The sequence below is a fragment of the Tympanuchus pallidicinctus genome, unplaced genomic scaffold, assembly GCF_026119805.1.
Source record: "Tympanuchus pallidicinctus isolate F22 unplaced genomic scaffold, pur_lepc_1.0 scaffold5, whole genome shotgun sequence".
Lineage (NCBI taxonomy): Eukaryota > Metazoa > Chordata > Aves > Galliformes > Phasianidae > Tympanuchus > Tympanuchus pallidicinctus.
The window spans coordinates 53,665,510-53,950,347 of NW_026294769.1; the positions used below are offsets into that span (position 1 = coordinate 53,665,510).

A 284,838-nucleotide genomic window follows, 5' to 3' on the forward strand; every position below is an offset into this window, starting at 1 on the left:
AGGTTCCCTCTGTGTCTTTTTTTGTTTCATTCTTTCCCATCTCTGCCAAAAATGACGAGTTCAAGGACTAAGCTTGAATTTCCTGCCAATTCCTGTCCAACCATTGCCGTTGACATGCCGACTCACTGAATGGGGAGGTGTTATCTGCCTCTGTCAACAAATACCATTCTCTTTGCAATTCCCAGGGCAGGACCAAACTCTTCACCTGTAAGGTCAAAGTTACGTAAGCCTGGGAAAGCTATTTAGTAAATGAGTCCAACTCTGATACATGCAGGAAGAAGTAGTGCAGCCAGCTGAGCTCAAACGCAATGCCTCCTTTCCCATCCCAGAGCCATATGAATCCTTGGCACTTTCACTAGGAATATGAACCAACATGAAAAATGTTTGCTCATCTGAACTCTTTGTAAATGAATCTCTTCACAAATTACTCACTAATGACAAATCTCAGCCCAGATATCTGTTTTACCTGTGCAGAAAGCACTTGCATAATCCATCAAAAAAAACCAAAAAACTAAAAACAAAGAAAAAAAACCCCACAAAACAAAAGACCCAGAAAAGACTTAAAAGCAAAGAATGTACTTTTTGTTTTCAGATCATTGTATTCAGACCAGATGTCCAGTTTTGATAATTTCGGCTTGAAGCAAACCCATGGCTTTTGTTCTCTCCCTTTGCCTATATTTTCTTCTTCCTTAAGCACTGAAATAAGGTTATACAGTAACAGCCATTATAGCACCACAAATAACACTGATAATAAGCACCTTGCATTGATGCAGTGCCTTTCCTCTGGAGCTCACACTGTGCTTTAAAACATCAGATTTGGCATTTCTTCCACAGCTTCTCTGTGAATGGAATAAATTGAAGTCTCTGCCCAACGTGCTCCTCTCTTGTTGCACTGCTCCTCTTTGTGGCATTGCTTCTCTCTTTATGGCATTGCTCTTTTTGCTGCCATCTCTGTCTCAGCAGTTCATTCAACACAGTGAGGTCTACCCAGAGCAAACTGAATGGGCTAAACAAGCTGTCATGGGTACCAGAAATGTTACAGCTACTTCAGCTGGAAGCAGAGCATAAATCCAAGCATCACAGTAAAAGAGTTGTGCTGCTCTCTATGCTTAAGTTTTGATAAACTTTATGCATGTCATAAGCTAAGGTAGGAGCAGAGAAGGTAGGTGCCACTGTTAGAGAAGAACTGCACTACAGAAATGAATGAGAGTGGCATAAACAGAAAAATATGGAGAGTTTGGATGAAAGAGGAACAAAATTGCTAAGTCATGGCTCATGTGTTCATATCTGTTATCAGAGCAGGTAGAAAAGCACCTGTGTGGAAGAGAAATAGTTTGCAAACAAGACAGTGATGTTCTAGTAACACTGTGAGCTTTGACACATGGGTGAATCATTCCCATCAGTAAGAATCCTTCCTCAGAAGACTCAGCTTGATCATGCATCAATCTCTCATCATCATTAATTGCTATTGAAATTGTAGGCATTTGCTGTGGAACAAGCAGGAAATAGATTGTCATGAATCAGTGCCTCAACCAGTCCAAACATGATAGCAAGGCTTGCTTCCGTCATGGTGATTCCCCAGGAAAAGCACTTACGAAACTGGAGAGTTATGCATAATTACAAAGCAAGTCCTGCCCACTTGTTAGATGCATTTGTTAGATGCGTTTTTCATAATGCATCATATCTTATTAAAGCACTATATGGAATGATGTAGATGCCAGTAACAGCAATAATTTCCAATGAGGCCATTCAACTCGCATGACTCTGGGTTTGGGAAGCATCCGTTCCGGGACTGATGTTCAATCACAGCAATGTTGAGAATGGATCAGGGAGAAAATAAAGTGCTCTTCCCAGATGAATCACCCTTCTCCCGAACATCCAAAAATTACCTCTGTGATTTTCAGTGCTGCCTGGGAGCTGCAAACTGTATTCCCAGGTAGAAGTTGCATTGAAGAGCAGTGCATGCCTGACCCACCTCTCCTGCTGCTGTCTAGGAAATCTGAGCAGCCAACAAACAGCTTAGGAATAGGTGCAGCCCATCTGCATGGCTGGACTGTGCTTAGCCCTTGTTGCAGTCTACTCCTACTCACTACCCTGAAAAGCAGTACCAGCTGCTGAGAGCTGCTTGAGTCCTTTAGTAATATGAGATGCAACTCTCCAGGAGGGATCTGGTGTCTGCTTCACATCACTGTTATTGGTTGTTTTCTTGATTTATAATGTCAGGGCAAACTCGTTCCTGCTTAAATTTGGAAACCCACCAGAAGTAGTGCTAGTTCCCGTCCTTCTGCGAGCAGAGAGGTGGGCTGGTAGGCCAGCACCAGGAAGCTGGGGTGCAAGTGCAGGGTCTGCAGAGGAAAGGAGCCCACTTTAACGAGACAACAATACGTGAATATGTGAAAGATGGCAGTGCCCCACTTCTCTGACAAATCCTTCTGTGACAATAGACAGGCACAATATTCCCAGAGCGGCTTCCTGGCTGCGATCAATCATTTCTGATAGTGGCAGTGCCAGGAATTAGTGTATTAGCAACTTCCAGCCACGTCAGTCCTGCCCTGCACAGACAGTGCAGTTACTGGGAAGTGACCTGGATTCTTTGTTTTGCACCAGCTGAAGTGTTTGCCAAGACCTAATCACCTGCACCTATGAAATGCCACTAATTGCACCATCATTCCACCAGTGTCACCAGGAGTTGCTCTGGGCCAGACAGCTGCTGAAGGGGCAGTGTTGCTGCATAGGGTGGCAATGGTCCAGACTGCTTGTTCCCTTGGAAATGCAGCCCCTACAGCAGGGTTGCAAGGAGGAGAGACCCCAGAGGCTCTGCAGTTTGCAGGGGATGGGTAAAACACAGAGGCTACCAAATAAATCCACAGGGAGGGAGATAGGAGTCACCAAAAAATGGCATGAAAAAGTACAGCTCTGAACCAAAAGAAGTGATAGTGAAATCAGAGATATGAGTTGTGTGAGTGTCGTCATAAGCAATTACAAAAAAAATATATATATAGCAGTTTCATAAGAGCTGACCAATGTCCTAGGTGGCAAAGTGTGAGTCAAAGGAAGTGCCAAGCTGTGAGTCATCCACCTCAAAGGCCTTTATCCTTGGATAAAAGTCAAAGCAACGGCCCAGAGAGAAAAAGGCGTGTGGGGAGGAACAGAGGTGATGGCAAGGCACTGTTGTCTCACAGCACAGAGGCCACGCAAAGGGCAAGACTGGTACCAGCCCCTGGTGCTGCCTTAGAGCTATTTCTGGCCAGGCACATCATACGCTGCATGTTTTACAAATGTAAGGGTCAGGCTCCTGCCCTGGGGAACGTTGTCGCAAGCACAAACAAGAATTGCAGCAAGAGTAGAGAGAGGAAAACGGTAGAGAAAACTAGTCACATCCCTAAAAGGGGGCTGAAATAAATGAATAGAATAGATAAAGAACTACTCATGTGTTTTGAGTTCTTCTTTAGCTCCTTCACCACGAACTTATTACTGATACAGTGCTTTGCAGGCACTTGAGTCTTTTTATTTATCAGCCCTAAGGTCCAGCACAATTTGGAGTTGCATGTACAGAAATGTTCTAGAACACATTCCAAATGGCAACATGGGCAGCAGCAGCCAGGCTCTCCTCAGAGGTTCCTTGGCTTTGTGCAATTTGAACAATTCTGACATGCTGCAGTGAGCTCAAATTAACAGCAAGACAGCACTTTGCCAGCTGACATGGCTAAATGTTAGGAGGAAAGATCATAGGATCACAGAATCACAAAGTTGGAAAGAGCCTACAAGATCATCTAGTCCGATCGACCTCCTATCACCAGTACTACCACTAAGCTACTAAAGATGCTGCTAAGATGAGAAGTGAGAAAGAAAACTGTAGGTCGGATAAAGGCAACTATGTTAACCATCAATGCATTTTTGGAGGGTAAAAACACAAGGAAGAGTGAGGAGTTATTTAAGGTGGTACAAAAAAGTGATGAAGATGATTAACATATTTTTAGAGAGAGATAGAACAGAACACGAACAGGATGAGAGGCTGCACAGCATCCTACAGACCCTAACACCAGTTGGCTTACAAATTGTACATGGAAGCACCAGGAATGGCAAGAAAAGGAAACAAAATGAGCATGCAAGATCTCCTGCTGCTTCAGAGACAGCATTGGAAAACTCGTCATTGAAGACATGGCAAGTGCAAGAGTTAGGATAGACAGCAAAAGAGGAAGGTGGTCTTTATAACCACATCAGCAGTGCTTTCTGCCTTGGTGAAGAGCTGGTACAAGGGATAAGGAAAATAAGGCCCCAGTAGAAATCAAACCACAGATTTACAACTAGAGGATTCAACTGGTTTCACTAGAGCAAATGCAAATGAGCTGTGTTGATTTATTGGGCATTGAGTTTTACCATGAAGCAGATGTCAGTAGAATCTGACTCACATCCTAGGCAATGCAGCAATAGCTGAAGTGATCAGAAGCACTGTAAAGTAGGAAAAGGGTTAAACAGGTGGAGAAATCCCAAAGGTTCTCTATGGTTCTATAAAAAAAAAATCTTAATAGAAAGGCTTCCTGCAACCACCTCTGACAAACATGGCACAGAAGATGCACCTGATGCTTTCAAGAACTGCCCAACCTGGCAATTTCTTGTCCACACCCTACTTATCCAGCATGATAAATAGGGTTTGGACAAGAGGAGGACACAGAAACAGGAAAATCACACCCTGGGAACACAGAGTTTTCAACAGTTTATTTCTTTTTATGAGGTTTAATTTTCTGACTTCTTGGTTCTGGTTTTAAGTAACGATTCCATGCTGTCATTCTCTTCCCTTTTTCCCTAGACTTAATCCCTTGAATTTCCCATATCAGATGGGACAACACCATGAAAAACCTTGATCTTATCCAGGCAGTATTTTTAACATCCCAGCAGAACAAACAGTTTTGAGGAGGAAAGGGTTAGTAGTTAATAGTTGAAATAGTTAAAATAAGCAAAAACTTGGGATGCTGATATCACAGAACAGCCACAAAATTAATCCTCAGAAAGGCCAAACAGGTGAAGTACCTGCAGTAGTCGCTGCAATTAAACTTTACAACATTTTGGGGCACGGGAAGTATTTTCTCTGTTTAAGAAAAATATGTATCTGTATGTTTGTTTACAAAATAAACAAGTACAGATTCTTCTCTTTTGAAAAATGACAAATACGCCCAATATTAATGCTTTACTCTAAAGTCCACCTGTATATTGTTTGCCTCATGATATCTCTAAAAGAGGAAAAAATATTTTTAAACTAGAAAGCATCAATAATGTGGACTTGTAAACAAAAAGAAAAGTTATGTCTGCAGGGCTTGGAAGTAGTATGTAAATAGAGAACTAATGCCAAAACACAGATACACAATTCATTCTTTTACTGAGAAAGCTTGGGAAAAGTACACAACATCCCTATATTTATTCATTTTAATGTATTACAGCACTGTGTTTAGGATACCTAGTAAGCTGCCAAATGAAAGAACTTGCATATAACACCAGTTATAGAAAGTGTTTTGAAAGATTGAAGAGCAGCATTAGTAACATTTTCAACATTAATAAAAAAAAAAAGTATTTCAGCCCATTTGTGCTTAGGGAAAGAAACTTGCATGAAAAATGATCTTTGATTCTCTTAACTTCCATTTTCCCACAAAATACTTTGGAAAAAACTATAAACAATTGAGCAGGTTGGACACATTGCAGCATTGCACAAGAAATGGAACAAGGTACGGCATGAAGCTGTGGCACAAAGAAGGCTTAAGATGACTGAAGCTTACAGCATAACTGTACAGTCATTTGTTTTGCTCCTGTCCATGTATTAATGGTCTGATTACAAGTATTTAAAACTGTTTTTGTTGTTTTGATTACGATGATTATTTGTGCTCATTCCAGTAACTTATAATAGAATCAAGTTATGAAAAAATAAAACAGATAAAAACCATCTACATTAAAAATGCAACGGGTAATTTATGGATCATTAAAAACATAAGCAACTCTTTTAACTATCCAATAAATCAACAATTGCAGCAGTATTTTAAATTTCATTAAAAAATCCAGGAAACCTATAAATCTCATTTTACGCTCCAACAGGATACACGAATTGGTTTAGTTTGTCCTTTCAGCTGCCCGACAAGAAACCCAATCTGCTTTCCAGCAGCTGATGGGACTGCAACCTGGCTGCAGGCAGTGCTGCATCCCAAGACCCAGGCTGGATAGTAGGAAAAATTCCTTTCCAGAAGAGCCGGTGATGCAGTGGCACAGGCTGCCTGGGGAGGTGGGGGAGTCACCGTCCCTGGAGGTGTTCAAGGACTGAGATGTGGCACTGAGGGACGTGGTTAGTGGGCACGGCAGGGGTGGCTGTTGGACCAGGTGATCATACTGGTCTTTTCCGACGTCACTGACTCCTTAATCACTCCTCCTGCCAAGACTGAAGTCCTGTCAGCAAACGCAACACTTCCCAGCTCTTCTGTTAACTTCCACACAGCTGTTCATGACAACCCTTAGGGTCTGAGGGCACTGCCAGGCAGCGCACAGGGAATAACCCCATTCCCCCAAGTCCTTGCTTTGCTGGGGCGCTGATAACTGGGACGCCGGGTTCCCCGCGTCCTTACGCTCGTCCGTCGCCCGTCTTTTACCCAAACAAGACCTCCTGCCCTAAAAGCAGGCCGCAATGGGAAACATTAGAGCGACTGCTACAAACACGCAGGGCCGTACTGAGCGCCACTGCTGCACGGCCGCCTCCGCGAGGAGCGGCTCCAGGGTTGCAGCCGGGCCGCCAGGCGGAGGCGGCAGAGCGCGGCGCTACCGCGTTCTCCTTTCCATAGAGCTCCGCGGCCGGCAGGACCGAGGGGCAGCGCCTTCCCCCGGAAGCGGGGCAGAGCGCGCCGCCCGCCTCGGTACCGCCTCGGTACGCCGCGCCGCGCCCCGCCGCCTCCCTCGCCCCGCCGCCACCGTTCCCCCGCGGCGGGCGCCCGGCAGCGGCACGGCGGCGGCACCGGCGCCAGGAAGTGCGGGGCCGCGGTGCTCCCGCTCTCCGTGGTATGCGAGAGCGCTCCCGCCCGGGGGGCCGACGAGAGGCGGGCGGCGGCGGACGGAGCGCGGAGCGGCGGGGGGCCCCGGCGGCGGGCGGCGGCCGCAGGATGGAGGAAGGTGAGGGGCGGCGGCGCGGGCGTCACCCCCATCCCGACCCCTCCGCCGCCGCGGGGCGGGCCCGGCCGCCTCCGGGTGACGGGGGGAAGGAGGGCGGCGCGGGGCCGGCCCGGCCGGAGCGTTCGGCCGCGGCGTAGCGGCGTAGCGGCGTAGCGGCTCGCGTTTCTCTCCCGCCGGCCCCGGGCGGCGCTGCGAGGAGGTGAAGCCCGCTCCCGCCTCGGGGACGCTCCGTCTCGCCCCTGCGCCGAGCCCAGCCCTCCTCCTTTTCGTTGCCGCGCAGCAACAGCCGCGCTGCGCTCAGCCCTCTTGGCGTCATCCCTCAGCGAGCACCCCGGCCCCCGCCGTCCGCGGGCGCTGCTCGGCTCCGCATCCCCTCCGTTTCCCCGTTCTTATGTTTTACTTTTCGCTCGCTCCGCGTTCGTTTTCCTCCAGGTCTCGCTCGGCCGTCCCCCTTGGTAGGGGGCTGAGATGGCATTTGGCTTTCCTGGGAAAAGCACGGTGAGCGCTGTGAGAAACGCAGGAGGGAAACGCACACCCCGCGCTGTCCCACTGCGTCTCCCGGCTGTCCCCAGCTCGGGGCATCCCAAGTTGGTGGTGATTTCCGTGTGTTCAGAAGTCTTCGGCTCTTTGTGCTCCTGCAGCCGTCCGCTGGCGGGGCCGTGTGAGCTCTTCGTGCACGGAGCACTCTTTGGTAGGAACAGCCCTTCAGGGCACAGTTTGCCACAAGCCGGTTCCGGTGTCCTCGTGTGTGGAGCAGGGCTGTATGCAGATCCCATCATCTTTGCAGACCAATGATCATAGCCTAACTTGCACGCTGAGCCTTGTATAGGAGTCATCGCACGCACCCCTGATTGTTCTTTTGGTCCTTCTCTGAATGCTTCCCACTTCTCTGTTGTTCAATGACAGAACAAGAACTGCAGACAGCAGTCACTTTGCAGGCAATAGACTGATTACTGGTGTGGCACACAGGAGCAAGGAGGCTGCAAGAGATACCCACAACTAAGCAGAGTGTGTTCTCTAGGCAAGAGTTAAAAACATAATGAGAACTTGCAGGGAACTAAAGAGCAATCTTGGATGATAAATTGCTTGCTGAATAGAGAGGTACTAGACAGAGGCTGTGTCATCAGTTCGGACTCCTACATTATTTTTAGTCATCACCTTGTTTGACTTTAATTTCTCCCCATGTAAAGGATTCATAGGAGTAGAAATAACACTGTTCTTGCTGGAGGCAGCTGCAAATGAAACAGAAATTGCATGCTTAGACCTTTTGTTATTACTGGGTTTTTTTCGGGGTATAGGGGTCGATCTACTGAGCATTATTTGCTGACTGAGGTGTAACCATTTCAGAATTAGGATTTTAACTTACTTTTTCTTTAAAAGTTTTCTGTTACTGCTGCTAACCCTGGCCTTCACAGGCATCTTACACTCCCGGTTTGGCTCACTAAGGTGCTAAGAGGAATGTAGGAAATGCACTTTCTTCCTGTGTTTTCACTCCATAGCTTTGCTTGTAACCAGGAAGATAAGGCCAGGCAGTTGGCTTTGCAAGCAGTCTGACTATTCTGGTGATCTAAACACTTTCTCCAGTGTTATCTTGTATGATACAAGTGACTTCATGCTGCAGCGCGCTGTGTTTGCTTTGCTGATTGACTGAATGCACAGCACATGAAGAAGTACCAGTGTGTCTTTTGTTTTGGTTTGACATCATGGTAAATGTGACATTGAATGACTTAAACATGGTTTTGTCTAATGGTTTTCTGATCCATGTTCTGTGGAAGAAGTTAGGTATTTTCTGTTCATTCCATGAAGCATGGTACAATTGAGATCTTGGTCTGTTTAGAATAATTTGCAGTTGTTAGAAAATCCTGTTAGAACACAAATGCAGATACACTGTTTTGGGCAGGCAGCAGTTCAACAGTTTGCTTATATTACTGCCTTGTTTCTATCTTACGATTCTAAGCATTGGGATTTAAAAGCAGACCAGTTTTGATGTGAATATACCAGTAGAGTTATCAGCTTTATTGGGGTTTGGAAGATAGCTGAAAGTGGAACAGCTGTATGAAAGGGAAGAGAGCACTGGTTGGAGTTCTGTTGCCGTTGTTGGGCAGTAGGTCAGTGAGATGGAAATTCTGGAGTGTCGTTACAGTTAAACCTGAATGGAAGTGGCACTGATTTGTCCCAGTGTCCATGCCAACTTACCTGCTCTTGCTCTTTCCTTCCTTTGTGTAACATGTTCACCACGGAATAAAACTGCTCACTTCCAGTTTGAGCTCTGGGCAGTCCCATAGTATGGCCTCCAGAGAAACTGACTGAGTTTTCAAAGGAATAGCATACAGATTGATCTCTGTATTGTTACACTGTTTTAGTTAGGTATGTGAAGTACTTTAGCTGAGACAAAAACACTGGTTTTTGTCAAATATGTTTGCTGTGTGGCTGAACGGTAGCAGTAACTGGCTGTTACCTGCTGCCGCATGGATTTCTCAGGGTGTGATTTTAGGAATACTGCTGCAATAACTTCCTAAAAAATGTCCTCAGGGGCAGCAGACCTGCGACAGAGAAGGAAACAAAACTGCACAGAATCTGACAAAATGGCTCCAGAGGAGAGAAACAAAGAAAACTCTAAGCTGGGAAGATCGCCAAAATGTAAGCTACAGAATTTTTAGCTAAGTTCTGTTTGTTTGTTTGTTTTTTAATTCATTCTTCTTTTACATTTTATGGGAATATATTTCTAGTGCAGTAATTTATAACAGACTTATTCAAAAATCGAATTCAGAACTTTAAAAAAAAACAGGCATTCACATTAGAATTCTTCACTAATGACACGTTATGTATTGCAGAGTAAAATGCTGTTCCTGGGTTGTTTCACTTGAAGGGAGGATGTTACGAATCTGATTGTTGTCTATCTGAGCACATATAAATATTTTAACTGCATCTGGAGTTATCTTTATGTTGAGAAGCTGAAAAGCATGAAATAATCATGCTGAAATAAACACACACACAGAGCACCTACAGCTTCTCAAGGCACAGAACTAAGACCAGGTGTAATTTCAGGCAAACGCTCATCGAGTTACCAAAAGCTTTTAAGCTAAAAGCACATACTGACTTGAGGGAGCTACAGGGAAGGTAGATACTAGTGGAAAGAAACGGGTAAAATTTATTTCCTTCTTTTTACATTAGAAAAGAAGAATTGAGAACAGAATATCTCGATGTTGATGATAGATGTGTTTTCTGTTGATGTGTTTAAGAATTTTACAGTGTTTTGGGTGAAGCCTGGAGTTTTCTCTCTTTACTTGTAATACATTTTCTGTTACTGAAATTCCTTTACAATTGAAGCTTGTTAGAAGGGTGATAAATTTGCAATGCAGTGTGTGGCACTTTATGCAAAAGGCCCATGGGGCAGTGGCAGTAATCAAGAGAGAAAACTGCGGCGAAGGAATAACAAGCCAGTTCTCAATGTATCTGTGCTGATAATTCTGATGCCGGTATATTTACTTGCTCTTCAGAACAAGTCGTACTTAGGGCATGCTCTGTGTTTTTTAAGTCCTCTGGACTATTTTAGCTTTTTCACTGTCCCTTTTCAGATATGTTAATTCAGCGTTTTGCGAAACTTTTCTTTGGCTGTCTTGCGGCAGTCACTAGTGGAATGATGTATGCTGTGTACCTCTCCACATATCATGAACGGAAATTCTGGTTTTCCAGCAGGCAGGTAAAGAAAAAGTTAAACTACTGAAACAAAAGCCAAATTGTGTCCTTGAAATCAAAGCTGATCCGTGCCAGCTTGGAACTGCTCGCTTTCAGAATCCCGTGCCTTTCCACTCGGGCCTCTGTCTTTGAAATAGCTCTTTAAATACTGGTGTTTCTCCTACTCGCAGCAGTTCTGTGTAGTCATATTTTTATCTGATTTTCCTTAATTCATCTTGATTAGTTGAAATAACTTCTCTAAAATTTGGAGGAAAAAAATACGCGCTGGGATAAACTGTGTTTAGTATAAGCTGAACGTCTGGTTGTGTGCCATAAGAACTGTTGTTCAGTGGATTGTGGAAAGTTAAGTGAAATTCAGGTCTGTGACTATAAAGTGATCCTGTGGGTCTCCTACTGACTTACAACATGGATTTCAGTTGCTCTCCTTCCGAGCATGCTTGCTAAGTTATAGAGCGTTATATACTGGATGGAGGAGCTGGGAAGATTAATGTTCTGTGGAATATTTTGGAGATGTACAGTGGAGTCATAACTGTGTGCAGTATTACAAAACCAGTCTATCTAAAAATGTATGGTTTTCTATGAGAAGAGATTGCAGGTGAATATACATCTATCTATTTTTTTTCCTAGGAACTTGAACGAGAAATTACATTTCAGGGTGACAGCGCCATTTATTACTCGTTCTATAAGGAACTGCTAAAGGCTCCTTCCTTTGAAAGAGGTACAAAAAATGTTTATTTTCTTAACCTTGAAAGGTCTTGTTCCCCTTTTGGAGACAAGTACTCTTGTAATTTGTTAGGTTTGAAACTAAAAACTGCACGCTGAGTGAACTTTGGAGAGTGAAATTGATATTATGCCAATACTGTCCCATAGTTATTGTTAGGTTTGCCTATGCTGCATAGTTGATTTTTATCCCTGGAAGACTGATTTTTATTTAATTTTGAAATGTGGGATGGAAGTTCCTGTTTTGTCCCCTGTCAGAAGATAGAACAGTTTCTGTCAAGAACTGATCTGCTCAGTGCTGTCCCTGCCAACCATTCCTAAACCTGACAGCTCTGATGAATAGATGATGATGAAGATTGAGAGAAAGGGGGACAGAAACCTCGGGGGACAAGAAGAAGCTGGTTGCAGTGGTGTCTTTTCCTTTTGTGCATCAGCTCTCTGTCCTGCACTGGCTCTGAAGCTCGCTCCCATCTGTAATCTGTGTCATGGCCTCAAACCAGTGGAAAATTAAATCACTGAAAAGAAGCTTGAACAGTTTTTTGCTATTTTAGTGACTTCAGAAGAGCACCGGGGTTAGCTCAAGGGGAAAGGTGAGAATGCTGGGAGGGAGGAGCGAGCAGCTCTCCCTTGTAGAATTAAGCTATTGAATTAGTTCGATCCTCTTATGAAACTGAATCTGAAGCAATTTGAACTTTATTGGTGTGGTCTTTTTGGTAGCAGTTTCCCAGCTGACTTGTAGCATGTGCCAGTAGTGTACAATAGGGCTTTGGTGTACTTAGCTTCTCATTATCTCTGGAAGGTTTACTGCTGTTGTGGACGGATGGACTGCCTTATTTGTGGGCATTCTGCAGCTGGCTCTGCAAAACTTGTATGTCTGCTTGGTATTTTGGAGGCACACAGTTTACAGAGGTGTGTCATGGCAATGCTGAGCATGGTGTTTTATGCTCTGTAAGAGTGAGGTTGGCTTGCAGAGAAGCAGCTGCAGACCACACACCAGGATATGTTTGGAGCTGGAAACAGTAATCTTGTTTTGCTGTTTCATTGTTGTTGGGGTTATTGTTCTTTTTTTTTTTTTAGTTGGAATATTATTCCCCTTCCCTCCATTGTCCCAAGTAATGACAAGTTATTGTTTTAGTTATAATACCTCTGAGAGTGATGTATCCTACAAGTATGCCAACTTTATCTCAATCCCATAAGAGGTGTATTGTGTTGAGAGATTCGTAGAATTCTCAGAAATGCGGGACTGAGAAGGCCATCATCTCTGACCTCTTTGTGTGTGCAGGTTTAATGCATCCTGCTCATCCCTCATAGATCTTTGTGTCACTTCTGAAGAACATCCTGTGAAGGTGACCTGTAGGACTGCATGATTGTGTTGTTTCTGAATAGACTATGGGTTGTTTTTTTTTTTTTTTTTTTTGGGGGGGGGGGGTGAGAGGGGGCATGGGGACACCTTCTGCTTAAACACTAGTTCAAAAAACAGTAGCAATTTAATTGCAGTATCAGTAGGATGCATTGACATATAAATCAATAATTTCTTCTTCCTTTTAAAATTAGAAATGTTAAATCAGTCAGTAGCTTCAGTGGTCAAAATCTGTTTCCCCCTACCTTTGAGTATACATGCACCCTTTCAAGAACAGCAGTAGTAAGTGATTCCAAGAATAACATATTTTCTTTTGTCTGTAGGTGTGTATGAGTTGACACACAACAATAAGACAGTATCACTGAAGACGATAAATGCATTCCAGCAGATGACCTTGTACCCTGAGTTGATTGCCAGTGTATTATATCAAGCATCTGGTAGTGAAGTATGTGCATTTCTCCTGCTTTCTCTGCTTTCAGTGTGTGCATGGGTGCCTTTCTCTGCTGCATACAGTAAATACATGCAATTTTTGTTGAGTGAATTGAGCTAATCCTACCACCAGCTTCATGTTCTCCTCAGTTCTCATCAGAATTTGGAGTAGGGTTTTTTGGGGGGTTCATATACACTATACTTTTCTGTCTGATATTTCTTTGCTTCTACAAACCACTTAGAAATGTTGAGAATAACTGTGCTACTCATTCAGAATAAAAAGTTAGATCCTTCAGAGTACTGACATTTGGTACCTGTCTCCGTTCCCTGTGGGTAAAAGGGGAATACATTTTTGCATTTTTGTATTTTGTACCTATTGTCTCTCTCTGCTCCACATGGGCTTTGTTCTGCTTATGCTGCATGCTTGTGTCCTGCCTTATACTTGCTCATTTATCATTTATCTCTTTGTTTATTTGTTTGTTTTTCCTATATATATGTACTCTCCTGTATTTAGAACCATTTTTGCTACATCTTTACTTTTCAGAGTTCTTCTCCTGCATGATTTCTTTCAGTAGTCCTATAAACTTATGTCCCACTGCAGTATGGTTTTTTATCCAAATCTGACACATACAATGTTGGTGCTATAAGCACATGCAAAAGTCATAGCAGTAGCAAGCTGAGTTCTGAGTGTGCTGTCAGTCGACACTGCTTTGTCTTCCTGAGCCCCAATAAAAGCATGCTTGGTTCTTTTCTAGAATAGAAGCTGTCTCTTACCTGTTTGTGAAGTATCTAGCACGTCATTAGCAGTATGCAAGCAGTAAATAGCAATAATTTCCAGCTTCAGCTCAGTTGCTGCTATGTCTCTTCATTTTTATTTGTAATTTCAGGAAGTTATTGAACCAGTGTATTTCTACATTGGTATAGTTTTTGGACTGCAGGGAATTTATGTGACTGCATTGTTTGTAACCAGTTGGGTTATGAGTGGGACTTGGCTGGCAGGAATGCTGACTGTAGCATGGTTCATTATTAACAGGTAAGAAAAACATCTTTATACTATGTAGTTTCTTAATAAGGCATTTGAAAATGTTAGAGTGGAATAAAGTGCATTCTATTAAATTTGGTGCTCTCATTGTGAGAGCAAGTTCTTGTCCTGAATACAGAATGTTTCCCAGAGATGCACAGATTCTGATGATGCTTTTATTAATGGAAGGGCCTTCTGCTGTCCAAACCAGCCACGCTGACAATTGGCCTAAGTTTGTGAACATGTGTGAATACATGAATATTTTCACACAGTTCCATTTTGCAAAAACATTCATCAGAAGGTTTGGGTTTTGTTCTGATGAAGAATGAAAACAAATTTCTGAAGTTGCTGAAAATGGAGTTATTGTCTGCGACCAGCTCTAAACATTGTGACCATTATTTTGTTGCTTTGAAGGAAATGACCAAGCACATTTTTTCTGTAAAAAGACTTTGATTGTTTTTTTTTGTTGTTCCTTTTTTTTTAATCTGCTTTTTTGTAGCTTTTCTTTGTGCAACGTAGAATCTTCTTAAATGATTCTGACCTCAAGATTTTTTCATCTTGAATGTTTTGTTTGCAGGAAAGTATCTCTTCCTTTTATGAAGCACCACAGTGACAGGGAACCTCATTTAGGAGATGCCAACAGTTGTGTCTGGTTCCTGCTTTGTCACCAGATAGCTCTGGGACTTTCTGTGAACTTGAGAGCACTTATCATAAAATCATAGAATGGCCTGAGTTGAAAACGACCTCAAAGATCATCTGGTTTCAATCTCCCTGCCATGGGCAGGGTCACCAACCACCAGACCAGGCTGCCAGAGCCGCATCCGGCCTTGACTCCAGCACTTACTAGTTCCAAAAAAAATTGAGGCCCTTTAAAAGATAAGAGCTATGCACAGGACGAGTATTAGAGATATACCTTTAGAGCTGAACTGTTGAGAAGTGTATTTACATCTTTTTGGAATGTGAAGTCATCATGACCAAATCTATGATTAATAGATAAAAATACTGTTCACCAACCTGATGTGAGCAGTGAGAAGGAGGAAAAATGGTGAATAAATCTGTCTCTTTTTTCAACAGCAAGGAATATTAAACACGTAACCAATTGAAAGATCCAGTAGTTTAAAGCTCCAAGTACATCTCTGTGAGATACTTAAGCTGTAAAAATGAAAGGTGACGCTTTCAAATATCTAAATGATGAAGGAGCTTCAGGCTCCTTTTTAGAAGCATAGTAGACGCAGAGAAGACCATGTACCTCCGAAACCAGTGCCTTTGATCACATTTGAAAGTGTCGCTTGTGCTTCTCAGTCACTGTAGCACTCTGTATAACTTTTTCTTACAGCTCTAATTGTGCAGATAGTGTCAGGTCATCCCACAAGAAGACCCCGCTGTTCTATCCCATGCTCCCTGTCCATCTTTAATCTCTTGTTTTCTGGACAGAGTTTTCCCTGTAGACAAAGTATCTGGTGGTGTTGCACTGCTTTGGATTCTAAGTGCCTTGTGCTCTATTGCCTAATCCACTCCTAAAACATCTTGTGTGAGAAATGGAAGTGCTCTTTTCTCTCAGTTTATATTCATGGTAACATGAAAAGCTGCTGTTGTATCCATAGCGAGATCACCATAATGTGACATCTCCTGTGGAGGTGTGGGCAGAAATGGCTGGAGGCCCTGCTTCTTGGCTTCAGTCCTGTAAATTCCACCTCACTAGGAGTTGTGCTTAGTAATGGAGTAAAGATTGGGCCTTCTGTGCTGATATTAGATTTGTGACCTGTATCAGCAGCAAAACTGTATGAGTTTACTTCGAACCTATTACAGGAATAGCTTGCTTGCAAGGCCACGGTGCTAACTAAAAGTAACATTTAGGCTTTCCTTGATACTTTTGTTCCATAAATCTTTAATAATTTTGTTTGTCTGTACTTTATTCTAGGACAGATACAACAAGAATTGATTACTCCATACCATCAAGGGAAAATTGGGCTTTGCCATATTTTGCATGTCAAGTAGCAGCTCTCACAGGCTATTTAAAAAAAAACCTAAATTGTTCTGCAGAGGTAAAAGAAAATTAATTTCTTAATAAAGAATTGGTGATAGAACTGTGCTCTAGAGTAGTTACCTGCAGAAAACAGGTGTTTTGTTTGTTCTTTTCAAAACAGCTGCTTGGATTTCACCTAGGCGTGAAAACGTGTGGGTTTTGCTAAGCAAAAGTGCCCTGCTCTGTTACTCCCCAATGAGGGTTAAGAGAGAACAGTGTGGTAATTAGCTGCACACTGCCTTTTTAAGATGAACAGATGCCAATTTTTTCTCAATATGTAAGCTATTCTGTTGTTTTTCCTGTTGCTGGGAGAAGATGGTGGTAGCTTCCTCTCTCTGACAAAGGCGTTTCTTCCGACTGGCTTTGAATGTTTTTCAGTGTTTCAGTAATGAGTTTTTTTTTCCTGTCTGAGGTGTTAAATAAGTCTGAATTCTGTATCTTAATTATTTCTTTAAAATAGTGAATTTCTGTAATTTCTGGTTTAAAGACCTCTCACTTGCTTAGTGACAGAGATGCATAAATATCAAATTAAAGTTGTTTTTTTTCTCTCTCATTCTTTCACTCTAGAAATTTTGTTACCTTTTGGTGAGTGCTTCAACGTATACCTTCATGATGATGTGGGAGTACAGTCATTACCTCCTGTTTCTCCAGGCCGTGTCTCTTTTTCTGCTTGACAGTTTTGCCCTGGCACAGTCAGAGAAGGTATTAGAACTCATCAGCCTGCCTATAACTGAGGACTGAAATACAGCCTCATACTGCTCCAAAGAGCATACACTGGGTAGTGATTTGAGTGTCTCACAGCCTGGGTCCAGCTGAAGTGCATTTCCTGACCACAGGGGGAATGAAATAGCTGTAAACTTGTTCTAAGGAATCAAGTTTTGGAATTTATAATATCTGCTTATCAATTAGTAAATAACAAAGTGAGTGTCAATAGCAGAGTATGTATTCCTTAGGTTAAATGAACAAATTTTTGTGAGGACAGGTAAAGGACATGTTGACAGTAGTCAGTTCCTTCACCCAAATTGTGTGTTTTCATGCTTTCACCGTGGTTACTGCTACAGCACAGTGCTACAGAATAAAGAGCCCTTGTAAAATATTACTACTACTTTTGGTATTTTTCATATTTCTTGTGGAGCAGTGGTGTGCTTGTTCCTGAGGCTGACCAGGATTGTTGTGGTATGAAATACTTTTCACAGCCAGATTGTACGCTGCTAGCCTCCTGAGCTGGAGGATTGAAATGTATCCATTGATCTCCTGATTAGCAAGGAAATGCAGTGAACTGTCTATCTGCCCTGGGAAGCAGAATGTGTATCCATTGTAATTTTGTCTTTTCTTGTTGACAGGTGCATGAAGTGTACAAAATCTACATGTTTTCTCTCTTCCTGGGGTATTTATTGCAGTTTGAAAATTCGGCCTTTCTAGTGTCACCATTACTTAGTCTTGTAGCAGCTTTAATGCTCTCTAAATACCTTCAGGTAACAAGACTCTCCTCTAACTCTAAATGTAGATTTTATTACTTCAACTGAACTCCAAGTGATACGCCGTTCTTAAACTGTTTTTGCAGATGAATGTGAAGAAAGGTACATTTGTGTCAAGAATGCTGAAAATTATGTACATTTATTTGGTGCTCACAGTAACACTGACGCTAAACTTGTTACTAAAGGTAAGATTCTGCTGTGCAAAGCTATTTTAATTTTATAATCGAAATGGGAAGCAACAGTTATATCTTGGAAATGCTTTTTGAAGCACTGCTTATCATACATGCTTGGAAGCATTCAAGGCCAGGCTGGATGGGGCTTTGAGCAACCTAGTTTAGGAGGAAGTATCCTTGGCTCTAGCAAGGGGCTGGAACTAGATGATCTTAAAGGTCCCTTCCAATCCAAACCATTCTGTGATTCTATGATACTGATCTGAGAGGTAATAGCTTAATTCGTAGCAAATTGAAATACTAAAGACTGAGTAATTTTGTATCTATGTATTTATCTATAAAATATTTTATCTAGCAACCCAAGCAGCTGTTTTTTTGCTTGGGGTTTGGAGCTTTTGGATTGAGATTAAAGCATAGTATTGAAATATTCTTTAAATCACACACTAGCTATTTTATGAATGTGTTTTTTGTTATAACTTGGATCACCTCTACCAATTGGGTTGAAAAGTAAATCAGTATTTTTGTGCATGGAAAAGAGCTAGTAGTCTTAGGGTAGGTTATAATTTTCAATGGGATTTTAACCTGGTCTTGCATTTTGATTAGTAATTTCCTCTTAACCACCTCTGCCTTGTACATAATTAGTGCTTTTTCCTTATGTCTCAAGCTCACCTTGGTTGTATTAATAAACAGTGTCAACTTATCAATTCAGAACATAGTGAACCCTAAAAAATTTTGAGAGAATTCTCATACCTGCTGTTTTCTTGTACCATTCAGATTAGCTAGCTCTAATGTACCTCCAGGAATATAAAACCTGATCTTGAAAAATATGACTTACATTACGTAGACAGTGCACAGAACTTTGGCAGCTCAAAAAATTTATGTGAAGATTACAAATGCTCACAACTTTTGCTAAGCTGCAGTCCTACTGTGTAGTGGAGCCAAACATAGTGTTCTTTGGCTTGCTCGGGGGGTAAATGTATGTCCAGTTTCCATGATCCTTTTCACATTACTCAGTAACCTTCCAACATCTTGTTGACAGCTTTCATTTGCCCTCTCTTTGGGGTACATGTATAAAATGCAGTGTATGATGGTCTCCAGGAAACTCTAAAGATAGATTCATTTAAGTGGAGATTTACAGTACTGTATTGATACCTTAATTGACATACTTAATCTAATTTATTCATTCTAACTCAATCTCAAATAACTGATTTTTCTCTGCCAATCTGTAATCTGAATGAAGTGAGTAGTGAAAACTGCTTCCAACTCTTGATGAGATTTTTCTCTGCTAAATTAATTTTCAGATGTTTGTTCCTCATAAAGAAAACGAGCATCTGCTGAAGTTTCTTGAGATAAAACTTGGCTTAAACACAACTAAGTAAGTTTTTTTTTTTTTTTTTTTGCACCTTATAAGATATTCGAACTTCTGAAGCTACTCTGAGAAGTATAAAATTTCAGTGGCTTGTCTGTATTTATAGAGGAATTAGAGAAACTTTACCTTTTTCATTTGGTTTTACAAACGAGTTTTAAGAGATGCATGTATAGAATTTACTTAAAGTCTGGAGGTTTCTGAACCACTTCTGTCTTTTTCATCCCCTGGGGGTGAAAGCTTTACATAGATTTTTTTACTTCATGTTGAAGAGCAAAAACATTTTGTACCCCATCTAATGTTTCTAATGAGACTTGGAAGCAGAGATAATAGGGTCAGGGTAGTGGTCCTGATTTCTCATAGCTGGAAAACAGGGCTCTGAAGGGAGTAATTACCACCTCAAAACACTGATGTTTATTTTTTAGTTTTCTAAGAAAAACCACCTGAAACACCCTGTTTGTTTTAGAAGAAATTAAGACAAGGGACAACTTAAAAGTCAGAGGAAATTGTGATTCTAAGAAAAACAGTTTGCATCTATAAAAGAGTTGAATGTTAGTCTGTGAGAAGAAGAAATCACGGATACAGATTTTCTGGAAAACTTCAAGTGTAATGTTGGTAAGGATTAGAAACAGCTCTTGGAACCAAGCCAGCAATTGCTTGGAGTTGATACTCTCTCCTGTAAGCTGCATCTGTCTCTTACAAAACTACTCCAAGTCATTTCAGGAGAAGAACTGGAAAATGACATTACACAACTGAAAATGTTGTGGCATTTTTGGAAGACAAGATGTTAAGAGTTTAACTAAGATGCACTATTTAACACACATATATGAATGCTCTTAAATGTTTTGAACAAAAATTTAAGACTGCTTCTGGTTAGGATTTGGGTTATTTCAGCTACCAGGTATTACAGATATATTTATTTCCCTGGCAATTTGCTACATGTTATTTTCCAGGCTGTGCAACCCTTCATTGAAGGTGGTGATTGAAACAAACTGGTTGCAACTACCCCTGGGAAGTTGTGTAACTAAATGCTGGAATTGTGGCTTGCAGCATGAAAACTTCAAGATCTGTCTCTTAAGGCTTTGAATGCGTTCTGCTGTTAATCCTAAAACTGGTTCTGTCTCACTGAAAGCGGTAGAATTCTCTTGTCTTCACTTGAGGGTAAAAGAAGAGGGGGAGGAAAGCAAAAGAGAATAAAGACAAGAATGCTTTCATTATATGATGTGCCACATCAATTCCAGTTGAGAATATGCATTAATAGTACTTCTTGGCAGAATATATTGTCTTTTTGCTCATTAACTGAGAAAGAGGAGTGATCAAGTGGGGTCAGCTACAGAATTAGAATTTCAGCATTGTGGATTCCATTCTTGGCGATGCTTTGGGCTTGTATGTGATCTCAGATGACCACTTTCCCTTTGGAAAGAGGACAAGCATACCTTCTTCCATCAATATCTCTAGAATCTTAATCCACTGTGACAACAAAGTTCTTTGTGGTCCTTATAACTGAGTTATACAGGAGGCTGGGTTTTGTGACATAGAAGAATCACAGTCTGGCCTCTTCGGATCACAGACTTTTTTTTTTGGAAGATAAGCTTTTGACAGTTACTATAAAGAGTACTTGTAAAGCAGTTTCAAGTTATAGAATATCACTTTTCAAAGATGAATTTCAAATAGTTTCCTATGACATGAGTAAATGAAAATGTGCTTGGTTGTGTACTATTTTTTTCTCTTCCTAAACTATGTGGCATTGTTATTGGTTTTTAATGGGATGTTTTTGCCTTACTAGGAATTTTACAATGAATTGGCTCCTTTGTCAAGAATCTCTTCAGGCACCCTCCCAAGACTTTTTTTTGCGGCTAACACAGTCATCGCTGTTGCCTTTCTATATTTTAGTATTAATTATCTGCCTTTTTTCTGTAACTCAGGTCATTTTTAGGAGAATTTGGTAAGTAACTTATTTTTATTGGAATATAAGAGGTTAGAGATAAGAGCTTCTTGGATATAAAAGTGAATAGCCAATTGTGTAACTGGCTCAGCCTAAGTGAGGACCCATTGCACCATTGAGCTTGCAAGGCTATGGGCAGCAGTGGAAAGCCCTAAGGCTTCTGCAGAAAGTTTTTTAGCAAAGAGCTTCCTGAGCATCCCTCTAGTGAGGGTAGGGAATTGTCTCTGGTTTTACTTGCTCATTTTGTTTTGTTTTCCACAAGACAAACTCCTGCAGAGATCTGGCTTTCGATTTTGTCACATGTTTATGTCTCTTACCATTGTGAGAAAGGTATTTTGTCTGTTTTCCCTTTCCAACAGCAGAGTCCCTGGATTGTTGCTGGAGGATTTGTCTTTTTTTTTCCTTTGGTTCTGTGGGTGTTTTTTTTTTTTTTTCTCCAAGTTTTCGTTTTGCAAAAAATGAGAAGGGTGGAGTTGAGAGGATTTTAATGCTTCCATGTAGTTTATTTATTTATTATGCTTACTGTGACCAAGTTCATAAGTCTTTGCTGCTTGGAACAAAGCTGAAGTAGCACAGACTCAATTATTTGTAGTTTCACAGTGATTTACAGTTCCCTTGAGAGAAGGGGTACTGGAGCTGTCCGTGTGCAGACTCAGAATGCAAGGCTGTGTACGTGCTAGCATCATTTATCCTGGAAGCTGAATGGTTGGGAAATTACATCTCCCTGGTAGCAGATAAATGGTATAACTGCTGAGGTATTAGGGCAAATTTCTCACTTTCGTGCAGCAAAAATCAATAGCTTTTTTTTTTCTTTTTCTTTTTTCAAGGACTAAGACTTTCAATAGATACAGGTTATACTGGTGTAAGTGAAAATGTATGTCATGTTGGAGGTGAAATGATAAATTCAAAACAATGAAGCAGACTGTTGTGATCTTTGCTAGTGTCTCTATTAGCTATGTACTGCTTTGTGAACTTCATTATATCCTACGGGTTTTGAAGAAGAGTTTAAAATAAACTTTCTCCCTCCTCACAGTAAAAACTTTCTGATTTTGAAGCAGTTAATTACTTGTTACAACTTTGTAACTGGTATCACTTAATGGTAGAAGAAAATGTGTTTCACACGCCTCGCTATCGTGTTTGCGGAAAAACATTCATTGTAAGATTTTGGTTGTGATTGTTTTTTTATTTGCAATTTAGTACTGAAAGTTCTAGTAGTGTGACAAACAACTGGTTTTGTAGTCTTATTTTGTGATAAAATGTGTATGTATAGTAATATGGGCTCTGTAATTTTTCAACAACTTAATGACATGAAAGAACTTAGAACACGCATACAGAGTGCTTCATCTAAATGTTTATGGAGTTTGCATGCTCTTGAATTAGGTTGGCTCTTGTTGCTGAAGCACCATAAATAGAATTTATGGTCATGGATGGTGATCCTGTTGTATTAATTCACAGCCATTGGTCTGAAGAGGTTGCAGTCTAATACAAGGTACCTATAGATCACTGACAAAGATCAAAAACCAAATAAGCAGTGCAAACAATAGTATGTGATATGACACAGAATGATCTCAGTGTACTGCTTACCTAGTGGTCATAAAAGTATTTTTGTTGACACCTTTGCCTGGGATAATGTCTGAATTAAGTGATGTCTCATTTTCTCCAACTGCAGTGGTGAACCACTGAAAGAGACAGTTAAACTTGAGGATGGTCGAATTGGAGAGAGGCCAGAAATAGTTTATCATGTAATTCACACAATTTTACTTGGTTCTCTAGCGATGTGTTTGGAAGGGTAAGTCTTGTTTTGCTGTATCTCTTTTGAAAGCAACAGAGATTTCCTAACTGGATGTGATAGGCTATTTGCCCCTTTCAAATTTATCTACAACTCAAAAGTCTTTTCAGAAATGTATCTGGCATACAGTGGTACTAGTTGGTAGGGGAGGTAGCAAAGAGAATCTTCACTATAAATTGGGTGGAGAAGTATGATGAATCGTGCTTGGTCTCTTCAATGCATTTTGTAAGCTTTAATGCAGCCAAAAGCCAAGAAATTAATTAGAGAATATTGAATCTCTCTCCTTGTGGTATTTAAGCATAGAAGTGCTCTGTCATTCTTTGAATATTATGTTCTTGTGAGATCTTGTGTAGTGTTTGAATGGGTAGTGTATGTTACTGAATGTTCTTCAAGGTATGGAACATTTGTCAACCATCTTATTGTATCAAGAAAAGCACTGAATAAACCTTTGTCTCACATGTTAAGCAGCAGTGAAACAATTATCAAAGATAGTGTTGAGTATTAGTTCTTTAATCTTCAGGAGCTTATGTTTGGATAACCTTTTTGTTCCAGTGTAGCTCTCAGCCAGATCAGCTGGAAAGTGGCAGTCATGTTTATACCTTTACATTTATCATCCTAATATCTGAATATGCATAAATTATTAAAGTGAGCAAAGTGTTGTGTTGTCAAGTAGCTGTCTTGACTTGTCTATCTTCAAGAGGCAGATAAAAACAGCAAATAGTAAATTGTTTATGAAATACTTTCCTTTCCTTCCCTTCCTTCAGGAGATCCCTTATAATACAGCATCTGTGCAACTTCGCTGAATGTCCTTGTCTTTGGCTGGAAAACTGTAACAGCCAAGTGACTTTACTAGTCTTGTTTGTTGTTTCTTTCGTTCTCCCCTGAACTCTGTGAAGGATTTTGTTATCTTTGACCTGGGATCATACCTCTACATCTTACAGCAAATGATCAGGTGTCTGCTCTCCTGCTAGAGATTTCCTTGGTTTTGCCCTCCAATGCCATCAAATTAGATCTAATTGCTTGCATATCCAGTCTTGTTTGAAAAAAAATACGATGACATGTGCAAAGTGCCAACCAAGTTCTTGCAATATTTTTCAGAATGAAATATCTGTGGACTCCGTATGTTTGCATGCTTGCTGCATTTGGTGTGTGCTCTCCTGAACTTTGGATGACACTTTTCAAGTGGCTGAGACTGAAAGCTGTGCATCCGATACTACTGGTGAGCTGCTGTTGCCAATGTCTTGGAAATTACAGCTCACTGTCATATCACTTTTCCAACAACAATTACGTAAGACTTAAAGAAAGACCCACTAAAAGAACATGCAGTTCTGTAAGCAGTAGATCTTACATAGTCTACTTTTTCTTGTCTTGCATTCCTAACAGCATGTTTTCCCATGTTCTCTGGTACCTGGTGATAAAGCAGAGCCTTTTCCTCACAAGGAGCAGAACAATCTTTATCTCTGTTTCTCAGATATATTTGATTTCTTTTAATAGATCTTTGAGACCTCAAGCTCTCTGTCATATTTAGTTGAGTCTGGCCAAGAAGGTCAAATGTTCTGCAGGAAAACTGCACAAGAAAAAGTATAGGCATGCAGACAAGCATTGGCATAAGCCTTGTTTCACTAGGAAATTTGGCTAAAATGTGGTAGTTAGGTGTATTTAGTAGATGAGAGTGAAACACATTCCTGAGAAATAGTAGCTGCAGTTACTGTGTGTAAGATGTGTTCTGGTGTAACCATTTCAGAAAAGTGCTGTAACTAAAGATGAGCTTGTGATGTCCTGCAAACAGCTCCTCCACTTCCAACTCTAGCTTTATTCATAGTGGAATGAGAGTGGCTTTGGGCACCTTTCTACATTTGTTTTATTAATGAAATGAGGATGGGGTGTTACTCTACCCTAATTTCAAGATACTAAGAAGAATAAATATTTAAAACTTGGAGTTATATATGGCGCTTGTGCAAATGCCATTTAATGTTGCATCATAAATGTTGACAGTGTCCTTCCAGTAAAAAATAAAAATATATTCACGTGCATATTAAACATACTGATTTATATGCTACATGCTACATGCTATATAGACCTGCTTTTTCATGTAGTAGTTGTGTTAACAGATGAGAATGCCTTGTGTATGCTCTTTACCAAGTGTTTTCTGTACTCTGTGAGCTAGTCTCCTTTTGCAAAGTGGAGGGGATATGCCAGCTAGAATGATGGTGTGCTGGAGAATGAATTTGTTTTTTGCCTGTCATTATTGTCAATCTGAATGAAAGCATCATTAAGATCAGAGGTTTGAAATGCTTGTTTCAGACTTTTTTTTTTCATTTTTCAAATTATTGCATTGTATTTGTATCTGAGAGGTATTTACTTTTCTTCATTCATTCTTAGATGAGCAGTAATTAACGGTCCCTAATATTGGTGGTAAATATAGCATGGCTCAAATCAGTTATTTGGTGCCAAGTTAGACAATTTTTTTTGGCAGAAAGCTTTTTCCTGGTAGAAAATTGCAGTGATTCACCTGCAGTGACTCTTAAGTTTCAGGCATAAATGTAGCCTACTGCTATACAAACAGCATCAGCATAGTTGAGGTGGAGAATGGAGAACAATCCATAATCCTTTTCTTCTAACATCTGTTTTCTAGGCTCTCATTCTGAGTATGGCAGTTCCCACAATAATTGGATTCAGCTTGTGGAAAGAGGTAAGCAACATGCTGTTCTGTGTTTTGTTTTGTCTGTAGGCAGCATATGAGTCAAAACACCAAGCAAATATAATGTCAAGGTGAAATGAAAGCTGACATCCTCTGAAAATGTGCTGGCTTTTTTTTACTTTGTTTTGTTTTTTAAACAAAGCTGTTTAAATTTTTCAGTATGAGGTGTTTAACAGTTCAGTTTGGTAACAGTGACTTACTGTAATTAAGAAGCATTTGAATTTAAATGAAGACATTATTACATTCAGCTTTTATGCTTTGAATATGTGAACTGACTCAACAAAGAAAATATTGCCAAATAAACACTTGGAATACTGAAAAGCACTTTGTGTGTCTATCTTCTTTGTAGAAGAGAGGTTACACGGCAGTAAAATTCTGGAAGGTCATAGGCAAATAACGTGTTTGAGAAGCTGTCAGATTATAATGGAGTTAAACCCTTACCCCAATACAGGGAGAAAAAATCTACAGATGTGTCCTTGTTCAAATGAAGTATTTGGTTCTTTACTTCTAGTCACATTGCCTGACAGACTGGCACGCAGGGAGAAGAATATCTGGAAAATTATTTTAAAAATTTCTACAAGTTTGAAAAAAGTAGAAAATATATCCCTTAACTCTCTACAGTACTCTGTACTGACAGATTCAGAAGAGTTATTCTGAATAGCTTTATAGGAATTCAGATATTTTTTACAAGGCATTGAAATATGAATCTTCACTAACTGTACAAATTCTGTAATACCCGTCTCTAACAGACAATTTGTTTGCAGCATAATCCAACTCGTTATGTGCTTCTATCAGAGTAACAGATAATCCTCCTGAGGGGGGGAAAGAAAAGCTCAAGGTGCTCAAAATTATGCCATCAGTTACAATAGAGAAAACTTAGTGGCGAAAGAATTCATTTACAGATTACTTGTTAATAATAGCAGTGTGGGGGTTTGGACTCTAGAGGGCTTCATCCCTCGGCAATCCCACTTCTGCTTTTAAGCAATAGCGAACATTTGCTCTCCGGGTTCTCAACTCACCCTTGCACTTGGAAAGTTTGATTATTAGGATGAGGGTAGTGCAAATGCCCTGAGACTTGTACTATGTTACTCTGCCTTTGAAGAGATGAGTGTACAGCTCGGCATCTTTCTGCTTGGCTGCCCTTCTGTCTCAGCCAGGCACAGTCTCTCATCACCTGCATTTTTCTACAGGCTCTGAGTGAACACTGAAGGTGGTTCTCTTTGGGGGTGGAGTGGTGTTTTTTCTCTCTCTCTCTCTTCCTGTTTCTGGGATGGTGCAGGTATACGTATAACAGCTACAACTCTCATGTTAACATAGGACAGCTGTTCTTGTGCTATCCTAATTTGTCTGTCTGCAGACCGGTAATGGGGTGGAATTTCCTCAGCGAAAAGCAGGTTCCCATTTCCAGGTGTCTTATCCACTATGGCTGTCCCTTTAGTCTGGCGTAGTTGTAATCAAATAACGTTTCCATCAGTTTTTCCCTAGGATAATGACAGAGCTTTCAGAACTACAAGAATTCTATGATCCTGATACAGTAGAGCTTATGACGTGGATAAAGTAAGTATGAATTTCTGCGCTTCTGTTTTAATTCTTTGCCAGGGTACTTCTATCTCAGTATTTTGTGGAGCTACCTACATTAATCTGAGCTTTTCCTTGCCAAGTCATTACATGATGTAGAGGGAAATGGGAAGATAAATGATTATTTTAGGCTTGGTATTCCTCCCATGCAAAGTAGCAGGAGTTTATCATTGATTACAAGAGAAGATCCTGAAATATGCAGTCAACTTACGTTTAGTATCATTACTAGATGTGATTTCCAAAGAAAGATGTGCATCCATTACATCCTGATTCTTTACATGCTGACTTTTCAGTGGGTTAGAGGATTCGTATAGATTATAATGCCACAAGGGAGAGAAACAATGGAAGTAGGATGTACAGAAGCCAGTGAAACAAATGCCTGATGTAAAGATTTTAAAGACTTCAGTCAGGAAACATGGAGTGCAATGTGGGGTTCAAACTTCCCCTTTGAGCAGAAGGCAGCAATGGATCTTATCTGGCTGGCTAGGTAGGGCATAACAAATGCTGAGCTTAGAGCAAGGATATCTTCACAGATATATTTTTATCTTCACCAAAAGTTTCAGAACTAGATTCTGGCCTTATTCAATTTAATTTGGAACTGTGTCATTAGTAACTGCACTTCTGTGAAAATGAGGTCCCCTGTGTTCAAATAACTTACTTACCTTTAAATGCATTTTTAAAAGAATATTATTTTCTGTATTTATGGTGTCTTTAATGTCAACCTGTTCATCTTCAGAAAAGACAAGGCTGGTAATTATGGTGTTCCAGCCAATTTCTTCTTTCTGTTAATAGTAGTGTATGTTGTTTGTCACTGCTGCAGCTTTTGAAGGCAGCAAGTGGAATAATGCCAAGTACCTAATGGCTTTTACATTAGTCTGCATATATTACACTTCAAGTACATAATTAATCATGGGGAATTGCACTGAGATTCACTCAGCTAAGAGCAATTTGACTACCCTTATTTGTAGCAGCTGTTCATATTTTTAATGAAAAGGATTTTTAGTGCTTATGCTTAGATATCCATATTGGAATTTTAATTGAACGTCATTATTATAAGTATACTTTCTTATGATTTTCTCCCTGATAAAATGAATTTGCTTGAATTTTTTCTGTGGGAAAAGTTGCTGGAGATCTGTAATAAAGTGTGACAATGGTTGTTTTCTTTCACTAGCACTGCAATATGAATGATCAAAAGATGAAATAAAATTCTAGAAACAATTACTGTAGATGTTATTCTGTATGACAGTATTTACTCAGAAATGATGAAATACACTGTCCTACAAATCAAATGAGCATAACCACAAGTCTTTCGCTTACAAGATAACATCATGCTGTTTCGCTGCCTACCTGCCCTCCATCTCAAGCTTGCTTTGTCACGAGACAGCAACACTCAGAAAAGCAATAGTTTGATCCATTCTGGGACCACTCTGAGTGGTGCTTCATGAATAACAAGGAGGGGAGGATGGCCACCAGCTCTTAACCCTCAGGGGAGACCTTCCTTGCAAACTCCTCATTGCTGCAAGTCTGTGCTTTTCCTAGTAGGGAAACCAATGCTACCAGAGTGTTAATGCCAATTGTAATTAAACCCCCAAAGATCATAGAATCATTTGAGTTGGAAGGGATTCTTAAAGATGATGTAGTTTAACTCCCTGCAATGAACAGGGTCACCTGCAGCTTGATGAAGTTGCTCAGAGCACCATCCAGCCCGACCTTGGATGTCTCCAAGGACGGGGCATCCCCCACCTCACTGGGCAGGCAGCTTATTCCAGGGCCTCACCACCCTTATTCTAAAGTACTTCTTCCTTGTGTCCAATCTAAATGTCCCCTCCATTTCCCCTTGTCCTATCACAGCAGACCCTGCTAAAAAGTCTGTCCCCCTCTTTGTGGGTATCATCATGCACGCCAATTCTTGCCATAGCATCTGCAAAGATTTGTACAGTTATTAAAAGTATCATCTTGAGAAATGCGTCCTGCACTCAGACATGTATGTTGATGTTGCTTTTGCAGAAGACAAGCTCCTGTGGCTGCTGTGTTTGCAGGCAGCCCACAATTAATGGGTGTGATTAAGCTTTGTACAGGATGGATGGTGTCAAGCTTGCCTTTATATAATGATGATGATCTTCTAAAAAGAAATGAAAATGTGAGTATCCAATTCCATAAATGCGTATGTATTACCAGTGATTTATAGACTGTTCCATCCTGTAAGACTCAAGTGCCTGATCGAGATGTATGGGAGCACTGTAGACGTTAACACTTCAAAGAGAATGACCTTGTGATATTCCTCATGCTGTACTCATTTGCATTGCTCTTCCATGTTCCCAGTTCTTTTTCCCCCAAATGTTCACATTCTAAGGTGAAAAAAGAGCATGAAGCATCATAAAGAAAGGTAACGCTGTTACATAATCAGTAAGCCCAAGAACAAGATTCCTTACTGAGCAGTATGACAATATTGAGTTTTAGGCAGGCTGTCATTTCTGAGTGATTCTGAGCAGTTTTTATTCTATACATTTTGCTGGGGGGAAAGTCACAAAGCAGAATGGACATACCCTGTCTCTGACTGGCCAAGAAATCAAAATTGCTACTCAGCCTCAGTTCTCACTCTGAATACTTCAGGATTACGGAAGGCAAATGTAAGTCTCTAGCAGGATGTTTGGCTTGGAAAACAACTGATAGGAGCTGCTTTCCTCTTATATAATGGGGGAAAAAAAACCAAAAATATTAGAAGAAATGGGATAGTCCAGCAAATAGGGAGGGGAATATTGTCTATGCTGTAATCTGGACAAAATTGAATATTCTTTCTGAAAACTTTTCAGGCCAGTGTAAGTATGTAAAATGTGAACTTACTCCAGCAGAGACAAATGCTTCCTATTCAGCTCCCCATTACCTCACCTGCTTTAGAAATTTCAAAAATAGATGTTTTATAGCTTGGCATCTACATATAATGCATGTATAACTTATGAAAGATAAGTCATCCTTTGCTCACCACCATTTTCATGGTTTTAAATTTCCACTGATTTTTACCATGCATTAAAATGTGTTCTTAATTTATAGATCTATCAGATATATTCAAAGAGGTCAGCAGAGGATATTTATAAGATTCTCACATCTTACAAAGCCAATTTTTTGATCATTGAAGATTCAATTTGCAATGAAGTGGGACCAGTAAGAGGATGTAGAGTTAAAGATCTATTGGATATTGCCAATGGTCATGTAAGTAACAGCAAGACAAAAGTGAGTGTCTGAATGCATAAAGAACTCATTTTAAAGGAAACATTCTTGTAGTGTTGATCTTATTTTTCTAATTATAATGTGTAGACAAAGACTCATGAGACTTAACAGCGATCCATTCAGTTTTGAGTCATCTGTTTCTTACATAACTGCAATCTTACCTCATACTATTCCTTACCTGTCCTAATTCCTTCTAATACATTAATATCGAGCAGCGCTGCTTTTATGCCAGGCATTAAATACCACTTAAGTAACTTCTAAATTGGACTATAAATTTTTGTTGCCCAGTATCTTATTTCTGACCCTGGCTAAGAGCGTAAGCCTTTACGATTTGTACAGGGCAAGACAGAAATGTTCTCCAGCAGCACGATGCTAAAGGACTTTCTCAGTGAGAGAAACTATCTTTGTGTTCTGGGAGACATTGAAGGATTTATTTATTTATATTTCTGCATGAATTTGTCTTACCACTTTTTTTTTTTTTCTTTTTTTTTTTAAATCCCTGCAAACTTCTGCAGTTGGAAAAGGTAGGGAGGTGATGTATGAGTTCATAAGTCTGTTTTAGATGGTAAAACAAATTGTAAGGGGATATAATTAAATATCTGTAGTGTAAGTGAAACGTACAGAATGCAGAAATAAATGAATGTACAGAATTGCATTCTGCAGTCATTTATCTTCAGTATTTTAATCGATCCTCTTCTTTCCTGACAGGTGGTTTGTGAGGAAGGTGACAGTTATGCCTATTCAAAATATGGACGATTTTGTCATGAAATCAAAATGAACTATTCTCCATATGTGAATTATTTCACTCGAGTATACTGGAATAGATCCTACTTTGTGTATAGGATCAACACTGTGATATCCTTCCAGTCGTGACAAAGCATGCAAGCTTTTTTTTGAGGATTGACTGTGATGGAATTCAGCTGGAAAAATTCCTTTTGATTAAGAAAATTATTTTTACAGATACACGTGGGTGCAGCGTACTGACCAGTTTTTTGGGTTTGTTTTTTTTCCACCAAACTGGAACTGTTTGAACTCTACAGACCAACTGTTACAGATGCCTTCTTTGAAGGAGCCAGGAAAATTTGACAATTTTACAGTCTCCACAAGAAAGTGTGACAGTCTTCCATGTTCTTGCATTTGTCTTCCCACTGTAAACCATCTTAATCTTCATTTAACAGATATTTCTAACTTCAGTGTTAGAGAGCTGATGTGGATAGACTTTGGAAAAAGTTATGTTGAAGAGCTCATTTAAGTCACATAGTTTCCATTTTCTAGTAAGAAATAAGTGGTGTATCCTAAGTCATCAAGTGTTTGGGTTTGTTTAATATTTCTAATATGTTTTCTTTGGTTACTGTGGTTTTTTATTCTTCCTGATTTCCACTATAAACACTGCTTTGTTTATTGAACACGTTCATACATGTTATGTGTAGGTAAAGTATTTGTATAAATCAAATAAGGAAGATGTTATTTAAACAGTGCCATAGACTGAGGCACTGATCTCTGCATTGTTGGAGACGTGTTGGAGGAAGTGCTTGGACTTGGACGTAGCTGTAGGAGTTGACAAAGTCAGATTTTCAGTTTGGAAAGAGCTTGACTTCAGGATTCTTCCATGCTTACATATGTATGCATCTGAGCATACGTGTGTTTTAGCAGCCATCAGAATGGGCCAGTATACAACACTATGCTGTACTTCAGACAGGTGTAGCATGATGACTAGGTTTGCTGCTGAGACTGCTGCTCTTCACTCCTGTGTGCAAGCTGGTGTGTGCGTGTGTGTGTGTGTGGCAAGGGATGGGTGATGGTCATTTCATTCAACTAATTATTTTGTGATAGATTAAGGTAGTCAGAACTAATTTTAAACACTATTATCACCATCATTAATCAGTAGTGGCACAGTAGTTCATAGCTTTTTATACATTAATTATGCAGCTGTGCTGGGAACTTTGAAAACATGGGGAAACATTCTGTAGTCCTGATTCCCTCCAAAATTTGCCTTCATTATATGGCCCCATTTGTCTCTGCAACTTCCTTGAATTTTCTGTTCATCCTGTTTTGTTGCTAGCTGAGGTTCATTCTCTCTTTCAAGAGAATGAATGATGCTTTAATTCCAGCTCTGGGCCTAATCCTGGTGTTGTGAATGGAAAACTCAACAAAAGGTAATCAGAACTTGGCTGATGTAGGTGCAGCTGGACAGAATGCCAGGACTTCAGTTCTGGCAGAGAGTCCTCATCACCAAGAGTTATGCAGTTATGGATTCTTGTAGCACCTGGCCCAGAGACCAGTCTGTCAGGCATGTGGGAATGGTTCTTTGGGATGCAGATGTCTTTAAAGAAACATCTGGCTTAATAGAATGAACCTTCAACTGAACAACCATTCTGTAAATGAAAGCTGCAAAACTACCCTACTACATTTGCTGATTAAAATGCAAATTCAGAGGGATTGACTCTGAAATTGTTAGGAACTGCAACGTGTTGATGTGTATGCATGATTCCTATCTGCTGTATGCAGATATGTTGCTTACTTTACACTGAAAAATAGTGCTGATGTTTCTAAACATCTGTTATCACTATTGGAGTGATTTAAAAGAGAAAAGCTTTACTGTTGTAAATGTCAACGAGTCCGTAATCTGTTTTTTTCTTTTAATCTGGTTATATTTTTACGTCTGTGAGTTTAGACCAAGTATTAAAATTATTCATTGTATTTAAAACCAGTGCTTAGATAAACCCATCAAAAATACCCGATTCGATCATTGGGAGAAGCATTTATCAGCGTAACTGGGTTATATGTTGGAAGTAAATATCCTTTCTAGGGATGCAGTCATTGTGCTCAGGATAGCGTGCATGTCTCTCTGGCCAAAAGCAGCCTGTTTATTTGCTTATGCACAAGTGTGTATGTTTTGCTGCACTGTTACAGTTTCAGACTTTTCAATTACAGTATCAAGATAAGCTTGTGAACTAACTTGGGTTATGGCAGGCAATCAGGAACCCTGTATGTGCTATGGAATTAATAACTGAAAGTAAGTGTAGAGTTCTGTGTACAACTTAAATTTGTTTGAATCACTGTCTGGAATTACATGTCTACGTGTCAGTGATCTGCTCTCTTGTGGCTGATTGTTCATGAGCACTATTTCATACCAGCAATAAGGCATACCAGGTACCACATTTCAGGGTTACAATTGCACTTGGGTGGATGAAGCTGCTCAACTTATGGCTTCTTGCCTTATAATGCCACACCAAGGTGCAGCGTATCAACTATCCTGGACTGCCTGTTGTGTTTTACAGCGACGCTGTGTGCATGTGTGACCACATGGAGTGTAGTTTGAATACTTACATGTAGAGCACATATGTTAAGAGAAACACAAATGAGGCCAACCGTACATCTAAGGAAATTACATATGTTGTAGCACATTGGCCTTCATACATGTTTGGATGAACATGTTGAACTTTATTTGAACTGTGACATAGTTACTATTAGTTTTGTCATAAAGATGTATTCTTGATACTTCAATCGATTCTGTATAAAGAGAATCATTTAAGATTTTTACCTTGCTTTTTATATTAGAGAAGATTGTGTTGCAGCATCATTGGCGCAGCAGCCTTAAGTAACAGAGAAGGAGCCTTTTGCTGGGGGAAACATCACTGTTGTCCCGGTCAGAAGGCATGGAAGATTCATATCTTGTGAAGAAAATGATATTCTTGAATTTCTTATCCAGTTATGGATTAGCAAAAATACTGTTGTATGCTCTAGTGTCCACCTTCTGTGGGAAAAGATGGAAACAGTAAGTTCTGTGACATCCCTCGGAAGGACAACCATGGGGCATAACCACACCTGACTGGTGCACACAACCCAAGCTCGGTTTTCAACCCAGGTCGTGGGTTTCAGTTCCTCAGAGGTTTGGGGGAATGTTTTGCAAATTTTGATCTGTTTTGCTGTAGATGTTGCAATTCAGTTGAAATATGTGCCTTGCGAGCTTTTATTAAACAAACAAACAACTCCACTGGTGTTTCTTTCCTGTGCCTCTAATTCCTAGAGCTTCTGCTGTGTCTCACTAGCCTTGCTTCCAGAGATGCTCCTGCAGTCAGTGGATGCAGCTGGGTTGTCTGCCAGCCATGTTGCTGTTTTCCTGGCTAATAACCCATATGCAATCCTGCCTTCCAAGCAGTGAGGTTACCTCTTATCTGATGGAGAAGAGATGGGTGCTAACGCCTGTTGAGATTTCAAACTCACTTCAAGGAAGCGGAAGTATCAGTGATGCTACACTTGTTAATGTTGACATTTAGCAGTAGCATGGATGGCATCTGGATAGATCTGTGTGCAGTATTTGATAGCAAGTCTAAGGAATCCAGTTCCTTTCATCCCATTTGCTTTGTGGATAGGTATTTTATCAAAATGATGTGTAAATAGTAAACAATAGTAAATACTTTTCTCTTGTGACAAACTTGCTGTGCCAAAAAATTGCATGGATGGATGTGGCTCTGGCCTAGTGGTTGGCGACCCTGCACATAGCAGGGGGGTTGAAACTAGATGATCTTTGTGGTCCGTTTCAATCCAGGCCATTCTATGATTCTGTGATGTTTGGGTCACAAACCATTTTATGTTTTCTTTGACATTCTGATACCTTTTTGAGGAAAGAAGACACCAATTTAATAGTTCACAATGAATTAACCTTTCTCTATTGCAGTAATAAGCCAATTTTTGTATCTGTGCCAATTGGAAATGAATTGCAATGCAACATCAAATGCTTACTGATTTTTAATTAACTCACGTATCATATCTTGAATTTTTACAGTTTGTGATTGAAGCCTTCTGTTGTTTGATATTAGAATGAATGCTGACAATTTTACAATAATTTACTATATAACAATAAGAAAACCTTGAGAATATTTTATCCAAAGTTTCTAAAGACGGTAAAAATATCGGATATAAGAATTGGTCAGACAACCAGCCTGTTCTGTAAGATGAGGGTGAATGTAGGACCACTGTGGCACCTCCCCTCATTCAGAAGGCTGGCAAAGGACAGGCAGGAATGGAGCTCCTCTGTGCTGCACCATAGGAAGCTCTGTCAGAGCCCGACCTTCAAATGGGGTAAGAAGAGCTCATGTTTGCTAGAGAAGGATCCCAAAGCTGAATTTCACTGTGATCCTCAGCACCAGGAGCTGGCAGTGCCCTCATGTTTTCTGAGGAGTTTGTTCAGTTTCCACTTATTCCTTCCTGTTTCCTATCACAGCCAAGAGCCACTTCACTATTTGTAGTGGGGTTGCCTCTTTGCTTGATACTGCACCAGGTTCTCTGTGCCTTCAGTTACACAGGATGCCCAAGTTCCTTTGGAAGATGGCTGCACAGGAGTCACCCAATCACCTCAGCAGCATCCTGGCAAGGGGATGCAGTAGTGCAGAACCCAGCTGTCCCTGATGGCCAGGAGGAAAATGACTCTCATTGAAGAGACCAATGGAGGTGTTTTCTTCATATCAGTATTGTTTTCCAACAAAACAATGCAGTTTGGTCCTTTTTTATAGTTGCAAAGAATCTGCACGGCCTATTATAAATAAGTTTTCCCTTTTCAGAAGATGTACTTGATGTGTATAAATTGCCCGACTCCAACAAGAGCAGTGCTGAGGGCTGGTCATCACCACCAAGTGCACTTCTGTTGTGCTTGCATCTCGCTGTAGGGTGAGATTTGTGTCCACCAGTATGTATCTGCACGTACATCTGTTGTCATTGCAATGACTTTGTGCAATTGGGTGTTGAAAATAATACGGCTAATGCTCATGATGTGGCTGGCTCAGATTAAGGACCACAATTTAGTTATCTTCCTGGTGCCTTTCTGAGGTCAGGAATTATTCATGTTTTTAGGTGAGAGTATAGGGGATGCACTCAAACCTTGGGCAGTGAATTGCCCCTTGCTGGATCCTTATGGCCAGCTCTGTGGCGTTGCAGCAAACCACTGCTGGAAGTGGTTGGGTTCACAGCCCGTCTTCTCATCCTGAGCATCCCGAGAAGTGGGCAGGAGCCGTCAGCCCATTGCTTTCCCAGGACACCACAGGATGTGGTGACCCAGCTCTGCTCATTCTCAGCACCAGCACCTGGCTGTCAACTTTGCTGGGTGTCCACAGTATTTGCCCAGTGCTGATTGCAACTGTACCTGGCACTGGAGCACAGTTTTGCTTCCAGCCTGGGTGCGTTGTCACTGACGTTACAGCACAGCTGCCTGGCCGTCAGCTCCTGCTGCAGCAACCAATATATAAATGTAAGCCCTGTGTAGCCAGTTGCATGCAGAGGCTCAGCAAAAGGATGCTCCCAAGCTGTCCCTGGGAGAAAGCAGATTTTGAGCTGCATGTTAGCAGGAGTGGGAGGCTGCTGGGACCTGTGCTTAGAGGAAATAGGTGACCTTCATTTTGGTGAGTGGTGGAAAGTCGTTGGCCTGGGGTCACACTTCTAGTGGTAGGATGGGATGTAATGGCCTCAGTTTATGTCAGGGGAGGTTCAGGTTGAATAATAGGAAAACATTCTCAGAAAGAGCAGTGAGGCAGTGGCACAGGCTGCCATGGGTGGTGGGGAGTCACTGCCCTGGAGGTGGTCAGAAACTGTGGAGGTGGTTAGCAGGCATGGTGGGGGTGGGCTGATGGCTGGATCAGACTATCTTAGAGGGTTTTCCACCCTTAATGATTCTGTGATTCTGTTGATTGCGTTACAACCACCACGGTGATCCCATGCCCAGGTTGCTTTCTTCAGGTGTCAAGCAAGCGGTGCGTTTGTTTCCCTGACTCGGTGGGACGGCTTCAGTATCGCACTCGAGCAGCACCGCTAATCCTTTCCCCGGGATATCCCTCCCAGAGACTGAAACGTAGTTGGGGCGTTGCGATGACCTCGCTCGAAGCTTCCCATAGGACGCGGCGGCGGGCAGATCCCGCTTCACTCAGCCCCTCCTCGCTGCCGGGGGTGCGGGCCGGGCTGCACGTGGAGGGGCTCGGAGCAGCGCCAAGCCAGCTCGGTGCGATGCTGGGTGCGGGCGGGCTGCTGCTGGCCCTGCCGCTGCTCTGCGGGGCGGCGGCGGAGCCGGGGGCTCCCCGCCTGCCGCGCTTCTCCGGCCACGTGCCCGAGAACAGCCTGGTGCAGACGCGGGTGCGGGGAGCGCGGGTGCCGCTGTGGGGCCCCGGGGAGCCTCTGCAGCGGCGGCCGGGGGGCGAGCGTGGGGAGCTGGAGGCGCGCACGGCGCGGCGCCCGGACCGGGGAGCGCGGACCGAGTACCGCCCGCTGCTGCGAGCGGCCGTCCGGCCCCGGGCAGCACTGCCGCGCGTCCGCGTTCCGACTCGCTACGACCGCCGCCCGCGCCCGCCGCCCGCCGCGCGCCTGGAGGCGGCCGAGCCGTCGCCGCGGGGCGGCGAGCTGGCGCGGCTTCGCGCCTCGGACGGCGACGAGAGCCCCGACGCGCCGCTCGCTTACCGTGCCTGGCCGCCCGGTGCCGGAGGCCGCCCGCTCTTCGCGGTGCCCCGCGGCGCACGGGTGCCGAGCGCGGACTCGCCGCCGGCGTCACGCCGCCTCAGCCTCTGGGTGCGGCCGCGGGACCGAGGCCGTCCGCCGCGCCCGCCGCTGGCCGTGCGCGGCCCGGGCGAGCAGAGGAGGCGGCTGCCGCGCTCGCCGTCCCCCGGACCCCGGCGGTACTCGGCACGGCTGCCCCCGGGGGCGCGGGTGGGAGACACCGTGTTCACGCTGCCGCGGGGCCGCGACACGGACGGGTGGTTCGAGCTGGCGGCACCCGGAGCCGCACCGCTCGGCGTGGACCGCGCGTCGGGGCGGCTCTACCTGCGGCGGGAGCTGCCGGCCGGGGGCGGCGCCGAGGCGCTCGTCAAGGTGCACCGCAGCGCGGGGAGAGGTAAGGGCGGCCGGGCCGCGGGGAAGCGGGCTGGGCTGTGCTGGGCTCTCGGGGCTGCGGGAGAGGAAGTCCGGGAGACCTTATGGCTTTATGCTGCCTGGGAGGAGGCTGTGGCGAGGTGGGCGTCGGTCTCTTCTCCCAGGTAAAAGCCGTAGGAGTAGAGGTATAATGGCTTGAAGTTGCGCCGGGGAGGTTCAGGCTGGATATTAGGAAAAATCTCTTCTCGGGAGGAGTGGTGAGGCACTGGCACGGGCTGCCCAAAAAGGTAGTGGATTCACCATCCTGGAGGTGTTCAAGAGTCACGAAGATGTGGCACTCAGGGATGTGCTTAGTGGGCATGGTGGTGATGGATGGACTAGATGATGTTTTCCAACCATGATGATTCTATGATTCTCAGCCAAGACCCAGCCAGCACTGGAAGCTGTCTGGACAACGTGCTGCCCGGTGGCCTTGCTTATTTTGAACGCAGCAATTAACCTTGTGAGTGGTGGTGTGTAAATCAGACATGCTGTCCTCTTCTCCAGTGCAGCTCTGTGCCATGTATTTTCACCCATGTGTGTGCACAGATAATGTATTGACAAGGGATGAGCCTCGGGGAGAAAGGAGTTCAATGACCAATCGGGACAAGGTCGTTCTAATGCTCTTTTGAGCTGCTTTTAAAATCAAAACTATTCCATAGCTTTGCCCAGGGATGAACTGAAGCTCTCTTTCTTGCAGTTTATGTAACACAATCAGAGCTGGAGGCTTCTACTATCTTAAAATGTGAGCTGTCTGAAGCCAAGCAAAATTTACTTGTGCCTGCTTATCATTTCTCCTTTCTCTTGCCCCTTACCAAATATAATTAACAGTAGGTGACCGGCAGGCACTGGAACAGGTTGCCCAGAGATGCGATGGGTGCCCCATCAATGGAGACGCCCAAGGGGCTCTGAGCAACCTAATGTAGCTGTAGGTGTCCCTGCTCATTGCAAGGTAGTTGGATCTGTTGGCCTTTAAGGATCCCTTCCAACTTCAATGATTCTGTGATGCTAAGACACAGCACTCATGCTGCACAGCTAAAATACTGAAATGTGTTCTGTGTACGGAGTTCCACAACCTCTTGCTTCCCAACTCACTTGGAAGCACAGATGGACATAGGGTTACCCTCACTGCTGTGAGGCTCCATAGCTAGCCCTGTGGAAACACAGCTGATAAGAAGCATTTCCAGTTGTAACTAAAGCCAAAGGAAATAGACCATAGCTCTGACCAGGGAGCCTGCAGCTCCTGATTTTTGGGTGGTCCTGTGTGGAGCCAGGAGCTGGACTGAATGGCCCTTCTGGGTACTTTCCAACTTAGGATATTCTGTAATCCTGTGACACTGCTGCAGGACAGGATGTCTGGAACATGGACACAAACATTCTCTGTTTGTCCATGAAGGGCAGCTGGGCAAGCACACGTGCTGCCTTTGTGTTTGGAATCCGAGCCCGGGATGGAAGGGAGCTTCATCCCCTCCTTCATCCTCTTTGAAGGTTGTCCTTACTCATGTGAGCTGAGGCCTCCTCAGCAGCATTTCATTAAAGTTTCCATGCTAAAGCAATAATTTAGTGCATTTCTGTCCAACCTTGAAGTTTCTGCCTGAGCAGTGAGGTAGGTATGCTAGTGGGAACTGTCAAAAATTTAAGAGAAGGTTTGAACAAATCCTTGAAACATGTGGCCTTAGGAAATAGGCTGATGGAAAGAACTTGGGGTTATGCTCCTGTAACTGTACAGTTCTTGGTGGCTTATGTATTGCTGACTGAGGGATGGACCTGAGCATAAGGTGTGTAAGCTGCAGTCAGTGCTGTATGCCTCCAGCTGCTGGCTTATATCAAATGAGTTGGTGGAGCTTTGGGCGGAGCAAACATATGGAATAGACAAAAGCTTTGGGAAAGGAAGAGTAGCAAAGTGGTAGGGCTGTTGGACTCAATGATCCCTAAGGGTCCCTTTCAACTTGGGATATTGTGTGAGTATAATTCTGTGTGTCTGTGGAAGGGGAAGAGGACACCAACTACTTTCACTGTAATAGATGTCGCTTAAGAGGGGAAATGTGGTTGTATAGGAGAACACCAAGGAGAGAGCAGACTGAGTTCCTTAAACCTTGCCAACTAAAACCTGAGGGGCGATCCATGTTGGGTACATAAAGAAATGTGTCCCAGAAATGTCACCAACTGATGGCAGCAGGGTGGGCTGCAGTGCTGCTGACTGTGGTTAACCAAGGGAGGAAAGCCATTGCTTAGCTGAAAAAGCTGCTGATGGGGCACTTGGCACTGTTCCTCATCAACGTGCACTGTGGCTGCAGGCTTTTGATCCACAAACTGATGTAATGCTTTGTATGCCTTCAGGGAAGCAAGCACACCCATTTCTGTAATGCTACTGGTAAGGATATTGCCCTGCCTTCAAGATATGGAAGATGTGGTCTTAGCTACGTACTGCTGTGGTGTGCATTGGGTGAGGTAGGGTGTTACAAGGGGATACAGTACCCCTGAGCATTGGATCCAGTGTCCTTAGGATATCTCTGAGAAATCACATCTATTTGTTATCAGAAACTTCACCCCCAAGCATCTCTCATGGCTGATTGGAGCAGAGTTGACCTAGTACTTCCATGACTGCATTGAAACCACCCTGCACAACTTTTCTTGAGAGTTGGAGGAAAGAAATGAAAAAAAGGAAGGATTTGATTCCAGGGTGTTACCTGTGCCATGAAGCTGTTCTTCTGCTTCTCCCCACAATGGGAAGGGCAGCAAAGGTGGAGCATTGCTCACCAGTCTGCTTGTCAAGACCACATGAAAACTGATTTCTCGTATCCGTTCCTTCAGGGGAAACCCTTAGTTGGCCATTTTCTGGCCAACTGCTTTCCTAAAGCTTGTAGGAACAACCCAGCAACCAGATCCTAATGCTGTTTGGGCAGGAGAGGGTGGGCCCAGCTGGCAGCGAGACTGTGTGAGCATCACTGCTGTAGGCTCAGAGGTATTTGTAAAACCAACAATGAGTGCTGCTGAAAGATTAATTGCTGCTATGAGGCATGTTGTTGGAAATGCAAGTACTCTGTAAGTATATTATTCCTGTGAATGCTTGTGTCTGGGGGACATTTCTGGAAGGCACAAAAGTACTCACGGAGGAATTTTCATGAACTGTTTCCATCTATATCTTTTTTATTTTTTCTCATATGCAGTGCTTTTCTTCCGTGCTTTTGGGCACTGTGTAGTTGCTGAGGACTGGGTTGCAGGTACCTGGGGGCTGTTAGAAAGCAGATTTATGAGACATGTGACACCTCAGGCAGCACTGGAGTGGTGTGACTGATCATAACTGCAAAAACAGGTGGATGCAGATTGTCCCAGTCTTCTGTTGAAGTGCGGTTTTAAAGGCAAATGCACATCTCCTGCAAGCTGCCTGCCAAGCATTTTACCTTACTGCTTCAGCAGCTGCCCAGTCTGCAGCCTGAGGGCAGCTTAAGCCTATAGAAACAAATGAGTGCCCCTCCACTTGTTTTTCCTTTCTGCTTCAACTAAAATACTATGATCTTCCACAGTTTTCAGTCTGTTCAACTCCATTTTTAAAAATTGCTCCTGTAAAGTGCATTTCATAAGGAAAATTGTGGATTTACAGGACATGCATTTATAGGATTCTAGAGCCACTTCCTTTCTTTTCTTTGTGTGACATTTGAGATAGACGTTTATTAGCTTATTCAGCACAGCAGGTGTTTCCTGGCCATTACTTCTTTTTCTTTAATTTGGGGAAAGCAGGTCATTTGAGGCTAATTTTTCATTTCAGTCCTGAAGACTGCAAGCCTTCCTCAGGCTCGATGGGGCTGACAGGAGCTGCACGGGTTCTTGGGAGGGTTCAGCAGAAGCTCCTGTCCCTGCCCTGTGACATCTGGGCCCAAGAGCATGGCAAGGTGCTGTCTCTTACATTCAAATAGTTTATTTTGCCACATAGAATGTAAACAAGACATAAACTACCATTATTTCTCAGATGTGAACATTTTTTTACTTCTCAGTTTGTACAAGGTTTCTATTGTAAACCCACATTAGTTGGTGTACTTCAAGACCTCATCTCAGGAAGAGAAAATCACATCTATCACGTTTCCTTCTTCTGCTTGGGAAAGGAAAATGATTAAATTGGACATGAAGTTGATACAAGTTTGTAAGAAAAGCCATTTGTATTTTAAAAACCTTTTCCAAGTCTTTTCTTCATGCTCTTGTTCAATGGACACAATGCTCTTCGTCACTTGGACAGCGAGTTCTCCCTGTCCTTCTGTTTGCTGCTCTCCTGGGGCAGTTATTGGTACAATTGCCCTCTGAGAAATTATTTTGAGTTTAGTTAAAGTTCCTCTTGCTTAAGTTCCTGAGGCTGGTTTTGCTGCTGCCAACAGCCTCATCCCTGATGTGCTTTTCATAGCATCATAAAATCATAGAATCACAGAACCACAGAATCACAAAATCCATAGGGCTGGAAAAGACCTCTAAGATCATTTAGTCCAACCACCAACCCAACCAGCCTTTGCCAACCCTTTGTTGTTATTTGTAACCGAGGAGTAATGCTGAAGCCGTGGGGACATGCTGGTATATCCATGAAAATCAGCCCCTTCATTCTGACTTCTAGCTGGATCGTACCAAGGCTCTTATCCAATTGTGTGGTGTCAATCCCAGTGTTTTATCCCATTGGTAGTGTTCTTCACAGACTACAGAGCCTGTTTTCCTGATTGTTTGTTTTCTGTAAATTCGTATTGACAAAACGGGTGAGCTGTTGCATTTTGATTTGATAGGATGCTGCCGTTGTGATAGGGGAACAAAATAAAACATTATTGATTTCAACAACTCGATCTGTTAATGGCTTTCCAGTTCTGACAGCTGAAAAGCCGATACAAAGCTGGAAAAAAATTATCTTCCTCATTGGGACTGGTTTTGTTGTATGCCTTTGTTTGTTGTACATCTGGCCAGCAGAGGCTCTGTGCGGTTGTGTGGCATCTGCCTTCTTTGGGCCCATACCTGGGGAAGAGATGGGTCTGAGAACTGAGAGCAGCTCACGTGCTGAGCAGGAGGGATTGAGGCAGGAAAATTCAGCTAAGAACTGCTAAAGGGAGGTGCGTGCCTCGCGTTCAGGCATTCTGAACATGAAGTGCCTCTGCTTTGCTTTGCCAGCACCACAGCGTTCTGAGGCACTTCCCAGAGTTGTAGGTCCTCTTGGGTGCTGGAGGGGATCGTGCTTCTGGACACTGTGATGGAAAACACTGCAGCAATCAGGCTGCTGTGGCACTGCTGCTTCTGCCAGTGAAGCCCCTCTGTCCACCAAGAAGAAAAGGCAGAAGTGGCTTTTGCATCACCTACTTGCCTTTTTAAAGAACTTGATGTCTCTTCAGAAGGATGTTGGGATCTGAAATGCTTAGCTGTTTCTTTTGAAGCTTTGGTCATTATAAAAAATAATCAGTATATTATTTTGGTTGAAAATTATGTTTAATGGACAAAGATCTCAGTCTTTCTGAAGGTGAAAGCTTCCTTAGAATCAGTAAAATCTTTGAGTTGGAAGAGACCCTTAAAGGCCATGTAGTCCAACTCCCTGCAATGAACAGAGACACCTGCATCTACATCAGATTGCTCAGAGCTCCATCCAGCTTGATGTTAGGTGTCTCCAGGGATGGGGCATCCATCACCTCTCTGGGCAACCTGTTCCAGTGTCTCGCCATCCTTACTGTAAAAAACTTCTTTCTTACATCCAGTCTAAATCCCTCCTCTTGTGATTCCCAGTCCTGCTGGGCTCTGTTTGCACAAGCAAATGGGACATGAGTGAGTTCAGATAAGAAAATTATCATTAATTTGAGCAATACAGTTATTTCCCTGGATGTTGTCTTGAACTCAATGCAGTGTATTCCTGTGTATGGGTTGTGCCTTTTTTTTGTTTGTTTGTTTTATTTTAATGAATAAGGCTTATGTGAAGGGCTGATATTTTGGTGTAGTGGTGTTTTTTACAACTCTTTACAGCAGGATCTTGTTACTGATTCTATTTGGTACTCGCCAAATGTTGCTGGGTATGGGTGGGCTGGTTAATGTGTCTGTTTCTCAGCCCTCCTCTCAGCTGTGAATGAAATACTGAAACCTAGAGCAGCACTGGTCACCTCCTAGCCTGTGCTGAGGGCTGAGACTTGCCTTTTGCTGAATGATTGCAGAAGTTTCTTAGGATAATGTGTCTAACGAATGTTCCCATTTATTCAATGTTGGTAGTTTACAAAAAGAGAAACTGTGTAATCTAAGAATTTACTCTAGCTAAAGAAACCCTGTCTTTAATTATTTTAAATACTTCAAAAACTAAACATTCAATTAAGTCTTTTCTCTCCTGGGGGCAATTGTCTCAGATGAATTTATCCAGACCACATTTTTACTGGTGTAAGACTGCCCATAAATGCTAGTCTTCCGTGTTGGGGGATATCTCTGTCTGTGGGTAGTCTTTTGTTTGGTATCTGATCTCTGAGGTCTACAGTTAAGATTTGTTTGGAATTTCTGGCTTCTTTCTGACCTTCAGTTTTGCTCACATGCTGCTTTCTTCTTCGGTCCAACTTAAAATTTGGTTGTATTAAAGGCAGAGGTTGGGACCTCCTGTGTGAGACATGTGGATACCCAGGTATGCCTGTCTCTTCTGACAGTGCTGTAGACCATAGCAGACCTACAACCTTGAAGCAATTTGTCCAAATACCTGACCATATTCTGTCAGGCAGGCAATGTACATCTCTCACATTGATTTCTACTTTTCTCCCTTTCTGCACTTAGGGTCTGGTTGTTGAGTTTTTGGTTGGTTGGTTTGTTGTTGTTTTTTTTTTTTAATTATTATTATTATTATTTGTGAACTGATTTTGTGTATTTAATGATCCGAGGACAGATATAGACTGGGCACAGAATGGATTGAGAGTAACCCTGAGGAGAGAGACTCGTGGATGTTGGTTGATGAGTGCTCAACATGAGCCAGCAGCATGTCCTTGCAGCCAGCTGTGTCCTGGTCTGCATCAAAAGTGGTGTGACCAGCATGTGGAGAGATTTATGCTGAATCTGTTGAAAATAAAATGGTCAAATTTCACGTGGGTTTAGATAAATATACATTTTAAATTGTTTAATGGCTAAGTGGTGTAACTGGCACAGTGTTTAACATGCATATCTAGTTAATTTCTATCTATTATTGAAAGTATTTTCAAGTAGTTGTTAACTGTACTTAGTGCACATCAAGCCTCAAAAGTCCATATGTGAACTGAACTCTTCGTGCATGCAATAGGATGAATGTGACGAGTGATTCAGTTTGGTTTACAGCTGCTGAAGGATCCAACCGTAAACACTGCTGATGAGTCTGTGAAGAATCTGGCAGTATGTTCATCTTTTGCAGACGACGACTGGTACCTCTGCCACGTGACCCTCCTGGCCCCAGAAGAGGAGCTCCTGTCCTGGGCCATGTACCCATACCCCTACCTGGCACGCGTTGATCCAGATGCGCGGAAAGGCACTCTTGTCTATCAGCTTGCTGCACGATACAGCAACAGTGAGAACACCAGTGCTGGTGTATCTTACACACTGATTGCAGGTAGGTCTAGTCTGAAAGAAGTGGTGAGCTTCTGCAAACCTGCAGATTTTTCCTATCGGTTTCCCATATTATCATTTCAGTTGATAGATTTTACCTCTTGGGAGATCCTTATGGATACAGCAGGTGAAGAAGGTGGAGGTGCTTTAAGAAAAATAGATGTGTGGATGGGAATTTTCCTTGCTTTGCCTGACTTCTATTTTGAAAACAAGTGGAGCCTTATATTTTTTATACATTCTGTCCTCTTTTATTGTGCACCAGTCAAGATAACATGGTGTGAGTGAGAGACAAGGAGGGGGAAAAAGAAATGAATGCAGGGATACAGGTAAATGATTTGAGGGTAGCTTACTTTAAAACAGTGAGGATGCAAATGTGGATGCCCACTCCTAGAGGCACTCAAGGCCAGGTTGGATGGGCCTTCGAGCAACCTGGTCTAGAGGGAGGTGTTCCTGCCTATAGTAGGGGTTGGAACTAGATCCCCAAAAGTCCCTTCCAACCCAAACCATTCTATGATTCAAATGTTCTTGCTGTGGGGCGTTTTTCAGACCCGCTCTGTGTGTACATTGGTAGGTGGCGAAGAACGATTTCAGGTTGATGTGGATACTGGGATTGTCATGACCACGGGCTTACCTCTGGTGTGGAACAAGGAGTACGTGGTCACAGTGCAAGCCTTGGACGAGTATGGCAACAAGAGCCCCTTTGCCTCCATCTCCATCCTGGTGGGCTCCCGACCTCCACAGTTCACTAACATGTCCTACAGTGTGTTTGTCCCTGAAAACACACCACCGGGAGAAAAGTAAGTTCTGCTTTGTTAGGTGAGCTGTCTCACCTGTGTCAGGAGTCAGCTTGGAGTGAAACGCTATTCTCCCCCTCTTTACAGAGTGGCAGTGGTTGAGGCTGTTTCCTTTCAGAACCAGCCCCTGTCCTACTCGCTGCTGACGAACCCCAGTGGGCTGTTCACTGTGAGGCAGGAGAGTGGCGAGCTCCTGCTCACCCACCCCGTGGACTATGAGGGTGAGCACCACCTTTACCACCTCCTCCTGAAAGCCGTGGAAGCTGGGAGCGCACTGAGCAGTGTGACTGAGGTACGGGGAGTGTTTCACTTGCCACCCACTGTCCCATCCATCTCTGTCACCTCGTCACCTGAATGATCTACCACGTATAGAGAGGCACTGGAACATGTTGCCTGGAGAGGTGGAGGATGCCTCATCCCTGGATGGGGCTTTGGGCAACCTGATCTAGCTGCTGGTTGCAGAGAAGTTGGACTAAATGGCTTTTAAAAGTCCCTTCCAACTCAAACAATTATATGATTCTATTCTATGAAGGTAGATGGTGCTTGAGAGGCAGGTCCTGTGGTCAAGGCAGAAATTTGGACTCTTCTATGAGGCCAGTTTAGGCTCCAGAAAAAAGAAATCTTATTGTTTGGCTATGGATTTGCTTCCCATAAGCTTGGAAGTGGAGGTGGTAGCACTTCTCAGTGCTGAGGGCATAGTGCAAGGAAATGTTTAATATTACTGCTATCCCATCCTTAAGCCTCCATTGAATGCCCAGATTTGTCTGGAGTGAGGTGCATGTTTTCCTAAGCATAGAAAATGAACTTATATCTCAGCGTGTCCTTTTTGTCTCAGGTTATGGTCCACATCACGGATGAAAATGACTGTTCTCCTGAATTCCAGAACTCCATTTACAGCAGGGACAGCATTCCCGAAACCATTCCCATCGGCACATCTCTCCTGCAAGGTGAACACCTTCCTGGCACCTCTCACTTCAGCTCAGGCTTCCCAGGGCCCCATCCAACCTGGTCTTGAGCGCCTCCAGGGATGAGGCACCCACAGCTTCTCTGGGCAGCTTGTGCCAGGGCTTCACAGTCTTCTTAGTGAAGAGTTTCTTCATTATATATAATCTAAACCTACTCTCTTTCAAGATAGTATCCTGCTGACAAATTAGAGCAGTTGGAAATAATTTTAAACCCCAAGTTTCAACCCAAACTTCAGTCACTTTCAAAATACTGTGGTTGCACAAGTAAGGACTGAACTTGGGTGATGTGGCATGTCTTGTCTCACTCCATAAAAGAAAAAGAATAGAAGTCTGTTCCTCAAACTGATGTCACTTAAACACCCTCTATCTTAGGTGTCCTCAGATCTGACGAGCCAACTGTGATGCCACACATAGCACAGAGATGCAGTGCTTAAAACTCAGGCTGAGACCGCAGGCTGGTGATAAATTGTGTGAGAAATGGATGAGTACCAAGACAAGACTCAGTGAAAAGTACATGTGTTGAAGATGTCTCTTTTGAAGACAAGGATGTAGTTTTCCACCATTTGAAGCTGAACATGCACAGGACACAGTGGGGATAATGAGCTTAGTCTCCCTTGTGTGATGACATGCTGATAGCAGGGCTGTAGGGAATGCTTTCCCTGGAAACTTAACAAGAAAGCAAACAGCTGCAGCCCATGCTTTGGTCTAATGGCTCACAGGAAGAAATAAGTTGCCAGCTCATCAGCTGCTGAAAGTTCTCAAGTATGTGATTTTCTTTAAAAAGGTGAAAGCTGTTCTCTCCATGAGACCTTTAAAGCTGATCAACTGTGGGAAGAAGTGTACGCTCCATATCCAGAGCAAACAGAATGGCAAAGCTGTGCAGTGAGGTTTACAATTGCCACACTGAGTGAATGTCAAGGGAAAGAGCTTGAAACAGAAAGTGCTTTGTGTAAATACAGTGACAGTAAAAATGGGCAACTTGGTCACAGGGCTGAGCAGCATCGGGAGCATCTGTGAGGGAGGGACAAGTGCAGTCACCTGCACATGGAGCTGCTAAGCCTGGCTGCTGATGCTAATACCACTTCAGAAAAGAGCAGCTCTTACCTGGCTATAGTTCCTGAAGGACTAGGAGGCATGTAGCAGCCCCAGGTTGTCCTACAAAGAAAGAGAAATGCGGATTCATGGCAGCCTTTGCTGTGCTGAGGCTTGTTGTTCTCCTTTGCTGGTGTAATTGTTCAACTGCACTGCTGTACTAGCAAAGTAGGGCTTGGAGTTGTAGCTGTCAAATTCAGCCAAACTAGCAGGCTTTGATGTGTAGTTAGCATGCAGTAAGCTAGCACACAGCATGGGCAAAGCTAGCTCAGACTTGCTTGCACTTGCTGCATGAGTCTCAAAATACTTTTGCAGTGCAGATCAGTTTGTAGGATGAAAAGGAATGGATTGGGAATGGAATTCCCTGTTGCTATTGGGAAGCAAGAGATTACTTTGCAGTGAGTAAGCATCATGTTCCCTACTTGCCAGGAAAAATAGAAGAGTGTGATCAGTGAGCATGTAAAACATGTTTTATGTCAGTAACATGGTTTCATGTCAGTAACATGGTTACATGTCAGCTCTTTAGAATAAATCAGAACTGTCCACATCAAAGCTGCATTACACTTTATACTTTTCTTTCTGAAATAGACACTTTACCACAAAATTTAAGTTTTATTTCACTTTTATTTCTACTTTTCTCGGGTTTTTAATAGATGTAGATCTTCAGTGCAGCAAGAGTGGTTAACTCCATAGCCTTTGCTCTCATAGTTGTAATACAGCCAACCGTTTATTTACTCACAGCAGAATTTTGAGATGTGAAACGAGAAGTTAGAACCACCATACACTGAAGTGAGCAACTTCCCAAAGGCAGAGGTGGTTGGTCTTTCCTTTTGCAGATAAGTAGCACAGTATTTCACTGCTCTTTTTCAAATCCCTCTCTTCTCTTTTTCTGAGCAAATCTGCTGATCACTCTGGGTCCCTGCCTCTGCACCCCATAGAGCTGTCTGTTGGGGTGTCAAGCACTGGAGTCACTCCTATGCCTTCCTCAAGCCTGTTGGCTGCTGCAATGGCCACACTTGTGTCCTGCTGCCTGCAAGAGGAGGTGGTTTAGCACTGGTGTGGATATGACCTGAAGCCTTGCTGTTTGAGGAGGAAAATGGCAGGGTAATTAAAGAGCTGAGCTCCTGCTCTTACAATCACTTGTGATACAACATGTAAGCCTTCTTTGTTCTGCCAATTTGCTGCTGCTGAGCAGACGGGACGCTGCCGTACTGAGCAAACACTTGCCAGGGAGCGATGTTTAATCACTCTTTATACCTTGAAGTGCCAGGTAATTAAAAAGTGCTTTAGCTGTAACATAGCTGGGAGCTAATTAAATGGGAACGGCATCCCCTGAGAGAGCGAGGACACAGTTTGTGGCTGATAATGCTCTAACAGTGTGTATATTGATTGTGTGGTAATTACTGGTGCTGAGTGCTGCTGGCACAAGGCAGGCTGCAGTGCTGGGCTCGCTCTCGCATTGCTGCTGGGATGCATGTGGGACAGAACTGTTGGCTAGCTTCCCGCTGAGTTCCTTCCTTCAGCAACACAGCCTTCACAGAGAAAGCAGTTTAGTACAAAGTCTGTTCCAAAAGAAGTTTACTAGGTGGGAAACAGCACACCCAAACCTTTTCTGTGGCATGACTGTTCTGCTAAATGTGTTCCCTGGTAGTGCTTGCGACAGACTGTGACTCTGGCCCCAACTCGGAGATCGCTTACTTCATCCAGAGCACTGATTTTTCCATCACCCACCACGGCGTCATCAATTCTAACCAGAGGCTGAACTTTGAGCGAGCCAACCACATGTATGAGTTTGTGGTGATCGCCGTCGATAAAGGACAACCCCCGCGGACAGGAACCGCGTCGGTGCGCATTCGAATGGCCAACGTGAATGATGAGGCACCCGTGTTCTCCCAGCCCATGTAAGCCTGCCTGAACACCCACATTGCTTTGTACAGATGCTGTTCATGTGTGTAACCTTGATAAAACTTGACTAAATAGGTTGGGTTTTTTTGTGCATTTGTAAGTACCAGTGAAACCAAAGGGTGATGTGTCTGAAGAAAGGCTTTGGAAGCTGGTACTGAATGTGATTGCTCCCTTTTGTGCCTCAGTTACAGAACGTTCCTCTCAGAAGATGCTGGTCCCAGTACCTTAGTGGCTGCTGTCCGGGCCATGGACCCCGATGGAGATGCAGTGCTCTATCTAATTGCTGGAGGAAATGAGGAGGGCAATTTTGAACTGGATAGTCAGAAAGGTAAGAAAGCTTTCATGGCACAGCTGTAAGGCAATGCAAGTACCTGGTTTAATACTCTCAGGCAGATGTTCACAAAGGTTTTGAAAATTCCATCATTAATTTTCCTGTAACTCTAAGTCCACATCCTTTTACTATTTGTACTTTTACACCACTAGCCTACAGCAGTTACCTCATATATGCACATCTGGGAGATATAACAATTCTAAGCAGTCTTTTCTATTTTAGTTTCCATACTCCAAACACAAAGTTAACATGGGAGAAAATGGATCCTGAAAAGAGAACGGATTTAAAACGAATACAGTGCAGGGCTGCCGAGTCACTATAGCTTTGTTTCTACTGTCACATAATAAATAATTTCTTACCTCAGTACTAGTCCTTACATTGCTTAAATGTCTGCATTTTGAATAAAGTATGGTACTGTTCAATAAAGGAGAAATAACTGATTGGCTTCTTTGCAGGTACATCTGTTGCACAAAACAAGCATGTTTTGAAACCTTGAGAAAAAAAATAAAAAGAAATATATTTTCACTGACTTCTCAAGCTGTAACAGTGGGGACATGGGGACAACCCCCCCCCCTCGAGCGTGTAGGAAGTGTTTAGGAACAACAAGATCTCACAGAAAAACTACACCTGGCCTTCATTTTCTTCATTTTATGTCCATTCTTCTCCAGCATTCTCTCTCCTGGCTCACACAAAAGGGGGGAAACATTTTCTTTCTTGTGAGGAAAACATGAGAGGGCTGGGGAAGAGAGAGTCAGGAGGAGAGAGAGATCCAGACTGACTTTATATCGGGCTTCCAGTACTTGAAGTGGGCTTATAAGAAAAATGGAGAGAGACGTTTTCCAAGGACAAGGGCTAGCGGTTTGGAACAAAAAGAGCTTATGTATTGCTTAGGTATAGGTGTAATAAAGAAATTCTTCACTGTGAGAGCAGTGAGGTCCTGGCACAGCTGCTCAGAGAAGCTGTGGGTACCCCATCCCTGGAGGTGCTCAAGGCCAGGCTGGATGGGGTCCTGGACAGCCTGAGCAGGTGGGGGCAGCCCTGCCCATGGCAGGAGTTGGAGCTAGGTGGTGCTTAAGGTCCCTTCCAACCCAAGCCATTCTGTGATTCTATGGTACTGTCTACTCTCTACTGACTCTGCTTCATTGCTCTGCCAAAAAACGTAAGAAAGCACCATATTCTGCAAGTGAAGATGCTTCATATCAGTTAGAAAAAGCTCTTTGATTATGCATGGTTGATTCGAATATCAGCCAAAATTTGGAGAACTTATCCAAGGGCTGTGTTGTCTGACATGATGGCTGATGTGATTCAGTGATAACTGATCTGTGCTTTGCAACCAAGATACAGTGGCAGGGAAATATGACGCTCTATTTATTTTGCTTGTTTGTTAGCACTGGTGTGGATATGAGCTGAAGCCTTGCTGTTTGAGGAGGAAAATGGCAGGGTAATTAAAGAGCTGAACTCCCGCTCCTAAAATCACTTGTGATACAACATGTAACCCCTCCTTGGTAAAATAAAGTACTTTATGCTTCCAAATGCAGGTATCATCAAGCTCCGCAGAAGCCCTGTGCCCAATCTGAAAGGACCTCAATACGTCCTGAACATCACTGCAATAGATGACAATGCCTCTGGGGGACCCACTCCTCTCAGCAGTTTTGCTGAGGTTATTGTAGGAGTTAATGACATTAATAACAACAAGCCTGTCTTCAGAGAGGTAAGATGTCTTCCTGCAGGTGTTTTCTTCCCATCCATAGCTGGCCTTATAGATTCTTCTTGGCGCCTGGTGAAGGAAATGTGTGAAACAGAACAAGTCTATAATTGAACACATTTCTTTGTGCTTACATAGAGAAGTCTTCGTTCTCTTTTTTTCTTTTTTTTCATCTTTCTTCCTTCCAGCTTGATTTCTTTGTGACTATAAGTAATAGTTTTCTTCTGAGTTCTTCTCAGATGTGCTGCCACTGCGCAGCTTATTCACACGGCTTGGTGTAATACATAGGGCTGGATGTTTGGGTGTGTTTTTAGTGCACTTACTACAGTGACAGCACCTGGGTTCTGGAGAACCAGCCTCCGGGCACGTACGTGCTGCAGGTAGAAGCCTACGATGCAGACCTCGGTGTTAATGGAGAGGTGAAGTATGGGCTCATGCACCGTGATGGAGCTTCCCTGGGCTTCAGCATCGATTCGGACACAGGTCAGTGGCTTTTGGGTTGCTGAGTTGAAATGAAAATGCCATTGTATTGCAGTGAGAATGCCGTGGTCTGATTGTTGGGTTAACTGTAACGGCTTTTACAATAAATACTGAAAAGATGGAGTATGTGGAGAACTATGCATATTGATTAAAGTAAGATTATAGTGATTGAAAAGACAAATGAAGTAGGGCAACAAACACCTGTTCAATACAAACGTAAAAAGCTATTTTGAGTCAGTTCTCTTCCTACTGAACCAAGTGCAGCTATAAAATGCATGATAGAATCAAACAGCTTGAGTGTGTACTTCTCTTCAGTGGGGTTTACAGTTCTTTAATGCAGATTACTTCTCAGTTCATGCACAAATGGGAAGGACAGTGTCATGTGTACAGAGGCAAAATGTTCATACCAGAAGGTGACAGTGGCAGAGATTTTTGATGCCTCTTGGATGAAAGAGTTCCTGTAGTCAGATCAGTCAGGTGGGGTATTTGTGTGTTGGTGTCCAAATTTGGGGAGCTGTCAACAGAGAAACACAGTCCTTATCTTAAGCATAGCAGAGATGTGGGTCTGGAAGTAGTCCCAAGGCCACTTTGAAGGCTCACAACCAGAGAAAAAGAGCTGAGGCTGGGAGAGGGTTGGTCAACAGAGAGGAAAAGCTGTGGACTGGGAGAAAGTTATTCCACTTGCTGACCGACAGCATGATTCTATGTCGTTGTAATCTGTTCAGCAAGGTTCCCACTTTCGAGATGACCTTGGTTATATCACTTAAGATTCCAGAGCAATCATGAGCTAACTTCGAAATATTCAGTTACCCGGACTATTGCTGGAACATCCCTATGGGACGTCTTGATGAAGAGACTGGGCAATGAAATAGCCAGGAGCTCAGACTGAAGCCCCGTAGGGTGCAGCAGGAGAGAAACCTGCTGTCTGCTGCTGGTGTCCAACAAATAAAGGAGGAAAGACAGAACGTGTGGTTGATCCTGCTGGGGCTGTGCCTTGCAGGGTTGGTGTGGGTTGTGCTGTGAGCAGTTGTAGCTCTCTCCTGTAGAGGAGCAGTGGGGTCCCTTTCTGCAGGCTCAGTCCTGAGGCTGTGGCACGCAGACAGGAGGTGTCTGTGTCCTCAGGGGTCATCACCACCACGCAGAGCTTTGACCGTGAGGAACAGAGGGAGCACACCCTATCTGTCACCGCGACGGACCAAGCACAGGAGCCGCTGATCGGCGTCTGTCAGATCACTGTTCTGATCGCTGACGTCAATGACAACGATCCCAAGTTTGAGAACAGTCGCTACCAATGTGAGTGATTGGTTAACCTCCTGGTCCCAGTGCTATAACATGAACCTGTTCGATAGTCTTAATACTGATGACAAGGTTTCAGGTCTTTCTTTGCTGCCAGCTGAGTCAGTTACTGCTCATCTCGTTGCCAGTGCAAGTAGGCAGAACTGATCACTGTTATAAGTGTTTTATTCAGTGCAATACTCTTAAAAACACTGACTGCCTTCAGACCTACAAACTATGCAAATCTGATCTCTCTATTTTCTGTCTTTCCCTTGCCCCATCTTTCTGCACACTGACGTTTTGTTCAGTATCTTAAAACAATACATGGTATTGTAGCTGAGAATTCACCAACCCTAGCTAGAAGAGCAGTCATCATCTTTGTCTCCTTGATAGTGTGCCCCTGTTCAAATGGTTTGGAGTGATATTAGATATATCTCTTGTCAAACAACCTGGAATCCTTGGCTTGTAGTCTGCAGGTGGCTGTGAGCCCTGATCCTGGCTTGTAAGTATGTTGTCTCTAGCATCAGAGAGGCCAGAATCTTTTGTAGGAGTCAAAAAGTTGAATGCTTTATGGCAGGATTTTATCATGAAAAAGTGACCTGCTGAGAAATAATCTAAGTATATGTCTATTGAATCATAGAATCATACAGTGGCCTGGGTTGGAAAGGGCCACAGTGATCATCTAGGCAGTCTTTTGGGATGGGGAAACTGCAGACAACGAGGTCACTCTATGTGTAGCACTTTTCCAGTGTCAACAGCTAAGTAATCAATGTTCGTACGTCACAGAATTAAAAATAGCTTCCTTTCCAACAGGATCAAATGCCATTAGTCATAGGTTTCTGTTCTTCTTGGAAGTTGCTGGTTCTTTATTTCTGTGCACTAGCATATTAGTCAAATCCCTGGTTTAAGCCATGTATCTTATAAATCTGCATGAAATGAAGGCATTAAATAAATGCTTAACTCTGTGCAGTATGGATGGCATAGTAATTGCTAGTTATGCCAGCAGCAAGTAGAAGTACGTGAAATGAGAAAGAAAGACCCTTCCAAGTAACAGAATGCTTTTTTTACGATGTGATTTAACAGGATTTGACTATAAAAGTATAAACCTAAACACAAAGAAAGGATATTTTACAGTGTTTCTTTGTAATAAATTCCATTTTCATTAATCTACCTTAATGTCAGTAAATCTCTTCTAAGAGTAGTTCTGGCTGTACTGACACACTGGGGACATGAATCCTAGGCCAACTAAACATCCTGGGGGATAAGAGAAGCTAATTAAAGCTCAACTTTGTGTTCATGGAGTGGTGGTGGTTTATAATTTTACTGCCCTGCTGCCACAAAATGCAGATATTGAGGGAGAAAAAGCAGAAAATATGAGCTCACTGTTTTATGAATACTGAGCAGTACTGATTTTCCCAGCTCGAAAATGCCGAACTGTGAACTATTTCTCATAACTTTTTTGGGATCCCTGCTAGGAATCAGGAAAACAAAACAAAATTACTCTATGCAACTGTGCACCTTTTCACTGTCATGTTTTCGGATGACAGTTACAAAAGCAGGTTCAGAGAAGGACTGGTCTGCCTCAAACCATTGGCACAAAGGCGCTGCCTCTGCTACAGTCAGTTTGCTGGGAGCAAGGAGCGAGACCCGACGCTTCCTGCTCTGCCATCGCCCCCTGCCTCCCCTTGGAGGTGCTACTGCTCACATTCAGCACCGATTCGAAACACAGAGACCTTCATGATGCCAGGCGCAGAGGGACAGAAGCATCTGGGAGCTGTAAGAGTGACAGTCCCCAGAACTGTCCTGACAGAGGCTAGTAGAACAAACCTGCTGACAGTACCTTTCTCTTCTCAAAGATTTCCTCAGTGAAGACACTCCCATAGGGACGAGTTTCCTTCATGTCACAGCTCATGACAGTGACCAAGGTGTGAATGCTGCCATCACGTATTCCATGTTAGCGCATCAGGTTCAGTACTTCCAGATCAATCCCAGCACAGGCTGGGTGTATGTGAACCACCGGATCTCCCAGGTAATGACAGCTTGCTGGAATGGAGCAACCCCCAGACCCATCACAGAGGGTCTTGATTTGCACAAAATACTTTGCAAATATCCTTCATCTTCTTCATTTTGTAGACAACACGCATTAGTCACTATGTTGTAGCAACGGATGGGGGCAACAGGAGCAGCGCCGTGGAGCTGACCGTAAGCATCACCAATGCGCTCAGCCAGCCACCCTGCTGGGAGCAGAGCAGATACTGGGTAACAATCCCTGAAAACACCATCCGTGACACCAAGATAGTGGTATGTTATGAATACGATTGCTTACCTCCCTCTTCTTTTCATTTTGTCTTCCTTTGTTGTGCTCTCTCTGCATCCATGTCAGAAACATAGAATCATAGAATGGTTTGGGTTGGAAGGGACCTTAAAGTCCATCTAGTTCCAACCCTCTGCTGTGATCAGAGTCACTTCCCATTAGACTAGGCTGCCCCAAGCCCCCCCTAACCTGGTCTTGAACATTTCTAGGGTTGGGGCATCCACAGCTTCTCTGGGCAAGCTACATCACTGCCTTAACATCCTAATAGCAAAGAATTTTTTCCTAATATCTAATCTAAATCTACCTTCTCTTAATTTATAACCATTACCCCTTGTTCTAGAACTACATTTCCCTGACAAATAATCCTTCCCCAGCTTTCCTTTAGGTACTGCAAGGCTGCTATGAGGTTTCCTCAGAGCCTTTTCTTCTCTTGGCTAAACTATATAAGCAGCTACATTTGTTTTTGATTAAAGACCTGCAACAAGCCTAAATGTTGTGAAATGAAATTCAGATCTTCAGAATACACCTTAACTGTTTCTCTTGTCTGTTGTCCTAGTCTTGCGTGCATGCACTGTTCTCCCCATCAAACTGAACACTGAACACTTCCAAGCCTGTGCCAACGCACATGGTGGCTCTTTTCTCCTTCAGACCATCAAGGCCATGTCCCCTCTTGGTGATCCCAGGGTTACGTATAACCTGGAAGAGGGTCAAGTTCCAGAGACAAACATGCCAATTCGTTTCTACCTGAGGCCAAATAGAGCTGATGGATCTGCTTCTCTTCTTGTTGCTGAACCACTTGACTTTGAGACAACCAAGTTCTTCAGCCTGGTAGTCCGGGCACAGAACGTGGCGATGACTCCTCTAGCTTCCTTTACCACTGTTTATGTTAATGTAACAGGTAAGCATTGCTACTGTTTGAACAGCTCATTCCGAACACTGTTCTCCTTATTTTTGCTATAACACCATGAGTTAAGGTGAAGTACATGATATTTCAAACTGCCTAAGAACAATTTGTGCATTTCTGTCTATCGAAGGAAATTGAACAGTCATAAAAAAGCCTGAGACATGTTGTAAGTACAGCTAGAAGATGTGGAAATGTAGTAATGCAATAATGGTGTGTGAATGTTTACCCACTGCTAATGCTTGTTTGTGTAAATGTAAGTACAAAGAATTCCTTTTGATAGAGGGAGAAATCTTATAAAGATTCCCAAATTATCACTGGAAATATTCTTCTCTATAGAAAAAGTTACCAGCAGGTTAGCTTTTTTGCTTCATATAAGATGTTTAACTTTTTCATTACATTCATATTTTTTTATTTAACACTGTGATAAAAACAATTTAAATGGAAATGTCCTTACAACAGGATCAATTTTCAAAGATTTGACCTAACATGCCATATAGTAAAATCTCTCTGTAAGGCTCTGCTCTTACAAAACCACATAAACCTAAGTCCAGTTTTTCTCCAAACAAAATTATTAGTTGTGCGGAAAAAATTTGAATAAATAAAGATGTTCCAGAAGACTTCAAACATTATCTGAATCCATCATCTTTTGCAGATGTCAACGATAATGTTCCATTCTTTGTGTCTTCCAACTATGAGGTGTCTGTGCCAGAAGGAGCTGATGTTGGCACATCGGTGGTTCAGGTTTTAGCAACAGACTTGGATTCAGGTCTTCATGGACAGGTTTGACCTTGCATCCAATTTTTTTCCTCCCAATAGGCAAGTTTTGATATTGTAATTAGTGAGAGTGCACAGGCAGCAGATGACAAGAGTAATGAACTATAAGTGCTTTTTACAGCACGTTTGTCTAGCATGTGTCTGGGTCTGATGTGCATAATGTGGGGTGCAGGCAGAGAAGATGCTGTTCAGGATCTTGAGATCCTTTGTCATATCAGGTCATCCTGAACTAGCAACCATGGCAAAGCACTGCTGTGTGATTCTCAGGATTGCTCCCATGACACGATTCCAATCTCTTGGCTCTTTAGTTTAAATAGCTTTTCATTTAACTATTATTGTTGCAGAGACCTGACTCTTGAAGAAAAAAAAAAAAAAAAAGCAGTGTTATGATGGAAACACACATTTTCTGTGCATTTTCCTGAGCCTTTTCTAAAAATCCTACAAATCTTCTGGGAGTGAACCCAAACTATTGATTAGCTCTGCTTATTTGATACCAGAAGCAGTGTGGGTTGCCTGAAGTCTGGGAGGCACCAGGAAAAGTGTTGCTCTGTACTTTCTGTTACTTACAATCTTTTTTAATTGACTCCTACCAGCCAATGTTGGAGGGGAGATACTGTGCTCGATGGACTTTGACATGATTGCTGCAGTTGTTCTGAGAATTGTATTGGATTTTTTTTTTAATTTTGAAATAGAGAAAAGTCTTCTCAAATTCTGTCCAGCTGAGAGCTTTTTCCCTTAGAGCATTGCCATCTTGCAGAGAGACCCAGAAAGCTAGTGAGGGAGAGGGAGGTCATGACATGAAAATGGAAGTGGAAAATGTAACCTGCCTTGACTGTTTTCCTTTTAGGTTCGCTATTTTATATTGAAAGATGCTAGTGAGGACTACCAGTTCTTCACCATTGAACCTGAGACAGGAATTATTTCCACCCAAGCATCGTTTGACAGAGAGAAAAGAGCCTCTTATTTGATTGAAGTTCAATCTCAGGACTCTTCAAAATCTGCCAGACCTGGTGTCCATGGGCAGCCCAACGCAGGTAAAACTAGTAACAAATTCTATATTGGGTAAAGAGATCAGAAATTGGGTTCCTTAGCTTTACTAGACTAGGGAGGTATGTGAGCTGTCTGGAATAAGGTGTTTCACCTCTGCCTTTCTAGTGTGCTTGTTCATCTTACATCTCCTTAGACACAGCCTATGTAAGGATTTTTGTTAGTGACGTGAATGACAATGCCCCAGCATTTCCTCAGCCGGTGTATGAGGTCAGCGTAGATGAAGACAGGGATGTTGGAAGTCCTGTTGTGACAGCAACAGCAGATGATCGAGATGAGGGTGAGTGGTCTTGCCCTGCGTGTCTTTCTCTTTAAGTCCTCTTGGTATTCCTAAGTGTTGTCCATAAGGTTGTTTCCCTAGTGGTCAAATTTACAGGTCAAATGTTCTCAGATGAATTCGTTCTCAAAATAGAGCAATGCCATTATATTTTAGCACCATCCAGTGGTAAAAAAAAGAAACAAAAAAAGTTAAGGAATATTGGCACTTGAAGTAGAAGGTTAAGGAAACCCTAAGCAAAAACAGCTTCTAATATTTTAATTGCATTTTACCTTTTTATTTTAAGTGAGTGAACAATAAATTAGAGGCACACAATTCTTCTGTTATCAATAAACAGGGACTTGTCTGTGACTGCAAATCATATCTGTGGCTAAAAATACAGATCTGACCCCAAATCTCCCATACACATACCTTTCAGATTACATACATGGATCGTTCTGTTTGTGATTGTGTTTCCTGCACACTCTGTAATAGCCTTTTCTGATTTGAGTGAATAAGGTTTGTGTCAGGTACATGTCCACTATGTAGGACTGAACTGAAGAGGGAGCGTACGGGCCATGGTCATTTGCTTTCTCTTGTAGGTGCAAATGCCAAACTCAGGTATCAGATCACATCAGGAAACACAAAAGGTGTTTTTGATGTGGAACCTGAGGCTGGTACTGTCTTCATCGTTCAGTCTCTGGATTATGAAGAAGAGCAACATTATGAGCTCCAGCTCGTAGCATCTGATGGAAAATGGGAAAATCACACTCTTATCATCATCAATGTTGTCAATAAGAATGATGAAGCACCAGTCTTCACTCAGAATGAATACCACGGCAGTGTCCTGGAGGAGCTCACAGATCTGCCTGTACTTGTTCTAAAGGTAAAAGAGTCTGCATGAAGCTGAACAAAACCTTTTTCTTCCAGGATTGAGCTCGGGATGGTTCAGTCCCATCCATTCACACAAATAGAAGGAGACAGTTTCAAGTGAGTAAGCCTTGGTAACTGGAATTTAGCTATCAACTTTCTGTAAACAAGAGAATAAAGAGAGCCTGGTTGAATCTGTGTGAACTTTCTCCCTTGACCATCACAAATGTTGAACAATAATCCTTACAAAGCAAAGGAATGTTTATTTGAGCTCACGCATTTAAGTTTGCAGAGACACACATAGCTCATACATTTAAGTTCACAGACTCTTTGGCTACACGTGCTACAAAATAAACTTTTACATGGAATGTTCTTTGACTGTGGGACTCGGTCATCTTCACTGTTTTGTTGTTAGAGCATGCCCTGGCAAGGGGATTGCCTTTCTGGCCCAACCAGCAGTTTTCCAAACTATCCCTGGGTGCACATCAGCAGCTGGAGTTCTCTATGCTGGTAATCAGCTTGGATGTGCGGCCACCCTGCCTTCACAGTCTTCTGTTCGCTCTGAGAGAAAGTCCCTATTTCTCTAAGTATTACAGCTCTGAATAGTTTCATAAGAAACATATGTTCTACAGATCTATTATTATTCCCACTTTCTTCTTTCCGCAGTTATTTCCTCTTTCCAAAATAAAATGTGGAGTAGAATATATTAGTCTAAACATGATCTTTTTGTTTCTCCAGGCTGTGCATTGATGTTTATTGAAAATACTTGACCTGGATGACTCAAGCCAAGAGATGTTTGTTATTAAAATGCATGCTATTTTTTTAGCCTGCATAATCCTAACTGTTATCAATAAAAGAAGAGTGTTTTACTGTTTCTTTTGCATAAATGTTTCCCTGCTGTGATTTGTTCTAGGTGTCTGCAGCAGACCCTGACCAAGAGGCAGATCAGAATTCTATTAGCTACTCCCTGCATGGACAGGGAGCTGGGAGTGAATTCAGCATCGATGAGAACACGGGTGAGATCAGTGCAAACAGAAGATTGGACCGTGAGAAACGATCAACGTGGCAATTTCTTGTTCTTGCAACAGATGAGAGCGGAGAGGGACTGACTGGCTTTGCAGATGTGATCATAGAAGTGAGGGACACGAATGACAATGCACCCCTTTTTCTCTGTGTGTCAGATGGTTGTTTCATGGGTTATGTCCCTGAGGATTCCCCAGCAGACACGTCTGTCATGGAGATGACAGCAGTGGACCTCGATGACCCAAGGGCCAGCACGAATGCTGTGCTAACATACCGAATCATTCAGAATGTCCAAAATGAAATTAACCTGAACTTGTTTTCAATTAACCCTGTTAGTGGCACCATCTATACCATGCTCAGGTCCCTGGATCGGGAGAAGGAAGACAGGTACCTATTAGTGGTCGAGGCCATAGACGGAGGAGGACTCGCTGGGACAGGCACTGCCACTATTCTGGTGACTGATGTAAACGATCACGCTCCAGTCTTCCTACAAAGGATCTACACAGCGTTTGTCTCTGAGAATGCAAGCATTAACACTGAGGTTGCGGTAGTGTCTGCTGTGGACAGAGATGAGGGAGAAAATGCCATGGTGACATTCAGCATCCTTGATGGCGACAATGACCATAAGTTCTCCATAGAGACAGATAAAGTCAACAACTGTGGGTTTATCCATTTACGAAAGCAGATTGATTTTGAGAAGCCTCATGAGAGGGTGTTTAATTTGACCGTGAAAGCAGAGGACATGGATTTCTTCAGCGTTGCTCATTGTGTCATCTACGTGGAGGATGCCAACGACCATGCCCCTGTCTTCTACCCCCAGTTCTATGAAGTGGTATCTCTGGCAGAAGATGTGCCTCTAGGCACCAAAGTTGTTCAAGTTTCTGCTGTTGACTTGGATTCTGGCCTGAATGGAAGGTTCTCTTTCCATCTGCTAAACAAGTCTGACCCAGGTGGCCAGTTTTCTGTGGCTAGTGATGGCTGGGTGATAGTTGCAGGAGTGCTGGATCACGAGACAGTGACACAATACCAGCTCATTGTTATTGCCACTGATATGGGGCAGCCCCCTCTGGCTTGCAGTGCCACAGTTCTAGTGACTCTGCAGGATGTAAATGACAATGGGCCAGAGTTTGAGGCCCATTATAACCCAGTGGTCTGGGAGAACACAGCTTCTCCACAGTCTGTCCAAATGAATGAGACCTCTACTTTGCTGTACGCAAAGGATCGTGACACTGCTGCTAACGGAGCACCTTTCTCCTTTCATTTACTCAGCAATTTCGACAGTCTTGGTAACTTCCACTTGCAGGATTTCCACAATGGCAGTGCCTTGCTCACTGCACTGCGTACCTTTGACAGGGAAGTGCACAAGGTATTCCACCTGCCCATTCTGATCACAGACAGTGGGATTCCACCCATGAGCTCCACCAACACATTAACTGTGAATATTGGGGACCAAAATGATCACCCACATTCTGCTGGCTACATGGAATGTCTCATCTACAGCTATGATGGTAAGTCCTTCTCTGATGCTTGCATCCAAGTATTACAGTATTAAAGGAGCAGCTGTGAGATTCTTCAGAGGACTTTGGTGTGTTCCACATAAGTTAAGATCTTAGCAGAGGTGCCACTGAGGTTTGCCCACATAAAGAATGGTAGGTGGGCAGTGCACAGGTCTCTGGGCCTCTTGCTTTGTGAAAGACACTGAGATAGCCTTGATTTAAGAGGATAGCTGGCTGCTCTTCGATGTATGGTTTTATCATACTTGAGTAATGTCTGCTTGTTTCCAGGTGCAGTTTTACAGCACAGTTAACATGTCAGAGAAAAAAAAGAAAAGCTGACAATTGCTATTAGGGGGCAATTTTCTGCAGATGTTGAGTGCAGCATTGTGAGAGAGACCTCCTTTCCTGCTCTGCTTTGGCAATTAGATAGCAGTTCTCCTGTGATCCAGTGTCCTACATAATATGCCCATCAACAAGTTAAACCACAAGTTAAAGTCAAAAGATACTAGCTTGCTTGCATCCATATAGGCTCAGGTCAGTCCTTCATTCCTCTTCTCTGCTGTATGACATATGGTGCAATAGCACATTAAATAGGGTATGAATTGTGGGCGCAGTAGAAACTACTTCTGTATAGATGCTCTATTTGATCTACTGTTTGTATTGAAATGTTCTGCCTGTTCTGTGCCCACTCTCAAGTCAGCTTATTGTAAAGTTGAAACCAAGCCTGTTTTTTTTTTTTTTCTGTCAAAAACGGAGAGTCTCTGCTTCAAAGCCAAGTACCAGATTTTTCATTAAGCCTGCATTTTCTGTTAGCTGCCCCTTTAAAGGTAAAACTCATCTGTACTGCTGACTTCTGGGAGGAAGAAACAAGTCTAAAGATCTTTGGCTATTTTAAATGTTTAGCTGAAACAGACTCAGATAGTTACTGTTGTGTTGTGTGTTACATTTGTATAATATAGCAATCAAAGACCCGGGCATCCCACATACTGTCTTCTGCAAAATACCAAATGAATATTGTCACAACTTCAGAAGAGGTACAGTTTTCTATTGTTCTGTTGCTGCTGCTTGCAGCCCCTCAGATATCAGTGTTAGTGCTATTTCCTTTCACAAGGTGAAATCCCGCATTCTTTGCTCTTTATGTATCCTTGATTCTTTACTTAATAGATATATGAATTGAAATATTTGTGGATCTCTCCTTCAGAAATGGCTATTGATTTTAAACAAAAGCAAACTCCAAACCATTTATTTGTGAGTTTTTCTTAGAGGATTTAAGATCAGCACAATACATACCACTTTCCCTCTCACCCCAAAGTCTTACCACCTACACCAAATAAGCCTGGCTACTGTATTTTAGACATCCTCTCAGTCTTGCTGCAATTTCTTCCAAATTGCTATTGTTTGTTTGGGGTTTTTCTTGCCCTTTGCAATTCAATCAGTATTTTGGTTGTTTTTTCTGCCAAACCCCAATCCCTGTCTAAACCACTCTTCAAACTGGTTGGGGACTACAGCCAAAATAGTGGAAAGAATTGTCCTGGCATTGTTTCTGATTTCTCTTGCATCTTTATTCAGAGATGGCTAGTTTTTTCCTTCCTGATTTTTTTTTCATGCAGCCCCTGATTGAATTGAATCCATACAGCCATGTAGCAAACACCCAGTTAGCATTACAGCACGTGGTATTTACATGCTGGTGTACATCTTCAAGGAATCACATAACTATTTCTGTAAGGGCTTAAGTTTTAAGGCAAACCAGTAATCCTTGAGTGGCCAATCTGTTTGTGAAGATGTGATTGTTCTCACTATGCCAGTTATGTGCTATGTTGTTTTAGGTATCCTGCCCACAACCGTCTTGGGTCAAGTCCTTGCTCCTGATGAGGATGATTGGGATCATAAAATTTACCAATTTGAAGGAAAAGCATCAAGGTATTTAGACAGAAAAGTGGAAGTTGGATGAAATGTATGGAAAACTTACCCGCACACAAAAACACAGAATGTATTTAAACTGTCTTTATTTGAAAACAAGTGTGCAAAAGCAGGTTGTTGGTAAGATTGCTCTCCAGAATCCCTTCTGACTGTGAGATGACAGTAAATAATGCTGCGTGCCAAAGGATCCATCTCCTGTTGCCTGCTGGGGTGCCCTATCTAATAGGACACTGTTCAAAAATCCCCGTTCTTAGCCATATCCATAACCAGTATCAGTGAACCACTACAGAAAAACTACCCACTGCCTTCCAGCCTCTCTTCTCCTGACTCCTGGAGTTTAGTGTTGCAGTGTCACCACTGTTTATAAGAGCTTGTATGTGTAGGATGTGTTCACATCAAAGTTGTGAGCAGAGTTGGGATGTATACATGCCGCTGGGGTGGGTTGTGTCCTTTGGAATGAATGTACCTAAATTGGCAATTCACGCTGTTCCCAAAGGTATGGCTACAATAGCCACAATCTTCCTACTCAGTTTTCTATGGCACAGAAGGAGGAAGAAACCTTCTCAATGTACTCCTAGAGGGTCAGTAGGAGGTTCTGCCTTGTTCCTTCACGAGGGAACACATCTGCCATCTTCAGTAGCTTTCCCAAAATAAAGTGCATCAGAAGAACCGTCAGTGATAATAATTACTTCTTAGCTTTTTAACTTCTCATAGCTTGTTCCTTGGCTTAACTTTTATTGCAGGTACTTTATCCTTAATGATAACTCGGGTTTGCTAACTATTAAAGAAGGAACCCCACCAGGAACATACAACATAAAGGTTAGAGTCATCGACGGTGTTTGGCCAGATGTTGTCTCAACTGTAAAGGTTATAGTGAAGGAAATCAAAGACGATGCCCTCCATAATGCTGGTTCTTTACAAATCAAAGGTAAGTAAGGTGATGAAGTTCATTAGGATCATAATGCTGAAATCTACTTCTTCAGTGTTACTGCCACGTTACTTAGAATTTTGATTCTCTTTAACATGATAGGAGTTAGTAGCTTGGTGGGTGAGGGTTTGAAAACGCATCTACATTTGCATGGTCTTCTGACATGTCCTTACTGTATGTAAGGAAAATGTCTGGAGAAAAATCAGCCAGAGATGCTTGTCAGATGCAGAAAACAAAGATACAAGTTTTCTACACCAACTTTTCAACAAAACACCAATTTATGTTTCAGAAAAAAAATCCTTGTTTGAACAACTGCCTGCCTGAAATTCAGGAAATTGTTTCAATCTTTGTGAAAAAGTAAAATATTCTTAACTATGTTTCTGATTTAAAAGAATAAAAAAGAAAGAAACAAATAAGATTCAAAAAGCTTCAGAACACAAGTTTTGAGCAGAAGCCAGCATGAAAAATTTCAGAGCCTGAAAGTGAAAACAGTCATGAATTTACAGCTGAATTCATGTTCTGCAGCCTTAATATTTGCTCTGCAGTGGTCTCCTCTTTTATTGCTATAGCAGTTATGAGGTATGTTTTTGTTTAAATTCTGTTACAGATATCACTCCAGAGGAGTTCATATCCCAATCCCCTGAAAAAGAGAGTAAATACAACCATTTGAAGAAGCTGCTCTCAGAAATCATATCAGTCCAGCTTGAAAATGTTCACATTTTCAGTGTGCTAAAGTCAAGTCAAACACGAGGGGTTGATGTTTGGTTTGCAGTTTATGGCCCCCCCTATTATAAAACAGAAAAACTTAATGGCAATGTAGCAGCTTCCAGAGCATGGGTAAGTACATATAAAAGATAAGAAACCACAGCATCTTCTTATTGTATCTGTTCAAATAATGTCACTGCCTAGTGGATGTGCCTATTTAGGAGGACTGAGGGAATAATGTGTGAGAAAAATGGATGATTTTAATTAACAAAGTCAAATTGTCCTGTAACATTTATATTAAAAGTTTCAAATAGGAAAGTTTTAAAAGCCTCATATTGAGTCACGGTGATCTAACTTTTGAGATTGTGAACATGTTTTTCCTATTGAAAAGACTGTAAAACCCTGTAAAAAGGATGTTGTCTGGCTGCTACCTTTCTACATGGTGCCTTAATGTTTCAGTTTATTTTCTGTTATACAGAAATGTTCAGTAGCTGAAGCTCACAAACCTGTGCTCACTCAGCAAACAGTTCCAGTTTTCTAAGTAAAGAGAGCAAAGCAGTAAAATAACCATTGTCCAGTGGAGAAATCAGTTGGACATATGCATTGAAAATGTAATGAAGTTTGTGCACATTCCAAAAAAGGAAAAGTAGTCTTGCTAAAATCTAAATGACTCTCTGTTGGAAACGTGTAATCAGTGCTGCAATAGTAACTCATTGCCAGAAAAGGTTTGCCAAGGCTAGTTCACCCTTCCCAGTATTAAGACACAAGTCCAAATTAGAAGTACATCTCAGATTCTATGTAAATAATCCATCAGAAATAAAAGTGAATAAAACTTACTCAACTTATGAAGACTGTGGCAAGACTTTTGTCTACTAAATGCTTACTCACATTACAATTGACTTGCATCAAGGCTTTTGCCTTAACACATACCAGGCTGAGCTGCCTTTGGCTGCAGAGACTGTGGTAGATGTTGGAAGGAAATGGCACAGCAAGCAGTTTTGAGAATAAATAAGACTCGTGCTTTTCATGGCTGTCATTTGTCAACTTCCTCTTGTGGAAAAGCTAGATGAATATAACTAATTGTTCTCCGCAGCTGGAAAACATCTTGGATATAAATATCACCCAGATTGGCATTGATGAATGTGTGACCGCAAACTGCACTCATAGCAGCGGATGCATCAGCAAGTATGAGCACAGTCATGTGCCAACGATAACCACAGCTGGAAGCATTTCACTGGTGTCTGTGACAGTCCTGAGAAGTGCCCTGTGTAGCTGTGCAGCTCGGGAGAGTCCTCACCTCTCTTGTTCCTCTTACCAGACAAACCCGTGTCTGAATGGCGGCACGTGTGTGGATACTGATTTGGGCTACAGGTTGGTTAGAGCTTTGTTTGGGGTGCAAGCAGAGTGCTTCTGCATCAGTGTGTAAGGAGGAGGACAGGCAGCTTTGGGGGATGGATGTCATTGCATGTCTCCTCACTGTGACAGGTCAGAGTTCTGTTGTACTTCACACAGCAAACAGATTTCTGTTTTCAAGTAGGTACTTAGGATTGTTGTAGTCTCCAGGAAACCTTGGGAATTTTGCAAGCAGTGGTGGTTCCTTTAATGTCATCCTGCAAGATGTCCTTGTTTCGTGCACCCCACCTCAGTGTCATTGAACACTTTAATCATGTCACTTGCATTACTTAATAACCTCTTCCTCATGTTCCTTGCCTCCTTTTTTCCTCCAAAAATGACATCTCATCAACAAAATAGTATGAAGCTGAAAAATCCCAGCATAATAAGGCAGAAACAACTAGCCAGTATCTCCTGAAGAGCCTTGATAGAGCAGATAGTACTCAGACTATTAAGATGCAGAAGCCTTGGTCACAGTGCAGATCTCAAGCTAACGGTGCTGCTCAGATGTAATTAAGCAGGGAGATTTTGCTGCCTAGAAATACTGTTATCTTTGGTAGCCCCTTGCTACCTATTATCTGCTCAATTCTGAGGCTCCTTTGTTTCTGTTGCATTTTCAGTAGTTTTGTGAGTGGACTTTTGCTGCATCCCAGCCATGTCAATCTGCTCTCATGAGGTACTAGTCAGCTATGGGAAACCAGGAAATAGGAGTCCAGCTGTTCTCCCTGCCTGACATCTTTCCCATTTCTGTCACCCCTTTGTTTTTCCTTGCAGTTTTTGTAACTGCAGACTGAATTTCTCCCTTTTCCTCCCCTTCCCCTTCTCTGACTGAAGAGATCAAAGTTTTTCATGTGCTTTCTATATAACAAATTCACAGAATTATTCTTGCTAGAACTAAAGCTAATAGCATTTGTACAAACAAGTAAGTGGGGCTCCTTTTATAAAGAAAGCTTTGCTAGTGCTTGTTAAACTTGCTGTGGCCGAGGCAACAGAAGCTCCTAGGTTCAGTTGTACAATGGGATGAGCCGTTGGAGAGTTCCGCTTTGATGGCAGATTTTTTTCTTGTTTCTAATAGATGCAGATGCTCTGCTAATTTTCACGGACCAGACTGCCAGCAAACAAAACACAGCTTTAAGGGCCATGGCTATGCCTGGTTCCCTCCTCTTAAGCCTTGCTTTGAGAGTCGCATCTCCTTAGAGTTCATCACTGAAGTCGCGGATGGCCTCCTGTTGTACCAGGGACCAGTAGCACGAGGGCAGCCTGGACAGCTGGAAGATTTCATGGCTTTGGGTTAGCACCTTCATCATTATTTCTTCTTTTTTGTTTTATGTGAACATGAATTACCAGCAGTTAATCATTTTGGGTTTTTTTGCTTGTTTAAGATTCAGAAAGTTACTTTTGGAGAATAAGGAGAATGCAATATAGAGCAGTATGCAGCACATAAAATTATTAGAGACTGTACAAAGGGTGGGCATGAAGATGGTGAATGGTCAAAAGGGCAAAACGTATGAAGAGAGGCTGAGTGGGGGTCAGGGACAGGTTGTGCACCGGAGGGCGGCGGGCACGGAACGGGCTGCCCGGGGCAGCGGGCACGGCCCCATGCCGGAGTTCAGGGAGCATTTGGGCAGATCTGAGACACTGGGTTTGGATTTGGGGTGGTCCTCTGTGGAGCTGGGAGCTGGACTCAGTGATCCCTGTGGATCCGCTCCAACTCAGAATGTTCTGTTATTCTATGAATTTGCCACCATGCCCAGCAGTTTGAGTCCTAACGCTGTACTGGAAGTTGGATTTTTTAAAACTGAATTCCCTCCACTGGCTGAAGAACTCGTCAAACTAAAATGTAACTTTGAGCTCAGCTGGCTATGGGAACGTGGGTGCTTATCCAATAACAATCTTTTCTCTGCAGAGCTGTCTGGTGGTGTTCCAACACTGACTGTCAGCCATAGCTCTGGTGAGCTTTTCCTCCAGCTTTCCAAAAAAGTCAATGTTGCAGATCGCCGCTGGCACAATATAAAAATTAAAAGTGATGGAAAGGCAAGTGTAAATGTGGATGATCCTGATGAAGTACTAATTTATGTCTCTAGTTATCCCTTAAGAACCCTTTCATTCTTCTGTAGAGGTCTTTCATCAATCCTTCCATCACTGCAGTGCCAAGGACTGATGTTTGTAAAGTCAGCCATCACCTTAGTCAGGAGGCAGTCAATCAGAAGAAGATCTTAAAAAGTCCAGTTTATTTTTAATGATCCTACCTATTACTTAGAACTTAGAGCTGTGATAATCCAGAGGGCAGGATGGATTGATGTATCCTTTATTTCTGAGAGTGAGAAACCCTGCCCCACCAGCTGAGTTTAGAGATGCATGCAAAGCAGATATGTATGCTTTTATATAAGGGTGTATAATTTATTTTTGCTAATATAATGCTGGTGAAGGCATCTGCTGGGTTGCCCCTTTCTCTCACGCATAAGACAGGACAGCAAACATGTCAGGCCCTAAGACAGCTTGTCTCTTCAGGTTCTGATTTGGCAGCAAACTCCAAGAAAATCCTGTTCTCTCTTGGCCATGTCAGTGACTTGGCCAGCTTGTGATAGAGTCAAATTTTTCTTTTTTGTGGCTCGTTAGTTATATACCATATTCAATAACCTTCCAGATTAGCATGTGGAAGTGTTTTATTGTTCTGATGAAGTTTCCTACACTGTCATCACTCGGTAAAATCCTTCCTTCTGATAAGTGGGGAAAAAAAAAAAAAGTGAAATTAAAATGTATGCATGTCTCCAGATGCAATTGCTTTAAATAATTATTTTCTTCAGAAAGTGAAGCTGGTTCTTGACCACTGCATAAATGGCTCAGTTAGAGACAGTGACAGTGTTAAGAAGATCTCTCAAGTAGATCTGTCTGCCTGTGAAGCCTCCGAAGAGACTGTGGGAACTTGGAGGTAAAAACAAATAATAATCCCTGAGCTAGAAATGTGATTACTTAAAAGAGCTCATGAAAAGAAAGGGGGGGAAATAAAAAAAAAAAAAAAAGGGAAAAAAAAACCAAACAAAATGTGTTCTTTCTTTCCACTAATTCTTTCTTTCTCCGTCTTCCCCCCAGCACAGGCAAGATCTTCAGTGGTCACCAGCCCCTACAGCTGGGTGGAGTTAAAAAGATTTTGCCTTACCGCGACTCACAAGAGCGCTTCAGAGGGTTTGTTGGCTGCATTCGCAATGTCGTTGTTGACACTAAGGTAGAGCTGCTATGGCCAATCTTGCGTCTACCACTGTCAACTGTAAACATTTGGTGTGATTCTTCCCTTTGTCCTTTCCTAGGTTTATGACTTAGAGCACCCTGCGGAGTCCTTGAACAGCTCTCCAGGATGCATTCTCACAGATGAAATGTGTCAGAGTGCTGGGATGGTCTCCTGTGGTGTCCACGGCCGGTGTGTTGGTGACTGGGACTTCTTTCACTGTGACTGTGCCCCAGGATATGCTGGACCAGTGTGTGATAAAGGTACTGCAAGTTCTAGGGGGAAATTCATGGCAGGATCAGTGGGAACAGCGTCAAACACACTGCTCTGAATTTGCCTTTGCTTTGAACTTAGGATCTTAATAAGATCATGCTGTATTCTGGGAATGTTTTAGATCTGCAGTGAAGTAAAGATCCTTCTAAATCTTGCTGAATGAAGGTAATGACACAGATGAAGGTCTTCTGTTTTACTTTGTGGAGTAGGCAAATGGTCAAATGCATTGTTTTGCCTTTTTCATTGCATGGCACCTTATTTCTCAGTGGTAAAGATGGAAAAAAGGATTGCATTGTGCATTCTTCCTCTGACCATACTGATCAAAAGTTTATTTTAATAAATGTGGTGCTGTTTGTCATCCTGCAGTGGTCTTAAGAGTGATTAGGTGCCAGTTTGGAATGTTCTCTCTGTGAAACCTGGGGACACAAACCTCAAGTCCTCCAGCCCGATTTTCTGTCCATAAAAGGGGGATAATTGTATTTTCTTCTGCCACTGGAATGAAATAAAGGTTGTGTAACGCCATTAGACCACAGCAATGGGTTCGTGTAGGGACATAAAATGAGGACAGCTCCAGCAAATGTGTTATCCTGTGCAAAATCAGCATGAAATGTGCATCAGAGAACAAAAGCATGCAAGAGGCGATAATGAAAACCTCTGATGCATTGTAAGAAAGTACAAAGTTTTAGCAACATCCAAAAATCTAAAAAATGAAGTCTTTAATGTGTGAAGTTCTTCTAATAGCTATCAGCCATGTTCAGGGCACATATGCTTGGATTGGCTCTGACTTCCTCATCTTAATACCTTCATCAGCCATTACTTGGAATCACAAACCAGACGTGAGTAATAGGTGCTTATTGGGACTACCTGCCATATGCCTGCCTTCTGTCTGTAGGTACAAGATAGGAACAAGGAAGTTAGTAGTAACAGTCTCTGTCAGTATGAGTTCCCCATAATATCTGGGGCTTTGTGTGGTGTTGGAGGGGAATTAGCCCCCTCTGCACCTTAACATGAATGAGAAGCACTGGAAAAGGAGTATATGATAGTTAGCACTGAATCACTGTGTTGAGATTAATATGCATGACTGGTGTATTGCACGTACCCTTTCAATTCAGTGGTCTTATTTTCCCATCCTGCATACAGAATAATAATACCCTGCAGTCAGCCAGACCCTTTCTTCCTTTCTCCACCTCCCACACGAGACTTAAAAGGTGACATTAACTGACTCAGTGGAAGCTTGCCTGATGGGGTGAGGACTGGAGTCACAATTGGCAGCACATTCTAGGCCTGGAGCCCTCATTGTTTAGAGTTTATAATGACCACATAAATGGTCAGTATCGTTCAGTTATTTGTATTAATGTTTTGCAGATATATGATACTGGTTTAGAAACATCTGCCTAGATTTAATTCTCATTCTGTTTCGCATTATATTGGGATGCTCATTCAGAAGCCCAACTGCTTATTTGATATAGCTGCATTGGTTTCTACTTCTCACCACTGGTAGAAACCAAGCGCTCAGAAACCAGTTGTTTAAAATCCACAAGTCATACCCTGATGTGTTAGGAATATTCCATTTGGTTCCGGTTTCTTCTAACATGTTGGGCTGCAAATGCTAGCACTGAGCTAGACAAAAGCAAAGGGTTACTGGGCTCAGTGTAGGAGTGACTGGCAGAATGCATAGTCTGTGACAGGCAGAATGCCTGATTGTTCCTTTCCTGCCTAAATGTTTTTATTCTTGGTTTGTTCTTTTCTTCTTAATTCTCTTAAGAAAGGGAGATACATGCATATGTGAATTTAACCGTTTGGAGTGGGGGAGTGCTTTCCAGAATGCTTCATTACTTTGTCAAAGTTTCTTAAGAACTGAAATTCTGATGCTCAGAACTGGTTAATTCTCAAGCACTGAAGGAGCAGTGGTTTCTGAGATTTTCTCTGCTTTGGTGAATGTTGTGAGTAGTTCTTCCAGAATGGGCTTTTGGAAGGGACAGCTGGATCCATTACGAGCCAAGGAATACCCTCAGCACTCTCAGCACTCGGATCCAGCTGATGGTGCGCACCCGCATCTCCCGCAGCACACTGCTCAGCTTGGCCTCTGCAGATGGGAGCAGCTTCATCCAGCTGGAGGTGGGTGCTTTGGAGCCCTTCTGCCTCGGTCCTCCTTATTTGTATTGGGGTATACAGGAGGAAATGATTCTGCTTAGGAGCATCTATTTTTTGATGTAATAAACAGCAAGAATTGTCCACATGAGGGCAACCTTCTCCACCTGTGTTGTCCTCAGAAATGAACCACAATCAAAACAGTGATGCTTTCTGATGAAACAACATAGGAACATCTTCTGCAAAGTAAAAACTACTGAACCTGCAGTTTTCTTGTGGTAATTTTTACCTGGGAATAAAGCACTTTTTCACTCCCTTAAAAACAAGAATGCCATTTCAATTTTAAAAGCTCAGTTGTTGTTTTTTTTTTGAGACAGGACAGTGCAATAACACTGAGAAGGGGTTATTAAAGGTCTTAATTGTCTTTTAGGTAGATGAGGGCTACTTTTCTGTTAACTTCAGCCTGGGGGACAAAAGTCACTCTCTGAGAATGAAGACGTTACGTATAAATAATGGCCAGTGGGTCCTGCTGACCATGGAGCGCTACAACAACGAGTTTACTCTGCGTGTCAACAGTGGTGGTGGGGATCAGGAAGTGACATCTGTCTTGGGCACAAATAGGTGGTTTGAAATGGACTGGGCAAGTGTTGTGCTAGGAAACCGCCTTCCCAGTCATTCAGAGAGTGATTTCCAAGGTGAGTGATGTGATGAGCTGTCAAAAAGAGGGAATTAAAGCCTAAAAGTGGCACCTTTGAGTATATTGAAGGATCTAAAGCCCAAGTAAGAATTCATTCCCATGTACACTGCTATGCTCATGAAATCCCTCCTTCTGTACTAGAGACAAGTCAGAGCTAAGGTTCAAATTTCTGTTTGCCATTGTATTTGGTCCTGCCAAAGATGTGAAGTTTCCTGTAAATATTAAAGATGAAAGCACTTTACATTTTCATTTTCCATGGCAGAGGTCACAAGTAGAGAATGGAACATGTACTTATAGGTGAAGAAAGATTTGGGAGGCAACCCATAGTATCTCTCCGTTTCTTGGGGTGGAGGTGCTGGGACTTTGAGACCATGCCTTGTAGAAGACAGTTTTCCATTATGCTGCTTCTCATGCAGCCCCAATCTGCAGATGGGCCAGGACATACAGGCACATTTCCTGTAGCTTTTCTAAAACAAAACAATGGAAGTGGTGTAAGGATCTTTATAAATATTAAGTTTTCCTACAATTCAGCACACATGTTGGGGGCAAGGCTTAAGGTGGGGAACTTGATAACTCAGTGTACTTCTCTGCATGCCTCTGCTTTGCTGCAGGTTGTTTGCGTGATGTCCAGCTCAACGGCCAGCCACTACTTGTGGAAGGCAGGAGCACAGAGTTTGGCTTCATTCTGAGGCGGCAGGGTGTCACGATGGGATGCCATTCTAGTGCCTGCAGCAGCCATCCCTGTTACAGCCCTTTCCTTTGTGTTGATCTCTGGAGAAAATATGAATGCCGGTATATTAAGCTTTTTTTTTTTCATACAGGGGTGATTGGGAAGCAGTTTTCAGGCAAATTGCTTTCAACAGCAAAACTCCCAGCTGCTTCTGGCCAGAGGGGAGTATCCCAAAGACAGATCCTGCTCTCTGTCTTATCTCCTGTCACGGGCCAAACTTGCCTTTTCCTGCAAATCTGGTGTCAAACCTACTTGTTCCACCATTTTTTTTCCCTGTAATAAGAAGATCACGCACCACTGATATGAAATGCCCTTTGATGGAAGCTGGATTGTTCTCTGCTAGTCTGTATGAAAAATACACATTTTTTAATGCAGAGTATATATTGTGTGTACATATGTATGTACAATATAGAGAGAGAATATATCATACATATATTCCGTAAAGAAGTTGGAGTTAGTTATACTTTGTATGAAGCTCTCAAAAAACTGAGTTCTAAAATTGATTGCTAAGAGTCAGAATCAAAGCCTACCAGCCTGGTATCTGATGCAGTTAGCTAGCTAAATCAAAATACAGGCATTTGTGTTCCAAAATAATACAAACATACATGCAGGAGTGGGAGAAAGTGCCTCTTGAATTCTTTCAATAGTCAAAATTTGGCATATCTAAGGCCTAGCAAGTTGTTGCTAAAGGAGGCTCTGAGATGGTCTGAAGCGTGCCTTGAGACACTCTGTAATCAGTCCTAGTGCACAAGATCAGTATTGAGGCTCTTCTACAGAAAACAGGTTTGTGTTCTTCACAGTATTCCTGCATGGCCCTTCTGCCTACATTTCAGAAGAAATGATTTTCTCTGCAGATTCAAGGTCTGAAAGACACGATGGTTGTTCAGAGCAGACCAATGACCATCTTTTTCCCAAAGATCCAGATGAATGTTATAAATCTTATTCTAAATACAAGCTAGCCTTTTCCCCATTGATCTCAGCTATCTACTTCTTGATACTTTTGAACTCTGTGGAAAAAGGGTTAGTGCATTCAAAAGCTGACATTCAAAAGCAGGTGCTTCACCTGCCTTAAAGATACCTTGTGCTTTTTTTGGACAGGTGTCCAGCTGGGAAAGTGGAAGTGACTGATAATCTTACAGGGCTCAGACACTGTACCTCATCACCTTGTGGACACTGGACGTGTAGGAATGGGGGTACCTGTCTGGCTCAATCCCAAGACAAGACTATCTGCCAGTGTCCTGAAGGCTACAAGGGAAGATGGTGTGAAATTAGCCAGGTGAAGGCAGGAAGACCTGTTGGACTCAGCTCTGGCTCTATTCTGGCAATCAGCATGTGTCTCCTTGTCTTTCTAGGTAGGAAAGCAAGTACTTTTTTTTTCTTTTTTCTTTTTTCTTTTTTTAAATCCATTGAATCAAGTGCTTTAGCCTTGGATGTTGTGATCAGTATTTCTCCTTTTCTGGAAATCATCAGTTAGGAGCTCATTTAAGGATGCTAAGTAACATAGACTTAGAGTTTACTTGCTTGAAGCCACTTGAAGCAAATGTAGGACTTCTCTTTTCCAGAATCACTTATTTTCAATCCTTCATAAATAAGGATTTTCACCTGTGTGTGCAAATCTGTGTGCAGCCATATCTACCTGAAACTCCCACCCGCCCAGAGCCCTCACATTCATATTAAGTAGGTTCTACAGCTAGCATGTGCTGTTCACATATTAGGAAGGTAGAGAGCTTTTTTCCAGAAGGTTTATGGTCTTAACAGGCAAGTCTCATTAAGAGTGCAGGGCAGAAAGAAATGTTCACAATGTGTATGCTTTTAGGCACACTTTGGCTGAAATGTTAGTACACTGTAAAACTAGTTGTTTCTCATATTAAAAATAAGTGCGTACATATCTCAGAATAGTAATGACTCCAATGATTATATTACATTTGTAACCTTCATTAAAACAGTGTTTTACTTACTTTGGATATCTTATTTACTCAGGATTGGTGAAAGGCCAGAGATTGGCCAAAATGCCTTCTATTTAAATGGATTCCTTTAGGTAAGTAAAATACTCTTTTAATGAAGTTTATAATATAATATGCATAGATGACTCTTTACCTTCCTGAATATAAATTGTTTATATATTAATGATTACACAGTTCTTAGCTGGGAATTTGATTGTCAAATCAAAAGTGGATTAAATGTGGAGGTTGGCGGCCCTGCATGCTGCAGGGGTTTGAGCTTGATGATCCTTGAGGTCCCTTCCAACCCAAGCCATTCTATGATTAGGTGATTCTATGATGATTCCAGGAATCACGTAACTACTTGTTTATCGTATGTCATATTTTTCATATGTCATATAAAAAATATGTGTATTCATTTCTTCCAGCTCTCTTAGTTTCCTATACAGTGTGGAGTCAGTGGGGAAGTTCGGGGTTTCGGAAAGGAGGAATTTACCACATTCCTGAGGAGCGTGAAAGCTGGGAGGATGTTAGAGAAAATGTCTTCAACTATAATGAAGAAGGAGGTGGAGAACGCGACCAGGTATGATGCTGCTTCAACCCAGTCTTTGCAAATCCAGCCTTTGCAAATCCAACCTCTCCTCATCTTCCTTTCCCATAATTTTTATTTTTTTTCTCTATTGTCCTTAGCCAAGAGGTTTTTTTTGTTTTTTTTTTTTCTTTTTTTTTTTAGTCTGAATTACTCTTTGAGTGGGAGACTTCTCTTTCTTTCAGCATAATCTGTCCTTCTCATGCTGGTCATCTATGGCCACCTTTGAGGGGACTTCTCTGGACACACCATTCCAGATTTACTCGAAGACTGCCATCACCCAAAGGGCACAATCTGAACTCAGCTCTCTCTCTTCTTCAGTTTATAGAAAACTCAGAATCCAGTTTTGTGTTGCATCAGGCTTAAAAACATTTTTTGAATCTATTTCCTTTTTAATTTTCTCTCTTACATTTGCATTTTTGTTTTATTTCCCCAGAATGCTTACAATGTAGATGAACTGAAGAAACCTCTACATAACATTCCCCACTTCTCCTTGAGGGCAACATTTCCATATTCCAGGACACCCACTGGACCAAAAATAGACTCAGTCCCAAACCAAAAACAATCAACGTCAGCTGTTAGCAGTGTTCTGGACTTCAAGGAATATGTTTCTCAAATCATCCGGGATGCAGACAATGATCTACAGAATCTTCCAGCTGACACTATTCATTTGTACTGCTTGGAAGGAGAATGCTCTCTGGCAGGGAGCCTTAGCTCCTTAAACTCCATTAGTGGTGATGAAGATCTAAATTATGACTTCCTCCAAGAGTGGGGGTCAAAGTTTGATAAGCTTAAAGAACTCTTGTGAGCCCTCGCATGAACATTTGTAACTGGAGTTGAAGGAACTCGAGATGTTGCTGTGACAGATGGACACTACTTTTAAAAGACACCCTTTTTTATACATAAAGTACACCAAGTAATTTACTTGATACATGTTTTTAGTTACAATAGTATGAAATACTTTTCCCAGGAAAATAGCTTTTTTTATATGTCCTGTATAAATTGTTATTTAATGGTAGAAGTGGTAAGGCTTTTAATTTTCTTGAAAACTTTGGAATGCAGGATTTGAGTACTGTGGAATTATGACATCCCTTTTTATTTGTGTAGAGTGCAGAAAGCTACTAGAATTGTCCTGGATGAAAGAACTTTCATTTTCTCCCTGACGTGACTTTTATTAGGGGCTAGCAATGCGTAGGGCCCTCTTGTTTCCAGCTGCATTCCTTTTAGATGTCGAAATAAGGATTATAAAACTTAAATATAAAACATTTTAAATGCCTGCGTTTCTGGCCAGCTTTTCTCTTGAGCATCACTGAGGCCCGTGGGCGGCGCCCTCACAACCGCCATCTTCCCCCCTTCACGACCCCCCCGCGGTAGCAGGCGGGGCCTGGGCTCAGCACGGCCCCTGGCGCAGCGGGGCGCGGCGGCGGCCATCTTGTCGCCGGGACCGCCTCCTCCGCGGGTGGGATCGGTTTGTGCCGTGTCCGTGGGTGCTCCGCGGGGCCGAGGCAGCGATGAGCGCCGAAGCGGCGGACCGGGAGGCCGCTACCTCCAGCCGGCCATGCACTCCGCCGCAGACCTCTTGGTTCGAGTTCCTGCTGGAGGAAGATCTGCTGGAGCAGCACCTGCGCAAGCCCTCTCCCGGTGCGTGCGGCGCGGCCTGGCGCCGCTGCCGACTCCTCGCGGGCCTCCGTCTTCCTCGGCCGCTGCGGCCCGGCCTCTCTCCGCTCCCTGAGGGCGGCTTCCCTAGGGCGGCTTGGGGCGCTGAGGAGCTCCGTGCCCGGCAGTACCGCGGCTAGAACGTGCTTCTTCTGCGGCAGTCATCCCATTTAGTCACCCCGTTGAATCTTCTGAATTCGGCGTTTCCCGGGTTCTACCGGCGGGCTGCGGACGCAGGGGCGTCTGTGACAGCGTTGCTTCTGCAGAAAGTAGATTGAAGCGCAGTCAGGCGAGATCTCTTGTTCTCGCACCTTATGCTGCCCTTTTCCAATTAAAAATATTGATTGTTGATTGTCTGAAGTTCTTCAGAACAGCCCTGTGGTACTGAAGAGTCTTTTATTGTAGGGAGGAGCATCTTTGATTTTCACATATCCCCAGAATCAGATAAATGGTGTTTTCTGTGCATATTCAGAAATGACAGAAGTTTCTCATACCTACTTGTAATTCTTCTCAATGTTTTGAAAAGTGGGTGTGTATTTTTACGGTATCTTGCATGATTTAGTAACACGGCATTTATTTTCCATAGGTGCATGTACTAAAATTTTGCTGACGCAACGTACAAGAAATAAATGACAAAGTATGAGTGCCTTGGCTGCGGGCATGTAAATGTGAAGGCTAAATAAAAGTGCCAGTCTGATTCAACATAAACAATTTGGAATTAGAATCTGACGGGTGATTGTGCTGTCTGTGTAGTTGATAAGGAGATTAGATGGTTTTCCTGTGTAACCTGCTGTAGGGAACCTGCTGTAGCAGGTGAGGTTGGACGTGGTGATCTCCAGAGGTCCCTTCCAACCCCTACGATTGGTTCTGTATGTGATGATCGTGGCTGCAACAAGAAATGAATTTCTGGGCTTAGCTGCCCTCTGATGAGCGCCTGTTTTCTCTGCAGATCCTCCTCCCGTGCAGCTGATCGTCCAGTTCCTTGAACAAGCTTCCAAACCATCAGTGAATGAACAGAACCAGGTCCAGCCACCTCCTGATAACAAAAGAAACCGCATTCTGAAACTTCTTGCTCTTAAAGTTGCTGCTCATCTGAAGTGGGATTTGGATGTATTGGAGAAAAGGTACAATCTGTATAGCTTCATACTAAAACTGCTGAATGACAGAGTTACTTAGGTTGGAAAAGACCTTCAGTACCAACAAGTGCAACCACCATACTCTACAGAAAAAAGCATCTGGTGTACAATAGGCTTTACATACACTTTAGCTGTATGTGAATTTGCACAAAAGAGCTTTTTTAAGGCTGCTTCCCTTCTTGCAGGAGGAACTTGTGCTGGCATTTATTCATGGCATGCTTCCTGTCAGTACCTTTTTAAGCTACAGGCATAATTCCGATTCTAGACTGAGCTCTACTGTATGACAGTATTGTGGTGATTGTAGGATTCAGTGAGAATTTCTGGTCCGTTTGCGGTGTTTTGGTTTGTTGGGTGTTTTGTTATTGGTGGGTTTCTTTCTTTGTTAGGTTTGTGAAATAATCCAAAGGCATTTCAGGTACTAATAGAGCGTCTTTCTACATAGTAGCAAGAGCTCGTCTTCTGTGAGCTCATGATCCTTCAGATTGCTTTTAGTTGAGAACTAAGTGGGATTGGATTAAAGTTTGGATTATTTAAAAAACGAACAAACAAACAAACCAGATTGGGATCCTTTTTTTCTAAAATTTCTGCTGTTATGAGCAGTTGAGTGATGTTCAGCTATTGAATGTTGAAGTCACAGTGTTTCAGCTGTTTTAGATTATATCATAGAAGCTAGAAGTGATAGCACTCAGTCTGCCTGCCTTCTGGTTTTACCAAGGAAGGCTCTGTCCCGCCTGGCATCTGGTTTCATGTACTGCAGCTTGCAGTGGAACTACAGGGTGCTATTCCAGTCCTAGTCTTACCTTTGCTGTTTGGTGATGGATGCAGTAGAAAGGGAGATAAGCCATGACAGCACAGAGAGATGTCCTCTTTATATGAGTATAGTTCCCTGTGAATGGAAATTGTTTACCTTCTGGATGTACAATCTGTGATTGCTTTGAGACTTCCTCACTAGCTGGGATCTGCTGCAATAGATGACTGAGTTGTTGGGATGTGTCTGAAACAGACTGACGCAGCATGCGTGGAAGTAGTTCAGCTTGTTGGAACAGCTTTCCTCTTGGATTTAACTTAGGCTGATAGCAGTGGTAACCATTTTACATCCCTGATCTTGAACGCCATCAGATGCAAAGCATTTTGTTCTGCTGAATTGACAGAGTTCATATATTCTAGTGTTCAGAAGAAAGGTTGAGGGAACTGGGAAATGAGAAGGCTCCAGGTAGACCTCATTGAGGCCTTCCAGTATTTTAAAGGAGCATATAAAAGGAGGGGAACGACTGTTTATGAGGTTGGATAGCAACAGGACAAGGGGAATGGTTTTAAACTGAGACAGGGGAGGTTTAGGTTCGATATTAGGAGGAAGTTTTTCAAACAGAGGGTGGTGACACACTGGAACAGGTTGCCCAAGGAGGTTGTGGATGCCCCATCCCTGGAGGCATTCAAGGCCAGGCTGGATGTGGCTCTGGGCAGCCTGGTCTGCTGGTTGGCGACCCTGCAGACAGCAGGGGGTTGAAACCAGATGGTCATTGTGGTCCTTGTCAACTCAGGCCGTTCTATGATTCCACACTTTGTAGCTGTTAAGTAATAAGAAGTACTGAGTACCAACATCACATAAACATTCCAGAAGTAGGTTTACTGTACCAAGCACCTTATTCTTTTATCTTTTGTAGCTTATCTGTTCCTGTATTGAACATGCTTCTGAATGAGCTTCTGTGCATCAGCAAGGTTCCCCCAGGGACTAAACATGTGGATGTTGACCTGTCCAGCCTACCCCCAACCACTGCCATGGCCATACTACTCTACAACAGATGGTAAAGTACTTTTAAGGCAGCGGCCTTACAACCCCCATAGAGCTGTATATTTGTATGCAGAATGAGGGAATCTCAAAGTAGTATCAGTACTGTGGTCTCTGGGTGGATTATAGTGAGGAGCTAAGTCAGAAAAGTGATTCTACAGCTGTTTCTTTTTCAGTAAAGTAGTCAAGGGAGTGGTTTGCATGTTCATAAAGATAAAAAGATATTGCTGCCTTTTAACTTTTTTTAGCATTTCTAAAATAGCACAGGATGTATTATAGGGGGTAAAAGTAAATATATAATAAGTTTATATTTTAAGAACCGTGTAATTTTCTTATTGTACCTCTGAGGCTCATGCCATTCTTCACTTAATTTTCTCCCCTGTGTAGGGCCATAAGGACCATTGTTAAAAGCAGTTTTCCTGTAAAGCAAGTGAAACCTGGCCCGCCTCAACTAAATGTGTAAGTTACCAGAACAATTCATTTGGACTTAATATGTATTTTGTAATCAGAAATAGAACTTGTAATTGGATTAAATCATGCTAATTCACAGTTGTTTAACATGGTTAATTGTGATGTGGAAAACTTGTGTTTACTTCAAGTATATTCTTTATTTCTGTCAAGTACATTTAATTTATTTGTATGGTGTATGGTTCTACTTCCTTAGTATCTTATCTGTGACTTTGTAGAAGTGTGAAGAATCATAGGAGAAAGGGAGATGGCAGTTTCTATGGGACAGAAAGCTTATTCTCTAGTTTAAACAGGAAGTATTTCTTACATCCTGCTCTGGCTTGCTTAGTACAGTTTTATTCTAACAATTTACCACACTGTATATCTGGTAACCTGAGAAATAATGAAATTATTTTATTGGTTTCATTAGGCAATACTAACTCAAAGTCAATACTGAGTTCACGTGCCAGGAGTTGTGCAGCTTCGGTTACAGCCTGTTCTTGGAATTGACTTTTACATTCCACATTTCTCAGATAAAGTTGGGAGCATCTCAGTGGTACTTTTCATGTGTTTTTGGGGTTGTGGATGCCCCATCCCTGGAGGCATTCAAGGCCAGGCTGGATGTGGCTCTGGGCAGCCTGGTCTGGTGGCTGGTGACCCTGCACATAGCATGGGGTTGAAACTAGATGATCATTGTGGTCCTTTTCAACTCAGGCCATTCTATGATTCTATGATATGATTCTATAATGGCACTGTTACTGGGATGAGTCTGTTAAGTGCGTTGATTGAAAACACTGCTAGAAATTCTATTAGAAATCCTGAAGTGTCCTGTCTGTATCCAGATCTGGTTGTGATTTTGCTAGCAAAGCTTCAAGAGACTTCAGGATGTGCAAAGTGATTGCTTTTGCTGATATCAACAATCTGATAAAAAAAATAATAAAAAAGGAAGGCAATGAAAACATGGAAATGTAATGAAATCATGTTCTCATCTAAAACCTTTCATTTTAACTTTATATAATTTTTATTTCAGATAAAGATAGCTAAGAATATTCAATGGTCTGGCATAGTGATGTTAAAAAGTTAAAAACAAAAGGTATTTAGGAATTAATTGTTGTGGCCTAGAGCAACAAAGTAATGTGATGGTTTGCTTTAGAACTGAAGTGTTGACCGCATCCCTCTTTCTCCAGGATGAACCAGATGCAGCAGGAAAAGGAACTAACTGAAAACATCTTGAAAGTGGTGAGCTTGTTTGTACTTTTTACGTGAATATAAATGTGATGTGATTATCTTCCTTCCATCCATATTTACAGTTTTGTTGGATTTAGTACACTGAGGTGATGTTAGCTACTTCTAGCAGCTCCTGCAGTTCCTTCGTGTTTGTTTGGGGTGGTGTTGCTCCTGTATTGGATGTTGTGTGGAGTTTGTTTTGTGAGTTTTAGCCATTCTTTCTTCAGTCCATGCGTGGAGCTGTATGAATCAAGCAAGCCTCTACAAAAATCAATGTGTAATTAATAATTAAGAGCATACAACACATGAGCTATAGAAGTGTATGACAGCAAAATAGGGCACAACTTCTTTTTAGAGAAAATTTAGTAGGGATGTTTTCTGTGTGACATTGCCACCAGAATGCTAGGGGTGCCTAATGTGTTCCACTTCAAGAGAGGCAAAAAAAGGGGAAAGAATAAAGCTTCTACTTCCATAAGCAACTTAGCTTCTTTCACTACTCTTATATTTAGAATCAATTGCAGTCACTGCGTTGATTATTTTCTCTACGCTTAAAAAGGAAATCTCAAATAAGTGAATGTAAATGAAGTTTTACCAGTTTGTCATAAAACGTGACAAAATTTTGCTGTTTGAGAGGCTGCTTTGATTTCAGCTGTGAAATAATAGCTGAGAATTTCCAGTCCAACTGTTGCATAACTTCATGCTCCAGAAGTAGACAGAAGCATAGGTGAAACCAAGAGAAAAGTATTGTTTCTATTGGAAGCTCTGATCCTGTTTCTCTAAGCACCTGAAACGGCAGTGACACATCTGTTTCTGTACGAGAAATACAGGTGCAGTGAGACAAGTGTGCTAAATAAATTCTTGGCCGCCTTTTTATTTGGCTGTTACAGTATTAAACCCAAAGCTAAACTCAAAACTAAGAGATTTATTTTTTTTCTCAATGCGTTTGAATTATTGTAGTTGAAGGAGCAGGCTGCTGATTCCATCCTGGTGCTAGAAGGAGCACTTAAATTGAATAAGGATCTCTATGTGCACACTATAAGAACTCTGGATTTGTTAGCCATGGAGCCTGGTATGGTGAATGGAGAAACAGAGAGTTCCACAGCTGGGCTAAAAATCAGCGCAGAGGAGATACAGTGCCAGGTACTGTACATTCTAGCCTGAAGCTTTCTGTTTATTTCTGTTTCTTTAGACAAATTGTTGTGCCACGTTTTGAGGTAAGCTGCAGTATTTTTCTGTTGATCTTTTCTTTGTTCTATCCGTAAAGCAATAAAATGCCGCTGACATCATTTTCATGCTGATTTGTGCTTCTGTCAGTGTTGTAAATATTATCACTCTTTTTTTTTTTCCCCCCCCAAACTCTCACTTTTTCTCACTCTGGAATAAAGCACTGTCTGACAAGGACTGCGTTGTTACTCATATGTGGAAATCATTCTGTAATTCTGTAATGCCCATACAGAGTTACCTGTACAGTGAGGTGACGGAGCACTGGAACAGGCTGCCCAGGGAGGTGGTGGAGTCTCCTTCTCTGGAGATGTTCAAGACCTGCCTGGATGCCTACCTGTGCGACCTGCTGTAGGGAACCTGCTTTGGCAGGGGGGTTGGACTCGATGATCTCTGCAGGTCCCTTCCAACCCCTACAATTCTGTGATTCTGTGAGATCACAAGTAGAGAGGAAATAATTGCAGCATGTGGGGAAAGATGCAGTGTGTGCACCAGCTAAAAATTTGAAGAGCGTGTAAGAAAAAAAAGGGTTGAAATACTTGATCTTACATGAATTTCTGAGGTGATGCCTTTTATACCAATGCTGTTTGCAGGTTTGCTATGACTTGGGTGCAATCTACTTTCAGCAAGGAGCAACAAATGCGGCTCTTCATGAAAATGCTAAAGAGAAGTTTTACAAAACAAAGGAGTTGATTGCAAAGGTAATGAGTGTTGTATTACTATGTGTTCAGCTCTTCTAACGGGAAAAAAAAAATTTGCTTCCTTCTTTAGCAGCATAGTAACTGCTCTAAGTGTTTATTAATAAACATCATGGGATTTTTGATGACAGTTTTGGGGTTTTTTGGGGGGTGATTTTTACACTGTGCTCTGTTCAAAATTATATTGATTAGGTGTGATGTGTCACTGTTTTCTTCTGGTTTGTGTTGAATGTTATGTAAACTGCACTGATGCAAGAAGTGCAATCTTCAGTGAAGATTCACTGAAGAAGTCTTCAGTGCTAGTATTAACTTGGCTGACCAGTACAGTATGTTCTGTGTCAGTAGTGGTATTCTAACAGTGACTGTGTGTTTTTGAGGAAGAAAACCATATCAACAGCAGGCACTTCCTATTCTTGTTTATCTAACTTTCCATTGGAAATCAGATTTCTGTTTTGTTTTGAAAGAAAACTTTTTCAATTACAGCTAAGATATGCTTCCTTTTACATTTTTTTAATCTGTATTTCCAAAACTGCAAAACTCAGATTTTATTTTAATAGACAAAACATGATCTGAGCTGTGAAGAGGCACATACAAGAGCATAAAAATGTGTCCATATGCACATGTTCTTTACTGTTTTTTGGGTTGTTTTTTTTTGCTGCCAGGGGAAACTGTGATTTTCCATTTGCATTTCAGAATTAAGCTCGTGTTCCATAATATTTTTGATCCCTAAGATTTAATGGACTGCTGCTTTTCAGATTGGTTCATCATCGCTTCATTGTACCATCGATGAAAAACGGTTAGCTGGATATTGTCAGGCTTGTGGAGTTCTTACCTCATCTGATGATGATGCATCTCAGCAGGCAACTCCGTATAATCAAATCCATAACTGCATGAAATCTGGCAACTATCAGGTACTGTGGTTAATGCCCACTTACAGTGGAGAGTTATTTTTTTACTGGTGGTTCCATCTGATCTGCTGGGAGTTTCAGGAAATGCTTAAGTGTTTTGTTCAACCATTGACATACTGTTATAGAACTCGCTTCTATAGAAATATAATCTGATATGTATCAGATTAAAATATTTTGGATTCTGGACAGTGTAAATAATTTCTACTAGCTTCTGAATGGCTTTTTCAGGTTAATTGTAATTCTTTGGATTTCAGAGTATGCTTCTGAGTTATGTACGTTTTTATCTCTGATTCTCTGATGAGAAAGAACATGTTTGTTCTCTTTCTAGTGGTGTGTAGTGACTTTATTGTTATACAGTAAAATGTGGGTGTAAGCTGCTTCACTTTCTATCTGTCAAAACATTCAAAGAAAATTATTTTATCCATATTTGAACTATCCATTGAATGATTCCAGTTGTCTGTGTTGCAGGACTTGGTGAAGATATTCCTTGAAGATAACCTAGCCCTCAGTTTACCCGTTCAGTTCAGACAGTCTGTGCTGAGGGAGCTGTTCCAAAAAGCTCAGCAAGGGTGAGACATAATTTAATGGTCTATGCAATTTTTATGGAAATATATGTACACACACATATGTTTTTAAATTTATATCTAAGTTAATACCTCTTTGAAGGTCTTCTAACACTTGAAATCAAAGCTGATAAGGCTTTGATCACTGCTTACTGAGCAGTGATATTGCAGGAGATGTGGACTTCATGGGAGCACTGGCCTTGCAGTTTGCCTGTGATTAGGTGCCCTGTGCACTGCTGCACCAGCCCAGTCCAGGAGGATCAGTGTGGGAATTTTAGCAGAGACAGATATAGATAATTAGGCATGTTACAGTGGCAGCTTGAGGATGGCTCCTGAGAAATGCTAAGCTTGTGGCCATATCCGAAATTCAACCTTCCGTGGAATTTAGGATCTTGAATCAGGGCTCTGTGGAAGACACATTGTTTATTGAAGACAAGTTGTCTCTGAGGTGGAGGTGCCTACAGGCATTTCAGTTACAGAGAGTAAGGCTGTATTTCACAAACATGTGGGAAGAAGAAGATACTGATTATGACAGTTTCCGTTTTCAGGATCACAAGGTCTAGAAAAGGATCTTAGAGGCTGTTCTTATCAACGTACTCACGTATGTGAGACACACAGCCTAAGAGGAGGCTTCTGTAGATTGTTCACTTGGGTCTTGGGTAATATATAGATTCTGAGTCATTTTTTTTCAGAGGTGTGGACAAAGGCGTCTGCTCCAGACTTGTCTTGGGATCTGACATGTAGAGATTTGCCTTGATACCAGCTGTGTTTGTCAGAGATGTCGTGATCTTGAGTTTTGTATTCATGCAGGAATGATGCTCTGGATGAAGTTTGCTTCAAAATCTGCGTATGCAACACCGTCTGTGATGTACTGCAGGGTCAAATAATTGATATTCAGTTCTGTCAGCTGTTCCTCAAACCCAACAAGGAGAAAATAGACTTCCTCCTGGAGGTAAGGAATTGTCATCTGAAACTAGAAGGGGAAATGGTATTCAATGGAGTAAGTCTTTCCCTCATTAACTGTATTGCTGTTTTAAGAAGCACTTGCTTCTGAAGCGAGAAGAATGCACTGTAAGGTAAATTCTCAAACTTTATTCAGCTTCATTACAGCTAACACAAATAAACTCTGTATTGTTCTTCTGTCTGTATTAATGGTTCATCTGCTGGACTGAAGCTGTGTTGATATATTGCTTCAGCTTGGATTTGAAATTGCTGCATTTCCTTCCTTCATTAAAATGCATAGCAATGTTATGGAATGTTTATTTTGAGGAACAAAGAAATAAAGTCTAAGAGAGAGATTCTGGGACAAAGTAATCCGTGAAGATGCCCACACTTGCTGGCTGTTAGAGCAAACTGGCCTGTCATGAAGCAGATCAGTCGCTGTACGTGTGAGACTTAAACTCTTGCCTTCAGTGAAGCTTTTTAGGAAACTCTTGCTATTTGGTCTGAACCTGCTCTTTTTGCTTTGCTAGTATTCATACCTTCTGTTGCTTAATTTGGGTCTTGTCTTTTGCTTGTCAGCTGCAGCTTCTCTTCAGTTTCTCTTCAAGTGTGTGTCAAAAATTGACTGATGTATTCTGTACTTCAGAGCCAGCAAAAGGTTTTCCAACTGTTTAAATTAGAAGTGAACCTATTTCTAAAAAAAAAAAGAAAAAAGATTTCTTGAAAGCTGGCAATTATCACCTGTTCAATTCTCTTGAAATTCCTGCTTTTAAAAAAACAAACAAAAAAACAAGTTAATCCTAATGGGTCTTACAGTTTTGCACTTGGAAATGTTAGTTCATTTCTAATCTCCCACAGAAGGACTTTATTACGTACTTAATGATATTTTTGACTGACTCACACTGTGACGTTCAGTGTTAGCAGGCCTAAATATCTGAGGAATTGGCAAAAAAGAATGTGGATCATGTCAAGGAAGGTCACAGTTGTGTGAAACAGCTTCTTGTATCCAGTTGAAAGAGATTCTTATCCATCTGTGATAGCTACAGTATTGATCAGGTAACTTTGTTACCTCCTTTGAGAGAGAGGGTTGCTACCTGATACTAACCTGGAGTTAGAAGACTGGAGAGCAGCACTGTCTCTAGCAAAATATTTTAAGTATTCTGAGCCCTGCCTTAATTATTTACTGCTTACTTTCCCCAGGTTTGTTCAAGATCAATCAACTTGGAAACTGCATCTGAATCTCTGAAGAGAAAAATGGCAGCATTTCTCAAGTACGTAGTGCTTCTAGGACATCATGCACTTGCATCTTATAAGCAATATAATGCGACATAAGAAGTACTTCTGAGAATTTACAACTTGACAAACAAATGAGTTATTCCTGATGATTATCAACTTTTTAATTTAGAAACTTGTGTTTGGGTTTGGAAGACCTTCAGCTTGTCTTCATGATTTCGTCTCACGAGCTGTTCATAAAGCTTCTGAAAGATGATGAACGGAAACTGCTTGTTGATCAAATGCGGAAGAGATCTCTTCAAATCAACCTGTCCACAAAACCTGTGACTTCATTTTATGATATCCCAGGTAATTTTCAGTGTTTCTATTGACTTATATGTGTGCAGCTGCCTGTTTTCATTACCTGAGGTTACTATGCATAGACCTGTTCTCAGAATGAGTTCAGAGAGAAAGGTTTTAACGTTCTCACCTTCAGTCACTGCATGCCCTGCCTTTTAAGAAGGTTGTTCTTTGTATCTTAGCTGAGTGAATACTAGCTGACAAGTGAAAGAGAAGTAAGGCAGTTGGTTTAAACTGGATCTGTCTGGCAGGTGTTCACAGTAAGGGTATTTTTCTGCCTTTGGATTTATCATAGAATCATAAAATCACAAAGTTGGAAAGGGCCTACAAGACCATCTAGTTTAACCGTGCTCCCATCACCATTGCTACCACAAGCCACTAAACCATATCTCGTAGCTCCTCATCCAGACACCTCTTGAACACTGCCAGGGACAGTGACCCCACCACCTCCCTGGGCAGCCATTCCAGTGCCTGACCACTCTCTGAGAGAAGTTTTTCCTGATGTCCAACCTAAACCTCCTCTGGTACAACTTGTGGCCATTTCCCCGGGTTCTGTTTGTTGCCTGGGAGAAGAGACCAAACCCCTCCTCACCACAGCCTGCCTTCAGGAAGTTGTAGGATGCAATGAGGTCTCCCCTGAGCCTCCTGTTCTCCAGACTGAGCAATCCCAGCTCCCTCAGCTGCTCCTCATAAGACTTATGCTAGCTCCAATGCTAGCGTGGCTGATGAGCTGGACCAGGAATACCATCTGGATGAATTTTTTAACCTATCAGGGTGTAACCCCAATATTTTTCAGCAAGCTCATGTCCCAGATGCAGCTGGCTGACTGCAGCAACACAGCTCAAAGCTGGCATAAGAAAAAGGCCTACAAGCTGCTGGCTGAAACTGGGAAGAGCAAACCTTTTCTGCTCTAATGCAGTCATATGTTGACTTTAACCAATTGTGAAAACACATTTTTTTCACTAAAGCAATAAAGAAAGACTTTGTGGTACAAATTTTGAACTTAATGCAGATCTTCAGAGTAACAATTTCCTGTAGCATGAATAAGGGGATGCAGGGGGCTGCTGTTGTTAAAGAAGGGAATGTTGCAAGCAGCCCCGTAAGTAAGGAGAATTGTGGGGTTAGCATGAACTGTACATAGAGTCACACGTACAAGAGGATGTAAGGGGACTAAAACTGCATTAGCTCTACATGCTACAATTTATTTCCTCTGCTTTTCATCCACGGATCATATGACTTCAAGCTATAATTATGCTACAATTTCATGTCAATTGCAGATCTGAAATAAATAAATTTAGCGAGAGTTTAAACCAAGAATATTTGAAAACTGTTGATTTTATAGGAAAAGTTGAGAATCCAGACACCTCTACCCGAGGAGCAGGAAGGCAAATGCTAAGAAGGAAAATGAACGACTGACTCTTTTCTTGGCTGAGTGTTGACATATGTCTTTTTGTGGCTAAGATATCAAATATCTCAAATATCAAACGTGAAGGAGGAATGTTTTCTCCATTGTGTTGCCCTTTATTTCTGGAACATCAGCTTCAGAGCTGTAATCAAGATGGAGAGTTGGGCAGAGAGGAATCTTACAGTTCAACAAGGGCAAGTACAGAGTCCTGTGCCTGGTGAGGAATAACTGTGTGCATCAGTATAGGTTAGGGGTTGACCTGCTGGAATAAAGCTCTTCAGAGAAGGACCTGGGTGTCTGGGTGGACAACAGGTTGACTGTGGCCAGCAGTGTGCCCTCATGACCAAGAAGGCTGATGGTATCCTGGGGTGCATTAGAAAGAGCATGGCCAGCAGGTTGATGCAGGTTCTAATCTGCCCTGCTGAGGCAACATCTGGAATGCTGTGTCCAGTTCTGGGCTCCTCAGTTCAAGAAAGACATCAAACTATTAGAGTCCAGTAGAGGGCCATAAAGATGATGAGGGGCCTGGAGTATCTCCCTTATTATAGGAGAGGCTGAGAGACCTGAGAAGAAAAAGATGGGGGGATCTTATCAATGCTTATAAATATCTGCAGGGTGGGTGTCAAGCGGATGGGACCAGGCTCTTTTTGGTGATCCCTAGCAACAGAACAAGGTGCAGTGGGCACAAATTGAGAGTAGGGAGTTCCATGCAAATACGTGGAAGAAATGTTATGCTATTGAGTGTGACAGAACACTGGAACTGCCCAGAGTGGTTATATAGTCTCCTCTAGAGTTACAGGAGCTATCTGGATGCTTTCCTGTATAACCTACTCTGTGTCAGAAGGGGGTTGGACTGGAGGATCTCCAAAGACCCTTCCAACCCCTGCAGTTCTGTGATTCTAGAAAGGCATTGGTGTATCCACTGTTCTTAGCTTATTGTTTAAAATATCACATACTGAAGTATTGTAAGGATCTACATTATGAAGGAATGCTCTGGAGACTTCAGTGTTTGTTTTTTTTTTTTCCCTAGCTTCAGCAAGTGTCAATATTGGCCAGCTTGAACATCAGCTCATACTGTCAGTAGACCCCTGGAGGATTCGTCAGATCTTGATTGAATTGCATGGTATGACTTCTGAACGCCAGTTCTGGACTATTTCAAATAAGGTAATTTATTCTGTGTGGTTATATGATAGAACTGCTTTCTGTGAATGGTAAACATTTTACCATAGATCCTCAGTGCACTGTTTTCATTTTCATCTCTCTGCATAATGATGGTAAAAATCACAACGCATATCTAAACTGACATTCTGTAATGCCTAACCTTCATTTTAAGTAATTGCTGTTTGTATTGCAAACCTGTTGCATGAGAGTAAGTTTCTTTAGCTTTTGTTGCTCTGACCAGTTAAAAAGAGAGAGGAGTAGATTTTTTTTTAGTTTAGTTTTTGGCTTTCTTGTCTTTGTCTCTCAAATGACTGCACACTCAGCATATGAACAGAGTACAAGACGTGGCCCTTTTTAGGGTACTTCTGTATGCCTGAGCCGTACCTTACTGCTGATGAAATGCAAACATTTCTGAAAGATTTGGCACGTAAAAATTCATCTCTCTCAACATTTTGAGCTTTATTTTTAGTATCCAAGCAAATGTATGAATTCTAAACTCTGTTTCTGTGCAAATGTCTTACATGTTTCTCTCACAGTGGGAAGTACCAAATGTTTATGGCAATGTTATTCTAGGAATCAAAGATAATCTGACTAGGGATTTGGTCTACATCCTTATGGCGAAGGGATTACACTGCTGTGCAATTAAGGTGAGCAAGCCATCCCAACATGCTGTGAATTGGTTTGAGCAATTGAAGTTTAACAACAAGGAGCTGTGTGTGTGATATAATAGTTAAATATTTCTCTCAGTTCTCCAGAGCAAGGATAATGGCTTTCCAGTGATTTGGGCCTGGAGATAACCTCATTCGTGCATTTTGACTGGGATGTGCTAAATGATGTAGCTAAACTCAACACATTGATAGGAAGTGCTGGCTTTTGGCCCGTTTACATAAAGGATTTATTAGAATGTTGTTTTATTTGCCTTGTAATTGACTGTTCTGTAGGGAAAAACCAAAATGTCTGCCTAATATGCTTATAGACAACTTCTGTTATGTTTTAGCTTGAGCTGCTTGTTTTATTTGAAAAGCCTGAAACTGTGGCAACTGTTAAGCTTAAAAGCGAGTCCAAGGAACTCAGTAATGCAAATGACAACTGTGAGTTTCCTAAGCAATGCTGGCAATGAACATGAATGCTTCTTCAGCCAGGATTTCAGCTCTGTCTTTCCTTATGAATCCATTCAGAGCCATTAATACGTAACCTCTTCGCTGCAGGATTTTGTCCACGCTAAGCAGCTTTTTGCTGCTTGCTTAGAGCTTGTCACAGAGTTTTCTCCAAAACTCCGTCAAGTCATGTTGAATGAAATGCTGCTCTTGGACATTTACACACATGAGGCTGGAGCTGGTGCTACTGGGGAGCGTCCTCCTTCTGATCTTATCAGCAGAGTCCGAGGATACTTGGAAATGAGAGTGCCTGGTAAGTATGCTGCTCTTTCTCCTGAGATGCAACAAAGCACAAAGCTTTATTAAAAAAAAAAAAAAAAGGGAAAGAGCAATAGCTTTGTATTTTAGATATTTCAGTATGTAACTTGAAAAACAATAGTTTTGGTTTGACATGTTTGTTTTGTTAGTCTTTAGAAGTTGGAAATAAGAACAGGAGCATCAGGATGGCTGCACGTTGCCAAGCATTGACAGTTTCTGTTGGGTACCACTCAGAGGGTTTGAACAGGACAAACATCTGCACTTTCATCTGCAGAGTTTTCCTGGTCGTTAAAGCAGTCTGTGTGGCTTCATGCTGAGGGAGCTGTGTGGTACTGCTGCAGCTGGAGGAAGCACTTGATCCTAATTTGTTTTTTTGCTTTTCTTGGTTTCTTATAATGCTATTTTTCTCAAAAAAAAATAAAAATGCCTGTTTTTTTTCCAGATATTCCTCTTCGACAGGTTATAGCTGAAGAGTGTGTGGCCTTCTTGTTAAACTGGCGTGAAAATGAGTACTTGACCATGCAAGTTCCATTACCTCTGGTTCAGACTAATCCTTATGTAAAGGTAATGAGCACTCAGTCTCAAAGCCGTGTCAGGCTCTTTCTTGCTTTTTCTTGTTGAGGTCTCTTGTACTTCTCAAAGTATTTACCTTTCTGTCATGAGGGTGGCAGTTTCTTTTGTTGCTATAATAAGTGAAATGTAGCAAAGTGGAAGGCCTAGCAAGGCTAAGCAGCAAACCTGTTTGACAGCTGGTAAAAGACTTGCAGGCCCTGCTGCAGGACAGATGAAACAAAGTGCCTCGTAACCCTTAGGCCAGCTGAGGTTGGTTCCCTAGGCGGTGGGTGTGTGTGGGGAGGATCCCCAAGCTGGGTGCTGAAACACCTTCCATAGAGGCCTGGACTCTCAGCAGGGATTCAGCCCAGGCTTATGGAGGAGATGTGACTGGTTTAGATATCATTCACTGACTCTTTCTGTTTTGAAAACCCTTTTTTTTTTTTCCAAGTGCACTGTGGTCTGCTTGTGAGCCTGAGCCCAGTGCTTAGTTTGTGAGGGCATTCAAGCACTGCCCTTTGTGAAATCTTGCTTTCAGAATAGTTGTATAGCAGCGTTCTCACATCGGTCAGGCAATGAAGCTGAATGCAGTTGTGTGAAGTGATGTTCATTTTTGGCCAGCTTTGGTTAGCTGAGGTGCTGCTTAATTTCCGTGTTGACCTTTTGATTTCTCTGTGTAGCAAAGAGTACCACTGCAACTTTTTCTTTTCTTTCAGGTTATTTATTGTATAGATATCAAAGGGATCGAGTCATTTTAAAACTGCAATTTGTTTTTTAGGTTTTGTGCAATGCAATATTTGAATAAGTAGAACGTAAAGCTTGTTTTCAGCAGCTCTTCATAATGAAGTACCCCATAAGGAAACTGTTAAAGGGAAAAATGCTTTATTGTTTCATTCCCATCTTCCACATTACAGATCAGTGTCCTCTGCTGCAAAGTTCAGCTACATTGATCTCATGTTTGTAGCTTAAAATTGTTTTTTTGGCCGTTTTAAATACGAATAACCTCTTCTCTAGTAAACATTCAGAGAAGCTGAGTGTGTTGTGTTTCTTCTCTTGCACTGCATAGCTGGGGCAGTTGCTGGCTGCTACGTGCAAAGAACTCCCAGGTCCCAAGGAAAGCAGAAGGACAGCCAAAGATCTCTGGGAAGTCGTCGTACAGATCTGCAGTGTATCCAACCAGCACAAACGGGGAAACGATGGCAGAGTGAGTTTGATAAAGCACAGAGAATCTACACTAGGCATTATGTACAGGTGTGTTTCCTTGAACTGCTTTTAAAGGTTGTTTGAGCTGTGTGTCTAACCCAGCAGTTGCGAGCAGTGGGCAGTGTTGGCTATTAGGGTGGTGTGTTGGCTTTTCTTTTTGGAGAGAGAAAAGGTGTGGGTGGGATTCAAAGCAGTTTAGATGCCAAATGCGTGATGTATTCTCATGATCAGCATAGGTCACAGAATGACCTAAATGACCTAAAAGGACCAGAATGATCATCCAGTTTCAACCCCATGCTATGTGCAGGGTCACCAGCCACCAGACCAGGCTGCCCAGAGCCACATCCAGCCTGGCCTTGAAGCCTCCAGGGATGGGGCATCCACGACTCTTTGGGCAAGAAATCTTCAAGTGAAGTCAATGGCATTTAGAGGGCAGTTTTTTGAGCAACTGGTGGTGTCAGCAGTTGAGTAGAGTTGCTTTACAGATTCTTTTATATCTATTCTGAACTCCTAGCTCACAGTGTAGGTGTCCACATCTGGTTTTAGGTTTTGAAAACTAAATGTTACTCTGTCTTGAAACAAAGCCTGTGGGGAGTGGGAGAAAAAGATATAGATGAATGGAGTCATTTCACTGTCAATTACGTAACCTCTGCTAGCCTTCGTGTTGACTGGTGTGACCGATTTAGGTCTCTGATTTGTCCAAACAGTTGATGCTTTTGGGTTCTTCTCAAATCCAAGGCCAACTATGAGCTTCTTGTTATGATAAACTCTGGAATGCGTGGTGTATAATCAATGGATATCAAGATGTTACAATCACAAAATAAACGAGAGTTAGGCAAAGTGGACTATGATAACAAGAGAGAATAAATGGAAGGCTTACCCTTATGCTGGGCTCAGCACAAAACACCAGAAGGAGGGATCTCCAGACAAGATCCTTCCCCACTGGTAGCCAGCTCTTAAATGGGTCTAGGAGGGGTGCAGCCTGGCTCCACCCCTTCCGGCAGCACAGGTGAATTGCCTTCAGCTGTGCTCCTCTGGCTGACTCATGGCTCACCTCAGGTGGTCAATCAGAGGTTCAGGCCGTGACTCAGCAGTTCCCATACACGTGGTTATGGTTAAGTTAATACAGAGAGATTATCATGCCTTTTGGAGCTTGATGAAAAGAATCATAGAATGGTTTGGGTTGGAAGAGACCTTTAAGATCATGTAATTCCAACCCCCTGCTACAGGCAGGGACACCTACCTGTAGACCAGGTTGCTCACAGCCTGGCCTTGGATGCTTCCAGGGAGGGGCATCCACGGCCTCACTGGACAACCTGTTCCAGTGTCTCACCACCATCACAGTAAAGAATTTCTTCCTAGTATCTAGTCTAAGTCTACCCTCTTCCAGTCTCAAACTATTTTCTCTCGTTACTGTCTGCACTTCCAAAAATTCCCTCCCCAGCTTTCCTGTAGGCCCCCTTCAGGTACTGGAAGGCTGCTATAAGGTCCTCATGGAGGCTTCTCTTCTCCAGGCTGAAAAGCCCCAGCTCTCTCAGCCTTTCCTCATACAGAAGGTGCTCCAGCCCTCTGATCATCTTTGTGGCCCTCCTCTGGACCCACTCCATATCCGTGTCCTTCTTGTGTTGAGGGCCCAGGGCTGGGTGCTGTACTCCAAGTGGGGTCTCATGAGAGCAGAGCAAAGGGGCAGAATTGCCTCCCTCAACCTGCTGGTCACAACTGTCTTGATGCAACCCAGGATACGACGGCAGGTGTTTCATTTAGCTTCTTTATTTTTTTGAGTTAGAAACGTGAAATTGTTAGTAAGTGTGTTGAAAATGATTGAATATTTTCATTTATATACCCTGTATTTATAAGCTTGGAGCTGCAGGGATGTTCTGGCAGGTGAAGGATTTGCTTTACTGACTTGTTTCTGGTGAATTGTTTGCCTGTGCTCTCAGTTGTGGATGGCGGCTCACAGATATTTGTGTTCCTGATTTAGGAGTGAACTGCTGTCCTTCATCAAAAAGCTTCGGGTAAGTTACAGTGGACTTGAATATGTTTGGAACCAGAACTTTCTTTTAGTATCACATTTCTCTGGAATTTAACACGGAAAGTCCAGAAAATGGAATGGCTGAAGAGCTCAGTTTATGATACCTGTTATACAGCAGTGTTGAAAATAGTCTGAAATAATTAAAGATTACATAAAGAAATTCTCTTGCAGTATTCCCGTGCTGCAGGATTCTTAACAAAATACTGTCTCAGTAGAAGATCACAGCAATGTCAGAACATACTACGTTCCTTTAAAGCATAGGGAGAAAAGTAGACTTCCCTGATTTCATGGGAATATCTTTTTTTCTTTTCTTTTCTTTATAGGAACCATTGGTTTTAACTACAATATTGTCCCTGTTTGTCAAGCTTCATAATGTTCGGGTTAGTATCTTTCATATGGATGGCGTTAGGATTTCTTGAAGCACTTACCTTTGTAACCTGCTCTATTGTCCCCCTTTCCTTAGGAGGATATTGTGAATGATATTACAGCAGAGTACATCTCCATCTGGCCCTCATCTATTCCCAAGTAAGATCATTAATTCCAAGGACGACTTTAAAAATGCATTTAGGCAGTTGGTTTAATTGCAGTCGGTGTGCAGAAGTTATCAGTGTTAGTGTGACTGTTGGCATATAAGGGCGTCCTGACCCCTGTTGTTTGCAGATAGATTGATCTGATTGTGTGGAAGTTTCTGTTCCTAACTTGGTGGTATTGATGGAGATGCAGGTACAAGAAACAGGGTTATTATTTAGCTTAAGTTGTGTACTTTACTAAGCTGTATGTAGCTGTGGGAGCTCTGTGATATTTTAGTACGAAGTAACTGATATGGTTTTGAAAGATGTTAAAATAATTGCCAAAATAGGAAGTGGCACATGGCATGTTTTGGTTTGTCCTGGCCAGACTGACCTGCATCTCTCCATCCAGAAGCTCCATGGAGCTGCAGCCTTGCACAATCATCTAGGAATTCTTTTTTCTCCTTTTTTTCCCTTTAGCCTTCAGTCAGTGGATTTTGAAGCCGTGGCTGTTACAGTGAAAGAGCTGGTCAACTATGCACTGACAATCAACTCCAACAACCACTTCTGGTTAATTATCCAGGCAGATATTTATTTTGGTAAGCGATGCCAGTATCTTTTTTTGTTGCATGCGTGGGAGCGGTGTTTATTTTGTAAAGTTTGCCTGCCTTCATAACCCTCCTTATAGTTCCTTCTATGCAAAGAAGCTTTTGTGATGTGACTTTAGGGTCTCTGGGGGCAGTAGTGTAGGTGACTGCCTAGGAGGCTGTCTGAGCTGACAGACAGCTTTCAGTGGATCGTGTGGACTTGCTCCTAGGGTAAGGGAAACTTTCAGAGTTGTTGATGATTTTGCTTCGTTCAAGTGGTATATTAGTGTAATGTTAGTGTTTTATTAAGTTAAAAAAAAGTTTTGTGGATAGTGTTTGTGTTCAAATGGGGAGATCAGCTTTACTGAAGCAGAAGATGAGCAAAGAGGACCTGTATCTTACACAGGAGGAATGTAGGGTTTGTAAACGAGGAAACGTGAACTGGTTTGGTACTGGTTGTGATGGGAAACCCTTTTCTGTCTTTCTGTCCTCAATCTGCCACTTCCCCTGTGCTTATCCCAGGGGCTCGTAGCTGGGAGCAGCCAACAGCACTGGGATGTGGAGCAGTTTAGATTCTAGGCACTGTGACATGCAGCTGGACTGCATCAGTTAGCACTGCCTGGAGAGCCTGGCACAGCCTGGATGGTAACTCACTGCCCTGTCTGGAGTCAGGCTCTGGAAATTTCATCAGCCCCTCACTCTCTCTGCTTACACTGTGAAGTATAAACATTCACAAGCCAGCCTGACAAATATGTGCTAGAGAATGGTAATGTTAAAACTGCCTCCAAAGCTAGTTGGGTATTTCTTGTGCTTCAGTTACCTATGGATTCCATTCTAGTGGAATTCAGCATTGAAGCTGGATTGTTCTTCTTTGCCAGTAAAGCAGGAGGAGGGGGTGCTTTGCCACTGCCGTCCATTTGCTGTGCCTGCATCTTACGCAGAGGGCAGGGTGCATGGTTCCAAAGTGCATTTGGGAGAATGGCTGTGTCATGCAGGAGTGTTCCACAGGGAGACAGATTTATCCAGAAGGTGCTCAAGGTGGGACAAGGGGTTGTAGTCCCATGGCTGGAGCTCCCCTCTTAAATATGGGAAAGTGATTCAGGGTTATAAACAGGCAGTGTTTACTACTTCATAGAATCATAGAACTGCTCAGGCTGGAAAAGACCTTAAAGATAATACAAGTCCAACCACAACCTGACCATACTACCCTACCTCTAACAGCCCTCTGCTAAATCGTGTCCCTGAGCACCACATCCAAACAGTTTTTGAACACATCCAGGGATGGTGACTCAACCACCTCCCTGGGGAGCCTATTGCAGTGCTTAACAACCCTTCTGTAAAGAAGTTTTTCCTGATATCCAACCTAAACTTACCCTGGCACAACTTGAGGCCGTTTCCCCTTGTCCAGTCACAAGAAGAGACCAGCTCTGCTCTCGCTGCAGTCGTTTGTCAGATATTGGAAGAGAGCAATAAGGTCTCCCCTCAGCCTCCTTTTCCCCAGACTAAACAGCCCCAGTTCCTTCAGTCTCTCCTCGTAGGCCATATTCTCCAAGCCCTTCACAAGCCTTGATGCCCTTCTTTGGACCTGCTCCAGCACCTCCATGTCCTTTCTGTACTGAGGTGCCCAAAACTGAACAGAGTGCTCACTTGTATGAAGAGGAACGGCATCTCAGGGAGAGGAGGTTTCTATGGGGTACCTCTGAAGCTGGTACCTGAGAGAGCAGGGCTACTTGGGCTGCCTGAACCTCCCTGCCAACAATGTGCTGAGTTCCAAGAAGCAAACTCCTTTGCTGCTCTGAAGCTGGTGGGCTTGGGATCAAATACCTAGAAAGTGAAAATGAATTCTCAGAGTTCAGACCTTTGCCTGTGTTGGCAGTTTGCCTGATTGTGTGCTTTTCTACAAATGTTACTACCTCTCGTGTTTTTACAGCTGGCGTGCAAGTCATCTTCTAAATAGAATTTAGCTAACAGGGTCTGAATAGTTCTATAAACAACTGATCTGAGTGTTAGAAATGAACTGCTCTATTCAATGGTAAGTCCTTGTTTTGCCCTTTTTTCGCTGCAGCAACAAACCAGTACTCGGCAGCCCTTCACTATTACCTGCAGGCAGGAGCTGTGTGCTCCGATTTCTTCAATAAGATGGTGCCACCCGATGTGTTCACAGACCAGGTGAGTTACGGTGTTGGAATGGAATTTAAGTGTGGGAGTGGGATGGGATGGATTCAGCATTCCCATGCTCTGTAGATATGAATTTGCTGCATTTCAGCAGGTGGCAGGAAGAAACTGCTTCTCCGTGTCCAGGGCAGGAGGTTATTTTCATATCCTGCTCTGTTGCTTCTGCTTGTATGCTTCTGTATGGGAAGTGAGCGTTCAGCCTCTTGTGATTTTTGACCCTTCATAGCCCAATCAGAGCTATGCTCAGTGCCAGGCTGCAGCTGTCCAGAGCTCCTGGCAGGGATGTTGTGCCTCGGTGCTGCAGCTTGCTTTGCAGCAGCCCCTACCACGAGTGCAGCGCCCTGCTCTGTGAGCTCTGCTGGGCTCAGCTGCATGCTGGAGTGTGCCCAAACACGAGGATGAGGGAAGGCGTTAGAAGAAGGTTGATGTATAGCTGATCCTATTTGAAAAATGAACAGAGATTTGTTGCTCGGTCTGTTCCATTGCTAACAGTTTGAAAACTTTTTTTAACCATTCTTAGGTGATAAAAAGAATGATAAAGTGTTGCTCCTTACTCAACTGTCACACACAGGTAAGAGCCCAAGTGTGGTACTCAGGAAATGGCATCTGTAAGCATTTTGAATTCAGAAGCTACAGGGAAACTTTCTAAAAGTAAAACTAGAGTCCAGCGTTCCTTGCAAGTGCAACCTGCAGTAAAATCGTTTGTTCCCATTGCCTGTAGAATATTTAAGGACCCAAGTTAACAAGTAAATAAATGCACGCTTGGAAATGACCGTAGAATGATTAAGGTTGGAAAAGACCACTGAGGTCATCTAGTGCAACCATCAGCCCATCCCCACCATGCCCAGTAACCACGTCCCCTCAGTGCCACGCCTGCCTGTCTCTTGAACACCTCCAGGGATGGTGCCTCCCCCACCAACCTGGGCAGCCTGTGCTACTCCTTCACCACACTTCCAGAGAAGGAATTTTTCCTAATATCCAACCTGATTATTGCAGAAATAGAAATAGTCAGAGGTGAATCGTTTTGGGTTTTGTCCCCCATGTATTTTTAATATTTAAATAATGGTAGCCTTGTTTCACCTGCTAACTACATGTAGCAATTGAGTGCTCAAAGCTTATAGTAGCTCCTATGTCAGACCTTAGTAAATACATTTAGAAACCCTGAAGCCTGGTCTGTCTCTTCCTGTTTGTCTGGAAAAGTCTTTTTTTAAACTTTTGTTCTCCCCCCTGCTCCATGAGGGAAGGAGCTCTTGCCTGGGTCTGGAAGCTGGATGGAGTCACTGCATCTTGTGGCAGACTCCCATTAGTGGGGCCTAAGGCTGGGAAAGACACCTGAGCCTGTCTTCATGTCGTAGGATTGTTTAGATTGGAAAAGACCTTAAAGATCACTGAGTCCAACCACAACCTGACCATACTACCCTAAGTAACAACCCTCTGCTAAATCATGTCCCTGAGCACCACATCCAAAAGGTTTTTAAACACATCCAGGGATGGTGACTCAACCCCCTTCCTGGGGAGCCTATTGCAGTGCTTAACACTGTTTCCTGGTATATCTTTGTAGGTGGCTATTTTGTGCCAGTTCCTCAGAGAAGTAGACTATAAAACTGCATTCAAGGCCCTGCAGGAACAAAACAGGTAATTATTACAGTAAAACTTACAGGTTAGACTAGTAACATGTTGCTATACAAACATTATATATGTAATTATATACATAATCACCTGTGTTTTCTTTCAGTCATGATGCCATGGATTCATACTATGAATACATCTGGGATGTCACAATCTTGGAGTACTTGACATGTATCCTTTCAATAGAATGCTGCTAATGCTTAGGCTGGAGAAAGTGAGTAGATCTTACACCTATGCTTGCCTTAACTTCTCATTAGATCTCCACCACAAGAGAGGTGAGACAGACAAGAGGCAGATAGCGGTGAGTAAACGCCGTGCTGTGGGGGAGGAGTTCTTGAACACAATTGCCACTTGCAGCTGTAATTGTATTTCAGCCTGAAGGCTGTGTTAGGTGCATGTGGTGGTGTAGGGCAGAGGGCACAAGGTGCTGCAGAAGCATCCACCCGTCCATCATTTTGTTGACTAGCACTGGAAACTGTAACAGAACAGCCGTGTGCAATAACTGTTGCTACTGCTGTCTTTTTTTTTGTTAAAGATAAAAGCTATTGGGCAGACAGAGCTGAACGCCAGTAATCCTGAGGAAGTCCTACAGCTTGCTGCGCAGAGGAGGAAAAAGAAGTTTCTTCAAGCGATGGCAAAGCTTTATTTCTAGGCTAATGCTGGAGGACTACCATAAAATACATGAAAAGGGACAGAAAAACCTCTTTCAAGATTTTTTTTTTATTTTTAAAAATTCATTTAAATTTTTATACAACATTTACAGTCTGGTATCTTTCTTATAGAAATAGATGAAATATTATAATAAAACACCATATCTTTACAAACTGTACAGAAGCCCTAAAACAATAACTTCAGGTATTTCTGGAAAGGACTGTTTGAAGAAGCCCTGAATTCAAGTTTGCAAAGGTGGCAAAGAAGAGTTTAATGAGTTGCTGCTGTAGTGCAGCTTCTTGCTTTGCTCGATGCTGGGAATTGGCCCTATGTGCTTCTGCACGTGGAAGCATCTTGCCAGAGGGAGGGGGACCACATTCCAGCTTTCCCTATACTGTCTCTTCAGGAGGAGCACCTCACATCCAGAGGTAGTGGATATTCCACTAACACAGTAGTTAATGCTGGTTAGGAACACAGTTGCTTCTTAACACTGCTGGCAGGATTTGAGTGGTTGTAGAGTACCAGAATAGGAAAGGGTAGGAAAAACAGCTTGTTGCTCATTACGTTCTTATCTATTGAAAGCTGGTGACTGAATCTTATAAAATAGAACTCCTTCCTTCCAAGGCTGTACTGCATCCAGTTAAGATTACTTCAGCAGCATTGTTCTGTTTGTACTCTTACCTGAGGTCAGCGATTCATGGGAACTGAAGTCTATGGCAGCCCTAAACAGGTGCTACTGACCTCCTGAGGAAGCTAAGATTTGGAACAGGGCTGGCCCTGCCTTAATGTGAGGGCACAGTGGTTTCAGAAATGTAAACTGTTTACTCACTGACCTCTGTAATACTGCACCTGAGCTCATAAGCTGACTAACTTACAGGCAGTAAGCTCCTAGAGAAAAGAAAGGTCAAGAAGAGGTAATACGTACATGCTGGCACCAAGGTCTCACGTGTGGCTATCCCACATTAAAGCACAGTTACACATACCTTGAGTGGACAACCCTTGCCACTCAGCCGTTTCACAACATGTTCCTGAAATTCATAAGTTAGGAATGTTCAGAGAGTTGAACTACAGAAGTCATTTGAGAAGGGACTCGAGTAGCCCACGCTCCTGCGATGACACAGGGAGGGATGCTTGGTCCGAGTTCTTTGATCAAGTCTCAAGGAAGATGCTGCTATCAGTTCCATCCGCCACTCTGATGCATCCCTTACTGCTCACGTCTTGAATAGCAGTAAAGATCATTGAAGTGAGTCACCCTTAGTATGGTCTTGTCCTGAAGCACCTGGTCTTTTTTCTTAAACTGTCCATAAGGATTGCTGTCCAAATTTCATTTCTTCTCTGTGCTCTTGGGAGGAGTTATTATTCCTGCTGGTGACACAGGTGATAACTGACCTGGGGCAGTAGCTGCTACTCCACTATTAACTTCTTCCTGTGTAGAGGGTGAAGAAGACAGTTAATAGCACACAGAGCTCTATGTTCCAGCCTTACTGGCATTAGGAAGCTTTTTCCCTCATGCTGCCAGTACAATTCAGGTACCCCACAGCTATGTTTCATGGCAAGGAGCCACCTTTTAAACACTTCACCAGTAATCCTCACCCAACTCTTTACTCACAGCTCATGAGAACACATGCAGCTTATCTCCAGAAAGCCAGAACCACAAGGTGTGGCATGCTGACCCCGTCAGCCTGGAGAGCCTTCAGCACCTCAGGATATGGGCTGTATAAAGCACAGCTCTGCAAGCCACCTACCAGCATGTCCAAGTAGTTTGTGTGTGTTTGGATATTGTGGCAGTCTTCTACTGCAACCTTCTTGAAATGCTTCAGTTTCACAGAGACTTTCCTCGCCACGTTCACAAATGGAACCATCCACTCTACACATTCTGAAATGCTGTCCCAATCTAAGCCTACAGGAGAAAACACAGTGATACACTTAGAAGTTCTGAAGGAGTCGTACAGTCTCCTAACTAGAATTCCTAGAGGATTGGCAATTTAAAATAAATACAGCCGTAGGTAAGAATTCACCCTCCCAGAAATCTCCATTTCCTTGTATTTGTTACTTAAACACATTGTGGCAAAGGACGTGACCACAAGCCTAAAGAAAAAAAACAGCTCTGTGGCCAGGAGGGTTTCTGTTGCTCCCCAGGACATTAAAGTAACCGTTCACCCTACTGTGACTTTTTCAGTGAGTGAGATTTTTGGTTCATGCTCTAAAGCAAACACACACCATAGCGCTGCCTTTAAGACACCTCATGCAACATGGTGCTGAACTTGGTCAGGTGGCAGCAGCTCTTTGTAAGGGAGACTTGTGGGATCCACACAAAGGCTGAGTGCCACTGACAGTCAAGGATGCCCTGCTGTAAATTGTATTCTGGGAAACAAAATTGCCAAATAAAAGTACTGCTAGTGACCAAACAGTCAGAATCTATCAGAGGGGCAGTACTGGCCCAAAAAGCAAGCAAGCAAGCGAGTGTCTGCTCAATTCCCTTAGCTAACACTGTGCTTCTGAAAGCTCTTCCTTCTGTTTCAGGTCTTGGTAATGTCTGGAACAGTGGTAACAATGTTAAAGGCAGAGGAGCTAAGAAAAAAAGAAAAGCCCCACAGAAAAACAAACTGTTAGTATCCTTGCAGAGCTTTTGCAGTCCTTCACCAGCACACCCTTCACAACATCAGGCAGGGAACAGCCATCACTGCCTAACGAGATGCTTCTTACCTGAAGCTTTCTTCACTACTTCAGTTGAGGTATAGTGGCAGAGTGCAGCAGCAGCTAGTGTTCTGTACTGGAAGTCTAAAGAATTCACATCCAAAATACACAGGTCTAAGAGCTGAGGAAATAGAATTGAGGACATAAGCGTTATAAATTCCAAGAAGACACTTTGGTAAAATCCTATCCCAGGAAGTATCTACACTCCCTGTTCATGCTCTGCAGCATCACTGTGCTATTTAGAATCAACTGCATGCATCTAGTTTATTTGTAGCACCAACTGCAGTAAAGCAGATCTCACCCAAACAGTAATGTGCAAGACAGAGTGCTTGTCCTAATGTGAGTTTAACCTTTAAGCTGTGGGCAGAGCTCAAGGAAAGTATTACCTTACATTAAAAAAGTTGCAGAATATCTCAGTGAATTAATTAGTTCAATTTACTCTTCAGTAAATATCTGAGGCTGGTCTTGTGTACTTGAAATTGAACCACAGTAGTTGCAAAGCAGAGTGAAAACACCACTGATCCTGCATTCTGGGGCAGAAACACCATTGCAGCTAACACAGGGAAAGGCAGCTAACCTCTGCCTGCTGTGTGCAGAACACTGCAGTGAGCAGCAATTTTGAGCATGCAGAGAAAGTGATAATATCTGAGAGCAGGGAGGCAGACACCTGGCTGCTTTTCCTTAAGGCTTGTATGCAGCTGTCTGGCAGAGTCAAACCTGCATATTCATTAACAAAGTAACAGGTGAGGTGAAAACAACAATGAAACAAGAAATTCTTCAGCTTTTGGGGGTACAACATTCACCATAAACACTCCAGACTTTCCTATAGAGTTTGTTATCTACCTGAGCTATCTGAATGAATTTTTCCTGAGAATACTGAGGTAGAAGCACTTTTGGAACGTCCTTCAGAGCATCCACTTGAAGATAGAGGTTCAGCCAGGAGATGATTGTCACAGGACAGAGTTCCCACTTTAAAGCCTGTAAGCATTAAACAAATACATAAACACCTTAAACCATGCACAGATTGCTCTGGGCTCTGATCATTTCCCCCCATGCTTCCCCTTCTGAGTTCATTCAGTTTATTGCACAGATTCCCAAAAGATATTTGAGGTCATACACACTTTTAAGTATTTATTTTAGATCACATTCCTCCTACTTCTTGAAGAAAGCGATACTAAAACACAACATTAATCTGGAGCAAGATTTCAAGTGAGTCTTCCAAGCACCAAGTTATTACCTTTAACATAATAAGTTCCATTCTCACAATATCATCTTCACTGCAAGCACCATCAGTGACATAAGCAAATTCCTGTATTTTTGGAGCGTAGATTTCCTTCAAAAGGATGAAGAAAAAGATTAGAAGACAGAGCTTGATACTGGCATATTGAAATATTAACTTTTCTTACACTAGAACTGGTTTTTTTTTCTTGCTATATGGAGTAACTTGAAACTTGCACAGTAGGAGATATTCAAACCAAGTAGGTTCTATGTCTTGTGTTGCATAACACAACAGATTTACTGCAACCATTTTAGCTTTGGAAAAAATGGACAAGGGGGAACAGTTTTGAACATAGACAGGAGAGGCTTAGGTTGGATATTAGGAGGAAGTTTTTCACACAGAGGGTGGTGACACACTGGAACAGGTTGCCCAAGGAGGCTGTGGATGCCCCATCCCTGGAGGCATTCAAGGCCAGGCTGGATGTGGCTCTGGGCAGCCTGGTCTGCTGGTTGGCGACCCTGCACATAGCAGGGGGCTGAAACTGGATGATCATTGTGTTCTTTTCAACCCAGGCTATTCCATGATTTCATGATTCTATGAAATAAATGCTGACAGAACAATCAGAACAATCTCTTATTAAAACCACTTCCTATTCAGCCACCCTACATTTGAAGTACAGAGGACAATCAGCAGTGCACGGTAGGTGCAACATCAGTCAGTGCTGATGTGGCCATGAAGACCAAGAATTCCACTGCCAACATAGCTGCCAGAATCCATGGTGTAGAGACAGTTAAAAAAAGAATGCAGCCAACCTAATTGTGCCAATCTTATATGGGTAGGTGTAGAGGTACCTGCCAGCAGAACAGCTTGCAGCTCACCACCTTGCTTTGCAAACAGCAGTTTGATCAGGGGAGTTTCCAAGTACCCAAATTTAACATCCCAAATTTGCCATTTAGTTTAGCCTACCACGTGCTACAGAGTTTCCAGGAGACATACAGAAACCAAACACAACTCATCATCATTGTTGCACTGATCACATCATCTCTGAAAAGTTCCCGTAAGTGGATTTAAGGGACATCAGCTGTACAGGTTTGGTTTTCTTCAAGTCCCACACCCATCCCTGAGGCTGTTTGCCAACCAGGGTATAGGTGTATGTTTGAAAAAAAAAAGACAAAGCAGTACAAAATGCTCCTAGATATTTGCATTACTCTGAAGTTTAGGTGGTCTCCTTCCCACTGCTGAGAGGGAGGGCAAAGACCACCCTCCAAAAGGCTCACATACACAAAACCGAAGAGAAAGATTTCCCCTTCTGACCTTCAGTGTTACATGCACTCTAAGTTCTAAAGGTTCAGACAGCAGAAATAAATACATTACCACCACCTTTTTAGTTATTCCATATGTAATCTCTCTTCCCCATAACAGAGCTGCTTACCTCAAGTTTGGATGCAATGAACAATGAGGTAATTCCTATCAGCTGAAGCATGCTCTTGTTAATGTTCTTCTGTGTCAACATGAATCTGTCAAAGAAGTCTTGAGCTAGGTAGAAGGTTTCCCTGTGGAGTGCATACACCTCACATACCTACAACAAATAGAAAAAAATATCTCTATAATAAAACTCATGTACACACATTGGAATACTCCAGTACACAGATTCCTCTTTTACATATACAGACCATCACTAATCTACATGTTTCCCGAGACAGTTGTTAGCGTGGGGGCAGCAAAAAAGATCTATATTTCCCTATAATCCTGTAGATTTCTAATCTACAGACAGCAGTAAAAATCCTGAACGAATAGATCCCAAGTAGGAGTAATTGTCCTGCCTCACTACTCTATTTCACTTGCATGCAAAGGCAGAAGAAAATCTCATCACCTCCAGCTACTTCATGAGCTACTGTTTGTGGATTGCATCTCCTCCTGACCTTAGAGAACGCAACTGGTTGGCAGGAACACTTTTTTGTTCTTTTTAAGAGCTGATGTAATAAATATTCACCAACTGAAGTGCTACTGCAAAATGAATAACAACTGCTCCAAACAAGGTTCAGAACAAAGAAGGTCCACACCATGAAAAAAGTGTATGATTTCTATTAACACATATTGGCCAAGCACAAGCAATACTCAAGACAGCCAAGTTCTATTATCTTCAAAGTGATGTTACAGAAGACCAGGTTAGGAGCTCCTGGAGAATTCCAAGTGATTTTACTTCTGCGTGGCATGTAGAAATACTGAGGTGGACAGTGGTAATAAGATCAATGTGAACACTTTCATTAACAATTTCCTAACAGTTCAAGACTAAAAATACAAAATCACACCCAATCCAGGGGTGATGTGCCAACAACACAAGTACACAAGTGGCATTGTTTCTGTATTCATACCATGTCTAAAAACTGCACATCCCTTCCCCTGAAATCCACTATTGGCACTGTTCAACAGCCAGGCAGTGAGTGCCACTGTAACATCTGCTTCCTTAGAGTACTTGGCATCACAGAACTGATGAACCTGCAAGATCCCTCCTACTGGTGAGCAAGAGCTACGTGAGTAAAAGGTTGCTTTTGGCAGTGGCGACCGAATATTCTGCAATACAGCGTGTTCTTGGAAACTGCTCCTGAACATAGCTCTCTATTTACAACACTAGTACTCCTTCATGTAGTGTTGGCTGCCAGAACGAGAACCTCCATTTTGTTTGACAGCTGGAATAGTCTGAAGTACAGAAATTAGACTGAAAAGCATTACAAATAAATCATTCCTACTTCAAGCAAGAAAGCATCTACAACAAGAGCCTTCAGATGCTAGCTACCAACGTGCTTTCTTCATAACATGTAACAAAATATTTACTAATAAGTCTGCTTCCCCCACTACTTTTTCTGACATCCGAAGGCTCTTGATGTAACAACTCATGTCCTCAATACAAACGCAGCTGCCTATGGGGCTCCAACTCCACATCTTAGAACGTACCTCAACTCTGCAGTAACTTGTTACAGCTACCCCACTACAGGTGCCTCACAGCTACATTTTGCCCCTTCCCGGCCGTTATGTAGCACAGTAACAACAAGCATTCAGAACTGTCACTCACTGCCCTCTTTTGGCAGGTTCACTGGCAGGGTGTATAGAGAGCTGTTTACCCAGTGGATCAGAAATAGCAACTTGCAACCTTGTTTGGGCATTTGCTGTATATCTTGCTATTACACCCCTAATGTAGAAGCTCTGTTTTCATCTCCTCTCCTCAGAAGGACTACACGGTGCAAATAACACAAAGCACACACCTCTAGAAGCCAGTCCAACAGTATCGACCTCATGTGTGGCTGCAAACTTGAGTGTAGCGAAGTGAAGTGTTTGCAGTGAGCGTATCGGTTCTCCTTCTTCAGGATGTTGAGCCACACATCTTTGGAATTCCCCCAGCTATGGAATAAAGTTACAAGCCATTGTAAGTACGCACACACTTCATAAGGGGAGTATAAAAACATTATTTCTAAAGATTCAGTGCACAAAAAGATCCTTACAGTAATTAGAAAACAGCAGGCATACTTTGAACATGTTACATGATCACAACAGCAGCTTGCCAGGATCATCAGCAAGTCCAGTTTCATAGAACAGCCAATAAAACTGAGTGCATACATCCTAAAGTTGCACATACACCACAGAGAAATTCCCATTTTGCTTAGGTAGCCATTAGCACACATAGCTCAGCCACTTTAAAGCTTGGCTTCCCAGAGGGCAAGGTAGAAAACACACAGAACAAAGAACTACATCACTACCTAAGAAACGCAACACACAAAGTTGACCATTTTCATTTTGGAAAAATTATTTGCAGATGATCTTTAAAAAAAGAGGAGGGGACCAATCAGTGACTTACAGTGTGACTAATCTACCTTAAGGCTCAGAAACATGCAATAAATATTAGGTTCTTGGTCATTACTGATTTATCAGCAGTCAAGCATGCTTGGCAAGAAAATGCCTATATAATAAATCTGATTTGGTTTTAGTTTGGAACTGCTGTTATTATGAATTAACTTTTTTTTTTTTCCTCCCCTCACTATACAGTTATTAAGGAGGACAACAGATTGACCAACATAATGCCAATTTTCCCCTGAAGTTTTCAGAATTAAATACCTTCCCCCAGGCAGGAATGGAGAGAAATTGAACAGACCTCATTGCTACTATTGCTCACAATTTTAACCGAGATCAGTTCCACCCAGCTGCCACCATAAGCAGTAAGCTGGAGACTCTTCTTTAATGCACAAGTCTCTCAGTGAGCAGCCCTCAAGTCTCTCATCCTCCTACAGCAGTTAGGAATGTATGAAGAAGGCAGCAGAGAGTTAGTGAGCCTCTCATTTTGCTAAGTGGAAAACAGAGCTCAGCTTTACCAGGTACTGACTGACAAGAGGTTAACATCGAGGATGAAATGCTTTGTGTGGAAGTCTGTGTCTGAAAGTATCTTTGGGATCCAGCAGTTCCCAGCAACTTGCTAAGGGAGTACAGGAGAGCCCTTCAGCACGCTAAGCTTCTCAACACTCACAGAAATAGGATTTGCCAAACACAGATAGAAGCATATTGCTTTTTAAATCGCAGTTCAGCAACACGCAGCAGGTGCGGGAGCAACGTTGAGAAGCTGAGCTTGAAGCTCAGTGAGAGACACGGCGCTGAGGCTAAGTGCATCACTATGCAGCAGCTCCCACTGCCAGTCACGTTTTGATCGCAGCATGAAAACACGGCACATCTAGATGGGTTCTCTTAAAGGAACTGCTTCACAGGCTCATCTCATTTTGACCTTTCATGTTTGGTTCTCCCCCTGGTCACTTGAGCAGTAGTTTTCTGTAACACACTGCAGCGTGCTTTTTCATTAATGTTGGGCTGGTACAAACAGCAACCAGCACACTTACCTAACACACCCAAATGTCTAAGGATTGTTCAGTTCTGGACAACCTCTATCCACTCAGCTAACCTATCTCTTTGCAAAGAGAAACCATCTCAGTCAGCATATTTGTAGTATACTAACTGAGGTTTACAACGACATACTAACAAATGTTCTACAAAAGAAACTGCTCGACTGAGTGATCACCCTTTCCTCTTCAGCAATGTCTTTATAACACGTATGTAACTTCTGCAACACTGCTCACTGAACTAGAAGACAGGAACTGTGACTGTATCAAATATGCTGCTACCAGTGCTGCAAGTTTGTGTAGTTCTACTTCTAAAGTTATTAAACTTTGTTCAGTATTTTGGTCACTTTATTGGTTGCTCAGTTTCAATAGTGCTGGCAGAAGGTGAGTTTTAACCACTGCACCCCTTTCAGCCACGGACAGGCTCCAGTGCTAAGTTACAAAAGGATGGCTACAATAAGCAAAAAGTGCTCTGTCCAGGACATTTCTGAGCGGGGAAGAGAAAAACCCACAACAGGATGAGTGTTCTTCCAGATATTGAACTGTCTGTGGGATGAAGAGACGAGTACTGTCCACTATTATACAAGCACAATACAATATCAGATACTTCTACAGTAGTTCAGCACATGTGATAAAAGAGCAACTACTGCATTCAGTCAACTTACGTGAGTTCAGGCAAAGGTGATGGATTTATGAAGAGGTTTCTGAACCTGTATTTTTTGAACCTTGAGAAGTCAGTGGTTACTGACTCTTTGTGAGGCGTTTCAATGATGATGCAAGGTGAGATGCCTCCTGTTATTGCGGGCGGCCAACAACTCTGCAACACAAACAAGTTGTCTTCTGAAAGAAGGATTTACTGTGACAGCAAGAGAGGCAAGATGCAGACTACAGTAACAACAACACATGCATTAAGTTCTCTGGACAAAACCTTTTGTAGCCAAGAGATGGAACATGTAAGAAGAAACAAACCTGACAAAACCAAGGGTTTTCAGCTCTGAGAAAAAAACTGACTTGGGTTTGATGAACCCACACACAGCATATCCATCAAGTGAGCTCTACAGTTACAGTACATATGGAATAGGTTTTTACTGCTACTAAGAAACAAGACATTAGGTTGCTGGTCCTATCTACTTATCTGTGTGAAGGGAAAAGAAAGGAGAGGGTGGAGGTTCTACTGTCTTAAGGGAAATTGAACAACTTGTTATCTTCCAAGTACTCCAGGGAGGAGCCACCCATCTCGGCTCTGAAGCTAGATACCCCCCCAGCAAGCAGCAGCTGTGAACTATCTCTCAACTCACCGACACCAAATATGCAATGACTTAAAAGGAGAGGAGTCTGAAGTCAATTCATGCAGAAAGCTTCAGAGAAAGAATTGTAAGTAACTTCAGCTGAGTCTCCAACTTATTTCAGTGTTATTTGGTTGTACGCTATATCTCCTTACCCGTATTGATTAAGTACATGAAGCATATGCAATGCTGTAATGGCTGACAGCCTTCAAAATGGTGACAACTGAGCTTTAATTATGGTCTGTGGAACTAGGGAGATTCCTTTCACAAAGAATGACAAGACCTTCCTTTGAACACATTGAACATTTCCTACAGGGCTTCTTCTCAAGGTAAAGTGCATACAGTTTACTTAGCATACAAAATCTCAAAACCTATTTGGCCAGACAGAAGTATCTAAGAGTGAATTTAGTTCCAAACCCTTTGTAAAAGTGAAGGGGGGAAAAAAGAAAAGAAAAAAAAAAAAAAGCATAAAGAGATGTTGAGGCACAGAGATCACATACTGTCCACATGCACAGAATGAAATTTCCCCTTTTCCAGCGTGGAATGCATGATTTCACATTCACCAATCTTAACGAGACAGATTCCTTCACCTAGTCTGAACAAGTATCCAAAGACTGATTTACCTTAATTTCATATTGATGTTTTTTAGCAACTTTCCCATCTTCTTTCTTCTTAATCTCCTGCTGAAAAGAAAACCACACATCAGTAAGCTGACAATAACCAGCACACCCATGACCTCTAAAGATACAGCAAACTATTGCTAATCCTGCCCCATTTTTTAGCTCTGCAGAGAGAAGGTTTCCCCCATCCTAGTGACCATAATAACGTGCAACATTAAATTTTGAGTGAATCAAGTGGGTCACCTCTGCCGTTCTCCTTTTCCTGGTCTGGAGATGCTCTGGTGCCTGCAGCTCACGTGGGGTCTCTTCTTGACATGACAGGGGCAGCTGTTGCTGCTGTTTGGCCTGCAGTCGGCTGCTGCAAGGGGCAGAGACATTCAGCATTAAGGGGCAGCAGCTGGGAGGCGAGCAAAGGGCACGTTGGTGTGTCACAATGCTGACAGCTTACCTGCGTCTTGACATCTTTGGGCGGTAAGATCTCTGTACCTGGATCAAAGGAATAACAGCTGGATTAGTGAATCTTCTGAAAGTTGGGTGCTTTGTGCCCTAAGACAAAGCAACCACGTTGCTTTTTGCCATGTGTGGCTCAGAACTGAGACAGAAGGGCACCGTTAATTGACTGGTGCAAGGTACACCTCGCACTTCCACAAGGTATCCCTGTGATACACAAAAACGCTGCCCCACATCCAGGCTGGATGTGGCTCTGGGCAGCCTGATCTGGTCGGCAATCCTGCACATAGAAGGGAGGTTGAAACTAGATGATCATTGTGGTCTTTTTCAACCAGGCCGTTCTATGATCCCTTGGAGGTGTCACGGTGCTTAACCCAGATCCCCGCAGCGCATCGCTCAGCAGATGGGCGCTCCCTTACACAGCTCGCCTATGCCTACCTGGGGCTCATTTTGTCAGGTGGGGGGAGGGAAGCAGCCAAACAGCCTTTCCCGTGTGAGAGGGCATGGAGAAGGCACCCCAGGCGGGCTGCACGCACACACACATACATACACACACACTCACTCACTGGGGGGGATCCCTCCCGCCGCCCCCACCTGCCGGGCCGAGCTGCCCGCGCTGCGGCCGCCTCTCTGCGCCGGTTCCGCGCCAATTTGCAGAGCGGGGAGGAGGAGGAGGCGGCCTCTCAGCGCCGCGCCTCGGCCGGCCCCGGGGCGAGCGGGGCTCAGACAGAACTGGTTGGGGGGGGTGGGGGGCAGGACAGAATGCTGCCCACACTTGGGGTCTCTGCAGAAGGCGTCGAGCTCCCCCAGGCGGGGCTGCAGGGGTATCGGGGCGGCAGGACCTCGGCTCCCCACCCCTCCTCTCGCTCCCGCCTCGGTGCGCGCCGGGCTCCCTCCAAAACGCGGGAGGGGTTCCGGGACAGCGCCGCCACCTCACGGGGAGCCCGCGCCGGCGGACACCCCACCTCAGTCGGGACGTTTCTCTCAACGGGACACCCGAGGCGGGGACGCGTCCCTCGGGGGGAACGGGGGCAGCGCGGGGAGCCGAGGCCTCGCCTTGGGGGACGCGGCGGCCCCGGAGCGCCGCGGGGTGCGGGCGGGCGGCAAACGGGGTCAGCGCGCCAACGGCGCTCCCCGCCCCCACCAGCGGCGGGCGGGCGGCGAGCCGGGTCGGGATCCCGCCGAGCGCAGGGCTGAGCGGGGCGCTGCGGGCTCGGATGGGCGCCGCCGCCGCTCCTCCTCAGCCGCTCTCCCTCCAAAACCGCGTCCGGGCGCGCATCCCGCCCGCCGCTCCCGCCCGCGCCTCCGCAGCGCCCGCGGGGCTAAGAGCCGCATCAGCCCCGGACCGATCCGCGCGACCCCGCGCAGCCCCAGCACCATATGGTGCCCCCAACGCCCTGTGCCCCCAGCATCCGACCGCCTGATGCCCCCAGCCCCGATCCCCCCGTCCCCGCTGCACGCCCCGCCGGCGCTACCATCGCCGAACACCGCATCGACTTGCGGTGGGCTCCTTCCCGCCCGCTGCCCCCCGCGGTTCCCCGCGCACCTCCGCCACCGCCGCCCGGGCCGCGCTGCTGCAGTGCCGCCGGCGCCAAGCCGCTATATAGCGCGGCCCGCGCCCGCGCTGCGCATGTGCGAGGGCGGCAGACAGCTCCCCCGCCCCGCGCCCGCGCCCCGCTGCCCCAGCGCCGCCCCTCGGCCGCGGCGCCCACCCCGGCCCGGAGGACACCCCACCGTCGCCGCCGCCCGCGCACCCCGGGGGCCGCCCGCCTCGGTTCCCCCGGTGAAGGCGACCCGAGGGAGTGGCGGGCGGGGAGTGCCGCTCCGCCGCCGCATCTCGCTCCGCCCACCGCCTCCGTTTCCCCGCACGTACCCCCGCCGCCCCGCATCGCTGTCCCGCGCCGCCACCGCCGCCCGGCTCCCGCAGGTACTCCCTATGCCGGGCGGCTCCACGCGCCGCGCACGCCGCGCTCCCGGCGAGGCCCGGCCCCGGGGCGGAGCCGCCGCCTCCCGCCCGCCAATGGCAGCCCGCCTCGCGGCGGCAACGTGCGGCGGCGGCGGAATGTAAACACGCACCTCGCGCCGCTCCCGCCGCCGCCGCCTGAGGGCGGAGCCGGGCCGCCCTGTCAGCGGGCGCGGCCACCGCCTGTCAGCGCCCCGCGGCCCTCCGCGGTCAGCCCGGAGCCCCCACACCGCGCCGGGGCGATCCCCATCCGCAGCCTCCGGGTGCGGAGGCGACAGAGCCTCCCGCCTGCTCTGCGCGGCCTCCGCTGAGGCACCGCCTCTCCCTCCTGCTTCTCCACACGTCTAAGCGCCAGGAAGTTCATCAAACGGAGAAAAGCGCCTCGTTTCACAAAAAGGTTCCCCTGAAAGCGGCTTTGAGCCAGGCCGCAGTGGAAGCAGCACAGCTCCGCCTGCGGCAGCACATGCCGCTGCCCAGGGACACCCGCACCCCTCTCGCACCCCACGTCCAGAAATGGCAGCAGCAGCCCAGCACGGCCACCCCTTGAGATAGGACGAAGGGGAATGGCTTGAGGCTAAAAGGGGGGACATTTAAGTTAGATGTTAAGAAGAAATTCTTCACTCACAGGGTGGTGATCCCCTGGCAAAGCTGCCCAGAGGGCTGTGGTGCCCCACTCCTGGAGGCACTCAAGGCCAGGTTGGGTGGGTCCTGGGCAGCCTGAGCTTGTGGGGGGCAGCCCTGCCCATGGCAGGGGTTGGATGACCTTCAAGGTCCCTTTCCCACCCAAACCATTCTACAATTTTGTGACCCCCAGGCAAATTGAAACCCACCTTCCGTGCAAACCAATTCCAACCAAGGGCTGCACTGCAGTTAAACGGCAACAAAAATCCACCCTTCTTTTCCTTCTTAAAAGAAGACTGTGCAGGAAGGCAGGGTTGTGCACAGATATTTTGCAGAGAGAGACAAGAGAGTAAACATATGTAGAAACACCCCAGCTGCCTTCAAATGAATCCACCTCATCATCATTTTCTTCACTTCTGCTTTTTCTTTTCCCAAGTGTAATGCTACAAAAGAGTAAACACATCTGTACCTTACAACATCTAAGTGAGCAATTAAGCCACAATAACCAGGTTTTGGTTCTTGCCATTCTCATTTCTTTGCCATTTTACAAGTGGAAAGGCAGTGCAGTCCACCACAGCACAGACATAGCAGCGCTACCAACAGGTCTAAGTGACCTCAGCAGGAGTCAGGTTTGGGCAGCAGGGGACATCTCCCACCTGTGATGCTGCCAGGACAATGGTTCCTGCAGACTTCCAGCAGAGCAGCATGCACGACAGCAGCACGATGTGGATGTTGAGCTGCCCAGCCTGCTCAGCTCAGCAAAATGCCCAGTCTCATCCTTTTCACAAAGGAAGTCTTCTCTTTATGGCTCAGAAGGCATTAAGAAAATACAATCACTCTCATCTGTTGAGGCCTGTTGAGACTTAGTGACAATGTTTGTGAACTGTCTGTGTTGAAGCTGTTTAGGCCTACCATGAACAGGTCACAGCACACAGACAGCAATGACTGCCACTTACTTTCCCACCCCTTTTGCTGAAAGCTGCTTTCACATGGTATCCCAATGTATTTGTGTTTTTGGCCCGGTCCCGTAAGCAGACTCCTACCAGTGACTTCTTCCCCAAAGCCTGAGCAGTACAGAAAAGAAAAACCAAAAATCAGAAGAGCATAATAAAACTCCACTGCAGACAGTGAAATTATGGTTCTAATGCAAGCTAACGTGCCGACCTTTTGATGCGGCAACAAAACTGAAGTGACTGAAGTTCACTTTGGGATTATTTCCAAAGGAGTTAATGCACAGGACATCTTCTTTCACTACATGCGTGCCTCCTTAAGGGAGATGAGCTCACATGAGCAAAAAACTTTTATGCTAATTGAAACACACTGCAGGGAGTATTTGTGTTCAACATTACATGAGGTATTGGCCTCTGTATTCCTATCATGTTGCAATAAGCATTTCACCATAGCTGTTTGCTTTTGCTGCCAGACTTTGTTTCTGAATCACTTCTGCACTATCTAAGCTATCTGATAATTCAGTTAAAGGAAGGCTCAAACCAGGACCTGTGCAGAAGAACTAAGCAGCTTGTAAGAGGAATTTTAAGTCTGTTTACTACAGGGTGGCTTCAGCTACTATCCTAAATGCCATGAGAAACTTACACCACTCCTAAAAGGAATCCTTTAGCAGGAAGCTATACCCTTCCCAAACTGAGGCTTCCATCTGCCGAACAGCATAGGATAATTGAAACCCTAAGGTTTCAAAATCCTGGCTTTCTGTTAGAACCTGTGAAGTTCTACTGGTTTCATTTCAGAGATTTGTTTTAAAACATGAACCAATCTGAGAAACATCAAAGACTCTTTCTTTTCTTTTTTGGATCTTACAAATTTGACTTCTTTTTCTTGATTTCAAAGGAAGGCCTTAGTCTGATAAACACTTGATAAAAGCAAATTATAAGAAAAAGAGTAAAACTTGTCATTGTTAGCATGTGAATATGTCTAAGACCAATGCTGGCAGCAGAAAAGCTATTCTGCATAAGCAGCCCCTCTGACAATCAGATTAGTTCACAATCACCACCACTAGGAGCTACTGTTATAACAAGAGAAAGATCAGGAGTAATTTAACAGCTCCCTTACAACTTGCAGAGACAGATCTATAATATAGCACGATACAATGGTGAATTTTCTTTTCCTCTTGATTTTATTTTTCAGTACACACTCAAACTCCCCTAAGGACAGCATCTCTGCAGTGGGAAGTAGCACCTACAACCTAGAGGCAAACATTAAGTCCATCCCTACTTACTCCTGCATTCCATCTCCTGTCTGCAGCTCAGAGAGATAACAAGCCACACTTTCCTCACATCTTCCAGCATTACTTCACCACTGGTCTGTAAGCATGATGCCTCTTGAACGAGGAGCTATGAATACGGGGGAAAAGAAAGGAATCTTTGATCATTAGAACACAAGCTGGACAATAACACAGTACTTTCTTCATCAGAAATAGATTATCCTCACCTATCCACAGCCCTGCTGCCAGTTGCTGACCACATAGGCAAGCTCTCATCTCCCTGACTCAGCCCCCAAAAAGCTAGGGGATACATCTCCTCATCCCAGTGACTCACATCACCTGACCATGCCCACAGCAGGCCTTGAACTGAGGGTTTTATTTCTCAGGCATGCAAAGCGAAGAATGTTTGCTACTCCAGCTCACAAGCAATGTAGCAAAAACATTGTTAATGCTGGGAGACTAAGGCTTTACTAATGATTCTCCATAGCCCTGACCTTGCCTGTGATTTGGGCACACTGTAGATCTCTCCAGATGTAAGAATGATGCACCAGAAATAATAACCTGCACCAAACAGCACACTATTAGTAAACATTTGGTAAAGATCAATCTTGATTCAGCTGTTTGCTGATTTCTCACCAGCCACAGAACTCAAATCCCTCACTTCTGTTTCTCTGTCTTGCACCACCAGTGCAAGACCAGTGAATTAGAGCTGAAATTCTCTGCTGTGTATAGACAACAGGATACCTTTGCCCATATCAATCCTTCCTTTCTTAATTATAATGCCATCTTATTTCTTTCAGCTGTTAGCAGTTGAGGGCTCCTTCCCACTTCTTTATGACTACTAATTTCTCTACAGAAATCCACCTTAGGGAATATGAGATTATTTTAGCACTCAGAATTATGTTTGGGCACAACTGTATGATCTTTAAGGTCCTTTTCAACACCGACCATTGTAGGATTCTATGGTAGCTACGTATTTTTTAATTGTATTGCCTGACTGAGTCACCTTTTTATTTGGACATAAAGTAGAAGCTGAGCTTCAAAAGAAATACAGACTGCCCATGCCTGCAAACCGAGATCTGACCTGTTCTGTTCTTTTTATCTGTCTGTTTTTGTTGCTGTTCTTTTTTCTGTGGTTCTTTTTCCTTGGCTTGTCCATGAAATTAAAACATAGTTAGCTGTCTCATTAAGATTGTTGAGGATTCAACCATCTATCTGCCTGCAACACTTTGGAACACTTAGAGAGACTTTAACTTCTGAAGTGTTAGTCATAGAGCAGTAGTTCCAAGACAGTATTTTCATGGAGAAAAGGACTGGCTGAGGCACAAAAATTTATGAACACACTGCTAAGTCTCGGTTCAGTCCTATTTATTCTGAGAACAACTTATTGTGAGCCCGCCATGGGAACAACCAGGCCACATTAAGAATTACTTCTCATTAAGAAGCCTGAACTCTACTTGCACGTATCGCTGAATTGTGGAGGTGGCATTTTGTGGTTGTAAACATGCACCAAAGTATTTCAGCGAGACAAATAAAGCAGATAATGAACAACTCAACAAGGAAACAACATGGAGAACTTCTATCAGTGTTCATTTTCAGTAATTAGTATCATGGCTTCATCGGAGATGTGCAAGGATCTATGCGTACAGGAAGCTGGAGCACACACTCCAGCTTTGATAAACAGGCAGGACACAAAACCTACGCTTGAAAATGAAAACTTTCCCTCAGAGTTTTCTTCGGAAAGACAGGCGCTTTGTTGCTCAAATTCTGTCTCATCATCTCAGTTAAGCAGAACACTTTGTTCCCCAGTTTGTTCCAGTTTAAGGATTGGACAGCTGCAAGTGTCCATAGGACCAGAGGGAATGGCTTCAAGCTGCTCCAGGGGAGATTTAGGCTGGGCGTTAGGAAATACTACTTCTCTGAAAGAGTGGGCAGGCACTGGAATGGGCTGCCCAGGGAGGTGGTGGAGTCACCGGCCCTGGAGGTGTTCAAGGAACGTTTGGATGTTGTGTAGAGGGAGATGGTTTAGTGAGAACTGTTGGTGATGGGTGGATGGTTGGACTGGGTGATCTGGTAGGTCTTTTCCAACCTTGGTGTTTCTGTGATTCTGTGAAATGACAGAACCGTGCTCTTTGAAGTTACCAGCACAGTTGACAGAACACAAGTGGGAAATGTTTTACTTGTCTTTCCATCCTATCACAGGGAGGAGGGGAAAAAAAAAGAAGCATAAGAAAACCCAGAGATCTAGATTTTCCTAGGAAAAGATAAACTCGGGAGACACGCCTTCAAAGATAATTCAGGTTGATCAGATGAGAGTAGCCAAAGAAAAAGTGGTTGTTTTTCTTTCAGACTGTCACTGCTTTCATTTGCACATGAAGTGAGACCAGGAGGAACATGTCTCATCTTTTCCTTGGCCACAAATTTTTCAGATGGAAGTTTTTTGTTTAGAGCTCTCAGGGAGGGGGGAGGACACAAGAAGCAGCAAAACTGTGATGGAAAAAAGCACCTGAATCCACACAGGGTTAGCAGCCAGCTAACTGGAATTTCTTACCTGTGAAGCTGGTGCCGGTGCTCACAGACAAGGCTGTGGCTCAGCACCTCCTCTACCTCACCCTTGATCAGGAAGATCCCTCGACTCTGAGTTTAATGACAAGGTTCAAGAAGGAGAAGACTGACTGATATTCTGGGCGCATGAAAAGAAGTGTAGTCAGCAGGTTGAGAGTGGTGGTCCTCCCCCTATACTGTGCTCTGGTGAGGCCATATCCGGAGTACTGTGCCCAGTTCTGGGCCCCTCAGCTCAAGAAAGACAGGGAACTGCTGGAGAAAGTCCAGCTGAGGGCCACAGAGGTGATGAGAGACCTGGAGCATCTCCCTCATGAGGAAAGGCTGGGAGACCTGGGGCTGCTCAGCCTGGAGAAGACTGAGTAGGGATCTTATCAATGCTGATAAGTATCTAAAGGGTGGGAGCCAAGTGGATGGGGGGCCAGGCTCTTTCCAGCAGTGCCCAGCGACAGGACAAGGGACAACGGGCACAGAATGAAACATACAAAGTTGCATACAGACACGAGGAAAAAATTCTTTACTAAAAGGATTACAGAACATTGGAGCAGGCTGCTCAGAGAAGGTGTCTCATTCTCTGGAGATATTCAAAACACACCTGGATGCTTTCCTGAGTAACACACTGTGGGGAACTTCTGTAGCAGGGGGTTGGACTGGGTGGTCCCCTAAGATTCTGTGATCTTTCTGGCCCTTTACTGGACTCTCTCTGCAGCATATCCACATCTGTCATACTGGGGACCTCAGCATTGGACACAGCACTCAGATGCATCTCTGTCAACCTGTTAGCTCTGTCCTTCCCTCTTGCAGCTGGGCAGGCTTTTAGCTTTTGAGTCCACGAGGGTGCACTGCTGGCTCATAGTCAACATAGGCACCCACTGATACTCAGACTATTTTGCAAAGGTGATTTCCAGCCACTTGGCCCCAGTATGAATTGTCAGTGGTAATTTTTCCTCAGATGCAGGACTTTGTATTTCTGCCTGCTGAAATTTATGATGTTCCTGCCAGTGCACCTTTTCTGCCTGTTAAGATCCTTCTGAGTGGCAGCACAGGTGCATCCAGCAGCTTCTCCTACTCTCTGCAAGCCTACTGATGGCACATTCTGTTCCAACAGCCAGGTCATTCATGAAGACGTTCACCATCATAGGAGTGATGGAACCATAACATACCCTGAGTTGGAAGGGACCCCCAAGGATCGAGTTCAGCTCCTGGCTTCACACAGGACCACTCAAAGATCAAATCTTATGTTAGAGATCATTGTCCAAACACTTCTTGAACTGTGGCAGTCCCAGCACCACAGTCAGTATAAACACTTTGGGTACAACAGCAGGTAATGGCCTTTAGCTAGGCTTGGTGTCACTGTGTACAACTTTCTGAGCTCAACCATTCTGATTGTCCTGTAATTACCAGGTGTTTTTTTTTGTTTGTTTGTTTTACTTTCTTGAATACAGGCACAATACTTGATTTCCTTCTCTCCTTAGGAACCCTGTTCACTGTTACAACCACTGAAAGACTGAGGGTCCTCACAACACCATTAGAGAGTCAATGATTGTTATTAGCTATGGATGCATCCTATAGATTTATGTTCCATTTCTTGAAGTGTTCTTTTTCTCAGTCCCCCTCAACCAAGCACCAGCCTTCCTTTTGCTAACCTCAGAAGCCCATGATTTCCAAAGACTTTCTTACTGCTAGATTCTATAGCGAAGAACACATGGCATTCAGTCTTCTCTATGCTTTTGACACAGGGTCTCCTGCCCCATTTGGAAGCAGGTCTACTTTTTCCCTAATCTTTTTGCAGGTGGCATTTGTGTAGAAGCTCCTTATTGCCTTCCAGAGCATTATGGTTCCAGCCATGATACAGAGCCTTTCTTAGACTCAGTTGCAGGTGGCTGGGCTTTCCTAATCTCACCCCTGCACATATTTGCACAGGGTCTTTACGTGCCTCACATTACCTATCCCTAACTCAACCTCTTTAATGGTAATCACAGCATTCCAGTACAAGATGCAGACCTGTCAGAGCAGTGCATGGGAGGTCAAGCAAAGGCAATGAGTTGAGAACCAAAATGAAGTTCATGGAAAGGTCTTCTCTGGGCCCTAATTACAAAAGTCAAGCATCAGAACAGGTTTCTTAGAAGTTGTGCAGTCCCCACTGTTGGAGACAGTTTTCCAGACAGGAAGAGACCAGGCTGCCCAGGTCTTAGTCATGATCTCACAGGTAGCCGTGTTGTCCTGAGGCAAAACCCCCACCACTGGATGAAGCCAATGAGGGCATCAGCATTCATCAGCCAGTGGGCAGACAACAATTGAATACAACAGCAACTAGATTTTTTTAATAACCTCTGGAAAGCGTCAAGCCTGTGTAACAGCAGGGTTGTTTATCTTGATACCAGCTTTCCTGCCATGTGTGCTTACTTCCCTACTTTCCATCCTGTTCACCTATTGCACTTCAGCAGGCTCATCAGGAGGCACAGCAGATGGCAGGGATGCGAGGGATCTCTTAGACTGTGTATTATCACTTGATAATAAGTAATATTAGCAGATAAGTAGATTAGATAAATAATGCAAATCAATTCCCAGAGAAACCTTTGTACAACAGCAAGGATTTTGCTCTATACTGTACTCCTATCTAACACACTCCAATAGGACACCCATACATTTCAAGTTCATGAGACATGACAGAAGACTGACATTTTTAATAGGCCATTTATTGAGAGTTCAGATCACGTCTCCCCACGGTGCATAATGCACCATGAAAACAAAATACAGAAGATTGCTTCAGGAAATACACACCGGTTAAGCAATGCTACTTTTTGGCAAAGTGCTGTATTTTGTCAGCTTTCAGCTTGTGTTAAACTATTAAAAATAAGAGCGAGACATTCTTCCATATCAAAAAGACTGCTACAAATAGAAAGTGGCTCTGGAAAGAAGCTGCCGTATATGCATAGACTGATATACAGTATTAATCCTATCTGAAATGTCCCTTTTGTATCTTCAAGTCTGCTGTGTAAAGTTACACCTAGAAGGCACAGTTTAAAATGCAGATCTGTTTGTTAACCAGTATATGAAAATATCATTTCAGCAAAATTCATGAATGTCAATCAGTATGAGACACTGCAAGGCCTCCACTTTTACAAGAACAAAAAAAAACATTTTAGTACAGTTCAAAAACCATATAAAAAGCCACACAGCTCACTAATAAAACAAAAAACCAAAACGAATCTAATCGCCCAATAGCTCCAGGCATAAAATGGGACTAGATCAACATAAATACTTAAAACAAATTAACAAAAAGCCATTGATGCAGTACTATCTCACACAACAACACGGTTTCCACTATTACAAGTTGAGAAGCACAGCTTTGTGCAACAAAACAGTTTATATCCTGAAAGATATAGGAGTTCATCACCAGAAAGTTATCTAGTAATGTAGTATAAAAAAAAAAAAAAAGATGAGTTTCTCCCAACTCTAGGAGCAGTCTAAAGTTGCATTTACTTGCCTGCTAAGAACAGACCAAGGCTCTCATTCTAATGCCTGGGAGCCTTTACACTCTCAATTCCACCCCCTGTTGAGATCAAAGGATTACTTACTCCTTCCAACACAGGGAGGTGGATACATCATCTTCCTTCATTTAACTTTAAGAAAATTAAAGCTGAAGGAAAGTAGTTACTTGATATATCAAGAAAAACATAATACAGGAAAGCACAGAATTTTCCTGAGCTAGAAAGTTGGCAGTGAGGAAAAGGAAGTTTAAGCTGGACAAAGAGTTGGAGTGGTAAAGGTAGACCACCTGAGGCAAGTAGAAGTTTATGCCAGGTACAGATATGTACAGATGCAAGACTGGAGAAACTACAGCTACTTGGAGATAAGCCAGAGTATTTGGACCACAAAAATTTTATATGAATGTGGATACATAAGGCTTTAAAGAGCAGTAACACCCTCACTGCTATTTTTGAGGCTCATAACGTGACCAATTTTGTTCTCTTACCCAGTTCACACAAACTCCATGTGTTTTGAAGGCCAGTGTATCCAGGAAAGCACCACTTGCTCTTACACATGCATGTGTTTCCCAACATCCCCTTGCAACAACCCTAACTAATCCCAGGTAAGCAGCAAAACTGAAGTGAGAAATGAAAACTGAAAGAAATGCTGTTTCCTGCATACTAGGTATGCTCCCCAGCAATTCCAGCTGCACTGCGTGCAGTAACTACATCGTGCACTACACTATAACTACATCAGTACTAATTCAAATTGTTGGGCTTCTGAGAAAATCTGAAGCATTTGGATGGATTTAGAAAACAAGTGTTGCAGGTCTGGAACAATTCACATTGACATCACCCAATTTCCAATGCTCTCCATGTGAGTCCTTACGGAAACTTCTGTCTAAGGACTACTGGAAGACATGGCTGAATGCCACATTAACACCTGAATGCCCCAGGCACCCAGCACAGGGAGGAAAAAAAAAAAAAAAAGGACCACACAACATTTGAGCACTGATAAAAAGGAGGTAAAATTACTCATTCCCCCTTTTTTTGTGAGAATTTCTGTTCCCTCTCCCCTTCAAAGAGATTTAACCCACATCCTAGATTACCTATCAGTGTTCAGAGTGCCATGTGGCTGCAGTGTAATGTACAATCTATTAATAAGCTGGGCTTTTTTTGTCTTTAAGTGCCCACCTACTCCCAACAGAGTATTTTGCAGAATGTTCTTAAGAATGAATACTTAAGTATTAATACTTAAGAATACTTGAGTATTTGTTAGTTTTGAATGGCTTCTCTTCCCTACTAACCCACAGAATTGATATCCAGTCTTTCTGCTCCCTGTTGACTTAAAAACATTGCTGAGGTGCCTCAAATTTTATATACCGTTATCTGTATTTAGTTCTGTAAGACAGTTTCAGCATGCTCTTCTCCTTGCCACCCACTGCTCTTCATTTCCAGTCACAACTGATCTCAGACTTGATTGAGTGGGAGAATAGATTAGACAGTTAGAAGAAGTTCTATCAGAAGTCCTTCTTCTAGCTATTTTCGAGCAACTCTCAGCCTGTAAACAAGAAAATCTAACAGCAATCAGCAGCTCAGAAATAGCTGAGCATCAGCCTGACTTCTTCAAAAAAGCAGTCAGCTACCAGTGGAATTAGAAGAACAGTTGATCCACTATTTTTGGGGGGGGTAACTAGACTACAGAACAAATGGAACAGATTAGGTTTTAGAAGAAATTGATCTTCAACAATAAAAAGAGTTAGAAAGGGAAGAGAGCTCAAACTGTACCAAGTAGAACACTTTAGCTCTCTGGCTTATGCATCTGTACTTAACCCATAGGTCCACTTCTCCTTTCACTCCACTGTGAGGTACTTCATCTGTAACACCAGTGCCATAGATACTGCAGAAATACCAAAGGGACTTTTAACCCTTTTCTGATACTCTTATTAAGTACCTAACACAACTACACAGACTCCATGCAAACACAGGTAGGTACTAGGCAATTCAGATTAGTTGTCCTTGTAACAGATCAGCATAGCTATGTAATATTCACTGGCAGCTACAGTATTTCCTTGTTAGAACTTAATCAGATATGCCTAATACAGAGAGATACACAAGCTGTCAAGTACTTGTCATTAAAGCATATGGCTAACTTCAAATTTTTAAACTCCACTTTGATTAATGCAAAGACATAACTGATTTTTCTATCTCAGTTAAGCTTCTTTAAAAGACTATGAACCTATCCATACATTGTAGATAGGTCAGCACATGAGCTACTGTACTGACAGGCTTCTAAGACACCGATACTTAACATAATTTAGACCGTAGCGAGATTTTTGGAGATGTGTCATCAAACAAATGCAGCACTAGTTGTGATTGTGTCTGAGGGAATCGATGATCAGCTGCACATTGACCACACTCACCTATGTGTGAAAACATGAGCAACCTAAGAAACAATCAGATCATAGATTAAAACACGAGAGCCATCAGTAATTGAACTGACGCTGGCAAGGCTGGTGAACAAACAGTCCGTTGTGCTTGATATGCCGAGAGTGGCAATCCCTGGTGAGGTTTTGGCGACGGAAACCATTTCTGTTGAGGAAGTGTCTTTTGCTGTGTTCTTTTATCCAGTGGGTAGGACGAAAGCTCTTGTTTTTTTCCAGAAAACTTGAACGAGCAGGAAGAGCTGCGACAAAGCAGCGAACACGCTGTCCTGTTTCATTTCGGGCCTCCAGTCTAGAAACAAAAGATGCACATTTAGATTGTTTCTGAGTTAGGACTGAAAGATGCAAGAAGGCACGAGAACATGAGCGCCCAGCATTTCAAGAAGGGGCACACTGATTGCACCGGACAAAGATCTGGGCTCAAGTTAGGCCAAGCCAGTTTAAGAAAATCACATTGGTAAGCAGCACTGCCAACTTGCTTTTACCACCAAGGCAACAAAACAGCTTTTGGGCTTCTGGTGTATAATGCCACTGTGCCTTTACTTTCCCCACTCCATTTCCCTAACACCACAGCACAGCACAGATCAGAATTACAAGGCAACGTGCGTCACCGATCCAGCTTTAGAAGACTTACATTTATCCGATGGGCAAAGTTTGGTTTAAAGAAAATCACCTTGAACACTAGTTGTTTGAACTGAAAACAAAAGCACACTAGTGAAAGCGTAATTTGGATTGGGAGCAAGTAAACTCAATGTTCATGCACAGGAGTGGGAAAGACAGACAAGTTGCAACACACGCTGGAAACAACTCAAAAGGATCATTCTCCAAACAGTCCTCTTGATTTCACAAGTGGAGAGAGTCAGCAGTTTTGGCAAACCTTTGCATCATGCACTAGTGAGAAACAAAACAGCAGCCCATGCAAGCAGGGACTGACATAGTGATATACTGACTTCCCTACTTCACCAAGCAATCACTGGCGTTTCCTGAAACTTCAAGAGTAAAGATAAAAATAACTTGGTGGTTTTAGAAGTGAGAAAAGCAAGTCCCAAGTCTGAGAGCCACAGCTGGTATGAGACCAGAGGCATTTCCAGCTACCAGTGAGCAACTCATTGGTACCCAGAAAGGTGTCTGAGAGGTCAGGAGTCTGCTTAAGCATGAGCAAGAAATCCCTTTAGAAATCTGTCTTTTAGCAGTAGCATGCCTGTACGCAGTATTTTTGGGGGGAGGGATTGGTTTGCATTTATTGTACAACATCCCCATGGGCTCCTGGAGAGCCTGCAATAAGCACTGACTGCCATGACCATGGTTCATCCTTCTCAAGTCTCATCCAGGAGGTGACTGGCACAGAGCTGAGCTCCTCTACCTGCCTCCGCCATGTGTACAAGGATGTATATGCTCTGTCAGAAAGGGACACTGCCCCTACTCTCTCCTTTTTTCTTTTAAATATCAAAATCCACTTAGTCCACTTGCTTTTTAAGTTCCTAGGTAACTTGAAGCAACTGTACTGAAGCCTACAGAATAGCACTATGACATGCTCATTTTCTTCTCTCCATTCATTGGATTTATCCTAAATCTAGGACCTCAAACAAACCTGCTCAGCAGATTGCACCAGCTCAATTTACACAAGGGTGCCTGCAAACATGGGGCTACCATTTTCCATATATAGTGGTCCCTTCATGTGTTCCACAGTGCTGGAGCTGGAACTCCAGATGAAGCCTTAAAAAGTTAGAAAGCCATACCACAGGATGTTATTGCAATGTGTTTTTCCTAAACACACTTTTACTTTGTGTCATTAGCTAAAGAAGTGCATTAACTGCTAATCCTAAGTGTTGTGACTTATTATGGGAGAAAATACAACTGACTGAAAGAACACAGGAAAAGTTTGTGCCATCCTTTTACTTTGGCAGGAATTTAGAAGGAACAAATGAAGACTTCCAAAATGAAAGTTCTGTATTTTGGTATCTCAGTGGCTGCCTTTGATAGTCTGGCCCTAGTGAGCCCCAGGCACTGGGAGAACTGGGTTGATGAGCCTCTGACCACATGGTCAAAAACATCTTTTTAGAGGGGCTATATCTAACGCCAGCCTGATGCTCCATATACTTTGTGTGCCCAGCATCTGTACTGCTAGAAAGCACTGCTACTACAGTTAGAATACATAGCCAGATCTCACAAGAAACATTAAAGGATTCAGACCCCACACCAATTAATATTTTAAATATTTTAATTTTTCTGCACTTAGCATTTGGGCTTGTTAAAGCAGATGCAGTTAGGCTCGATCAATTTACATTATTCAGCACAAAGGTTAGTCCTAAAAAGGAATATTGTTTTGGCATACAAGGCTCTAGAGGAAGCAGTGTTGCTAGCAAACTGATCACACAAGCAGCACTATCCCAAAACAGCAGTACTTACTGTGCCAGTGTGCCTTAAGCAGCTTTTCTTGGCCCTACAACATTAAACGGCCAACCATTAAACCACTGGGGACTTAAAGACAGCTTTCAAAGCCTACTGTGCTTTCAGTGCAATTGATTTTCCCAGTTTGAGATCTCCCTCAGCTTTAGACTTGAGATCAACCCCCAGTTCTGCCACCCCAAATAGTGATGTTTTATACAGAGGTCTAGATCCTCTGATAAGGTAACAAGTGAGAAGACAGCATGTGGAAACTTAATCATACGCCATTTGGGAAACTAAAGCTGAGACACTCAACACATTAAGGTTGCCTAACTCCACTGCATAACATAACACAAGATTCTTCTCCCAAATAATTTATATCATTACCTCTTGCAAAGAAGTCACCAGAGAAGCCAGTATCTGACTGCGGGTGTTACCATGCACTGGAGACGACTCATCAAAGCTGGTCTTTCCTTTACCAGGCCATGCCTAAGAGCCTACGGTTGTCCTGCAGACTCCTCCTAACCCAAATTTTAAAAGGTGCTGAGTACACATAGCTTCCCCCTAAGTTCAGCTAGATCCTCAGTTTTTGATATCACAAACTGCCCTCCTCAGATAATCACGAGGCACGGCATGCGATTCTGTACATGTACTGGTACCAGCACTGTGCTCAAAACACAGCCATGTGCACCATCTCAGTCACTCACTTCTCTGAAGTGAGCAGTTTAAACATGACAAGGACCTGACCCAAAGTCATTGGGCATCTACCTACAGCAGCTTCTCTGCACTTTCATTGTTTTCCCACACAAAGATTTCTATAATTTAAGTCACTTTGTTGTCAACCAGGATGCCCAAAACATTCCACTAACTCCAATTAATGGAACACAGGCAAACGTGTAGTGACAGCAACAAAAATATATGTACATGCATATACACATGATATATGGTCTAGATGCAAATACTGGGCACTTGGCAGCAAGGGAGTAGTGCACCAAGAAAACACATCCACAGTAATCTCAAATGGCAAGGTCTTTAGAACTCAAGGTTAGAACAGCACAACTTCTCACCTTGGTAGAAGTTTGCAGTGCAAATTCTCACATTGAGAGATGCAAGTTTTGTTAAGTATTTCAGTTTGGGTCTGTTCCACAAGCTGTGTCTTCTATCCCAACCTATTACTAGGTTGAGAGTGACAAAAAGAAATGGACTTCCCTATTAGGACTGCTGGAGTAACATTTTTCAACTCAAGGTGACAGAAAGGGTACTGACTAATGTTTATGGTAAAATACACATGGCTATAGAATCATTTGAGTTTGAAGGATCTGTAAAGGCAACGTAGCCAAACTCACCTGCAATGAACAGAGACATCTATTGCTTGATATGGTCACCCAGAGCCCCACCCACCCTGACCCTGAATGCCCCCAAGGATGGGGCATACACCACCTCTCTGAACAACTTGTTCCAGTGCTTTCCTATCCTTATAATAAAAAATTCCATATGTTCTGGCTAAATGACTTTTCTTCTAGTTACAAAGGGGGCAAAGCATCTTCTAGCGTACACAATCAGCTGCACAGGTAACTGCCACCAGTCTCCACAGAACTTGAGTGTGTTCTGTGAAGGAATCACTGGGCTCCGTAAATACACCTCTCAGTGTATTTACACCTCTCAGTGTAAGAGCTGCACACCTCATTTCCTCCTAGCACAGTCATCTCTTATAACATCTTTCTAGGCAGGCAGCCCTGATCACCCTACCCAACCTGTGTAGTATTCATGTTATTCACTCGCTCTGAAATAAGCTGGAAAATTCAGTATTAAGTGTCTATACTGATGAAGTAGAAACCAGATATATTTAGCAGCAGACAAGCAGCATTTACTTGGCAGAAAGCAAAGGTACCTGGGACTGCCCGGTCTGCAGAATTCCTCGTCCCCACATCCAGTGTCGCTGAGGCTGTGGCAGGCATTGTGGACAGCATAGACAGACATGCTTGGGTGCTCAATGAGGAGGTTCTCCATAGGGCTGGTTTCTACTTTGATGGCAGTCAGCCCACCTGCAGTGAAACATGGTGGAGGGGTGATGAACCAGCTCTCCTCCATGGGACACGACTCAAATTGGATGAAGCACGACTCGCCGGCCTCAGGCAAGTGCTCCAGAGGAGATGGCAGGCAGGTGAAGACAGGCGAGCTGCCTGCAGGTGATGTTTCAGCAATGTCATCTTGCTCCGTGGTGCAGTTAGTGCAAGTGTCTGCTGCAGGTGATCAGGGGAGCCACCGACATCAGTGATTGCAGAAAGACAAACACAGCAAGGTCACACGTAGCCAGAAACAGGATATGAAACAAAAACAGAAACAAACCCCTATCAGTATGTACACAAGTTTTTATGAGCCAAGGGGAGGGGAAAAGGGAGTTCCCTGACAACGCAGTTTAGACACGTAAAGCAGCTGTTATCAGCCGAGCAATACAACTGTGCAATAAGTCAAGCACATTTTATCTGCACAAGTGATTCTGCTGAAGCTCACGTCAGGCTTATAAACCCCATGTAATTTTTCTTACCAGTTTACATAACACGTTTTGGTGCACGTGTTCAGAAGGCACCCTGCACTTCCATCAGGTTTGCCTTCACCAAGTTTCTGTTGTCTGTATGGTTTCTTCACATGGAAACACAACCAGTACGGGCTAGAGCTCAGGTCTGACAGGCACCTTACCTATGAAGTCAACTAGAATCCACTCGTCATCTTCTTTCTCACTGAACTCTGGCTCTTGGCTGGACAAGCCATCAATCTCTCCCATGAACATGTTATTTAACCTCTGGAACATTACTAAGGCAGGAACAAGACTTTGGCTGGTAGATCTTTATATCCAAGGTTCAAGGCACAGCTCACACTGTTCTAGCACGGTGGCATAGACTTGAGATTAAAGTGCACAGATGCTTTACTAGTTTCGGTACAGGACATGTAGAGTCATGGCTGGTAAACAGTTTGTGTTAAACCTGCAAAAAACAGTGACAGGGGTCTTAGTGACAAAGCAACAGAGAGTGTCCTGAGGGCAGCAAGCTGAAGTCCTCTCACTGGTGCAGGGTGAGGGACCAGCAAAAGTCTTTCCCAGGAGGAAGCAGCCCTACTGGCATCCCAGTGACACACAGAAGAGGCCCAGATCCCTCCAAAGCCTTCCTCCCAGGTCCTCCTCCCGTAAGAAGCTTCACTCTACTGTTGGCCCACACCTCTAGGTGTTCTACACAGAACACAAGCCCACCAAACCCTTCCTCAGCACCCTGACCTCACTGACTCCAAGGAATGAAGAGAGGTGACTTGGTTTAATTACAGTAATGCTTCTTGCATACTTCTCTAGATCTAGGTGTAATGACAGCCAGCAAGCCTGAGCCCTGCACACAGTGGTTGGGATGAGGGCATCCCATTGTTGCTGAGAGCTGAGCAGCCAGTTGTCCCCACACTGGCATGCTGATAGCCCTTGGATATCCATGTGTAACCCAAGGAATGGAAGCCAGCTGAATAAGTAACAGCTACGTGTGAGAAAAATTTAGGGACTGAGCACTCATCTCACCAGAACAACATTTGAATTACTTCAGCTTGTTGGAATTCTTACAGATAAATACCTGCTTAAATAATTAACCAAGGAAAACGATATGCAGATATCTATCCAGAATGGGACAGACACCACAGCAGACAAAACCAACCAACAGTACTCCTTGCAAGCTGCATCCTTTACCAAGGCCTGCATGCCACCTCACCCACAGCCCTCAGACCACACTGATGAGGCACACTGGCTTCCAATGTCAGTGTGCTGTTTCCTCCTCTACACCCCAAGGAAGATTCAAGATAACACCTGAAACTGCATTTTTCTATATAAGAGCTTTTGAAACACGCCATGTTTTCACGCTGATACCAGGCCACCGGACACCAAGCAGTAACACTGTTATTGAGAGTCAGCAGTGGGAGAAGCAGGGAAGAATCACACAAGGCTGGTAACAGTCAACTAGTCCAACTCTCAACCCATGCCCACTCACCACATCCCTCAGTGCCACACCAATACATTTCTTGAACACCTCCAGGGACCGTGCCTCCACCACCTCCCTGGGCAGCCTCTTCCAATACCTCACCACTCTTTCTGAGAAGAGACTTTTCCTAACATCCAACCCAAACCTCCTCTGGCACAGCTTAATGCCACTCCCTGTCATCTTACTGCTGTTATCTGGAAGAAGAGGCAAACCCCTGGGCAGCCTGTGCCAGTGCCTCACCACTCCTCCTGAGATTTTCCCTATATCGAACCTCAACATTCCCAGTACAATGTAATGCCATTCCCCTTAGTCCTGTCACTGTTACCTGAGAAAGAGGCCAACCCCCATGTTACACCAGCCTCCTTTCAGGCATCACTAAGACGCCCCCTGAGCCTCCTCTTCTCCACACTGAACAACCCCAGCTCCCTCAACCACCTTCCACAAGACTTCAGCTCCAGACCCCTCGCAGCTCTGCTGCCCTGAACACGTTCCTGCACCTCGATGTCTCTCTCGTATTGAGGGGCCCTAAACTGAGCACAGCACTCAAGATGCAGACACCAGAGCTGAGCACAGAATCGATCACCTCCCTGCTCCCGCTGGCAGGGCTATTTCTAATACAAGCCAGGATGCCGTTGGCCTTCTTGGCCACCTGGGCACACTGTTGGCTCCCGTTCAGCAGGCTGTCAGCTAACACGCCCAGACCCTTTCCTCCGTTCAGCTTTCCAACCGCTCAGCCCTACGCCCGCAGCAGAGCACGGGGCCGCCGTGACCGAAGCTGAGGACGCGGTTGGATGAGGGCGGCTGAACGAGCAGCGCCCCGCCCAGCGCACAGCGCGACTGCAGGGGCAGAGGGACGCGCCGGGGAAAAGAAACGAACGTAATGAAAAGAAAAGAAAGAGCCGAAGAACAGAAGAACCCCCGGGCCGTCAGCACTCCTCCTCTCCCGCTGTAGCTGGGCCGGCTGTTCCCGCTGCCACCAGGCGGCTCCCAGACGCTCCCGGTCTGACTACGAGCGCTGCGCGGCGGGCGGCGCTGCCCGACCCCACCGACCCGGGCGGAGCGCAGAGTACGGGACCCCGCGGAGCTCCTCCGGGACGCAGCCACCCCGCTCGGCGGAGACAAAGCGGTGGCGAGCCGGTCTCCCCGGCCGCCCTTCCGGGTGCGACAGAGACGGGCAGGCGGGAGGCGCTCGGGGCCGAGAAGCGAGCCGGGACCGCCCGGCCCCGCACTCACCTCCGGACCGCACGGCACCGCCGCTCCCAGCGCCGCAGCCGCGCCAACTCCGCGCCCCGCGCAGCCCTTTGTTGTTATAGCGGCGCGCACAGCTGACGGGCTGCCCCGCCCCGCGCCCAATCGGCGCCGGCGGCGGCTGTCGCTAACGCACGTGACGGAGGGGCGGGGCCGGCGGGGCGCGCTCCCGCGGGGAGGGGACGCGCGGCGCGCGCGGTGGGGCTGTGTGTGTTGGTTGTTGCTCGGTATGGCCGTGTGCGCTGGGAGCTGTGCGAGTGGACTTCATGGAATCACAGAACGGCCTGGGTTGAAAAGGACCTCAAAGACCATCTAGTTTCAATCCCCCTGCTTTGTGCAGGGCCATCAGCCACCAGACCAGGCTGTCCGGAGCCACATCTAGCCTGGAATGCTTCCAGGGATGGGGCATCCACAAACGACTTCCAGTTCATAGATGGGCAGAATTACTTACTTTCAGTGTTAGTGCTCTCAGGAGCGAATAGGGTCTGTGTGGAGGTAGTGCATGCCTGGGAGCCAAAGGCAGGCAGGGCCAAAGGTGACTTTTAGAGAATGAATGCCCCGTGGGATGTGTGTGTGTTACGGAATTACAGTGTTAGGACTTGTTAATTGAGGCTGCACAAAGTGCTTCAGGAGGTGAAAGCCACCATGTCTGGGTCACCTTGGGTCAGCAACCGCGTCACACGTGGCCATCCTTGCTTACAGTGACTGTTACATTAAAATTATGCATTGATCAATTAGTGTAACGTATTTTTCTGGCGCAGTCAAACCTTCGGGTTGCATCTGAGACAGGCCCAGAAAGGAGATGAGATCCTGGGCCTTACGGCTGTGAAGTCCCTGGGAGAGGCTCTTATCCCACATCTCCCTTCCTCCTTGTGATACCATACCCCACATCACGAAGTGGAGACACAGTGACCCTCCTGGCTGTCCCCACCACTGCTGCCATTGGAGCCCAGCAGGCAAGGCAACAGCAGTTCCTTGCGAGACTAGCTGGGCACAAAGGTGGCTCAGGGATTTCCTTAAGGGAACTGACATTTGTATTTGCATTGCAGATAAAAAAGAAGTGATCTCGGGAGCAATGACCTGCTCATACTTCCACCATGCTCCAGCACTTCAAGTATCATAAAAGCAGGAAGTGATTGGGCAGCTCTCCCCTGTTAGTTTTGCAGCACTCAGCATGCGCTGTACATGTCTGGCTGTTCCCTGCCACATCACCAAGAGTTGCAGGGGTGCCTCCGACTCCTTCTTCCTCTTCCACAAAGAGATAAATACAAATCACTTGCAAACTATCACTCCAAGCAGTTTGCATGAACATCAATCACTTGTATGCAGCACGAGCCCAGCATATCTGTAAAGGAACCTCCCAGCCATTCATCTTTCCTTACACATCTGCTTCCAAAGTTTCCTGCCTCAAATTTAGGCACAAGCCCTGCCATGTTGTTTAACATACAAGGTGTGGGAGCAGACCCAGCACAAAAAAAACCACACTCTCACATATGTGTCCATGTGCAAAATGTCCTTGGCTGAAAGTCGACGTTAGGTTTAACATCAAGCTTAGGCACTTCCTTTCCTGCTTTCCTTCCTCTGCCTTTGGTTAGTGCAGAGCTTTCTGCAGTGTTGACTTAATGACATCAAATTAGTTGATCCCGTTGTAAGTCACAGTCTGTAATGCTATTTTCCAAACAGCAAACTACATTTGTGAGTAGGACCAGCTCCCTCCAGACTTATGCAGAACAAGTGCCAGAGACCTGTTTCTGTGTTTCTAAAGTACTGAAGTGAGCAAACTCAAGAATCCAGTTTGGATGTGACCAGGAGCCCCACAATTTGGCTGACAGAGCTGGGGAGATGGAGGTTAGGAGTTTGTTATCCTTCAGACTGGACTGGAAGAAGCTGGGGTTTGGTTTTCTGGGGAGGAACTGTGATCTGAAAACATCAGCCCTCTCACAAAGAGTCCTTGAATAGACAGGGGAAAGTTTGTTTTCCTTTAGGAACTGTCAAGATGCAATCCATTCATTTCATATTGTTGGAGAGCAAAACCAGGTGTTATTAAAATGTTCATTGGCAGGAAGCCACTGTAAATCCCTGCCACGTTAAGAAATAATGGTGAGCTTTAGCCGTGCTTCGAGCTCTTTTCCTTGACTCCATCCAAAATGAAAACCCTGTCAGAAGGCCGTGTGGGTTTTCTGAGAACGCCTCCATCCTGCATTCAGAGTGGAGTTGTGAGCTGGGGCTGTTGGGTAGGGGGCACCTCCATGGGCAGTGCTGTACAGAGCGCTGGGCAGCAGTGCACGTCCTCATGTCATCAGGTGAATGATTTTCTCCTCCTGAAGCACTCATCAAGTGTTTTCTGTCAGAGCTGGCTGTCCTCTCGTGTTTGTTTCTTGTGCTGGAAAAAGCCCAGCACTGCTCACTGCTCCTGCCCAAACCTGTCCTCTCCTTCAGCACTCTCTAACAGAAGACCCTGGTACACCTGTAGCACGGCCAGGAGCCACGCTCTCTGTTTTCAGCCTTGCCTTGTGGTTGGAGGCTTTCCAGGAGCACATCTCGTGCCTATCTCAAGAGAAGTGGACCCATCACTCAGCGAAGAAAAGACCTGGGGATTTTTGACTTCGGCACTGAACTTGTCTTTGTTACACTTAAGAAACTCCTGCACACCATTTATGAGATTCCTAACCCGGATAGGTTATTACTGTGGCTATTAGCCCTTCCAGTTTTTGTTCTTTATTTCAATGGTGATGTCACAGTGGTGGGCATCCCACATGCTGGCCAGTGCTCTTAAGCAACACTCAGTGCAGGGGAAGCTGCTGCTCAGTCAGAAGTTGTTCTGCACCCACTGCAGGCTGAGTTTAGGACAAACGTACCTTGGTGCTATGATTTATTTCCTGCACTGGATTTATCTGTGTAATGACTGTCAGTTAATGCCTGGTGAAGGGATAAGTAGGTCTCTCTGTTGGTAGCACATCCGTATTTTAAATCACGTGGAAATGACAGATGGTGATGAAATATTAGAAGCTTGCAGAGCTTCCTCCTTAAATTGCTTGCTCGCAGCATGTTTTGTTGTGGGACCAGCCATGCTTAAACCCTTTCTTGAATTTTTTTTGCACAGCCAGAGTCTGCAGACATGCACTAACCATCTCTGAGGCATTTCTGGTCTTAGCAGGGATCCACTTATTTCCTTTTGGCTTTCCCACTGATTCATCAGCTTCCCAAAATAGAAAGCACTATCTTTGTTTTGTTGTGATGAGTTACAAAAGAATTAATAACATCAGCTTAGCACCAAGAAATACAAATCAGATCATTCTAAAATGTCCTTGGATTTCATCCGCAAGACTCCATCCAATTGTGCATTACCATTACCTCAGAAAGAGCTCCTGCTCTTTGCAGTACAAAGCATTTGATCCCGCACTGTAATTCTTTTCAGCCGTGGGTGTTTCTTACAAGTTCTGAGCCCAGAGTTTCTCCACATTACTCAGAATGGCCTCAGGAGATAAAAAAAAGTGCCAAATACCTCCGAAAGAAGATCAAATGTCTTTTGGGCTCTGTGCACCCCTTGCTTGCTTAGGACACACATAGCGAATGCCAGCACTCTGTGCCAGCAGAGCCCTGCTGAATGAATCCATGCTGCGGGAGGCCTTGCTGCACTAGACAGCATCTCACAGGAGCCAGGTGCAGGAGTCCACTTTGCATACTGAGGCACTGTAACTGTGAATCTGCTGTTACATCCAACTGAGGAGCTCTTTTCAGATTGCAGTTTAAAACTGGTTATGCACAACAACAAACCAACGAGATCTCAGCGTCTGCAGGATTGAGTGCAATGAAGCCTCTCGGCAAGAGACAGACGCCACGTGCCCTTCCTGGCTGGAAAAGCCAGTTTTCACAGAGAGGTACAGCTTCCATGCAAAACAAGATAGCTCCCCAGGTGCCAGCACAGTTTTCAGTAAATCGTGCCAGTGAGATAGCATTGTCCAGCTGCTATAGCAAGAGGCCTGTGCTCTGGGTTTAGTTGCTGTGGGGCTTTGGGCAGACTGTGTAACTCTGCTCGAGTTCCTCATAGGTAGGATGTGGTCAGGTAGCCAGCCAGGCACCAAGGGGTGATGCAAGAGGCCTCGTGCACTTAACCCGCTGTGCTGCAGGCTCCCCAAGAGCTTCTCCAATAACTGTGAGTTGGCAGAAAGGCTCTTTGATGACGTGAAGTCAAACTGCTCCTGGATTATTCTTCCAGGTGGCGTGAGGTCTGAATCCCAGAGTTACATGTATGATTCAGTTCTTGTCCATAGACACCAAAATGAATTTCCTGACTCTGAGTGACAGCATGACATAATGTGACAACTCAACAGTGACACTGCCAGCAGTCTCCAAGCACCAAGAATTACTGAGGCTCAACCCAAAGAGCTGATGTGCTCATCTACTACATGCATTCCAGTACTTAATGCTCACCATGCTGAAGATGCATCTTTCAATGCTGTGGAGAAAGGGGAGGTTCGGGTTGGATATTAGGAAAAAAATATTCTCAGAAAGAGTGCTGAGGCATTGAAACAGGATGTCCAGGGAGCTGAGGGAGTCACCGTCCCTGGAGGTGTTCAGGACGTAGAGATGTGGCACTGAGGGATGTAGTCACCGTGCATGGTGGCGCTGGGCTGATGTTTGGACCAGATGATCTTATTCCTTTCCAACATCAATGATTCTATGAAGTATTAGAAATGTGGTGGGTTTTTTTTTTCTTTTTTATAACAAAATGTCTGGCAGAAGCAGAGCCTGGGAGTGTCTTCCAGGGATTTTGGAAAAACATCATGACTGTGGTTGTGACACAATGAAGAATGTGTTGTAAGAAAACACAGCTCATGAGAAGAGCTAAATAAGAGACATTTAAATTGAAAGAATTCTTTTTTTTTTCTTTGAATTTTCTAAATCTCATTAACCTAATGTCAGTGTTTGAATAATTAAAGTGGTGTAACGAGATGCAATTGCCAGAGCTGCAAGGACAGTAAACACAACTACGCTATTATCAGGACGAGCTGAGCCTCCAATGATGCAAGAGGTCGGACAGCTGTAATCACACCACTGCACCTGGAACAGGGTCAGCACAGGGGCCACATGCAGCCTGAACATGAACACATTGTACCTGGGCTCTGGAGCTATAATTAGAGCAAAGCTGAAGGTTTATAGATCCCAACACTAAGTGGTACGAGAAAGCTTAAAAGAAATGGAAGTACATTGGAAGAAATATGAGTTTAATATTCAAATGAGCAATGCCACACTGTCTTAATTTCAGCTAGGATGGAATTATTTTCTTTAGAGTGTCTGGAATGATGCTGGTTTTGGTTCTAGGATGAAAACAATGCTGATAACACACCAGTGTTTATAATTGCTGCTACACAGAGTTATACAGAGCCAAGGCCTCCCTCTTCTGCTGCTCAGGGGGCAAGTTGGGCAACGGTTGACAGGTAGTAAGCAATTGCTTATGTGTTTCTTGTTATATACATTCATTTATATATAGAGAGAGACACAGTCATAACTACTGTCCTTGTCCTTTTCTCTGTCTTAGTAAATAGTTTTATCTCAACCCACGAGTTCTACTTTTTTCCCCCCAGTTCTCTTCCCCATCCCACTCAGAAGGAGGGGAATGAGAGAACAACTGTGTGGTGCTCAGCCACCTGCCAGGTTAAACCACAATACACTTTAATTAACTGCACACTAGTTGTTAGTGGAAAAAAAAAAAAAGATGCTATTAAAGAATAAAAAATGCAAGGTTTTCTGTTTGGTCAACTGCAAAAACAGACTGAGGAGCAAAGAGTAGGGAGCCGCCCTGCAGAAATGTTCTGGAGCTTACATACTGTTTCAAAAAAAGCAAGCTTCATACTGAGATGAAGCTATAAAAGAGAGGCTATAAAGTACATGAAGTAATTCTTCCACTTCTCACAGTCTTGGCAAAACTCAGCTGGAACTCCACGAGTCTGGCTTGGGGCACCGTGCTCAGGAGAGATACAACACTGATCAGGCTCAGGGGAGAGCAATGTGTGTGATCGGAGCTCTCGAAAAACACGACTTAAAGGGAAGATTGGAGGAAGGAGGTGCTTGTTCCAGTGAAGGCAAATCTGATGAAGATATGAGTCTTCAAACGCGTATTAGAGATTAATAAGACACTCAATTTCAGCATAAATAGTTTGGTCAGACATTACGAAGCTTTCTAAAAATAAGATAGTGATGCATTAAGATAGATTGCCTGGGGATTGTAAATCTTTTTAAGAAGTGATCAGAGAAAATTTAGTCAGGAATGACAGGGATAAAATGAATCTAGAGAGTGGGATGGTAGAGATGGCTTCCTGAGATCCCTTTTCATCTGGATGTTCCACGATCATCCAAAAGACAAGGTTTTTCATTAGTGCTTGTTGAGCCACGTTATTCACTTCCATCTTCACCTTGGAAATGGAAATCAAATTGTTCAGTCCCAGTCAGCACTGATTTCAGGTTTTTCTTGTACCTAGCACCAACACAACGTGACTGAGTTTAAGTTGCCAGGATGTCAGGACCAAGTTTAGAATAGCATTAGTTAAAATAATAAAATTTGAAGCAATGCTCATACTGATTAAAAATACCTATCACTGGCCTTACATCAAAAGATTTAATTAAAGCAAGTCATATGTCGTGTGTCTCAGGTAATTCACAGTCCCTTTTACATTTCAGAGAGACTGTGTTTGGATAAACATTGCAGTTTTACTGGAACAAGCACAGCAGAGTCAGGAATAAAAGCACATAGATCCAGTCTATAAAGCATCCCTTCTAGTTCTGGCTTGCTGCAGGGAGGGAGGTAGGAGACTTGCTGCCATGTTACCATGCATATCCACGGTGCTGCTTGGAGTCCCTCTAAAACGCAGGAAGTAGGTAGATTTAAACCTGCTCATGGTGATCTGACTGGGCAGTTGGACCCTGAGGAAAGACAAAGCTTGGCTGAGCGCAGCTGTTCAGGCCTCATCCTGCTTCTACAAACACCTTTGGTTTTTTTTCTTCACCCCGTGTTCCTATGGCAGCAGAATCAAAGCCTTGAACAAGTAATCCTCCTGCCTACATCCTGGGAGATTTAGACACCAATGTGAATGCACTTCTGTCTCCGTGTAATTTTGGTTATTACCAAGAGCCTTTTTAGCTCACCTTCAAATTATTACAGCTCCAGTACAGTGATTCTTGTTGCAACATGATAAGGCAATTGGCTCCGGAGCAAGAGTCTTGTAAAACGGATAAAGTGCTTCTACCTATTATGATTAATATTATTTTGCTAAATGCAGAGGGCACTTTGGCTCCCCACACCCCAGGTTGCTAAAGCAACACACATCTGTAAGGAATCATTCTTTTAATTGTGTCAATTAGGCTTATATAAGAGTCCTTCAGCAATCTTAATGTTGTGGAAAGCACAGTCTGAGGTCTGGCTAGAGATGAACCTCATGCTCCAAACACGCAATTATTTCAGACTTCCTCCTGCCATAATTGCTGTGCTGTGCATATGTAGTCAGGGCTAGCAGGAAGGACTGAACTGTGCAGGTTTACTGACTTCCCAGATGCAAGGAAGCACAACAGATGGCTTCTTAAATGCATCTTTGGAACAGAAGAAACACAGAGTTGATCATAAAATCATAGAATAGCTTGGGTTAGAAGGGACCTCAAGGATCACTGAGTTCCAACACCTCTGCTGCAGGTCAGACTGCATCAGATTGCTCATGGCCTCATCTGGCTTTAAACACCTTCAGGGATGGGGAATCCACAACTCTCTGGGCAATGTGTTCCAGCATCTCACCTCTCTCTCAGTAAAAAACTTCCCTCTGACATCCAATCTAAATCTCCCTTCCTTTAGTTTAAAACCATTTCCCCTTGTCCTATCACTGTCTACTCGTGCAAAAAGTTGATTTCCCTCCTGTTTATAAACTCCCTTTAAATATTGGAAGGCCGCAACCAGATCTCCCTGCAGTCTTCTCTTTTCCAGGCTAACAAGCCCTTCAGCCTATTTTCACAGTGGAGGTGCTCCAGCCCTTGATCTTATATTTCATTTGTAAGACATTATGTTTCGATCAAGAAAAAACAAATGAAGGTTCAAACCTGGCATGTAACAGCACCAGATTGATTAATATTTTACAGCTAACTGGTGCTTGGTTAATGACTAATGGTTTACAGCTGTACATTGCTTTTCAAATGAAGCCACTCTGTGAAATGCATAGAGATGTTCAAGTCTACAGTAGTGAAAGCACAGCAAACTACTGATGGACAGCTTTGTCCAGAGGAATGTGAAAGCTGCAGGACCACATGGAAACTTTCCAGACAACAGCAGTGCCTTTCTCGTGTGAGAAAACTGCTGTTCTCCACACAATAAAATGAAATGAAGAAGTTTGTTCTAACTAGCTGCTTATTTTATTAGCTCTATCCTCCTGGGCCATTTTTGCAACCCAAATCATTGTGTGTGAAAAACAAGCACTTTCTGAAAACTTGGTCTAATTAAGAGGCTTGTCATTAAAACATTAGAACAGTGCCTTGCTGCTACGTGACATTGTGCCATCACACTTGCCATGTTTTGCTGGTGATGTGACTCATCATAGGCGTGTGATAGAGATCAGCTATTGAAATGCCATCCAATTGCAATAACCATTATCTGAAACGTCCTGAAATAAAGAAAATGGCCATTTTATAGTGAGACAGCTATGCCTAATTACAGCCAATGATGGTCATATGATCACATAATTGTCCAAACATAACAGTGTGATCATTCTAATGCGTAACTCCATTCATCCAAAAGAAAAGTTCTGAAAATCAGTATGCTAACTGTCCATAGGTTGCCATCCTCTGTTGCAGTGGAACTGCAAGTGAGGCTGCATTACTACTTACTGCATGGACTACGGGTGATCATCTTTTCATACAACGTTTTCAGATTATAGGAAAGAATAACAATGGTACGGGAGTTTCTCTTTGCTTTATTTGTAATGCAGTTACTGAGGGAAGCACACACAGTAACTCACAGTTATGTGTGAGCTCCCTAAACTGAATCCCTCTCAAAATGCTTCTGTGTTAAAAGATTACAATGACCTATGTGGAATAAAAGATGAGAAAATGACTCCCTAATCTCACATATGCCAAAATACAGTAATATTCACATTTAATAACTTGCTAACTTCAGGACAAAGCAGGAGTAACTTGCTTTATCTTTGCTCAGACTGAAGCTTTTGGTTAGGAGCCAAACTGTGCAGCTGAGAGAAATCACACCACGGAAATGCACAGCTTCCTTTTGTTAATGAGGGAGTGGAGAGAAGGCAGTGTGGGGGCAGGAGTTGATCAGAGGAGTTCTCCAGCTCAGGGTTCCACTTCAGGCCTTGACCTATGGTGACCTGCCTCCCAGGACTGAGCTTTGCCATACTGATGCAGAAAGGATTACTTCCCCATGGTTTTTAGTCATCAATCTTCCAACCTAAAGCTCCTTTCTCCTGTAAGGTTCTCAATAATTCATCTGTTTCAGCAACCAGAGAATCACCATAAATCACCTTACTACATCAGCACTTTTTCTCCTCCTATGCTCTCTGAGGGTGTTTTGTCATTAACGTTGTCTTCTCCGCATCTCTTTTCAGTATTTTAGCTGCATTTAATTAGCGTGACCATTTATAATGCTCAGAATTGAACTCTGGTCTGTTTGTGTATGAGTATAGTCAGTCTCTAAAAGGAGTTTTAGAAACGCTTTAGGATCCAATAGAAAATTAAAAAAAAAAGGGGTTGGGGGGGGGGGAAGGGGCAGGAAGGTGAGTGGAAAGCAGGGCAGTATCTAAGCATCCTTTTCCCAGCAACTGCTGCACTTCACCAGTTATGGTTGGGTGGTAAGGGGCTCTTCAGGAGGAGAACATTTCTGCCTACCACTGCAGATTCCCATGTTGGTGTCCTGGAATCTTCTGCAGAAGACCTTCCCAGTTTCTGCTCAGATGAGTTCCCTGTCCTTGCTTCCTTGGATTTGCCAGATGTTTGGCCAAGCAGAGCTTGGGGGGACAGATCCTGGTTGAGGTAAGCGTGCCATCTCTATGTCAGTGAGGATGTTAATTGAGAATTCAGGCCCTTCTTGCTGATCTGAGGAGCTGTAAGTGCCCAGAATTTTGTCAGGAAAAACATTTACGTACCTGAGATGCTGTATCTGTGCATGGCTGTAGGTGCCATTAAGTTGGTAAAGCCAGCTGTAATCTCTCCTACACAACAGCATCCCTTACCACCTCAGGGACCAACCCCAGCAAACCTGGTACTTTTCCAACAATCCTTTTCAAAGGAGCATAAGTAGAATAAGCACTATAGTGTCCCAGGAACCTACATAGGCACCTCCATGCTATACTCTGCAGTTCCATCCCTACAGTGGTCCCCTGTGGTCTGGAGTGTATAACATTGTCCTGTCCTTCAAGGATATTTCAGTAGAGTTGGCAGCCTTACATTCTTTTACACCTCCCAGTGCTCACACTTCCCACCCCTTGCAGCAGAAACACATCTCTTGGCAGCCATGTGAGCTGTCTACAATGGGGCTAAGCTTGCGTTGTGATGAACGAGGTGGAGTTAGATTTTGGAAGGTAGCTGTGTTGCACTGACAGCCCGTGGCCCGAGCTGGGCCCTGCTTTCCTCCAGGTCATGCCCCAGCAACAGGGTCAGCAAAGGGCCTGAGCATCCACAGCTTGGAGTGGCTACGTGTGACCTTGGGATAAGTGTCCTAGGACACTGGGACCAACCCACAGGTGTGATGGTGTGGGGGAGAAACAGTTTTTCAAAAGAGAAGGCATAAGAATAAAGGAGAAGGCTTGTCAGAAGCCCAGTCAGAAGGGCAAGGCTTTCATTATTCATGTATGTATATATAAACAAAAACTTAATTGCCATTGGGCTTTTCAGGCTTTTGTTTGAAAACACAAGAGGTGCACAGAGTTGAAGTGCTGTTTGCTCACCTCAGTAAAAATTTCTGAGGCTCCTTAAAGATTCTGGGGTTGCCCATCTCAGTAAAGATTTCTGAGGCTCCTGGGGCTTCTTTTCTCTGCTCAGCCATAAAAGGACCTTGTCCACAGACTGCCGAGTATAAGACACTTGTGGTAGGAAGAGAACTGTGGCTATCAGCAACACTCAGCAGGCACTATCTTTTCAGTGAGGAACTAGCAGGGTTTGAGGCACTCTCCTGCAAGCTGCTGACTGCACAGCCTGCTCAAATGGGGACAGCCTGGTACGTGCATGGCAGGCTGGGACCAGGAAGGAGAGATCAGTTCCATATCGTGAGCCACTGGAAGCTGGAGACCAAAGGTTAATGTGAAAGAGATGCAGTTCTGCGTCCTTGCAGACCTGCAGCTTTTGGACATGTTGCTGCTAGATCTTTGTTACATGTGAGCGTCCCAAAGCATTACCACCTCCCCAGAGACTGGCACACTGCCCAGAGGTAAGAAGGTGGCCTGCAGCACCTAGGAATGCCCACTCTGAATGGAAAATTTTCTCCAAGTCCTTGCACAAGCTGTACAAGAGCCTTGGAGGACGCAAGGGATGCTGTATCACTGCCAGCAGATCTGCAATGTTTTGCTCAGCTGCCAGACAGCATGCTCAGCCGACAAGAGTTTGGAGCCTGGTTAAAGTTCCTTGACCATAATGAAGAGGGATCCCTTCAGGCCACTCTTTTTTTTTTTTTTAACAAGAGTGTCTACTGCAAGGTGTCCAAGTGCCAAGTTGCCATCACCGTAGACTCTGCCAGAGAAATCAGGTTATGGGTTAACCTCAGTGACAACCTGCTGTGCCCTTTCCAGTTCTTAGACATACAGACCCTATGTGGTAGGCAGCAATATGCCCTGTTAGTGTCTTTTGTTTTGGAAAACAGCATTAGGTGAACTCCCTTATGACTGGAGGTCTAGGACACGGTGCTCACGATGCCAAGTTCTACCCTCTACCTTGTTCTAACACAAAAGCAGCAAGCAGCAGCATGCCTGCACAGGGAGTGCAAGGCAGCCAATGAATGGCAGAGCAGGGAGCGGTCTGTACCCAGGCACACCGAGTGCTGCTGGTCTCATCCTTTTTGCCTCAGGTAGTAAAGGTGGCAGCAAGTCCACGGATGTTTCCTTGGTGGGATACGTCTCATATCTCCCTGTGTCCCTGCTAATATGAAGTAGTGATATGTCCTCTACATCCAAAAGGCCTTGGGGTTTGGGCACTAAGTATGCAAGTCGGTTAAAATGGCTTGGTCCAGGGGCCAGAGGGTCAGCCGCTCTCAGATGTGACCATCTGAGAGTACAAATGTTGCCCACAGGAACTCAGTGATAGGCCTCCACACCCAAGCTACCAGCCTCGTACATTAGTTACTCAGTAGTTCTTCCTCTCACAAGTTCCTAAAATGAAATAACACAGGAAAATGTAAAGGTCTCAGTGGAACATGATAAGCTCCCAGAACAAACTGTTCTCCCCTACTGTTTTTTCTTCACTGGAAAGCTGTAGGACTTTCACCATGAATACCTGCTAGTATTTATTTCCAGTCTTCTTAGGAACAAGCTCCAGTGATGCACTTTTCTATTATTCATCTTTCCTCCATCCAACTGCTAGTTCAGGTTGCAAGATCAAAACAAGCATTCGCAACAAACATAACTGCCCCCAATACAACTCTAGCTTAGCACTGGCTAAAATACATTCACTTTGTAGATTCTACTGAAATCCTTGTTTTGTTTGAGACTGACTTCATCTGCATGCCAAAAACCAGATTGCATGCTTCCAGCTCCCTCTTTCTCATCTCCCTCCCAACAACTTCACAAGAATTTCAAACAAGAAAAGGCTGGCAACTTGTTGAAGGAACACAAAGACTTTGTCCTTGCTAGCTGGAGAAATAGCACTGGTACCTGTCCATCAAGAACTTGTGGCTTTTCAGTTTGCATGTTTCTTGCTAGCAGTGTTTATCCAGGTAGCACAGATGGGGCGTATCATTTGGCAAGCTTACCTGTAAGCTTTCTACAACAAAGATGATAACAGGTGCAAGATAAGGGACATGTACAAAACCAGAGTTCATTACAAATACATTTGCATCCAAAGCAGCAGCGGCAGGACTTGGCTCTGCTTTATCTTAAAAGCATACACTTTGTGAATTCCATTCAAATACTCCCTGTATTTGCATCTGATATCACCCCAGGCAACAACATGGAACCAAGTTGTGTTTGCGTAGGCCTGCGCTTCTGCGCAAGGGCAGACAGATAAGTCATCTCTCATGACAATATTGAGTTTTCAGGGTGGCTCTTGAAAAACCAGAGCCAAAATTGTCCCCACAGAGAGCTGGGTTTTCAAAGGAATGCCTTAGATAAATAGCAATGCCTTCTCAGTTCTGACATCCTCATTTTGATGTCAAAGTGGAAGCCGAGCAGCTATGTGCTAAGCCCTTGAATATCTGGCTCCAAGTCCTGCTTCTGCCTGTGTGCTCAGAGAATGTGGTACAGCTCTGGAGAGGTTCTTGGTCAGAGGGGATTAGTAACCCACAATTAGGAGAGAGTCTGAGGTTAATTAGAATGATCTGTGTGTGATACTATACCCTTATTCTGAGTTACTCTCTGCAGAAGTCCTGTTTTGCTCCACTGGCTAAAAAGAGATAAGAGACTATCCTAAGAAAAGATAGGTATTGAAAGGTATCGTGCAACAGAAGTTGCATGACCTGAATACCCACTGCTTCACTCACGGCTTTGCAGCATGAATCAGAAATAACTGAAAGCTGTTTAACATCCATAAATGTGCTTGATGGCATATTTGAAGTGCATTGAGAGATTCACCTATCCCTATCCAGGGAGTAAAACTGATCCTCACGTAAAACTGCAGGAGGTTTGAGAATACCAGGTGGGCAGCAATTCCTGCTGAGTGCAGTGGAGTGTGCCCATGGTTGGCAAAGGTGTCAGTGGACATGGAAAAAAAGAGCTGTTTGCTTTCACTCAGGACACTCAGTTCAGTCCTTCAGCACACAGCCAGAGAAGCACACAGTGGTTCTCATGCTTCATAAATTCGAGACCTTTGTTCTCCACTGTCATTAGTATAGCACCTCTTGCAGTTTTCATCTGTGATTGAAACTGGGGAGTGCAAAATGGTAATAAGAAATGTTTATAAACACATTTATCTACAGGCAAAACCACAAAAAATAAACACACGCAGCAGCAACAAAGATGAAACCTCTTCACTGCAACGTCATTTTGAAACTTTTTATCTACTTCGCAATTAAAGACTTTATTATTTAAACCACGTAAAATGGGATAAGTGCATTTTAATGTAGCTCACTGCTTGTTACCACATGCACGAATGTATTATTCTGTGGCCAGGAATGGAACGACTGCAGTTAGTCATGTTTTGTTAGTGTACTCCCTTAAAACAAAGATTTTTGGCTGAGTATTTTTTGTAGTTCAGGTACAAAATAACTGCCACATGCCTGTTACCTGTGGCATGCAACTGGACAGGAAATACTATGGCTACTCCACAAAGATTTTTTCCTCAACTCTCATACTGGAATGAATCCAGGATTATTCAGCAGAGGAAAATGAGAGGGGGCAGGAATATATCCTTGCCCATACAAGCACAGGTCCCCATTCTTATTTCTTCTCTTGTTGTTACAGGTTAGGATGCTGGTGTCTCTCATCTTCCAGCCAGTACCTCAGCCTCCATCCTGTTGGATATCCTGAGGTGGGTCTCTTCTTCCTTTATCTTCTGTATGATGACTTTTTGGGCACTAGCACCTGAATACAAGTAGGCCTCTCATATTTCAGGCTCTGCTTGGCTATCATGGGATAGCTCAGGGTCTCTCCCATTTATATGCTGACAAGTACTATCTGCATATCTATAAGAGTTGTTGGTTATAACTGATTGGTATTTTCTGATATTTTTTCCCCCTGAAATCCCATTTTAAAGCAATAAGTGAATTATCTCTGCCTAAACCAGTCACAGTTGTCACTAGCAGTTCTGCTAGTGCTACGATCAATACGGACTTGAAGAAGCTTTTTGTTAATTATTCATGGTGTGTGACGTTTTTGTTTAAAGTGAAAAAAAAGAAAGTAATTTAATGAGAACGGTGAGGGTGCAGAATGACCAGAAACAAATGTCAGTGCGCTGAGAAAGAGGTCAGGACTTTTATAAGACACCTGGTTAATTCTTCTCTTACTAAGGGTTTAAATCAGTTTAGCAGTGTTTTGGTTCATTCAGAGATTAACAAAATTTAATATTTTATAAGATTTATTTATAATACCCTTGAGGTTTAGAGTATGTTTATGTAACCTTTCTGCCAGGAATTGGCAGCAGCTGAAAGAGCTGGATTCATTTGTCTAGGGGTTCTCTCTGAAAACTTAAACAACAGCAGTTTCAGCCTCCACCCAGAAATCTACCAAAGCTAAATGACCTCCTTTGGGTGCCCTGACAAACATAATTCCTGCTCAAGGCAGAGCAGGGATTCAAAACAAGGTCCAGAGTTTTGAGACAAAGAGAACTTTAGAGACGAGGGAAAGAACAGAGGAAAAGGGAAGAATAAAGACTCAGCATAAACCCACAAGAGCCACTAATCAATAAAATAAATAAGGTTGGGGTGAGATTCCCAGGCTTCCTTTCCTCCTCTCGCCTGTGTTGTCTTGCCATGACACAAAATAAAAGCTTGCTCTCATTTCCAAACAGAAGTCTTGTGACTTGAATGTTGCTGCCCACTCAAAGCTTGCCCCACATGCACTGTGTGGCTCCAGTTCAGTTAGCTCTGCTAACAAACATGTATATTACTGGACATGATCAGGAGATCCTCCTCGCTTTCCCTGCTGGTTCTCACAGTGAACTGATTCACACCACCAGATTGCTACAGCACTAACTCAGCAAAACAGAGCAGTGAAACTGGAAGTAGGATGGCAAGGCTGAGGACAGAAAGCTCAGCTGCTGCTGCTGCTTCTACTAGTAACTACACACAGTTCGGTTTGGTGTAGTTTTAAGATAAGACAGTTCTTAAGCGTAGCAAGCTTTATGTTAACGTATTGGTTTATCCTCATCTAGGCCAAACTTGGAGAGAGCACAGCTGCTCTGCTTGTGACTACAGGACTAAAATGACTGCACTGTCAGCTAGCACTGCAGACAGGCTGTGTCCAGCACAAGGTCCAGCAGTGTCCCAGCCTGCACCCAAAGGCTTTTAAGTCATCCTCCAGTGATGGACACAGTCCAGAGGAAGGCACAAGGACAAGGAGAGGGCTGGAGAACCTCTTCTACAAAGACAGGCTGAGGGAGCTGGCCTTGTTCAGCCTGGAGAAGGCACAGGGGAGACTTCAGTGTGACCTTCCATTACATGAGGTCAGCTTATAAGCAGAGGGGAGACCGGCTTTTTACACGGTCTGACAGTGATAAGAAAAGGGGGACGGTTTTAAACTAAAAAGAGTTATATTAGTTGTCAAGGAAAATTTTCACTGTGACGGTGGTGAGGGCCTGGCACAGCTGCCCAGAGAAGCTGTGGGTGCCCCATTCCTGGATGCGTTCCAAGCCCAGGCTACGTGGGGCTCTGTGCAATGATCCGGTGGGCAGCTGCCCTGCCCGCAGCTAAGAACTCGGTGAGCTTGCGATTCTTTCCAAGCCAAGCCATCCTATGAGGATGCCAGGACGGCAGAGGGCTCGTGCAGAGCCTGGTCTCCCCTGAAGCCTCATCCCGCGTGTGGTACCAGTGCTGCGTTGCCTGGCAGTGGCCTTCTGTGAACGCCGCCAGTCAGAGTTTGGGACTGCTGCAAGAAGAGATTTCATCACCTCGCCCCTCCAGGCTCAGCGGGTGCTGTGTGAGGCCCCACGCTGCGAGGAGCAGCGGCGCCCGCCTCAACCCTCCGCAGCAGTCAACAGCGGAGGCCATTTGCAGGACAACAAAAGGCCACGCGGCGCTCCAACGCCCGGGCCGCCACCGCGCGTTCTCGGGCGCCGCCTACCGACCCCCTCGATCCGTGCGCTCCCCGGCGCGGCGTGAGGAACGGGCCGCCCCGTGGGCTGGGGCTGACTGACGGCAGGGGCGGAACGACGCGGCGCTGCGGGCAGCATGGCGGCCGCCACGGCTGCGGGTGGGCTGCGGTCTGCGTCGTTTCCCCGTGTGCTGAGGGCGGTGGGGGCCCGCGGAGGGCTGCCGTGGCCGCGAGGCGGGAGGGCGGCGGCGGCGGGCTGGAGCAGGCCGGAGCCCGGCGGAGAAGCGCAGTACTGCGCCGAGCTGCTGCGGTGAGTGCGGCGTGGGGAGGCCGGGCCGCTCCTAGCCCGCCTCGGGGGTGGGGAGAGCTGCCGTGCGACGCGGGCAGGGCGGCCCGGCCCGACCGGGGATGGGGCTGCGGGGGGCGGGTCGGTCCCAGTCACGGAAGATAAGATGGATTTGACTCCTTTTTTTTTTTTTTTTTTCCCTTTTATTCTGTTAAAAACAGACTACTTATGGCAGCTCGCAAGCATTCAGGGCAGTGAAACGAAGTGTGCTTGTGCTTTTGACGTCGCCGCTGTTGATTCCCACGCCGATTGGCATGGGAATCGTAACAGCTCCGGGGAATGAAAAGGCCGACGGGGTCGAACAGAAATAAATCGCTTCGGGCGGTGCAGGCAGCGCTCATTTGTTTATTACAATAAAAACTTTCTTTCTGGGGCATGAAAGCTTTACATCTCTGCCCAGGTTGAGCAGTACGGTCTGTTCAGAAACAGTTCCTTGGTTTTGAGCTGATAATGCTTTGCAGAAATTGTCTTAAACTGAGGAAGGTTTGGTGCGTTTGTTTTTTAATTAACAGCTGTTTACGAGGGTGGACAGTGATAGGACAAGGGGGAATGGTTTCAAACTGAGACGGGGGAGGTTTAGGTTAGATGTTAGGAGGAAGTTTTTCACTCAGAGGGCGGCGACACACTGGAACAGGTTGCCCAAGGAGGCTGTGGATGCCCCATCCCTGGAGGCATTCAAGGCCAGGCTGGATGTGGCTCTGGGCAGCCTGGTCTGCTGGTTGGTGACCCTGCACATAGCAGGGGGTTGAAACTGGATGATCATTGTGGTCCTTTTCAACCCAGGCCATTCTATGACTCTGTGATTCTATTACGAATGTGGCTGAAAGCCAGAAATGCCTTTTTTGGTTGATATTTGTGGCTTCAGGCTCTAACACAAGTTCCAGAAGTATTATGAGAATTCTTAAGCATTCGCTTGTTATCAGCTGTTGTGTGTTTAGGGGGTAAGAACAGCTGTTAAATTTCATTTCCTTTTTGTTTCACGCTAAAAGTAGCAACCCCCAGTACTACCCCCTGGTTTGGTTTTGCTATCTTAAGCTCACATTCAAAAGAAATAGGAGTACATTTAAGGACAAACTTCATGAAAATTAGTAAATATTTAACTAGATGCTTGCTGCTCTGCTCTTAAGGCATAACTCGGAGTTACTACTTTTGTTCTCTTGAAGAATCACGTTCCTAGCTTATCAAAAGTACACAAACCATTGCTCAAATCAGGGAAGTGAGCATTTCTGAGGTGACCAAGTGTTTCTGGTAGTTACACCTACATATGATTTTGCAGTTCATAATCATTCTCCCTGTGCTCTGATTGTTCTTCATTTAATGGCGCACCCAAGCGGCCAAACAAAAGTATACCAGTTTAGATTGACAGCAAGTGCCGGAGTTCTTATACTTTTAGTATAGTTGTCAATAAACCAAAATGTAATGGTTAATCCATTGCTCTTCTGTTGAGCTTCAACGTGTGGTCTTTCAACAAAATGTGGTTTCATATTTAGAACAGAAGTCTGGAAATCAGACAGTGTGGATTCTGTTTGCAGTTCTTCTACAAGCTTGTTCCATGCCTTTAGCCAAATATCTTGAGATCTGGATTTGAGCAGCGCATTGAGAGTTCAGATTGCATTCCCCCCTCTTGGAGCCTGCCTTATTTCAAAATAAGCTTAAAAGGTGCTGCTTTTGCAAAAAATTGGACTTTTGAACTGTAACTTGCTGCTACTATTTTAGGAGCCCTAAACTAAGCAACAGCATGCCTGATTTGCATGGAGCTATAAATAATATATCCATTCTTTTTGTCCTTTTATAGAAAGCGTGACTATGAAGGGTTTCTGTGTTCTCTGCTGTTGCCTGCAGAATCTCGAACCTCTGCTTTAGCCTTGAGAGCATTCAATGTGGAACTGGCTCAGGCAGGTATTAAAATACACTTGTGAACTCTGGGAATGTGTAATTTAGAGTTTCAGAACTGTTATTTAACAAGCAGCTGGTGTTTTGCTGAGATTAACTTTTCATATTATAAAGGGCAATGAAGAAAGTCAGTACAAACCTCTAGTTTTGAGTGGCCCTTGGAAAATTGTCCCCCCGCTTTATTTTGTTCATGTGTATAGATGTTGTGACTCTTCTTTATGCTATGTATTTTCAAAATTATGTGATAACAAACAGGCTGTGGTACTGGTATGTGATTGCATCTCTGCTGGCTTCAAAAGCACTGAGTGAATTAGAAAAGTGTAGCTAACCCCTATTTGTAAAACGCCCATCAGAATTTTGGGTGAAGGAGTCAGATGCTGGTAAAAGCAAAGTAAAGGAAATACTACTAAGAGAGAAGTTTGTAATTAGAGATTTGTGGTATGGGAGTGGCTGCAGTCTCTCACCTTTGCTGGATGGCCAGAAACTTCTAATGCAACCACAGAAGTTTGTGGCACTTGCCAGAAGGAAGCAGAGCAGTTCAAGATATGTGCTTACTCAGCAAACCCTGTGATAAGCCTCTGTGGGCTGTGCTTCTGGCAGCCTATAGTGCTTCCCTCCCTCACTGCTGTTACCACTGCTTCTTATCCTGAGAAGAACGCCAAGGTGGGAATTGTCTTGGACTTAAACTCTGTGTGTTCCAAAGTCACCTTGTGGTGAATATTTCATTTTTATTTATTCTCTGTAGTGGTTGTAAGTTTCATTAGGAGTGAGCAAACTGAGAACAGAGCCCTTTTCCTAGTGAGTTAGTCTGTCTGAGTTTTCAGTAGAGGCAGACCATAGTGCCTTAAGGAGACTGTGAATTTCACTCCAGATGTATCCTTTTCAGATTAAAGACTCCATAACTCAGAAGACTACAGGTTTGATGCGAATGCAGTTCTGGAGGAAAGCTGTGGAAGATATATACTGCAATAACCCACCACATCAGCCAGTTGCTGTAGCACTGTGGAGGGTAAGATACATCTTTGTTATCCTGAAGTTCACTTGATGAAAATACTGCTGTGAGAAAAAATGTTTTCTATGTGTTGTGTTGCATTATTAACTATTATTTTATATAAAACAGTTAATTTTGTATGTTAAGCATGTATGTCTGTATGGTACCTTCTCACCTACAATTACAGAACAGAATCAGAGAAGGAGGATATTTAGGTGTGACCTAGTTGAAATCATGGAATCACAGAATGGCTTGGGTTGGATAGGATCCAGTTCTAACCCTGCTGCTTATGTGCAGGGACGTCTCCCACTAGGCCAGGTTGCTTAAACAGTCCAGCAATGAGATATCCACAGCTTCTGTGGGCAGCCTTTTCCGGTGTCTCACCATTCTCATAGTAGAGAACTTCCTATAGTCTAATCTAAATGTTCCTTTTTTTTAGTTTAAAACCATTACCCCTTGTTACATTTCTCTGATAAAAAGCCTCTCCCTATCTTTCCCATAAGGCCTCCTTTAGTTACTGCAAGGCCACTGTAATGTGTCTCTGGAGCCTTTGCTTCTGAAGGAGTGAAGAAGCCCAGCTTACTCAGCTTTCTGGTAGGAGAGGTGCTCCAGACCTTGGAGAGTCCTCATAGGCTCCTCTGAGCCCACTCCAGTGGCTCCACATCTTTCTTATGCTAGGGGTCCCAGGCCTGGATGCAGTACTGCAGGTGGGTTCTAGTGAGAATGAAGTGGAGCAGGACTATCAGCTCCCTTACCCTGCTGGCCATGCTGCTTTTAACGCAGTGCAGGTGGCTTTCTGGGCTACAGGTGCACGCTGTTGACTCATACTGGGTTTCTCATTGACCAAAACTCACAAGTCCTTCTCTGCACTGTTACTCTCAATCAGTTTTCTGCCCAGCCAGTATTGTGTTTGGGATTGTCCCAGTCCATTTGTTTGGCCTATCGTTTGGCCCTTCTGAGCTCCATGAGGTTCGCATGGGTCCATCTCTTGAGTCTGTTGAGGTCATCCTGGATTGTCACTTCCCTCCAGTGATGCTGTTGGCAACTTACTGAGTGTGCACACAATCCCACTGTCAGATGTATCTTTCCTAAGCAAGTGCTGGTCCTGCCTGAAGAGCAAGTTTTACAAAAAGACAGGAGACAAAGCACAGGCATTAATCTAGCAAATTGTGTATGAGGAAAAGCCCAAGACCTTCATACCCAGTTACTGGGTAACAGGGAGAATCTTCATACAGCCTCTCTGCTTGCTAAAGGGTTGCTTGATGACTTCTATTCATATGATAATCTGTGCAGATCCTTTTGTGTCTGTTGAGTAACAGGAAATGTACTTGTGAACTTAAAAGTTTATTTTTACCAAGACATCTGTATGTGAATTCTAGCAAGCACCAGAACATTACTCGCAAAGTACGCCCACAGACCTGTTCCTCTTCGAGTCACGGCTGAAGAAGAAAATTTCTGTGCAGATTTTTTATTTCTAAGTAGAGCTGCAGTTGGGAAGTTCATCAGATAACTGAAGGCGTTATAAATTGATCTCTCCGTGATCATGATTTAGAGTCACAGAATAATTTAATTGGCATGGGCCTCGGGTCGTCGTCTAGACCATGTTCCTACTTAGAGCAGGTTGAACTTCAGAGCTAGTAGATCAGATTTTCAGAGTCACGTTGAGTTGAGTTTCTTCAGAGATAGCAACTCTGTATGGTGCTAGCTGGTCATCTTAGGGCCACAGGTCACATCAAGTCTTAAGCCTTACACAGGTGCTTTTTTGAAAGGTTCTGTAAGATCAGATCTTGTGTTTAAACTGGGGATCTCTGGGCTCCTGGACAGAGAAGCTGCAGTTTGTCTAGGTCTCCATAGCTGAATACAGTTTTAGCGTAGATCCCTTAGGTAGTTAGTTGTATGACCAGTTGAAAAGCAGACAGACAAATATGGACTCTTCATCCAAGTATTCATTTGCTTTCTTTGCATTAAAAATCCCTGACTCCCACTGTAATGCTGGGTTGGAACAATGCAAATCCTGTGGGACTGGAGTGTTTTAACGTTAGTTCTCTTTTGCACCTCTGAGAGCACAAAAATGAGTTCTTTCCAAATCTTCTTTGAATGACTGTTGAAAGTGCTGAAACTGTGGCCTGTCCCTGGTTGTTCTTCCCTCAAGTGTGAAATAAAGCATAAGTCAACATTTGTTCCTCTGTCAATACGTGGGTTAAAATTGGATTTAAACAAGATACTGTTTGCTTAAGCAAGGGAAAACACAGGTGAAGCCAGGAAGTAAAATAAAGGAAGAACACCTTCCAGTCAATCATTTTTAGGAGGTGCAGAGCTATCCATGGGTGTCTTTAGCTCTTATAAAGTGTGCCACTGCCACAACAAAGCGTCCATACAGTTAGAATAAAGACTGGCAAATGTTGCAAGCCTTTTTTGCTGAATTATGGGTATTAAAATATCACCAATGCTCCATCTTTAATACAAACAGTAGAATGCAGTATTGATAGTTCTGCGTGTCAATCTGTCTGTGCCTTTGAATTTTTTATTCTTTCTGTTTCAGTGTATGGCAAACTGCCCAGAAACGGATTGTTTTCTCCCCAAATGCTTGTCTCCTTTCCAAGGAGGAACTTGCTTTTTTTGTCAAGTTTATTTTTGTTTCTGAAAACATCCTCAATTTTAATTGTCTGAGTAGATTAGGTACAAATTGGTTTTGGATATGATTGTATGTATTCTTTCCACTACTTCTAATTTCAGGCTGCTTATGTGTATATCAGCGTGGGGCAGAAATGTTTGTTAGCTAAAGATTAACTTTCAACAAACACAGTTCAGATATAAATTGCAGCCTTTGCCACCAGCTAGGAGTGCTAATCATGCTCTGTTCTCACACAGGAAGTTGTTTTTGAAGTAGAAGAAAGAATTGGCCTATCTGTATAGTAAGACTTGACCTTATGTGTGGCTTCTCTGATAGAAGACAATCCAAATAGAATAGGTTGTGAAGTAAGGTGTTGGGAAAAGGTCTCAAAGTATTTCTGGGAGCTCTGCTACTTCTGACTGCTGCAGAGCACTGTAATGAGCTACAGCACAGCCTGTCCTGGTGACCTCTGCACTCAAGATACGATTTAGCTTCTGTATTTCAGCAAATACCCCAAGAATGTCTTATTTGAAGAGTGCAACTTTGCAAATCTTTGTGAGTATCATTGCAGTTCTGAGAAAGTAAGATTAAGAAATAGACATCTGGGCTCTTAGGTATTGCAGAGCTGTTAACAGAACTAGCATGCCTTTCACACAGTATATTTTGAGTACACTCTGTTCCCACTGTTGAGTTTGAATGCAGACAGTTCTGATTTTCCAGAAATACTGACTTATTATGTTAAACTTTTCAAAAAGTTTTGTGTATTGCAGAATACCCAAATTTGGATTCTGAGCGTATTCTCAATTCTGGATTGTGCGTGCTAGTGAAGAATAAATAGTCTGTAAAAATATTTCTAGAACTGTGAATGGCTCAACTCTTAGCAACTTGAATACAAATTTAGGTGGCAACCTCGTTCTGTTTGTTCTTACGTGTAGATCCATTTTGAACCAATGCAAAGTGAGCTCTGGTCCTCTGCTCATTTCTGGGCAAAATGAGAACTTAGGTGAATGATGGTAGCTTAAAATGGATGTAACACACAAGTAGGGTAATTCAGCAGAGCTTGGACTGTTACAGGGACTTTATTTGCCAACTCACTCCTCAGATGAATAAGTGAGAAGCCAAACTGATGCGTAGGTGTAACTTAGAACTCACTTTTTTGCACACCTGGTGTTTCCCCAAAGCACAGTTAGCTGAATCAGCAATAAGACCTAGTTTTACCAAGCTTGGAAAAATACTTACAAATATAATGTGTGTACAGAAGTAGGTAGTGAACTGTAAGGGTGAAGATTGAGAAATCTGCCCCATAAGTTTTGTTTTTAAATATAAATATGTATGATTATAGTCTTGCTGACAGTGTGGTCTGCTGAATCCATGTAGGTTTGGAGGAGTGTGTGTGCATGGATGGATGGATGGGTGTAAGTCAGAGGACTGAAGAGAAGTTGAAGAGTTGTATTAAGCAAGGCAAGTGCAAGTTAAGAGCCAAAATAAGATGTGTGAATATGAAATGCTTTAATAAAAGCAAAAAACCAAAACCCACCTAAGTATCCCTAAACTGTAATATGTGATAAGTTATGTATTTTGTTATAGAAATGCTTTTAGTTAATTGATATCCAAGATTTCATTTTCTTGTGTGTATGAAGTCGAAGCAAATGCCAATTAGACAATTTTTATATTTGAAGATTCTCCTTTTTTCATTAACTTACCAGTTTGATTCAACTTTGATTCAGTGAATACAGGCCTTGTGAAAAAGTACTATCAAAAATAGCTTTCAGCTGTCATAATGCAATATTGCCATCATTTTTTATACACTAACAGCATTTTTTTAATATAATTTTCAGGCAGTTAAGAGGCATAACTTGTCTAAAATGTGGTTCACGAAGATCATTGATGAAAGAGTAAGTATTTACCATTCAAAGTCTCATTCTCTTTTCAATCATATTAGACTTTTTCCCCATCATTTCATGTGTTTGTGTGTAAAACCAAAGGATAAGTAATTCATCTTCTTCAGACAATAGTATTTTTCCTGAGAAGAACACTTTTAATTTCCTTTTAATTCTCCCTTAATTCTTACAATTTCTTACAATTCTTACAATTTCTGCTCTTCTTGGCCAAAAAGGTAATAGAATCCCTTCAGAATTTAAAGCAAAGCTTGTGAGTGTGAATCTTTTTTGTTCTCTACTCTGATAATGTATCTGTGCTCACGTTTTTATACTGCAGACCTTAGTTTCTGATTTAAAGTAGTTTCCTGTAGTAGTAATCCGTGGTGAGTTACACCTGGCCTTTCTGTTTGTAACTGAGGGAAGTCCTGTCTGGTGATATTAAATGTTAAGGTTTCTATATGCAACTATTAAAAATTCTGGAAAACTGCATTTTAATAGAAATGGAAATGAAATTGTGTAAGAAGCAAACCTCATTCACAGCCTCTTTTCATGCCATTCCAGTCCTGCTCTTGGCATCTTTGTGTTCTTTTTCATCTCTTATATTACCATGTCAGTTTTGCCCCTAAATTGCCTTATCTTGTGAAGAGTCACAGGTATAAAACCTCAAAATTGGCTGAAACCTGTCTGAACTTTGCTGCCATACTTTGCTGTCTTTCTCCCTTGCATGCTCTAAGTCCGAGCTGTAAGATAATGTGAATCTAAAAATACCCACCCTATAGGAGGAGAAAAAGAGAATTTCACAGTGATGCTGCTACCAACTCGGGCACGAGGGCAAGACTGAGGGCAGGAATTGCTTGAAGTAGCTTTGCTGCTGAAGCTGGTATCTTGTGAAGTTACACTGTGAGCAAATTGACGGTCACTTACTTTCAGTGTCGTTGCTATGAAAGACTTGAGAGTTTTAAATGTTAAAACTGGTAGATTTTAGCCACAAAAGCCATTAGGACAGGAAGAATAATGTCAGAAATTCTATTCTGGGGAGTGCTTGCATGTGACTTTAAAACTCATATGTGTGATGGATTGATATATTTTGTCTTGTTTTGTGTGCGTGTTCTAAAGTGTATATTCCGGTTTATTTTCCATTCTTCAGATGCTAACAAAGTATTAAAATTAGCAATTTAATAGTTAAGAATACAATGAAATGGTTTTTATTGGCAGTATCATTTTTTCTGAATAATTTTGATTTGTCATTGCAAGAGGTTGTAATTGCTCCAGTTACAAGACTTAGTTGTGGTTATATCTACTTATCCGTACAGTTGTAGAGTTGCTATGGGCTTCAGTGCCTGTTTCTATCAGCATATACTCCTTTCATCTCTCTTAATGTTACCTTTTCTTGCTAATAGAGGATTAGGCTAATGTGAACAAATAGCTGGCACGAATAGCAGTTATACTTACCTTTTACTGAAGTTCTGTGTTCAAATTACAGGAGAAGAATTTGGATGATAGAGCATACCGTAACATCCAGGAGCTTGAAGCATATGCTGAGAACACTCAGAGTGCTCTCTTATACCTCATATTGGAAATGCTGGGTAGGTGCTTCCCAATTTTCAGATTTTGTTGATGACTCATTAATGCTGGTATGCATACACTGTTGCAAAAAAACAAACAAAAAAAACAAAAAAACAACCCTAAAAACAACACTTTTTCCACCCAATTTTCATTTCGGTAGAAGTTCTCACATGAGTTTTTTTCTGGACGCTCAACCATAAACCTGGAATCTTAGTGCAGCTACATACTCTCCTTAGAAGATAACCCAGTGCAAAGTTCACAGTAGTTTTCTACTGTTCTGTTCTTCTTGCCCCTACTATGGGGTGTGGTAAATTCAGCTCTTTACTGTGTTTTCTGTTTGTTCCACTTGGTAGAACACAGAGCACTGTAGTTAATCAGCAGCTATTGTTCTCTACTGCAGTGATACACACTGGCTATTCTGAAACAGTTCCAGTTCCAAACCTATAAGCTTCCCTTGGTTGCTAACTTGGGCTTGAATTCTCTCTCCTTCCTAAAAGCAGATTCACTATCAATAAATGAATAGCTAGAAAAAAGGCAACGAAGACAATATGATCCTTGTGGTTTAAAGCTAATGTTGCGTAGTAGAATACCCACAGACTGGAAAAGAACTGCTCACTTGAGGTGAAGAAGAGGACGATTTTCTTTGAGATTGTGCACTGCATCATGGCACTGTTGCTGTGTGAGCTCAGATGTGAGAGGCTGGTGTTTATTTATTAGTAGCATAATATTTAGCATGAATGTTGTAGTCGCAACATCAGAGTCATCTGATGGGATGTCAAAGCTGAAGTTGAAAGAATGGAAAAAAAAGAGTAGTAGAAAGAGCACATTCTTTTCAGGAGGAAATGAAGAACCCACATCTTAACATCTGATATTTGCTTTCTCAGTAAGGATTCAGTGAAATCTTGCAAATGTCTTTGAGCTTTTGATTGTAGAAATGTAGGACTATGAAAAATATCATCGTCTTCCCTGCTGAGAAATGTCTTTAATACTGAAGGATGTTTGGCTCACTTCTGTTGAAAGTCAGATGATCCTGTTCTTGAAATCTGAAGTGGGGACTCCACATTTTCTGTGGCTTCCTGTCATGTTTAACTTCTCTTAAGTGTGACAATTTAACAAAATATCTAAAAGAATCTAAGAGATCTAAAAGAATCTCCTTCACTGTACTTTAAGCAAATATCCTGTGTTTTCTTTCAAAAATGGTGAAATTAACTGAACATAGGCTAGATATTTCTTGTCAGCAGTCTTTTCTATACTACACAGACCAAGTCTTCTTTGCTAAATTTCTCGTGCTTTTTTAGCTTCTTTACTCCTGCCATCTCCAGGTGGTGTGTATCTTTCTTGTAGTAGTGCTGCTTTGTTCTACTGATTTTGGGTTACTTCTCAGGCTCATTTTGACTAATAAACTTATCTTCCAAAGTCTGCTTTCTACCACCATTGCCATAGTAACTCCACATAGTCTGCCTGTACACACTATTTCCAAAGGGTTGAAACTCAGGCAAGGCTCAGGCAATGAATCTGCTATATCTGGTATCCTTTCCATCTGTCAGGTAGGCTCACTGATCTGGTATCCTCATTTCTGTCTTTGTGGAATGTTGCTTCTGTTAGAACTCTTGCGAATTTCAGTTTTCCTTATTTTCCTTTAAATTTTCATTTTATCCTGTTTCAGCCCTGTGATCAGTATAAGCCAATATTATATGGTCTTGCCATGAAGAAGGATGATGCTGCTTTACCCCAGTCACCATCCTCTTGTCTCATTTAGTAGCCAGGCAGGAACCAAAGTTAGCTGTACTGGTTTACCGTGCTGCTATCTCATTACCCCTGGCAGCACGAGGGAGGTGGCAGACATATGGGGGAAGCATATGGCCATTCTCCTTAGCTTTGGGACACTGCTAAATCAGCTGCAGCTAATGGTTGAAACTGCGCTGTAAGCATTAATGCTGGTCAGGAATCTCACACTTGAATGATTTCTCTGGCAGGGCAAACTGTTCTTGGAATGTTGCTATCCTGAAAGAAGGTATGCCAATGTAAATGGCTCTGTGTAGCAATGGATGGCATCTGGACAGGAATCAGTGCATTCCCTACTGCTTTGCACCTCTGAGGTGAGGTCTCAAGGCAGGTTATGAACATAAGCAGCTCTGTAATGCATCAGTGCACTTGTTAGCTTTCCTTAAAAATGACTGAAGAAGACTCCTCAAGAGGTCTGACAGTAAGAAATGCTGTTTCTGCCATTTCAGGTGTGAAGGACATCCATGCTGACCATGCAGCCAGTCACATTGGGAAAGCACAAGGCATCGTTACCTGTTTGAGAGCTACTCCGTATCACTGTACAAGACGAAAGGTCTTTCTGCCCATGGACATTTGTATGTTGGTAAGAGAAACAAGTTACCTGGAACTGAACAATGTGGTATCTAACTGCATCTCTCAACACTAGGTAGGAGTTTGTAATTTATTAGCACAGAAACAGCAGGCTTTTTTTTTTTTTTTTTTTCTTCATGCTGTGGTTTCTGCTGCAGCCCAGTGGTTTTGTAGATATAAAGTGAGAGGAATGAGCTTCAGGAAGCATCAGAATATTGTTGGGTTTTTTTTTTTTTTGTTTCCCCATTTTCTTATCTTTTGTTAAATCTGGTAGTATTTCATCTTTCAGGAACTTTTCTGTTAAAATGTAGAAATACACATGCAGATTGGGGACTTCTGCCAATCTTCTCAAGTTTCTCTTTACATTACCTTTTTATAAATGTTCTGCTGTTCCTTTCTTTTTTTGGCCTTACACGATTGATAGCTATAACCATACCTTCCATATATTGCTGTATGAGATGGCATATGGTTCTCCAGTTTGAACTGTACACCTAGTTTGCATTGGAACCTAGTAGCTCTTGCAATTTGGGTAAACTGGAATTAAAGCTTGTATTTTTTCATTAATGTTTTGGAGCCATTTGTAGCCATGGCAGCAGTTACTCCTTTATCTCCACTCTGTATTTTTAAATGTTAATGCCATTCTTATGCTTGAGCGAAGTTTATGTCATTATGGTGATGCTTAAGGCACTTCTAGTCTTTACTGTATGTAATTTCAGTACAGGTGGAAGTTTTGATTTGAAGTTTAGTCACTTAAGTAGTGTGCGAAAGGCACAGTCACTAATGTAGGTCAGGTTTCTGGGACTGCAGGAAGAAGTCTGTAGGCTGAAAATTCAGTCATCCCTGCTGTGGAAGGTGTTGTACAGTGAAACTGTGTAGTCAAAGATCAGGGGACAGGCTAACAGCTTGTGTCCCTTCTGTGTCAGCATTTCAGCTGCAGGCAAGTATTGCGGAGTTGTACTTGAATCTGTACTTCTGGGAGGCTCACTTGCCTACTTTATACAGTTTTCACGTCTGAACGTTGTTGAGAACAGGAAACTGGTGCAGTTCTGAATGTACTGTATTTTATCTTCCTGGTTACTGCAGTCAGAGAATGCTGTTTAAAATGTTTTTATTTTGCAGATCTGGCATTGCCAATCCCGAAGTAAACATGGCTTCTGTGTTAACTGTTGCTGGCTTTGTTGCACTTTCTATGGTTTTCTGGAGTATGTTTAAGTTGATGTAACTTCCCAAAACTTTAAAGCTTAACACGGTTGTCTGTCTGACCGCAGTGTATTTAGGGAACAAGTCCATGCAGAGAGAGTCAGTTTCAAATGTTCTTTTATTCTCTTGAATTGTTTTCCAAGTAAGTGACAAAAAAAATTAGAGGAGTTGCAGGGAGGGGCAGCAGCAGAACACACTTGGGCTTTTTCAGGCTTAGGTCAGTAGTTTGGTTGCTGGGACAGGCTTTTGAATTTTCCTATCTTTTGTGAAGCTAAAATGGAAATGTGATATTTGTTGAGAGTTTTTTTTACTACTTGCTTTTCCTTCCTGTGTCTAGCATGGAGTTTCACAAGAGGATTTCATAAGATGCAAGCAAGAGAAAAATGTGAGAGATGTAATCTATGACATTGCCAGCCAGGCCCACATTCACCTAGAACACGTGAGATTCCTTCCCCCTTTTCTTTCTTTTGAAAAACATAGTTGATGCTGTCCTTTGCAAAGCACTGTGAATGTATTGTTAGAAGTCTTCAGATATTTTAACCTAAATTACTTTGAGAGAAGTTTCAAACCTTTAAGTATTTTACAGCTACTTCTGTAAGGATATTATATTTATCTGTAGGTACAGGAGGCAGTTTTCTCACAGCCAGGTGCAGTTGCATGTATATAAGTACTGCCTAACAGCCGTGTTACTGGGAGAGAAACTTTGAGCAGACAATTCTAAGTGCAAGAACGAGCCAGAATGGTATCAGCACCATAGGAAGGACTTGCACATATGGTACCTCACAGCACAGCAGGAGAGCTGTGACATTTTGGCTCTGACTGCTGGGTTAGTATTTGGGAGAGGGGGTTTCATTTCTCAGTGTGACCAGACGTGCACAGAACTGTGTTGGGAAATGTGTATTCTGTTTATTTCTTTTTGGGCTCACAGCCAAGTGCATTAGGAAGGGTGCTTCTTGCTTGCAGCAGTAGATAATGAATTCTGAAGACCTGCATAGTCTTTTTTCTTTTTTTTTTTTAAATAATAATTGCTGTTACTTTAGCTGCACTCAGAACCTGATGCAAAAAGCAAAAGAATGCTTCATCAGCAGCGCACTGTTAGTCTGCCTTTATCTGGAAAATAAAACTTGCAGGAAGCACTGCAAAGAGTTTTCTTTGTCAGCAGTACGTGTAGACATGTACTTCAAGTATTGCATCAAACACAGGGAGTCTGAAAAGATACTGCTTCAAAGTAAGGAAATGTTGAAATTCTCTGCATTTGCATCACAGATATAATCCTCAATTACAATGTTGGCCAATCACAAAGTATCTTCTGCAATATAGGCAGGAGAGCCCTTCTTAATTTTCATTTTTCTGAAGGTAAAATAAGGCATTCCTGGTTTGTTCTTTGTGTTGTTGGTTAGCTGATTAATTTTTAGGAGTCAAAAATATGTAGCTTCAGGCTTTATTTTTAATACAGACTATTTATAACCTGTATTAGATGCGTTTGTCTTCATGCTGTTTCACCTGATGTCTCAGTTTTTGTTGTCCTGTTCCCAAGGAAGCTGTTAATTGAAAAGTTTGAAAAAGAGGCAAAGAAAATGGAAGGTCAAAACTGCCCACATCAGTGTTCAAGCAGAAACCTCTTTTTTCTTTTTTTTTTTTTTCTTCTTTTTTCCCTACTGTACCACCTGCAGTGTACAGGGCCTGAAACCTGTTGGGTTGCAATTGTCATTACAAAAATGTGACAAAAATTACAAAAATCCGTGACAGCAGGCGTAGAAAAAAACGAGCAGTGTGCATTTATTGTGCAGCTGTTTAAAATTTTGTTGCTGATATTGCACAAAAGCTTTGGGAGAGAAGCAAAGAGAAAATTCATCTCTTCAGAGCTTTTCAAATAATAACTGTGTGCCATTCTCACTGTGATGGTCCCCCATCCCTCCATGTCAAACTGCTGCTGAAGTGAGCAGTCAGAACCTTACTCCTTTTCCTCCCTACCCCATTCCTAGAGTCCTGCCCATGTCATGCAGGGAGGGCTCTGTGGATGTGATTACATCATTGGAGGCTGTGCAGAAAACATGAACAGAAGGAAGCCAAGTTAGAGCAACGCTAGCATATTATTCAGTAATCTTAATTAAAAAAAATCTCTTAATACACACTACCAAACTCCATCATCATCCGTGAAGAATAACGGGCAGTAGAGTTTCTGAAGTGTTCGAACCGCTTGAAATTGGCAGTAATAATAGGGTATTAGCCTCCTTCGTCATCAGAGAGTCTGTGTAAGATACAGATACTTTTTCCCTAATGGAGGAAATCTCAAGACTTCAGGTAGATGCAGTGGCTTAGTGCCTTTAAATGCACCGGTTTTCCTGTATAAAATTGCCATTTTGTTTTGCTTAAGCATGTTATCAGCCACTCGCCCTCTGACTTGGAGTTACAGGGAGTGGTGAAGCTTAAACCTGCAGAGGTTTTAAGAGTCAAAGAACTGACATGAGCCACACGTGCTTTGGAGGATAACAGTTGTTATGCCTACTTCACAGTCAGAAGGAACAATCTGAAAACACTAAATAAATCTCAGGGATATTATGTGAAATATATTGTAGTAAAGTGGCACTTAATCTTGTGAGAGAAGTTTCTGAAGCATGGTCAGCTCTTTTTGATGCTGTTGATACCGCTGACCAGCAGAGGGCAAAGTAAGACAATGAAGGTTGTGGTTTTCTTTAGGAACGTTGTGTTTTATCAGAATAAAAGCATATGATGAAGGTGCTGTGTCAGTCCCACACAGCCCTTTGAATTCTGTCAGCAGTCTTCACTTGTTCCCCGTCTTTGTCTTCAGTACTATCTCCTGCATTTTCCCAAGAGGACTCCTTTTGGCCTTTTGCCTTTATCTTGATTATGGTACATCAGTTTGCCAGGGAAGATAAGGTGCTTTCTAAATGGCAGTCATGCAGACCCATTCTGAGTTAAGACAAGCAAGATTACTTTTTTCCTTTGCTCTTACAATAGCAATAGTAAGCTAGATCAGAGAAGGTAAGTTTCCTTTTACATGTATGCACGTTAATTTCATCTCAGATTTTTAAAATAATTTGCCATCTGAAAAGATTCAGTATTTTTCCCTCCTAAAGTTTTAGGCATGTTTTCTCAGTTATATGGGAGGAACCATGGAAAACTAACAGAGACTCATAAATGCTCACCAGTATTTGTGAAGAGTATTTTTGTTTGCTTGTTGTTTTTAGCATGTAAGAAGAGATGAAACAAGGAGGGATTCTATATTTATAATTAAGCCCTACAGGAAGATTTGCTGTAGCTGACTTGCATGTGCATTTAAACTGTGGAGTTGATTCAGCCGTGATTTAGTGTGCAGTGTTTACACACAGACACTGAGGGCCTGAGGCACTGAGATACTTGCAGAGTCTCATGAACGTAGAGCATAATTGGACTTCTGGAACTGATGGTAAGACTGACCCAAAAAGATCCACTCAGAGAAATGCATTTCTGGTCCATCGGTTCTGTCTCTTGGGATGCAAAGAACTATTTGATATAGTGCCATATTTTAATAAAGATGATGCCATATTTATTAAAACAGATGCAACTTGGAACTTTGCAGGAACTGAGGGATGCTAATTTACATTGTTATATTATTATGCAAGCTGTAAGGTTGTCAGAAGGTTAAAGAATTCTAGGAAGGATCTCCCAACGTAGTACACTTTTTGCATAATTACTTTGTGTACATTGAGGGATGGTGCTGGTTTACCCATAGTAGTTTCTGTATGTCAGAGAACAGCACATTTTGTTGGCTCTAAGCATTATATATAGTACTTTATATTTAGTCTGAAACATTAAAATGTTCTGATAAGTACATTTTTTTTTTTTTTTTACTTCCTTTCCATCTTATCCCATTTACTTTCAGGCTAGATCTTTCAGTAAGAAAGTTCCTGTGAAGGCATATCCTGCTTTCTACCATACGGTGGGTGTGATATCATGCAGTGTTGAAATGATGACCTTGCTTTTGTGCTGATACGTTTGTGAAAAGTAGAGGCTCAAATGAAGCTTAAACTAATTAATTAAAATTGTTAACTAATACTTTATACGTTCACAGGAAAGCATAATACCTGAAACTTATTCAAGACTTTATTTAGATACTACTGTGGAACCTCGTAATTTGAGCAAAACTTTTACTCTTTTAACTACAGAATTTCTCTAGTACTGTCTGTACTCTTAGACAATCTTTCTAATGTAAGGGGCCAAAATCTTGTCTATTTTTATTCATTTTCTGGTTGATGTAGTGAAAGATAACAAGAGAAGCTTGTCTTCTCAAAAGTTGTTTTTTGTGTTTTCTTCGAATGTGATGGCTACACTACACATGCTGAAACAGACATACTGTCAAGCCTTCTTGAATTCCTAATCTGGTTGCATGTATCACTTTAAATTTAATGCCCAATTAGCTGCGTGCACCACACGGACTAAGCCTTTTTTTCTTTTCTTTTCTAGGTTGCTTTAGATGATTATTTATATAACATACGGAAAGTGGACTTCAATATATTTCACCCGAGCTTACAAAAGAGGAATACATTATTGCCGTTGTATTTATATATTAGAACTTGGAAAAAAACATATTAAAATTTTCTTAGCATGAAGTTTGGATTGCTGCTTTTTTTTTTTTTCTCTCTTTAATGACTTGATAGAATTGTGAAGTGTCTGCATTCACACTTCTGCAAACTGTACAAACTGCTGTTCATGGGAAGTAGCGGATGTGCACGAACTGTAGCTGTCAGCTTGCTGGCAGTAGTGAAATTTGTTCTTGGAATACTAGGCTGATATCTGTGCTTCACACGTCTGCCAAGTCATCTGTCCTTGTCTGAGATTACTTTCCTTGTCTCTTTTCTTGTAATAACAGTAGTGTGGTAGAGTTCTTCTCGGACAAATTCTGTGCTAATGGATACTTGTAAGGCTTTATACCTTAGTGACAAAAATCCAAAACCAACTCCCAAAAAAACCTTTGTACTCCAAAGCAGTAAAGTCATTTCAGCAAATACATTGTGTATCAATTAAGCAATTCTGTTTAGAGCAAAGTGCAAACTTTTTGTGCTATGATGCCTCATAGCTAAAAGAATGACTGCATATATTTGGATGTAAGAAAACTGTCAGGAAAAGCTTCAGCTTCCTTAATTACCTAGTGTTTATGTAGCATTTCAAAATGATGAAATTAGACCTGTAGTAGAGAAATTACTTAACTAAATGTTGAAGTTGGGCTTTAGAATCCTAGAAAAGCTCCAGGTTGGAAAAGACCTTAAAGATCATCAAGTCCAACCACAGCCTGACCATACTACCCTAACTATCAGCCCTCTGCTAAATGATGTCCCTGAGCACCACATCCAGACAGATTTGAAGCGCATCCAGGGTTGGTGACTCAACCACCTCTCTGGGGAGCCTATTGCAGTGCTTAACAACCTTTCTGTAAAGTTTTTCCTAATATCCAACCTGAAGTGACTCTGAGTAGTAGGAGAATGGCTTTCCAACAGATAGAACTCTTACATGGTTATTATTTCTAACTCAGCCAAGCACTTCCGCTGTGCTCTGAGCTTGGCATTGTCTTCCTCCTGCTCTCTCTGTTACCGGCCACAGCTGTCACTGCCATGTGGGTCTGAGAGCCCCTTTATTCACATTCACTGTATCTCTTAGGACACCCTCCAATGTAACTTCACTGAATTCTTTCTCTTTAATACTATTAAGAGATGCATTCTTGGATGGTGCTGGGTCATTTTAGTCCTCCCTCTCTGCAAATGTACTGCTCTGTTTTTTTGGTGGGGAATTACAGGGAGCTTTGTACTCAGCATCTTTTAAGATCAAACTTTAAGTGCAAAATACTTGTTTTTTAGCAAAATAATACTTCCTAACATCTAGCTTGATTCAGTTGCACAAATCCAGCAGTCTCCTCTGCCATCATCCTCATTCTATTAAATAGCTTTTATCCTAGAGATTTTTTTCATCAGAATTAATCTCTCCAGATGCTTGGTTGTATAACAGCATCCTGTATTTTGGTGTACAATGCTGCACAGCACGTTTCTGAGAAGATTGGTGGCTTTTTTAACCACAGAATCTGCAAGCGTGGTGGAAGTCTCAGGAACCCAATGTTAAGTCCTTCATTCAGTGGTTTTGTTATATATGTTTGAAGTTGGTTTGTGATGTAGATCTTAGTTAATTCTGTATTTTCCTATGCCTCAGTAAAACATTTCTCTTTGAATTTGTTCAGCTCATGGTCTTGCTTTCTGTATTAGAAGTGTAATGGTCACGGTTGAGATGAACCTATAAAAGTCTGCATATACTGCATCAAGAGTCCTCTGGATATTTTCTGAAAGTAAAATTTTAACTGGTTCTGTCCTCAACTCAGCTGCTGTATCTTAGCATTGGTGTTCTTGAATTGGGCAAAGGGGTGTGGCGAAAAGAAAATCCTCTCTCCCATTGCAGGCACCACAGCCCTTTCTGCCAAATTAAGAGCAAAGGCTTAGGCTCTGTTGCTACTAGCAGGCCAGCTGCACATTCACTCTGTTTATGTTCTGGAGAAAGCATTACAAATGTCTCTTTCTGCAGTTGGTCCTCGTTTTGTTCCCAGCATGCTGAGTCAGGACAATAGAGGCAGCCCTGTCTTTCCTTTCAAAAGGAATCGCTCTCCTGTAAAGTTAACTTTTGGCAGGAACTTGGTACAGTAACTCAGCAGCTATGGAGGAGGAGGAAAAGAAGAAAAACATGCAGTATAACAAGTACATTGAGTTGCTACAGTGATATCTTGCTTCCAAGCCACAAGGCCAGTGCTTTGCTTTGGTGTTGAAGTGGAACAAATCTTGACAGGGCACTTACAAAGGAAGCAGTGGAAGAACTGATTGGTTGTAATGTGGAAAAGAGACTGTGTGATGCACTGAATGGTAAGTGTGGTGAGAGGAGCTTATCAGTGAATTAGTAAACAAGATATGGAGTAACGGAATTCAAGTTATGATTTTATCACAAGAGAGTTGTGACTTGAGAAAGTAAAATAGTTTGAAATGGAAGTGATAGGAGACTGACCTGAATAAGCGGCCGATCTCATTTGTATCCTTCAAGGAACAGTTTTCTTTTCTGGATGGTCGTTCCAAATTTGGCCCTTAGAAACTGAGCTGTGAGTGGGAGCGTTGAACACCTGTCGAACAAGGTAGCTGTAGTATGCGTGCTTTCACTAGTGCTGTCCCTTTTTATTTCTTCCTATTAATTGGTGCCTTAGGAGAAACCCTGCTTGTCAGTTCTGATAGTTTGTAATTTGGCATCCTACAGAAACATCCTCTTTTGCTTTTTTTGTTGGATCTGACAAAATATCTTCTTATAGTGGTGTTAATCTACCAGTCATTCATATCAGAAGAAAACTAGCATGTTGCTAGCTGCTAATTACATGCCTGAAAATAATTTCCGTGCCTAATTAAATACTGTGTAATTAATTTAGCTCGTGTAAAATAGCAGTCTAGCTGCTGGTGTACTCCTCTAGCTTTACGTGACGCCTTGCGCATCTATTTGACCATTAAGATCTTGTTTTCTCTTGGTTAAGCACTGAATTTTGTTTTCATCTTTCTTTTCAAAGTAGCTTACTGGAGTGTTCCAGAGTCTCTTTCCACTTAGACTTGCAGGTTTAAGATTGTAAAATGTAATTGTACTGTTCTTGTAACAGATTGCATCTTATCTGCAACATGTAAAAACTATGCTGTCAAAAGTTCTGAACAAACAAACTGATATCAGATATCACTTGACCGATGATCTCGAGTTTGCAGTTGAGTTTGTTTCCACCTTAACCTGAGTAAAAAACAAAAGATTTCAGGGAAAAATGCTAAAATCTCATCACAATTGAGATTTACATCCACCGGACTGCACCCACTTCTCTCAGACATTCAGAACTTTGCGTGTGAATATTTGCATCTTGTTATGGTGCCACAGGAGCCAATTAGATGATTATGAGCAATCTGTGCCAAAATAGTGAGGATTTTGTTTTCATATTGTTGTCATGCCAGGCTAAGACCTGAACTACAAAAAAGCATTATGCTGAATGTTCTCACAATTCCATTTGCTGATGGCAGTTGTGTGTTCCTAAAATTTACACCTGTCCTTTCCCAAGCATTTCCACCTTTTCTCAGCTTTTGTGAATCTTGCTCTAAGTGCAGATTTTTTAACAATGTGGCTGACTGTCAGTTGTGAAACTTTAAATTGTGAAATAATAAGTGGTTGAGATCTTTCTTTTGCAAGTTGGCAGCAGAAAGCAACTTGTAAATGGTAGCTGCTCGTGTGTTATGTGCTATAAGGTCTAGGAGCAGCTGTCTGTGTACTGCAGGCTGAGCTAAGGATGATTTTACCCTGTGTGTCCTATGCTGAGCACAACTCTTTCCTATTCAGGCTGTTCAGACTTTACATTTTCTTTACTTTTGCTCTAATTGAGTTGTCCTTGTATTAAATTAGCATCACAGTACTCTGGGGAATCAAAGCCAAAATGTTGGGGCCAGGGTGGGGGGATTGTTTGGACTTCATTGAGTTCGTAGTTTAAGAAACAAAACAAAACAAACTCCTCCAAACTGTTAAAAATTCAGAGCATGTGTTTAGTTTTACCAGAGTGTATTTATATGCTGTTTCTTGACTTATTACTGCATGCAATCAGTTAAGGCTGAAGCGTGAAAGCTTAGATTTTGTAATTTCACACCTTCTTTAGTTACCCCAGGCAGAGCAGAACACTGGGGTTTAGGGCATCCGTGGCTATTTAGATTGCCATGCTTAAATAAGCATAAAATTAAATGAGGGGGAGGGAAGAACAGTTGAGCTGTCACTGTCAGGCTTCTCCAGTGTCACAAGGACCTTGTTCCTTCAAAGAGCTCATGTATGGCATTCTGGTTTAGAGGTCCAGTGTCCCTCCTAACCAAAACAGCTGCAGTAAAGGTGAGCTGATCTTTTCACTCTGCACAAGTCTGCGAGATTCCCAGCCTCAATCAGCCTCCTCAGTTATTTTCACTCCAGCTTCAAAGAAACAAATGTGCAAAAGCCCCTTTAGGGGAGCTGAGCTCATGTGGCGGTGTGTAAGGGGTTTAATAATGGCTGCAATTTTCAGAAATTAGAGATCTGAACCGTAGCTGTGAAAGTTTTGTGAGGTCTGCCTGCATGCAAATAATACAGCTTTTTGTGTAGTGCAGGTGAAGGACACGAGCAACTAGAGCACAGCAGAGCAGCAATTCGCCCCATATATCTGAAACCACAATGCAAATATCTGCTGCATAACAGCTGCTGCTAATCTTTGCAGACCCTGTCTGTGAAGGTGCCTGGAGCTGTGTCTCTGGGTGGGCTCAGAGCTGTCCCAGTCTCAGTAGTACACTGTTTATCTCATTAGCACGTCATGCAGGATCTGGATATAAGGCATACTACTACTGAGGACCTAAGAGCACAGCGCACAGCTGTGGCTACACTCCTTCAGGGGCATTTCAGCTTGGAGTTTCCCTCCTAGCTTGGAGCCCTTTCAAGCCCTCACTATGCCAGAGGATGCCATATCTGCCAGGAGACAGCTAGTATGAAGCTGTTGGCAATGTAAATAGGCCTCTCAAAAAGCATGATAGCTTTTACTCCACAATGCAGCACAGGATTTGCAGCTCATTTGGAAAGAGGGAGATGACCGTACAGGGCTGGTGGTTGGATTCGCCACTTCTCAAAGGAGAGCATGGAGCTCTTGTGTCCTGTTCTGAGACTGGGAGTTGGGTGTTTATGTGCTTCTGAGATCTGGATCTCAGTCTGCTGGAAAACATTATTGCAAATCGTTGCTGGAGGGATAAAGGTCTGAAAATCCTTTCCTGCCAACCCACAGTCAGACATTGCTATCATTGCTCAAAACCCCCAAAAGTTCAAATACAGCAAATACATCTGTTTGTTGTCTTCTAATGTCAGGAGATGTAAAAGCACCCTACAGGCCATCTACACTTTTTAAATTGAGTTATTGCCCATCTCTGTCCAAATGAAACACGAAGAAGTGTTCATCCTCTTAAACCATAGCTCCGAACAGAACACTTCAAGGACGGAATTCCAGATTTCAGAATATGGTTTATTCAGAAACAAACACATGGGACCAGATTCCTTCAGTGTTTTGCAGAATGCTTCATAATGCCAGGCTCCTGACAAATTTATATGATTTGTATATTTACAGATCATATAGTTTAAGCTTTTAGTAAAACAATACACATTGAATTGTAAAAACACTGCTTTTATGGGAGACTTGGAAAGCCAGAAAGTACAAAACTCAGGACAAGTGAAGCTTTCTGCTTAAGAAATCTATCTTATCAGATTAATTTCTTGGAAGAAATTAATGATGAAGAATCATATTCTGATTTCAACAGAGCAAGTTTAGAATCAGTCATTATGGGTTAGCTAATGAAAGTGGACACCAGGAATAACGTGAATATTTGAAGAGTCACAGTGAGACATGCTGATCCTTAGGAAACAAAGAGTTATTTCTCATTCAGCTCCTGAGCCCTTCCTTCTCAGGCTGTTGGCTAGCACTTTGGCTATGTAAACTGAGGAAAAAGAACGCTGTTCAGAAGCGATGGGATGAACACTAAATGAATGAAAGGTTGTTCTGTGTTTACATTATTTTCTATTATAAATATTATTTTTAGAGAAAGGCCTTGCTTGTTATTGCTACTTCTCTGCCAAATTTTTTCGTACCTTCAACATGAGGGTGTTCTTTTGATTATGATGGACTGTTCAGCATACGAAAATGCAGCACAGATGGTGGATTTTCCCTTGGCTGATAGGAAGTTGTCCTCAGGTTCTAAAGAGATTTTGAATATACAGGTGGTTAGCAGTGGTGAGAAACTATTCTCTCAAAAACAGTGATCCTTTCCTGTTAACAGTGCCGGAAAGACAATACATCAGAAGACGAACATGGCTCGAGCCTTCGTGTTATTTGTTAAGATTTGGTGCCAAATAGTGTTTGCTGTGTCTCATCTGTGTGGTAAGTACAACAGGAGAAGAAGGAAGAATCCTGCATTGAGTGTATCTTGATCTCAGCTGAGAAATAACAGATCAGTTTGCGATTTTTGGCTTTTAGGGTAGGCTAAGGTGTTAAAGTCTTGTAATGTTTATAAATGGCAGTAGCTCAACCATAAACCTGAGACAAAAATTACAAATACCTACTGAGCTATAGTCATGACTAGGGTCTAAATGTATAAACAAGTTTAAGCAATTTTAACTGAGGGAAGTTGGGAATCAGTCTGAGGTCTTGAATTTGATTCCTGAAGTTTAGTTTCTGTTGTACACATGAAGATACTGGCTCTCACAGTAATACACTGGCACAAGGTCTTCACCGAGCAAAGGTAGCTTATGTAACTCTCAGAGCTTTGGAAAAAAAACTTGAAGATTTATAATGTAGAAAAATCCATGTTATTAATGTGACCTCACAGAAATTATTTTACAATTATCGAGAATTACAGATGGTCCTGTTTTACTGGTCTTTTTATCATACGAAAGAGATGAATGTCGTGTCTTTTCACAGGAAAAAAGAGAGCCCGTACATTCATGTACATGCTTTTATTTAAAAGATGGAATGTATAAGAAGAATTGTATCCAAGTAGATCAGATTTTCTTTTAAATGCCTCTTCTCATTAATGTTACATGCAAAAAATAACCACTGTTTATCAACTTTATGTTAAATACAGCTCCATTAAAATAGCGTGAGGATCCTTATTTATCACTCAGGTATTTCCTGTGGTTATTTTACAATGAACTTTTTTTTTTCTTTAATGGCAAGAGTACAATTCTAATCCCACCTTGACCTGACTGAGTTAGAATGCTTGCTGACCTGAATCCTCAGAGGATCAAGGTGTTCAGCACTGATTAACACAGGTTTCCGTGGTTCATCCCTGGCTCTGGTCAGCCCATTAATTGGCCGTGGTGAGTTTGCCATGAAGTACTGATCAAAGGTTAGCAAGCAGTGTGGTAGTTTTCAGAATACAAACACTGCCGGCTGTTACAGAATGAACAGAAGTAGATTGGAGCAAAATTATAGTAGCATATGTTTCCTAGATAATATGTATTTTATTTTGAATGGAATCCTTCTATCATCAAATAATGAATTTTAAAAGAATAATTACATTTGCATGTGATGTTATGAAGGTGAAAAAAAGGAATTAAATAAATTAGATAAACATGAGGGTGAGAGAGCCCAAAGAAATTATGGAGACTCCTCTAGAGATACTAAGAACCAGTCTGGATGCCTCCCTGTGTGACTTGCTGTAGGGAACCTGCTTTAGCAGGAGGTTGGACTAGATGAGCTCCAGAGGTCCCTTCCAACCCCTGTGATCCTGTGTGAAGTATTATCAGTTGGTGTCTCTTAGAGGAGTGCATTAACAGCAGCCTCTTTAACACTGAGGTCCACACCTCAAAAAAAAAACAAAAACCCTCTTAGAAGCTCAGTTCACGAGATAAATAGGAAATTGCTTTATTTTTATGTGTTTTTCCTCAGTCTCCACTAGCAGTCACTGCTGGGGACAGGGTGAAGTTAATGGGTGCCAAACAGGACTCCTTACGCTCCTAAGATCCAAGAATGGGCAAATCTGTTTGGGGCATTGTGTGACTTTTAAAAAATTATTATTTTCCCTTCTATTTTTTTGACTATATCAAAATGAACAAATTCCAAATGGCGGTGAGGAAGTAAATAGCAGTGAAAAGTCCCAGTTTTACAAATTCAGTTGAAATTAGGAAATTTCAATGGTTTGTTGCTACCACAGGAAAGCCCCACTTTCTAACCATTTTTTTTTTTTCCCTTTAGAAAATGGGGAAAAACTGTCATCCTGCCTTGTTGCCCAACAATTGGCTGCAGTGTGAAGTGGGGAAAGCGAAACCCACGGTGTTTCCTGTAAGTGAGACTTTCCTCAAGCAGACCCTTAGGCTGGTTTCCAAAGCACGGGCATTGCGCTGGAGCGATGTCACAGCAGGCCCTGAGTCTTTCCTCTACAGAGGGCCAGATTAATGCCCAAGTGTTGGAGTTGTGCTACTGCCTCTCTGTATTTATGAGTTCTGCGGCGTTTCTGGTACAGTTTGTACTATCAGGCCGGGGCGCGTTTCTCCAAGCTGACTGGCAGCTATTCAAACTCAAACAAGTCAGCGACTGCCTTCTGTGCGCTACAAAACGTTTACACAGAGATTGATTTAAAAAAAGAACATGACAGTCCTTTTCGTTCGCTTCAAGAAACCGGTGTTTGAAGCGACAGACAGCCGACTTTGGATGGCGTGCAAAGAATGGAAAGGCGTTTTCGAACAAATCCCCAAACCGAGGCGATGTTTTCCAGCACCGAGAATCCCCCTCCGCGCGCCGCCAGCGCCCCGCCGTCCCTCAGCGCTTCCCGCCCGCCTGGCTCCGCCCAAGATGGCGGCGGTCCCGCCCCGCGCGGGCGGTGTCCCGGAGCCCGGCCCCGGCGGGTGCATGACCGCGGCCGAGCGGGGAGAGCGCGGCGGGGTCGGGGCGGCTGCCGGAGTGCGGAGCGCCGGGCGAGTAGCGCGGTGAGCGCAGCGCGAAACGGGCGGCTTTCCGCTCGCGTTCAGGCCGCCGGAGCGGGACGGGGAGGCAGAGAAAGAAACTTTCCTGACGGAGCGCGTCCCCGTTGGGGCTCCGGCCGCTCCGCCGCGGCCATGTTGGGAGCCGGGGGCTGCGGGCGGGGAGCTGCCCCGCGGGAGGGGGCGCGGCGCGGAGTCGGGAGCTGCCGCTGCTCGCCGGGAGGCGCTGCGGGGGGAGCGGGCGGCTGTCGGGAAGCGAAGGGGCGGCGGCGGGCGCTCGTTTGTCCCGTCCGAGAACAGTTGGGCTTTAACGGGGCTAAAAAGCCCTGCCGCTGCCAGCCTCGGGCGTTACGTAAGTGCGTGGAACCCTCGATTGGGGTTCTCCGGTGTCGGCGGGTTCGAGGGGTGCGTGAGTTGGATCCCAAATTAAGAAATAATTAAACAAGCAGCAGCGGGAAGGAGGTGGAATTGCAGAGGCGCATCTGTCAGCGCGGCGGTTGGGTGTGCGTTTCCGAGGGGAGCGCCGCTGCGATGCGTGCTGCCCGACGGCGGGGCGCGGCTCCTCGCGCCTCCCGCTGAGCGCTGCCTGCCGCTCGTCCGAGGGCTTACGGGCGGCAAACGCGTGCGGCGCGGCGGGGAGCTGGCTGTGCAGCGGCGCTGTGTGCCGGCTGTCCCCGGGTGCCGCAGTTGTCAGCGAGCGGAGCGGCCCTCGAGACGGCCCAGGTTCTCTCGGCTGCGTCAGTACCGCCGTGCTCCGGGACGGGCTGTGCCGGCACAGGGCGGGCCTGATACCGAACCCCGAAGCCGGGGCGGATTTCAGAAGCGCGATTGCCGGTTCCTCTTTCGCTCCCTGAGTAAGGTTCCTCTTTCACTCCCGGCATAATTGAGCGCTCCAGCTTTCGGTTCGGAATGGTGTGTTTTGGTTTGGTTGAGGCTCTCTGAAAGAAGGAAAGCGTTTAAAGGCTTAATGCTGTCAGTGCGGAGACCCCAATGATGTTGACTAATCCAGTGAGGAATCCCTGCGTAGCTCAATACAAGCTCGTAGAAGGGCTGGTTTGGGATATAGAAAGCTTGGGTGGGACCTCAGGGATCATCGAATTCCAACCCTATCCATATGTCTATCAGCTCAAGTCATTAAATAATTCTTTTCCTGGTGTTTAGGGCTGTGCTTATGTTCAAAATGACATCCAGGCTGTGTGTCCAAAACACAGCGAAAGTGAAGCACTGTAAGCATGAGTCCCAAATTCTTCTGCATGTAAATAGCCCGTGTGGCTTCTGCAGCAGTTGAGTCTGTTCTGCAGAGAAAACCACACAGAGGAAATCCCTGAAACATGAAATGAAAACCGGAGTGTGGGAGCTCAGAGCTGGATTGGCTCCGTCTTACCCAGAAACTGAGCAGTGTCTTTTCACCAAGACACAAGTTTTCGTTAACTGCACTGATTATTTGTATATGAAGACCACTTATCAGGAGATGTCAAATCAGGAGACTCGGATGTTAACTGTGGGTGAGCTGCTTAGATTTTAGTAGACAAGGAAGTTGTTGGCTTGCTTTTAATTTCTGTATTAAGAAATTAAAGCTTGTTCTTACTGCCTAAGTGCTACAGGTATGCTTGTGACTTATTCCAGGCTCTCTTAATATTAATATTCAGGCTTACCTTTCCATTAGCTTTATGTGGCTTTTTAATGATGGACGGTGCTTGTTTACGTGTGTTACAGCTCACAGGGATTAATTCAGTAATTTGATGGAAATCTGCCGACCCGGGGATTGTGCTGAAAGCAAATAAACAAGTGTAAAAGCAGACTTTTGAAGTAGAATCACATATTTAAAACTTTGTGCAGCAAATACTCTGTGGCTCTGGGCAGCCTGGTCTGGTGATTGGCGATCCTGCACATAGCAGGAGGATTGAAACTAGATGATTGTTGTAGTCCTTTTCAACCCAGGCCATTCTATGATACTGTGAAATACAGGGTTTGTTGTTGTAGAATGACTTTGTGTTTATGATTTAGGGGGGACTCCTTACAGTTGAGAGGGGAATTAAAGCTGCTGTAGGTAGGTGTGGTAGAACATGCTTACACCTAAACCATTATTTTGGCGTTGTCATAAAGTATAAGCCCTGATGACAACTGTGTTAGCAAGTAGAGTCCTGCAAATTCCTACCCACGTCAGTAGTGCTGCTGCACTGAGTGGGTCCTTGTGCATGAAGAATTGTTGGATTGCTGGACAAAGATTCTCCTTCTACAGAAGGAAGTGTCATTGTGTGCAGGTGTTACTGAACAGAGCAGTATGTTTCATGATTTTTTTTTTTCAGCCTGATATTTTACATAGTCAAAAATGTACTAATATGTTTGTTTTGGCTCTCGATGTTACATAAATAAGTAGGAACGCTGCTACCATGGGTGTAATGATACTTTCTGCCTGCTTCTGTTGCAACCATGAATAATTTAAGGATTTTGAAATCTGTTTTCAAGTGTTGTTTTTATTTTTTTCCCTTCGCATTTTGATATTTTACAGTAATACAGTGTTCAGCATATTGCATATTCAACAGCATTTAGGCATCTTGTGTAAGGGGAAAAGAAAGACAAACAGTTGAATCTTGAGGGTTTCAAATGCAGTAATGCTTGCCCCAGTCCTATTCCTGCACATAAGATGACCCCAGGGAAGCAGTGAGCTGCAGTGTTGCCATGCGATGGGTCTTGGTGCTCAGCAGGGGCAGCGGGCTGCCAGTCCTCCAGCACTCCACATGCTTTCCACAGACCTCGAAAGTGCATCAAGTGCATTTGACAGGCTGTCAAAGGCTGGTGAGTGCGTTTCCCAAGAAGGTTGCGTAGTTCAGCTGTTATGATTACGGGATTCTTTCAGGAACTGACTCTTTATTTTTCTTTTCCTCTCTTTTTTTTTTTCCTCTGACCATCGCTTGGTTGTGAAAGAGCAATGCAACGCGTGGCTTATGTATTTTAAATATTGCTGGAGAAATGCAATTTAATTATTGCTAGAGGCAGAGGAGAGAGGTGTGCAGTTCCAGTCCTTGGGTGCCTTCAGGTGTCCTGAAGCAAGGTGTGACAGGATGTGTACTTGGCTCTGAGCACCACGCTGTGTTCCAGCTGCCCCTTGCTTCTGCCAAAATATTCTGGCTGTTCTGCTTTCCCCATTATAATATTGAAAAAGTACTGCATCTGACTGTGTTATGTACCAGCTGCAGGTCTCCTGATTGTAATTCTTCAGTACTGTGTAGTGTTTGGTATGTCTCCCACAGTAGAGATTTCTAAACTTACCTGGAGTTCAAGAGCAGCAAGAAGTCAGGGTGGCAGGAGGCTGTGCTGGTGCTTGGCCTGGGTCCTGCTTCCCTTTGTGGGAATGCCCACTATTACCAAGCTGTTTAAAGAAACCTCTTTATTTCCCAAATAAGGCATCTGAATTCTTAAAGGATGCATGCACGTGAAAATAATATTTTATATAATTAAAACAAACAACAAAATAGCGATGATGTGGTTATACTTCAGTACTTGTGAATCGTGGGGCTACAGGGAAAAATTTTGCTGTGCTTCAAAGCAGTGCTGGTTAAAAGCAAATTCTTTTGTTGTAGTTACCTGTTAGCAGCTAATGCCTCGTGCCTTGTTCTCACTCTCACTTTCTGTGAGATCTGTAATTCTTTCTGTGGCGTGGTCATGCTGAAATCAGTTATGTGTAGTTCGGCCCTTGCTGGACCACTGTTAAGACTGAGTAACTTATCTCATGATGGTGATGGAAGTAATGAGAATGCTGGCAGCTTGATATACTCATTGGCAATGCTGCAGGGAGCACGCTTGCAGACCCTGCTTATGTCAGAGGACCAAATTCTCTGTTCTGCTTCGTCTGAGGGGCAGCCTGCCTCCCTGGAACTGGTTTCTGGCCTGAAGCGTATAGTAACTTTTTTTCCTTAAGTAAGCACTTTTGTATAGTGTATAACATTGACATGTGACGTGTGAAAGTGTCTCCACACGTGCCTCCAAACGCAGTAATTGATGCTTACCTCTAAACCAATGTGATTTTGAAGAGAAGCTTGTGAAGTGGGTTTGGCAACGCTTCATGCCAAACTGCTGTAACTGGGTGATGGGTTACGTTCTGTACTAATGATGCTGCGCCTCTTTCCCCACACCTTTCCAGAATACTCACTTAAATTACTTATCTCCCCATTTGAAAGACATGTTGTGAATTCCTGTCTCTGAGCTGTGTTGGTACAACATCAGCTTATGCCACAGTTGTTCAGGTGTTTTCTGTTGACTTTTGTCACGGATCTCATCCCATGCTCATCTGAGCACAGCAGCACCTGTGCACGGCGTGTTACGTGCTGACCATGTAAAAGTAAAACATATCTGGCTGTCTGTGCTGTTGCTTCAGGGAGCTTGAGCTTTTGGGGCTCCAAATCTGGGTAAATGAGTTTTGAAATGGTATCCTGGTGTGTTCCAGAGCACCAAGGATCCTGAGCAAGGGAAAACAGGGAGGGCTGGGGCTTGGGGAGCTGCTCCCCTTCCTGCTCCAAGCGAGGCGTCTGTCCTGCCAGGAGACAAAAGCACTATCAGTTACTAAAGTTTGGTACAAATAGCAGTCTGACAGAGGCAATAAACAGCTGATTTCATTATGTGCAGGATCTCTTACAGGTACTTCATTCCTAGGCTTCTACACCTTCTCCCAGCATGATGGTATGTAGTTCTGTGAGCTGAGTGTACCTGTGCTGCTGAGGCAGGCCCTGTGCCCTGCTCCTTGCACATATCCTGCACAGTCCCCGTCTGCCTGGGCCTCACTGCTTTCCCCAGTCAGGCTTTGTGTCCCCTTACTAGGAACCTTGCTTGGTTTCACAGAGAAGCAGTGCTGAAGCTCTGTTTTTTGAGACCAAAGTATGCTGATAAACAGCTCCTGGGAGTAGTGTGGGGCAAGCTGTTGTGACTTACAGGGACAAAGCAGTGGGAACAGTTTTGGGAGTCAGCACTCCTGAGTTCTGCATATTTTTTTTTTTAATGGGTTGAAGCCTGCTTCCCTTTGCCTCTTCTTTTTCCTCCGGTCTCCCTTACGATTAGTTTGCATTATGACTCATTTGGCACGTCTGTCAGTTTACAAGGAGGTTAAATCAGTGTTTCTTCCCTGCTGAAGTTGATTGTATTAAACTCGGTGTGCAGAATCCACACGAGCCATTCTGTGAAAATGGGAGCTGGCAGAGCAGCTGGGGCAGCGAAAAAGCATCTCTCTGCTCTCACTGTGCTGGCCTGCATGCTGCTGGGCTAAGCAGGTGGGGGGAGTCTCCTGCTAAAGATAGCTTCTGTATCCAGACCCACTTGGGAGTGGGCTGGGGAATGTAAGGTCACATAGTTTGAAAGATCCTCCTAGAAACAGTCTCCGTAGTGGAAATGTAATAGGCCTTTCTAGGCATTTTTATCTGGCTTGGATAATGGCTCTGGGAGATGTTAAGGGTAATGGGCTTGTCTTGCAGGTTTGACAATAAAGCTTTTGTTTTTCTTCATTTAAAAACATTTACATTCCTTGAGCTATTCTTACCCAACCAGTGAGTGAAAAGGAAATGACAGTCTTTCCTTCTAAGTTAGGGTATTCTAAAATTCCCTACAGTGTACTCAAAGAATTCTTAAGCTGCAAGATGTTAGGTCGTTAAAACAGGATCTGCAATGGCCTGCGCCCTGAAGTGAGACTTTCAGAGAGCCATCTGTGGGAGAGTTTGACTTTCTGTCCTGCTACCTGCACCTCTCTGAAGGTCAGAAGAAATTCTGGGTAACAATTGTGCTGGGGAACTGCAGAGGATTCCATTGCCTCACTTCTGCTGTTTTGTCCACCTTGAATCTATTGCTTCATATTTATCTGCAGCGTCATGATCACAGAATGGTCAGGGTTGGAAGGGACCTCAGGGATCGTGAATCTCCAACCCCCCACCACAGGCCTCCACATTTAATACTAGACCAGGCTGCCCAGGGCCCCATCAACCTGGCCTTGAACACCTCCACTTGATGATGTCTCCTTTTGTCATTCCTGTTACTAACATCCTTTGGATGTCAGCAGTTATCCTCTCCATCCTTACCAGCTGGTTACAGTACCAATAGCAAGGCAGTTTGTGAAGCGCTTTAAGGAATATTTTGCAAGCAAAGTAACTGGAGAACTGCTTGTTAGGAGGCTGCACTGCTTTACAAGTAGAGTTGTCCTGTCTCATCTTTCATCCAGCCCTTGTTGTCTGTTCGTGGCTCACGACAGGCAGTGCTGGTTTGTGCACGAGCGCCTGGCTTCTGCTTGCAGCTCTCAGAGCTGAGCGCACAGCACGCCTCATTTTGCCAGCAAAGATGACGTGGTGAAGCATTTGGGGCAAGTGATGGCATCGTCCCTTTTTGTATGTGTTGATGGAGCCTGTGTAGGAGGTGGAATTGGTGAGATTGAAGACTTGTGCTGATTTATCTCCTAACCTGCTTCAGAAATGTGGACTATCTGCTGTGCTTGTGTTTAGTTCAGCAGTTTTCCCCAATGGAAATATTTTCAAAGCATTAGAGATCGCACATGAAAAATTCACGCTGTTTTGTTTGGCAATAATGGGGAAGGTCAAGTGTTGCACTTAAGAACACTGCTTGTAATGCTGATAGAGATTAAAGTACTGTTGCACTGATGTGTGCCTTCATAGCTGAGTTCCTCCACAAAAAGGCAGAGAATTACTGTGTCAGAGCCTTAAATCATAGGGTTGTATGAGGGTTTTGGGTAACTTAATCCTTTGTATTCATGTTTATTCCCCAGTAAGTCAAATTAGCGTGTCCTCCTTGCATAGACAAGGAGGAAGGCTGAAAGCATGTGACCTGAAAAGACGGAGTATAACCATTACTTGAAGCCTATTACTAAAAAGCATATGTAACAGGAATGTATGCTAAGTGGCTGCACTGATGGGCCGTCCTCTGGGAGGGGTGAGCTCTTCCTCTGATCCCAGAGAGGAGTTCCCTTACAGATCAGTCACTTAATGCCGATTAGGTATCTGCTTTGCAGATGGTCCTTGTCTGCCTTTACAGTTTACTTGCTTCGAGTTTGTACAGGACTTATGGAGCTTCTGTACCTTTCATGGGTATTCAGCTTGTGTAACTAATTGTAATAAAGCAGGATGGAGTTCTGCTTGAAATTGGTTTTTCAGAAGCTTTCAGGTGTGGGATCAGACTTGATGAAACTTTAAATTGTTTGATTCTCGTTTGTATTGAAAGGCTCCAGAAAGAAGAATCTTTCATTATAATCTTTCATTGTAAAATATGTTCTCCACAGGCAAGAAGGAAAGTAGGTTAGTTCTGAACATACAGGAATGTAAGTTCTGATGCTGCCTGTATGCACAAATGCAGGTGCAAGAAAAAGGGCTGTTTATGACACCTGGGCAATCCAGTGACATATTATGTGCTTTCACTTAGATCTGCTGTTTGTACCTCCTTTCTTCATTCTGTTCCTTCAGCATTCTTCTGGTTTTGTTTTTTTTTTTTTTCCAGTTCTCATTTGCTTCACAGGTTGCAGTCAGGTTTGTGCTGGTCCCGTTTCACCCGTTCAGGCGGTGTGACCAGGTACTGTGGTTACTGACATTTATTTATTGGACTTGTGTTATTGAATCTGACTTGGAAACATCCAAGCTCCATTGCTGCTTTAGGACAAGATGGACCCTTTGTGCTGTTGATTTTGAGCCTTTATATGCTTTCCAGCACCTCAGATACACTTTTTTTTTTTTTTTTAACCTGAATTGTAAATGCATGTGGTAATGAATGAGCTGCCTGCTTCCTGATACTGTGACTCTGAAAAATCCAGCTTGCCTGGTCTATGTAAATATAACGTGTTAAACATAATTGTTAGCAACTTAATTGCTCATTGTGATGAAGATGATGGATGAACAGGCAATTAAGGCAAGGCTGGTAGCACTTTCCTCCCTTCAAGGAATGCTGAAGCACAATAATGTTAAAAATCAGGTGCTTATTAATTGACGCTCAATGACGGGGCTGTGCACTGGATGAGGCTGGTTCTTGCCCAGTCAGAAAGTAATAGAGCTGTGCTGGTGCTGTTGCTTTGCTGAAGGAGTCAAAGAGTTGGGGTTGTGTCCTTCTCATACATGCCTTCTGTGCCTGTCTGGCAGGGAGCCCTGCTCATGGAAGTGCAGCACACTGTGCGGGGTAAGGAAGCGAGGCTGTGCTGAGCTGCATGCAGCCTGCGTCACTGAGACATAGGATAAGCATTCTTCTCTTTTAAGCAACTTCTCTAGAGGTATTCTGTTTGGAAAGACTAGTTTAATCATCAGGATGCTGCAGCAAAAAGAAACACTTGTGTGCCAAGTGACTGGTTTCATATGCAGTCACTTCAAGGATATTATCAGTCTGGTGGCCAGGGGTGCCATGTGTTTGCTGAAGTTTCCGACTTCCTGAATGTGTGTTTTGTTGTGGATAAGTGAAATTTCTTGTGAGTAAAAGTAAAAATACCTTATGTCAGACAGTTCTACATAGGGTAATGGAGTGGGGACTTCGTGTCATGAAATAATGTATCATCTTTAAATTGTCTACTATCCTACAGGGAAGAAAGCCTTTGCCCAGCATCCCTATCTTGAAATGGGTTTCCTGAGAGCAAATGTCAGAAGGAGGGGGAACAGAGAGTATTGCAGCATCCTGAGAATTGCTATTTCTTTGTTTGGAAAGACTTACTTGTGGTGCAGCTGTACGTAGCTAATCTTTCTCAGATGATGATCTGTTTATTTCTGTGCTGTTTCGACTAGCAACTAGCACCACGCTGCACCTTGTATGCAGAAATGGGGGCTGATGTGATGGGCTGGTTTGAGAGGTCCTCTCAGACAAACAGCCCTTCTTGCAGAGGGGCTTGGGAACAACTGTTTATGAAGATGGATAGTGGTAGGACAAGGGGGAATGTTTTTAAACTGAGATGGGGGAGGTTTAGGTTAGATATTAGGGGGAAGTTTTTCAGACAGAGGGTGGTGACACACTGGAATAGGTTGCCCAAGGAGGTTGTGGATGCCCCATCCCTGGAGGCATTCAAGGCCAGGCTGGATGTGGCTCTGGGCAGCCTGGTCTGCTGGTTGGTGACCCTGCACATAGCAGGGGGTTGAAACTGGATGATCTTTGTGGTCCTTTTCAACCCAGGCCATTCTATGATTCTATGATTCTGGGAGTGTGGATGCCAGAAGTGGGAAATGAGACAAACGTGATAGAAGTCCTAACAGCTGTGCTTGAGAGTTTTGATTTCATAGCATCCACAAACTGATACTATGTGTAAAACAATTCTGATCTCCTTAAGTGCATTTGTCTAGTCTGCCATTTTGAAACCTGTAGTTCTTTCTTATTCCCTGTTTGCTTTGGGGAATATTTCCAGCAGTTTGCCATCACTTGGGGATTGTTTTGTTTGATCGGATCTTGAAATTTAGCTTCTGAAGAGCAGTAATCCAGTATCTGCTTCTCATAATGACCAGCAGAGGAAACCTCAGGAGAAAGTGTAGGAGGTGTTGCCACCCAGCCCCAGTGGGTAATCTGTAATCTTTTGCAGGCACATATCTGAATATGCGTTAAGAGAAGACAGTAATTGCAAAAGGCTGGTAAAGGATAATTTTTGCATAGGTTTGAACTGTGACTTCTTGCAGTCAAAAGCTCCATTGTTTTACTTACCAGGAGAATAGAAAGTCTGTGGTGCCTTCTGGTTTCACATCTCTTAGGTTTGTGTTCCTGTGGGAAGAAGAGGGGGCAATGCTTCTAATGTCAGATAGCTTCTCCTTTTTCTATTGCTAGTCTAATATTTTCTGACTTTGGTTATTTCTAATAGTTATTCTCCTTCAGGATTTTTGTCTACTTCTCAACTGACTTTGTTTCTCAAAAAATGCTGGTCAGAGTAAATGAGCATCGCATGGGAGTTCAGAAAGATTTAAAAGCTTGTATTTAAAGACATTGTGAGAAAAACATCAGATTGCTTATTTCACTAGTTCTGTTACTGTGAAAAAGCAGATGTTTTGCCTTGAAAGAAGGTGGAGGGATTCATCTGCAGCCTGTGGCTTTTATGACCTTAGCTGAGACTGCTGAGCAAGGATTTGTTGGGTATTACAGACATAAGCTTCAATGTGGAAGAGGTGCTATTCCTGTTTTTATCTTTTTGTCTGTCTTGATGGTCCTTAACTTGTCCAAAATTCTTGCATGGAGTCCCGTGAGCGGTTGCATTAACAACCAGCTGAAAGAACAGCCTTGCCCAAGTTCTGGAGTCATGTGCCTCAGTTTCAGCTACAGGGATGATTAAACACTCCCTGTTAGAGCTGTTTTCTCTTAGGTCGCCCTAGAGAAATTTAATTAAAACCGTTAGCCTCTTCTCCCCCCTTTTTCTCCTGGTAGAGACTTGTATTTTGAAAGCTCACGCAGTGACCTTGGGCCGAGTTCGCTCTTTGCTGGCAGCAGGAGCAGGAGTGCAGCTTGAGGGTTGCTGTCATCTCACACCAAGAGCTTGCTGCGCTGACACGTATGGTTATGGGTAGTTTTTAGTTTCGTTTTATTTTTTTTATGCCCTGTGAACTAGCAGAATCACTCAGCTTGTTGCGATTTACAAATTGGTGATAGGCTTAGGAGCAGTGCGTGCTGGTAGGGTTAGCAGAGAAGCACATTGCTCGCTCAGCGTCCCTCTGCTCTGCTGCTCAGTTTCCTTCCCCTCCTTGCAGAATATGAGGGGTTGCTGAGTGATGCTGTGAGTGACCCCTTGCTGTGGCAGCCCAACCCTTCATTGGGATGTGGCACCAAGTTGCTCAGGAGGGCTGTGTGCTGCCTGTGTGTTATGAGATAGCAGTGGTTGCTGTTAGCCCTCACTGCTAGCCTTGCTCTTTGAATTTGATTTTTTTGAGCCTAGGACAGCAGCAAACAAATCGGGAAGCCTTGTGTAATCTCATCTGCATTCCCTCCTTAGTGCTTTCTCCTTGGTAGAGGGAGAGCTGGGGGCTGAGGGCTTGATAGAGGGAGCTGGGGCTTCCAGCAGCATTTCTTCCAGTCGTGCTGTAGTAGAGGGGAAGCTGGTTGCTCTCCTAAAACCTCATTTAAGCTTCTTCCCCAGTGCAGGCGGTGGTAGGTGGCTGTAGAGATTTAAAAAGTGATAACAGCACGTCTAGATGTTAATGCTGAAAAAAGCAGGTAAATGTAGGTTGTGTGCACACCCATGTGTGCTTGTGTTTGCTTTGGGACTTGGAGTGCTTCAAAGAACTGAGGTTCTGTTGGAAGGTGTATTTGGGGTATGCCTGAATAATAATGTCATTAAAAAAAGAAACACAATAGAATGAGTCATGTTGATGTAACTTGAATCTGTTGCTATTCTCTGGGCGGGGGAAGGAAAATCTCCCAGTGTTTACTGTAATATTCGTGTTTGCTCATGGGTTGAAGCCAGCCTGCTTTCTGTGCCCAGCCCTGGCAGAGCATCTCCTCACCATAAATGAGCATCACCGCATGAGGAGGGTGGGGCTCTATCTTTTAAGTTTGGTGCTGTGTGGTGTAGGTATTCAGTAGTGCCATTCTTGGGCATCTCTCTTTAAGAGAGTGATGGGCAAAACTTAGCGGACCTTGGCAAGAATAGGAACAGGAAAAACCAGTTTGGAACATCTGGCCGGGGAAAAGGGATGAATATCAATGGGGGTTGCTTGTTTTAGTTTCTTGGTTTTTCTCCTTCCACTTGGAATCCATGTCTTCTCTTCAGAGATAAGCAACAAGCATTTCAAGCACTCGGGAACTTAGTGAAGATAGTGGTGGTTATTCTGGTTGCAGGCCAGAAACAAATGTATCATTTGCTGCAAAGCTGACTTAAGCGTTCTGCTGGGGAAATACTTTTATCTGATCAAATAGGAAGGCAATAGGCAAGGCAGGAGAGGAGGACAGGCTTTTTTTTTTTTGCTTTTTTTTTTTCTCCCCCTCCCCCCCCTTCTTTTTTCTTTCATTCAGTTTTTAGGTTTGATACCTGCTGGAAGTAGTCTGGGTGCACTTACCTGTGTGCGTTGATGCAGCACAGTTGCATTTCTTGATTCATTTCATTCTTTTATCAACCTGTTTGTGATTTATTCTGACTGACTGCGGATCAAAATGACTTCATTTTGGGGAGCTTTGTACTTCCACTATCAGGCTGTGAACCTGATTATTGCTGTATTGAAATAGCTTAACTCGTGTCATGAGGCATGTAATGAGAATTCAGAAGAAATGCTGGACAGTACCTCTGAGAAACTATTCTTCTGTCTTCAGTGTGAGGCGTAGGTACGAGATCATATAGAATCATAGAATGGCAAGGTTGGAAAGGACCTACAAAGATCACCTAGTCTAGCCATCCTCCTATCACCATTATTACCACTAAGCTACTAAAGCTTCTCATAGCTCCTCATCCAGACACCTCTTGAACAAATACAATGAACATAGTTGAATATGTTGTACACAGTTTTAAAATGGTTGACTTAGTTATAGTTGAGTAAGTCTGTTTGTTGAAACTGTTTTAGTATGTTCATTGGAAGTGTTTTTCATAGCCCTAGTACAGCTTTTAAAGCAGTTACTTAGAGGTAACTTTTTAGTCACATTTAACTGTGGGTTCATGTAATCTGAGTAAATGCAGCATACTTGTCTAGGTGAGGCCTGGTGAGAGATGTGTCTGCAAATGAATTTCTGTACAGGAGTTCTGTTGCTGTTCTGTAGGGAAGTTATCTGAGTTTGTAGGAAGCAGATTGGTGTGCTCAGTGTTTATGCTGGTCTGAGCAGCAGTGAGGCCTTGCTCCAGCCCTGTTTCATTTAAAGGATGATCCCATACTGGAAGCAGGCAGTGTAAATCTGGAAGAACAGAGAGGTGAATATAGAGGTCCCTGCAATGGATTTGTGCTGGGAAACACAGGTTATAGATACTGGGGTGTTTCCTACTGGTCTTTCCTTCAAGCCTGTGTGTAAAGACATGAATCCTGCTAAAAGGGTGTCCTGAGCATCACCCCTGTGGTAGCTAAATCACATGGCAAGAGAGCGGTCTTCTGCCTGTCTGGGGAAAGGTGTGGAGTTAGTGCTTGTCCCTGCCAGCTCTCCTACAGCTCCATGGAGTGCACAGCTGGGTTTGTGGCATACTCACAAAGATCTTGGTAGGAGCATGTCTGAAACTGCCTGGCAAAGTTTGCTTTTTTGACCTCTGCATGGGAAGCTCTGACTTAAAGGCAGGTGAATCTCTGCAGGAACTTATTTTCAGCTAACCTTCGGGTGCTTTAGTGTCTTGCCCTTTCATGAGAAGAACTTATTTGCTGTTAGGAGAAGAACAAAGGGATGATTTAATCCATAACTGGAGCATATTATTCTGTAGTTATTTTATCAGCATTTCCTGACATGCAAAGCCTTTCTGTCTGAACTTTTAGCCAGTGCAGATCATTCACTGTTTCTCAGGAGCAGTGGGGAATTGTGTGACCTTTCCTCTGTGGCGGGGTGCCTGTGTGCATTATGTAATTGGGATGGATGTAGATGTGTGCAAGATGTATGTAATAACATTACTAGAGGGGAAGCCTCCTAGTCTGTTGCCTGAAGCTCTCAGAAACAGCACTGTAGGTGCTGTGTGTATGATAAAGATAGCAGCTGTCAGCTGAATGGAACATTTATGCTTCTAAAAAAGACTAATCAGTTGCTAAAAATTCTCAGGAGTTAACACTTATTGAAATCTAGTCCAAGTTGGCACTTCTGAGCCACCAGGTTCTGTTGGATATTTTCAGAAATGGTGCCTTCCTTCTGGAAGTCTGCTGTTGAATCAGTTCTGTTCTAATTACAAACTTGTTTTTTTCCTACTTTTAGGATACTTGTGAAAGATGGTGGATCGCTTGGCAAACAGCGAGGCAAATACCAGAAGAATAAGTATAGTGGAAAACTGCTTTGGAGCAGCTGGTCAGCCTTTGACTATCCCTGGTCGCGTTCTCATCGGAGAGGGAGTACTAACGAAGCTGTGTAGGAAGAAGCCCAAAGCGAGGCAGTTCTTCCTGTTCAATGACATTCTTGTTTATGGTAATATTGTCATCCAGAAGAAGAAATACAATAAACAGCACATAATCCCCCTGGAAAATGTCACCATCGATTCCATCCAGGATGAGGGAGACTTGCGGAATGGGTGGCTCATCAAGACGCCTACTAAGTCTTTTGCAGTTTATGCTGCCACTGCTACAGAGAAGTCTGAATGGATGAACCATATAAATAAGTGCGTTTCTGATTTGCTTTCCAAGAGTGGGAAGACTCCTAGCAATGAGCATGCGGCTGTCTGGGTGCCAGACTCAGAAGCCACTGTCTGCATGCGCTGTCAGAAAGCAAAATTTACCCCCGTCAACCGTCGTCACCACTGTCGCAAGTGCGGCTTTGTTGTCTGTGGGCCTTGCTCTGAGAAGAGGTTCCTTCTCCCCAGCCAGTCTTCCAAGCCCGTGAGGATTTGCGACTTCTGCTATGATCTTCTTTCTACTGGGGAGATGACTGCTTGTCAGTCCACAAGATCAGACTCCTACAGCCAGTCGCCTAAGTCTTCTTTAAATGATGCATCTGATGATGATGATGATGAAGACAGTAGTGATTAAAGACCAAACGTTTGTGTTTCAGACCGTATGGAGCTGCTTTTGGGGAAGCTTGTAGCAAGATTCCCTGAAAAAATCCTGTTCTAGCCATAAAATATGCCTGAATATCTTCAATTGCGATGTGCCTCGATCTATGAGTTCTCTAGACAATAGATTTTTCACTCCTCTGCAGGGATAGACTGTTGTAAATGTTATCAGATTGTTTTCCAGTTTCTTATACTTGAGTTATGTCTAGGTTAGACTTCTGTGGAAGATTGGAAAATAGAAAGTACTTTCTTAATTTCACAACCCACGCTTCCTAATGTTTCATATCAATATGTTATGTGGGGTTGGTTTTCTTTTTTTTTGGTATGGAGAGGGAAACTGTAAGCATGCTCAGAACAGTGATGTTTTGGTTAATCCTGCAAACCATCTGTTCTTTCTAAACATGGTATGTGATGAGTTGAAATGTGACATGATTACAAACCTCAGTGTCACAGAACTTGGGAACTTTCTTGTTTTTCTCTTATTTATGACCTCCTATGCCAAGCAGTGCCTTGTAACACTTGTGCTGATTCAGGAAGAAACAATCCTATTTGGTGTTGTCTGTATTCACCTGATGCTGGTGTCTGAGAGATTGTTGGTGCTATAGAGAATAACTGCTGTGTTCAAAGCAGAGCTCTCAGCTGCACGCCCACAGGCTGAGGGGAACTGGACCCCACGCCCTCACTGCTCAGGCAGCCCCAAAGCTGCCCAACCCTGTGGGCTTTGATGGGGTTCTGTCCATAGGAGCTGTGCTGTGGGCTGGGACTTGGGGATGGGAAGCTGAGAGTGACTTTTCACAGGGACATCCACACTCTTTCTTCTCAGAGCAGGTTAGAAGTTTAAAATCTGGCAAATGCATACTGAGATTTTAGTGGGGTGATATAGCATTTTGCTGTGATAACTTATATTTTTGGAGTTATTTCCCAAATGCGACACTAACTTGTTTCTTAAAACATTGATGAGAGGGTTTTTTTTTTCCCACTTTCTTCCCAAATCTTACTGGCTTTGTATAAGAATAACATCAAATCTTGAACAAGCAGCCTGCAAATCTGCATATGAAATTGGCTTTCCTTTGTACACAGCTGACCTCAGGATACATGTGAGATGCAAGTTGTTTCCTTCTAAATGTGTACCCAAGGACCAAGAAAGATGTATTTAAGAACTATAATAGTGCAGAAAATGTCTCTACCATAGTATTCATTTTTATTCTTAATTATAAATGTCATGTTCCTATGTATATGTAAAGGTTAGACTTGTAAAAACATGTTAGCCCCTCTCCCCCAAATTCTATGTTTTTATATTTTTATAAAGGTAATGTCAATTTTGAAGGGGAAAAATATCTTTGAAATAGATGTATGAATATAATAGCAACTGACTTTATACAAAAAAAAAGGTTAAACTTTTGTGTATCTTTAAGTGACAGTTTCTGCACTGTTTGCCTTGGCTGGCAATAATTGGGTTAAATATTTATTGAATAAACAATCAATGCTGCATATTGCACTAGTCTCCCATTTTTGTACACTGTATGTCAGTCAGTTAAAAACAAATTAGCAAAGCTCTTCAAAGCCATCTCACTCAGTGAGATTCCTGGTAGCTAACGATGCGCTCTGCATCTTCAGGGAGGCACTCTGCGTTAATTGTCTGCAGTACTTCAGGTGAAAGTAAAGGGATGGTTTTAGCTTGGGCAGTTGCTGAAAATAACTCTTTAAAAGCACTGAAGAGCATTTGATCTGCTTTGCAGTAAACACAAAAAGGAGAAAACACGTTGATAGATGCTGGGGACCAGAAAGGTTATGTAAGATTGCCAGAAAAGCAATGTACAGTTGTATGTATTTAAAGACTGAAATAAATAATTACACATGTTCACTCCTTGAAAGGCAGGGGAATGGGAAAATGGGCTATTCTGAGAAGACACTTTGTGATTACTTTCTGTATCTGTCTTAATCGGAATGTTAAAAAGTTTCAGGAACAGAGACTTGTTTGCTTCAGTTTCTGTACGGATTCAGAATGCAAACTTCCCTTGTACGTATGTTCTAATGACTAACAGAAATGCTCTTCCTGATACGATTGTTTTCCTTTTCTACACTATCAGACCTTGTTGAAGGTTCAATCTTTCTGTGTATTTTTTTTTTGTGTGTGTGTTCTTATATGTTGTGCTTACTTTCCAGCGCTTTGTGGGGAAAAGGAGTTGGGTCACATCCTATATTCTGCAAAATGTTCTTGTGTCTACTTCAAGTACCTTTTCTCTGTGAATGAAACTTGCACTGATCCCTGAAGCTGTAACCAAACCAATGCTTTTTTTGGGGGGAGGTTTTTTTTCATTTTTCATTTGAGATTTGTGTATGTGGTCCAAACTTTTTGAGGAAGTATTAAAAAAGCAATGTTCTGTGGTAATAGCCATAACCATCAGTTTGCTTAAAACTTCACCAAACGGACTTGCCATCAACTCCTCTTGTTACGTACAAACTCCGGAAAGGGCTTGTTTTGTTCTTTGTAATCTTGTTCTGTCAGATTGTTTTATTTACAAATATATGGTGTAGCTTCAAGCCTACGTGGTCACTTTTCTTTAACTGTGGGCCTTGGAAGGTGACAGGAAAAAACAACTGCCCCCAGACGAACAGCAGGTGTGTTCGTTTTCAAGACCATTTAATAAAACTGGGGATAAATGTGCATGGGGGGTGAGATGAACAATTACTCTTGGAATGAATACAGTTATGGATTTAGAAGCAACTTCAGCAGTTGCCTGCAGCATCTCTTTGGCAACGCTCTGCATTCAGCATCTGCTCTGTAGAGGCAGCCACACTGAAGGAACAAATCCTGCTCTGCTTCTGTGAGTTCAGATTTTGCATGCTCTGCACCTTGCCCAGGAGCCTGTACTTCATTTGTTGGAGATGCTAAAAGATAGATGCGGGGGATTGAAACTAGTTGATCTTTGAGGTCCTTTTCAACCTAGGCCATTCTATGATGCTGTGACAGGGAGGTGGCTTCTGTAGGTTTTTAATTGAAGCCCACAACTTCAGCTTGTGCTCTTAATCAGTGCTGTTATCTCGAGGTAAGCGAGACTGTTTTGCATCTGATGCATGTGAATTTCCTGCATCTAGTGAGTAACCTGCAAGGACTGAGCACTGCTGCTCTGCTTAAAAGAAAGTTTTAAAAACCAAACCAAAGCAGGTGGGTGGATTTAGTGAAAGCTGAGAGGGGCTTTTAGTGTCCCTCGTCTAATAGGCAGATTATGAAGATGACGTGCAGAAACATTCTGCTTATCAGGGGGCTTTCCCCTGGGAATAGGCTTGAGTTAATCTCCCGGTGCAAATGAAATAGGGGTTATCGTTGTTACTGGTTAATGTTTAAATGGAAGCAGATTAGGGATTGTGTTACCGTCATTTTGTGTTTTCCTCTAATTGCTATGGACTGATAGAAGACTAGAAGACCGCCTGGTTCTGTTAGCAGATAATGCTACAGAAGGGCACAGATCTTCCAGTGTCTGAAAGCTGATTTTTTTATTTTTATTTTTTTTTTTAGCAGCAGCAAATTATTGTGGTAAATATTAGAAATCGTCTTGGCTACGAACTGCCTTGTGTTGGATGAAATGTGAGATCCTTGTTTGTGCCTGAGGACTGCCTTTGCCAGAGCTGACTGCTGTGCTTCTGGGCAGCGCCGGGTGCGGAGAATCTCTGCTCTGTTCCCTTGTTGTGCTGAAGTTTGGGGTTGCTGGGAAGCGCAGTGCAGTGACAGATGGGCCTGCCGTGCAGTGAGACGGCTCTGTTACCCTGTATGGGTCTGAAAGAGTCCTAAAGCAGCCCTGGGAATAAGCAATCTGAATCTCAGTCTCCAGAGAAGTGTTTTCTGAACTGCTTTTTAATTATCCATAAAACGCTACTCGTGACCTGAGTAAAAATTGGAACACTGCACTGAATGTATGTTTTGGCACATTTAGGATGAAAACAAAGAAAAGTGAGATGGGATTGGTTTGACAATGAGATGGTATGCGAGGAGCAGGATTTTTAGTGTTACTTGTACCCGGTACTTTAAGAAGCTGTCTCAGGTCAACTTCCTGCAGCCTAAGAGATTACAGGGTAGCAACAGAACCGAGAATGTGATGAAAGCAGGCTTTGGGATTTTTGTACTTCCACAGAACCCCAGGATGGCTGAGGAGGGACACCCGGAGCAGGGCCCAGGACCCAGGGACCTCAGGGTCTCTGGTGCTTCAGCACCACACAGCACAGCAGTGCTGCCTGCTGCTCAGAGGGAGCCCCTGTGCTCCAGTCTGTGCCCGCGGCCTCTTGTCTTGGCATTGGGCACCACTGAATAGAGCCTGGCTCTGTCTTCTTAACATCTTCCGTTCAGGTGTTTATGTAGACCCAGAGCCCCCTCGTCTCCATGCTGAGCAGGCCCAGCTCTCTTCCTGCAGGTGAGGGGCTCCAGGCCCTGCAGAATCTTCATGGCTCTTTGCTGGACTCTCTCCGTCTGCTGTCTCTCTCTTGTACTGGGGCCCCAAAACTGGACTTGACACTCCAGGTGTGGCCTCATCAGTGCAGAGATTATTCTTGGTTATACAGGGAGTAACTGGATGAAATGATATGAATGTATCTAATATTAGCCTTTGGGAAGTGTTCTACGCCAAGTTACAGCAATCTCCAAGAAAACAGCTGGGGATGGGGAGCTGCTTGTTCTGAGTATTGGTCAATTCCTTTGGTGTGTCTCCAGCCCGGTCCTGTGCAGGCTTCTGTGAAGTCCCTTTCCAGCATGAGATGGGCACCTGCTTCCTTGTGTACAGATACAGAGATATGTGCAACCACTTCCTTCCTGATCCACCTGGCTTGCTTCATACCAGTCCTATCATGAAGATAACAACTGTGGGCTGAGCCCGCCTCTCCTGCCTGACACAGGCACTGTGAATGCAGCTCTGCAGTTAGGCTGGGCCGTGGGAGCTCCGAGGTGTGCATGTGAGGAAGAAGGAAGGCAACAGAGGTAATGGCTATGTTGAGAAAATGAACGCATTAATAAATTAACATAGTCAGGAAGCCTTTCAGTCCATCATGAGCATCCGAAGTGCTGTGGGGCTTGCTGTAGTAGGAAAAGAAACCAGCTGTGGTGAGAAGAGGCTGTGGAGCTTAGTCTTCTCTTGGCTCTTTTTCTGAAGTTACTATAATATATATATATATATATATTTAAGTCTGTAGTAGTGTTACTCGTGGTGTGCATCTGACCTGACCCTTGTTATGCATAACGCAGTCTTTTGAGTAGTGATCCTACATGTTGATTTAGTTCATCAGAATTGAGAGTAATGTATGCAAGGAGGAATGCCCCCCAAGCTCATTTTGAATCTGATTCAACTTTGCTTTTTGTGGTGTTTAAGTTCCTGCACGAGCTCTCTGGAAGCAGAGAGAAGTTGCCTTCTAGGTGCTTGCTTTCTGATGCTTATCATTTTGTGTTACAGGTCAGCTGCTTGGGAAGGTTTAGACATGGCACTAAGCAGTGTGGTCAGTGGTTGGACTGGTTGATCCAGTTGGTGGTTGGACTGGTGATCTTGAAGGCCTTTTCCAACCTGGATGATACCATGAAAAGCAGTTAACTGCTAAGCTGCTCAGCACACACAAACGAAGAGTCCTGCTCAAGGGTAGAGTGCAATCCTTAGTGGCTACTGATGGCAGAGTCCTCTTGTGTAGCTGTTGGGAGAGGTAACTCCCAGTACTGTCAGCTGTGGCATCCCATAAGCAGGAATGGGGATGGAGCTACACTTACTCTGAATGCTTATTCAGGGTGCGGGGAGGGTTGAATGAATGTGGAAATTCCTGAGCAAAGCAAGCACAGAGGTTGCAATCTGCTGGCGGCAGCAAGCGTCAGCACGCCTGGTGTGTGTCGCCTAGTTTGGGTCTGACAGGTGGGGCTTGGCTATGAGCTCCTGGCTCCAGTGCTGCTGTCTGTGGCTTTTATCTGCAGTTTCTGTGTTGGATCTTGTGCTGTTTGGAGGTGTTAAAAGCATCCTTAGTCGTCCTTCCGCTTGTGCGAGCATGAGTGCATGTGGACAGAGGTGTCTGAGGTGTCTGTCCCTGCTGTTTTGGTGGTGGATGCTATTTGTTGCAGTGTGCAGTGCAACCTACACCGGGTAAAGGGAAGGTTGGTATGCAGGATTTACATAGAATCACAGAATGGCTTGGTTTGGAAGAACCTAAGAGATCACCCAGTTCCAACCCCTCCACCATAGGCACCTCCAGATCAGGCTGCCCAGGGTCCCATCCAACCTGACCTTAAGCATCTCTAGGGATGGGGCATCCATAGCTTCTCTGGGCCACCTATGCCAGAGCCTCACTGCCCTCACAGTGACAAGAGTTCTCCTATATCCAATCTGAATCTCCTTTCTTTTTAGTTTAAAACCACTGCTGCTTGTCCTGTCCACTACAGGGCTGTGTGTATGTATATGTACTGGATTTTTTGGGGAACTTGATTCCTTATTTCAGCCTTGTTTCCCAGCCTCTTCTTGAAGCAGGAAGATGGAAGAACATCTAAGAGTTGTTGGTATTTTATTTGTATCCAGGTGTTTCACACAAGATGTTTTTCTGCTGCTGCTGTCATCCCTTTCTTCTGTTCCCCATTTTCACCCATACGTAGTTCTTTCAGAGGAGAACTATCCTACCTCAATACTTTATTTTCTGCTCCCTAGCATAAGTGCTGACATTTGTCTAGGTTTGGAATGCCAGCACAGCACGTTGCTTTGCTGTGCTCCTTCCTATTGTCCAGGCTTTAAACCTCTTGCTGTGGGCTGACACCTGTAGTTTCTCACTCCAGCAGTCACACTGCACTGGGCATCACCAGCCACAGGCCTACCTACTCCTAAAGCAGCACAGCTGCCACCGGCAATGCTCTGTGCTGTAGCAAGATAGGACTCCTGCTCAGTGTTGCATATGCTTTCCTCAATGTTCAGGGCACTTCAGACAGTAACTCTGGGAATGTCCTATGGTGTGCTTCAGCGTTAAATCATTCTGTGTTTACCATGCAGAGAAAGCATATGGTTACAACCATGGCTCCATAAGGCAACACCCTTGCTATTATAGAAACTGTTGTGCATCCCTGCTCCAGTAAGGGCTTCTCAATTGCTTCACTCTATGACATGTCTGAACCTGCCTCCTGCAATAGGTTTCAAAGGAAAAACCTCAGATCAAGGAAAAAGGAAAGTGAGTCACAGAGGAACAACACTTTCGGGGCAGGGTTGGTGTGCTCCTTCCTGCTGTCTGCACTTCCTGGAGCCGATGAGTGTCAGGGGCTGCAGCTCTGGATGCTGAGAGCTGGATTTTGTGAACACTGGGAGATGGGGAGAACGCTGTGTGACAGGTAAAGCACAGCCGTCAGTGGCTAAGCAACTGGAGCTCTGTTTACACACACAGATGCCAAAGCAGACTTGCAGACACATTTTGCTGGTAGCTGGACCAGTGTTTTGTTTAAAATATGAAGTAACATCACAGATGGGAATTTCCTGCTTCCATGTAAGCACCTGCGCTGGAGCTGCAGGAAGCCACAGGGAAAACAGTGGTGGTGGAGAGGAGAAGAGGGGTCAGGGCTGTTCCTGCAGTGGATGCAAGGTGCAGCTTCTGTTCTACAAAGCATCATTTTAGTGGCCAGTATGTCCATGTCTTTTTTGTACTAAGGGCCCCAGAACTGGACCCAGCACTCCAGATGTGGCCTCACCAGTGCTGAGCAGAGATGAGGGATTACCTCCTTTGATCTGATGGCAACATATTGCCTAACACAATCAAGGGTACCATCGGCCTTCTTTGGAGCAAGGGCAGTATGTGCTGGCACAGAAGCGTGTGGCATGGAACACAGGGCCCAAAGCCATCGTGGAAAGGGAACCAGGTTCCAGCACAGACCCAACACCTTGCCCAGTGTCACTGTGGCACACTGTGAAGTATCTGGCTCCCCTGTTTTGTTTAAAGCACAGAATTTGTAGTCGATTATCTGATGATGTGAGAGAGGTGCAAAGTGAGCAATCCTGCTGGCTGCAAGTGTGGATTTTTGTTTTCAGAAGGGAAAGAAAAAAAATCTGTAATCTCACTGTGAGGCAGCTGAACACTTACCATGCTGTGTTATCAAGAGCCATGGCGTGGGAGGCAATCAGGGAGGAGGAACATGATCCAACTGAGCAGGCACCCTGAGCAGAGCACGGTGTGAGGAGACAGAGGAGCCTGGTAGTAGGGACTCCCTGATCACGATGCTTTTTCCTTGGCCAAAGGGTTGTGATCAATGGTTCTGTGCCTGGGTGGAGGCTGGTCACAAGCGATGTTCCTCAGGGGTCAGTCTTGGGACCGGTGCTCTTCATCATCTTCATCAATGACATAGATAATTGCGCTGAGTGTACCCTCAGAGAATTTGCAGATGACACCATGCTGTGTGGTGCAGTTGATACACTGGAAGGAAGGGAAGACATCCAGAGGGACCTGGACAGGATAGAGAAGTGGGCTCATGAAAACCTAATGGGGTTCAACAAGGCCAGCTACAAGGCGCTGCACTTGGGTCACGGCAATCCCAGGTATTTATACAAACTGGGGAAGATCTCCTTGAGAGCAGCCCTGCAGAGAAGGACTTGGGGGTCCTGGTAGACAAGAAGCTCGACACGAGCCAGCAGTGTGCACTTGTAGCCTGAAAGGCCAACTGTGTTCTGGGTTGCATTAGAAAAGGGGTGGCCAGCAGGGAGAGGGAGGTGATTGTCCCGCTCTACTCAGCTCTTGGGAGGACCCATCTGCAGTACTGCATCCAGGCCTGGGGCTCCCAGTAGAGAAAGGACATGGAGCTCTTGGAACGTTCAGAGGAAGGGTACTAAGATGATCAGAGGGCTGGAGCACCTTTCTGTGAGGGAAGGTTCAGATAACTGGGTTCGTTAAGCTTGGAGAAGAGAAGGCTCTGGGGAGACCTCATTGTGGACTTCCAGTACCTGAGGGGAGTGTATAAGCAGGAGGCGGAATGGCTGTTTATGAGGGTGGATAGCGATAGGACAAGGGAGAATGGTTTTAAATTGAGGAAACTAAGACGGGGAGATTTAAGTTAGGTATTAGGAGGAAGTTTTTCACACAGAAGGTGGTGATGCACTGGACTGGTGACTGCCCAAGGAGGTTGTGGATGCCCCAGTTCCTAGAGGCATTCAAGGCCAGGCTGGATCTGGGTCTGGGCATCTAGTGGTTGACAGTCCTGCATGTAGCTGGGGGTTGAAACTAGATGATCACTGTGGTTCTTTTCAACCCAGGCCATTCTATGATTTTATGATTCTATGATTCTATGATCACGTGGAGCCTCTGTCACCCAAACAGTGTGCACTTTGCACTGGTAAGTAGTGCACAGGGCGTTTCAACCCACAGAGCAGCTCCTGCAGGTGGACAGGTGATGCTGCTAGTTTCCTTCCAGCGGAGCAGTGGGCATGCTGACTTTGCTCCAGCAGCCCTGCAGCATTCTCTTGTTGATTCAGCTCCAGGGCCGTGCAGAGGGCTGCTGGAGCAATGCTGCTGGCTGCTGATGCACCAGCTGTTTTCCTATTGCTCCACCTCCCCAGAGCAACATCAAAACATCAGGTTTCATTATGCAGCAGGTCTTTTGGAGGAAAACTGAAAACATGAACCCTGAAGGTTCCTAATCTGAAAGTGAAATAAAGAGGCTGAATGTATTATATGTAAATTCTTTCTTTGGAAGTGCTGACTTCTTATCTTTGAATTGCTGAGAGAAGGAAGCTCTGAGAAAGGCATTGTTGTGCTCCTGTTTTTCATCCTCTGTTTGATAGCTTGGGTGCCTCTCCTGGCACAGTGTATCTGAGGACTCCGAAGCTCTTTCCACAGCCAGATCCTGCAGTCCTGGGTGCATCTCCATACTCTCACTCGCTTGCATCAACTGTTCTCCTTTGGCTTCTGCAGTAAATGGCACGATGGCCTGAAAGCACAAACCTTTTAAGCAAAGCAGGCCACTTTTCTTGCTTAATAATTTAAGGGCAGCTTTTGTACCAGCTCAGGGGGCATAATCTGCCTTTGGAGAGGCCTAGGAATTTTTTTTTTTTTTTTTTTTTTTTTTTTTTTTTTTTTTTTTTGCCTCCTGCTTGCTCCAGTGTAAGTGGGGAAGAGCTGTGTGCCTGAAACAGAGCTGTACTTACAGTTACATGGGGGCAAAGAGAGCATCATTTGTGCTGCCAGGAGCCAGCAGGTAAATTCAGGGGCTCCCCTTGGTGCTAGTGCTGATACAGTCCCTGCCGTGTCCCTGCTGTGTCCTGTGTGTCCCTGCTGGCACCACTGGTCCTGCTCTGGCCATGCTGGTTCTGGCATAAAACTTTCTGTCACAACAATTGAGTGAAACCAACTGTTGGTGTCACTCATATCAAAAGACAAACATCCAGCCTGGAGGAGCTCTTTCCTCTCCAGTCAGCTTGAAAGAAAGGTGCTGGGATCTGATCTTCCTCAGCACTGCTGCTCACCAAAACAACAGGGCCTTAGATGGAGCTGAAAGGGGGAGGATGTCCAAGTGTGGTTAATCTGCATTTCAGAGACCCAACCTGAGCTCTCACTGCTGGGTGATAAAAACCTCCACTCACATTAAAGCATAGCAGTCGTGCTTGTGGTTTGCTTTTACTTTTTCTTTATAATAAGGGCATGTTTTCTGATGGTGCAGTGAAGCACGCAGAGAATCAAACCAAAGCTCCTAACACCCAGGTCTGATTCAGCCATGTTGGTAGGCAACTGGGATTTCCAGGGGCAAGTTGGTGTCTGGCCAAACACCAGCCCTGCAGCATCCCTCTGAGGGTCTGAGGCTTGTATTGCACAGCTGCCTGCCAAGATTTAGAACAGCAACACGTTCATCAGTGAGGTCCTGTCATCACCTGGCTCCCTGAGCATGTGTACTCAGATGTGGGGCAGGGCCCATGGGTTCCCCCCAGGCCTCAGGCCCTGTTTGGTCCATGGGATGCAGCACTGGCTGGGTTTTGCCCCACTCTGAAGAACCAGAAAGCCTACTTGTGGTGCTTGGGGCTGAGTCACAGCCAGCCAGCCCTGTTGGGCCTAGTCACAGCAGGTTGGCCTCATGTTCACCCTGTCCTCACTCCTGCCCAGTGCCTGTGCCCGCTGAAGCTGCTCATGGCTTCTGCCTGGGGAGAGCAGCTGCACGCAGGTATTTGTTTACAGGCATCACAAGGAGCGTGATGGAGCACTGCCAGGTAACCTGCTGGTCATAACTGCTCTGGGGCAGTTGGCTGGGAATCACAAACATTCTCTTCATTTAAATACTATTCATTTATTTTAACCTGTTGCAAGCTGGCAGGTGGGGACAGCTGCGAGAGCAAGCACACGTTAGCACTAATTAGCACTAATTGGCACCATGCAGGCCTGCTGGAGCTGGAGGCAGGGGACACTGCTGGGCCCCAGGGAAGGTCTTGTGCTCTCAGTAGGAAGACTGCTGCCATTTTGAATATCATTGCCTGGCCATTGAGCCAGCCGTGTGGGATGATACTAAACTTGAGATTTCAGGTCTCTTTGGTCCATACTCACTTTGATTATTGATCAAAGGCACTTCTGAGAGTTTTACTTCTCTCCAAATGCAGCATATCTCCTTTTCCAAGTAATATTAGCTCCCAGAGACCCTGAGATGCATGCAAAACACACCAATGCCAAGCTGTACCATGTTGCATAAAGTACATAGGCAAAATAAGCAACATGAAATGCCACATGTGCCCCTGCATAGCTCTCAGATTGCTGTCTTGCAGGCTCAGAGGAAGACCTCTTATTGGCCATGTCCTCACCCAGAAAACAACAGCTCAAGTCTTCATGCATTCCCTCTGCACCCACCAGCAATGTGGTTTTATCATGGTGTGCATCAGCAACTTCAGAAGCTACAACTGAAAGATGCAAAAAGTTTTCTTGAGTAAGGAAGGAAAGCAAAAGAATGAACATTTTCTCTTGCTTGTGTAGGTTGTGTAGCTTCCTCTGCACAAATGTCTTCAGCCCCATCCCTCTCTGCCTCATATCTGGAGAGACCTATTTTGTTCTTGCCAAAGGCATCTTGTGCTGTGTCTTTCACTTTATGACTTACTTTCAGCCTCCTACTCACTTCTCTACTGCTCATGGTGTCCTGTGCTCCTCCTTGTCACTGCTTGTCACTACAGCATCCCTCGTTTCCCTCAGTGAGGCCTGTTGGTGACATGGGGTGGCAGTGATGGAGCTCTGAGAACATCAGCTCTGTGTCAGCCAGCAGTCTCCCAGCTGCCTTAACGCCTCTCTGCTCTGACAGCACCAGCCCATGTGAGGTTCAGCTGCTTTCACCGGCCAGAGGAAACATCTGCATGTTGATGTTTGCAATTAGAGAGGTGGTCCCCTTGCACTATGCTTTAGATAGATGTAAAACAGCTGCAAAAATAGCTGTGCTTCTTGCCCAGTCTCTATGTGCTAGCTAAATAACAGTTTGCTAAAGGACATATATACACAAGGGCATCTATACACAACCCTCCTAAAGTTCCTCCTTGGTAGATTTTTCCTTCTATTATTTCCTATATTCCTTATCAATATTTAACATGTCAATTGTCAAATATTAACAATTACGTTAAATATCAGCAATAACTGATGAATCTAGGAGTGATGGTTGCTGAGCAGTTAGTTAAACACCAAGAATTTACAAGGAACTAAAGGCAATGACTCGATCCTTTTTGTGCATGTCTGCCTCTACAAAAAGTGTTCCTAAAAAGGCTTTGTCAAACTGGAGAAGAGGTGAGTGTGCAGTAAGAGAATGGCCATTTCAGTGGACAGATGATAACTGTAATGTATCTTTATTTGTTTCTAATGTTAAGCACTTTAAGGAGAGCAGCTTTGTTTGCAATAGTTCTGCCAACCTGGCAGCCAACTATGTGTGCAGTGTTGCTATAATTTTGAAAATGTGGTTTAAGAAAATCATGAAGTCATAGAATCACAGAGTGGTTTGGCTTAGAAGGCATCTGAAAGCCTGCCTAGCTCTGACCCCCTGCCATGGGCAGGGCTGCCCCCCACCAGCTCAGGCTGCCCAGGGCTCTATCCAACCTGGCCTTGAACTGCTCCAGGGAGGGGGCACCATAGCTGCTCTGGGCAACTTGTGTCAGTGCTTCAATGCTCTCTGAGTTAAAAATGAAAAGGGACAAAGTCCCAGCCTTCCTCTTTCCCATAGCATGTCACCACCCTAGATTTCACCCTAGAGTGGGTCTGGCATGTAAAATTTTCTAACTAGAAATGGAGACACGATGTTCTCCTCAGAGGTGACAAATCCCTTAAACATTTTTTGTGACCTACCTGCAGGTGTAGGAAGCACACACCAAAAGTCACTGAGCAAGTGATGATAAAAGCAGGTATGCAATAAGCCTGTTTGAAGTGCAAGCGAGAGTACGCACACAGTGTTTTGTGAATGCTTAAATGAATTTAATTGGCTCTGTTGAACTGATGTAATCTGTAGTTAGATAAGCTCCTACGGTATGATTTTTAAACTGGTTTCCCTAGGAGAGTATCAGGAGGACTGTTCTTATTTCTGGCTTCATAGGCCTGGACAGAGATAAAGGAATGATACAAAACCACCTCAGCCGGTTTGACGTAACAGCAAAACACCAAACTGGTCCTACTGGGAAGCTGTCCTAGAGCCAGCAGCCATGCCTAGTTACAGGATGCTGCAGAGCTCAGACACAAATTCAGTATAGGGAAATACATCAGCCAACTGCCTTCGGTTTGCCTTTAATAAGTGGCAAAAGAGGACTGTTGGCATGCAATTAGAGGCTAACACCACTTGGCTAGGGACGTGTTCTGCTGTAAGGGAGAGCTGACTTTGAGAGCAGAAGCCCCATGAAGTCATCGGCAGTGCTGCTTTTGTGTGCGTGTCTGCAGCTCTGTTCATCCCATTAGTGAGTTACAAACATGAACATCACCCAAAGCATCGAGCTGCATCACTGTCAGCATCACAGGGAGCCAGGAATGCCCATGGTTACTTGTAGAAAGGAAATAGGGAACAAACATTTAAGAGCCTTAAAATCTTCATCTTGTGGCCTCTGACTTTCATTCTCCCATAGTTTCAAATTCTAAGACATTTAATGATGACACCCAGGGACTTCTCTTCCCTTTAGTGCCAAGTGGCACCACCCAGCTGAGCGTCCTTTGCATAAGCCTACCCAGCACTTGTCAGAGATAGCACACTGATGGTAGCAGTGCCACTTCCCAGACATAAAGTGGGACGCTGTGGGGAAGAGAACCCCCTTGCAGGGGCCCAGCTGTGTGATTTACCATGTTTTTGTTCTCTTCTTACCGTTACTGAGCAGCAGCACTGACCAGCACTGATGGAGCCCTCAGTGGTGACCGGGGGGGGCTTGATCCCTGCACAACAGTTTCATCCTTTAATTCAGGTTAATGCTCCAAAGAAATGCTGTGCTTATCCCCGTTGCATAACCACACTTCAGACTGCGTAGTGCAGAGACATTTCGGTGCCTGTGGACCTTATTTTAGCATCAGCTGCTCATGAAACCGCTACGTTCCCTGTCCCTGTTTCCCTATGAAACACTGTCATATTGATTCAATTTACAAATCAAGTGGAGATAATTTCTCAAGGTTATAAGAAGTAGAAATCTGTGGGCCGTGGCCTCATTTTATTTACACTTTTAAGTCTGTGGCTGTAGCTCTTGTACTTCTAAGTTGCTTTACTTTTTGTGCTTTCTTCACTAGGGCTGTGATGTGTGGGGTTTTTAAAGATATGATGCTTTACACAGGGCTCATCTTTCTTTCAGATGCTCCAAGCAATGCAAATGTCCGAAATTTCCCAAACTTTTACAAAAATACAAGCTCTGCTGGAGCCCTTGGCTTTGCCTTTGTGCCCAGGCACTGTATATGGAAGCATAAGCAATGCTGGCAGCTAGTGGGATCCTGCCCGGAGCATAGCAGGGATGCAACCCTTCACACACTCCTGCATGTAACCCAGTGGCAGGAGCTCAATGAGGATATCTGCACATGAGTGTGTTAATGAGCTGTAATCTACGTGCCAGTGCTGAGTCAGACTATGTTGGAGTGAGAAGATTTCCCTACAAACACACTTTGCATTTCGGTAAGAATTTGCCTCTGGGTTTTGAAAGCCGAAGTCAGCTGCTGCTCAGCTTATGGCCTTGCTTACAGATCTTGCTTTCTATCTGCAAGCACTAGTTTTTCTTCCAGATGCACATACACCTGCAAAGCAAATGCAAGGCTGCTGACAACAGATCTACTTTTATTAGCTCCACTTCTCGGCCTCTCAGGTGTGCTGTGTGACCTCCCAGGCCAGAGCTGGTCAGTGCAGCAGGGTAGGGCACAGGGGAAGCAATGGTTAAAATGGTTTAAGTGTAAATGTGTTAAGTTAAGGGAAGACTGTCAAAAGTGTTGAGTTCCTGTCCTCTTCTCCCATGTCTATCCTCCCTGGGCTAAAATACAGCCCAAGCCACTGGGTAGCATGAGAGAGGGATGTCCCTTGTGCTTCTCCAGGCAGAGGAATCCTCACTGTCTTTCCTTGGCCACCGATGGCATGCAGCAGCCACCAGAGCCCCTGCACAACTGGTGGCACCTGTATGGGCTCAGCATAGTGTGCCCCGACTCTGGTGATGCCTCTCAGGCAGTGTTGATACAGTTCACTTGGACATGGCTGTAGGAAAAGAGGACAATATGTCATTTCAGACAAGTCTATGGGCTCCCATTTTGAGACCTTAGTCCTTGAAATAGCAGGACAGGAAATGTGAGTAACTTGCAGCATCAGACAGAAAAGGAAAGTGGCTGTTTTGCTCTTTTATGGCCTGTCAGGTATGGGACAATGAAGTGAGAATGTGCTGGGGCGGACCTGATGAGGTGCTGGTACTGTAGGGTGCTGTTAGGCTGTTTGCTTTTTCCCTGCTTAAAGGTGTCCTTTGCCTTGTGATGGACGCTAGAAATACTCCAGGTAACCAAATGCCCAGAGCTGGCTGAGAACTCAGTAGCGAATTGTTATTGCAAGGTCTGCAAAACCATTGGACATCTGGAAATGATCCGCTTTACAAACACATCCTTTATAAAGAACTAATGCTCTTCAGGCTTCGGGAGCCATTTCCAAAGTACTGCAGGGGAAAAGGAACTATTTTGCAAAAACAGAGAGACGAAGGATTTTCGCTTACCCCAGCAGCTGTGTGTGAAGCACCTGGCTGGGCACTGGGTGCTGGCTGCTGCCAGCTGTGTCAGCAGCGATCCCAGGCACAGCAGGAGATGTGCCCAACCCACTGTGTGCTGAGCAGATGGACCTGGTTTCTCCTTGGCTTAAGTTGCCTTAGTAATTCAGTTCCAGAACGTTCTCTTCATGATTCCCCAAGACAGATATATGTCACTGCTCCTCACAAGCATTGGTAGACTCTTTTATACCACTCTCATTTTTCATAGTTTGATTGTTTCCAGCCTTCCTCACCAGAATCGAACTAAATATATATCTAGCATGGAAAAAAAAATGTGAAAAGAGGTGTTTCAGACATATGTGGGCAGATGCAGCTGAAAAACTGCCTTGAAGTGTTTCCAGGTCTCAATTTTAGCTTGAATAAAGTTTTTAGAAAAATCTGAAACGACTTTGGTGCATACTTGGGGGAAGAAGGGAGGAACAGAAATCATCATTCATAGAAAAGTCAGTGCTGAGGATGTTACGATTTTGTGTTGAACTCTTCATTTCATCCACCAGAGCATTGACTGAATGGTGCCTTGCTTTGCTGTAGGTTCAGGGCAGATGGATTTCCCAAGATACACGCAGAAATAAGAAAGAAACTCATGTCAAATGTTATTGAGCAACTATAAAGAGAGTTTTGAGGCCATTCATCCTTCACTTGTGAACCAGGTGCCTTCCTGATTCAAAGCACATAAAACAATGCTGTAGCAATGCTGCTTATACCTCTGAAGGGCTGGAGCTGGTCTGCATTAGCTCTTACCAAACCCCTCATCCAAAAATTAAACTAGATACTGTGTTGTGCATTAGGATTCAGGAAAGTCTCTGATTTCTTTAGAGGCAATAAGACTAATGGTAACACTTAGTATGATAAAAGCTTTTCCTGTTAAAAGCCACATACCCTCCTTCTTCACCACGCAAGTCAATCTCTTCCTGCAAGGGTCAGTAGCAGGGACGGAATGAGATTGAACTATACCACAGTAAGCATTATTTTGGATAACCAGCCTCCAGATATAATCTCTTCCTAAAGCCTTCTGCATGCTTGAGATCATACCCTGATTACATTGACATGAAGGTCTTCCCAGGAAGGGACAGGCAGCAGTCTGCTGGAGCAATCTGTACGCTCCTTACCGGCATCCTGAGCAGCCCGCTCTGCCAAGATAAGGAGCTGGATACTAAATTCAATCTTCCTGTCTGGGGTAGCTGCTTCCCCCCTTCCTGTCAACGCTGTTTACATCAGTGCAGGCAGGACACAGTCTTCCAAGCACAGATTGCTGACTATCCCAATGCTTCTCTGCATTAGCTGAAAAACATACACTCTATTTGCTATCACAAGCATTGCATTATCTTATAGTAAGGCCATACTGCTCCCCTTCAATTAGAGACTGACAATCACATTTTAAAATAGATGTATTTAGGGTACCTGAGGCTGAAATATCGTGTCTGTTTGTCCAGTATGAAAACATCTCTTCTTTCTCCCAGTTCTTCAGTGTAAGCTCCAAGGCTGTAAGCGTTTCAGTTTCATTAAATGCTCATGAAAAACTTTAACGATATTCTTGTATTTGAGTAACAGTTATAAACCACTGGCTTAGAGGCTTTTCACCTGAATGAATGTATCTGAAGTCTATCACCTGGAAACAGCTTGAAAAGTACTGCAAGAAGCCCATAGCACAAATATTAGAGGAAAAACCCCAACCCAAATGAGTTGCATTCAGCTCACTTCTCCTTGTGGACATCTTTGTGAAACACAACGGTACCCTCTGGAGGTGCAGCTCCTTTCTTCTGCACATCACTTCACTGTGCAGCTCAGGGGCCCAGCGTGGAAGTGACTGGGGGGCAGCAATGTGGGGCAGATCCAGCCCCGTCTTCTGGGCCAGACCTATGAGATTGCAGTCATCCTAAAAATCTCCTAGAGGGGACACCTCCTGTGGTAGTCCTTTTGTCCTTCCTTTTGATAAATGTTTTGAGGACATCTGAACTTCCCCCTACAGCACGCTGCTTTTATCTCTGTTATTTAGGTGTGTCTGCATTACTTCAGAACTAAACAAACAAAATCCAAAGCAAAGATAAGGTTTATTTATCGCCTGAAAAATGTATCCACAAAGCCTTTTTACATCAGTTTTCTGCAGGATACTACTTGGCCTTGCTTGCTGTTCTGTTCCCTAGTAAAACTTCTTGCCAACTGTTTCTCCAATTAAAGGGAAATAAATAAGGAAAAAAAGCTACTGAGATTACTCATCTATGGTGTAACTAGGCTAAATTCAGATGATACTCTTCACCAGCAAAATAAGCAACTTTTGATTTTATGGCTGAGATATATCTGTGCTCCTGGTTAAAGGCACGTTATCGCTTTGCGTGCAGAAGTTAGCCTTGAAACTACAGAAAGAAGCACAACCTCACAGGTTAATAGAGACTGTGTTTAGTACTTAACTTCCACCTGCTGGTTTACTGAAGGACCTGAAGAGAGTTCAAGTGGACACAACATTTTATATCTTGCTGTTCACCAAAACCTTAACCATGGCTAACGGCTGATGTACTGCAAGGTACAGGTCCTTGGAAGATTCTCACTGCCAGCAGTCAAACGCTATGGAGCAGCTCCCATCTTCCATATTGCTTTTCTTCATAGACAGAAACAATATTTTGGCATTTCTAGAACCTTGATCTTATGCCAGTTTCTTTGTAAGTTTTGCCATCTTGTCACACCTTGGGCAGTGTGCTTTCATAGAATCAAGGAACGGCCTAGCTTGAAAAGGACCTCAAAGATCATCTAGTCTCAACCTCCCTGCCATGAGCAGGGTTGCCAACCACCAGACCTGGCTGCCCAGAGTATATAAACTATATCAACTTTGTACTGGACATCATGAGATTCTGAATTACACAACCTCTGCTTGCCAAAATTGCTTAACAGCATTTTCAGAGGAAATTAATTGGGGCAGGGTGAAAAGTAAATCCCAAAGGAGACTCAGTTCTTCCTCTGATGTTGCTAGAAGATACATACACATGTGTGTGTATGTATGTATGTGTGTATGTTTATGTATATGCACACATATTTTTACTATGATTCTTTAGCTGAGGGCTAAAAGATAATCAGCTTCAGTACAGGTCAAGGACCACTTGAGTAGTTTGGATGAAGTCATGCAAAAATCAAGTGGGGTTGCCACAGATCTGGCTGCCCCATCTATAATTATACCAATGGGAGACAAATACAAAAATAGGCAAACCTTGATTACTCTAGAAAAAAAGGCTGTGGTTGTACAGTGAAGCAGAAGCCTGGACTGCAACACTCAGCGGTGTTGCTCTGCCCTCTACAGACGACATGGTGTAATCACATCTTACTCCCAAAGACTTTTAAAGTATGTCTAAAACAGCAGAATTAAAGCTGTCAAAGTGAATTGAACACGCATAGGAACTACCCTCTAGGGTATAGGGTATAGCATAGGAACTACCCTCTAACCACACACTGTGACACTGCAAAGCATGAGTAAGGTAAGTTGGGGGTATTTGTGAGACAGTGCTTCCTGTGAGTTCTTACCACATCCACACTGCCTATTCAGAATGTGAAATAATTGTTGCCCCAATGGCACCAATACCTGGAACTCAAGTGCAAAATGGATAATAAGATTTAGGTCAATTACTCTAATTTGTGTCATGCAGAATTTCTTCATGCTGGAGAAACAAGATTTTATTCCAACACCTGTAGGCAGAGCAAGTTCTTCCTGGTACTTTGTCATAACATCTAGGAGATTGCAAACAGAGTGCTCCCTTCACCCATAACCCCACCTTTAAGTGCTATGAAACGAGTGATAGCCTGCCTTCACTGACACATGAAGGTACCAGCATCCTGCTCTGTAAGTTCAGCTATATGCCACCTCCCACAGCAACTGCCTCCAACTTTTATCCTAGCTAAATGTTCAAGAAACGTGGTAAATGCATCTGCCTTTTTGAACTCACTTCAATTTAATGTACTGTCCACGTGCTGTCTGATAGAGAATGATAAAACTTTTACTTCACACATAATTGCTTCATCCCCACTGAGGTGAGAAAACAACATCTACTTGCTCTTTCTCACGACCTTGCAACGCTTTTTTATTGGTGGAATTTCATGACCCTTTCAACAGAGAAAACATGGTCCCCCATCATTTTCGTAAGTCTTCTCTTAGACAGGAACAACGTATTAGAGTCACAGTTTTCAAGACACACAATTCAGATTTGTTCCACTTCTTCATCTTACTGACACATCTACATTTTACAAAGACATTCCTCAGTGCACATATGGTTGGGCCCAGTGTGAAAAAAAAAAAGCCTGGTAGGATGAGTTTGCTTTGGCATCTCCCAAAACAGCGCACTGTGTGAGTGCCACTTGTGCCAGCTGCACACTCAGGAAAGAAAGAAGCGAGCGGTCTTCTAACAAGTGGAAACTTCTGGTGCCTCACATTTACAGAATGCTTTAAGTAAAAAACTGAAATACTTGCTCAGAAAAAAAGAAATCTTTATTCAATTTTACACAACGCAGACCCTGCTGTATGTAACACTACTATGCTTTAGTATGTTAAATTCTATGGCAGGCCAATATCTTTAATAAAAAAGTCATAAAGTAAAGCTGTAATAAAATATATTATGTACATCAGAACTTTATTTCTCTTTATAAGTACTGCATGAACATAGATTTTAAGAAGTTGCTATGACATTAAACCACCAACTACATTTCCAACTGCACTTTCGCATGGATTCTCATTTTTTTATACCTATTGCTTGTTTTGTTGAGGAATCTGATATGGACTAATGCTGCAGGCTAGAAAATTTCCAAGTACATCACCCAAGCCAAATGAAAGTCTTGTTATCACCTTGCCTACTTCCCAAACAGAAATGGTATTATTTCTTCCAAAGCAAAAATTAAAGGAAAATAATGATCACATTTATACTCAGCAAAGCTGTTCTCCAGTACTTCAGTCTGAGCACAGCTGAATGGCATTCTGAAACAAAATTCTTCCTGTAATCCCAGCTGTCTCAGAGAAGTGACACAGAAGTATCATGTAAACTCTGGGCTACATCTTGAGAACCTTTGTGCAATCTTAGAATACTTTTAAGCACAGAAGCTCCAACGTTACATCCTTTTACATTCTTTTCATTTGAAGAGGTTTGTAACACCTAACACTGAAGGTAGGGAACTGAAATGCTTAATACCAGTCCTCTTTCCAGCAAAATAATTACATTTAATGACACACTATTCTCAGATCTAGAAATACATTGAATTCTGTAATGGAGAACACTACAATAAGCATTATTTCTGCATGTGTCTGTAATTTCACTTGGGCAATGTGCTGCCATCTATACCCCATCTATCTGACCAAGGTCAGGACCAAGTAAATATACTTGAATAAATGTGATTTCAGAGGAATGCTCAGGTTTCAGTACACACTTACCAATAAAGATTATCTTTTAACATTTTCAGGGCTTGGAGTGTGGTCTTAATGGAGTTAGTGGCAAGATCATTTGATAACAATCATGTATGAGAGCACACTGTTTCTACAACTGTCTGGGTTAATAGAAGACTGAGGGCTGAGGTGACATAAGAAAACTGCTGATGTAATGGTATCAATCAATATTCACAGCAATTTTTACTTCTTCTGCACTTTTAGTCTACAATGTCTCAATTCCTCCCTAGCCTCACCTTTTCAGGTGCTGCAGGTCGTCTTCTTGTCATAACAATCACTAAGACAGATGCCTTGAACTTTGTTCCAGCAAGGCTCCACACTTGGTAGTTCTAGAGAGGGTGACAACTTGTTTAAAACAGGGTGCAGGAGACACGCTTCTTTTCTTAAGTCACATGAGACTTGGTCTCACCAACTGAGACAGGTGTTAGGACTTGGCCTGTTTCCTGCTCACAGTGTTTTCTACATTATGGCACCTGGAAGCCCTGATCAAAGCAGCATCCCATGGGGCTACCTGGTCATCAGTCTCAAATGGCCTTGAAACAGGCAAGCCAAGACAACTCAGCACTCTTTGAAGTGCCTTCAAGAAGAACAAAATTCCTTCTTCTCTTTGCTTGTTAATAAATTAGGCATTATAACGGAGCTGTTCTCTCACCATTACCTGGTTCTAACTAGTGTTCTCCAGGAATGGAAGCAGCTTCGACCCATGTGAACAAAACAGACGAACACTCACCTCTTACAGTCCACATAAGGACTATCTCTTCACTGAAGAGAGAAAGGTCAGCTGACCTCTTCCAGTATTAATCAGCTGGTCTCCTGTTTATGTGTCTCCTGAACCTGTTGTTTTAGACTTGTCACTGTTGGAACTGCTGTCTGAAACAGCAATTGTGTTGAAAATAATACCTGGCCTCAAAGTTTGCATACATCCCTATGCCAAGGGAGACTGAAGTATCTCTCCAAAGCCAATTCACCTCTGAGCCTACTAGCAAGGCTGCGTGTGCCACTGCAACATGCACATGCACTCTACAGCACCAAAGCACTGTGCATGTAAGCACTGCTAGGTCTCTCAGGCACACTACAAGTCCTCTAAAAGCTTTAAAAAACGCTCATAGAAGCAGAAGGTGAGCAGGAAGCAGAATGCATTATGTCTCTGGTCACAAGCAAAATCTGCTCTTTCAGAAGGGTACAGAAAAAGCTACAAAGTCAAGAGGTGACTTTTCTAAGAAAGATCATGTAATTGTTCTAAAAAAGCTCAGAAGAACAACAGATCGATCATGTACAAATTACAGCAATGAGCAAAATGACACAAAAACAGAAATAGATCAGTAGGCTTAGAATTTGCAGAAAGAAAGTAATTTTGAATTTATATGTAGAATACAGAATCATAGAACAGCTCAGGTTGGAAAAGACCTTAAAGATCATGGTACAACCACGACCTGACCATACTACCCTAATTAACAACCTTCTGCTAAATCATGATCCTGAGCACCACAACCAAATGGATCTGAAACACATCCAGGGATGGTGACTCAACCACCTCCCTGGGGAGCCTATTGCAGGGCTTAACAACCCTTCTGTAAAGAAGTGTTTCCTGATATCCAACCTAAACCTCCCCTGGCACAACCTGAGGCCATTTCCCCTCATCCTGTCACCTGTCACGAGTGAGAAGAGACCAGCTCTGCTCTCTCTGTAAGCACCTTTCAGGTATTTGAATATTACACACTGCATAGCAGAAATACTAACAGACTTCCCATTATGGGACCTTTCAATAACATGACTGCCAAGATAATCCTGACCTTCCTTCTTCTCCCCTGAAACCCAAATCCATCCCTGTGTTATTTATACATAGTGAAAAGCAGGAGTTCATAAACTACAGTGACACTAGCTACAATCAAGACAATTCCCCAAGTAACATAATACTGGAAGTAGTGTTATGATGTTGCTGGGGGAAGGGAGTGTGTTGTAACAGGGCAGTTACACTTTCTGAATAACATTTGGACGTGAGGCTGAAGTGAAAGCTACAGAAGCTGAAAAAAATCCAAATGTGAAAGTCAGTGGGGATATACTGCTTTCTCACTCCTTACAGACTGATCCTTTTTTTCCCTTGAAAGTATCCACAGAAGTCATGCAGTCTTCAAAACATCTTTTAAATTGCATGTTTAATAGTTGTACAATAACCTGTTCATCTCTTGCAACGAAGGCTGAAGGGAAGTCGAAGAAATTCCCTGTGGTAAAAGTCCTGAGTCAGCAGAAAGTGCTTTGAAGAAAGCAGTATTGGAAATTGAATTGGAAAGAAATTTCCAACACCTGCAGATTTTGGCTACTGTCAGCTCAAATAAAGTGTTGGGGGTGCACTGAAACCTTAGAGGTGAGAGTTGATCTTGCAGTATACTTTTAAGAGATCTACAACCACTTGCTCATTAGCAGCTATGAGCAAAGCAAAACAGTATTAATTTCTGTGTAGAAATTTATACACTTGTGTGTCATGGCTGCATCTCAGCCCACTGTTTTCTCTGAGTCCAACATTTTGCAGCCAAGGGAAAAAAGGCTCTGTGCTAGATAGAAGGAACATGCTTAAGGTGCTTTATCTGTGTCTAAATCTGTCCTTTTCCTCTTCCTTTCTCTTACACTGCTGAATATGAGCCTTAGCATTATTTAGTCTCCACAAAACCTACAAATTGTTTCTCCTAATAATTCAACTCCCCATACTGCTTGCAATACAAAGTGAAAAGAAGAGTTTTTGGATAAAACTCTGAGTGTTATGATCTATTTCTAAATAGAAATATTCAGGTTTCTCTCTGTTGCCAGAAAACTGCAGGTACCACACACAGGAGGACTTCATTCTGCATGTTTACCACAAACCCACCGAAGCTGCTGGTCTGCCTGGAGGTCAGTTAATTCACTGATGGATCTCCAGCTGCACTGACAAGCATACGCTCGCGATCCTTTCTTCTTTATCATCTTTGCTCTCAGTTTATTGAGGTCAGGCATGTTATTCCTGTCAAACAAATGAATTCAGTTTAAAACTGTACTTTTTTTTTTTTTTTTTTTAAATTAAAGAAGAAAACTCATGAGGCTATTTCATTTCACAAAAGCTCTTAACATTTCTGAGTACCACTGACAGGAATGGGTTTAGGGATACGCTTAAATTCTGTTTTGAACACAGTCCTCTCCTGAGAGCAAAACTCAGTGTGTAGTTTCTGAACTCTCAAATCAGATGCAGTTTAATGTTTCTGTAAGTAACGTTCTCTGTCTTGTTTGGAGACCCTGCTTCAGCCTCCAGAGAAAGAACCAGGTAGAATCAATCTCATTAATAAGAAATTGTACAAAACTGTATTAATCTGATCAACCTTTCATCAATATTACAATTATCTGATACTACCTCCTTTCATGTTATTATATTTTTTATCAGGATCTCGGAAGCAGAAGAATTTAGACTTTAGGTAAATTGAAGAATTGTATTTTTATTTAGCCTTTCTAGCTACCAAACTCACCTTAGATTTGGGCCACACTGTATTTTGACATTTATTTTACAAATGTTGCTGTTTTTAAGCACTGAGAATAAAAAAATTTCACTGTAAAAGATATGCAAGTTGTTGAGGGAGGGAAATCATAGGAAAACCAAAAACGTAGTATAAGAAAAATAATGGAACAGGAGAGGATTTATCCATTACTGCTCTGTTACACCCTGTCTCACACCCCCTGGTGGCCAAACACATACTCTGAACGCAACCATTATCTCCACCTGAGAACAGACACATACAGAGAATTCACCACAATAAGAATTTAAACCTGGTGTCTGCACTAGGAGCATGCCTACTGTGTAACACTTCACTCTTAGCATTTGGTACAGTTGCAGAGAAACTGGAAAGAAGAATGCCTTAATTTTAACTCTTCCAAAAAAATCAAAATGACTAAAATCAAAGAGTTCACAACATAACCAGAAAGTAAAAACCCCAACTCTTCAATTAATCAAATACTGCTTAAAAAAAAAAAAAAAAAAAAAAAAAAAAAAAAAAAAAAAAAAGCCTGTTAAGTAAGCAAGCTATTTGATTTCCACTGAACAGGGCAATACTTCATACTGCAGAAAGCAGAAAAACTGCCTTGAAACAATTGTAGCTTATGCCACTGCAGGTATGCTGAGAAGTACATGCTGGCACTGCATGCAATTTCTTTTTACATCCAGCAGTGGCCCATCAGAGGCCAACCCATCACACTGATTACCTGCTTATTTTGACAGTATTGCTGCCTCACAATTTACCAAACCTGAATTCTTTTTAAAAGCAGAAGGTGAGGGTGATGGAGGAAGAAATGGAAAGGCGTGAACGCAGATGGTGGGAGATGTCTGCAGGAAGAAGAATGCAGCTTTCCCAAGAGATTACTGAAGAGGTTGCACCCATGCTCCTTATTAGATAACATGGACTGCCAAGGACTCTTCACTTTCCCTGTTCCCATCAAGCCCTGAAGCAGAGTAAAACAATATTAACACCAAACCCTCCTGAGACATACCTGAAAAAAAGGTAATCACAGGACTGATCCCAGATGTAGTCATTGAAAAGCGATACACGGAAGTCACAAGCAGTGCAACGCAGCTGGTCACACGTCCTGGCCAAAGACAAAAAAACCACCAGAAATCTCCAAGAGCTTGTAACAGTAAGAGAAGCTACACAGATCGTTACAGTTTTACAACAAAACACACTCAGAAATACTAGAAGTGTGGTTGACCTGTAATCTTAATTTTCCACATCTCTGGATGACCCATTATGTACGCATTCAAACCTACGATCACGCAGTAACTTTTCCAGGTTCCTTGAATATGCCAAATAATCTGATATTCCATATATACTCTTTGATCCTTCTCACCGGTGTGGCACCTGACTATCACCTGCATAGGCATCATGTGTAAATTACTACAAAAGAAGTTTACAAAAAAAGCAGAAGGAAATGCATTAATTTTCTATTGGATATCAGAGCTATGTATCTGAAGTCCCTTTCCTCCAGTTAAAGTACCTTTCCTGAAGTTACCAAGCACTCTGCTTGTCCTCAATTGAGGCTCTGGGATGCCTGTCTTCAGTTCAAGCTGTGGAATGACTTAAACTAGTCTACTGATTTAGGAGGCATGCTCTGCCATCACACAGAAAGCTAAAGAGAAGCACAGAGAAATACAACACTAGAGCAACAACCTCCTTAACTACACGGGTTTGATTTTTGGAGTCTCTTGTCTCATTTGCACACATTCTTCAACTCCTCAAATGAAAAAGAGGATCCTGTGGTCACAAACAGGGGACTGGAGAAGATCAGCAAACTCAGACTGCAGTTACAGGCAGCTGTGCGTTTCAATGGACATAGAGCTGTCCCTGCAGTTCAAACTCAGGGCTCTGCACCACCACAGAAACACAGTTGTGATTAAAACTAATTTAAAACTAATTTAAATTAATTTAAACTAATTTAGATTAAAACTAATGATAAATAGATTTTTTTTTTTTAACCTTTTTGAAATATTTGTTCCTACGCCATTTGGTGAAGAGCTTCCACCCAGGTACACTGGACAGCATCTGTGGATTTAATTAAAAGAAAATAATGAAGTAGTAGCAAAACATTTTGAAAAAAGGCAGCTCAATGCTAATTTAAATGGTTGTGTGTTACACTGCTTCAAGTAGTACTTTTTCAGCAAGATTTTCCTTTAGTCCCTTAAAGGCCTGGCAAGTTAATATTTATTCAATACAGGCAAAGCATCAAATGCTTACGAACGATTGAATTCCATTTTTTTTCTTTTGCCAGGATACTCATAGAAAAACTGTGATAAACAATGTCTTTATGGAAGTGGGGCTGTTTAGTCTGGGGAAGAGAAGGCTGAGGGGAGACCTTATTATGCTCTTCAAATACCTGAAAGGTGATTGCACCGAGAGCGGGGTTGGTCTCTTCTCACTCGTGACAGGATGAGGGGAAATGGCCTCAAGTTGTGCCAGGGGAAGTTTAGGTTGGATATCAGGAAACACTTCTTTACAGAAGGGTTGTTAAGCCCTGCAATAGGCTCCCCAGGGAGGTGGCTGAGTCACCATCCCTGGATGTGTTTAAAAACTGTTTGGATGTGGTGCTCAGGGACATCATTTAGCAGAGGGCTGTTAGTTAGGGTAGTATGGTCAGGTTGTGGTTGGACTCAATGATCTTTAAGGTCTTTTCCAACCTGAGCTGTTCTATGATTCTTCAATGCTTCGTGACTAAATATTGCAGTGTTTGATAACTGCATTTGTCCAGAAGGCAGAGGAAACTTGTTCCATAATTACTTATATGGTAAATAATTTTGATCACATGAAAACATATCAATAATTCTTTAACATTAACTTTCTGTTCAACAGTGTGTTTTTTCTGATAAAGTTAACTGAATACTCATTTTTTTTTTCTTAGTTGACATCAAGACAAATTAAACATGAGTAAAACTATCAGACAAGCTATAATCAAGCTATGTTCAAGTAGCCCAAACGTTTTTCATTTACCTTTTCCTATGAGCCTGTACAACAGCACTATTGCTTCCAGGTGTGACACTTGGGTAGTTAGACTTCAATTTCTATTTAAAAAGCAAAGAATAAAAGGCAGCATTTCAGCAATATGGCAATAGACTGTTTTACTAAAAAAGCAAGAGTCAGGAAATCCAAATAATCCAGTAAAACCAGGACTAGGAATTTGGGATTTTTCTTGTTCAGTTTTCTGTAAGGCCGTTTGAGACAAAATGTGCTGAAGTGACAGATAGATAGGTAGAAAGGCTGCTCTCCCCATAGCAAATTTCCAGCTCTGCCTGAAGGAACTGACACAATCACCTTGACTTTAGAATGAAGACCTGCTCCTGCCTCCTGGATATGTCTGGAGTGCTGTGCCCAATACAAAAGTGATATGGACATCATGGAATAGGTCCTGCAAAGCACCGTGAAGGTGATTAAAGTCTTTAGACCATCTGACACACAGGTAGAAGCTGAGAGCTGGGACTGCTTAGCCTGTGGAAGATCAAGGTCAGCAGAGTTTTGTCAGTGGATACAAATATATGCTGGGGAGAAGCAAACATGACATATTCAGACTATTGCCAGTTTGTGTCAGTGCCCACTGACAAGAGGTGGGGTGATGGACACAAACTGAAACATCAGAAAAAAAATTACTGTGAGGATGATCTAACACAGGAACAGGTTACAGGTTTAGTTTGTGAAATCTCCTCCCTTGAAAAACCTAATTCAAAATCTAACTGGACACACTCCTAAGCAACAGGCTTGAGCAGACAATTAGGTTTTTTTTTTTTATTTTACATTACCTTGAACTAGCATTCCCTTTAACAGCCTGGGTTAGGTGATCTCTTTATATCTCTCCTGTTCATCGCTACAGGATTGTTGTGCTTTCCTTCCTGCTTTATTTTTCAGTTTAATTCCACAGCATATTTCCATTCTTTCTTGTTTTAAATCAGTTTTAGTTTGTAGTTTTTAATTTTTTTCCATCACTGGACTTCATGCTTTCTGCATTTCTCCTGACTTGTACTCACCAGAGGTGTTCTGGCAAAGCTGCTGTCATTACAGATTTCATCAATAATGTCATCTATATCATCTTCATCACTGCCAGCACCCATTAATGTTCTAGCTGATCTGAAACACAAGCAAATCAACTTTCATTTTGCAGCACGATCAGAGTAATTATAAGAACTGTAAGTTAAAAACATAAAATTAGTCACAATCTTGTCCTCTAATATTACTGTAGTATCTAAGGTAGGCCATCCAAATAATTATGGACAAGATGTACCATGCAGGATAAGGCCTCTTCATTGAACTGTCTTATAACTGGCCTTCTGCTTATTGCCTTTATTCCCTACCACTTCCAACCTTCAATAAAGTAGTGATAACAGAACCCCTGTGGCACTCACTGAGTAACAGAATGGACAGCCCTGATTTTTTACATTTATTTTCAGCAGCAGATATACAGAAAGGTCAGAAGGAGCTCTCTCCTCATGTTAAACGACTCACAAATACAATTTAGAACACAATGCATTGGGCTATTGTCTCCTGCTGGCTTTTTTTTTTTTTTTCTTCTTCATACCAATCAAAATGCAGAAATCTCTAAAACAGTAAAGTAACACTTTGAAATTAGCAAGCTTTATGCCTCACAGATCCCATCTAACGTGCTCAGGTCAGTCACTATTCATGTGTCCAGCAGTCTTCGATGCAAATGCAGCAGGCTTTCTCTGGGGGTGTACCACCACTCAAAATGGTTCTATTACTGTCCTTTTAGAAGGAGTGACAAGATTGCAGGACATAGGTCAACACCAAAAGCAGACAGTGATAAAATACAGCAGTAATACACAGGAGAAGTGACAGATGTGTCTGGAGGGATGTCTGTATGGAAATTTGAACCTGCTCTTTAGTATCACAACTAGTTCTTGAAGCAGTGAATCTGCTCACTAACCCCGTGTCTCCAACCTGGCAGAGCACAGTTCCCACTCAAAAAGCCTTTATTTTTATTCTTTTCAACTATAGCAGCAGTGTTTATTTTTATAATCCATAATTTATAAACTTAAGAGCCTTTGTTAGAAATTCAAAGTGGATTAACTGCACATTAAGCCTTTAAAGCTAGATGGGTGAGGTGGGAGGCATTTGTAAAGCTCACCTTTGCTGGTCTGTGAAAGAGGTTGGCCTGTGAAAGAGGATGCTGACTTTGTATGCATATCTGTGGTCCTTCTCATCGTGTAAGAGACAGAATTGGCCATTTAGGGCAGCTGCCTACAAGGAGATGTGCTCTCTGTCCTGCTTATAAAGATGGCTCAGTTGATGGATGTGGAAGAAGCCGAATTGACAATGAACGCTGCTCAGGTCACTGTTTGAACACCTCAGTGAGAGCAGGCTTAGCTGAGGAAGCAGCAAGGAGCTCCTCGGGAGCCTCAACGCCTATGAAAAGCCTACAAGCCTATGAAACATTTCCCACTGTGGGCCTGCAGCCAAGGAAAGAACTCCAAGGAGGGCAATGCCAGGCTGCTAACCCACCGGCTGAAAGAAGCTGCTCCACGGGCAAGGTCAGCTTTAGCGCAGCCTTAACCAGGAACGTCTGAGCATGAAGGGACCCCTGCAGGCCAACGCCCTGACCAGGGACAGCCACAGCTCACCGGCTGCTCAGGGCCCCCACAGCCCGGCCTCAGGACCCCCCTACAGCCGCTCTGGGCAAACCGGGATGCCTCGCCGCGCTGACCTAGCAAGCTTCTTCCTTACATCCAATCTACATCTCCTCTCTTTCAGTCTGAAACCAAACGACGGAGCTACGTAACATCTGGCCGTGGCTCACAAACAGACGCAGGTTTAGTGCCACTTTTATTCCGATACTCCTGAGAAACGGCGGCAATCAGACGCGGGGCCGTAATCCCACATGCTGAGCTCCATGCAGGCCCCACCCCCCTCCTGCCCCGCCGGCCGGAGATTCGCACGTCGGAACGCCGCTCACCTGCCCTCCGCCGCCGCCGCCGCCCGCTCCCTGTCGCCGTTCCGACCTCCGTCCGCAGCCCCCCGCTCCGGCATGCGGCAGAACCTCCGCTCCACCTCGTCCAGTAGCCGATCCAGCTCGTCCGCCATCTTGCCTCAGCCGGCCGTTGCCAGGGCGGCCTCGCACCGCCCTCCCTTCCAGGGCGGAGCCCCCGCTCCCGCCGGGTGCCGGGGTGGTCCTGGGGCGGTTCTGCCGCGGTGGGAACTGTGAGCCCGTCCGCCTGGTCTGTCCGGGCGGGTGGACTTGTTCTAAAGAAAAGGTGAACAAATAAAAACAGTCCTCCGGAACGCATCAGTTCCGGCCGTAGTCGGCAGGATTCGAACCTGCGCGGGGAGACCCCAATGGATTTCTAGTCCATCGCCTTAACCACTCGGCCACGACTACGCATGTTGGAGTGTTGTTTCCCAGCATACTAGTGATGTGTGCTCTGCTGCCGTCACCCCAGGCAGCTGCCTCAGGGCCAGGAGCGGCTCTTTCTGTTAAAACAGGGGCCGTGGTGGCTTAGAATTTAGGTCTCTGCCGGTAGAGCAAAATGTATAAAACAGAGCTGATGCTTAATGGACGCCTGTAGGAAATTTGCAACTGGCCATTGGCGTGCATGGGAGGGTGAGACTGGGATGTGTCAGCTTCTGGCCAGTTCCGCCTGGTTCTGGTTGGCTCCGGCTTGCATGCTGAAGGTAGCATTGAGGGAAATGGCTGTGGCCAGGTTATAACCACGGTACTTTGCAGCTTCCCAATTTAGAGTGCCCCAAACATACACAGCGTGTTGAAAGGACGCTCTACAAGATAACCAAGTGCCACAGCCTTCCGGTGTGTGCTCAGCGTCCTTGTCCTTACAGACAGCGCCCTCCCTTTTGCTGCTGACAGGAAGCTTGGCACTCACCCCCTCACCAGGACCATGACAATTGGATTGGGGTTGCAGTCTCTCACAGCTCAGAGTGCAGCCTCTCTTTTACACGGTGTTTTACAGTTCTCCCGGCGTTGCCAGCAGTGAACTGCCAGCCACATTTGGATTCTCTCCCTACTTCAGCTTTTATTTATTTGTTCCATTTTTCTCCTCACGTATCTTGGGGCTCTGATACCCCAGCCAAGGCGATGGCAGTGCTGCTGGGAGATGTGTGGGGTTAAGCAGTTGTGAGCCTGCCCTGATTGATTTGACCGAAGAAACCAAATAGCACTGATGCTGCTCCAGCTCTTTAAAGTGGTCCCTTGGTCAGAACTCAATGTCATGTAGGTAAATTCAATCCAGAAGAAGTGGATTTTTGGGTGGAATTTTTACATCCATCTCTCACAGCTGTGGAGAGTTTAAACTAATCACAGTTCTCCCTGGTATGCTATCATCTCTGTGATTTGAAAAAGGATCAGGAGCCCACAGGCTTGGAAAATGCTGCAGAAATGCTTGTCCTGAAGTACATCATCACATGTGGAAAAGACCACTTGCAGCATCATCGTAAAGGAGCTTAAGAATGCTGAAATCCAGTATCATTCTGGCATTCTTTCAAATGGCCTTAGAAATCTGAGTACATTCTCTTCTGACTGCAAAACAGCTTCTTTCCCTTTCCATCAATCCTGTGGCTGTCAATGTGTCTGCTGTAAGGTGCCAAAAATGTATGGAGTGTCTATGGGATAACTGTGCCAAAGTTGGGGTGCCTCAAGGCCTTCTCCAGCAAACCCACTGCTGCATTTGCTCAGTTGGAAAGCATTTGAAAGAAAAAAAAAAAAGAAAAAAAAAGGCACAAAGCTCACAGACCTTTAGAATTCCTTTAACTACGGAGATTGTTTTTGTGCAGATTACTGCCTGCTGTTTAGATCTTGTTGTTCAAAACTTGCCTGATGCAATCAAAGACACTTACTGGCTCAAATTAATTCCAGACTAGTTTCTGGAATCACACTGAGGTGAATCTGACATACTGGGCCATCAGCTAAGCTGTGGTCAGGAGGAGGAGTGCAGGAGAAAGGAGCTGAGGTCACGTCCTGAATTTTGCCCTCTCTTAGGAGATGAGTGAATTAATGTGTGCAAATCATGTCTTCTGCTGACATTATATTGATGCAAACAGAATGGTTACCGACTACCGAGGGCTGGAAATGTGTCAGTCTTGAGTACAGAATGACAGAACGACCATTCTGTTATTCTGGCTGTCAATGCTTTTTTTTTTTTTTTTTTTTTTTTGAAGACTCATTGTGTGTCCTATGGAGAAGAGGACTGGGAGGCTGGCCTGGGTGGAAGCCATCATTCTCTCTAATGCTCAGGCCACTGCAGCCTTCTTAGCAATGCTGATAAAACTGGCTTTTGCTACCACAGTGATAAGGACAAAATACCTTCCTAGGGCAGAATGTCAATTTGCCTGCCTATTTTCTCTGGGAACCAAAACCAGCTTTAGTAGGAGTTCAGCAGAACTTTCCTTAGCTTTCTTCTCTGAATGACAAACTCTCTGGGGCTGAGACAATGATAAAGGCTGATGAAATTGTAATTTCTTCTGTTCCTCCAAACTGCTGCCAGCCATGAACGAAAGGAATACAGGGAGACCTTCTTGCTGTGGTGATAACATGGCTGAACTTTTTCTGCATTGTCATCTCTTGCCTCAGAGGATGGGAAGGAGGTAGAAGCACAGCAGCTGTCTGTCACCAAGGTGGTATGCTACCTGTAGCAAATGTGAATGGCTTGAATCTCATTTTACAACCAGTTCAACCTCTTGCTTCCAGTCACAGGATATTGTTCTGGTGCTGTTCCTGGTCATACTCCAGTATATCATTTTGAGTGATGCTATGCTTATTTTCCAGTAGTGGTACAGTGCATTGACATGAATAAATCCAGGCCACATGTAGATTCTTGGCCATAATTTAATCACTAGCAAGCATTTCTGTGGATGAAATTATTCTCTGTAAAGATATCAGATAGGGAGACAACGTCTTGAAAGACTGCTTGGCAGAAGAAATAGCAAAGTGTGCAAGATTCCTTATGTAATGTTACTCGCTTATTATGTTGAGAGACAGCCTTGGATCAGAGAGCAATTTAAGCTGGAGGCCAATTCAGACTTGGACTTCACTGCTGATCCTTCCCATCAAAGGTGCCAGCAAAGAGGGTAAATTTTCATGTAGGTTTTCTGGCACAGCTCCCTCACTCTTGATGGACCAGACTGGCATTAGAACTGGAAAAAATTTCAGTTACTTCCAGTCTTGAAATTAATCATTTCAGGGTTAGGGTGTGAGCACCCACTACCTAATTCCTGTGTTATCCAGTTCCACATAGGAAGACTTTCCTGAGGAGAGCAGTTAAGTGTCCACAGAGGCAACCAAACCTGTTAACATTATTTTGGATCTTTGTAGGCACACATGCCCATTTTCAAGAGAGTATGACAACGAGGCATATGCTAAGGGAAGGAGAAGGTTCTCAGGGCAAAACGTACTTGTCTGGGCACATTTAATGAAACACAAAATCATAGACTGAATCATAGAATGACTTGGGTTGGAAGGAGCTTTAAAGCCCATCCAATTCCAACCCCCTGCCATGGGTAGGGCTGCTACCCACCAGCTCAGGATTCCCAGAGCCCCGTTTAACCTGGCTTTGCATAACTCCAGGGATGGAGTACCCACAGCTTCTCTGGGCAGCTTTTTCCAGGGCCTCCCCGCTCTCTGAGTAAAAATTCTTCTCCTAACGGCCAAATTAAATCTCCCCTTTTTTGGTTTATAACCATTCCCCCTTTTCCTATCACTGTTAGACTGTGTAAAAAGTCAGTCTCCCTCCTGCTTGTAAGCTCCCTTCATGTACTGGAAGGCCTCAATGAGGTCTCCCACGAGCCTTCTCTTCTCCAAGCTAAACAAGCCCAGCTCCCTCAACCTTTCATCATAGGAGAGGTGCTCCAGCCCTCTGATCATCCCTGTGGCCTCCTCTGGGCCTACTCCAACAGTTCCAACCTGGCATAGCCTTGAAAACTGCCTATAAACATGACATTTTGATCTCCATGAGGGCATAGCAAACATTGTAAAGTCATTTCTGGAAAATAAAGCAAAACAAAACAAAAAACCCTACAAAAAACCCCAACCTGTTAGCTTCTAAGGCTGTGTATCAAGCAGGTTATGCTTTGAAATGTTAGAATTACGTGTAACTCCACATAAAAATGGTGTTGCCAGGTGCTGCTTGGCTTTCCTGCACCTGCATTCTCTGGCACCCAGGGTGTCTGCCCCTGTAAAGTAGAGCAGAGGGAGGCATGTGGTGATAAAGCAAGTTAATGCAGGGGAACCATCTCATCACAAGGAAAAAATGTTTCCATCTAAAAGATAGAAGTAATGATTAATAGTAAATGTAACATAACTGACTTGCTAGGAAGTACGTAAGCAGGGGAACATGAGCAGTAAGGAGCAAATGTCCAGCAGAGATGGACGGGGGCTATTGTGGAAAAATCTTTCCTACTGCTGCCCATTGCATAGCTGCAGTGAGAGACAAACAACATGCTGGGCCATCCTAGCGGAGGGATGCAGGAGTTGAAACCAAAGCAGCAATAGAATTACATCATCCTTGCCAAGGGCTGGAAAATGTTTTTCAGGGATGATGCTCCAGACGAGCTGTGAGCAGGGAATAGCTGGCCCATAACCTGCGGGGTCATGGTGTGAATATGCATGTGAAGGGGAAGATTGGGGTTTGTGTGATTTTGTATTTTTGTGAGGGATTTTAATGGCTAACTAACATTGCATCCCTGCAAATGGATGCAGCTTTCTTACACTCCTTACATGACTTGTCATTCTAGAATAAGTGAACTCAAGGAATCCTGTAATCTCTTACACTTAGTGTCTTAGTGCCTTAGTGTGTGCCTTTCTTTCTTTCTTTTTTTGATGCTGTGTATCAAAACCAAACCCAGCTGTAACAGTTCAGCTAAGTGCATGGCAGGAGCGGACCTGGAGGAAAAGTCTGAAATATGGACATGTAACTGTGCGTATGTCCTGCCAGTAGTGCTGGTGAACCTGGGTCTGCTCTCTGTGGAGTTTCTGATGGGCTTTGGCCTTGGAAAAACTAGGCAGGGACTAGGTTCAGGGATTTCCCCTCCAGAGCAACCCAAGTGGGAGGCTGTGCCAAGAAATCACAGAATTGTAGGGGTTGGAAGGGACCTCCAGAGATCATTGAGTCCAACCCCCTGCCAAAGCAGGTTCCCTACACCAGGTGCACATAGACTCTGGTTAGTGGTGGGGCCAGCAATGTGTAACCCCACTGCAAGTTTTCTGGGATTTCTGTATCTGCTGATCTATCTGCTCTGTTTCTCCCAAGATGTTGCCCTGAACATCCACATCTGCTCAAATCAGGCTTCTCCGTGGACCCCTCAGGTTTATTGAGGGGGACAGTATAGAGACAGGCCTCCATCTCCTTCTTTTTCAGCAACCCAGCCCAAAGGCTATGTCACAGAAGTGGGGGAATTTAAGGAATTTGTGGTCAAATCTGAATCTATGTGCTGTGTGGCTTCTCTGCTCTCTAACTTTGATCACTACCAGGGAGTCCATCCCTGTTTTGTGGCATCTAGAAATATATTCTCTCTTGCCTTGTCTTTCACATAATCAGTCAGCTTTTCTTCTTGCCAAAGCTTCCTCTTGCCTTGATAGGATAGTAAATATTTTCCTATTGGTAGTTTACATGGACTAGATAAAATCAGCATCTGTTTCTGGTCCAAATGTTCAGTATGGCTTTACGTAAAGAGTTTTGGATCTTGTTTTAAATGTTTTGTAGTTCTAAGTAGGCACTGTGGTATTTTGCTGTTTTTCTTTTTTTTTTTTTTTGCTATGAATCATGCACTTGATAAAATTATCAGTATGAAATATTATGATTCTAGATGCAGAGCCCTCAGCAGAACAGATTCAGACATTTCTGAATGACGCTGCATTTTGGAGGGACTTGGACACTTAACAGGGTTGGCATTTGCATATTTCAGGTTCCAGATAATTCCTTTATTTTACTGCATAATATGTACCTGGTTTCTGATACCAGCATGCCAATCAGTGAAAATATATGCTAGACGTAGTCATGTGACATGTGAATGCTGTTTGCATTTGTACATGTACAGTCTTTTACAGCTAAAATGACTTTTAATAATGTCAAGAGGAATAATGTCTTTTGCAGCTTCCTTGTAGCACCTCTCTATGAGCTTAATAGATACTAAAAAGAGACCTTTATCTCTGTAACTCAGTAATTAGGTTTTCATTTGGTCTTGAAATAAACAGTTTTATTCCAGTTCAGTTAATGAACAATGTTGTTTTCTAAAGGGGAAAGATCAAAAGCTACAAACTCACCAATTTCAGTGTGTCAGGATTTCATACTGAAGGTGAAAATCCAGTTCATCTCATCAAAGTATTGTTTCTTGCTTGAGGACACAAACTGGAAGCTTTTCTTCCAAGTCGTGTCTCCCAGCAGAGGGCATTGCAGGGTGACATTACGGTTTTTAGAACAAGCTGGCAGAAGGTAAAGTGAATTTCAAGGAGTTGTTTGACTGGTCTAGAATTTATTTTAATTACCTCCACTGGGAGAATCAGTCACTTAAAAGATGCTGCTGGTGAACTCGTAGTTGGAAGATAGAAGCAATGTTTTCTTGCAATCTAAAAAGACCCTAATTGCCAGAAAGAGAAAACTAATGCCAAAAAGCATTTACACTTCAGAATCTCTATCACACAATTTACTTTCTTCTCTTAAAGGATACTGTAGTCTGAATTGCAAAAGCTTGTTTCAATCTGAGATCTTGATGTTCTGTGAAAAATAATAAATTTTTCCCTTTAAAAATGAAATGAGGAATTCAAGTAAAAATGATTTGAGCATTAAGGAGAAGAGAGGAACTTCATAATTCGTGGTTGATGTGGTGAAGCAAACATAAATTCAAAAAGCAGACATAGGAAAAAATGATTTAAAAAAGACAGAGGTGTGCTCATACCCACAGGCAATGCGTAACCTTCAATGCCTTTCTGTCTTTTCTGCCAGCTCTGCCCCAAGCCCAGCATCTCTCCACATGACATTACTGCAGCACTTCCAGAGGGAAGACTGAGATGTTGGTACCCACAGAGCAGATGAGGTGTGGCCTCAACCTGTTCGACAGCCAGGCCCGTCCTTTCTCTAGGCAGTATTAAGGTTGACTCCACAACATGAGCATTCTGTTACAACTTTGTCTGTAGGCAGCTTTTAGTCTGGCTTACTGTGTGGCTCTCCAGCAATCTGAGTGGACATATGTCTTGGAAGAGCAGAGTGAAGGGTTCAGGGGAGAAGGAAAGGCTGAGAGGTGTGCGGAGTGATAGCACTTTCCCTTGTTTAGCAGTTTTCTTTGGTAGGTCACAAGGAAGCTTCAGAAGTTACTCTATTGCTCTAGTTTTACAGGTGGGAAAACTGAGGCATGCAGGAGAGTATCCTGCCCAGAACCCTCAGGTAAAATTAGCCCCCAAAGTACTAAGACCACTCTGATCACTTCTGCTGCTGAAGTCTTAGCCTAGTACTTTCTGTGTTATACTTGACTGTACAATACTTATGTGCTGCAGTGAGGAGCACTTGCAAAATTAAAACAAAATGTAGGTGGGCAAATTCTCATACATTGATTTTTGATAGTGTTCTCATCAAGGATACTTAATGGCATTAAAACCAAGCAGACCTGAACAGCGCAAAGGTCCCAGATGTGAATTTCAATGAACGAAACTGAGGGAGTGGTTGAGGTATTTTATAAATACTCTAAAAACACCTAATAGGCATTCTGCTCTGGGGGACTTGAAAGGGCCGTAACCTTTCCTACAGCTTAACAACACCTATCTCCATAAAACTAAGTTAAGAGAAATTCCCTGCATTCCCACATTGAACACTTAGCAGTCTTTTCAAACTTATGATATGGCAATAAATATAGCTTATAAACATAAAATTAAGGTTATGTGGACTTGTAACTTTTTATTTTATGCTAGCTCTGTGGGTCACTAGCAAATTCTACAGGGTTTACTGTCTTGAAGTCTGCAATGAATTACGTGAATAAAGTAAGAGGAAACAAAATGCAAAATAGAAAGCAACGGTCACTCTTTAAACAGACACATTGGGTGTTTAAGGGGAGAAGAAGGGCAAACACTGGGAATGGGAATCCATCATGAAATTCACAGCTTCTCATGCTCTACAATTTCAGGTTCTTTTAACACAGATCTTTGTTCTGTACAGGCAGCTTGCTAGCCTACATGGTTGTCATTGCTCTCATGGGGTGCTTAATGGGTACAGAACAACTGAAGAAAAGGTGATATATCTTGCATGTAATGAGTAGTGTTTCCTTGGAAAGCTTCTGATGAAGTTCTGGCAACCTATTCAACATGAAGTCCAAATTTTGTTGTTGTTTTTAATTTAGATGTTCTTTACCGCCATGTAACTACTAAATGTTGTCTTCTATGTGGCTGTGTCCTTACAAATTGCATGACAGTGTGCAAAGTTAGAGATCCCTGGCTCCTCCAGAAAATGTCAGCTGCTTTTACTCTGTGGTTTTACAGCACATAGAAGACCTTTGGCTTTCCACTAATGTAACTGTGAACTAAAGCATAATAATCTGCTTTTTTCAGTAGTGACTGTAGATTCAAGTTCCCTCAGCTGTTAGTTTCCTGAACAGTGACTCTTCAAAGACTTCTGCTCTTAAGAAAACAGGTGAGTAGAATTTTCTGGAAATCAGCCCTTTCTAGGGTAAATTTGTGACCACCTTCCAGTGTATCTGTGATCTTCTGACAGTCGTTCTGTGGTCTTGAAAACTTTGAAAGCCCACTCAAAGGACAGCCTTGCTTAACGTGAGAGTCCAGTGTCTTGAAATCTCTGGCTTCTGCAATGATTACAAGCATTTGGACAGCATGGAAATTGGATGTATCTTTACTGACTCAGGCCCTTAGCTAAAAGAAATACAGCCACAGCAGGAGGGGGCTAAGGAAGGGAGCAATTCAGTTAGTTTTCCAATTGCAAAAACATGGTATTGCAAAAACATGGCCATCGTAATTTAAAGGCCTTTGGAACAGTCTTCTTCATTTCCTCCTATCCCACTCCCTCCACTTTCTGTCTTGGTCTGGCTTTTGTTCGCTTCACGCAGCCTGCCAGACCAACCCGAGCCTGCCTGAACCCAACTAGTTGGTCCCTGACGTAATCCTGAATGGTGACCTGAGAGGCCGACCTCAAGATCTGCCGGGTGGAAAAGGACCCACTTGGTTTTAAAGTGCTGGCTCTGTTTTGCAAGGAGCTGGCAAAGTATGTTTTTCTTTTTACTTTTATAGCTTGTTCCAGAGTCCATGGAGGATACACAGCTGGCTGGCAATACCACAGCTAATTCCATGGCTACAGAATCTTAAAAAGCCTCTGGTGATGATGCTCGAAAGCAATGCACACGGGTAATGCACAGTAAGTAATATGTATGCTGCCTACAGACCTGCATGCTCTCCACAAATGCACAACATTTGTGAGGTGTTTCATTAATCTGTAGTGGAAATAAAGCACACATTCCTATAGATAGCAAGTTCTAGGTGCTCTTGATCTATGTCAGTTCTCATTCTATCCTGCTGCTTCCTGGTCTCCCTGTCTAATGCCATCTAAAGTGAGTGATACCTTCCAAACCTGTTCTACCTTTTTGTACTTGCATTGTCCAGGCAAGTGCAAGTTGTTGTTTTAAAACTCTCTGAATGAACATTCTGATTCCAAGTCATCTTTCTCTCCTATTTGGCTGTTTATTGATGATAGTTTTGTTCTCCCACTTGGCATCCAAGCCAGCTGGGGATCTAGTTCTAGGTCTCCAAATAGACTGAAACTTCTAGACCTTCTCAGGGCTAGGTCTCAGGGACAACATCAATATGTCCTGAAGAGGATGCAACAGAGCCTCTGCTCTTTCAGAGGAAGGTTATTGCTACATCTTCTTTCACACCACACCCCTCAAATCCTAGATTTATTTATTTATTTATTAATGCCTTTACCAAGGATGTGCAAAATCCAAATCCAGTTCCATTCTCTGCTTGAAAAGGTCCAGAACTATTTTCCCCACCCATTTCAGGAAAAGTCTTTATCCTCTCTTGTTTGGAGAGGTGTTCTCAGTTCTTGTAAAATAGAAACCAAGACTTAATAGCTACCATTTAATGTTCCTGAATTGTTAGCTTTGTGGTGGTTTTCAGGACACTCTTCTCCAAAAATGTTATGAGTGATTTTTCATTTCACATTGAATAATTAAAGGAGGCCTTCAATGTACGCCTTGGACCACAGGCTGGGAGTTGAGTTCTGCTCATCCTCAGTGAGCATCCCAGGAGGATATGCAGCCATGCTTGCATGGTTTTGGCCAGAGAGCCTTGGAGGGATGTTTTGTGGTTAGGAGAGGAAGTGCGAACTATTCAGTGGAGGGAAGAACTGCTGAAGTGCTCTACCCAGTTAGCTGCTGTATAAAACAGTGGTGGTAGGATCTCTGTATACCAGCTTTTTAAAGACAAGAATGATCTGTAGCTAGCTTCTGAAAGACAGAGTTTCAGGTGGAGCTTTGGGGCGCTTGATTCGAAGGATGATGGGGTACTCTGCAGCACAAAGCAAGGATTTTCAGCTTTGGGGGAAAAGGAAGCTGCTAACGCCCTTTTGCACCCATGTTTCATGTTAGTTAGATCTACACATAAATCTCCTCAGGACTGGGAGTGTTGGGATCCCTTCCCAGAATTTCTGCTTCAAAAATGCATGCGGGGGAATCCTACCTGAAGAGGGGTTATGTGGCTTTCAGTATTGAACTACAAAGTTGACCATCTTAGTGAATCTTGCTTGCCCAATACTAGAATTCATATATGCAGTTGTTGATGTCTACCTCAGTGGGTTGTGATTCACAAATAACTTTTCTTTATAGCATTTAAATGGAAGACACCATCTGAGAGGAGCTCCAGCTCTAGTATTGTTACTTGTAGACAGAATCACAGAATCACAGAATGGCCAGGGTTGGAAGGGACCTCAAGGATCATGAATCTCCAACCCCCTGCCACATGCAGGGCCACCAACCTCCACGTTTAATACTAGACCAGGCTGCCCAGAGCCCCATCCAACCTGGCCTTGAACACCTCCAGGGACGGTGCATCCACAACCCAGATAGTAACTGTTGGTTACCTGCAAGGCATATCCATTTACTCATTCTGTTGCTACTGCTGAAATCAACCTGAAACAGGCATACATCTTCACTCAGGCTTCTATATGTCCTCCCTAGCATGGGCTCAGCACAGTAGGAATGTAGAATAGAATTGGCAAAGGAATAAATAAATACAACATAGTCCAAGACTGAGGAAATAAATGACATGAGTTCATTATTTTTAGCTATCTTCACATTTTTAGCTTCAACTTTTCCACATAGACCAATCTTAATGATGACCAATCATCTTTCAGTCAGTGCTGTGGCAAAAGTTGGGCAGAGCCTCTGAAGCAAGAGATGGTGAGCAGATCTCAATTCCTTCCAGGCATGGAAACAGCTAACCTCAAGGGACATTAATTTTATAAAGGTAAAATATTCTGGATTGTGCAAACAAAAAGAGTTAAAAGAGTGGTGTCCACTCTTTCCCAGGCAGTTAAAATGCTCCTAAGATATACACGCATCCATGGTCTTATTTCAACTTCTGAGTCTTTTTTCTTCACCAATTTCTTTCATCTTCATTTTTCTTCCCTTTCCCAAGTATATTACTGTCAGTCAGCACTGAAAGGCTCCTCTTTTTGTGTCCTTCGCCACCCTGCCAGCCAAACAGTGCCCTGAATTTGGGGCCTGATCAGGCACACATATACTCACTCACTGCCCCAATGCTCTGTACCTTCATAGTCACAGGCTCCTGGCACACTGAGCACTTTTTTCTTTCTCATGAGCACCAGCGATTCAAACTTTGCTTCACCCACTCTGGCACCTATTTAGGACACTTCCTGGTGTCTATCTCATAGCCATGTATCCTCAGAGTGTCAGGTCCCTGCCTTGAGATCTGGCAATACTTTAGGGTTCATCTGGGAGAAAGAGAGTCAGAGATCTGTTTCTAGGGATGAAATATAGCTAGTGGAGGATGAGGTGCATAGAAGAAGAAGCTGCTGTCCTTGCATGCGGGAATGGGGTAAGAATGAAGGTAGCTGAGATGGGCATGCGTTTCAAAGTGAGGAAAGAGAAGGAGAATAGGGCCTGGATGGTGTTTGATGGCTGAGTCACAGGCTACGTTTGTCCTAAATGAACAAGAAAAATTTCCTTCATGAGAAAGACTGATAAAATTTACACCTTGTTGGACACCAAAGCATGAGCAGTTGTCTGTGCCTGTCACCCAAGCATCAAGCTCCTGTATGATTCTGAAGACAGACTATTAGTTTTAGTAGAGTTTTAAATTTGCTTCTGTTATTTGTTCTTACCACTGTCTATGCTATAACCAACATGGAAAAAACAGGAGTAGCCAATGAAAGCAGAGGGGCAAAAGTGAAGTTGCTTGATGAAGATAAAATTGGGTTTCATATAATTATGGATTTTATAATAATTATGATGATTTGTGATTGTTTTCCAGGCAAGAAATGTCAGTATCTGTAAAACTGCACCTGCAACAAGGCTGTATTTTCTTCATAGCTCTAAAGGAAAATGTGAATCATAGATTGTTACAGGTTTATTTCTTGATAAGTCATGGGTTTTCCATTATTACAATTCCTTTAGGACAACACCGGAGTCTTGAGTTCACATTCTCTGGGGTGCCTGCATGTAGTTTAGCATGCAATTTATAAAAAGAAGATAAGTGCTTGAGAGGACTGAATTGTACAGTCACTGAAAACTGGAGGGAGAGAAAACTGAGGTCCAGGTTAAATCTTAATCACACTGGTATAAACCCAGACTAACTCCTTAGGGAGCTCCATGGGGTCCTGACCACACTGTTACTGAATAAAACAGTTCCTGCCTAGCATATTACAAGATACTTTGGTGTAATTATCCTTTGGTGAATATATACAAGTCCAGGCGAGTTCACAGGAAAGATCCCAATTGTCTTTGGTATTTCTGCTTTCCAGTGCCCTGCTGGGGTTCCTGGTAACCAGAGGCATAACACAACGCTATAGGATTACTGTAGAAAATTTCAGACCTAACAGAAAAATGTAACTAATGAAAATATTACACATTAACAGATGTCATTAGTCAGGTTGCCAGCTCTGTCTAGCTGGTGCTGTAGACTCATAGAATCACCAAAGCTGGAAAAGACTCCAAAAAGATCATCCAGTCCAAATGTCCAGCTGCCACCAGTATTTCCCTACTAAACCATGTCCCTTAGTACAATATCTAAGTGTTTCTTGAACACTTTTGGCTACTATGACATTTGAGGAAATACGAACAGAATTTTGCTAAAGACACTGTAGGAACCAGTGCATGTCATAGGTTGTGTTACCCCCTTTGCATGCATTTAGCCAGGAAAGACTACATCACATAGGAAAATTAGTGAGCCTAACACATCTAACATCATGGATATCCTGGCATGCTTTCTATAGTTAGTTTAAAATTGTGTTCTATGGACTTGCAATACTTTCTTTGATTTGTTGCCAATATTTACTTAAGCAAATTGAAGAGCTCAAGCTCATGTTATGCTAGGGTAAAAAGAGTGATAAATTGCAAAAATGCAGTGAATGTTAAAACTAACATAATTTTTCAACAGAAATCTGAAGAACTTATTGTCATGGCTGATAGCTTTAACAGATGGAAAGGAAAACACATGAATGCGTAACACAGTCAATAAGTGAGCACTTCTGATAGATGAGTGATGCAAGTTCAGATACCTGCATCACCTTGAAGAGATTTTGGCAAAATTGTTTTATTGGGTTCACTGAATCACAGTTCATTAGTGTTCTAAACAAAAGCTTTGAATTGTAGAAAAAGCTTACAAATTATGCCTTTCAAATGTGAGAAGAAAGGCTGTAATCTGCCTACGAAAAGTATCTGCAGCCCCAGTATTGACTTTGGGATGGAGCTTGGCCCACTGTAGTTATTTTAGCTTCTGTTGTTGTTGATAAAATGTATTACTTTTATTTGTGCTTGTGTGGAGAAAACTTGTAAGAATGGTACTCGAAATAGTTAGTACTCAGAGGCACATAGCAAAGGTGATACAGGCTAAAACTAAAAGCCTAACTGGGACACTAATTTTGCTGCAAGTCAGATCTAGGTTTACATATAAGTTTTGTACTTTCTGGGAATCTCTTTAAATGCAAAAAATACGTGACAGATTATTATCTGAATTTAGTAAAATCAAAATACTTTCAAAGAGATTTAATAGGATGTATTCTGTCTGCCTGTTTATGCTTGTTGGCACTACTGGAAATCTGAAGATGCATATGTTACTTAGCACTCATTAAAGCCAACTGAATATTATACAAAATTATTTAGAAATGTTTGTTTCAAAAAAGAAAAGAAAGAGCTGACTGAGTCGCAGGACTATTGGAATCTGGTGTCCTGTTGCCTTGTTACTTCTTGGTGGGATCTTAAATATTTGACTAAAGCTGTCAGTCCAATTAGATGGTTTTCTCAGATCTCTTAATGGTTTCTGTTAAAATGTGGTTAGCTGATTATTTATACCAAAAGACCATTCGCAGAAAATTGTCCTCTTCATGGATGCTTATTAAATATTTGCACAGGTTTTTATACAAAAAATGTATTGCAAACAGAGGCAGTAGTAAGAAAGAACATTACGAAATCTCTTTGATTTTGCCTATGCACATAGACCTTCCAGTACTGTAAGGATCATGTAATACTGTCACCCTGTGGGGTATGTAATACCAAATCCAATCCTTGAATGGTAAATAGCATGTAACAAATAGCAAAAGAGAACTGAAGTGAATCACTTGAGAACAATCTAAACAGCTGAAATATGTTCACTGACACAGTTATTTGAACAATTGTGAATAACAACCAGATGAATTAAAGTCAAGGTTTGTCCATAATAATTCACAACAGGAACAAAAGGCTTAATTCACCAAATAAAACATTTGCTAGGAAAAGCTTGCCCAGCACTAGTTCATATATTGTAAAAGGAGGTTGGCTTAAGATATGCTTTATTACCCAACTCAGATAAAGATACAGGGAAATGCTACCTGAGAATTTCATTAAAGGAACCATGGACTGTGGTATCTGAGAGTGATCAAGAGGTGAAATGGAGGTATTTTACATTTTTTTATGACTTCAGTGGAACTCGGGGGAGGAGGCAAGCAGAGGAAAGTCGACATAAAACTTGAGTGTGAAAAGATAAGCCATCTTTTGGCAAGTTTGTTTTGACTTTCTGAGCTGAAAGGGAGAGCTGCTTTGGACAGTCCCTAGCTTCCACCATTATGCAATGACTTCCACTCCATTCTCCATTGCTAGCCTTGTGTGTCAGTGAACACATCCATAAATATAAACTGACCCCAGTACATCATGAGACACCACCAGACTCAGGCCAGTGAAATTCCTAGAGCAACTCTCTGCTTCAACAGAGTGCTGGCCAGTTCCCCCTCCTGTAGACAAATGCACATGGCTTTTACTGTGATAACTTCCTCAAGGTTGTATTGACCTGAACTTATGAATCAAGTGGATAATATCCTGGTGGGGGGAGAACTCTGTGAAGGTGGATGATGAAAATCCTTTCTCAGCTTCCCTGAGAGACCACAAAGAAGAATGTTCACACACGCATAAAATAGGAATGTGTATTTGGGAGGAGTATTCGTTTCCAGGTGTGGTACTTTCTGATGGGTACAGGAAGACTTGAAGGGTGTTAGAGTCACTGTATCATGCACGAGAATCCACACTGATAAATCACAGTGCATCCTCTGCTGAGCAGGACTTCATGCTTTTCAGTTCTTTCGCACACAGCAGTTCTATGGACTTCAGGGAAGGGATCATTGGTTTGTCTTGAAAATTGCAGTCCAATTAAATTGGAGCTTTATTAATTCATAGTCATATAAATTTAATGCATCTTTCCCAATTTTTTGACACATCTGTGGAGCAGCCCCTGAACAGTGTTAGGGGTCCCAGGTGCTTAGGTAGCTCACTTATTGTTCCTAGTGAAGGGCAGTTGCTCACTAGTAGTAGCTAACATAAGTCATCATGAACATAGAAACAGGTTTCCCTTTTTAGAGTGGGAACCTTCATAAGAAGAATGGATTCTCTGGAACAAGGATATCTGAGGATTTCTTTTATGAATTTCTCCCCAGTTGGTCTTCAAGGGGTTCCTGAGTTCCCTCCAGTGATATATGGGGAGTTCCACATACAGGTCTTCATTTACAGGGAAATACATGAAGTTCTAGAATTAGCAAAGGAAGCATTTTCACTATAAGAGATTTTTCTTTTTTCCTTTTCCCTTGGTTGTGTTGGTAAGTTGAGGATTGACTTTTTCAGTTCCCACCATACCGTCCAAATTGATTAATGCTTGTATTGTATGTTTGCAATGTCCCAGATGCATCCAGTAAAGGCTGACAAGGACACAGATGAGTGCAAATTACAGGAATGATATGTCTTGTCTGTTACTGATTCCACAATTAACTTTGTGGTTCTGAGGCCCAGAGAAATTTAGGGAGGAAACAGGTTGGTAAACGGAAAAAAAAAACCCAGCAAACCTAAGGCCCCAGACAGTCCTCTGAAAAATCCAAAGCAAAGCACAAATTCAATAGCACTGCAACTGTTCTGTGACTGTTCACAGGTGGGAGTTGAGGAATTAAGGAAACCTTAGAAAACTGAGGTCATGTCTGCTATGCCTAGACATTAAAGATCCTATGGTGCTGCACATGCTAGGGAAGGCTTTATCCTTATGTCCAGAGCAAAATGTAACCTTTTTCCCAGAGCAAAGGAGCATACCATGCTCTGATTAGAGCCTCTTCTCCATCCTGCAAGCGTCTGCATGGCACTTATGTAGCTTGTGCCACTTGTGTCAGTGTGTAAATACACATGTAAGCATGCACCTTATGGCTTTGCACATAAATTCAAGATTCCTGTGTTTATACAGAGTGTGAGCAGGCTTATGGCTATGCCTTGTGCAGTATTCTGGAGTCCTTTTTTATCTTGGGATTGGATGGACAAACATTCTCATATATGGGAATACTTGTTTTTATCAAAAGTGTATACAGTATCAGTAGCATTTACCAATATTCAATTCAAGTTTGAAACTTCATTGGGGTAAGGAAAAGAAGTTGCAAGTATGTAGTTTAATTTGCAAGAATATTTGAGGAGAACTCTGTTTTATCATTAGTGTTTCCAACTTCTGTGCTAATAGGTTAGAATTTGTCTTTCCTATTTCCTAACTTGAAAGAATCTCAACACGATTTTATTTCATCTTTTAAAGCACTTTTACTCTAGGGATCAAAATAACGTAGACTTCTATGCTATGTTATATCAGAGAGCAGTTCTCATTGCACTGTACCATAGACTTTGAATAGTTGCTATTTCAACAGAAAAATAAAAACCTTCCACTTAATGTGTAATTAATAGTTTGGCATTTCCCTTAGGCTTTACCCAGGACCCTTTCTGTTTCTGTTTTGTATTATTGAACTCCCTTGCTAAATATTTCCAGATCACATAGATTTAGATAAGACATGTTCCAGAACTTATAAAATCTTTTATTTTGACTTTTACAGTATTTATTAGTGTAATGAAAATAATACTTTGACAAGTCCCCAAATAAATGGAAATATTCACCCCTGGATAGTTATGTGAAATGCTCAGTGGCTGTAGTCCATGATTATTTATCCATGCTTGTGTTGGAGACATAAAAACTATACAGAAATTTCGGTGTCGATTCCTTAAAAACCCATGACCCTTCCTTTTGACCAAGGCCCAGATCCTGTGGTTCGAGAAGCTTAGGAAGCCATTGGCAGACATGAGAAATGCCGCTGAAATCCAGATAGCTCTCTTTAGAGTACAAAGAGGCTGTGGGACTGGGGCCTTGCCTAATGACATAATTCTTTGGAGTGCCTTAGTAGCATTCTCTGGGAACTCTGCTATCTATGCATTAAAAAAAAAAGAAAAAAAAATTACAAACAATTTGGTGATGAATTAATATGAACTTCTGTATTCCTAGAGAATTTTATCCACATTCACCAGTAGGTATGAAATTATAATGGCTACTTTTGTTCTTAAAACTATACGAACTATTTCTGAGGAGCGTAGGAATAATCATTTCTGTGTAACAGATTGTGTGACTAAGGCCTGTAAAATCTTAAAGGCGACATTTGTTGTCTTTGTTAAGCTTTTAACGCACTTTTGAGACCATTGAAAAATTAAGGAGCCTTCGAAATCCAGTCTGGATCATGGGATGTGTGTGGATACCGAAAGAAGGGTTTTGTGGAGCTCTCTGGCCAAAATGAGCACATTTTCTCCTTTACAGGGCAGATCTCAACTTATGGCTCCCTGGTCACATCTTCACATCGTCATTCTTTTCCTGGTAAACGTGAGTCAAGTGATCTTTACCTCTGCTCCCTTTTCACACTCACGCAGTCTTTTTACTAGTTAATTTTTAAAGAGAGAAACACCAGTTTAAAAACAAGAGCTGTTGAGTTTCCATGTTAAATGGAAATGTTAAAAAGCAATGTGTTGACTTTCCCCAAACCAAATGTTTCTTTTCCTATCTGAAACATTTCAACATAATAAAGATCTCTCTTATTATTTATATCAGCCAAAACAACATTTCCAAACATGACTAGAACTCATTTGTAAGTTTCTGTTCTTTCCAAGTTGAAGTAGTTTGATACATTTATTATTTGTAAAAAAATAATAAAAATTGTGTGAATGATACTGGTTTTGCTATATAATGCCTTTTCCTCATCAGGAATAAGGTGCACAAAACCTCTTGCTTTATTTTAAATAATGTTAAGGTTCTTTTCTCCTTTTGGTTCTTCCAGAATAGGTCACGCTGAATATACATTCAAATGTTTATTTACTTGTTTACAGTTCTTTATTAACACAGAGATGTAGTTCAGTGAATTTTGTTGTATAAAACTTAGCTTTATGCAGCAATTACTTTAATGGGAGCACATTATCTTCAGCTTCAAAAAGGAGAAAAAAAACTCTCAAAAAAAATGACACAATTCTTTATCATTGGGATAATTCTGCATTTTCAAGTCACTCTTCTGAATGTCTTCATTCTACGTGTATTTGTGATCTCATGGATGAATATATCTAAGCTAGGGCCTAAGATTAGCTGCAGCTTCTACTTCCCTAGGGCTTTTGTTACTTTGGGATAAACAGCATCTAAGTGGGTGAGCAAGTTGTCCCTGCTGGGCTGGTGGCAACTGGTCTCTGCTTGCTTGGATTTCCCCATAAGAAGATTTAGATATAGCATGTCTTTGATGCAACAAGGATGTGTAAACTTTTCCAAACTTGCCACCCCTGATACCACAGCAGGAGAAGCATGTATGTCTATTCTGTCCTTGAAGACCTGCATTGTCTTCCCCAGTAGCATGGAACTTTAGTCCACCACTCATTCTGACCACCTCAAAAACTGATCACTTCTTTCCTCTTTCCTTGTATCTGACTGAAACCTTCACTGCAAATTAATTTTTCATCCTTCCCTCTGTGGCCACAGAGAACTGTTCATCATCTCTGTCTCCAACTGCCTTTTTCAGATTGAAAGTCTGTTGTCATGAGCCCCTTCAGTCTTCTCTTTTCTAGACTGAACAAAGTGAGTTCCTTCAGCTCTTCCCTCATAGGTCATGTTTTCTGAACCTCTTCACATTTTTTTTTCTTTTTTTTTTTCCCGGTATAAAACAGAAACTTTTATACTGGGAAAATTATTTCCCCAGCATTTGGACATAGAGGGTCCCTGGTGCGAAATGGTTCCTTTCTTCCTAGGAAGTTTGCATTGAGTTTGTGCTATCCTAAAGGCCTCATGATATCAACTGTAAGGCTCTGCATCCATTGTGTGGTGTTGAAAATGAGGCTAGAAGGATGGGGCAGAATTAGGAGCTAAGGGCAATGTGTGCAAAGTTGTACAGATTTAACATACAGATTATAGATTGATTGAAAAAGTCTGTATGTTTCATGGTTTCTATGAAGCCCAGCTCTAGAAATCCCTCCTTAAAGAGAGAAGTTAGGTGGTACCGTTCTTGGCACACCCTGGAGTATGGGTGCAATGAAGTCAAGGACTGTCAGAGCTGGTGATCTGGACTAAGAATTGATGTTTGTATTGCTGGGAAGAAAGATTTTTCTGCAGTGGATTGAAAATAAGTTGTATTTCCACCCCCTGACTTTTGTGCCTACTGACTACATGCCAGTGGTATTTTTGAGGAAAGAACTGCTTAGGCTTGGCCAGTGGTATATCTGTGACAATCTTGCTGCATTACTGTAACGTGAAAAGTTTGCCATAGTCAGAAATGCTGATGGGAATACAAATCCTTATAGATTCATCCTACAAATCTAGGTTTACCTCTTAACGAGCCCAATTAATTTCTGCCGAGCAGAGGTCCTGTTTACACAGGCTGTGACAAAGGACTTCACCTCTGGCAGTGGACAGAGTTAAGCCCACTTCCAGCTGAGATGGCTTATGGAATGTTTTTGCAAACCTGTGTGGATAGCACCAAACAGTGTCAGAGCCACATTTACAAACTGTGTTCTCCTCCAGGAACTGGAGAGTTCAGGAAAGGCTGAAAGAGCCACTTGTGGCACAGCATACACTGTCAGAGCACAAGACAAACACTAGCTCACAGGGTGCAGCCACAAGCCAGCCAAAGCCTGCTGGAAGCTGTAATGGAATAAGGGAAGCATAGACATTATGCTGTGCCTATGAGCTCTGGTGGGAGGCTCTGAAGAGAGGAGAAGCCAGTGGGACTGCTAGGAGCTGGTAGAGAGGTACAGACATTTTTTTGTGAAATGTAGCCAGGCAAGGAACATCCTTAGACCTTGATAGGATGATTGCATTTCATTGCCTTCCATATACTAATGAAGAAGGGAATTTACTCTGATTTCCCTCAAAGCATTAGCCATATGCTAGAAAATGCACCAAAGCGAAGACTTTATGAATCCTTCTTCAGTCCAGCACCTTCCAGCTACGTCCACAAACAGAAAACCTAGATCTCCAAATTAATCCTGAACAGTTGCTGATCCCAAACAAGTTTCTGGGACAGGTTGTTCCTTGAAAGTAATTTCTGCTTTTTGTTTTCTGTGTTTGAATGACAGTCATACCCATGTAATGCGATCAAGAGGGCTCTCTATAGTCTGCAGAGAGCTTTCTAATCCACCTCTACTTGACAATTTTTACCAGTTTCATGGGCAGTCATAGGGTGTTTACTTTCCCAGAATGGAGATACATACCATCAGGCCACACTCTAACATGGCTAATTAGATTATGCTATCTGTGCTCATATACAAGTGTGGCCATACCAAGAACTGATGGCAGTTTTGCCGCAAGCTGAAACACCACATCCTTCATTTCACTGCATTAAAATGCAATTTGTTAGAAAAACACTTTTTTTTCAATTCCACTGGTAGGATTAGAACTTGCCTGGTGTCAGTTTGGCAACAGGAAGAATGGCTTTTTGGACGGACGTTTAAAATAAAAAACAGTTGCTGATGATAGCAAGGCACTTCAACTTTTGCCATGAAGAATAGCTTCCAGAATCAAGAAAAATGTGAAGTCTGTGGTTTGTGTTCTTTACCGATCACTGGTGCAGGATGCTATGGTCTATCAGTTGTTAGCCAGACCTTCAACAAATCACATAACTCTTTCAACCTTTCTACTGTAACTGTGCAAATGAAAAAGTAACTGTAAATCTTGTTGACAATTACTTCTATATCTATTGGCAGGCGGTCAACTTTGGCCTTAACAACATGGGAACAATATGTGCAGCACAGCCAATGCCCATTAATTGTCTCTTTACTTTCTCCTGTAACCTGTAGAGCACATTTCTCCCAGGTGATCTGCTTCTCTAAACATTAGTACAAGCTTGTCTGGCACAGAATGCCAGTAATTTATGAGTTAGATTCTGGTTTTCAGTAATATTTTACAGTGTGTTCTGATGTAGAGCACAGTTGATACTCTAAGTACAAATGAGAATGGAGGAAATTTGCCTTTTTTTTTTTTTTTTTGTTACCTTTAAGAAACAATGAAAAATTATTCTGATTTGTTTTTATGGACTGTTTTATCAGCTTACACAGACCCAGAGAGTGCTTTTTTTCCTCCATCCACATATGTTTGTTCACTGGTGAATGACACAACGATATCGTAACTGGAAGCATTTAGCAGATATTTCTCTCTCTGTGGCACGGGACTGCTGTCTTGATTGCCTTGTCATTCTGACTCCCAGATGTTCTGCTGTCCTGTTTAATCACCGTCAGTTTAGTTTCTGTCACTTCTCCAAGACCTCCCCCACAATCTGGGGATGGGCACTGTGACGACAGGCAATAATAACGGCTTGGCTGGGATGGATACATCTCTAGTGGGAATGGTTGACCTTTCACTTTCTGCTTCTGAACTAGTCTCTCAGTGCTGAATGCGTTATAACACTTATTTAATGAGCAATCTCTTCTCAGCTCTCCCAAGGACTTAATAGCAGAAGCTGTAGCAAGATCTCCTATCATCATCCTTTTTTGTTCCAAAGGCATTTCTGAACATACCCCAGTTCTTTATGTAGTATCGTTGCAGCTAACTCCAAGTTAAATATGCAAAAGCAGAAGAATAAATACTGCATAAGTTCTATCTCCTTAACACTTTTCATTCAATTTTATTATACAGTTCAGTCACTGGAAACCCACTGAAGCTTGGAATGCGCTAGGCTATTCTAGTCCTATTACAAAAAAGTTCAAGCTGTTGTTTAAACATGAAGTGGAGTTGAATTAAGTCTGAATTACAATTTTAAGGATCATTTGAGATCTCATGCTCTTGGATCTGGGGTTTGGAATCAGACTTGACTGTTGTCTTTCAGCAGAATGTTTTCTAAGGCTCATCCACTCCTAGCAACTTCTCTTTCTGGACCATCTTCTCCCTTTCCATGGGGGAGCAGTCACAGGTAGCTCAGGCTCACTGTCTGTGTCCTGTCTTCTGTCCTACCTACCAAAGCACCCTGCTTCTCCTTGGCTCTGAACCAACACAATCCCATTGTGCTGGGTTCAGCAGAGTGTTCCCAGCTATTCTCATCACCCTACAAGTCCTAAGAATGACCCGACACCCAGTCCTGGAGCATTTCTTGCAGGGCTTGCATGCCCTAAGGTGAGAAAGAACTTGTCCAGGCACACAAGAAATTATTTCGGTATTGACTTGTCCTGCTCAAATTGGCACTTGAAAAATAATGTGGCTTGACCAAAGGTGCCAAAGTTTCACAGCACCACATATTCCCCTGGGGACTTCTTGGTGCTGAGCATCTTTGGATGTCAAAAATGAAACACCGGAGGTCTGCACGATTATCTGAATGGTTGTTTGCTCCAGATATTCATATAGAGTCATCTCTATTAATGAATTTATTCCTGGTGAAGATGGTGGGGATTAAGTCCTTCCTCTCTTCAAAACAGAGAGGTGTATTGTACAATCAAATCTTTAGTACTGGTACTGGCATAGATGAAGGCCAGAGCCAGTAAAAAGCAATTACTGGAGCCTTCAGATGAAATAACTGATGTGCACCAGCTTTCCCAGATGTACAGGCAAGGCGAGAGGATGGCTGGATTCATTTATTTTCTCACACATATCTGCTAATGGAGAAGTCCTACATCCCACTGTAAATGTAAATACCCAGTAATGTTATATAAAGCTTCGTCTTTCCCTGGAGAATTTTTCCTTCATAAATTTTTGGCAGCTCAGGATGGATATAATCTTGCTTCCATGTGTTAAGTAGAAACAGGACCTGTTGCTATCAGTCTGCTAGACAGAAGCCTTGAGCAATAAGGAGTGTCTTATTAATGGATGCAAAAATACGCTTACCATTTATTATCTTCTGAGATGTAGAATTTAGAATGTGTCTGAGTATCACCTTTGAATAAGGCACTACCTCCTGCCTGTATTGTGTAACATAAGACAGGGTTATTGCTTCACCAGAATACAAGAGAGTGGTTGTGCAGCCATGGCCTGTGAGGTTGCATACCGCAGACTTTTTTCAACCTAAGGTAGCTCATTTGAGTGGTGCTTGGTCCAGCCTGACCTTGAATGTATCCAAGGTTGAGATATCCACCACCTCTCTGGGCAACCTGTTCCAGTGCCTCACCACTGTTACTGTAAAAAAACTTCTTTCTTATGTCCAGTCTAAATCTCCCCTCTTTTACTTTGAAACAATTTCCCTGTGTGTCCTATCACAACAGACCCCAGCAGTTGGGATCCACAGAATGGCAAGGAGGACCTGTATGTTGTTCCTATGTTGTTTACAGGTACAGGATCTTTAAACACCTAGGTGAGATATCTACATTTGAGTCTCTGTGAGCAGTAGGATTTTGTCCAGAAGTTTGGACTTCACAGGTCATCATTCAGAGAGATGCTTATCCAGTGTGCTATGTACTGACTATATGAGACTTATGAGGAAAGGCTGAGTAACTGGGATTGTCTAGTCTAAAGAAGTGTAGGCTGAGGGACATCTCATCACTTTCTACAACTACCTGAAAGCAGGTTGCAGTGAGAAGAGTATCAGTCTCTTATCTAATGTGACAAGTAATAATATGCAAGGAAATGATCTCAAGTTGCATGAGGGGAGGTTTAGATTGGACATTGGGAAGAATTTCTTCACAGACAGGATAGGAGAGGATGGTGAAGTATTGGAACAGGCTGCTCAGGATGGAATTCAGGATTTAGGAATCCTAATTTCTGGAAATATTTAAGAGACATTGTCATGGCACTAAGGGACATGATTTAATAGTAGGACTCACTAGATTGATGATTGGACTTGGTGATCTTGAAGGTGTTTTCCAGCCTGGATGATTCTATGATTCCATGATTCTCTGATCCTGTAGCATTTGTGCTCAGGCAGATGAATGCTGCATGAACACAAGTCAAATATAATGTTTGGCAAACCAGAGTAGGATTGGTGTGTCACAGTGCAGACAAATCCTCTAGAAGGGCTTCTTGCCATGAGAAAAATACTATTTAGAAGTGACAGAGAGCACACGTGCACTTTGTAGTTTGAGAATATCTGTGTAATAGCATTACTCTAGGGTGCTGTAGCAAACCAACAACACTTTGTGGCGTGCCTGAAATTGTCTCAAACTTACAAGATAAGACCAACACCATGACAGTAGGCTTAGGATGAAGATGTGGTTGGAGGGGGGAGCTCTGTGGAGACTCGCTCTATCCGCAGCTCTCCTGTTCAAGTAGAATTGTTGACTGCAGAGTTTTAACTGTGGACTTGCTGACAATTAACTTGTTGACAATGAACCCTGGAAATCTAGCAGGCATAAAATAATACCTGAGAATAAAAGTATGCTTGGGGGCTGGGGGGATCTTTGGGACTTCTGGATGAGTCTTACAGACTGAAAACCATCCTGTTGACTGGACCAGTGCTGGAACTCAGACTGGTGATCTCTTTTTTTGGTCATCGCTTTCTCTATCCTTCCCCACCTCTCTGTCTCTCCTTTCTTTTTTAACATGATAAAGTAATGCAAGCCTTATTTTGGCTTCTTATAAAGTTGCATAGGTTAGCTGCACAGCTTAGATAGATGTAATTGTAAGGGTGTTAGTACTTTTAAGATAATTGTAGAACAGAGATTTTCATTAAAATTGATGGTTGTGTTTGAACACTGTGTGTTGTTTCACCATAATTTAAACAAGAGGATTTGTGAATCTGATCAACCCTCCCAACTGTCAAGGGCAGAACACAACAGGTGCTTACAAACATCCTGCAAAACCTACCTGAAATTTATGATTCCTGCAACATGGTACCAAACCATCATTGAGCCACCAGAGTTTTAAAAATCTGTTATTCCCTTTACTTGCAATGCTGAACAGCTTTAAATTTATTTACACTCCAGTATTTCCTTAGGGAACTGTTTTCCATAAACTAATGAGGCACTGGTGCAAGAGCTTTGCTGTTATTCCTGGCAGAGACTGTTTTGACTCAGAGGCATACTTCACCTTTTTTTTTTTCTTCAGTAGCCCAGTGCAAATAATAAACAGAAGGAAATACATCATGTTTTTTAGCATGGAGGCCAAGTTGAAGGACTGCAAAAGGTTAAACAAAGCAATTACAAATTGAAATCCATTCTATCTTACTTGTTCCCACAATTTTTCATGTATTACTCTTTTCACATTTCGGAATTGCACACCCACTCTGCTGGTCAAACTACGACCAACCAATGACCATATGAGCTTGCAGAAGGAAAATAATAAGATTAATATTCCTCATTGTGTCTAATGTTCCATTTTTCTTTCCCTGATTATCTGTGTGCCACACAGTAGATCTTTCACTTCACAATTGATACACAAAAAGACTGGGTACTTCTGAGAAATGCAGGACTTCCTAGGTATGGAAATAAATTTTAATTTAGCTCCTTCTCTTTAAGGATTAATAATAATAGATTCCTTCCATTGCCACAATTGCTTACTTTGAAATCAGTGACAGTAGATTGTAATAGCAAACCTAAGCATATAGGTAGTTTTTAGGTCAACTTTTAGAAGCTGAATATCCAAGAATATCTTCACTGTTGAGTGAAGATCATGTGAAGGGTCTTGGTGCTGTAATATACACACCAAAGTATGAAACTGCACTCAATTTGCAAGCTAGTGGACTATATGTAATAGCTTTGCAGTATAGAAATCAAAGTCTTGTCTTACACAGCCATTTCAATATGCACTTCAATTATTCCCATATTTGCACATGTAAATCTGCTTTAGAAGTGAGAGAAAAATGATTATTATGAGAATAATTATAACTGAATGTTGGAATATTAAGTGTAGTTTGCAGTAGCACGTTTGTATGAAAAATGTGAAAACACGTGTCTGTGATTAATCTCAAGACATTTATCTCTTCCCAATTATATGTGGCTGTATGCATATTCTCATGTTTCTCTGCCTGTATATGCAAGAGGATGGGCATGTTTTGCTCCTTGGCGTCTAAAACTGGCTGTTTACTTAAAGGTCCATCATTCCTCTGTGGTCTCTATGAAGACAGAGATTAGGGCAATCAGGAGCTCTGAAGATGAGCTCCTGCTCTGTTGCTTGCAAGAGGGATGGAGTGTCTCTCTAACTGACCACATGGCTGTAGGTCTCACCTGTGCGAGGGCAAACACTCACTCTCTCTCCCACGCTTATTAACTTATTTGACATTTGTGAAAAGAAGGATAGGTGGGAATTAAGTAATTTTCCTGAAGCCAAAGGACAAACGTGCCAGAGCTCAAAACAGAACCTAAATGATCTATTTTGTCACATACTTTAGGTAAAAGACCACCCTTCTTCCTGAAGAGGAGGTCATTATTAAACACAGGAGAAGTGAACAGGCTGGATGTGGCTCTGGGCAGCCTGGTCTGGTGGTTGGTGACCCTACACATAGCAGGGGATTGAAACTTGATGATCATTGTGGTCCTTTTCAATCCAGGCCACTCTATGATTCTGTGATTCTAACTGTAGCGTAGAATTTTCTTTTTTTTTTCTTTTTTTTTCTTCCCCATCCATCCCAGTTTTAATCTAGTTTCTTTAGTCACTGAAGGGAATATAGTCATCTGTATATAAGTATTCCCACCCTTATGAATGCAGAAGAACCATATCTGGAAAATATGAAGGGTGCAAGCATGAGAAGTCCTTGTATGGTTCACAAGCAGAGATGGCTGAGAAGAAATCCATGTGAGATTCAGTGCATCCAGTTTCTACAGAAATACTTACTTGTATCTATGTTCATGCTGTCCTTCGTGGTTTCAATAAATTGGCTGTTATGTGAACATACGCTGCTATGCTGTTATGTTCCTGTTAATAGATGGTCACTTGCAAAAATCCTTTCCAGAGACAAGAAAAGATCTAAAGCAAACACTAAAGATTACAAATACTCGATTTCAAAAATAACTGATGATGCCAATGGCTCAAAAGTATTAATCAGTAGGTAAAGAAATGGATTAGGTGCATCACATTTTGACTTGCATCATTTATATATTGAAACATGAATTACATGTCTGAAACACAAATATCGTAGTAAAGAGATGATTTTGTTTTCACACTGAAAATAACAATTGCAAGATATTTCTGAATTGCCCTTGAAAGGATATCGGGACAAGTATGGTTTTATTCTGGTGAATTCAAACATTGTACAAAGACTATTGTAAATAAAAAAGAGTTCAGATTTCTGATATGTATCACCAGATCTGTCTAACTCATCCTGGCTGCCCAAGTTTGCATTTTCCAAGTTTACTTCTTCTTTCTTAAATCTTAGAAGGTGATGAGGTCCCGTATTTGTAGAGCAATTCAGATTTTCCATTTCTTTATTACGTGCGCATGATGTAAAGCACTTTTATGCATAAAGTAAATAATGGCTTTAGATATAAGAGGTCAGATCTGTAAATTTAAATATTATTATGTATTTATAACTGCACCTAGATTATTTGATATTGTCTGTCTCCGTTTACTCTCACAGAGCGCATGTTTTCTTTTCATTTTATGATGCTGTATGTAAGCACTTGAAAGTATGTCCGCAATGTATAGGTATGGTGAAGCCCACACTCCTTGCTTAGAGCAGGGGCTTGGACTCTCACCTTGAGCACACTGCTGATGAAATTTGCTGCTGATTAGGGACAGAACCTACAGCTTCTGTCCAAGGCTGAGTGTTCCTGTAGCTTTGCTTGCCGCATGTGAAGGTAAAGGGAGAGTGAGCTGCATCTTGTGGGAAGTACACACACGCATGGGTCCCTCTTGCAGCCATGTGTTGTCCTGAAGAACAATGAGATGAAGATGGGGCATTAAGGTAAAGGTGATAATTTTGGGGTTATTCAGGGAAAAATGTATGCTTTCCAGACTTGTACAGATTGTACCTCAGAGAGAGTCACTCAATCACTGTGACACTACATATCTTCTTAGTGGGCTTACTTTTGGTTTTCAATCATAGTGTACCTGGGCTTCCAGAAAACAGGGCTTTGTTTTCCTTGCATTCTTTCCTGCAGCCTCAGCCCCATCCTACTTGGTGCAGAGCACAGTGACAGCGTGGCACTGTCTTGGTGCCCATCAGGACCATGAGTTGGGGATTAGTAGCATCCAGCTCCATGGCAGGCTCAGAAAACATTTTGGTGGGACACTGAGGCTGGACTGCACTGAGGGGCAGAGAGTACCTTTGGGAGATTTACTCTCTTACTTGGACCCTCATAAATACTTTTTCCTTACTTTTGCAGAAAAACAGTTCAATAAATCACTAAAAAATGCCTCATGCATTCACAAGGAAAAATCATTACTTGCACGTTTTCTGCGTACAGCGTCGTATCTACATTACAAATGTCACAAACATGTCTTAGAATCAGTTTCCTTTATTTTTTCCAGATGGCAGAAAAGCAGCTCTGTAAGCTGTTCCTTAAGACATATTTCTTCTTAAATGATGGTGATCTGCTGAAGATTGATGCTAGTAAACAAATAATGCTAGAGACTTAGTCTCACTTTGCACCATTTTAACTGACTACTCAAATCACAACAAGTGATAAATTTTGCTACAGGTTCTGATTTTCTTTGTTGTATGATGTAACTGAAGATTGTGAAAATTTTGTAAAATGGATTTTCTGATGTAGCAGCATTTTCTCCTCCCAGCATGAGGGCTTTGTAACTTTGAGATTTTAAATTGAATTTGGTTATATTTTGAAACAAAGTCCTGCTGAACTGAAGAACTGGAATTTTGATTGTTAAAACTCCTGAGAATTTTTACTTCAATAATTTCAAAACTTTGCAAAATGGTATTGAAAATGATGAAAAAATCTGTTTTAATGCAGATTTTCTGGGATATGGCTTCAAAATTCCAGCAAATCATAATTTTCTGGAAAAAAAGAAATTATGCCCACACTGCCTCCACTTGACATAAGGAGAGTCATTGAAATCTGTTCCAAATACTGCATATTTCTCTGCAAAAATTCTGACATTTTGTAAAAGGATTTGCTAGAAAACACAGTCACAGATGAAAGTAAAAGAAACGGTAAGCCTGCCTTTAACAGAGGATGACCTACTGAGAAAAATTCAAGACTTCCTGAACAAAAAATGGGCCAAATCCTCATTGGTACAATGCAGAGCAGGTCAGACGACAAGCTTGGGTTCTGCAAGCAAATACCAATCTGCTGAAATCCAGATTCCTTACAGGCTGTTCAAACAATGTAGATTCTACCTGAATGATATTGCTGGCTAAAAGCATAAAGGGAAAAAGAGACCCTCACTCATCTGCTATTGAGAATTTTATTACAGAAAAAAAAAATAATAAAACCACCAGCAAATAAACCACCTGTAGGAAGTCTCCTTCTCAGGAATCTCTGCTGAAAGGTAAATTAATTTAAGAAGATAAACTTCACTTTGTTGTCAGAAACCATAGTAGAACTTGTAGCCAGAAAAAAAATTGAAGTGCCAAATACCACACACTGCCTTAGTGGTGGCACATTTTGCAAACGTAATGTAATGATGCAGTGTAGCATCACCCTGGAGAGAGTGAAGGGTTCAACCTCAAAGACCTAGTGTTTACCACGATGACCCTACATTGTGTGTGTGTGGAGCACTTCAGCGATCTGGAACATGCAGTTAAGAATCAGGCTACATTAATCTTGTCTTTTCCATGTGGTCTTTAAAAAACAGAAATGAAAATAGTTGGGAGAAAATACTGGCCTTGTGGGAAAAGGATGGGTTCTGCCTGCTGGACCCAGAGGAAATACATAACATCAAGTAAATGTTGTGAAGGAGTGGCTTAATGAAGCTGGCTGGCTCCAAGCTGGTCATGGCTGTACATATGGGAATAACATCTGCATTCCAATAGAGCATGGCAATCAGCATGTCTTTAGCTTAAGAGCTGATCAAACAGTGTAACAAAGTGTAATGTAAGTGGCTCATGAACTTACTTGACTAATGCATCACTCACCTAAACCCAACTGAATGGCTGAGATGCCAACATGAGTCCCAGTCTATGTCCTCTGAAGGAAAGATATTTTGGGAGTACCTGTGGCCTGTGTGGCTGAATGCATCCAGCCAAGGCATGTGGAAGTACAGAAGAAGTCATATCTTCTTGCACTGCTCTTCCAGGTGTCTTGTGCAGGTGACATCCATTTGCCCTCGGCACTCAGTTTGCTCAGTGTAGACTGGGCTGGATTCTGGGTACCACGTGGAAGTCCCTGTTATATTTACATGAAGGTTGCAGAAAGCAAAAGTCTCTTCAGCATTTGCAAACTGTGTGGAAAGCTTCTGTTTTCCCTCACTTCTTGTGCTTTTCCTGAGAACTTGTCTGTTCTGCCTGCAGCAGATCAGGTGTGCTGGCACTTAAAAAGTGCCATTCCTGGGCCTGCAGCCTAGAGGTAATGCAGCAGCTTCCCTGTTCCCACAGTCATGTCAGGCAATCAGTTTCTGAATCTGAATCAGTTCCATTTTGAAGCAGTTTGCACTCTTCAGAAGTGTGTGCCATCTGATAGCTAAAGAATTTTAATTATCCTCGTAAGTGTGTTCATGGCTAATTGTACACCAATTCATTCTTGCACTAATGCTATCTTTTAAGCATCTTGTTTACTCCAAAGCCTTTACTGTCTCTAAATACAAGGCAATATTCACACATCTTTTATCAGCCTTTTTCCCCTTTTTCCTCTCTGTTCACCCCTTGCGGCTCTGCTTTGCTTTTGCTACGTGCTGACCACTTATGTGCCAGCTGCTGCCTGACCCCAAGGAAATAGCACTGATCTGCAAAAGTGCTCAGCTAGTGTTGTTCCCAAAACCACTGCAAAGCATGAGGTCAGCACATCTGAAGGTATTTTTGCAGGAAAAGTCTGCATATCTTTTCTCCATTTTGAGATCCCCCTGAAGAGAAAGGGAGTGATGTTTCAGTGGATCATCTGAGCTAGGTATTTAAAACTGGAGGTGCTTCAGTTACTAGGATAGCTATAATCTCATAATACCCAATGGCCTTGGCAGTATCAATATGTCTTAGGTACCTGCTGTGTCCTATTGATAGATGTGAGATCTGTACCCTGCTTCATGAGGACCATTCAGTGTGGAATCCAACATGTCACTACTTTGGTCTGGGCTCCACAGCTTCTCTCGTACGAAATCTGGAGCTCACTTCATTTACCCCAGCCCTGATGGTGGAGGCAAACCTTCCAAACCCCTCAGATTCTCTGTCTCTTGAGAGAAGAGAGCCTGCTGGAGCTCTGCAGATACACTGAGTCGTTTGCTCTCGCAATAAGCTAAATGGTGCATTCAGGAAATACCACAACAGAACAAGGCTATTAAGATACAGAGGAGAAAACATTTTTCTGGATCAAGTATGACTTACGCCATCTGTTTTGGTAACAAGTTCTTATTTAATGTTTATTACAGGAGATGCCTATCCATTTTACGAGACGATACTGGATTAGTTGTTCCTGGAATGACTATTTCTTTTTCTTATACAGTTAAAAAAAAAAGAAAAAAAAGATTTTATGACTCATGAAAAGTGCCAGATTGACAGTGCTGGAGATAGAAATCTCCTGTTTGAAGAGGTGAAAAATGATATCATGACCAATGTGTTTTAGGTTAACTATAGAGTAAATGACAGTTGAATCACCCAGTCCCACTGATATATGTATATATATATTTTTTTCCTTAGGTCTTCTCTTCCACTCATATCTCTGAACTTGAAAAACAGTGGCACTAATATTTTTTTGACTGCCTCATTAGGACATTACCCTCAGATACAAACCTCCTGGATAACACCCAAGCAATCACACTTCATTTGCCTTCTCACCTATAATCAAAGGATGTTTTGTTTTAATTCCTCAAAAGTTTCCTGAGACCCCTAAGGCAGTATCTTACATTCCAAAATTGGGACTTGTTGAAAAAGAGAAAGAAAAAGCCAGAGAGATTGTGGGTGCCCAATACCTGGAGATGTTCAAGGCCAGGTTGGATGGGGCCCTGGGCAGCCTGGTCTAGTATTAGATATGGAGGTTGGTGGCCCTGCCTGTGGCGGGGGGTGGTTGGAGTTTGATGATCCATGAGGTCCCTTCCAACCCAAGCCATTCTATGATTCTATGATTCTATGATGATATGGCACCATCTGTAACCAAAGGCCTCTGCAGCAAGAAGTCAGGGTAATAGGTAAAAATCCCTGGATCTCTGCAGAAGATGCCTTCAACTGAGGGAGAATTCTTTCATCAGAAGGAAAAAACACTTTGGAGCACATGTACATGGGTTTGGAGGTGTTTCCTAAGGATTATTTAAATGCAACAATATTGCAGGCTTCAAGGTTGCTTGTCCATTTTTGGAAATCCTAGATTTAAAAAGCCTCCAACTTTTGAAACCCTAGAATAATTTTCTTTCAACTCAAACAGTGGCAAATGCACCCACCAGTGAATCAAAACAAAATTCAGCATGATCTCTAATGCCTGCTTTTTGGGTATACTATTGGAAAAAGCTAATAAGGCTTGATTTTCTCCAAAATTCTCTCTTCTCATATGTCCATATAGCCTGGTGTAGAGGAGATTTGAAATGCTGGACAACAAATTCACGCTGACTTATAAAGTAGCAGCAGAACAATTCTGTAGGGTATAGGCAGCCACTCCAATGCCAAAGGTCTCTGAGATGTGCCTTTATGGTAGTGCTTATGCTTACAGCTCCAGCATTTGCATGCATGGGAACACCTTAACTCCTGTCTGTTCTCTGTCTACCTTTATTCCAAACCTTATTCTCCTGACTTCTTCCCTCAACTGGAGGAAAGTCTTGCAGAATGTCTGAAAGACTTTCATTCACTGTCCCAAGCTGTCATCATCAGTTGACAATTCTCTTACTGCAGGTAGCATCCGCTCCTCTTCTCCCACTTACCTTCCCACAGGCTGTTTGATCTTTTCCTGGCTCAGAGAAGCTGTCCCACTAAACCAGAGATCCGTACCTACCTGGCTGTCCCCATAGCCAACCAATTTTTTTATACGCTGTGAAGGTCTACTAAAGTTAGGCAGAGGGAGCATGTTTTTATTTCTTTAATAAATTTAAGTCAAGACCCTTTACAAGAATAAAAGTCACTCCCTGAAGGTTTTTAGACCTTCCAAAAATAGATTTCAAATCTCAGCCAAAGTGACTGCAGACACAATTTCCATGGAACGCACCATCAGATGGAGGAGGTTGTGCCAGCCAGCACATGCACAATGGCTACTCAGTCCTCCCTCCCTTCTGACCTCAGAAAATTTTGTAGGGAGACAAGAAGTGTTGGACTCTAAAATTATATTTTACCTCCTGCTCAGGAGAAGATTACCAAAGCTTTCAAAAAGTCTTGGACAAAATTCATCACACGGGGCTATTGAAGAAATTCAGCAGTCATGGGGCAAGAAGAAAAGTTCCATTACGGATTAGAAATAGGCCAAGATAGAGAAGAAAGAAGAAGAAGAAGAAAGAATGACTGATTTTAGATTGGAAGAGAAACAAGTATGACCCATGGCTGCCGAATATCATCACTGGTGATCCTGCAGAAAAAGGAGATCAGTGAGGGGAGGTCTTGGACATGAAAGGAGTTACAGTACCTGCCAGGCAGAATGCTTGGAAGCTCTTGGGAAGGAATACCCAGACTACCTATGCTACACTTAAAATGATCTTTGATAAGTTATAAATCAGATACCAGTAGAAAGATCTATGAAGTCCTTTACTGAATTCCTCATGTCCAAAACCAAATGAAAAATCCTGCTGTGTCAGAAGAGGATGCTTTTATACTACAGCAATTATGAGCAAAATAAGGAGAGAAGACATCTTCAGTTGGTATGAAATGATGCATCTTAACTGGAATTGGTGAAACAATGCTCTCTATTCAACTAATGAAGATCTGATCTTGTTACTTACATAGATATTGACAACAGAGAGCAGAAGGAACAGGGCTACATATGAACTGCTAAAAAGATGATAGCCTGTTAGAAACAGCTTAGCCCATAATTTGAGTACCACTGGTATTTTCAGAAATTTCTTTTGAAACGCCTTGAAAAGTCTCAAAAGCCAGGTATTACACTATGCAGATTGTGTCTTGATGGTGTGCAGCAATTCTTCTACCAGTGAGAGGTCTTGACATGGTACAAGCTAATGCCAAAACTAGAACAGGCAGGATGGATAAATCAAAGAAAAATATGTTGGTTTTAAGAGAAAAATACTGTCACTGGTGCTTTCTCTACGCTATGGGCTATTCAGTCCTCTAAAATTAGTAAGATATAGTTGAAAGAACAAGTGAATGAAAAGGAAAACTCTACTATTTTTACTTATCTTTCTCCTGAATGTGCATAGGTTTCTGTATGAACACGTATGTACGAAGACATTCAGTACTTTTTGCAGAGACTGATGGATCTGGTATGACAGATTCAGCATCTGTGAGTTTTCCAAATTACCACACCTGTTTCACAGAGCTCTGATCTTTCAGATCCATCACTTAAGTCAGTTGCGAGTGGAATGAAGTGTGGGATACACTGAGAGGGAATGTTTCACAGAAATGAAGGGCTGCAGGGAAATGTTTGGAAATGGAAAAAGAACCATGATGGACTGCACTTCTCTGGCTGTCAGATGCAGCTTGGAAGACAACCAGCATGTCTAGAGAAAGCAAGTTTTCATATTCTGATGACTAAGTTCTTCTTTCTTTTTTTTTTCTCTGATGGATTTTAAAATTTTTAAAACTTTTTTTATTAAAAAAAAAAAGAAAAGAACAGTTACACAACAATCTCTTTTTTATATGCACATATCTCTGTCTCCTACCAACCAGGGTAAATGTAAAATTGGTGACAGCACAGAGGAACTAAAAAGCTGACCAGAGCAGTTCTGAAAATCAGTTTCTCTTTTCAAACACTGCTTTATAAGATTTAGATTGTTATTATTATTTTCTGCTATTAGAGGCCCTGGGTAACAGTTGTATAACACTGGGCATGGGATTAGGAGTAGCAATTCCTGCTATAGACTAAACGGGTGAGGCAAGTGAATAGGAATAAAAGCTGCATCTCAGAAGGCAGAGTTCAAACTGCACTGTGGCAATGCTGAGAGCAGAACAATGCTCTGTCTCTGAAGGTTGTGGTTAGTGGTCATGGTGGTTGACTGGTGGAAGGCTGGATGAGATGATCTTAGAGATCTTCCCAACCTTAATGATTCTGTGATTCTGTGCTTGCATACCGCAGCATTAACCAATACTTTAGTTTCTTCCACTTACACCTTGCATGCCTGAAGTTATCACCTATCCCATCCCTGTAGGTTGCAGAAACCCACAGGGCTGAGATAACTGCTGTGTCCTGCTGCCAAGAAGGAGATGCCTGGTACACAACCAACTGAGCACCCAACCCTTGTCTAGGTGATTGCTCTGAAGGCAAAGTGTCTGTTTGTCCACCTCCCTTGGAAAACTGCTATTGCTAAAATGAAAATACGTTTTTCTTCTGGTAGGAATTTATTTTTCACCTGATTGGTGACAACATGGCTACTGTGCCCCAGCAGCCCCTTGGCTACTCACCTACAGGGGCGTATTACCACGACATCCTCATGCTCTCAGTCAGAAGTATAAAGGTTGGAGCCGTTTCAACCTCTTTTTGACTGCATCTTGTCAGCATCAAGAGTTTGGGGCTTCAGATTTCTGTGTACGTTGGCTTTCTTATCGGTCTGTTAGGACCTTTTACTTGAAGAAAACCTGGTTGCTGCAGCAAGGGATTTTGTTTACTGCAGTGTTCACAGGCTGGATCATCACTTTTGAGGCTGCCTATAGCCTGGGAACAAATAGACAAACTGTGATTTAAGTTAAAATAAACGAAACCCAATCTCACTCCAGAACTTGTTTAGATTCCCATCCATGCAAGTGAGGCTGGAATTTTGTGGGATGCTGAGCTGGCTCAAATTATTGTGTGTGTTTAGGATTGAAGAGGCTGGTGTGGAATAAGAAGGTGTCTGAATGTCATGTTGGTTCAGATTCAAGGCTCTGTATCAGCAACATTTACTTCATAATGTACCTGTTTTTCCGTGCAGTAATTCATAAAATGTGTTGCTGCAGAGTATGTGACTTAGTGTGTTTGTAGAGTGCCTGTAACAAGAACTCTTCAAACACTCTCTTCCAAGGGAGAAAATTTCTTTTCACAGTTTCTTCATCATGTTTGCATTTTCCCATTGGCTTAAAGGTAGCTTTTGGAGAATCTTTGTATGTGCTGCTTTTCTCCCTTGAAAAATTCAAATTCTAATGATGCCTGATATGAACTCTTTGTTGTTTTGATATTCCTGAAGAAAATATTAACACGACACATCATATGCATATACATACACATACAACTAAACATACACACATCTATACCTAAATGTGTATCAAAATGCTTCCATCTGTGAAAGTAGTGGTAACAATAGCACAGTGAAAATTAAGTGGTACTTGATCTAACAGTGTTGTGCAGTTAATAGAGTTGTTTTTTGTTTTTTTTTTTCCCCACACATACACTGGTAGAATAATGGATTGAATCACAGAATCACAGAATATCTCAAGTTGGAAGGGACCCACAAGGAATGTTGAGTCCAACTCCTGGCTCCACAGAGGACCACCCAAAATGCAAACCCTATGACTGAGAGTGTTGTCCAAATGCTTCTTGAACTCCAGCAGCTCGGGGCCATGACCACTGCCCTGGGGAGTCCATTCCAGTGATTGAGAAGATGCATGAACAGCTACTGCCTTGCTGTGGAACTGCCAAGTAGCGTAAGCTTTCAGAGGAGCTTTTAGTTGGGAATCCAACCCTGGATATCAGCACAGATTGGATAAACATTTTTGTATCTATAACCCCTCAAAATCATCATGAGCCATGTATATACTCTCATAAGTAAGAGGTTGATAAATAGTTTCTATCACATGTTTTTCCTGTAGGGACAATTCACTCTGGAATTTACAAAGTGATAGTGGAGCTGGCTCAAGGCTTGAAAATATTAAGCCATCATGGTGTTAGAAAACCACATTGTTTTTATTGAATCAGGCATGCTTAGCAAAGCTCTTTATATTGCTTTCCTGCAGCTGCAGTCAGTCTGTGAGCTTGTGCAATAAGTGCACTGTCATCATCCATCAGCGTAGGTGGCAAAGAACATGAGTAGGGGAGACAAGCAGCCAGCTTTCACATCTCTTCTGTGTCATACATAAACAAATACGGCACCACTGACCATCGGCCAATTCATCTCTGCATGCAATGGACATATTCTTTGCTCACACTGTGGTCAAAAGGCTGTGATCTGTTTGCAGCGGAAATCCATGTCTTCATGAATTTCTGGTGCCTAAGCATGAGTTTCTTTTCCTGCAAGAGACAGCTCACTGTTTCTTCCCTTGAAAGTTCTTCAGTGAATACGGTGTCTTTCTCCATGCTGTCCTGATGAAACTGAATGCATCCACTTCACGTACAGCATCAGTAAGTTGTTGATGAGCCAGGATTAAATAGTGTAAGTCCTGGGCTATCCATGGATCATCTTCATCAATTCAAACATTTCTGCAGCATCCACATAAGACAACTTTGGCATTTCACAAAGTAATACTCTTCGTAGTTTCACAGCTGAAGCTGAAGGTCAAATGGGAAAAAGTTTTGCATGCCATCATTTATTTCTAAGGAAGAAACTTTTTTTTTTTTTTTTTTTTTTAAGTTTAATTTTTCAGGAATTTCGCTTTTGTAAAGACTGGGTCAAATTTCTTTCCAAGATGCAGAGTTACTTGCTCAAACAATTCTGTTCATAGAAAGTGGGATTTGTAGAAGTTCATTTTCAGTCCTGATATGTTGCTGCATTACAGAAGTCTTTTTCACTTACTCTGAAAATCTTTTAGAGTACATCATCCAGTGACATCCAAGTGATCTCATCCAAATAATGGGCAACTGGGCTGCTTATTAAAAATCATGGTCAACATTTTCTGAAACAGAGTATGAGTGCTGATATGAGTGCTTTAGGGTAAATATTTGAAATAGGAAATTATCGTGTATAATGCATGCTGTGCGATGTCTGCCATCTCCCTCAGCATTAGCTAGTGAGACACACTGTACAGCAAAAGTCTAAAATATCTTTGTCCTTCAGAATAAGCATTTGTTTAGTAGTGACATGGTTACTGGACACCTGTCACCATGGTCTCACCTGGCCTCCTTAAAGTAATGCAGAGATGAGTTGGAAGAAATCTCAAAGACCATCTAGTTCCAACCCCACTGCTGCAGGCAAGGCTTCCAACCACTTAATTGGGCACTAGATCAGGTTGCCCAAGGCGCCATCCAACCTGGCTTTGAACACAATTTTATTTGTAATTGCGTTGTCTGCAGAGCCAAAGGCCTGTGCTTGGCTTTGTACCTCAGATTTGTATTCCATATAGTGATACCCATTCAGTATCAGCTGAACAGAAATCAGCTTCAGGTATCAGCCTGAGTGACCAGAGATACCTGCATCACTGATTTGTCAATGCAGTGACTGGAATCTAGCAGCATCAGGTTTATGAGTGTACCCCAGGAAGGACCAGACAGTGACATGCATGGCCATGCCTGTAGCAAGTCAGGGGATGCATGTGACAGCTTTTACCTTTATCCAGCTTTTCCTATACTGTACCTGTGTGAACATAACTATGCTGGCCAGCATCCATATGTGACTCCTTGGGAATAGAAAGTCCAATGGGATAAGTTCCAGTTTGTTTTGACCAGTGAATATATGTATTGTAAGGGGAATGTGAACAGAGGTGGTCCTGACTATAGGGCAGCCAGGGAGATGCAGATGAACTTGCTAGCGAGTTGGCCTTCTTGGTAGACACCTGGGCTAGCAGCCAGGAGACTTGGGTTTAATTTACAGTTAAGTCATCTGTTTATTTCTCAGAAAATACATATTTAAAAATTCTGAAATTAAAACATGGCTAAAACTCTCTACAGTAAACAGAGGTCTTTAAAGGAAGGAATGGCTGCCAGCTTTGCTTTTTGTTCAAGCTGTAACAGATTTAAAGTTTATTTTATACCCAAGGCTTCAAATGATGCTTGAGACAGTTCTTCAAAAGGAGCTGCACATCTGTGGAAGCACTCACTGAGTACTTCAGATAATACTAAATCTGGGTTGGATGCCCCAGAGATCAAGTCAAAGAGAGAAGTGATTGTTTTGTTTTTGATATCTACACCCCCCTCCATCCCGTAAATGGGCGACATTTCAGCTGCAGGCATATTATCAGTAGCCTGAGATCGGAATAGCTGTCAAGTACTTTCAATCTGGAATAAAAAACAAACAAGCAATAGAGGTCAAGAGTTAAAAATGTAGGACACACTGTTAAGGCTCTCAGACCTTGTTCTCCCATAGAGAGGAAGCTGTAGTATCACCCTATATAATTTGTACATCATGTTGGCAAAGGAAGCTCTAACTCAGAGCAACCACTACTCAGGAGAATGCTTCTGCCGTGTAATTATTTGACAAACGAAACTTTGTAGTGGACAGGGAGGCAAACTGGACAGACTTTTTCTCTTATCCAGGTCTTCAGCAGAGCATGTGAGAAACCAACCTGTCCTAGCCCTTGCGCCATGGGAATGGAACAACTTCATGCTGCTGAGCCTCCTGTGTCACCCTGCTGCACAGGGGCAAATTTCATTTTGCACTTCAGGAGTCTAGATTTTCTTCTCAAAACTGCAGAGCTCTTAGGCAACAAAAAGAGTAAAATTTTCTTAAAGATAATTTCTTCTCTGAAAGGCTTTGCTAGGAATTACAAAGGTTTGTTTTCTGCACTGAAGTAGCTCTTGGAGAGTAGGCTCCTCTACCAGAGTTTAGCTGAACTAAGAGTCTATTTCTGCAGGTCTGAGTTTCTCTTTAGGAGAGCCTTGAGGATATATGTCTGCTGAAGTGAGAGTGGTGTCTCCACACTGCCTTCTAATCTAGTAAATTTCAGTCCTCATGTTCCAAGCTCTGTTCTTTGAGGACCCAGGAGGACTGCAGCTATTCCTTTCCCATGCTGCTGCCTTCTAGACACTCTCTTAAAGCCTTTTATTCTGCTGACCCTTCTGTGCACCTGAAGTAGTTTACAGAAGCAGGTTTGAGGAGGCCTGATGCCTAGGGCAATGAGCAGCTACAGCATCTTGCCTGGGATGAACGTTGTGCAGAGAGTGCTGCAGCTCCCTCTGTTGATTTTTAAATAGCTCTTGGCAAGGAGGGTTGGGCTGTCCATATCTGTGTGCATTGTGAGAATGGGCTGACAGTGATATTCACTCTATGTAATGGTTTCTTAAGTACTGGGGTAAGACTCATGCCACCTAATTTTCGGATCCTCGTAGTCAGGTTCTTGTTGCTTGGCCTCGGTAGAGAAAAATGGATACTTCCAGGCTGGTGATGTAGCAGTGTGTAGCCCTGTGCATCTGATGGGATTCTGAGTTTACCAGGAAGCGTTTAATCAGCTATACAAGTCACTATGATTTACAAAAACATCCAAGAAACACGAATTAACTAAAGAGATGATGCAGAAGTGATGAATGTGTAGATTACAACAAAATCCCTTAAAGGCCCCCACAGTGCTGCCCCCCTTGCCCAGTGCTGGGCAGCGTTGCCCCACGGCGTCCCCTTTGTATGGCCATGGTGTGTGTGGGATGGGCACAGCCAGGGCTGTGTGGTGTGCAGGGCCAGGGTAGGTCAAGCAGGGTGGCTGGTGGGCATGCATGTGGCTCGCAGAAACAAAATCCCAGCAGATTTGGCACCTGGAACAGGTCTGGATCCTTACCAGGAGTTTTTGCTCATTTTCTTTCTAGCTGTGGGTAAAACTTTAAAGCAGTTTTACAAACCAACTCTTTTGGGATGTTAATATAAAATTAAAGTCTGTTTCAAATGAATCAGGTTTTGCTTTGCTCAAAACAAAACCAACTGTAATTTTGGCTATTTTTATATGAGACCAGAGGTTTCTCCTCTTCCTCCTGACTTTTATGATTCAGCTCAATGGGACTTGGATGCAAACTTCTGCTGTTTTGGGATTTTAAATCCAAACCCACACAATATGGTTTAGCAAAAGCAAAACCACCGCTCCCATTGCCCACCTCAGTAAACACAATCTACAGAAACATGTAGCAGGTACTGCTAGGCATAAAAAAATCCACCGGGTTCTTCTAGGCATAGGAGTAGTAAATTAGCATCCTTCTTGGAAAGTAAGGCAGATGGCTGAAGCCTGGCATTTCTCTTGCTTTGGCTTAATGTTTCCAGGAGGAAATTAGTAGTTTCACTGAACTTTTGATTATCATAACTATTTTCAGCCATGAAATGGTTTTTAAAGATGATTCCTTGTATAGAACGAGGAACTATTTTAATTGCCAAAGCTACAATTAACTGATTATATCTAAAAATGTCAAAATTCCTACTATTTTTGATGCATGTGGTCACTGATTCCTTTTGTGACTTCCTTTCATTAGCCAACTTTGCCCCAAGCACAAAAGCTTGATTCATCCTTTTTAGTTATGTGCACCATACACTCCTGTAGTGTGGCTACAATAGTCCATAAATACTACTCCTTTCGCCTGGGCAGAGAAGAGTAAGAGAATGCAGCTGCTAATGGAGTGCCAGGTTTTGGCTGGGCTACAAAACCCAGTAAAATGGCAGAGCCAAGACAGTGACAATATTTTGGCATGACTTTCCAGTGGTCAAAGCGACCCTATCTATCATTTTATGTATTTATTTTTCTATATGTATACAGTCACCTCAATGACTTGGCATGCTTTCTAGTCATGCCAGCCAAACTAAACCTTTTCTATTTAGCTCCACCTTCAAACTTTCTGGCATGTTGACTTGTACTAGGAAAGTTGGCTAACAGAGCAGTCTCTAAGTTCAGCTGTACCTGTCTATTTTTATTTTTATTCATTATTATTATTATTATTTTGCTGCAGTCATTTGGATACGAAAGGGAGAATCTGTGCTTATTTTTAGAGAAGATATAAAGAAGGTAAAAACAATTAGAAATAACTAAGTAGAAGCAACAGAGTAGGTGTTACTTTTTAAACCACGCACCGCGTGAGGACTGTAAACACAACAGCATAAAACCACATACAGTTTAAAGCTGTCTAATAAAACCAGTTACAAGAACACTCTTCTCTGAGAACACCTGCTTGGTTTGGCTTAGGAATCTGTTCACCCCACATCCTTTGCACAAGTGTGCAAGTGCACAGGTTTCAGTTGCTTTCTCCCACGCTACAGCAATATCTTAGTTTCGGGAAAAAATAAAAATAAAAGAACTCTCTCTATACATTTTCATTTGAGAGGAACAGGATCACTCTGCTCTGCTGGATATTCTTGTGAGTCAATAGAATTTTGATGTCCATAATACGTTTGATATCAGTCACTTATTATCTGCGATGGCAAAGATAGTCTTCAGATAGACCTGAAAAATTGTCCCACTGTATTTGAAAAAATGATCGTGCGTTTGCACAGACTTGAAACTTGAACAAAATATTTTGTATGTTTGTAAGCATTACTAATCAACAACACAAAAGAATTCATCCCAATGCATACTGCGTGAAGCCACACAAGGACTACCTGCTCTTGACTTCTGAGTGGTTCAGTGCGGCACCTGAACCACCGAATTGCACAGAAGTTCTCTGGAAGGAACCACTGGCAGTCATCTGGTGCAGCCTTCCCTTGAATCAGGACACCTATTAATACTAGCTCAGATTTAAGAAAGACACCTTTTAATCTGAGCTGAAAAATAAAATGCTGATATGACTAGTATCTACTTAACCAAAAACAAAATATTATTTTCACACTAATCTCATGAGATGCAGTTTTGTAATTATTACATATGATGTAATTTAAATTGTAGGTCCGATTGCAATACAGGGAAGATGATAAGGCTTCGTTCCACCTTCAGACTGTGACTAGAAAGCTGCATTGTGGCAGACACTCAGTGGGATATTCCTTAAGCTTTTCTAGGCATCATGAATTCTTGGACCTTCCATAAAAACACTGGCAGTAATTCTTCCATCATTTGCATCATGCCCTGATTGTACCAAGAAGGAGGCACATGGAATACACTGATATAAAATCTCTGAAGTGCCCGCTTTGCCAGCACCAGGTTATGCCCTGCAGTCATTCAAAATGGTGTGAGGTTTGGACACCTGGGTGGTGGAACACCCACACTGCAGCTCAGGTGAGCTGTGGGTACTGTCCCTGCTTACAGGCTGGGCAAACAGAAAGGAAAAATGTCAGCTTACACTTCAACAGATGCATGATGACATAAAACGCTGCTGCATTTCTTATCTCTTGAAAGGCATGGGATGATAAAGCTGGGAATTTCAATGAGATAGTCATCTACTAGGTCTTGATTTGCTTTTATCACTTGTAGAAGCAGAGCAGTGAATAGCAGGCTGTGAGGATAGCTCTTCAGCTCCTTTGAATGCTGCCTTTCCCTCAGTGTTTGTGCTGCCACCAGTACTGCAGTGAGAGGCACAGAGCAGATGTAATGTGTTGTTGCCCTAAGCAGCACTAACTCTTGGTTATGTTGATCACAGAATCATTGAGGTTAGAAAAAAACACTAAGACCATCAAGTCCAACCATACCCATTAACCACATCCCTCAGTGCCACATCTTCAAGATTCTCAAACACCTCCAGGAACGATGACTCCACCACCACCCCAGGCTGCCTTTTCCAATACCTCACCACTCTTTCTGAGAAGAGATTTTCCCTAATATCCAACCCGAGCCTCCCCTGGTGCAGCTTAAGATAATTTCCTCTCATTCTATTGTTATTATCTTGGAGAAGAGGCCACCCCACCTCAAAACAACCTCCTTTCAGGCAATTGTGGAGCGCAATAAGGTCTCCCGAGTCTCTTCCATACTGAACAATCCCAGCTCCCTCAGCCACTCCCCCATAAGATTTGTGCTCCAGACCCCTCACAGCTTTGTTGCCCCATTGTTGATCACCTCCTCCCTTTGCTGTTCAGCCATTCTGACAGCCAGAGCTATAAGGACTGTTGTGGCATGAGTCCTGCTGGTGGATCTGGCACTTACACACACAAATTCTGCAGGTGTGTTGGAGCTCATATTTTTCATATTTGTGTGGGCTGCCCATTGCTGGATTACAGAAAAAGAGAGCAAGTGTATTCACTGGGACAACAAGCAAACTTACCTTCACAGTCCTTCTTCAAATGGACTCTGCTCTCTATCACAAGGCTCCATCTGAAGACACAGTATTTCCTTTTATCTCTCTTTGATTTACAGTGAATATGAGAGCTCTTGTCAGTAGCTGGGCTGCTGAAATGAGTGACCTCCTAGTGCTCTGCACCTTGGTTAAGCCTCTATCAGGCAGCAGCATGGCCAACCCAGTGTTTTCATGGAGGAAAATAAGCCATGACTGTAGCATACTTCTGGCATCAGAATAGAATGAGCTGCATCTGTTTAAACCACCTGTGGTTCTAGCCATAATTTTCAGGCTCACAGCATCCTGTCACAGTGAAATGCTCTGAAGATGGTTCAGATGTACTGTCAGACCGAATTTGGCCCAGTGACTGTAACCAAAGTCAGAATGTTTATTACCAGTCAATTTGTATAGATGCCTGTGGCTCTTATTCTTGGAAACTACCTCCCCAGCTGACTGTGAAATGCTGCTATTTCTGGTGCAGAAAGTACAGTTTTTCCTGTGGTAGACCAACTAGTCTTGGAAGCATCGTTTAGTTAATGTAGCTGTTTGCTGAATGTCCTTCCCTTGTGTACAGGAACTTCTGATAAGTACTGCAGCTTATGGCACCTGCATCCACTTTATTATAAGTGTAGGACAGGGAACCAAATCCAGCCTGCTGCAAGCCAGGGAAATGCTGCTGGTGCTGCAGGAAAAATCCCTGTCATATAACAGCCTTGTTCTTCTCTTACAGAACGAAGACAGGGAACTGGCTTCATGATATTATTTGAGACTAACACGAAGAAGGAAATAACTGGTCTGCAATCTCCAGACACATTCTAGTGGGAGATTTTTAAGGCTATTTGAGCGTTTTGAACTACATTGTTTCCCCCTGAGCAGAAAAATTCTTCCCTGCCATTCTGCACCTTCTATTGATCATGGTTCAAGGATCAAAGTAAAGAGCATTTTGTGAGAAGCAAAGGTTAAAGTCATTCGCAAAGTTTCCTGCCTCAGCTGGGAGTTCAGGGGCAAGCATTTGGGCAGCAAACACAGGCTGGAGCCCTCACTGTCCTGCTGCTTGCCACTCCCAGCAGCTGTTCTGAAATCTTGCTGCTTCCGCAGGAACTTCATGGTGCAAAAAGAGACAGCACAGGCTCCCAAAAACGTGGGAGAACTCACCAGCCTTGTCTTGGGTCCACAAACCCATTTACCCTTATGGTATTTTTCATGCATTCACAAATGAAGTGCTTATCCCTCGCCCCTGTTTGTTCGTGGCAGGAGGATTTTGCTCCTCGGGTTTAATTAAGCACCAAAAGTCAGGGCTCTGTTTATTGATAAGCCTTTCCAGGGTGCCCGTCACTGCAGTATCTGAGGCCACTGAAGCCGTGACCTCGCCACATTCCTTAGGAAGCAGGGGAGGTTTTGAGGGGTTTACGGCTGTGCCTGGAGCTCGCCCCACGTTCACTGGGCTGTGCTGGGTGTGCTGCTGGGAGCTGATACTCTGTCTGTGCCTTGGGGTGGTCATAATGTTGGGCTTATTATGATATGAGGCACTGCACTTGGAGAATAGGTGGGGAGACAGTAGAAGAGACGGAGGCAGAAGCCACATGTTCCTTTAGCACATGCATAGTAATTGGTATGGAAGCTTATGCACCTAAATCTACTTGAGACAGAGAATAAATGTGAAAACAGTGTTATTCTTTTATTTATATATATGTTTTTGCAAGACTACTACCGGCATTTTAAAAGGCTTTAATAAAAGCAAGATCTTGAAAATGTCACTTGAAGTTCAAATCTCAAGCTTGCGCCTTTTCTGAGTTTTCCCACTTCTGACAACAGAAAAAATTTGCAGCTTAGGGAAACTCCCATGAGTTGAAATATTATTTATGGCTTCACATTTTTTTTTTTTTTTTTTCCTGTCACAGTACCAAACTACATGCCTTGAAATTAATTGAAAAATAATAATAACAAAAAATAAGAACTTTTCACCTCTGTGCGTACCTTTTCTTTTCCCTTACCGCTGCTGAATGGAATGGGGAAGCAGGTGTCATAAATCCACGAAATAATTATTCCCCATTTGCTGTATTACATTTTATTTATATTCCCTGGCTGTTATTTTATGTTAAATCTGCAACTCCTCTTGTTAGGTTTTAACTTCCACCCTAGCGATTGAACATATAGCACATAACCTCTGTTGCCACAGAGATTTCTTTTCCAAAGCTTAATTACTCTCTGGTTATGTTCATGAGAGCTTTAAATATTTCTGAGGGGTTGTGGTAACCGTAAATTTTTGCCACAGATTAGAAGTAACCGGCACAAAATCATCAGATGTTTTGCCATTAAAGGTTAAGTTGACTTTTGTATAAAAGCTATTGAGGTTTTGGCTTTTTAGGCAACCTGTCCCTTTCTGTTATGTCCTCAGGGGCACAGTGTTCTCCTCAGATTGGAGCATTTGCAAAGAGTATAGTGCTGATCTGTGATACAGTCTACTGTTCTCTGTGGTGTCCTAGCTACCTACAGGACTTGAAAAAGGATGCACCACCAGAAGGAGCATGGAGGTAGGAGAGTTAACATCATTAATGTTAGGAAAGAGGATTAAGTTCACCTAGTCCAACCACTGACCCATCTCCACCATGCCTACTAAGCCATGTCCCTCAATGCCACATCTACCCTTTTCTTGAACACCTTTAGGGATGGTGACTCCACTACCTTCCTAGGCAATCAGTTCCAATGCATTGCCACTCTTTCTGAGATTAAATTTTTCCTAATATCCAACCTGAACCTCCTGTAGTGCAGTTTAAGGCCATTCCCTCTCATCATATTGCTGTTACCTGGGAGAAGAGGCTGACTCCCTCCTCTCCGTGACCTCCTTTCAGGCAGCTGCAGAGCACTAAGGTCTCCCCTGATCCTCCTCTTCTCCAGATTGAATAATCCCAGATCTCTCAGATGCTCACCATAAGAGTTGTGCTCCTACACAGCTCCTACACAGCTTTGTCACCCTTCTCTGTACATGCTCCAGAGCCTCAGTGAAAGAGTTTATATAGTTCTGTATTGCAGACAGGCTCAGAGAAACCCAACGACAGACTTCTCTTTTCTCACCTACATTTTAGATATCCTTATGGTGTTCCCATGGTTATGTTTCTACACCATTAGACCTTGTGTATCTCTTTTTGGCAGGGTGGAAGACCACAGACTGTAATGGAATGCTGGCCACATGGCCATGCTGAACAGAGCAGAGTGGGGTGGGGATAACCAGATCAATGCCCATCAGCACCAGTACATGCAGGCTCCTTGGTGTGGCACTAGAAACGGTACTGCCATGTTAGCCTGCCTCCACACCAGTCCTAAAGAGGATGCTAATAGCATGACCTTTTGTCATGCTATGCTGCTTCCACCTCTGGATTAACGTTTTTCCCATTTGCTTGGGAGTCTCTGAGCCATGCTCCACTGAGTGGGGTAGACAGAGTAAAATTCCCCTCTCCTGAAAGCACAGAGCTTTGCAAAATTGCAGTGAAGTGGAACATGAGTGCGTGTAGCCTCAAGGACAGTTGGCTGCAGAGAATGAATAATCTGAGCTTGCCATGGGAGGAACTGCTGTTTCTTTGTCCCACCAGTGGTGTAATCAGCATATTTAAGACCTTTTCTCTAGTAACCTCTAGGTTTCAGTCTCAGGCTTCTTTCTTCATAGTCAAAATTGCTTTGCTTCATTCCAATTATCCTCATATAAAGATCGAAACAGATGGGTAAAATTCACCCTCTTTGTTGATTCCACAGCCTTCAGTTGAGCAGTAATGTGAGACTGGCCTGCATTCCGAAAGTTGATACGGTTAAAATTTGAGGAGCTAAATGATGGTTGAAGATACGCACCATGTAACAGGAGAGCTGGAAGGAGAGCACAAGTTACTCCCAGCGGAAGCGGGGTGTTAGCACAGCATGGTGGCAGACTCCATCAGGTGATTCAAAGGCATCCACAGCCCTTGGCTGCTGCTTCTGGCTCTTGTTACACCCAAATGGGGTTGTTCCTTCACCAGAGATGGTTGAGACTGGCCCAGTGCAGCTGCCAGGGAAAGTAGGTTAACGAGACGAGGAGCAGCACAGTGCTGCATTGGGGACAGCTGATTCACTCTTTCCAGCAGGTGATTTTTGCCAGTGCAGCTCCTCAGGCCCTTGTTAGAAGTGAAAACGTCTTTGCTCATGGGCACATTCTCTAAGGAGAGCAGCTGTTTTCATAAAAACGATTAAATCTGTACCAACGAGACACTTTATCAGAATTCAGGCCAGAACCCCCCCTGCCTCGCTCCCCCTGCAAATCTGCTTGCAGGTGTTTTGGGAGGGAAAGCTGAGAGAGGGAAAAAAGCAAGGGCTTAGCCAAAAGTGAGCATGACTAACAAATTACTCATAATTAAGGTTTGTTAATTGCATAGAACCCAATTAAACCTTTCCACGTCTAAAGTGGAATAACTTATGCTCACAGCAGAGCTGTTTAGCTATTCGACATTTTTGGTGACACTTGTCTGTTGATTTGCCGTTAGATAACTTCTTGGCTTGAAGCCACCCCCAGGACTGAGCTAAGGGACTTTTTGTACATGTGTTTGCAGCACATTTTCACAAAAGGTTGCCAGAGTTTGGCCCACGATGACTAGTGAGTGGATTTATTACGTTATTATTTTAGATTGTTTTATTATTATTATGCATGACTGACATTGTGAAATTCTTTATGTTACAGAACTATGTAGAGTTAATATAAAACAGTAAGCCAGAGAGACATTTTTATAAAATTCCAACCTGAAGTGCAAATTTTATGTAACTAAAAAGTCATGACTTTCTGTAGCATTTAGGAGGAGAATGCCTCCCCAAAATACGTTGCCTCTGAGTGGACCCAGCAGAAATCTTTCCCATGATTCGAAAAAAATGCAGATGACCAAGAAATGATCATTTCCAAGTGTGTGTGCCTCTTCCCTTCTCAGTTCCAGCTGGGACCACAACTGGAAATACCAAAATACCACAGAAATGCAGCTCTTGTGGTACTTCCAGCCCAGGCAGAAGCAGGAAGTATTAGAAAGCTTCCAATAAATCATGTTTTCATGAGATTTCCAGCCCAGCATTGCAGGTTTGAGAAGTTTGGATAACAAACCCAGCTCTGCTTATGCATCTGAATCAAACACCTCGCCCTCAGGAGACGTACCTCTGTGCTCAGAGCCTTCTCTCTCTGAGATGCTGCTGATACTCCTTCTGAGCCGTAACACATCTTCAGTTTCACATTAAGTCCAGCTATAAATTGGATTAAATCTTGTTATGAAAGATTTAACTTGGGCCTTTCATTCCTGCTAGCTGCAGGACAGGGTTTTCTCCCAGGACAAAGGCAACTGCAGGGCTCAGCAGTTTGGATGCCCATGGCAGCAGGCTGCCCTTTGAATGCATGCTATGTGCAAGCAGGCAAGAAATGGCATGATACCAAGGAGAAGAACAAACACAGCCTGAGTAGCACTGGTGTTTGTCCCTAGCAGAAGAGAGAGGGCAGCTAGGCTGAGCTGCTGAGTCAAGGACCTTAAGGCCCATAGAAAGAGCTGTGTCTTTGATAGCCCTCAACCTGCTCTAAGCAATCAGAACAAAAATGCAATACAGAATGGCATCAAAGCCACAGGCAATGCACCAGCTTCTCCTTCTAAGCAGTACAACCCATCAGAGCTGGGCTGTGCAGCTGGCTGCTCAGATGGGGAGAGCAACCCATGGTAGGGATAGGTAGGTCATCGTGACAGTGCAGCATCAGGAATATTTTTCTGTCCTATCAGAACTGAACTGTGCCGAAATCTCTGCAAGAAACCGGGTCAGAGTGATCGCACCAAAAAGAGGTGCATTGTGTGCTGGTTGAAATTTCACCACAGGCAGATCGCAAGATCTGGGCGACCTCGTGATCTCTTTTGTGAGCAGTGGTTGTGTAACAGACCCCGCAGTACGATAAGACAACATGAGGGCTTACACAAAGTAAGTTTAATAAAGATATGGCTTGCCACTCTCTTCTTTTAAAGATATAGCACCTATATTTCATGTTCAGAAAAAAAAAAAGACTCATTTGCATTCTTTTTTGAGGTTGAGAAGGGGGCCAGTTCTGTCATCCCTAAAAAGCCCAACACTGGCTATGGGTTTGGTCTTCCAGGAGGTGGCTGGAGGCAGCCCCTTCCCTTCTTTGCATGCAGTGTTGCTGGGCAGTGTCATCTCCACTTTCTACACTCTTACATTTCCCAATCCTCTGGTGCCCGTGTGCACACTGTCACCGAGGGGAACACGTGTTCATGCAGAAACGGTGCTTTTGTTCCTGTGCTTTTGTTCCCCTCGTTTTAAATGTAAATATATCAGCTTGCTCTTTTGTATGAAGAAAAAAAAAACCCACTATTTCCTGAGTTGGAAGTCTGAAGAGATGCAGGCCTTTGAAACATTTTCTTGGTGTGTGGGCAAAAACTAACAATAACTTTGTTATAACGTGTCTGACCGATTCTGCTGATACTCAGATTGCAAACGGCTTTGGCTGCTTCTACTCGCAAATGCTTTGTCCATTCCTGCTTCATTTTCCATTTAGTGTAAGATCTTGGGAGATTTTCTATTCATTTAAAAAATAAGACCCAAAGCTTTTTTGCTGACCATACGGATTTCTTCAACATCTCTCACACACGCATATATATATAGCTTATGAAAGAAATATTTTTTATAGCATTGCCTGTATGGACAATAAAGAACCCACTAAATATAGTTAATATTAAAAGTTCCCATAATATGTCTTAGGTTTCAGAAATGTAGAACCTAGCTGTAAACAGAGGTTTTTGATGCCCAAGAGAATGCAATTTTTACTTTAAAAAAAAGAAAAAGAAGAAGGTGTTAAAATGATCATTGATTTTCCCCAACACAGGAAATCTTTCAGTAAATGTTGGATTCAACAATGTGTTTATTAGCTTTGAATCACTGCTGTGGTTTGTAACTCCCTCTGTCTTTTGAACACAGTGATGTGTTCCGTGATGTGTTGTATCTATGTGTTGTATTAGTGGCAGGCACTGAGAGCCTCGGGCAGGGATGCAGATTCTAGAACTTGGGCGTCTTGATGGACATCACCTGGACAGAGCAGTGACAGAGGATGAAGTTCAGCTGAAGTTCAGTACTCTTCATAGGCTGGCAAACTGCTTTTTTGCAAAGTCTGTGCATATGATTGTTCATCTTGGGATATCTGCCTGTTCCCATTTAAGGCCTTCAGGGAGATTGTCTAAGACATGTGTGAGAAATTTATGTTGTATTGGTTTATGGATTTTTATGGTAGTTAATGCTCTGAGATCTTGAACTGATGTTACATCACTCAGTGTGGAGGAATATGATCACAAAACCATGGAGAAAACTTCAAAATCTGTCTGAATAACTGTGATAAATGTGAGAGGTCAGTTTAAAATGAAACTCACTGGTTATTTGAAAAAGGTGAATGACAGCTTTATCATCTACTTTCAGAGAGTCAGTGTCTCTAAAGTAGTGAAAATGTAGTGGACAAAAACCTCTTGGTGCGGCCAGTGCAGGTGGAAGAGCAGGAAAACTTCAAAAGTAATATTTAGGAATTGAGTTCTGGTCTCAGTGCGGCTGTGATGTGGCTCTGAGCAGCCTGGTCCTAGTGGTTGGTGACCCTGCCCATGGCAGGGGAATTGAAACTAGATGATCTTTGAGGTCCTTTTCAACCCAGGCAATTATATGATTCTATAATTCTATGAACAGAAGGTCACACAGGTTGAAATATCTGAGCCAAAGCAGTTCAGAGGATTATGTAGTGGGAGGGACATAGTTGGAAGAATGGGGAAAAAGCCATATTGCCTACAAGAGGATGAAGTTACCTCAAGAGGAGTTGTAGGAGAGTCCACCAGTGAAGGAGAATCACTAGATTCTCAAAGTGTCTTCTCTCAAAAGAGAACTGATACACAAACATATTTTTGCAGTCATTCAACAATAGCAACAGTAAAGCAGACAATTCAGCCCAAGTCTTCAGTGGCCCCTTTGGCAATTATCTCCTGCCTGTTAAGTCCACTTGTAATTCTTGATATATATCACTGTAACTGGTATGGTAAAAAAAAAGTTGAGAGAAGTGGAGATGAGATGTAAGATTTGCTGTTACCCTTAGCCAGAAATAACTGTGTCAATTGTGTGTTCCTGTGGTCTGCCTGTCGCTCTCTTGAATATCATCTTAGCCTTTAATGCAGAGATAAAGATATACTCAGACTTGTAGCTACAGAATGAAACCTTACATAGTCTTCCAGCCAGTATTGTGATGGTATAATTAGAAAGTCCTTTCAAATATGACCTTTTGACTACTGATGCCATCCTGAAACTTTCACAAAAGTGACTGTGTCAACTCCATCACATGGCTGAAGTTAGACTGATTTTCAGCCATGTGATGCTATTTTATCACCCTTAGGACAAAGGTTAAGCCCTCCCTTTCTTTTCTCTGTTAGTCACCACTTTCTTTGGTCCTCTAACTTTGATACTGCTAAAATTCCTGATGACCACAGAGTTAAGAGTTTTTATAATCCACTGTGTGCTTCTCCAATGAAGAACCCTGCTATTGTGCTGCATGTAACAGAAAGACCTTCACACAATGAAGCAATCATTCTTCCCCGGCAGGGTCTGAATGTCTTGATTCTCATCCCGCAGCAGGTTTGGCAGGGAACAAATTCCCCAGCTTCAGAGGGCAGTGGCCAGCATAATCTTTCTGCATTTTAAAACATTCCTTAATGTTAGACTCTCTGCATTCAAACAGTAACTTTAGCTGACACAGAGTTTTGTAGAATATTTGAACTGCAGCCGGTTGAAACTCTACTCCACTGCATTTGTGAATATTTTTATTACAGCATAAATGTGTTATTTTTCCTTTATTTTATTATGGTACAAGCATATTTTTAAAATTTGTTCTGTGGATTATTTGGAGGCTGTAGCTTCATTTTGCCTTATTGGAAGCGTGGTACAAAATTGGCAAAGTAGAGTCAAAGGCTTATAGCTTTTAAAATCAGTTCAGCCTCTGGGTTGAATGGTCAGAAATGCAGCTCTCTAAGGGAAACTATTGGATTGTGTAACTAAGCAAATGGACAAGGGCTGGATGCACACTTGAACTAAAGTGAATTTACTGAAGTTGAGAATTTCTTCTGTATGTTTTTCACTGAAGATTTCAAGATTACAAATGAATAAATTCAATGTCTTCCTAAGTGAAATCCAATACAAAATTGGTAACATTTGTTTTGTAGAGAAGGTATGAAGGAGGTCAGGTTTAAAATCTGTATTTTAAATATTCCCCTTCCTTCTAATTCTGGAGACCAAACAAGAAAAACCAGGAGCAAAACCCAACACTAACATCAGCTATCCCAAACCTGGGCAGAGGCCGTGTAAAAATTCAATAATAAAAAACGTACTACAATGGTCCTGTCTGTTATCTGTGGCATGTCTTTGTTGGGCTGGATGCCCTCCTAGGCAAGAGGGGCACAATGGTTGTGATTCATGGCTGGTGATGATCCAGACCAACTCAAGGGGACCATGAGGGTTCAGGATTGAGAGTGAACCCTGGGTGTTTTTCTCCTACTCTTGTATCATGCAACACCCCCAGTCCCCTAATGTTCTTTCGTTCACAGCAATTATTGAGGCTGGGGTGGGATCTGAGTGGTGGTCCTTGAGGAGAAATTGGAGGAGGGTGATGCGGACTCAGCCAGAGCCCACAGGATGCTCTGCCCAGTCCCAGTGCAGGGCATGGTGTAGTGGCTTCTCCTGGCTCACAGCCGTGTCACTTGCAGTGGGTCTAACTCATAACATCTCAGGCATGTGATTCACATGAGTGTAAGGGCTGCTGGATACAATTACACATTTATTTTTACCTACCACTAAGGGAATTTCCATTGAGGACTACACGAGCTGGTTACCCTAGCTCTGTACTCTTTCACTAGTACTTTTTCTGACAATTTACATCTAAGAAACACAAGACAGAGAGAGACTTAATGCTATGTGAAAGGATTTTCCTAGGGTAACTGTATTCAGTCTTTGCTCAAACTGAACGAATAACTTTGATCTGTCAACTGTGAAAAGTAAACTGGGTGCGACCTTCCGTCATCGGCTAATCGTCTCACTTAATGACATCTGTTAACTTTGTTCTGATATTAGATCATGGTCTTTCTTTGTACTGTCAAGATTTTTCATCCAAGGTCTAATTATTTCACTTTATGTGTATACAGATATCTTGGGAGTCAGTTGCACTTAGTATGAAGATCATTTTTTTGTTTTGAATTTCCACAATTGGTATGGCCTTTCAACTACGAAAACACCTCAGCTCAAAGAGCAGTTCTGTGTCTTCCTTCTCTTAGTCCCTCTGTCCCCTCTCATTTTCTTTTAGTCACCATATTTATTTTTATTCTTAATCAAAAAGGAAGGAGGAAAAAGGATGTTTGTTTCTGTCCCAATGAAGTTCAGTAACTCAAAGCAGTCGATTGATGTGCATCATTATAAAGATCTGAACCATACTGAAGGAAGAAGAAAATACTCTATTTTTCAGGCAGCACTTCTGTCCCCCTCCTTTTCCAAGGTTTTTATTTTTTAATAGTAGTAAAGGCCTTGGTAGATGGCATTTGGGGGGATTAATGGCCATTTGGGGTTAATGCCCTAAGGCCCTCTGTCCATCAGCTCTTTCCAAACAGTGATTAATCTCCAGGGGAATGCTTGTGCCCTGATCACTGCTGCTGATAATGCTCATCCTTATAGTATAGATCAAAACGCATAGACTTATCGTGGTAATGGCCATGTCCTCACCTCCCAGGCAGTGCTCAGGTCAGCCAGCCACTGCTTAAGCCTCTGGTGTCATCTGGTTATGTCTAGTTCAAGAGGCATTTTCCCTGAGGTTTGTCTCTGTTGGTTGCCAATCTTGCATTCCCCAATGCTGTTGGACCCCAGTTTCTGCCTGAGGCAGAAATCCCCAGTGCTCTCCTTTGGTAACTCCAGGGAGAATTTCTCCTAGAGCGGTGGGCCGTGGTCCTCTCTCTCCATCCTGTGCACCAGCAGTGGAGGTGGTGGGGATCACCTTAGAGTGTGATGGCAAGAAGGGGAGCTGGCTAAGTGGGGCTGAGGGTCATTGATTGGATGGATGGCAGGGTAAGTGTTCCACCACACTGAATTTGGCAGTGTTGGCTTTTGTTGTCTAATGCTTTCTTACTGTGATATACACACACTGTTCTCTGCCAAGTTCAAGTGACAGAAAAATAGTCAATTAAGTGAATTGCATTGTCCACTGAAGACCAGCTCCTGTCAGTAAGCCTGCCCATACTGACCAGGTGAGCGAGTCTAGTATTTTTCAGGTGCTTTCCTGTGAATCACCAGAATTTACAGGATGTGAAATGTCACATAAACAATTACAGGCCTTTCTCAGTCTGACTGGATGCTGTCTTTGCGGTAGGGGATTGTTTTCTTTGCTTTATGTTCTAGTATTTTATTTGGTCTAGATTTCAGTTTTAGATGAAGTTTACCCTGCATTACTTCCTCTGGGAGAATATTTCATAGTTCAATAGTCCTCACTGAGATCCATTCTCATTTCAATTAGCATTTTGTGAGTTTGTGGCAGAAGTATCTAGTTCTGTGTCCAGTTACATACAGTGCAAAAAGAAAAAATGAATGGAAGTCAGCAAGAGTGCAGCATGTGAAGACTTAAAATTCCACGTGAATCTAAAATAAATGTTTCAGTACATTCCTGTCTCTTTAAAAACATATTTCATGCTGAGAAATAATAGAAGATAAAAAGGAAATGGCCATATTTTCTACTTTCGTCCCTATATGTGAGTAAGTGTTATGTGTTCATGTGGCATTTAATCTCTCTGCAAGCAATTCCCCAAACTACCGTCTGCGTTTTCAGCATGCATTCTTTGTGCTTTTAAAAAAAATGTACTAGACCTAGTGGTCCTGCTATTCCCTAATGTGTTGTGATAAGTGAATGCTGACACAATTAGATCTTCATGGTCAGGTAAAAGTAGTTGAATGGGTAGTTGAAATAGTTGAATAGTTGATTTTAAATATAAGAAGTACTTTTTACTGTGACCCTACAGGTCACAGTATTAGACATAAACACAGTTTTTCTCAATTTGCCAAGTGTTTTACTTTTTATTTATTTAATCTTGAGTAATTATGATAGGCTGTAATAGAATTAAGGGAGGACTGAAATCACAGATCACTTTTAAACATATTCCCAAATCTGGTATGAAGGCACCGAGGCTGTTCATACAATTCTCAATGAATTCCAGTCACTTTTGTTGGCAATAAGAGAAATACAAAGCCATTATCAACTTGCCAGAACAGCAGAGTAACAGCCAGTCTGTGCTACTGGATGCCATGGGACTATTTCACCAGTAAAACAAATAGCACAGATTTACTCCGTTTCTCCCCTCCTTCATTTTTTTTTCTCGCCTTTCTTCCTCTTAGATATATATATAAAAGAAGGCCTGGAGATCAATGATGGGGAGATTTCACCTGCATAGCTCAGAGTAGCAGGCTATTCTTGTGGCAATAGTACGAAAGACTCTCCTTCCTTAAAAGTCCTATTTGAAATCACGGGAAGACCTCTGGATGGAGCACTGGTGCAAGCTGCCTGATTAAAAGAGGTCTGTCTCCATCACTGTACCAGACCTCATCAGAAAACCTCTAACTCCAACAAATTGCTTGGTACCACTTATGGCGCTGCATCTCGCTCTTGGTGAATCACTGCACTTCTTTAAGGCTTCATTGTTCCTAATGCCTGTACCAGGTTAGTGTGAGTCAAGCTGACCCTTTCTAACTGGCAGAAACAATGCACAGGCACCTGGCTGGAAACATTTGGAAAGCTGCTGCATCCATTCCCAGAAGTATATCTGGAGTAAAGAGTCAGAAATATAAGAATAACCATACTGAATTTGACCACAGGTTCAATATCCATTCATGGCTGCAGTGGATGCTCTAGGGACAGTGTAAGAAGAGGGTGTACGTATAGAAGCTGGTGTTAGAAAAGAAATTCAGACGTTTCCCTTTCTCAAAATAAGAGAATATCACTCATCACTCATATCACAAACAGAAATATTTAATATTACCCTCAAGACAAGTGAATTGTATGCATGTATGGGTGCTGCAAATGAAATTCCATGAATGGAAGTCAGCAAGAGTGCAGCATGTCTGGAAAATATGAAAAATGGAAAGGAGCGCGTAGATACAATAACTACTAATTTTATTGTCTAAAAAATTCTAGCTAAACCCACAAGCAAATCTCTATTGTTCTTGCTTACCTTTGCAATGTCTATTCAGTGAGTTAGCTGTTGAGAAACTCTGAGTGGGGCAGCTTTTCTTGGACATGTCAACTGTGGACTCAGACGTAACCTCAGAGGAGGTTTCTACAGGACATCTTGTAAACTGTCAGGGAGCTTCACTGGTGTGTTCTGGGGAGTGGATTGGTGGGAAAAGACGTGTCTGCTTCCCAAGAACATGGATGTTGCCTTGATCTATGCAATTTAAGGAGAAAAAATATGTAAATAGCTCTCTTAGATAGCTCCCTGATGCCAAAGTGGATTAAATTTTGGGGAAAATATTTGTCTAAGTGCAACCTTGCCTTAACAAAAAGTGCAGGAAGATCAGTAATGAAGGTTCAGAACTGGGAGAGGTGACCTCCATGTGGAACACTAAGATGGAGAAGAGCTTAGGACCTTCAAGGAGGAGAGGCAAGAGCTGTGACTGAACCCTTGAACACGTGCTCTTTAAAGTATGGAGAAACTTTCTGTTTAAAGATGTTAAGGAGAAAAAGCAATAATGTTCACCTTAATGAAACTGAAATCCTGATCTATTAAGTCTTCAAAATAAGAGGAATGCAGGGAATGAAAGAGGCTCAACGTTAGTCCTATGCCAAAAGGCAAAAGTAGTTTGCTAGATCAAATGTGGAGTTCCTACTATTGAACAGTACGGTCATGACCAGGGGAAATAAAGATTTGCTTCAATTCCAAGAGGAATCAAACATATAAATCATGAAAGTCAGGAAAAGAAGACTCACATGGTGTACTTGATTTAATCTGAATGAGCCTTCTCTTCTGAATTCCCAAGCAATTCAAGGTTTTTCTTTTTTCTTTTTTTCTTTTTGTTATCCTCTTTTTTCCTTTTTCCTTTTTCTTTTTTTCTTTTTCTTTTTCTTTTTACATTATTTTCTGGTGTTAATTACAACTGGACGACTTTTTAGTAAGTTCACCTCATCCAAATACAACGTTGTAATTCCAAAAAGCTTCAAAAATTGTATAATGTGAATTTGAATTATTTTAAGTCCTTGACCATTCTGTACATTGCTGGATTTCAGAGAGGTGAAGTGCTTTTAAATTTTTGGCTCTATAAGCAATGAGTATTTATAGACTTTATCTAAAGTACAGGCATGAGCTCAGATGAGAGGCTCATTTGACATTGATATCCCTCTTTGATTTCAAAGTAAACTGAAGATGTTCAAAGTCTTAGAGGAGTTCTTTACTGTATTTCTGATATATACCAGTGAGCAATTAATTGCTGTCAGAAGGATAAGAATGCATTAATTTTTGATGGAGTTGAGTGGAGATATGTTCTTCTCCCACTTGCATTTATCTGACCTTAACTCTAATGTTGTCCAGGAGTGAGTTAGTAGTCCTGGCTCTTTTGGTCTCTCTGGCTTCTTCTTTAATGGATGATAGGTGCCATACTTATCAATTAGACAGCAATTAAAAAAAAAAACACATATCAAAAACATCACAAAAAAAGGAAGGGGGGGGTTCTAGAAGGTCTGTTCTGCTGCTCTTCTGTAAGTAAATATTGAACATGAGATATTTTTGGCTGTGGGAATTGATTTCAATCTCAGTAGCACAGCTGTGACCTTGGCTTAATTACCAACTTAGTACCTAATTACAGACTCGAAAAGAGTGCCTCATGTAGAGCAGAGTATGGCCAAGTACTTCATGACTGGTCTCATGTGATTTCAAAGGTTTGATCTCTTGGTGCTCTGGCATCTTTTATGCTAAGCCAGTGTCTTAAAGCATCCATTATTTCTCCTAAAACTATTCAGGGAGCTTTGCCTCGTTCTGAGATGGCACCTGATGCTGACCGTGAGTGTCATCTGAGTGCTTCAGAAACTTGGAACTCTGGCTGCAATATCTGGGAGGCAAAGCCTTCCCCAGTGAGGGAAATTATCAACTAGCAGAGAAGAAGAAGAGCAGCCTTGAGCTCTGCCACAGGACAGGAGGGCACACAGCAGAGCTTGCCCAGCTATAGCGACATTAGCATGGTTCCTGCATAAGTGGCTTCACCATCATCAAATGTCTCTGATGAGCCTTTCTGTACTGAGAGCATCACAAGTCAGGAACAAGGGAAATTTGAAGCAGTTTGAATCTTCCACTTATGCTGCCATTGGTGTCATTATCATTGAATTCATCATCATGCAAGAAAAGTTGATGCGCTGAACTCCTATGTCCGTGTATGAGCCAAG

At 43.0% G+C, this 284,838-nt stretch overlaps 8 protein-coding genes and 1 non-coding gene across 27 annotated transcripts; 5 read left to right on the plus strand and 4 right to left on the minus strand.

The window, feature by feature from the left end:
* The first annotated feature begins 7,019 nt into the window (after positions 1-7,019).
* DPY19L4 (dpy-19 like 4) lies at positions 7,020-34,650 on the plus strand. Of its 2 annotated transcripts, none has more exons than XM_052704068.1 (19): positions 7,020-7,143; positions 9,676-9,783; positions 10,722-10,846; positions 11,470-11,560; positions 13,246-13,367; positions 14,239-14,384; positions 16,294-16,417; positions 16,966-17,100; positions 17,742-17,873; positions 17,963-18,061; positions 19,348-19,421; positions 21,199-21,357; positions 23,027-23,146; positions 24,245-24,365; positions 25,782-25,838; positions 27,322-27,404; positions 29,433-29,565; positions 30,477-30,635; positions 31,362-34,650. In XM_052704068.1, exons 1-19 carry the CDS (start codon positions 7,035-7,037, stop codon positions 31,524-31,526), a joined length of 2,262 nt encoding a protein of 753 aa, XP_052560028.1. In that variant the 5' UTR covers positions 7,020-7,034; the 3' UTR covers positions 31,527-34,650. The 2 variants fall into 2 exon arrangements, with proteins under 2 accessions (XP_052560028.1, XP_052560027.1); XM_052704067.1 differs by lacking the exon at positions 7,020-7,143 and adding an exon at positions 7,597-7,834.
* A 2,025-nt stretch (positions 34,651-36,675) lies between these two features.
* Positions 36,676-79,093, plus strand: LOC128091315 (neural-cadherin-like). The gene is given in 35 exon segments (XM_052704388.1): positions 36,676-37,456; positions 37,458-38,526; positions 45,907-46,101; positions 46,669-46,894; positions 46,979-47,183; positions 47,727-47,838; positions 50,600-50,849; positions 51,039-51,181; positions 52,723-52,895; positions 53,204-53,372; positions 54,492-54,662; positions 56,501-56,673; positions 56,778-56,945; positions 57,607-57,856; positions 58,515-58,642; positions 59,484-59,670; positions 59,820-59,963; positions 60,542-60,825; positions 61,723-63,340; positions 65,155-65,248; positions 65,992-66,176; positions 66,784-67,013; positions 67,975-68,252; positions 69,349-69,563; positions 70,180-70,311; positions 71,085-71,205; positions 71,367-71,499; positions 71,582-71,762; positions 73,724-73,890; positions 74,294-74,558; positions 75,172-75,352; positions 76,389-76,642; positions 77,659-77,813; positions 78,256-78,621; positions 78,623-79,093. Coding segments are annotated over 35 exon segments (8,742 nt in total). The 5' UTR covers positions 36,676-37,363; the 3' UTR covers positions 78,650-79,093.
* A 155-nt stretch (positions 79,094-79,248) lies between these two features.
* Positions 79,249-103,402, plus strand: INTS8 (integrator complex subunit 8). 2 transcript variants are annotated; one of them, XM_052703286.1, is made up of 27 exons: positions 79,249-79,460; positions 80,425-80,599; positions 82,276-82,416; positions 82,788-82,859; positions 84,035-84,086; positions 85,032-85,214; positions 85,889-85,996; positions 86,749-86,904; positions 87,370-87,470; positions 88,275-88,416; positions 89,607-89,677; positions 89,812-89,987; positions 92,414-92,547; positions 93,081-93,191; positions 93,753-93,954; positions 94,402-94,523; positions 95,578-95,762; positions 97,696-97,729; positions 98,070-98,126; positions 98,210-98,271; positions 98,736-98,854; positions 100,908-101,011; positions 101,538-101,588; positions 102,579-102,652; positions 102,753-102,817; positions 102,904-102,947; positions 103,182-103,402. In XM_052703286.1, the coding sequence occupies exons 1-27, from the start codon at positions 79,331-79,333 to the stop codon at positions 103,296-103,298; spliced, it is 2,988 nt and encodes a 995-aa protein (XP_052559246.1). In that variant the 5' UTR covers positions 79,249-79,330; the 3' UTR covers positions 103,299-103,402. The 2 variants fall into 2 exon arrangements, with proteins under 2 accessions (XP_052559246.1, XP_052559247.1); XM_052703287.1 differs by lacking the exons at positions 100,908-101,011; positions 101,538-101,588; positions 102,579-102,652; ... (1 more) ...; positions 102,904-102,947; positions 103,182-103,402 and adding an exon at positions 100,773-100,885.
* CFAP418 (cilia and flagella associated protein 418) lies at positions 100,056-224,409 on the minus strand. 3 transcript variants are annotated; one of them, XR_008211083.1, is made up of 7 exons: positions 224,257-224,409; positions 222,317-222,416; positions 221,289-221,359; positions 220,281-220,346; positions 219,301-219,396; positions 216,395-217,789; positions 100,056-100,205 (listed from the first exon to the last, which is right to left on the minus strand). XR_008211083.1 is itself a non-coding variant. In XM_052703320.1 (6 exons), the coding sequence occupies exons 1-6, from the start codon at positions 224,382-224,384 to the stop codon at positions 217,630-217,632; spliced, it is 621 nt and encodes a 206-aa protein (XP_052559280.1). In that variant the 5' UTR covers positions 224,385-224,409; the 3' UTR covers positions 213,832-217,629. The 3 variants fall into 3 exon arrangements, 1 of the variants encoding a protein (XP_052559280.1); XR_008211082.1 differs by lacking the exon at positions 100,056-100,205 and adding an exon at positions 102,445-102,523 and having other exon boundaries at positions 216,329-217,789; XM_052703320.1 differs by lacking the exon at positions 100,056-100,205 and having other exon boundaries at positions 213,832-217,789.
* CCNE2 (cyclin E2) lies at positions 103,747-119,597 on the minus strand. Of its 4 annotated transcripts, none has more exons than XM_052703299.1 (13): positions 119,479-119,597; positions 119,267-119,381; positions 114,448-114,485; positions 114,243-114,357; positions 114,003-114,059; positions 112,759-112,910; positions 110,477-110,612; positions 108,646-108,792; positions 107,232-107,327; positions 106,838-106,972; positions 106,004-106,115; positions 105,043-105,197; positions 103,747-104,723 (listed from the first exon to the last, which is right to left on the minus strand). In XM_052703299.1, exons 3-13 carry the CDS (start codon positions 114,459-114,461, stop codon positions 104,622-104,624), a joined length of 1,221 nt encoding a protein of 406 aa, XP_052559259.1. In that variant the 5' UTR covers positions 114,462-114,485; positions 119,267-119,381; positions 119,479-119,597; the 3' UTR covers positions 103,747-104,621. The 4 variants fall into 4 exon arrangements, with proteins under 4 accessions (XP_052559259.1, XP_052559256.1, XP_052559258.1 ...); XM_052703296.1 differs by having other exon boundaries at positions 114,003-114,062; XM_052703298.1 differs by lacking the exons at positions 119,267-119,381; positions 119,479-119,597 and adding an exon at positions 116,323-116,342 and having other exon boundaries at positions 114,003-114,062.
* TP53INP1 (tumor protein p53 inducible nuclear protein 1) lies at positions 124,492-135,484 on the minus strand. Of its 3 annotated transcripts, XM_052703319.1 has the most exons (5): positions 135,362-135,484; positions 132,819-133,102; positions 132,010-132,361; positions 130,140-130,173; positions 127,834-128,022 (listed from the first exon to the last, which is right to left on the minus strand). In XM_052703319.1, exons 2-5 carry the CDS (start codon positions 132,928-132,930, stop codon positions 128,005-128,007), a joined length of 516 nt encoding a protein of 171 aa, XP_052559279.1. In that variant the 5' UTR covers positions 132,931-133,102; positions 135,362-135,484; the 3' UTR covers positions 127,834-128,004. The 3 variants fall into 3 exon arrangements, with proteins under 3 accessions (XP_052559278.1, XP_052559277.1, XP_052559279.1); XM_052703318.1 differs by lacking the exon at positions 130,140-130,173 and having other exon boundaries at positions 124,492-128,022; positions 132,010-132,358; XM_052703317.1 differs by lacking the exon at positions 130,140-130,173 and having other exon boundaries at positions 124,492-128,022.
* Positions 152,376-169,714, plus strand: NDUFAF6 (NADH:ubiquinone oxidoreductase complex assembly factor 6). 7 transcript variants are annotated; one of them, XM_052703303.1, is made up of 9 exons: positions 152,376-152,566; positions 154,398-154,497; positions 155,382-155,504; positions 159,939-159,995; positions 161,464-161,566; positions 163,781-163,914; positions 165,439-165,540; positions 168,988-169,044; positions 169,569-169,714. In XM_052703303.1, exons 1-9 carry the CDS (start codon positions 152,394-152,396, stop codon positions 169,695-169,697), a joined length of 978 nt encoding a protein of 325 aa, XP_052559263.1. In that variant the 5' UTR covers positions 152,376-152,393; the 3' UTR covers positions 169,698-169,714. The 7 variants fall into 7 exon arrangements, 6 of the variants coding, with proteins under 6 accessions (XP_052559263.1, XP_052559265.1, XP_052559264.1 ...); XR_008211079.1 differs by having other exon boundaries at positions 152,379-152,566; positions 165,439-165,620; positions 165,725-169,044; XM_052703306.1 differs by having other exon boundaries at positions 152,443-152,566; positions 154,398-154,501.
* PLEKHF2 (pleckstrin homology and FYVE domain containing 2) lies at positions 178,494-195,744 on the plus strand. Of its 4 annotated transcripts, none has more exons than XM_052703311.1 (2): positions 178,494-178,622; positions 192,414-195,744. In XM_052703311.1, the coding sequence occupies exon 2, from the start codon at positions 192,428-192,430 to the stop codon at positions 193,175-193,177; it is 750 nt and encodes a 249-aa protein (XP_052559271.1). In that variant the 5' UTR covers positions 178,494-178,622; positions 192,414-192,427; the 3' UTR covers positions 193,178-195,744. The 4 variants fall into 4 exon arrangements, with proteins under 4 accessions (XP_052559271.1, XP_052559272.1, XP_052559273.1 ...); XM_052703312.1 differs by lacking the exon at positions 178,494-178,622 and adding an exon at positions 178,862-178,968; XM_052703313.1 differs by lacking the exon at positions 178,494-178,622 and adding an exon at positions 179,444-179,470.
* Positions 224,410-224,597: 188 nt separating the features above from the next.
* TRNAS-AGA (transfer RNA serine (anticodon AGA)) lies at positions 224,598-224,679 on the minus strand. The gene has a single exon. It is a non-coding gene; the product is annotated as a tRNA-Ser (tRNA).
* Between the last annotated feature and the right edge of the window lie 60,159 nt (positions 224,680-284,838).

What these genes read in the sequence shown, in the direction of transcription:
- DPY19L4 (XM_052704067.1), top strand. Translation starts at nt 7,612, where the DNA reads ATGGCATTTGGCTTTCCTGGGAAAAGCACGGTGAGCGCTGTGAGAAAC. An exon ending in GTCATTTTTAGGAGAATTTG is followed by an intron (nt 21,358 to 23,026) that starts GTAAGTAACTTA and finishes CTCCAACTGCAG; the next exon opens with TGGTGAACCACTGAAAGAGA. An exon ending in GAGCTTATGACGTGGATAAA is followed by an intron (nt 27,405 to 29,432) that starts GTAAGTATGAAT and finishes TTGCTTTTGCAG; the next exon opens with AAGACAAGCTCCTGTGGCTG.
- INTS8 (XM_052703286.1), top strand. Translation starts at nt 79,331, where the DNA reads ATGAGCGCCGAAGCGGCGGACCGGGAGGCCGCTACCTCCAGCCGGCCA. An exon ending in ATACTACTCTACAACAGATG is followed by an intron (nt 82,417 to 82,787) that starts GTAAAGTACTTT and finishes TCCCCTGTGTAG; the next exon opens with GGCCATAAGGACCATTGTTA. An exon ending in TCAAGCTTCATAATGTTCGG is followed by an intron (nt 98,127 to 98,209) that starts GTTAGTATCTTT and finishes CCCTTTCCTTAG; the next exon opens with GAGGATATTGTGAATGATAT.
- CCNE2 (XM_052703296.1), bottom strand. An exon ending in GGAAAAGGAGAACGGCAGAG is followed by an intron (nt 114,063 to 114,242) that starts GTGACCCACTTG and finishes TTTTCTTTTCAG; the next exon opens with CAGGAGATTAAGAAGAAAGA. An exon ending in AACATCAATATGAAATTAAG is followed by an intron (nt 112,911 to 114,002) that starts GTAAATCAGTCT and finishes TTTGTGTTGCAG; the next exon opens with AGTTGTTGGCCGCCCGCAAT.
- TP53INP1 (XM_052703317.1), bottom strand. Translation starts at nt 132,930, where the DNA reads ATGTTCCAGAGGTTAAATAACATGTTCATGGGAGAGATTGATGGCTTG. An exon ending in GATTCTAGTTGACTTCATAG is followed by an intron (nt 132,362 to 132,818) that starts GTAAGGTGCCTG and finishes GATCACCTGCAG; the next exon opens with CAGACACTTGCACTAACTGC. An exon ending in TGCAGACCGGGCAGTCCCAG is followed by an intron (nt 128,023 to 132,009) that starts GTACCTTTGCTT and finishes TTTTGTTTCTAG; the next exon opens with ACTGGAGGCCCGAAATGAAA.
- NDUFAF6 (XM_052703303.1), top strand. Translation starts at nt 152,394, where the DNA reads ATGGCGGCCGCCACGGCTGCGGGTGGGCTGCGGTCTGCGTCGTTTCCC. An exon ending in TCAATGTGGAACTGGCTCAG is followed by an intron (nt 154,498 to 155,381) that starts GCAGGTATTAAA and finishes TATCCTTTTCAG; the next exon opens with ATTAAAGACTCCATAACTCA. An exon ending in CCTCATATTGGAAATGCTGG is followed by an intron (nt 161,567 to 163,780) that starts GTAGGTGCTTCC and finishes CTGCCATTTCAG; the next exon opens with GTGTGAAGGACATCCATGCT.
- PLEKHF2 (XM_052703311.1), top strand. Translation starts at nt 192,428, where the DNA reads ATGGTGGATCGCTTGGCAAACAGCGAGGCAAATACCAGAAGAATAAGT.
- CFAP418 (XM_052703320.1), bottom strand. Translation starts at nt 224,384, where the DNA reads ATGGCGGACGAGCTGGATCGGCTACTGGACGAGGTGGAGCGGAGGTTC. An exon ending in GCGGCGGCGGCGGAGGGCAG is followed by an intron (nt 222,417 to 224,256) that starts GTGAGCGGCGTT and finishes CTTGTGTTTCAG; the next exon opens with ATCAGCTAGAACATTAATGG. An exon ending in GCTTTGCCAGAACACCTCTG is followed by an intron (nt 221,360 to 222,316) that starts GTGAGTACAAGT and finishes CTTTTTAAATAG; the next exon opens with AAATTGAAGTCTAACTACCC.